Consider the following 238,390-nt stretch of genomic DNA (forward strand, 5'->3'; position numbering starts at 1 on the left):
CGGGCGCGGAGCAGCGCAGCGCCCCGCGGAGCTCGGCGCGGGGCAAAGTTGCGCTTCGCTCGCTCGGCGCTTCCTGTTGAGCCGCCCGGGGCTCCGGGCAGCGCCGCCAGCTCGGGCGCCTCCTCCCGCGCCGCTCTGCGCTGTGCTGCGCCGTGCTGTGCTGTGCTGCGCTGCGCCGCGGCGGCTCCGCTCCTGCGCGGGGCTGCGGCGGCGGCGCCCGCTCCGCTCCGCTCGGCCCCGCTCCGCTCCGCGCCCCGGGCGCCCGGCGCGCCGCTGCCCGGGGACGCGGAGCGCGGAGCCGGCCCGCCGCGGGGCACCGCGCTGGCCCCGCCGCCCGCCAGCGCCTTCATCTTGCCCGCGCCGGGGTCGCTCCTTGGGGGAGCGGGTCGCCGAGCTGCGCGAAGGGAAGGAAACTCCCCCCCCCCCCCCAGGATGCTCCGGATATTTTTGAAAGGGCGGAAGAGTGAGAAAGCGAGCAGCGCTTCTAAAGGCATCTCATGCTCTTGAGAAGGTCCCCGCTGACACCTCGGCTCCGCGATTAAAGGCCGGAGCTGGAGAAACTCCTCCCCTTCCCTCTGCTTCTCCCATCCTCCCCCCCCCCCCATTTCCTAAGGCCATTTAAAAAAAAAAAAAAAAAAGAGGAGCCTGGAGTAACTGGGGACGGTGGGGAGAGGTGGAAAAGGAGCCTTCCTCTCCAGATCCATCGCCCAGCACCACGCCTGGGCTAAAGGGATGGGAAGCACTGCCATGGACACCAAGAAGAAAGATGCCTCCAGCAGCAGCAGCAGGAAAAGCTCCAGCCAGAAGAAACTCATGTTGCGAGTGCACATTCCCGTAAGTGCCTCCCGGCCCTTCCTCCGCTTCAGCAGCTGCTGTGACTTGGGTGCTGGTGCATGTTCTTCTTGATGTTTAGCACAGCTAGAGGCAGGGAGGGAGGTGGGAGCGGTGTTTCCTGCGGCCGGTGCTGAGGTCCGGAGTTTGGGGGAAGCTAGGCTGGAAGGCGCAGTCTGTGCAACAGGCAGGTCCTGGGCATTTAGGGTGGGCTGGAGCATGGGACACTGCCCTGGTCTCTGCCCCTCCGGTGCAGCGCTGGGAGCCCAGGGTGCAGCGTCCCGCTTCAGCGAGTGGCGCGGAGGAGCGAGGGCAACTCGTGCTGTACCACTGCTCCCCTGCCTTGCAGGCTCAGTGTGCTTCATGCAGTTCACGCACAGACTGCCACTGTGGTTTAGCTAAAAGTGTGTTCACCCCCAAATAGTGACTTCAGCATCCCCAGCTTTGGCTCCGGGAACTGTCCGTGCCTCGTGGCTGAATCAGAGTATTTAATCTGACTCTTCCATGTCTCAGGACTAATCCCCATCTGAATTTCCCAGGGCTCAGGAACCCAGAGCCCTCTCAGATTTTGTCGCAAGCCATCTATTTATTGCTGAAAGAGCAGGAACACTTACATTGTCATGGTGGAGCAGACACGTGAGCCTGGCAGGCTGTATACTGACTCAGTTTGGTATATTCACACTGTAAAGAAAGGGCAAGAAGCTGTAGCATACAGATGCAGAATAACCACAGGCAAAAAGTTTCTATTTCCAGTGAATACTAAAAGACTGGCTTCTCAGGGGCTTCAGAGTTTACATCCCTTTCAAAACTTTGTGGGTTTTTTTTTGTTTTTTTGTTTTACTATTAACACAGGATATTCTTGTTATCCATGTGACCATCACTTTTTTTTATTTTCAATCCCAATGTGCTTTTGGCTTCAGTGCTTCTGGCAAGAAATGGCTTAGCCCCAACATCTTTTTCTGTGCAATCTGTTTTTTCTTTTTTTTTTTGGTCTCACTATGTAAAAGTGGAGACAGTCCTAAGCATGTCCCTGCCAGGCCACCGGAGACCAAAAAGATACTTCTGTTTCTAAGCTTTTCCTTTGTTTTAGAGAAGAATAGGAAGTGAAAGCAAATTTATTATGTGTCTTGAGTGTGTGGAATAAAATGGAGGAGAAATACACAGCTCCTCTGTAGACTTGGTTTTTCTCTGGAGTGGAATGCAAGCCCCGGAATGTCCGCCAAACTTCTGCTGCGTTGTTTGAGTGCATTCAAAATGAGAAGAAATGGATCAGTTTCTGCTAACGTGGGTGTTCCCCATGCATTTGTGACTGGAGTGTTTAGGCAATAATCTTTGCCATATTATCGTATTACCCTTCACAATAGGGTTATAAAATACCAAGAAAAGAAAATGTACCACATCAAAAGGCTACTCACACTGTGTACCTTCTTCCTTTTCATCCTACCTGCTGCATTGCCTCTCCCATCCTTTTCCATAGTCCTCTGCCCTTGACTCAGTCGAGCCAGGAACTTCTGAGCAACTGTCCCTAACTCTGTTCAGAGAACCTGCATTTTCTCCCTACTGAAGAGCCACAGGTAGCCTGGGCGATGCTGCTGTTGCTGCATGATTCTGCAGGCTCCATCCAATGTTTTTTGGAATACCTGCCAACCACCATGCAACTCTGACCACACCAGTACTAACTGCAGTTTTTCCCATTTTATGGTTGTGAAGCTAAGGTGGAGAACAGTGTCTAAGTAACTTGTTCAAACTTAAGAATTTTTGATGAGTGGAGGCTAATGCTTTCTCCTAATCACCTCCCTAAGCCAGTAGACCGTCTTTCTTCAGGAGTGTTGTTGACTCAGTTCGCTCTTGGATAGAACAGCATGAGAAATGGACCATCATTTTTCATGTTCATTAATCTTTTGGCTGCTTTGCTAGGCAGCTTGTCACCTAGGCAATGGTAGTTATTCAGACAGAAGCCTGCGAATGCCTGATATTGCGCTGCAGTCAACATGAGTTTTATTGTTCACCTAGTTGGGAGCAATTCAAGAGTCGGTAATGAACTAGCACTGTCCCTCCCTCCTTTCCATCCCCAGAATATGACCCTTCTGTTTCATTCTGCATCATTCTAGCGTTTCTGGAATGGACTGTTGGGCCTAGGGTCTTTCAAGTTGTATTCTTATTCTTGGTGTTTTTCTATTATCTGGCAGTTTAAATTTGACTGTGCTACAATAAAGAACGTTTTTCTCATTCTCCTCATTTGACAGTGGAATCTGCATTTGAAAAGATCCATTTAGACTGTTCCCCCCCCCCCTTCATAACGTTTTCTTGGCTCTTGTTTTGAAGCATCATTCCTATTATTTCAGTTGTGCCTGTCAGTGTAGCTGTAGCTGTCAAGGGAGCTTTCACCAGACAGTAATTTTTATTTTGTTCATCCTCTTCTTTGTTTTGCTGTGAGATCGTGTTTATTGCTGAGACATGTAATTCTTGCTCATTGAGATCTTCAAATTAGGAAGAGAGGAAGGACTAATGAGGTCTGAGGAGTTAAATCTAAAAGAGAAAGCAGTGGGACAGAAGGGTACTGTTGTGATTCAGGCTAGCCTTAAAATACATGTTTAGTAGTCACGTAGGAATCCTGACTTAAAAGGTGGTGACAAATATTGGGCAAAAAAAAGTGAATAATACAAAATACACAACAATTAGTGGCCATGTCTGCAAAGAAAATTTGTATGCTTTTCTTCTCTCTCCCATTTATTTTTGAGTTTGCTGTGACAGTGGGAACAAATTGATCAATTTAAGAAAGCTAGTTTTGTATCGCACAACCTCCAGGGCATTTCACACGTGAATTTTTCAAGCAAGATCAGCAAGTCATGGTACAAAAAGTCTGAAAACACTCTGTTTTCACCTTCTTCCTGTGCTGAATCTTCTTCTTCAGCACATGTCTCTTTGGTGGCACCCAAGTTTTGCTTTTGGGACTAGTGGTAGACCACTAAGTTCCTGCCAGTTGGTTTTCTTAGCTACTCTCAACTTGTCATTTGGTAGCCAAGAGTATAGTGGAGACCACTGTTTTCTCTCTGCATGGCAGGGAAGTATTTGCTAAATTGCTGGGCAGATTGAATGAGCTTTTTGTTTTGGTTTTGGTTGGTTGTTTTTTTGTTTGTTTTTTGTTTGTTTTTTTGATTATCTTCTTTGCAATTACACAACTGACTAACAAACTGGTAATTTAGATGGACCATAATATAATCGCAGGTGCCTGTGTAAGATAGAGGTCATTGTCAACTTCCCTCTTTCCCAGCAACGCTTTCCAAAATCTTGAAATTAGAGAGACCCAAGTCAAATTTCTGGTCTGAATATCCTTGAAATCTGCTATAGATCCGGATACATATTTTCGCTCTTTAGATGCAGCACATCTCTAATATGAAAGTATTAGCATTACAGATTTTTTTAAGCCATTAGAAGATAATAGAATCTACATTTAATGCATCACTCTCTTTGAACATGTTTTAAAAACTCTATCCTAAGGACGTGATTGCTGAGTAGGAGCTCACAGTGGTGAGATCAGTATGTTCTTTTGTCATCTCACAGAATTGGTCTGTTCTAACGTTAACATTACTGTTGTAACTCCATGTTGCTGTGAAAAAGGAGAGATTCTGCTGTGGTGTAATTCAGTCAGTGCCAATAAAGTCATTTTGTATTTACATTAGGGTAACTGAGAGTAGAACCTGTCTCAAGAGCTTCACTGTGGCAGGTGCCAAGCACCTGCTGCTCCCAGCAGGTGGGAATTGCAGAACCGTGGTGCTTCCTTGGATTATACCCAAATATATCACAAAGTGACTTCTTAATGCAAAAGAACAAAGGGATTTTTCACAATAAGGACAAAAATAACATCTGTAAATGAATACAAAAACATTCCTTCTCTCAGGCCAGTGAAGTGGCTATTGCCTCTGGTACTTCTGCCCTGACAGCAGAGCCGATGCAATAGAAGGAGGCTCTTGGAGACTATGATCTTTTATTATTCATGTCGCACAAACATCTCCGCACACTTTTTTCCCATTTCTTTGCTGGCTACTGTGATTTTGAACAGATTCCTCAATGAGCAAATTTATGGGTGTTTTCAGGCCTGTTGTTATGTCAGGATGCCAGGCTGGAACATCAAATGGCTTAAATGTTTCTAACCCGATAGATTACAATGTTGTTCTGACAGCTTGTGTAGGCTCCAGCTCTGCCGTTCCATCTTGCTTTCCACACTTGCAAAGTCATTAATAGCTGCATGCCTAATAAATCACTGTGAAATGATTTTGTTCTGTCACAGTTTTTACAGAGTGCTTCTTTTCTCTTGGTAATTGCTGAGTGCGTTGATGAGAACTCCGCTTCAGTTTAAGGGTCACTTTAGAAAGCAACAAATGAAGAACAAGCTGGTGAATTCTTCCAAAGGAGATGAGGAAGTCTACTTCCAATGTTATCTAAGAATGAAAAATGTTTGTTTTTCTGGGGAAAAGGAGGTGGGGAGAGTGGGAGTCAAAGAGGAGGAGAGATAAATGTTTCCGTAAAATTAAATCTGCAACTATCCTCCCCCTTGCTCTCATAGGCCAGACTCTGAGTTGTCCTGAGTTTCTGTGGCCTTGAAGTTTAAATTTGGATTCCTCCCTAAAGGGCTGATATGTTAAGGATCTGAAGAGGGCAAGAGGTATTTGCCCAGGAGCTTTGAGATTGCACTCTGAATCTAACTGAAGGAAAAAAAGGATTAATGTTTGCAGTCCTAATAGCTGCCACTGTAATTAAAGGAACTATTCATTTTAAAACATAACATAAACTGGTCATCAGCTAAAGCTTATTGGAAAGTACGACTTCTTTAAAAGATCACTTTTTCTGCCAGGAGATTCTATTCCTAAATTGTCTCATCCATCCTTCTTTATACCTGTGAGGGCTGTGGGCTAGCTGGAAAGAAATTACTTTCATTGCAGGAATATGTCATGAATGTGGAAGAAACTGCACAGAAGTGTGAATCATTAAGGTCTTGGCCTCCAGGGTGGATGTACACATGGTACTTGTTGGGATTTACTGAAACAGAAGAAAATGTCAGGCTCCCAGAGGGATCAGGAATGAGGTAGAAAGTCGCCTTTGAAGGCAAGGGTGAGGTAAAGAGGAATGAAAATAAGTTAATGAAATTGTAGTTCTTTGCCAAAGAAGATTCATGGTGCTAAATGTTAAATCACCTTTAATAGTTCCCATCATGTAGGGTTAGTCACTCCCTTTTTTAGAGAGCAGATGGCATTGCACCAAGTTGTATCTGTCTCAATGACTCCGTGATCAAAAACTCCTCTACAATGTTGTTTGTTTTTTCCCCATGTGCCTGTCCAAGAATATGTGAAAACCAGCTACATTCTTTCCTTCTCATGAATCATTTCCAGTAATAAATATTCTGTGGTTAATGTGTGTCCTTATTAGCAACTGGGAGGTTCCCGTGCCTGTTCACAGACCTGCGAGGTTCAGCTCATGCCCAGTTTCACCTGAACACCATGTTGCGTTCAAGGGTGATATGTATATTTAATAATTACATATTCACATGTGACTGAAAGCAGAATTTGACCCTGCAGGCAGGATTCAGAGGTCATTTTGTTGATGATGTGTGGACAGTCATGGAAGTAGGTTGGTATGCTTCTGTGCTGGCTTGGCAGAGCTAATGGGAGTAGTAATAGTCAAAACTTTATCATCATGACCGTTGGTAGACCACATTATGGGCCTACATGTTGAGTGAAGTACTGTTTTTAACTCTGAGTTTTTTGGAGAAGAGCTGAATTTGTATAAAAAGATGTTAGGTGCCTAGGGAATAATGAAAGATAGAGCAGGATTGGTTATAAGAGAAATGGAGCATTAAGGATGACCTCAGTCGTGGATAAGAGATGTCACAGAATATGTCTGTCTGGCATAGAAATACCCAACCTAGCCTCTTTGCAGGGTGAATTACCTTAGGCTGATCATCAGACTTCCACAACTGGGCTGCTTTCAGGACCTGATCTGGTTGCAGAGGAGTGCTGTTGCAATTTTCTACTGGTGTTTGCACAGCAGAGAAAGTGTTAAGGCTTGACAAGAAGGGAGTGTTACACGTCTTCAAAGACAAACCGAAAAAGCAGCTGTGTATCTTGAATTGAGTATGTTTTGTGTATGACTGGAAAGGAGATCATATGTATGTACATGTATATAATATATCATCAATAAATATATAATATTATTGGTGGTTTGGAGGTATAGTGCTATGCCACTACAGAAGTATTTCTAGTACTAGCAATTGGTATAAATAGTGGTGTATATGACAAATTCTGCTTCAGACTGTTGTGTTTATTCTTCAGGTGGTTGCAAGAGCTTCAGTTTAGTATTTGATTCTATAATACTGTCTCTTTTAAATTGCTTACATCTTCTTACATATGAAATCTTTAAAGCATGAAAGCATTATTTATGAAGTAGAAAACCAAAACATGATATAGTACTTCAGTTCTTGCGCTAAGTTTTGACATGGAGGATTTAGAGCATGGTATATAGGGTTCTTTACATTTTCATGTAATTTAGCATGACAGTAAACTACATTATGTGAGAATGACTTAGTGGGATGCATAACAAATCTCTTGCAGTGTGTGTTTCATGGTTGTCATTTATATCACAAACCATGATTGTTCAGACCTCATGGTCATTATTGGAAAGGGTGCCAGAGATCTTATGTTCCAAAAACAGAACCTATGTCATAAGCTGAAGACTTAATCTATTTTTGTAGTTAGGCTGGTAGAGCTGTACCTCTTTTAAGCTGCTAGAGAATACATTCATAGATCCGAAGTGTCTTTAGGAGGAAGTGTGCATTATAAGCATTATCTGCCATATAATGAAACCTTTATCATCATTTATTCACTACAGGCATTGGGCAATTTGCAGTCTGCTTTTTAAGTTGGTAATGCTCTTGAAACAATGTCAATAAGAAAACGCCCTGCTTCTGCGAACTGAGGAAAGGAAAGCTATCTCAGTAGTTAGACTGCTGGCTTACAGCACTACAAAACAGGATTTTCCTGCTCCATTGTAGACTTTCCTAGTGGTCTTTGATGGATCATTGAAATTCAGATCTGGTTTTTAGAAGCTATGTGCCTATTGATTCCATTAGAAAAGTTTGGAAAGGTGTTTTCTGTGGAGTTAAAACAATCAATACCTGTTGAGCTGGATTAGGGGTAAAATTTGAATCCAAGCATGAAGAAATGTTGTAGTGAAGACAAGCCCTTAGTAGAAAACGTATAGTTGGAAGAATGTGATGGACTAAACAGGTGCCATTAGTATTGCCTATAATCTGTCAAGTGAAAGAAATGGATTGTTACCTACGTGCCACTTATTTTCAATGGACTTTATATGGAAACCAAGAAAAACATCTGGAATTACGCACAGAATCCTAATGTGTATTGCGTTGACTGTAGTTTTGCTATCTAGCCAAAATCCTTGACAGGTTTCCACAGATTCAGAACTGTTATATGCCTCTAAATAGTTGTATATATAAATATGTATATTTAATAATTACTTTGCTAAGCCTGTGCTGCCCTGCTTCTGGTGACATTGTCTCTAAACAGTGTAACCAGCAACAAATATTTTCACAGAATCATGGAATGGTTGAGGTTGGAAAGGACCTCTGGAGATCATCCAGTCCAACCACCCAGCTCAAAGCAGGGTCAGCTAGAGCAGGTTGCTCAGGACCTTGTCCTGTCAGGTTTTGATTATCTCCAAGGATGGAGACCCAACAGTTTCATGGCTCTGGAAGAATGTATTTGGGCAAGTGAAGGCTTACTAAGATTAAATAATGTTCAGCCGCTAAGCAGGCACATTGAATTTAGCAGCAGATTTGGTTGTAACTTGTCCCAAAGCTTGTCACTCCCATTTGGGAGTCCATTGTAGAGACTTCTGGGAAAAGCATGCTCTGAGATGAGAGTTGAAACCGGAGGCGCAATGATCCCGACAAGGCTTGTGGAAGAAGGGAAGAGTAGGGAAGGAACTAAAAGAGATGCTTAGTCACAGTGACATCAAAATAGGTGCGGGAGCTTGCCAGTTTCTCAGTGGAACATTGCATCTTCTGGAATGTGGTTTCATCATGCATTGCCATATCTTTTGCATAAATTAATTAGAGTGGGATTTGCTGTTACAGAGTATTAATCGGGGCTCCTGTGTTGGAAGTATGATCTAAATTAAGTGGCATGAGGAAAGACAGTTCAAGGATAAAAGCACTAAATCATCACCTGCATATCTGAACTTCTATTTACTGTATTGCCTGAGGCAGGGCAGAGGAGAGTCCTTGATATAAGCTTTGCATTGATGAATAGCTGAGGTTTCAGGTCCACAAAGAATATTCTACACATAAAGTGCAAAATAATAATAATAATTTTTGTTTCACCTTTCCATTGTTTTAACATAGTGACTGGTAAACTGTGAACTACTTCTAATGTGTCAGTATGCTACACTGAAACACTGCGACATCTTTTGGACTTCTTTTCATCCATGATTGAATGCTCTTGTGCTAGATGTCTGTGTATGCATAAGGTATATACACTGGTAGAGACAAACTCTCTGAAGACTTTAAAGCCCTGATAGATGTTGTAGACCAGAGGCAAGTGGGAGGAAATGATGTTGTCCCTGCTGCACTGACATTCAAATGGATGGTTGGGATTCAAGCAACTTGTTCTGTATTGTACACGAGTGTGGAAGTGGGACTCGCAAAGTCTTGAGGCCCACTTCACTTTCTCAATGATAAGCCCATCCTTCTCCCTATGGAATTTTTCACGTAAGGATCCGTGTTCAAGCTCAGCCTAAGTCAGCAGTGATGGAAAGTTTTTTTTCCTTTTGCATGTGAAGTGAAAGAATTCCAGTCTTATGTCTACAGACAGTGGTGCTGTGTCCTAAAATAACACTGTTAGGACTCTTTTGGCAGTCTGACCAGGAAGACCAATGATTGAGGAGATTAGATAAATTAGAGGAGACTACATTAACTTCCAGCATCAAAAGTGATACTTAAATGAGTGTGTCTAATTATCACACCCTCTAGGTGGTTCATGTGGTTATCTGAAAGCTGGGAAAGTTTTTTTCTTTTTCCCCTTGAATTTCTGGTGTCACATCAGATGTACAGTTCTTGAAACAAAGCGATCTACAGCCATTTAGCATGCAGTCATCTATAAGCTCAAGCAGATGGTGTTTGGGGTATCCTAAACAGCACTTTACCAGCCATGTTCAACCTATAGCACCCTCCAAAGAGTTCGCAGACCTCCTGCACTCCATGGACTTGTCCTAGTTGCCACGACTGAGCATTCCCCAGTTCTGCAGTCAGTGAGTGCAGGAGACAATACCAGCGTGGTCTCAACGCTATTCTTCTTGGATGGTCGTTCCATTAATGCTAGATCAGCTCTACCTTTTTGCTGGGAAATGGAGAGCTTCTGCCATCTGACACATTGAACCAACATTATTCGTAAACATCGGATTTATGGGTGATTAGTTATACATTTTTCTTACATTTTTTATGTTTTTGAGAATCACTGTGCAAGTCTAAGCTATGCAGAAGCAGGAGGGTACATGCAAACATTCTTCTTTAAAAGTAATAACAGTAATTCAAAAACTGTAATCACTTCAAAAATTTTTTTTCTATATTGTGTATTTAAAGAGTTCTGCCTTCTTTAACAGTGGCAGACCTGTGCAGGCATCATCAGTCGGCATGTAAAAAATGCTGTTAAATGAGCTCTTCTAATTTTCAGCTGCAAAATACTGAAAGCAGTAAAAGAGGAAACACGCCTTACTTAACCATATAAAGTTGTGGGCTAGTCTCTATTAGTAAGACTAAAACTGTTTGCAGTGTTGAGCAAAGCACATTGCCTTGCAGTGCCTTCTTAGCAAGCAAAGGTGTTTTATTTTCACAGTGCACATTTTCAGATAAAAGAGCCCAACAAATGAGTGGTGACTTGGTAAGCCTCAGTAACTCATTCCCTTTTGATGTCCATCTGTCTGTAATCTGAGATACAAAAAAACGAGAACAACAGATGACAAGATAGTTAAGTTTACTTGAAGTGTCATTCACAAGATTAATCCTAGAGGAAAAAAAAAAAGGATGCTAAGAAACCTAGTAGTTCAGATAAAGGGGGCTTTCAAAATAACTTAGGCTTATTAAGTCCCATTGCCTTCTTGAAGATCCTACCAGCCCATCTGTGTCAGGAGGTCTTTAAGTACATTTGAAATTCCGGCTTTATGTCTTTCAAGCTTTCAAGATGCTGTCCTTTCCCCTCTGCTTTTATGCCTGGATTACAAAGCAAAAGCAGATTTTTCTGCTTTTTCCACTCCTAATAGGTTTTTAGCTTTGAATAGGGAATAAAACATTCTCTTGCACCTGATAGCTATAATGAAACAAAAAAAACCCAAGTCATGAGCCTGGTTTTACTGAATAGAAATTGATAGCAATACTGGGATGTAGTTTGGGAAGAGATAAGTAGCAGCCGTTCTCTCATTGATAAAGACCAAAACTGATACAGATACTTAGTGCAGTGCAATCCAATGTGACCTATGATGAAGTCTGTATATAACCTTATGTTTGGCAGTGTGTGACCGGTTACTACGTATGATTAGAACTTCAAAAAGTAATTCCTTTTCTACCCACTTCAGCTTTTCAATGTAACTTTATAAAAAGCTTCACTTATTAAAACTTAAGAGAATTTTTTGTTTACATATTTTTACTTACATATTTTAATTTTTTTTTAAAAAAGTTATTCTATGTAAGTTTTCAAACGTGTTATGAACTACTGCCGGCATTTAATGTGTTCAGACACTGTAGGTAGTTATTTCAAATGTAGTTTTGAAATATGGATGTTTTAAAAGGAAAAATATTTCACTGCCATAATCTACATATACTTTTTGACACACTATTCATGGAACAGAGGTATTTGGGTACAAATGTGTTTGGAATTACTAGCATTTTTGCTGCTTGTCTAGGTCACTGAAAAGAGGAGAGGGGACGACTCGGGCATTCTACTCAAACTGTCAGAAGCTGATGGGGTGACCAACTTAGTTTTTGACATTTTTACATATGTATCTTTTGTAAAACTGCTTATAGTCTTGACTGTATTTGTGTTAAAGCAACAGAGGAAGAGATGCACCAGTAAATACTGAAGACTGTTAATATCAATGACAGTGGCCAGTGTATTCAGTTTAACTGATGAGAGTTGGAACACAGGCAGAATATCTGGGGACACATATCTGGGGGTTCACCTTTTCTTAGAAAAATGGTAAAATCTCATTTCTCTGGACTTCAGCAACAAAATGCGAGAAAATATTAAGGATATACTCTAGGGAAATATCAATTTTGGACAGAGAAGGGACTAGATATTTCTAAGAGCTTATTTCTAGAGAACAACAGGCTACCTTTGATTATGTTTTATGGTCTTCAATGTTTTGTGCGCTTGACTAGGTTAATTTAAAAAGCATGTAAGGACTCAAGTGCAGAGTCTGTGTGTGTGTGTATGAAAGGAAGCTGTCTCATGTAAAGCTGTTTATAATAAACTGAGCGCATTCAGTACGTATGTACAAGCTGCTTAATTGCTCATATTGCAGAGGAATGAACTGTGATGGAATACAACATGTATTTAATAATTTGAGAAAAAGATTATGGGTATTTGCCTGATGTTAAAACATCTATATTTAGTTTCTGTCTGTACTAAGATTAATTTCAGTTTCAGATCCTGTGTTTTAATGTCACAAAACAAATAGAACAGCTAGCTGACTTTTTATATCAACCCTTGTGCACCTTTTATTTATTTATTTTTTATCTACAAGACTAAATAATCTAAAATCCAGTCACCTGGGTCAATGTCCTACGAGATTAAGGCTTGATGATTTGAGTCTTGCTGTCCAAGATAGGTGTAACGTGGACTAACTTTCTTCTTTCTCGGCTCTGCCTGCTTCCCTGTGTACAACTGTTGCTGTAGAAGGCCTCCAAGTCATGTCATGTCAAATAATGCATGGTCTTCGGAGCTCGCCGGGGGAGAGAAAAGCCTGGGAACAATGCAAACAGGCACAGCCAGCCACTTCCACTAATTGTCGAAGTGGACGATGGAATACAAAAGAAGGAGGGAGGGGGGAATGGAAATGTGTCTTGCTGTGGAAATGGCTGTGTGCAAACAAATATGCCTGAGCTTGCTCATTGGGAATGTACATGTTGCACAGGAGAACTCCCACAGCAGGAATCCTCTGCTTTAGTGTGCCCTTGCCAGGTAGTTTTAGGAGGTTTCTGTTAATTTAATTACCCAGTGAGGCTTTCTCGGTTATTTAGGGATGTGAGCTTTAGCAGCAGTGAACTGTAACAGTGGCAATTTAGTGCTGAGCTAGCTTGAAATCAACGGTTCATTTTTGGTTCTAGTTATCTAGTACTGCCTAAATAATAAGAATGGGAAATTTAGACGAATTAACTATTAATTTAACTTGCTAGTGGCATTTTAAAATACATTCTGCTGAAGTGGAGTTAAATGCCTAATGAATCTCATTCACACTGTGTCCTCTAACTCAAACCACGCTCAAGTGCTTTGCAGATGAATTACATACAACAAATAAAATGGAATAAAATGACATATTTTGAGAGTTTTATTCATAATGAAAAGCAGAATTTCCTCTCAAGACTCGTTGCACTCAGATGTCTAAACTGTATTTTGCTTAAACTCTGAAAAAGATCGGGTAAAGACAGTGACAGAGGGATGATCACTTGATAGGATGAGCCCCCAAATGGAACATTTATTCTATACGATGGTGCTATCGGAAATTATGAGCAATTGAAAATGAAGTTAGTAAGGTTGGTAAAATAAAATTAGCAAGTTTCCAGTTTATTACACAGTGGAACTTTACACAGGGAAAGTTGCCAGCCCTTGCTGTAATTCAGTGTTGCCTGGAGATGAAAAACTCTTTACATCAAAGAAGTAGAAGACGCAAATGATTTGTAGGGCACTTACATGTTCATCTGTGCCTGAAAGATCATTGTATTCTTACTGAAAAATAGCTATTTCTGCAGTGGAAATGCAACAACTGCAATTAGTAATCAGCACAATGCAACACAATTGGTGAAAATCCAAATGCTTACTTTATCCATTTACTAAATGAATCTCAAATGTCTAACTGAACCAAGAATTGCTCCTTTATGGAGGCTAAGAGAAAAGGGAATACCCAGCAGAAGCACCAATTTGTTGATTGTGTAATGGACTTATCATTAGTAACTTGATTATACCAATGCAATTTCTTTTTCTCCAAGACAGATACTTGTGCCTACCAGAGCTGATTGATGTTTAAAAGCAGTCTGAATAAGCCACAGTGTATTTCAAATGGAGATTGATAACAGAGTTAAGGAAGATGGAAAATTTTTTACTGGTAGAAAAATGATTGCTGATAGCATTGCAGAAAAGTGAGAATGCTGAAAGAGAGCACGGCTTATCCAAAGAGTTAGATTTATCCCTTTTTAGTTAAAATTATGTAAATTAAGTGCTGTAAAAGTTATCATGATGACAGTCCTGAAGACTGATTATGGCTCAGAGCACGAATCAAGTTTATCATATAAACTTCCTCACAATAGTTCATTGTGGCACTTCAATTTTGACAGCAAGATTGGCCTTCAGGCAATTAAACCAACGATACTTATTGCTGTAGTGCGGAAATCCGGCTTCCTGGCACTGGCTTGGGAACTTCATTTCACACTAACCTCCAAGACATTTTTGCTGACTAAGAATGATTTTGAAGCTGTTGCTAGAAGACACTAGGTTCTCAGTATTCTTGTCCATCTTCCAGTTTTCACATCAGATTTCTCTTTATTATGTATTCCTTTTTTTTGTAATCCATTGATTTGCAAAAGCCGCTGTATCTTCCACACAAAGAATATTCCCTTGAGAGTACCCTCCCAGCCAAAAGCACTAGCTGCTATCTCTAGATGTAGTATTTAAAATCACCAAAATCACAAAATACAAACTCCACAAAATCAGTTTTACAGAGTTATATGTTGTGTCTTTATTGAGAGGATTCTTAGTTTTGTATATGTCCCTGAGACATGGGCAAACATTAGGGATGGGTTGGGTTGGGGTTGGGGTTGGGTTGGATTGGGTTGGGTTTTTTTGAATTTTTGATGACTTTGGCTGCCCAAGGTTGGGATACTTGATGCTAATGGGAGTCGTGACACTCCTGCTGTTTCAAGGTGGATACGCAGAATTAGCATTTTAGGGGATTTAACAAATGTTTTTTGGCCTGGTGACCTGTCCAGTGCTGAACAGAGAGTGAATGAACCCGCTGGAAAAAGATTTTCAGCTGTATGAGTCGCTCATCTGTAGGTATGCTGGGCCTGATTCTGGTGTTATGTACCTTGGTGAGAGTATTTTCCCAGGCATCACTGAAGTTGTTGTGGTCACTGGGAGACAGTATCTCTGCACAAAACAAAAATGTCAAGATTTCCTTTTGGCTCCCTTAGAGGTTAGAGGGATGGGAGAAGGAAACACCTAAAGATTGTGAATGCCGCCAGCAGCTAATATAAATGAGTGAAGTATGGTGTACCGATAAACACCTCATTGGTAAATAACAAAATATCATGTTTTTAATTTATCCTTTTTTGACAAACATATAAGTTTCTTCTAGGTATTCTACTGAGAGTTTTCTCTCCCAGCAGACAACCTTTCTAGCACTGCTTACCACAATTCTGAGTGTGTCCTTTAACACCACTCTGCAAAGTGGATGCTATAAGAGATCTGTGATGGAGACGGGTGCGTGAGACTTGGGTAGAGCAGTAATATACAGATAATGCTATGATTCATTCTCTCTGCTATTCTGATTATGTTACAGCTATAATTCTGTAGCTGTGGTTTCTTCCAGTGGTCTAAATGGGGAGGCAGGTAAGAGGTTGAACTCAGTGTGAGTCAGAAACCTAAAATATCTCTGTGAGTATTGGCAAAGTGCCCAGACTGGAATAAATACATTCAGCCTTTCTCTTTCACATCCATGTTGTAGAGGCAAAATGCAAAAAAGCCAAACAGAATTATGACAGACCATATTTTGTTTAAATAGAGGCCTGGTAACTGTATAGATCAAAGGCCAGTTATAAGGCTAAATTCTGTACTTTTTATAGATTTAGAACAGTCATTTAAACTAAGTATTTCTCAGTACACAAGCTGAGAATTTGTAAATTCAGACAATTTTATCTGTTTGCATAATTTATGTTTTTATATGCGCAGTATAGATACTTGTCTAGATGTTTTATGTTGGAATCATCATGGTGCTTTGGTTTACATTGTTTTCTTTCCTGAACATCATGTAGGAATTTAATGTGATCTTTTTGATAAGAAAAACTTCTTTCATCTGTCCCAGTTTGCCCTTAATGCCTGTTCTAAGTAAGGCTTGAATTTTCTGAGGAGTTTCCAGAAGTTCCAAGAAAAACCTTCCATTTCCAACTGGTAATTAATTAAAAACTGTCCTTAAAAAGTCCATATGTTCCTTTATAGGATTTCTTGCGATTAAGGCCTTTCACCACTGCCGTTCCTGAGTCTGACTGTCATTGTATGGGACTGTTCAGAAAAATGCATGTGATACCAATGGAGAGATGGGACTTACCTCAGATAGTTACAGTTGGAGGTCGTTTTCTGGCACATTTGGGCTACCCAGGAAGTTACAACCTTGTGTTGAAAATCTAATGACTTGTTCTGGTGGTAACTTTTTCTTGCTCTTGACTTTTTATTGTAGGAAAAATTATGTGTAAAGCAGCTGCAACTGGTGCAACATATTTGTATATTCTATGTATAATGGCAAAGCAGAGCAAGCATGAATGCTCATCTTGGTTAAGTCTCTCCAAGTACATGTATTCATTAAGCTGACCACAGAAATTCAGTCAAACATAAACTCAGCTATTCCTGGTAATTCATTAACAGATTCATCTGAAACTTTGTTCAAAGCGATAGTTTCTGAATCAGGTCATGAATGTCTCATTTCCTCAACAGTCCTCAAAAGTATACAGTCCACTTAGTGATTCAAACCGAGTCTAACCAGACTCTCAGCAACAATGCAAACTCCCAGCCACAAATTTTCTTTATCTCAGATCCAGCTGTGCTTCTACTTCCATGTGTCAGGACTACAGAGAAAAAGAATATACTTGTAATATGAAACATGGCAGTCTTGACCATGACACCCGGATAAACTTTGGTATAGATCTTGAGGAGAGCATATAGCCCAAACAGAGCACTCGCTCTACTGACCCTTTTGGCGGTTAGTCCCCTGGCTGGGTACAGAATATGCGAGGTAAACTCTGGAACTGATACACGCCTTTTTATATGAAAAGCTCTGAAGCATTTTAGAAATTGTATTTTGCCATATATGCCTGAAACGTGGATAGCTCTTGGACAGAAAATACTAGATGTTTCACTGGCACTCAGCAGAGCTATGCAAACTGAGGCAGTAATTCAAGAAATATACTCCATCTGGCTCATCCAATAGGCGGGACTTTGCTTTCATCACCTAAAAAATGCAAAGCGTTGAACAGCATTTGAAGTCAAAATTCATTGCCTAAAGGAAAGTGTCATGAGATCTTAAATGGACACAAGGAGCAGGATCTTGGGCTTCCTTCTCTGTTTCTAAAGAAAAACACAGGTTTCTTCATTCCATTTAAACTTAATGCCTTTGTAGGCACTGTAACTGCCAGGACTGTCTTGGGAATTAATGGTCCTGATCTGGAGGGCAGTGTAATTCCTAGTGAACCCTTAGTAGTATTAATGCCTTAATTACTCTGAAAATGAAATGTAAAAAAGCCACCAATAATCTAATTGTCAATTCTTAGGTACATACAAGGTCCTGATATTCTTGTTATTCATATGCTATTCAGTTTATCTTCTGCAGATCACAGCTCTTATCAGAGAAGTGTACTCTCTAATATCAGCCTCCTGTGCACTCTGGTTTTCACTTTTACCTTAAAACACAGAGAGACCTGCTTTATTTGAACTTGCCAAAGACCGGGCTCTTGGAGAGTATCCAGGTTTTTATTGATGGGTTATTTGATCCAAGTATTTGTTTTAAAACTCTTCTGAAAAGAAAGCCTAGCAAGAGTGCCAACATAACATAATAACGGTAATGCACTGCAAACAATAACGGTAGTGCGCCGCACTTCTGTCTCTTTGCTTCTGCAAATTTCAAAATGCTTTGCAGAAATGAATGAGTTAACCTTCATGCTGCTCTGAAAGTGTCATTATTTCTGATTTAAAGCTTGGAAAGCAAAAGTATAAAAAGTAGCTTGCCCAAGTGTATAGCAAGATGGAAAATAGGGCTCAAAGGCTCCTTAGTCTTGTGTGTTACCTAAAGAAACATCATGTTTAAAGCCAGATTGTTCTAGGTAGTTCAGCACTGGCAGATGACTTGGCCCACATTGGACCTGATTCTCCATTGATTCCATGTGGAGCTCTTCATTTATAAGATGAGCTGTAATGAGACTCCCTTTGGCCTCAGGAGTTTACCTATGACCAGATCTGTTACCAGCCTCCGATGTAAATAGGTTTACTGCCTTCAGTTGTGTACGGTGTCAATTTGACCCAGCTGGGGCAGAATCAGATAGCACTATGAGCCTTTGGCTCCCCCAAAAATGTCCATTCACTGTCCTTCATTACAGTTAAGGCTGGTGGAAATAAGCCAGTCTTAAATAAGGGGTGGGAAAGTGTAGCCTTGCCTTAAAGTGAGTGCAGCTGTTCTTTTGTTACTTGAGTTGAGTGCAGGGGGAAGCAGTGTTTTGGCATGCTCTTGGCTCCATAAAAGCACTGCCGAGGGAGCAACGGAAGTTACTCCCACTATTTTGAAAGACAGGTCACCAGACTCCCAAAGCTGCAGCAGCCGCTGCCTCTGGAGGGCTTGCTGTTCTGTAAGCCCTGGGGAGAGCTGAGGAAGAGCCTATGCCGTGAAGCGTGCCCTCACCGTGGGAACGACCGCTCAAACCTGCAGATATGGTGATGGATCCGTTCAGCGTTTGGCCATTAAGCGTCTGTTTTTTATAGATACGGTAAAAGTAGTCTTCTAGGTGACCGAGGCAGAGACAGGTGAAGGGACTATGGTGATGGCTCACTGTCAAATGCCCCAAATTGAGAAAGAATGATGCTGGTATGTTCCCTTCCCCCTATTTTCAGGAAGCTTTTTTTCTTTTCCTTCTGTGTCCTGTTTTACTTGTAATTTCACTTTTAAAGCTTTTTCCTTCCTGTTTTTGTGCTTTTCTTAAGTATATTTAAAACCAAAAAGTATTCTTTCAGATTGGTAGAAATAGCATTTGCTTGCTTGTTTGTTTTTCCAAGCTATTCAGTAGGTTACAGAGACCATTTCTGCCTGTTGGAGAGTTTAGGTAGCTGCCTGTTGGAAAATTTAAGTAGCTAGGATCATTTTGATTCCACTTTGGAGTCATTATATAGCTCTCCATCAAATCTTGGGCCATTTCAGACTCTTGTTTAAGCAGACAATATGCTTTTAATAGAAGTATCCCATGTTTGTGACATATATGTATATGGGTGTGCCTGCATCCACACATATTTCTCTGTATATTTGTGCATATAATCCTTGCAATACATTTTATATGAGGTTTTTGAGGACAGGAATCATAGCATTATGGAACAGGGACTTCTTATGACAGATTTAGTAGTTTTGATGTAGGTTTAGCCAGAGAATATGGTTGGCATACTCTGAACCCTGAATGGGTTGCTCTCTGTGACTCATAAACACATGTTGCTTACCAGTCTCTTTCCAAATTTGGAGAATGGTCCAGAAGTAACTTTCTGAATCATCTTATATTTTTATGTTGACCTTCACATTATGCAGAGAATGACTTCTTTCCAGATGTCTATAGCCCGTCTAAAGTCCCATTCATTAGACATCTAGACTGTTTCCATTCTACAGGTCTGCCAACATCTTGTGTCGCCCCAACAGGAGCAAAACTTTTTGAGCCTAGAAAAACTGCTAGAAATAATTATTACTCCTTTCCCTTCTTGCTGTAAAAGAAGCATAAAACAAGAAAGAGCCTTCTTTTAATCCGTCATTTATTTCCATTTCCTGCTGTTGTAGGAAAATCTTGTAAGCAGCCCTATCCTATACTCCCTGTAATAAATTTCATCAGTCTGAAGAGCAGTTATGTTTCTTGTCCCTATTGCTCTTGTTAGAATGTTGTTCCAGAATTTCACTCTTTTCCTTTCCTAATTTCCAGCCTCAATTTCTTCAGTCAGTTTGTTTCCATTTTATAATTGCACCCAAGAAATGTCCTTTACTTCTCCCTCTTTGGTGTTTATCTATCTTATGTAACTTTAGAGAGTGATCACATACACTCTTGGCTGTCAACTGTGAAGCAAAACAAGCTGAGCTCTTTTAGTCACGTGCCATAAGAGAGAGACTCTATTCCTCTGATCATCAAAACAGTCTTTCAGTGCACCTGTTCCCAGTTGATTTAACCTTTCCTGAGCACAGATGACCAGAGCTGTACGCATTATTCCAGATGAGTTTTCACAGTGCTAATAAATTGTATTAAAGCTTTTTATCTACTCTGGGAGCTTCCTGATGCATTCTGTAATCACATGTACTTTATCCACAGCTGCATTACAATGATAGCTCCTAGTTAACCTGAAGACGACTGCTACACTTAGGTTCGTCTGTATCTGGCTGTTGAATGCTCAGGTTTTAGATGAAATTATAGTCCATGAATTTAGGGATTAAACTAAATTGATTGAAACAAATTGATTAAATTAGGCCTCATTTCTGTTCCTCCACTCACTGATATTATCCAGTCCTTCCTGTGAGATATTCTGGTGCTTTTGTAAGTGAATGAAGCCCGCAGCTTGGTATTATCGCCAAGGTGTCTGCCTCTTGTTGAAACATTTCGAGAGGAACTTTTTGCTAAGGGAATAAGCTATTTCCAAAAGAATGGTGGAGAAAAAAATATGTTGTTCACCTGTGTTTTGGTAAACTGTTTCATTGAGAAGATTGTTGCTTCTCTACTTTGCACTGGCGACTTGAAATTTGTTTTTGCCCTCCCTGCTGCCTAGTGTGCCAGCAAGAGGGAGCACAAGAGAGGCAAGAGTCTCCTTACTCTCAGCTCTGATAGCTGGCACTGGAGTGGCCCAAGCTGGCAAAGAGGTACAGCAAAGGGATGTACATGAGGGGTAGCAAAGGGTTTGACACTTAGAAACTAAATTTTGGAAGACTTTACTAAGAAATCTCTCTCACAACTCTCACATACCTATCACCAGGCCAGAGCTGAGCAGAGCCTCATAGAGATGGCAAAAGACAGATCTGTCCTACCCAGTGACACCCTACCATATTTCAAGGTCTTACTGGCAGTGATAGATCTTTTTGATTCAATACTGTGTATATTTTTTTAATTGGACAAATCATTTATTTTTCTAACCTCCCCCTTTTTTCATCCAGATTTTAGCTAAGGCGTAGCTTGAAAAAATGTGTGTCTGGGAAGAACATCCTTCAAAATTTGTCCGCTAAGATAGGGTTAGTAACTGTGAAGTATTTGTGTAGCCTTTGCTATAGGTTGTATAGACTACACACCTCTTGTTACAGAAGTACAAATGAAGATAGATCAGTTTAGTGCAAGAAAACAAATTATCTAACCAAATTGTTAAAAAAACTGACAGAATGAAACACTTCGTTAGGGCTGTGTCTGTCATCCTTGCAGCAGTAACAGCTGTCTAGAGGTTTAAATTTACAGTAGTGAGAGTGATTAGGGCAAGCAGATGGGGTGGATGTTTGGTGGTTTAGCTAAGACAACACGACCCTTGGAGCTAAGCCTACTTATACTTTGAGATTAGCCTCCCCCTGTTCAGGATGATCTGCTTTTCACATTTATACTTGTTTTGACAGGGTGTATAGTTCTTGAGAGAAGCTGAGCTCATTTGAAGTAGAAGTTGCTCAGGTTCTGCTTCAAGATCTTTGTCAGCTGGCTTGAGATTCTGATAAAGCTTGGAATAATTTTTAAAGCTTTTTTTTCTCTTTCTTTCTGCTACACTTTGTAAACTTTTCTTATTCCTTGCTTTCCTTTCTTATCTCTGTATTTTTCTTTTTGCTGTTTGTTTTCTCTGGTCTGTTTAAGCTGTACTGTGTGTGTATGTAATCTTTCAGTGGTGATATTCAAGGGAAATAAAAGGTTAATACAAGATCTGAGTAAATAATGATTTGTTTCCAACAGCGCTACCAGCTGAATGTGCTTTCAGCTGCATTGTGTGCTGAAAACTGATGACTTAAATTGGCTGAAGCTGAGAGTGGGGCTGGAGCATCTGTTATGTAGCAGAATGGCAGAAACTTGCAGAAACAACTCTTTCTATTAAAACTGAAAAAGAATGTCACTTTTTAACCTTCAGAGCACCTACTTACACAGGAAGGGGTTCTTGTGCTGTTAGATACCTGCTGAAAAAGTAGCAAGATTTGAAGAATTCAGGAACAAAGCTGTTTGCATGTATCTGTAAACTAACGTAGTGACATACTGAAGCAATCCTTTTAGTAATGTTTATGCTTTTGTAAGGATTGTTTTCCCCTGTGGATTTAGTGCTTTTGGAAAAGGTGCTGGATTAACAGCCCTGCAGACTGAAGTTGTCCATTTTCTGGACAGCGTGTACTGCCCAGACCTTGACCTGGTGTTGCCTTTGGCTCCCATGCCAACCTAGACCCCCTTGAGAGGATGGTGGGTGTCCATTTTGATGCCTGTTCAGTCCACAACCATTCTGTGGAGGTGCGAGCAGTTATGCTTTGCTGTAAGCTGTGATAGTTATATGTTGCCGACTGGAGTCCATTTAAAATTTAACCGAGTAAAAATTCATCTCATAGTGTTTAAGCTGAATTATGTGGGCATTCTCTGGGAAGGCTGCATGGCATTTGCCATGGTAAGGGAACTCTTTGTGTCTCTGGGGTCAGTGATTCTCAGGAGAAACCAGCCTCAGCTCTTTAGACTATGTTCCTACCAGCCCTTATTCTGCTGTGTAGCCACTATGACCAATGTAGTTCTCCTGGAGAGGATTTTCTTCTGGGCAAAGGTATTTTTATGCTGTTACCCAGACCCTTTTCATCTATGCTGACAACATGACTGCTGCTTCCCCTGGGGCTGCAGCATGCACCCTGAAATGCATCAGTGTGCACTCAACATTGCCATTAATGCTGAGCATTTCATTGTTTCCATAATCCGTGCCGACTCCATCATGTCTGGGTATTACCAGAGAAGTACTCACCTCTCTAGCAGTTGCATATGGTCCACCAGCTCCTTGTTCTTGCCTGCGTCATCACATGAAGTGGCATTAGAACTGGCCAGATCTTACCTCCAGAGAGAGGAGAAAACAAAGGAGAAGGAAAAGCATGTGACTCTTATTATCAGCAAGAAAGAGGATTTGTTTTCTTGCAGACTAAGCTGCTAATGCTGAATGACATAAAGAAAGAGATAAGGGAGCCACTAAGTCTCTGAGGAGGGTTGTGGAGACAAAGTATGCTCTCCAAGGAGGATACAAAAGACAACGCAAAGCAAAAACAATGTAGTTACAGAAAGAAAAAATAAGGCTCTCCAAGGAGAGGCTTAGCAGAGAAAATGGGCAGCAGGCTGCAAAACTCATGCTATCTATATCAAGGAACCCAGGGCCAGTAGAGGATGCTGAAGAGATCATCTTCCAAGTAACAGAGATAAGATCCATAAGCAACAGAAGAGGAATTTAACACGAAGGAATCCTCAGGGTAAGGGGCCCAATTTTCCCTACCTTCCTTCAAAAAATTTTATTATAGCTGCACTGCTTAAAAGAGTTACTGCACCAGGCTGGTCCCAAATAAATTCTCTTGGGTTCCATTGATTGGTACCAAATAAATTCCCAAGGCCAAATGTGGAGAATGTCTTCTACTGATACCACTTCTATTTCCTGAAACAGGAAGAGGTATATGAAATACCAAACAAGGAAATCCAGGAAAGACTGTCTTTCTCAAATAAAAGTACTGAAAGACTGATAAATTAAGTAGCTGGGAAGCCTAAATCACCTTCACAAAACACTGAAAGCAAGAAAAAAAATTGTAGTGTAACAGGATTCAGTGAACAGACTGAAACAGAGGTGGCAGAAAATCTGACCATTGCTGATTGGTTAAGTATCCATAAGATTACCTATGGAAAGAGATGCTCCAGGTAAAAATCTCTGTTGAGATACCTTACTGTTCCTGAAAAATCTGAGAACTTTGTATGAATCAGACGGGATGCTCCAAGTGTTGTCCAGCTCTTCAGTGTAATTACAGGTGGGACATGGTGAAAAGAACTGGTGGAAAAAGCAAGAATATCTTGCTTTAGGCATTGATCAAGATTTCTGGAGTTAGTAATGTCTCTGTTAATAAGCTATTTTACCTGGATTCTCCACTTCATCTAATAATAGTGTTAATGGAGATCTGAAGCAGCACAGCCATAGGTTTCATCTTGTGCATTTTCCCCAAATTAACCTCATTGTGTTGAACTGCGATTTTAACATTTTAGAGAAATAAAAGTGCCACTGATTACTGCATTAGCTACCCTTAGTTTTTGCTGTTAGTATTGCTGTATTTGCCATCTGAGCTTCTCGTGTCCTGGACAACACTAAACAGGGCTGCTTCAAAACAGAACAGTCAACTTGTTATTAGTAGTTTGTTTGTTTGTCCTTAGGCCTATTTATAAAAAGAGCCCCAGGGAGGGAATTCTGCCAGCAGTCCAACCACTAAACAATTACAGATCTTTTCTTGGAGCAGTGCGTTCAGATCTATGCAATAATTCAGCAGCAAAACATGGTCCCCTGCTCACATGTATTTTTGTGTGAAAGTAGCCGTTTTTGTGTGGAGCGCTATTTTAATAAAAATGCAGTCTCAAAAAGTTTCCATGTTAACGTTTATAAAAATCCAAAATTTAACTTCATGGGGATTGCTGATCATGGTCAAATAAATACTAACCAAAAACTATAGATAGACTGCAACCTTAGACCAGGAACTCAAGAGACTGGTCTCAGAAAGGGCTTTCCAGCTTCCTCCATCACAACAGGTGGTTAACTAAGCTAGTGCAAAATATATAAGGAAAACCCTTTGCAAAGCAGAAGATTTCTCTTATTTTGAAAGGACATGATAACATCTAGTTCTGTCCATGCTATGATGTTTCACAGATTGCGAATCGTGAATGTGATACATGTTTGTTTTTTCAAGGTTAGCGTTGCAATGCAGGATGAAGTGTGCTCTTTAATTGGTGAATGTAGACCAGTAGGGACCAAATGATAGTCTCTTGCTGGCAAAAATATGCTAGACGGAGCCTGAAGCTCCAGGTGGGTGCCATTTGGATCTGGATTTTGTTTAAAATGGGGTGTGGGTTTGGACTGCTGTAACAGTATAGCAAGAGGATTTAGTGAAAATATCTTGTTAAATCGCAGACATAAAACAAATTGAGTAAATCTTTTGAAAAGTGGGAGTGTTCAAACAAGACATTGTGGAGAAAGGAGAGTGCAAGCTGAACAAGCCTCTTCAATGGAAGTTACAAACTTTGCACGAAGCTGCCTCAGCTGGAACGCTTCGCTTGGTAGGAAGTACAAAAGTCATGAACTGAAACATCTCTGCTTGGCGAATGTGTGTTTGTTAGCCAGACTGGTAGTATTTCAAGGGTTTGAAATGTTTTTTCTGAGCTTAAAATATTTATCTGGATTTGATAGACTTGACACAAGGTTTTGGCAGTTTTGCATTTGACTTACAATTTAAGCCCTAAGGCATATCTGGAGTTTGGGATTTAATGCTAAAACCACTATGAAATACATTAGATGTTTAAACGTTGATTTTTATTATTCCTTGGAGGGAAAACAAAGCAAACCTGACCGGATACTGTCATGGAGGAGCATGGGAGGGACATGCTGTCCCTGAAATATGTTAGACCCAGCTTATTATATAAATACACACCTGAAACATTTAATCCCTCCATTCATGTCTAAATATTGAGGCAAATCCTGAAATAGTTTAAAAGTTGTCTGCAGTACATAGGGACACGAGTGGAAATACAGAATCCCTGTCTCCTTTTCCTGTGTGCACGTATTTCTGGAAGACACGCTGTATGGTGGTATGAGAGGTATGACAGGCAGAGTCACTACACCTCCAGCGCTTGGAGCAAATTGATGGGATACAGATTGTGGATGGTAGAAGTCCACAGCATCGTCTGCTTCTCCTCCCACGCATCAGCCTGGTAATGCTTATGATATGGATTGCATGTTAGGATGCATGCTCTGCCTCTGTTCACTATTCAGGTTCACCAGTGTTCCTGTGAGCACAGTAGCCTTACGCTTGCTCTGCTCACAGCTCAAGAGTTTATCCCAAAGTCCATGGGCCACTGAAGCCACAGGAGTTCCCGTCCTGGCTGCTCAGTTCTGCTCACATTGCTGCTTTAGTTAAAGAAAAAGACCACAGATATCAATTTTTATATGCTGTGGCTCAAAAATGAGGTCATCCAGTATTGAAAAGTATGTATATTTTGCTCTTTAACTGGGAAGGTGAAGGAGGTGGGAAGGAATCCTCTGGCATGGATATATATATATATATATATATACACACACACTTTTTTAAAAAAGGTTAGTTTTTTAAGTTTTAAATATAAGCACTGTACTGTTTTAATGCAAACACTGAATCGCTGTTACACTGCTAGCCTGTGGAAGGAGTGTGAGAGGTAGTTGTGGTTGCAGGGAAATTAGTGCTTTATTAGTGTGTACTCAGAAGTCATACAGGTGAATTATTTTTTGTAATATTTACTTTGTCACGTGCAAGCTAGTATATAATATTGGGCTGATGAACAGATGCAACCTTTAACTATAAAATGTTAATCAAATTCTGATTAGTGGCCTTTTTTTTTTTTCTTTCTTAAAGCTTAAAAAAGGGGAGCTGAGCAGAAATGTAGCTCTCAAAGTCTCAGTTCCTCTTTTGTGCACAGAGCCCTTGTTGAATGCCCTGATCTCCCTTCCTTAAAGACAGATTATTCAGTCACTGTGCTTTAAATAAAGGGTTAATATCTGATGATGTTGAAACCAGTCTCCTGTTTACAATCATTGCAGAACTGTAGTATGGAAATTTCCATCTGCAGCAAGATTAAAAAAAAATCCCTGCTGATTTTGTGAACGTTTAGATCCAAATAAAGAAATGGTGGCTTAATCAAGCATATTAATTTTGATTAACACATACAGTGTGTTCAGCCAAAGGTCTGAAAGAGATTTAAGCTAATAGTCCCTCATCCTCTGAAGGTATTAGCTTGCTCTGCTACTACAGTTGGCAAAAGTTTTTCAATATCAGCATAGGAACCACAGTTTCTGTTGCAGAGGTATCTGTGCTGCTAACCTCTGCTAATCTTTGTAAGGAGGTTTTCTAAAGTGCAGTTCTTCCTTGTTTAGGGAGATACGATCAAAGTAAAAACTTACTCACTTGGTAACTATTGCTAGGAGCAGCTTAATTTTTCTCGTCAAGCTGACACGGATTATTCTTTTCTATTTAGTTCTTTCATCTGTCTGGGCAGTGGCAAGTACAAGGTTGTCAATACTTTTGGAGAATAGTGTTCACAGTACAAGATGTCTATGATAGATTCAGGTCTTTGATTTGGTTATTTTGAGAAGGAAGAAAAGATCTGTGGATAGTGTCAGTCTTTTGAAGAAACTAGGCAGTTGCTTAACTTCTCTAAAAGTAAGATCAGTGCTGCCTGTTTCACATGCTGCATCTTGCATGTATCCAGAATTTCTAGGGGTGTATCTTCCCATAGAAGTTGTATTGGTTTTCCCATATCACTTCTGAGCACGCATTAATACCCACAACTACCTCTCATGCTCCTTCCACAGTCCAGCAGTGTAACAGGGATTTAGTGTCTGCGTTAGACACAGCACAGGGCAGTGCTTATATTTAAAACTTAAGCAAATTTAAAAGTTATGTTAAAAACTTTAACACTGATATTTTAAGTTGCGTACATGTTAAGGTTTGTCACTGGGCCAGTCTGGGAAGGGCTATCGTGCATGTTTGTGAAACTGTAAGCCTGGTCTGTGTGCCATCGTGAGGCAGGAATCAGCTGATCCCTTTATTGTGGGCTCTGTGTTTAGTGCTCAGCTGAGGTCCGGAGCGTACTGAGCCGGTGCTCAGCTGACCACCAGTGTGTATTGGCTACTGAGCTTGCCAGCCTCAGCCAAACCATGCTTCTAGGTATCTTTAGGCTATTCTAAGCGATTGTGTATTTTTACACGAGACCAAAGATGAGGGTGTTCTTCCTCCTCCTATTTTGCACTTAGGACAAATTATAATTAATCTTCTGCTGTCTTTGTAAACCCGAACCCAAAGTTCTGCCTTAGCAATACTAATCAAGGTTAATAATTCAACACTCCAGTAATTTTTATTTTCAGAGGCCTTTACAAGCATTACAGAATTAACTCTCACAATGCCTTTGTTGCAAACAAGTGTTACACTTGTTTTCCAGTTGGGGAAACCTTTTGCTGGAGTGCAGAGCTGCGTTATAAGTATGAATAAAACGAGCGGTGGCATTGGGACCACCTCCAGCAGTGCTGTTTGCCAGCACAAGACAGGAAGATGTGGGAGTGTCCTGTCCCCTGTCCCCCCCCCCCCCCCCCCAGCAGGGAAGAAAATATGATAACAAATGACTTCTGTATTTGTTGAGAAGAGCAAGCATCTCCAGACAGCATCCGAGGAACCTGTACCACACGTTTTACCTGTGTGCCCACACCTGCAGACAAGCTCCTATAGGAATAGTACGTAAGTGACTGGTCTCGTTTTGGTTCTGTGTTGGTCTCATGTAGAGGTCTTGGCCTCGTGCTCGCTTGTCAAGGGGGGGTTGCCCAGGGAAGTGAGGAAGCCGTGGTAGAATCAGGATCAGAACTTGCTTTTATCCAGCTGCCTTTGAGCTGCCAGTCTCCAAGTGAAATGTTATTTATGGCGCAAGGAATAATTAATGGTGCTTCAGTGACATTATTAATTTTAGAGACTGATTTACTCAGTGGGCAGGATGTGAAGGAGTTCCCCTGGTAGCATCCTTGTGGCAAAGGCAAATGGACACTGAAGAGAAGGAGAATGTGGGTGTCAGAAAGCCAGATGAAATTCCAGGGTGAACAGTGTTCTTGCCACTACGCTCAACTGTATTTCATAGACACAGCCCTCATCTAAGGATGCTTTCTAAAGGAAGCTCTGCAAGCTACTGTGCATTAGGAAAATGCTCTTGTGCCATCATTTAAGATAGAGCGTGGTCCCTCCAGCTTCACTGGTGGTGGGAAAGGCAGTGAAATGGGAGGAAGGATTGTGTGCTCCTCCCTAGTCCTAACGCCACTGTTTGAAAGAGCAGGAAAATCTGTTTAACAGCTTTTTTCCCGGACAGTTCCATTGTTTTGGTTTGTCACAGTCCACTTTGTACAGAAATAAAAATCTACAGTGGAAGAGTGAATACTTAAAAAATGAGACAGAAGCCACAGCTTTGAGGGGGATCACAAAAAGTTTTCTAGGCTTTATGATTGCAGAGAGATGCACCCCTGAGACAGGTCTGGGTGGGCATGCGTTGCTTTGCCTGGTTGCATTAGTAAAACATGGTTCCCTCAGATTAGAGGCGAAATCCTGGCTGTGGTCAAGTCAGTGGGAATTCTGCCACTAATTTCAGTCAGAGCCAGAATTTCACATTAGGCCTCTAATCTTGTATAATCTTCCTTTGAAGTCACATGGATTTTAACCAACAGGTTATACAACACCAAGACAATTCACACAATATATTTTGTTTTCTAGTGTTACCAAAACTGAGTTGCAAATGTGTTTTCCAAAACCTGAGATGCTGTTGTATTAAAATCCATTTTTTTTTCTTTTTTGGAATACAGGGCTGTTTGTAGAATCATTCTGATAGCGTAGGTATTTTTTTTCTTTTGTTTAAACTCTTGGTCTGACCTCAGAGCTGACCATGCTTTGAGCAGGAGGTTGGGATAGAGATTTCCTTAGGTCCCTTCCAACCTGAATTATGCTATGATCTTTTGATCCTATTTTGGATTTGAGAAATGGCTTTTAGACTAACGTGCTATGTCAGAAACTGACACACTGCTGAAAATGCAGTTTTGTCTCCTTGAAATGAATATAACTATCAAATGTCATTCCAAGTAGGAGGTTCTGGGTGTAGGTTATATCAGTGCATATTTGGGGCACCGTAACCAAGGGCTGGCTCTTCTGAAATCTGAGGAAATTCCATCTCGAACTTTGATGGAGCCAGGATTTGACTAGCAGGTGTAGCACCTGGTATTTTAAAGACTGCAGATGAGTTTTGAGTCTCCTGGACTAGAAGAGAAGATGAATTGGAAAAACCTTTACTGCAATAGTATGTTTCCATTTCAGAGTAAGTTAGAGGGGTAGCACACAACAACAACTTTATTTTGAGGGAGCAACATCCTGTATTGTTTTGAAAGGAGTTGTTTTTTTCAGATAATCAAAGATTTTGAGTCTTCAGAGATTTCTGAGACAAGGCTGGATAAAGTCCTGTGCAACCTAGTCTGAATTCAGTGTTGACCCTGCTTTGAGCAGGAGGTGGGACTAGAGACCTCCAAGTCCCTTTCACCCTGAATTATTCTATGATCTCGAATCATGCATAAATCTCAAATAGGCATTAGTGGCTCTGTATCAAACACAGACTATAAGTTAGCAGGTGATAGTACCTGAAGTAGAGTCCTTCTAGTGTGGATCGTTCTGAAGTTCTGTGCTCATGAAGGACTGAAAGTTGGATTTTATGCATTACATTTAAATTCCCCAGCAGTTGTTCTGCCTATAATTGATGTATTTGAGACTTTTTGGTGACACTTGCATTCAAGACTGGAGATCACTTGTGAAACAAATACAACAGCTCAAACATGAGTGCTTTGATTTAATGCAGCAATTGCTGTAGGAGGTTACTTGGCCTCTGCAGAAATCAAACTACATGGTAAGAATGGCTTTGGCTTAGGGGTTTACAAATCTCTTATCTTTGCTGTTGTTTACATTAAAGTGAAGTCTTGGTCCCTTGATAGGCCCTATATAGACATACAGTGAATGACGAATTTTGCTCTGAAGAGTTTATAATGTCAATGGTCAAGGTGGAGAAGGGCTTGAACAGAAATTAAAACACAGAGAGGTAAAGTGACATACTAGAAGTCAGAAAGTATGAAAGAGATGACTTAATTCAGTGTCCTGTTTCCTTGATCACATATTTTTTCAGGATTTAGGAACTCTCATATAATTTTTAACTGGAAATATTTTATTCCCTCCTACAAACAGGTCTTAATGGAGCAGTAACATTGCTGTTGACCTAGTCAGGTTTATATATGGATATTTTAATTTTACAATCTGTTCAGGAAAAAATTCCAGCATGTTAATTCATCTATATTGTTTGTTTAATGAAGTACTTTTTTTAACCTTGTATTTATACTTTGGTATTTTGAATTTTGTTAAAAATACGTGCCTGTCAGTTCCTGTTTCTTTGTGGCTTCTTCATTTGTGTGATTTTTATCTTAACTGTATTTAACACTTAATTTTCTTACATTTTTTCTCGTCTTAAAAGAAAAAAAAAAAAACTCTGCCTTTACAAACCAGTCAGGTTTGAATGTATTTACACCTATTTAATTCTACCAAAATTTGCTGTAGAGTACTTCTTTTTAAAACTGTGCATTTTCTTTGGTGAGGGTTAACTTTGTAATACTCTGAGTTGAATGTTCCAGCCTGGGAATTTGTTTCAAGTGGCAGATTAAGAGGTTTATGAAGAGGTTTGTCTAAAGTACTTAGGAATGCAGGATTTGCAATAGCAGGTGAAATAATTTGTCAATTAAATCTGGTAACCTGCCTCCAGCAGTTGTCAGTCTCTAACACCTTGGTGAAAATTTGTTCTCTTTTCTCAGCCTGCCTTGTACAGTTGAACTGGTTACTTGCATACTGCATTATAAGATGGCTGTGGGAAAAAGTAGATTGTGTTTTAAAAGAATCATTAAGCTTCTTAAACTGCAAATTTGACCCATATTTTTAAATATAGAATTTGATACAGAAGTTTCTGGGCTGTAAGTAACCTGGGTTTAGTTCTTCCAAGAAAATGGGACTTCTGGCCCAAGCTTTGTCCAGAGGCCTGTTCTCTAATTTCTCCAGAGTAATGTGCATTTTTTTGTAGAAGTCAGAACAGTTCAAAGGAAAAGAATGGATTAGGCTGATTGATTTCCCCAAGGAATGCTTTAAGAAAATAATTGGTAAATGAGAGGTGACCAGAATTAGAACTTAGTGGACTAAAATTTGTTTGGTGGAAATAAAGCCCCATTTCTAAACCAAGTAACGAGAAGATGGCCATGCTGCTCGCTACCACTTTTTGGTGTCCTTAACTGGTAACCAGAAAGGTAAAAATTGCATTTGACACTTGGAGAGTTGGGGACTGACGTGAGCATGTTTTACCCTGACGGCTGCCAACCCACTATCCTCCACCTGCCTGATACGTAACCGCACTGCGCCTTGCTAGTCTTCATCCTGAGGAATATCTTCATCAGACTGGGATGGAAGGATGGGCATGTATAAGGGTATAATCTCTTTGTCTAGTTCCTGAACTGCACCTGACTAGGAAGGTGTGGTTTCCTGCTGTGCTTTCTTCCTTCATTTTTTTCCCCATCCCTCTTTTGTTTGGGATTCGAGTGCTGTAATCAGTCATGCTCCTTTTTTTGCATTACCACTATCAGCACTTGAAGGAAAACCTTAAATGGCCAACTGCAGTTGTAAACGGAACAGGGGTTGCCGCGTGGCTGATCAGGCATTGTGCTGTGCCCGTGTTTCACCAGCTGAAAGTAAAAGGAGTAAAGAACTGTTGAAAAAGCTTTACATTTTGGATGCTTTAAATTCTCTTTCCTCATTTCTGCACCTGTAATAAAATATTTTTTAAGATGATGCTCACTGCTCTGACACTAATCTGGCCAATGTTTCCATACCTTGTAACACCAAAACTTGCTTAATTATTGAATGTCATACAGTGACAGGGGCATATTTTGCCCTTGTACTCTCAGCACCTATTCATTACGCCGATATTAACGCAGCGAGCCCACTGCGGTGAAGCAGGGCGCCCATCAGCATTTGTGCTCTGTGCTGTTCGGCCAGCGCCACCGTTACTCAAAGCTCTGCACTATGAGGAAAAGTCCATAAGCAGCAAAGCAAACGAGGGCAACAGCGTGGCTTACGGTGTGGCCAGTACAGTGCCGCCCAGTTCACCTCTCCCAACTCCAGTCTTCATCATCTTATGAGACATGGAGCTGGTTGCATAAGGGTGTGTTGATTGAGGAATATTAATGAGTCAGGACACTTAAATTTTGCTCTTGAACCTCTGACTGACTTTATGGGCAGTTTTTGTGCTGTGTTCTCACCATAAGTACAATGAAAAGTGCTTATGTATTTTGCAAGATTGCTGAGATGTAGCTAAAGTGTTTGATGAACAGCTTGAGTGGGATTTTAGCCTGGTTGGACCACTTTGCTATGTAAATATAATATAAAAAAAGACCTGATCAAAAAAATCTATTTGACCTGTGTTTGTAAGTTAGCTCTTTTTCCCTGAAGTAATCCCTTGTTTTTGCTTTAGGGGAGGTGCACAGTTTCTACCAGAGAAATGCCAGGAAACTGTTTCTGGGGCCAAAGAACAGAGGGGATTGTGCAGACAAGGACTTTGGAGACAAACAGGTTGGCACCCAAAGGACCTTGTCCATTCACCATGGGAGTAGAGGGTTGGCTAAAACCTATTATCCACCAATCTCAGTTAAAGTTCAGAGCTCATAGGGGAGGCTAACAGAGTCGACTTGGTAAAAGGAACAAATGAGCATAGATATCGCTATCTATGTGTTTGTTCATGTGCTTGATGCGGTTACTTGATGGATTAATTTTGTAATTTGCTGAAAACTTATAGACTTTGCATACAATCCTGTACATGGAAAAATATTCTCTACTATGAATAATTTGAATACATAAGTACTGAAAGGAAAACAAAGTATGATTACAAATTTTATGATTGCAACAACATTTTGAAGACTGTAGCATGTAAGATGGCTATTTCAACCATTGCAGACCAGGACTATTCAAATATAATTTTGTCTTTTCATTTGTGATATGTTTTGAAGAGAGTCAGGTCTGACATTACAAAAACTTTATTTAATTCCTGTGATGCATCATCACAGCTCATAATTGTATGGTCTGTTGTGAGAGAGAACAATTGGAACTAGAATGGATTCAGCCTCATGAAGTCAAACACAAGTTCTTAAGCCACATCTTCTCCAGGGGACACACCTTTTAGAAACGCTGGGCTGTTCAGTACCTCAGGAGATCACTTAGTCCAACCTTTTGCATGAAGGCAAAATCAAGTGTTGCTAGACTGGAATGAGCTCATGGATGGCTGACAAGCCACATCAAGCCAGCAGGACTGATGGAAAGAGGGACTGCCTGCTTGAAGAGCACATGTGCTCCCAACTGCTCTGTAATTCGTCATTTGAATGATTAAAAAGTACCGCAGTCAGAAAGAAGAAACTACAATGCAGTCATGTTTAATATATATATATATGTAATAATATATATAATATGTGTGTATATATTTTTATGTATATATATTTGAATATGTACATATTTTTGAATGCTTTTGTTTACTGCCTGTATACAAATTGAAAAAGAGAGTTAGAGATTTGCTCTGCAGACCTTGGTGAAAGGCTGAGAGAGCTGGGCCTGTTTAGCCTGGAGAAGAGAAGACTGAGAGGAGATCTTATCAACGTGTACAAGTAGCTGAAGGGAGGGTGTCAAGAGGATGGGGCCAGACTCTTTCCAGTGGTGCCGAGCAACAAGACGCGAGGCAACGGGCACAAACTGAAACACAGACAATTCCATCTGAACATGAGGAAAAACTTTTTCACTGTGTAAAATTGTTCTATCATGTAGTACATCATATTCCTCTAGAAATGTTCTATAATTTATGTCTGCTGGGTATCTTATAGCATCTTAGAGTAGCTTGTGCGTAAACTATGTTCTTTCTTAACTACCTTTTTTTTCCTTGTTGCACAGTACACAAATGTCACTTATAAGCTTTCACTGGGCCCACATACACAGAGTAAGAGGCTTGAAAAGAGAGTCTTGTTTTCTGTTGATTTGGGATCATGAGAGTCTGGGATATGGGCATAAAACTGGAAAATGTAACCCGCAATGGCTCTGGTGGGCAGTAGAAAGGAGAGAAGCCTTCTGTTTATTAGGCAGGCAGGCAGAGCGGGTTTGCGGATGCAAAGTGCCACTGTCTAGTCCTGCCCTCGGCTGAGTCTATGTATTTTTGGTAGAGAACCAAGCACAATGTATAGCTGTTATTTTGAACACTAGTTTAATTGAACGTATTCGTGTGTGTGTGTGTGTGTGTGTGTGTGTGTGAGTGTGATGAACTGCGAGGCTGTCCTCCCTCTGAAAGTGGAGGCGGGCTGCTTTAGAAGAAAGTTGCCATTTCCCGAAAGCTCCTGGTGCACTTTTGCCAGGTTGAATAAAATAAAGAGTATGTACATGTCTTCATCCCTCTGGGCAATTCTCAGCCTTCGCTGAATTATGAGCTTTGCATAATGTTTTGTTTGAAGTCCTTAATTCTGTAACTATATGTCATCTTCATATCCACAATTATCCAGGTGTTACCTTGCTTCCATTTTTAAAAAGTCAACCACTCTGCTCATGGTAGGTAAATCTGTTAGCAACAGAAAACAAATATTTGCATTTCTCCAAGAAAAATTGCAGCAAAAGAATGAAAGTGCAAATAAATTTCTTTGGAAAGCAGCATCACTGTAGGCAGTCACGACATTCATGAAGTAGTTTTGAACATGACTATAGTAAATATGACTTTGATTGGATTTAAGGCTCTAATCTCTTTCCTTTGCACATGGGTCTCATATCTCTTGCTAACTTTAATGAGACTTATGTGCCAAGACTGCAAGGAGAATCAGTCCTTAATTCATCTCACTGCTGAGTTGTTTCATTAGAAGGTATTCCCATGTCTTTCTGTTCAAATTTTTGTTGGCAGTATTGACATAGGAACAGACCTTGCAACAAGGAATTCATCACGGATCTAATAGCTGCGGTGAGAAACAGTGCCTAGATAGATCTGAGGGAGACGTGTGCTGACTAGTGCATGACTAAAGATCAAAAACTCATTAGCTTGTGCTCACTCAGTGACTCTGGTTAAATTACTTAGTATCTCTTATTTTCTTTTCTTAATTTCTGAAAAGGAGGATAATTTGTCCTTATCTCCCTAATAGAGCTATTGTGAAGATGAATTAGAACATGTTTGTAAAACTCTTTAAGCATGAAAAATTTTATTTATACACTATTATTGCTATTATTACACACCATATTAACCCAGTCAACCTTTTTTTCTGAACTTTGATGTTAAACTTTGGTCTATAAATATCTTACACGATTCCATAAAAATGAATACCTGGTGAGTGACTTCACTAAATAGTTGCAGTGGCTTCATAAATATGGTAACAATCTGCTAAATCCAGAATATTCAAAGAACAACCCAGGAATCAGTCACAGCCTGAAAAATCCTTATTTGTGGCTACTCTCTGCCTTCATCTTTGTAACATTTTTAATTAGTGGCAGTTCTTTTTCATGCTAATTCCTACTATGTATTGCACAGGGCACTTAGGCCTATTGGCAGCTCGGGAGTAGAAAGAAGCAGAGCTGTCGCTCCTTGGCAGCAGGTGAATGCCTTGTCTCTTGAAGGGCCTTCCAGTTTTATATTCCCTGGTAGCAGGCAGTTCAGCCAGGCCTCTTTGCTGCAGAGCTTTTCTGTAGGAAATTCCTAACTTGATTTCAAACTTCTGAATAACAGGTTGACTTCAGAGGTTCTTTCTGTTCCCAGCCGTGCACCAAGGGTTTGCCTTCTGGGCTGGCTTGCATCTAGAATTTTAGACATTTTTGGCTTGAAGGTGGCATTATTTAAGAACTGTTCAAAACGGTTGCAACAGTGTAGTACATGCAATGAAGAAAACTAAATTATCATTTTTAAGTGTCGAGGTACTTGAGGAAGGTATGATGTTTTTCCTGGATTCACTCTTGGTTGCTATAATTAATATAAATATTTATATTTTTAGGTAATATGCAGCTATTTATGGTCAAAAGTAGTCATTGATCTCAGTAGCAAAACATGACCTGTGGAGCTTGCAGCTTTGTGATCTTCTGCAGTGGTTGCTGGCAGTATAATACAGATTATTGACTGCTATTAATATTAATACGTTATTTGTTAACATACAATACTTGAGTCACCAGTCATTGGGAGGTCTGCTGTGGATCAATTTTGTCTGGTTTGGCTCTATGAGCTGAGTTGGTGATGTCTCTTTGGCAGAATTTTAAAATTTATTTTATACTAATTAAGATGCACCGAGATCTCCTCCTATGTGAAACTTACTGAGTTAAACATACATTGCCAAACCTATTTTCCTTTTCCTGTGTTCTTGCTACATTTCTGCTTAGAAAAATACAGTAAATTATATATTGTCACTTCCTTTTGTAGGTCTTACAAAATGTCTTCAGTCAATAGTTAGTGCAAATCTCAGTTGCTCAGCCTCTGGCTCTGGCCAGCAATGATGCCTATAAAGCACTACGTGGGTGCACAAAGTGTTCCTGTCAGCTTGGATTGGTTTTGTGGATATGGATGATCAGTTTTTTTGCCTTGTATTTCTCCTACAGGGATCTTTATCGGTGTGTTTGGGTTAAACAACAGCCAAGAGAGAGGGAAATTCTGAAAGCATTTTTGTAATGGCTATTGGCATGTGCATGTTCAAGCAAATGATAGATTTGGTAATTTCTGAGTGGTTTTGCTCTGCTGGTTTACTTCAGAGTAAATGATAAATGGGGATATGTCTTTGCACAGGACCAATTCAACTGGTTGGGTTAGTTTTTTGTCAGGATACAGAAGGAAATACTGAAATTGCTGGGAGATATCCTAGAAGCGTTCTTGCACTACCTGAAGTCCCAGAGAAGACTCTGAAGGCAGGAGCACCTAGGATGCCACCCGGGAAGGTCTGACACGTGGCTTGCAGGGGAGCTACGTAGGGTTTTGTTTCTCTTGCGCAGGCACTAACAGGAGGTGAGTCCAGCTTAAGTAGCTGTTGACACTAAGAGCACTGTGTATGCCTGCTGTGGGCTCATATCTTCTCAAGTGGAGTGTGGCTAAATGTAATTGCTCGTGATCAGGGAAGACATGGTTCTGGTCTGCAACGCCTTCATTGTGTGAGCTCTGACCAACAAGTTTCTTATATTTGCATGCGTTAAGGCAAGCACGGCATCACTGCATCACTGCTTTGTGTCATGGCTCTAGCGGCCCAGCTTGTTCTCATCTGTACAGGTAGGCTCTTGATTAAGCTGTCTTTCAAACTTTATAAATCTTTCAACTGACTTCATAATTTCCTTTCATATCTGAAAAAAAATCTGTATGAAACTACTTGGAGAGATCTGCTTTTTCACTGGGGAAAATATACTAATGGATAAACCTAGAAGAGAAGACATGTTCCCAAAGTGTCAGTAGAATTTCTTGAATAATTGAGAAATACTAGGAAAAAAATGAAAGAGTTTTGTAATATATCTTTTAAAAAGTTTGTAAGGATCATGAAAGATCTGTAAGGCAATTGAAATCTGAAAAAAAAGGGGAAGAGATTTAAAACTGACTTTCTGATGTGGACCTAGCATCCCATGTTTCTCTCTGCTCTTGGCTGTTTCTCCATCCCACAGTGTTGCCTTTTGGTCTTTGTTTCCTTGTTCCTTCAGTGCTGGAAGCAACAAATCAGAAAGTCTTGGTCAGAAGAAAGAGCAAGAAAATACAGAAATCAATTGAAATATAATAGATTTTAGGACAGTTTTGGGATGACAGGCTGGTATTATGCTAGGGATAATTTGTTTTTGTTCGAGAGCATCTGCATTAGGAGCATGGACTCTATATTGAAATGTTGTACAGTTACAAAATCAGGCCTAAAAAGCTGAGGTTGCCAGTACGGCTTTGATTTAACCTTTCTGTATGTATGACACAAGGTTTATTTACATTCTTGAATTAATTTGAACTTTTTTTCACCTAGCAGCTCTAACATTCTTTTACTGTAGTTTTTTACCTCAGTTTCCTAATACTACAAGGAACTGAACTGGCAGAGATTCTGTAATGTGCAACAATATTGATTTGCAGCTTGATTCATAAATAGTTCAGATCACTGTAGCCGAAGTCCAGACATCTGGTACCTGAGCAGACTGAGTGAACTGCTATCAAGGGTCTGTAACTCCCGTTATTTGAGAAATGACAGATGCGCTTGTTTCTGACATTTCTGCTATTTTTCTTCATCCTCTACGTCTTGCCTCATAGTCTTTCTGCTCTTACCCATTCCTACAGACATTATTCTAGCTCCAGAGCCATTTTTCTCCATGTTCTCCTGTCCCGTTGCCTCTGCTCGTGCCCACCCTTTTTGTCTGTTTCCCCACCCTGTTCTTCTTTCCCCTTCACTTGTCATTACTCTTTGACTCTTACGATGGCTCTGTCCCTCTCTTTTACTCCTTTGCTTTCCTGTCAGGCTTCATCGTCCTCCTTTGTCTGGGATCAACAAGGGAAGCATTGAGAGAAAATCTTTTTGACCTCCGTTTCTGTGTCTGGGATTCCCTTGTTTATAAGGGATGCAAAGAGCAATTTTGAGGGAAGTCCTGGCCAAGCCCTGTATCCCGAGGTTGGGACATGCAGAATGGATTAAATCTTTTGATATTTTTCCCTTGCAGATGTCTACTGAGTATGTATGAACTATGATTCTTGCTCACTGAAGATTTTAAGATTTCCCTTTTCTGAAATATATGATTTATTCTAGTTTTGGGTATATTGCCAGCATTAAACATCCCAAATATTTTCTGCACTTAAGGCTGGGAATGGCAAAACACAGCTGGATACAGTCTACCAGAACATTTCACCTGCCTCTCTTGCTTTTGCAAGGACTTCTACAGCTTGTTTGTATGTGTCAGATCACCTGAGTGAGGGGGAAAGTCATCTTGGTGCTCATCATGTGAGCATGTCACATCTGATCAAGGGAAGAAATGCACACACACGTGCTGGTTAGCGTGACGGAGATGCTTGTGTGTTGGTCCCCTGACAAGAGAAGGACTGGACAAACTGCCCTTCAGTGACTCCATGGAAGTCCACATAGCCTGTCCTTAATGAAAAAGATATGGCGTTTCCTTGTGGGGGAAAGTTTAAGCTTCTGTTCCCTTTCATGAATCGTCTGGTAGGATCTTACTTTTTTGCCAAAGTAAACTGGTGAGCAATACCTTATCTGCATGTCTCTCTCTCTCTCTCTTTTTTTTTTTTTTTGAAGCTGACAGTTGATTTCCTTCCTCTTTCTCTTTGAAGATCTGATCTCTTCTTTTGTTGTTGTTTGTTGCACTGTTGACCCAAGGTCTAGCAGAGTTCTCAAACCTTTGCAGCTCTGTGGTTACAGAAAGCATTATAAATACTCAGGAGCTAGGGAATCAGGACAGAAAATAAACAGCTGTAACAGCCGTACAAAGAGCTGGGTTTTCTTTTTTCTTTTGCACACAGATTGGTGATTGCCAAATGTCCACATAACGTTTTGGGTCTTAGCTGCTTGATCTTTTGTTTGATGTTTCAAACAAAGGTTGCTCATGGTTAACACAGTGTGAAACGTGTAGGTTTCCATTCTTTCTCTTCACTAACTTAGCTGTGCTTCAAACTTCCTCTTTGGTCTTTACAAGATACATAAATAGTTTGCAGTTAGTTTGAATTCCTCCTAAGTGCTTCTCAAGCACATACAAACAGGAGGCAGAGAAATCAAACTAGACTGGCCTGGCCCACTCTCAGTGGGAGATCTTGCTTTGCTATTGTCTTTCAGAAATAATTTGTCTGACCATATTTGTCTTTAGTGGTTGGGAAAACCAGTGCAGGGTTGCTTTAATTGGCCAAGGTACATATTAGTAAGGAACATGCTGTGCACTGATTATATATGCACAGTGTTGTTTTATTGATAATTACAAATCCAAGAGGATTTGTGCTGTTAATTTCATTGGGTGTTTTCAACTGTCCCAGTCCAAATTAATATATAAAGGTCTTACATACTTGTACCTCCAGAGCGTTGAAAGAACATTGGTAAGGTTACAAAGTTAAGACCTCAAAAGTTAGGAAATGTTAGATTTAGGTAGCTTGTCCAACTTAAATTCCTTTCTCTTCTACAAATACATTAAGATATAGCTCTTGGTTCAGCTGTCCATGTGTAAGTCTGTAATATATCATCTGAGTGGTGCTAAAGTATCCTGCCGGGCCTTCAGCTTCCTTGCTTGCATGTACGCTAACACTGGGCAGCGCATACAACCTTTTGTCCTCTCTTTGGATAGTACAAAGAGTACAAAGAGGATCAGCAAGTCAAGTACAAAGAAGATTAGCACAGCCCCTGTGAAAGAATGCCATAAAATCTGTGTTCTCTTATAGAGCACAGGTCATATGTAGATCCTATGGCGGATCTGCCAGCCCCATGTCTTAAATAACTTCTGTTGTCTCAGATGACAATGGGGAATCTCTGTTTAGGCAACTAAATGCCACTCTTAATATCCATTTACTATTCTGTGAGTTTAAACACTAGATCATGTGTAGGCACCTATGCTGAGACATCTGAGTTTAGGTGTCTTAACCTTGAGATGACCCCTTCCCCATAGTGTCACATGACCCAATCCCGTATCCTTACTTTCTGCAGGAGGAATTAATTCTGTTCCGTGTTTGGAGGATGCTGATAGTGAACAGACTCTTCTGCCCATTCCTGGCAAAGCTGTCTCGCTCCCATCTAGTGCCCTTCAACCTGTCTGTCTCTCTGTACTCTCTCTACTCACGGCTTTCCTAATCATAGTTTCCATTTTGTGGACATCTGAACACAATTTCAGTCCCTTTGCCCAGCAAGTGTTAGAATCTGTCCTCCAGTTCTCAATCCCTTGCTCCTTTGGAGATAGTTCCAGACATCTTAGTTGCTTATTATGTAGTCTGTCTAAATTCTCTGCCATAGTCCTTCTCTTTTTTCTTCTTTTGAGGATGTCAGTTGTCCAACCCCCACTGCCAGTCTCTACTACTGCCAGTACTTGTCCAGTATAAGTGTCAATGTGCCTCTATAATGTAGCCAAATTTGGATGCATTTTTGTAAGGACAACAAAAGTATATCCCTGATGCACAGCCTATCCCTCCAAATTGAAAGTCTTTGACCCAAATGAAGGAGGAGCTAGAAATTTCCCTCTAAAATTCACAAGAAAATTGTTTTATCTATTAGGAAATGACATATTTTCTGTGATACTTTTTAGAAATGGCTGAAATATTTTGGCAGAAATTTTCCCAGACAGTTCCTGTTTGGGGCAGACATGGCTTGGAAAACTTCTGCCCTTTCTCATTACATTTTGGCAGTGATTAGAGGCAATTTGAAACAGGTTCTTACAATGGGAATTGGCAGACAGTAGATGCAGATGCCACCCCCGTCTTGAGCATGGTGGCTGTAGCTGATGCAATATATCAAATTTATCACTTGAAAGCTAGTTCTGTAAGGTATTACAGCTGCTAGCTTGGGCTGGAGCATTTTCAGTACTTGACACAGGAACTGCCTCTCAGTGATTTTTCTAAACTTAAGAAGTTTAGCAGCAGAGTACAGTCACTGTGGACTGTTCTGCATTGTCCAGCTACCTCATTTCCTCTGCGAAAAAAGAGATGAATTTGGCATGAAAGCTTACTTTAAGCAGCTGAATGTTTGTGGTTACATATGGAGGAACAAGCTGAGCTGGTGGTTGCTTAGAACAACAAACTGATCCGTGTGCAACGGTGCTTGTTGCCAGTGAGAATGCTGTTGTGGTTGGGTATATGTATGTGTGTCAGAAAGAAACGTGCTGTGTTTGCTTTTTTTTTCAACGTGAATAACTTCAATTAATTTTTTCTTAAGAAGTGCTCATCTGTCAGAAATGGTATTGGCTGTCTCCAAAGACTGAATAGTAGGACTTCGTGCTAGAAGGATCTGCAGGACATCTGCTACACCCCTTATACACACACACATGCATGCCCACACCAATCCACAGTGTATTTCACAACTTCTAATAACAAAGTTTAGACCTGTTGTGAAAACCAAAAGCCACAACCATAAAACACTCCAAGAAGGGGTCTAGAGTAATCAAGATTACTGCCTGTTTTTTACTTCCAAATTTACTTTCCTGGCAGGAAGAATTTGTCAGCTAAATTTCTCAAGTGGCCCTGGAAAAGGGACCACACATAAAAATACAAAAATTCTGCTTTCACGTTCTGACTTGAGGGCAGGAGGGATGAAAGAAAAGGAAATCCCTTCTGTCCCAAAATCTTCCATTTGCTTTAACCTTGAGCATGTGAATCACCTCTTCATCTCTCAGTGATCCAATATTCAGTCCATACAGGAACATAACATTTGTCCTTTTAGTACACGAACCTCAAACTGTAGCACTGAGGCTTATAAACCTATTTATTTTTGTAAAACTGAAATGAGATATGGATCCAGGAAGAAGGTTAGCCAGGTAATATATAAACAGATGTTATTGGTGTTCAGTCTTCCATGGATGGCTTTGAGTCACTTGTCTAGGCAAGCCTTGTCTTGGAAAACTGCAGCTAAAGCAACCACAGGCAGCTACATAAAGGCCATTGGGATGCTGGCTGGGCTGGCTTTCAGGTGAGATGTCATCCAGAGCCTGACACGATATCTGAATCATTATTGACTGGAGTGGATGTTGGCCTGGGCCCTGGGGAAGGAAAGCCCAGTCTGGAAATGCACTGCTAATACCTCTGGGGTGTTAGGAAAAAGCAACAAAACCCAAAGTCCCTGTAGACAGCGCTCTGGCCATGCAACTCCGTGCTGCACTCCTGTCAATGTTACAGGCTGGCCTGGATCAGTCTTTGGGCAGGACACCTGTTAGGAGCAGAAGAAGAAAGGGGAATAGTTATTATTCTTGCCTAAAAATAAGCAAATTATTAAGCTCCATACTAATTATAGATATAGTCCCAGTTGGTGGTTGCTTCCTTCCATGACTTTGAAATCAAACATTTGAAATGGAATACAACAGGCAGTTTTAGGTGGTTAATTTTCTTCTCCTAATTCCCTTCTGCTTCTCTTGCCTTCCTCCTGCCCTAGAGAAAATAAATCAAGATAGCACTGTATCTACCAATATTTAAGATGTTGTCATTGTATTACACAATTAAAAGTCTGACTTAACAGTCTAGCTTCTAAAAGCAATGAAATATTTTGTTGCAAAGTTCAAGTTCAAGATATTTCCCATATTCTTTTCCAGGAATATGCTTTTATATGTGCAGGAAGATTGCTCTTAAAATTTGAGTGCCGATAAAAATGGTCAGCCTGTGAGCTATACTGAGGGTCCTAAGAGAGGTAATCAGACTGTAACACCAAAGAGTAAATTCTGTAGAGAAAAACATTGTGCAAAAGCTTTAGCTGAAGTGAAAGAGCTTATTACCCATGGCAGTGTGCTGTCAGAGTTTCAGCAGGAGGTCCCCAAGGAAAGGTTTGCCTGAAGTTTCTTAAATTTTCATATTCCAGTCCCATTAGAGTGGAAGCCTGAGGGACCAGGAAATTTGTTTTCAAAATGAAGTAAAAAAACCTTCTTTGCATTGAAGAAAGAGAGGCAGTGGTCCTGAAGAAACAAATATATTAAGCTGTACTTGGTTGGAAATGTTTATTCTGTTTCTGGACATTATAATTGGTGTATTATGCCACATTCTCAATGTTTTCACTTCAAATGCTAGGGGAGGGTGGTCCAGGAATATTTTGGAGATGTGATTCCTCCTTTTTTTTTCCTTCCAGAATATCTGACAGTTTATGCATTCTTGAAAAACTGCTGCTAATAATGCATTCATATAATAATAAACACATTCTAAAATAAATAAATAAAATTCTCTTTTCAGAATATTTTCATGAACTGTAGGGGTGGATTGTCCTTGGCAGGAGCATGGTGGAAGTATGCAACAGAAAGGGGAAGGCTGGAGGACTTTATGGAGTGGTTTGCATAGCCCTCAACCTCTAGTTATTGATTGAAATCCAAAGGTACTGTTTGTCATGCTTACTCCTGGTGCCTGGCCAAATTCTAATTTAGGTTTTTATATGATGCCTATCTAATATTGTATTATTATCGTTATATTATAATCACACCTAAGCTGTACTTTGTAATGTATAACGTTCTGTACAAAGGTGATATCGCTGAATAGCGTATAGTCTAAAGAAGTAACAAGCAACAACAGCAAAATGGGAGGGAAGAAATTAAAGATGTGAGACAAAAGATCCCGTACACAGAAAAGTTAGGAGAACAACTATTAATGAATTTTCCTTTTCCATAATAGGTACAAATAAGGAACAGCTGTTGCCGTTCCTTCTTGTTACTGTTACTACTGCATTTCGCTGCAGAGGTGGCTGCACGGCCTGGTGTGGAAGAGGTCATTCTGGCTGATAAGTCTGTAGAAGCAAGTGATAAAACCTGCCAGATTGAAACACAGTGTTTTGCCAAGGGCCATGCAGCAAGTCAGCTTACAAGTTGGGAGAGGGACCTGAGGCCACCACCAGCCTCCTGCTCTGATGCCCAGTTCTGCTCTGGTTGGAAAATCTGTATAGACTCAGAAATGCTAGAAAGAGAAGGAAAAGTCATTTTATCAAGCACATAAGAACATGCTTTAAGTTACTGAATGTTGCCTAAGAAACAAGATTTCAGCCCCCAACCTTCAAAACAGACAATCCTGCTGTTTATGGGACTTGTTCCTGTTCAGAAGCTAATCTAGTGCTGACAGCTGTGAGAAAGCAGTTGGGTGCTTACGGTGTGATTTCTGTAAGCTCCAGCAGGTTTTCAGACATACATTATCCAATAGAGTACTGTAACATAGGGATTAAAACAGGCACAATATAACAAAGTGGTATTTTGTGGTATGGAAATGGCGTTGCCATGAATGTTTGGAGAAAGTTGGATCATTTTGATCCATTTTTTAGATTGGTATGACACAACTTAGCATTCTGGTTGCAGCCTTGAGTATTTTTGCGGCATAATTATGTTTTTGGTTAGAAGCGATGATAGATATGAAACTGGGATATTGCCACCTACTTCTGGTTTTCTCTAGGGCTGTTTCTTCAGCTGTACTGCTTGATTTTACTAATCTGAGTTGCAGCTGGAAGTGAATCTCAGATGTCTACAAGCTAATAAAGTCAATGAAAACGTTCTTGATGGGATTTTAATATTGGCACACCTTGTAATCATAAATACTATCCTGGGAGAATTAAAATAAGTGCCAGGAGGTTGCCCATAAAATAATCAAGCAGGATAACTGGATTATGTCTGTAGATAATGAGCAGTAGCTGTTGAGTCGTAAATTAAAAATGGTGACGCTTAAAAGACAGACGTCCTTGTGAGTGGAAAATGAAAAGGCTGGACAACTTGGTAAGGTTAGTACATTATTTGCCAGTTCACAAAAACTGGCAGAGTTGTCCCAGATTTGGTGCAGTAAACAATAAATGATAGACAAATAAAGATCAGGGATGTTAAAAGGGAATTGCAAAGGGAAAACGCTCAGCTAGACATCCAGGCAGTGAAACCAATTGATCCAAAATGCTCCTGACACCCTGCCAGTCCCCATGCCCCTGCTAATTTGAGAGGGTTCACGGTCTCGCTTTCAGGCTCAGCTCCTCAGGAAGACCCTGGCAGGACAACTGTTAATATGGCAGTGTGCCTCGTCCTTAGGTAGGAGGACAGGGTTTGAGCTCCCGGCAGAGGAGAGCCTTTAACCGTGGTTTCTCGCAGGTCTGGGGAGAGCTTTCGCTCCTGAATCGTGTAACGAAAGGGAGCAGATGCAGCTCCCGGCAGCTTTTGCAGCTAAGCAGCAGCCGCGGCTGCCTTGCGTGCGGGTCGGGGGCACGTGCACACGTGATGTTTATTGAATTGAGCCCCGTCGGCGTGATAACGCTGTGTCAGGCTGCTTTGCAGAACGCAGCAGGCTGGGGGCTTGAGGGGCTCCCCCCGCTGCGATGAGGCCGTTTGGGACACGTCTGGAAGCCCAGGCATCCGTTGACGGGGACTTTGGTGTTAGGAATCAAACAAGTAATGCTTCATTTGTGGGTTCTCACTGTTGTAGCGGCTGTTTTATTTATGGGTTTAGGCCAAAGTCTTGTCAAATGCACAAAGTAAAAATAAAAGAAAAAGAGAGAAATAGAATTCCTCTATTTTCTTGCCGTTTCATGAAAACGCTCCAAGTACATTTTAAGAAGTTGATTAAACCCTTCTCAAACAAACCTAGGCAAGATCTGATTGAGAGGAGAGATCAGACAGCATTCTGCAGGCTCAGGCCTTCAGGGGCATGCCAGAGTTTATACAAGTTGTGGCTAGGAATAGCACAGGGATATCCTGCCAGCCTTCATCACAAAGCCATCTTTCATCCCTTAAAATGTAGATGTAATACGGAGTACAGACCATGGAAGATGGGAAGGCCTAAAAATATTCCCATGTGACATTAGCTTTTTTATATATCTATATATAGCTGTGTATATTTTTAGATATGTATACATATTCACACACACATAATTACTCCTATTGATCAGGATCAGGGTTTGAGTAAGATGAATCCAGTGGTAGTTTACGCCCTTTTCTTTGCTGATGCTTCTCCTTATAGATTATTTCATGAATCTTCTAAGCAAAGGAAAAAAAAAAAACTTTGTTAAGCTTGAGTGATTGCTTTCTGTGCAATGACCTCTCACCTTTGCAAAAACAACAAGCACTAAAGAAATGAGCAGAAACTTTTCTTCTGCAAGGATCATTTGTACTTGTATTTTTATTTCACGTTGTTGGTGGTTGTTTATTCATTGGGTTCTTTAAAACTAAATTGCATTGACTTTTCTTTAGGCAAATTTTGTTTCTAGGATGTATTTAGAAAGCCTGTGGTCAAAAACTTTGAGCGCACACTTTTCTTTCGGGTGTGGGTAGATTATATTTAATTATTACTGAAATGGTAAAAATAGGAAGTAAAACCTACGCTGTGTGTGTGTGCCCTTGTTTGTTTCTTATTTTGTTTTATTTTTTGCAAATAAGTCCCTGTGGTGGAAATCAAACATTTCTTCTTAAAATAACTGCACCCTCACCAGGTGCTCCATATATCCAGAGTTGCTATTTGCCCATTAAATAAACACTGAATTTTTATTGGAAACAGCATCTTTTTCAGAGCTCCTTACAAGGAGGCTTCGACTGTGCTAGTGGATGCCGCAATACAAGAGCAGGCCTTTGCCTGCAAGCCTCTTGCATCCTTTTGGGCAGCAAATGCGACTCTGATGAGGGCCCTGAGCTTCGGCCTCAGGACCCCGGCCCTTGCCCGGCTCCCGGCACCTTCCCGTGGGGCTGCTCCGCTGTGCCTTCCTGGAGCACCCGTCCCTGAGCGCTGGGCATCCCGCTGATGCTGCAGGGGTAGAGGAAACAACCTTCGCCAAAGAAGAGGTTATTGATCGTTTTCAGAAACGCAGGATTCGAGAGCACTGGGTGAAGGTGGTCAAGGGGAGGCTAAGCCCGACCCCGACTGCACGCTGACCTTCACGGGGAAGGCGTCCCTCTGCACCGGCAGGGCCGGCGGAGGTCGTGCCTGCAGCACAGCACCTGGGGACCCAGCACCCGGCCTTTCCCCTCCCGCCGGAGAGCCAGTTTCTGAAGCAGGCTCCTTAGCTTCGCATCCTCGTCACGGTGCTTTTACACAGACTGTCCTTCCGATATCCCTCTTTTGGATAAGGCAGGCTTGCTCTCAGACAGCTAAATTGCCTGTCCGTATTCCAGAAAGTCCCTGCTATCACCTGTAGTTACAATTTAAAAATGTGGCTGCTCTTTGCTATACAAGTAGCATATACCATGGCGATAATTATTCATAAAGAATTCGTGCCAGTCTGCAAATGTCCATGTTGCTCATACCCACTATACCCAGCCCCCAATGCCAGCGTGTCTCTGTAAATCAAAATGAGTGGGTAAACCGGTTTACCTTATTTTCATTAAAATGGTACATACATTTACCCTATTCTTTATGGTGAATTTGTGGCTATATGTAGGGTTTCTATTACATAATGGTATACATTTAAAAGTATTTATTTTCTTGCAACACTGACCTACTTTGAATGATGCAGGGTGGCATTACCTCCATTTTTTCAACAGTCACTTGATACCAGTAGAGATCTTTGTTCTTCAGCTTCTAAACCCTTGGTGACATTATAACTGCTCATTACTGTATTTAAGTACTGTATTTAAGCAGCTGCTTTATCCTTTTCTAGGTGGCCTCTGATTTCAGTTCAAAGTTAATGGTTACTATTTATTACATACTTAAAAGTTGCATGCAGTGTAGTTGGTATGTGCAGAGAGTGCTTTGGAAAACACAGAATCCCCAATAGGAAGAACAGGCAGTTCCTAGCCAGGCTGTGCAAATGTGTAAGTATGTGGGTAACTTACCTGTGCCCTGGAGTTACGGGGACAACTTAGATGAAATAATTCAGCATGCAGCATGGCTAAGTCCTAGGATGGGTGTTAATAGTCATGAGGTTCAAACAAAATAAAGCAGGCTGCGCACCCTGCAGAAGCATCTTAGTTCCTGAATAGCTCCGCTGTTAAGTTATTGTAGTGGGATGTTGTCTTTTTGGTAAATTATTGGTGCTCTCCAGAGAGCTGCAGATGTGCTGCGTCATTTTAGACTCCCAGCCACAAACTGTAGACCAGTCTTGAAGGCTTTAGACAGTTCAGGTATGGCTCTTCAGAAACTATTTTAGATGGAGCTAATCACCATCATCTTTTTCTCCGTGCTGCCTCCTTGTCCCACCCCCTTCCCTGGTTCTTTTGGCGCTGACTGCTCCAGCCCTGCTGCTGCCACAACCCTGCGGGACAGCGGGGCACGTTGCTGTGGGAGGTAGCACGAGGCAGCCAAGGGGGCTGAGCAGCGAAGGAGGCAGCAGTAGAGCTGAGGCATCTCTTCATCCATGCTGACGTCGCTATATCCTCATGGAAGCACTGGTCCTTGGCAGCTCCTGTTCCAGTATGTGAGTTTGGTTAATAAGTCGAGCAGAGCTCACTAGCTTGGTCTCTGCTCCAGGCCTCATCTTTCACATTGCTGTGTCCTACCAGCGAAGGCATCTGTCACTAGCTGGAGAGTGATATTGCGGAGTAGTTTTTAATAGATCCCCATGAAGAGCCTTGGGTAATATACATGCAAATATACAGGGATTTTACACTGAAGCCCATGGTAGGAGCTCTTACTGTTAAAGCCATAAAATGTTCACCCATTTCTATATGCAGCAGTATCATCCTTCTGTTGCCTTGTGGGATTATTTCTGTTTATGGCGAGGACTGAACATAAAGGATGTTTCTCAGCTAAGCCTCTAAGGTGTACAGTAGAGGTAGGGTAAGAGATGTCCCCTGTCTTTCAGGACTTCTAAAATTAAGTATTTTTTAGAGAAGGAAAGTGCTAGACCCTCTGAGCAGGCCTATGCAGCACAGTTCAGGTCATCCTGATTCAGCAGTTGCTAGCAATGAGTTCTGAACAACTCCGATTCCAAAAAACCCCAAACATCATTGACACCAGTAAGCATCACAGCACCGCTGAACATCTCCAGCAAGGGTGAGTGACGTATCCAGGGGCTCTGTGGAAATGGCGAGGTTATCTTTCTCCTTTCACTGAGTGTCCTACATTGATTTTGCTTTCTGATTTAATCTTCCTCAGAGATCAGGATATCTCTGAGAGACTTAACTTCTATTGTACAAGATTACAGTCCAAAGTGTCAGTCCTTCACTCCTTGAGTTATGGACTCCGTGTCCCAGCCCAACCCTTATAATTCTCCCCTGTCACTCAAAGACCTCTGCTGACCCTGTCTATAGAGCAGCTCTGCTCTGGCACTTCTCCAGGAGTGCCTCCAGCCTCATCCCCCATCCCCTCCCACCGTGGTAGGACAGGGACTGTATCTGCCTGTCCTCGTAGCTGGATACATGGGGACAAGTGGCAGGTGGGAAAGGCAGTGGGAGCAGGGCACAAAGCTCATGTTGCTTAAACTCCAATACCGTATGAACACTTAATCATTTCGGTATCATTAGGGTTTGGGTATATTTGTAAACCCTGAGAATATACCTAACTGCTTTAGTCCTGCTGACAGGCGAGGCGGATTAATTTGAGCAGGTACCACCTGAATGCAGCTATCCTGCTTCTGGTACCTGAGCTAGTCGAGGCGTCTCCGTAGTGTGCTGCAGTCTGCCGTCGCTGCGGAGGCTGGCAGGGTGCTCTCTCCCCCGGGAGAGGTGGGCACTTACTCGCTGAGTTTTGGTGTTTCTCACATGGATGCTCTGCTCCTGGCTTGTCAACAGTGAGTCATGAATTCCAGCTATTCGGTTCACTGCTTGGTAGATCACGCTGAAAAATTACAAAGAGAAAACTGTGACTGCTCGAAGTGAATAAAGGGATGAACTATGGATTTTGTTTTGCAGGAGATATTTCTCTCTGTTCCTCTCTTGCTATTTTGTCCTCTCCCTGCCACCCTAATTTCTAGTCTTGCTTGATTTTGGGGCACGAACTCTATAGTTCATCCCCACCTTTTTCTCTTGGGGTGTTGGGGATTAAGACTTTTTTCCGGTACTCCTTTATTCCAGCTCTTGCAGATCACATCTGTCCTTTTCCAAACACTGTTCTTGAGAGGCTGCTTTGGGTATCCTACTCAGAGCAGGTGTCATTTATGGTGCTCCTCAGGAGTTTTCTCCTTCCCTCTCCAGCATCTCTCCCCACTCTGTCTTCCCCTTGGGCATTGCAAGTTTTCCAAGCTCTGCCATGGCTTTTCCTGACTTTCAAGGAGGTGCTCCTCTTACCTGAGCTTGTCCCGAGTGGGCTGGCTTCCTGGCTTCAGGCTGCCACAGTGCGCATCAGTACCGCGTGTTGCTTTTGGTTGCTACTCCCTGTGCTCAGGAGCTGTTTGCAGGCATGAGCTATATGGCAGCCATGGATATGATAACTGTGGTCTTTGAAAGAAATGGAAAGAAATTTTCTTAAATCCTCAGTGGGCAAGAACGAATGCCCTGCCATGCCAAGCAGGGCACTGGCTCACAGTGTACCTCCGTAATCGTTACATGCTGCCATGTTTCTGAGTGGTATCTTGCTTTCCAGACAGCAGCTCCACTGATTTCAAGGGTCTGCTTGCTTAGCAAGTGCGAGTAAATATAATGGAAGAAGGCCCTATCTACTCATCTAATTTATGTTGTACTGACAAAACCACTAAATCTGTGTGAAAATTATACAATATAAATAAAACCAACCAATAGCAAGACATTCTGAGTCTCCTCTGAGGAATCGTGCAAGGTGGCTGTGCTACCAGTTTGAAATCTTTGGGACTTCGGGCTCGTACTTAGACCAAAATGAAGAAGAAATAGAGTAGGTGTTTTGGAATAAAATGACTAAACCCTATAGGAAGTCATTGAATGTAATTGAGGATCTGGGTCAGGACTGTGGATCCCACAACTCACTAAGTGGTCAGCACATAGCAGCCTCTGTGAACCTGAATCCTTAAATTTTTCTGGCTTTCAAATGGAAAAACAAGATCTAGCTGGTACAACACTGACTCTGTTTCAGTTAGTTTCTTAGGTTTATATTGGTAAGAATGTGCTAGTTATGAATCTGCTTTCTCTACATTTTGATTTTTGGACCATATGCCAGTGTTTGATTGATTCACTGTAGAAGGTGCAAGTGGCTTTTCGTGATTTTTCCTCCACAGTGTTACTGCCCTGTAAAATGTGAAAATCATATAATCATTCCAAATATGTTAATGTTCTAGAAGTGCTTTAAAATGAAATCTTTTTTAAAGATATGTATTTATAATACAAGCAATGACTGATGGGCTTTAAGCACAAAGACTTAAGAATGTGAAGAAAGTTTTAAAGATCTAAAAAATATATTTGAATGCTTATACCTGTTAGAAATTATTGTTGTGTGGAAAGTTGATTATATAAAGCATTTTCGGAAGGCTTATCAATTGCCCTTAATATGTCAGGAAACGTCTGGAATTTTGGACCCATATTCCTGCAGACTCTTAGAACAAGTGATTAAAGTACAGTCGTAACCATGATTTAATGAGATTATCTGGACAATTTCTCATGTTGCATACAGTTGTGCAATATGTTCTCCCCTAACTCGCTGCTGCTCTTTGTCATGGAGGCTGCTGCATTTCAGTTATTTACATGCAAAGCATCAGTATTTCAGATTGGAGCATGTGCACCTGAAACCACTGTGTAAAACAAATTATTTGTCCAGAAATCTTTTTTTTTTTTTTCCTCAGATCTTACCTAGTTACCTAACCAGCCACATCTGAGCACAGGCATTTGATCAGAGAATATTTCAGCTATAAGACAGGTGTTAATGAATTAATACAGTGTACATAAATGTCTACATGAACGTGATTTGCACCCCCCATGCCTGTAGATTCAAGAGTAGCTTGGGGTTCTCCGGCATGACACATGCTGTGTAAGTGTGAGTGGTCATTAAATAATGGTAAGAAATAATAATAGAAAACCTGCCTTTTTTTCATCCCAGAAGGGCGAAAGAAAATGGCAAATGATTAACTGTTTTTCATGGATGTCAGAAACTGGACAGAATCCAAAAACTCTTTCAGTGAATATTTCTGAAATGGTATTTAAACCATTAACTCTGCTGCTTATCTGAGATGGAGTTGTGCAATCTGTTTCTCTTACTTCATATTCTTTATCCAAAGGTGGGGGAGGAAAAGGCATGTTTTCAAGGTAGAGTTTGTGCCAGATCCGACTCTGAGACTCAAATCAGTGTTGAAGATTAAAAGGAAAACCCGTAATAGGTCTGCGTGTTTCTTTTAATTGCCTACGTGAGACTGAGTCCCATGAGTGGTTTGAAAAGGAATGATCTGGGGCTATGAGACATTTTCCTGGCTGTTAATACCCATTTTATTTTATCTTATCTGTAATCAAAATAGTCATCCTTTCAAGTTACTTATCATGGAAGCATTTGAGCTGAACCTTGTTTTGTGGGCTGTTTTTTTAGGAGAACCTCTTTTATTCCAAGAAGAAAAAGTCTTTGTAGGTCAGCCACAGATGTCTTCCTTTCTCCTATAGCTCAAGCAGGAGAGACACAAGTGTGTTTCACTTGCCCCAGCTGGTTAACCAGTTTCTCTGGTACCACCAAAACAGATTTATAAAAAGAAATTTGTTTTTTTCCCAAAGTATTTGTATGTTCTGCATGCTTAAAATATTTATTTACCTAGGGAAAAAACCTTCTAAATGTGAAATATTTGTTCGTCTCCGTCACCCGTATTAAAAAAAGGCTGTTACTGAGTTGGTCTTAGAATGGTGCAAGTAATTCCTGCCATGAGAGAGTGAACAATATGTGCCATTTGCTGCTTTTCTGCTGGGGAAGGAGTTGTTTTATCGCCTGGGAGAGCACTTTGCGCTCCGAGGGGAACTGAGGACAGCGGGCACTTTCCCGGCCGCGCATGCGCGAGGCATCAGTGGGACTGCGGCTCTGGCGCTGGCAAAGAGAGAAATCTGCCCGGCTTCGGGGATATTTATTATTTGCTTTAGACAGAATTAAGGGCAGTATTGGTTGGGCCCAGTTGCAGATGATTGCGGGCTCCTGCGATGGGTTGTGCTGAGCTGCGAGTGCGTCACGCATGTTGTGGGCGATGCATGCGCCAAGCCAGTTGCGCCGCTTCAGTTAGAAAGTGGTAGCCATTAATTAAAGAAAACTTCAGTACATCCTCGAGGGTGTTATTTGGAAATGGCCAAGAAGGGGCTGGCAATGCTTCACGGCTCCGTGTTTGTCTACCTGTTTCTCCAAATAGGTGTCTGTTCGTTACCCAAGGATTTTGATGCCTTTTGTTAAAAGAGTGGAAGCTGCAAGTATGATCTTCCTGTCTTTTGCCTTAACGTTAGCTTGTTCTGCAGAGATGACCCCATCTGTGGCAGACTATGATAGCGTCTTGGCCATAGATATGGCCCTGCGGTGTGGGGTTTGTTTCTTTTCCAGTAAAAGACACTTTATGAGATTGTTTGGCGGCATAATCAAAGCTGAATGTTATTATAAAGAGGGATTTTTCAAAGAATTCCTGCCAAAGAAGAAAACTCAAGAAATCCCCTCTCTCCCTCAGCTCGTTTGGAGAGTTTGCATTGCTGTGCTAGCATATGTTTTTGTTCATGCAATAGGCGGCCTTCTTGGATTTTCAAAATCTGGTTAATCTGTACTATTATCTTTATTTTTAATGGTGATGTTCTCCTTTGTGTTTAGCCAACACATTCTCCCAGTGAGGTCTTTATAGTAAATTCCAAAGTCGATTAAGCCTCGCTGTGTTCGTGTTGCAGATGGGAGAACTTCAGTGCAGAGAAATAATGTGACTTTTGTGCAGATACAGCATGGACTCGTAGTTAAGCTGGGCACGGAGGTGTTACAGTGCAGCAGACAGGCTTTTTGAAATGCATCTGCTGCTCCGCGCTGCCTTCCCTGAAGTATTAGATTATGATGCAGATGCAGCCTCAGTTATTTGAAACTTCTGCTCTTGAAAATAGGATCCCTGTTCCTCTGATTGCATTGAAAATGTCTGTGGTTGTTTGAACTCCCCGACTTCCCCAGGGGACCCACGGCGTGTAGCTAGTGCACCCCAAGGTGCTTAGCTACCTGCCTGGATAACACGCGTGCTGCCGGTCCCCTTTGGGGCCGTGCGGCAGGTTGCTGCATTCTTGCAATCGAATCGTTCGGTGTCTAACGCATTTTTGGCACGCAGCCTGCAGCAAGAGGGAAGACTGTCGCCTGCGCTCTCCGGAGTTACCTAGCGCTGCCTGCCATCCCCGCGCCCGCCGCCGCCGCCGCGCCGGGAGCCAAGCGCGCGCCCGGCCCCGGGCCCATCTGTTGCAGCCTCGGCTGCAGGAGCAGAGCCTGAAACGTGAAAATCCGCCTGCCTGTAGGGAAAAAGCTCCGTGTGCAGTTCTTCAATGGACGTCTCCGGCCAGACTGCAGGATTTTTCAGAGCTGTAAGTCGGCGTGCATCTCGATCGTCTGTGGGTTTCCTCAGTTTTGATTTTTTTTCTTTTTTTTTTTTTTTAAGAGACTCGTAAAGGGAGTAGGTTTTGCATTCGTTTAGGTGGAGAAGCCTGAGCGCGCTGCAGGACTCTGCTGAGAAGCAGGCATTCTTCAGGCTCCGTAAGAAATGCATGGTTCGGGGGTATTTTGTTTTCTCATCTTGTTTTGTCTCTTTTGTATGCATGGCTGGCACAGGGTTGTTGTCCTGTTTTCACAGCATTTAATTACAATAGATATTCCAAGGCTGAACAAAATGTTCTTTTATCTAGTTAAAGAATGTAGCTGGGTTTTTTTTTTCCTTGCATAACTTTTTCTTAGTGTTTTGGAAAGAGAGATTATCTTTTTGGGGTGTTTATTTAATTTCAGCCTAAAACCATCTGGTCTCTGCATCCTGCAATGCCTGTTTTCTCATACTGATCTGCTGTGCAACTAATTGCTGTGGCTAGTCCTTGCAAACCAAAAATCCCGTTTTGCTGGGCAGCTTGTTGATCGGAAGCCTTATTTTGTTATTTGCCTTTCTTTATTTTGATATTTGATGAAAATTGCTCTGGATAAAGATGCATATTGCAGGCTTCATGTGCTTCTCTCCCATTTTTCTGCTACCAGGCTAAATGCTGAGCACACACCGGTTTGCACTGCAATTAATGGGCCTGTGAGATAACGAATGCCCGATGGGGGCAATGCTGGCCCTTTCCTAGGGGCGAACCCGAAGCGGCAGGTTTAAAGGTGCCCTGTCAGTGGGGTGGTGGAAGGAGGCTGGTGAATAGCAACTGGGATCCTGCCTGGAATAGGGTAAAAGGTATTTTGCCAGCTCCTGTGTGTTTTGCTTGTTGGTCGCTGCTTCTGCTAGAGGCCACAATTTCTGGTGCAGGGCAGGTTAGGAGAGACTGAGGTTATCTGCCCTTGGGGAACGTGGCCCGATAGCTGTATCCCCTCTATGGGGCAAACGGTCCAAATCTGAGAGGGGCTCTAAAACAGAGGTTGAACTGACTCAGGGCACCCTTGAGAGGAGAGAAATCTGAAGTTGCTGAAATTGGGAGTTTGGAGGCCAAGAGCATCTGCGAGAAGAGGAAATGACTGGAAGGAGGATGAAACGGGTCGTGTTGACATTGGGCCAAACCCTTGTGTTTCAAAATGCCGACCCGATCAAAAGGGAGGCAGCAGGAAACCCAGAGAAAAAGGATTCGGTTGCACTTCGGTTTTCTCCAGGGTTTACTGAGTGGAATGAAAATATATTTATTTTGAAAAATGGTGGGTTTTTTTTTTTAGCATTTATTTCAAACTGTGGCAATCTGTACTAGGATGTTTTGCAGTCATCAAGAAGAAATTAGGCGAATAAAGAGCAATATTGGTGTAAAGCTTTAAAGGTAAACCATGGAGTGGGTGAAAATCACCTTGAACCTGAGTTTGCTTCAGGCAGCAAATGGGTTTCCCAGCAGGAAGAGAAAATCCTGGTGTCATCTTAGCATGTTTGACTAGCCAGATAAGTCCAGTGACTAGCTGATTCAGAGTCAAGAAATATTTAATCATTTAAAGTCAAGAGAATTAGTGGGAAAACTGTGAGAGCTTGCTGTCATGTATGTATACACACAATATATGATTATATGTGTTTATCATATGTATTCTGCTATATGAGAGCATGTTCTATATATGTGTAGAAGTGAAGATTCCCCGTGGGAAGATGAGATCTAGCAGCTCTGTATTCCTGGAGGAGATAGTCACCAGTGACATCTGTTTTTGTTTCTCACTGTAGGTACTAATACTTTTGTTTAAAGAACTGATACACCGTTTGATAAACTTACCCTCTTCTTCTGATATAAGAGATACTTTCCTAATCAGCGTTTAACTACTTGTAATGTCTGACCGTGTGCAATTTTAAGTCCAATTTCCATCCTATTGGAGCTTGAAACAAGCATGAATAAAACTTGGATTTAAATGCATACTAAAAGCTATACAGCTTTTTAATGGATAGCGATACAAATTATCATTTTTGGGGTGAGAAAAAAATAACCAATATATTTTAAGGGGCATGTTACTTGCATAAACTTAATTTTTGATAGTGAGGAAAAATCAGTGTTTTTCTATGAAAACAAAAATAGCCAAACAAGAATAAAAAATACTCTTCTGCCTCAAAATTTCCTGCTCATGGACTTAATTCACCATGAGAAATACTGGTTTGGTTCTCTCTTGCTTGGGTTAGTTTTCTGCTCGGGTGAGTGTTTCTTTTCTGCGAGGTGCCTGGTGAAGCCCCTTGGCGCTGTGGGTGTCTGAGCCTCGGGCGAGGTGCGTTTTTGATGCCGCGTGAAGGGTTTGGGTTGCCTGCCGCAGGGCTCGGAGCGACACCCCCTTGTAAAACGGCCTCTCCTGCCTTGGGCTCGTGGTCGGTCCATCCGTCGCCGTGGCCAAAGTGCCCTGCTCGCTTGGAAATGTTTCCTGCATGCTCCGAGCAAGATAAAAGTCTTTTCAACACATTTTAATGTACAAACTGCTGGCCAAATCAAATACAGATTTGCCTGTTTCAGCTGACCTATACGTGCTGCGTTTCTGAACCAATGCCCCAGGCGTAAATGATTTTCAGCAACGTGTATATGTAGATATCCAGCTTGAGTTTTAAACTGGATTTACCTGAATATAAGTTTGTTTGCTTGTCTGTTCTTGATGGCATATTCATATAGGCCCACTGTAATCATCGATGCTTAAAAGGGTACATAGTAGATGGTTAAAATTAGACTGTTATTAAAGGAGCCAGAAGTAAATGTGGCTGTTCATAATTTTTTTTTTCTTGAACTAAACTAGGCACAATTTCTGGGGAAAAAATCCCCAGTGTATACCAATAAAAGCTATAGCCCTTGAAAGAAGCGTACAGTTTATTTGGGGAAATATCTGCTCGAAGGTTTTAGTTTTGCCTGTGCGGTACTCGGAAAAAACTTCATGTGTGTTATTTCCGTCCTTCCCTTTCCATGTGAGAATTATTTCCAAGCTGGACCCACTGCGAAAATTTATTTTCAGGAGCGGCTATCTCAAGTGAGCGTGACGCATCCCGGTGTTGCGGCGTGCCGTTTGTCTCACTGCTCACAAGATTTTCCTGCCGGGTGAGTATTTGATCCGTCTTTGCTCCCAAGATGGTCGTTGCCTCACTTGGACATGGGGGCTCCTTCGTTTCCACTCCAGCGAGCACTCTCTCCATCAAACCGTTAACTTCCCGTGCACTGACCGAAGCTGCGTAAAGCGAATGATCATCCCAGTGACGCTAAGAAATGCCGACGGAGATGAGGGCCTCGCGGTGCTCCCCGAGTTTAAAGCTCGCTTCTGGTTGCTGCATAGACGTGCCCACAAGAGCCGTCCCATGTCTGGAGAGCTTGCCGTCTAAATAGAAGAGACAGGGGAAAGAAGTGACTTTGTGCCCGTTTTATAGGCAGCGAGGAGGGAGGAGTAGAGGGTAGGCTTCCTTTGTCCTGTCTTGAATCATCCAAAGTTTCAGCAAGTTGTCTGGCCTCTCCCTGGCGTCCCCGGACCTAGGAAGCCAGAGTGAAACGCCCCTAAGAGATGCGTGCCTTTCTCTGCCGTCTCTTACAGGAGCCTAGAAAAAAAGTGTGGGACAGATGCCGAGCATTTTAGATGGCTAAAATTAGGTGGCAGATATCCTGTCCTCGATGCCTTCCCAGAGGTCAAACGGCAAGCCAGCACAGGCAATCAAAGTCCCATCTCCTAAGTCCAACTGTGAAGTTATTCCGGACTGGATTTGCAGTTTGTAAAGCAGCTTGGATTCCCACAGGACGGAAGATGTAATGTAGTTTATTAGTTTTGCATGGCAGCACTAACTGGAAAAAATAATAACAGTACCAATTTTTTTCTCCGCAGCTCTCATCATCTCTCAACTCAAAGCCTAGGGTGGTAGCTGAAGGACATACAGGCTGAATTTAAGGCAGAGCCCTGTACTATGACTGGGACAATTTTTTCTAGATTATCTCTGAGAATTTGATCTTTCCTCTGTCCTTGGGGGTTCTTTTATATTGTCAGCTTCAGCGAAATGTACATTTAAATGAAAACATCCATGCTGAAAATTAGGGAGGAACTTACGGTGGTAAGGAGCTTTTCTTTTGGGAGAAGAAAAAAAATATAGTTTAGCCTGTGAAATAAAAAGAGGCAGTATGTTTTTAGCATATAGTGCTAAAACTGCAAGCAAAGCTATAGCAAAGCATCTGTAAACTTTGTAGGCATGAAATAGTTCTCTGTAGCTGCAGAGTGACATAGCAGAAACCCATGAAGCAGGGAATCGTCCTCACCATGTGCTTTGTGTGTTGTCTCCTTTGAACTCCCATCCAGCTCTTCAGCACGCCGAACGCAGAGCTGTCCTGTTCTTCCTTTCCTTGCCCAATTTTTCCTTTGCTTCTAAATGTTTTCTTTCTTTTTTAGTTGAGGGACTACTTGACCAGAGCAGGTTCCTCACTTCTCTAGCTTTCCAGCTGTGAGCTTCCTTCTAATTGTTAAGGATATTCATGGTTATTAACTGAAAAGAATGTAAAGAGGAGGAAACGAGCAGTGGTCTTCCTAAATGCAGTGCTCTGGAAGAATAGTTCCAGTTCAAGTATTTATGGCCGAGAGTTTCTGCCTGGTGTGAATTTCACCTTTCTTAGTCATATATGTAAAAGGCAGAACCCTGCAAGTCTTTCTCAGTTCAAGCCAGCAGTTGGAGGTTTTCAGTTCTGATTTTGTTGTGTTTTGCTGTTCCTCGAGGAAGTGATTTTCTAAATGATTTTCTGAAATCCCCCCTTTGGTCCCCTACAGAGTTGAGGGAAAATATCAAAATGCAAAATGTAGTGATTCTTTCTGTAGCTGAAGTATAGAGATGATTTAGAAAGACTCATGATGACCCTTCCTTTGAATCCCCTTCAGATTGCCCCCATGCTGTAGCATCTCAAGTATTTTCATTATGTTATGGCAAAATCATCATTTGTTTCCTGTGGTTCTGCTATTTCACCATGGCCAAAGTTATGTTTTATAGAAAATGTGTGCCTTTCTTGCCTTTCTCTGTAAATACTGTGAGATATTGTATCTCATTTATGTAAGACAAACATATAAGTACTGGAAAGCCATTCTTTTGGCACTGAATACGTGCCATCTAAAGGGTTGCATTTCCAGTCTCTTGCTACCTATAGCAGTGTGTCTTTTGGTTGTTTCTTAATGCCCTCATCATTCTAACTGACTATGTTTTCCAGGTCTGAGGTAGGTTATCTTCTGCTTTTGCCTTGGCTCTCTCAACTTTGCATGTTTCTTGGATGAAATGTTTCACCAGAGAAAGATGTTTTAGGTTGAGAACCTCGGAATAGGACTTAATAATGAGTTTGTAGCCAACAGAGTCCACGGAGCATTCATTGTTGCTCCCCAGTTTGTAGGCAGCTTGATCCTTGCAAATCATGAAAACATGAAGAAGGCAACTGAGTTCTCCATAGGTTGGATGTGTGCAGGAGCCGGCCTTGGAGAGATTGTGTGTGGATCATGGTATTAGAGAGAATATTGAGCATTTTGTTGTTTTCCTCTGTGACTTGCCTTCTCTGCTGTTCTCTGGCTTTGTCTCTCTTTTTTTTTTTAATGACATTTTGTTATTTACGCTTTAGCCTGGTTGTCCATCTGCCGTTGTAATAAACATGCTGTCAGTCACAGCACTGTGTGGTTCTTAGTGTGAAGAAGCTGACAAACCAAGGCTGTCGTGTGCATGGGGATCTTATTCATGCTTTGTTAGAGATGCCCTCGTGATGTTCTGTGGTTTACTAACTGGCTTTAGATACAGAGCAGTATTCTTCATCACAGTATTTCCATATAGCCCTGAGCGATCTGAATATTACAGATCTCAGGGGACTCCAGGGAGAACTGATAGTGTCCCACATCAGATCTGAGGACTCTCTCCAGGCTGTGGCCACCTCCTTTTCAAAGGCTGCATCACTAAACCCACATGGTGGTACTTCCTGCCAGGATATCAAGAGTCTTGGAAGAAAATTTCATTTTTTTCCATGAAGAGTGTAGGAATGTGTTCTAGCGAAATAACTCTGAAATTAAGAGAAAAACAAAAAACAATCCACAATCTCGTGACAGATTTTGTTGATGACCTCATAAGGCTTCATAAGGAAAGAGAGATTTGGTGTAGACTGCTGGAGCTTAATACCTGTCAGGGTCAGTCAGGAGGTTTAGAAATGATGAAGGCTATGCAGGAGGCTGACAGCATCCCATGATCAAGATAAGTCAGGACGAACAGGTTTTTTAAGGGAGACATCAAGGAATTATTAGTTTCATGACTCTCCTCCTCCCCTTCCCTTTGAAATTTTCAGTTTTAGCAGCTCTTTTAGGCAAAGTGGTAGCAACCCAAGCCAGGCAACCTGGGAGAGAGAGGGAGAGATGGCTTAAACAGCTATTTAGTTCTTTGTCTGTTTGGTGGTGCAGCCTTTGGAAATGCCTTTAAATGGCATGTAAGATGGTTTCGTTATGCAGACTCCTGTGCAACAGGAGCTGAGCTGAGACTGCCAAGTTTTTGATACAAGACATTGTCCCCAGATGGATGATGGTTTTCACAGATCAAGATCTAGGCTGGATTTCAGCCAGCCATAATTCCCAACTTTTCAAATTGTATCTCTACATTTCTTCCAGACAGGTCATTTGCTTTAGGTGCTTTACTTCTGTTATTTCAAGTCTGATGCTGTAGCCACCTTGACATCGAAGTGTACACAGCTGTTCCTGTACGGTCACCCAGGCAACAAAGCTGCCTCTGGGCATCCTCCTGCAGTGGACAAAATAAAGTCTCTATGTCTCATTTCCATGATCTCAAGCTCTCCAGACCAACTTGATTTTTTTTTTTAATGAATAGCCTTAAAATTAATAGAAATCAAATTGAAAGAGCCTTGTGAAGCACAAAGCTGGCTTGCCCAAATCTAACCAGCTTTGTACATCTGTTACTGCCCACTCCCATTGAGTCATACTGAGACTTAGTCACCAGCATCCTAAAGTCTCACAGTACAACTTACATCTCTCTCCAAAACACATGCTGCAGTCTAGATGGTATGGGGGAGGGAGAAAAGCAAAGCAATGAGCAACCTTCTCGTAAAGGAATAAAACAATGTAGCAAGTCTTATATTATATTATGCCTAGTATATCAAAACAATAAAAATAAAAGGACAAAAATTTTTACGTACATCAGGTATGAATCTTTCCTTGTGCAATAGTTGAGTGATTTGATATAAATCCCCCAAGGCTTCTAGATAGGATTGTTCTCAAAAATGAAAAACTTCCATTCAGTCAAAGCTACCAAGATATTCCCTCTATTCCTTAGAGTTCAGACTTTGCTTTGGATTCTGCTCATGAGCTATTAGCATAGGTAGTATATTTGCTACTCTGAGTTTTACATGGGCTTGCGATCGATAGTTATGAGTCCAAGGTTGATCTAACAAAATCTCCTGGTGCTTAGGTTAAGCTTAAAGAAACAGTTCACAACTAATGTTAAAAAGAAAGCCTTACTCTTCGCTTGGAAGGATATTTGAAGTAGTCACAGTTCAGTAATGACAGCAGAGGAGTAGACCCCAAGAGCCTCGTTAGGGTCTGATGCTGAGGAATGCAATCTTTAGCAATGCCTTGCAAGATTGGGGCTTTTGTCAGCACTCTTAGCTTAATTTGTCAGTATCTTATTTTCTTGGTTTAATTAAAGGAGCTGTAGCCCCATATTGAAAAGCTGTCTTGGTAAAGTGTCACCTCCTGCTTGGGTTATGTTGTACTAAGAGACTGTAATGTCTGGCAGGCATTTCACATCCCTAAATTTATTGCAATCTTAGCATGCATAAAGAAGACAGGGAAACAAAAATAATGTCTCTCTGGTGACACCTTCAGCAGTCAGGACTGTGTGATGCTTCTTACACTAAGACTCTGAAGTTGCTTATAGCAGAAGCCACCAGCCTTTCGGCAGAGATGGCTGATAGGGCTGCCGTGAAGCCATTCTGACCTGAATCTCCCCTGAAACATGACCAATGCATAACCACGCTCATGAGTCGGACCCACTGGCATGGGCACAGGTCTTCACACAACCAGGGATGCACTCTTGCATGATCATGTCCTGCATTTGAAGGGACGGTTGCGATGGATGGCAGCGGGGAGCTGCTCATGAAATAAATAGTCTTTTAATACCCAGCCCCGAAATGCATGGTGCTAGTGGTATGTCTGGAAGGGATATACTCGTTCAAATTATTTGTGCTTAAATGGGTGGAAAATATTTTCCAGTTCACCTGCTTTGTGTGGTGGGAGTTGCTGCTGCAAGGTAACAACACTTGAGGCCGGTTCTTCACTAGCAGTATGTAGTCAGCTGAGCAAGGAAACGCTCAGACGACATTAGTGAAATGTCTGGCTCTAACAACTGGAAATACTCACTGCACAGCAACAATACACATCTTCAAAGACTGGCTATTCTGTGAGAAGTAGTATGTTTGCTTCTGAAAAATGTGAATAATATTTAATTGTCTATGCGTTAAGATTAAAAGACAATATGAAAAATATTTTGGTCAGATTTCATCTTTAAAAAAATGTCAAAATATTTGTATCCATACAACCTTTAGCATAGGGCAGTTAAAAGTGTGTGAGTTACGCTCTTAAAAGTCACGTGTATGTATTGTTTTCTCTTGAACGGAAATACTTTAGATGTCTTCAAAAAACCACCAAACCTCTACGGTGTCAGACACAAGTCTTCATGTGAGGATCCTGTGGCTTCGACTGTAGAGCTGCAGGCCTTTTTGCATAGCTGTAAGTTTACTTTAAGGTCTCCATCCTTTCTAGGTAGCATGGCTGCATGAAAAGAAAAAGTAGTTGAATATGAGCTCTTCTTGCATTTGCAGACCAGTGTTGGCTTTTCCCTAAGGTTTCTTGGAAGGTCTAATCCAGCACATCAAGTATAAGAGGCCTTTCTCTGCCTTACCATCGCTCTGGCCTCAGAGTAGTTAGTTCTGCGGGTCAGGAGGATGTGGTCCTTGGGGCCTTGAAAAGGTCTTTCCCCCACGCTGCACACTTTGGAAACAGGTCTTTGACCTGTCAATCCCAGCAGGCCCTGGAGTGCCTTGCTGGCTCCTTGGCTTCAGCAGTTGTAGGAAAGCTTTATCAGCCTGACTGCCAAAGCAGCCTTGAAACAAAACCATAATAAAAAAGGATACCTTTAATTCTTAATATCTTGTTTACTGGATTCAAGGCTTTAGTGGCTTGTTATTTAAGCTTGCAGCCTCTGCAACAGAATTGCTGGAAAACCTCTTCTGACACCAAGGTCCCCAACTGCAGCAGCAGCCAGACCAGCGTGTCTGGGCAGGCCTTTCTGGCAGCAGCCCTCACCAGCCAGGAAAGGAGCAGTGAAACTGGCTGGAAAAGGTGAAAAATGGCTTGGCTAACCAGAGCTTGTGCCTGTTGCCATTTGGCTACGCTATGCCAGCTGGTGCGGTCACTGTCTGTATCCTAAAATACAGTTTTCCTTCCTACTCTCCAAAACAGTTCTGCGAAAGGGATGTTTATGCGACTTTGTTTTCCCAAGAAATCAAAGAACAAAAATTTTATTTTTCTTTCTTTTAAGTAAGTCTAAGCATATTGGTATAAGAGCCGTGAACGGAGTAAGAGAGGAGTCAGGGAGGAGCGAGGGCACTACATATTCATTTCTGTGGGAGCAAGGACCTCTCTTTTAGGTGTGGGGGTAACAGAATTAGTCTCATCTTTGGAGGCGAAATATTCTGAGGCTATTTTCAGGAGTAGTGTGAAGAATCAGTAACTTTCCAGGTGTCTGATTGCCCCCCAGAGAAAGAGTGAAAGAGGTGGAAGAGAAGGTGAGTACACTGGCAGACAGATTTATCCTGATTTATCCCCTGGAAAAATTAAAGCAGCAGTCAAGCCTAATAAAAAAAATAAAGTCAGTTTAGTTGCTTTTTTGTATCTGTCTACTGCTTCTATGTCTCTGCTGGAGCCATGGATAAAACTCCGTGAGTGACTGTTGTCTCTTGTGCTAACAATGAAAAATGTCATGGAAAATCAGCTGTTTAGTAGCTGTTGCGGGAGATTGCCCTTCCAGGTCAGAGACCGGTTGATAGCAGGAGCACAAAGCTATAGCTCTGCTCTATCACAGCTCTGCCAATCCTCTGGAAAAAGCAGGTATGGCTTTGATATCCCGGCAGCTGTATTCCTCAGTGAATAGAGCATGAGCTACCATGACAACTTCTTGTAAATAAAAGTCGATTGAGAACGAAATAAATCTGAAGTGACCTTGTGGCTGTAAAGTAAATCTGAACTGTACAAGAGGTCTTTTCTTCTTATTGAGGATGACAGAAGTGATATCTGGCCATTGGAGTGCACTGAGCGACGTGAAGGACCAACTGAGATTGCCATCGTCATAAAAATGTGAGGGAAAATTTCAGCGTTGCATCACTATGTTAAAGTAATCTTATATCTGACTTGGCACTAGGGTTGAATTCAGCTGCAAAAAAAGGGACCCCCAGAGATTCCCTTCTTCCTTCGGCCATAACCAAATGAGACATCAGAAGCTCTCTGAAGAAGAAGAAACATTAAATTTGAAATATCACAAAAGGCAGTTTTCAGGATTGAGAGTCTAAATCTCACTTTTGTGGCAGATCTCTCTCCCCACCCTCAGCAAAAAAGTTCTTCTCTAATACGCTTCAGTTCAGTTAACAAGTACCTTACGTACAGTAACTCCACTTCAGAAATACCATGTTGCAGGTAGGATGGTTTATCTTTTACTTGACCTGTCTCTTAGAATATTTTCCAGCAGGGCAATTGCCATTATGTTTTCCACTGTTTGGAGGATTTTCTGTCAGAGTGGGGGAAGAGGAACAGGAACATAACAGAAGAGCTAACAAAACCTTGCAAAACAGACGTCGCATAGTCTTAATTCCAAATTAGCACCACTCGGAGCTGTACTCTCTGCCAGCCTTTCTTAGTTATGGGGACTGCTATAGTCTTTGGTCTCTACAGAAGTTTTTTATCAGAGGATGTAATGCTAAAACCGACGGATAGAGGGAGGGATGCCGTTTATTCTTCAGTCAGGGCTTTGCAGTCTCAAGGGAGAATGACTCTTCCTTGTACCAGCACGGTACTGTGTGCCTTTAGCAGAAGTTTTAAAAATGTCTCTCCAGAAACACTTGATTTTCTAGGGCGCTTAATCCAAGGACAGTAAGGCAGAAGTGGAGGGTGTTAGTGGATAATACCCATGCTATGCCCGTGAGTGAGAAAGCTCAGTCTAAGAATGGCTTCATCCTAAGTTAATGGCAGAACAAACCTTCAACCTTTATCTGTTGGCATAAGATCAGAACAGCCAGATATGTGGTAAGAGCTAGGGCTGCAGCAGTGGCCAGTCAAGATGTACTGCAACACTTACGGAGCAGCTCTTATCAATTTTTTTTTTTTAAGAGGTCCTATTTTTTATAAAAAATGAGATACATTAACCATGTGCTCAGCACCTAGTCATAAATGCTGCTGGATGAAGAAGAACAGGAAGAAGAAACAAGTATCTATTTTGTATTCTGCAGAGCTACGTGTAAAGAGGAAATAAGTATCTAACATTTCCTTGCTTAACAAAGGGGTCAGAATTGAGAGAGCAGGGTTTGCAGCCTGGCCCTTGAAATATGTATTTTTTCCTTCTGTAGATGGATATCTTTGCATCTAGAATCTTGTGAAGGAATGAAAGATGGAAAAATTGTTAGGGAGTAGCCACAGCTGGGGGCTTTTTCACAGAACTGAAAGTACAATTATCTGCCTGTTTAAAATGTTCTCCAGCACAATATTGACAAAGAAAGGTCTCATGCAAAGAGGTTCTGGTATAGCTCCAGTTATTTCTGTTTATAGCTAGAGGTCTACTGTTCTGCATTTGAAGACAGAGAAAATAAATATACCTCCATGATGTATGAGAGGTACAAATTAGAATAGAATTATTGAGTGGGTTTCACGATACTTTTGATCATTAGAATACAATATTTATATATTTTTAAGCTTGGGTTTGTAGCTGACAACTGAAATTTAGGTCCTAGGAAAATAGTTATACCTACCCCTTCCTGTTTTTGAATATTTCTGTTCAAAAGAGAAGTTATGGTTCCTTTCCCAGATGTTCCAGATTTCCTGAATCGCTTAGTCAAGCCTGACCGCTAGATATAAGTGCCCCCTTAAGCCCAGTTTCTTCAGTTCAGCCTCCAGTCTTCCTGAACAGCATGTGAATTACAAAAAGTAGTAGTATAGGAACATTAATAGGAACAATAAAAATATTTCCTTGATTTATTCCATGGAAAAGGACATAGCACACATAAGGTTTCATCTTCTTCACTACCAAAGATGGGTAGAGGAAAATGTTGTTAAATCCTTTGGCTAAATTAAAGTAAACATGAGGGGATATGTTTTTGTGTAACTTTCCATTAGGCTCTTAAAATTCTTCACAGAGTTTCATCATTTAAGTCTTGTAGTAACATATGAAGTAGTAATATAGTAATTCAGTTATTAACAATGTTTATAAATGCTGTTTATAGTCAGATAGTTTTTATATGGAGTATGTAAGTCATTTTTGGTCTTTACCAATTGTAAGAATAAGCCAATTAATACAGAAGCTTTTATTTAAGACCCTGTGGTGCCTGGTTCGGCCTCAGTCAAACCTTGATAATAGTAAAACTTCAAGCCGAACAAAATGACTCTTCTCTTGGTTTTGAGATACTTGTTTACATTTGCATTTGCAAATGTTTGCAGTATGAAACACATATGTCAAAACGCGTTGGTGAGGGTGGCGTTACGTAGTTCTGCTGGTGCTTTGTAGTTTGGTCCTTTGTAGATAGTTCCCATTGAACTTGTGGAGCTTGAAGCATAATAATTTGTGATGAATACTTTAGTTTATGGCCTAACGACTCGGGGCTGGTTTGGCCAAGTGTAGCTGCTGCTTTTCTTTTCTTTTAACTTGGCATGAATTACTCCCATGTGCTTCAGTTCCAGTAATTCAATATTTTGTTCCTTATTTTTGTTGTTCATTATGTAACCAGAATATTTTCAAACACTTGTAAGGATTATGCCTGAGTTATACACATTTTTAAGCATATTTTGGATTTAGTATGATTACACAATGTGATGTGATTAGACCTGTGGCTGTTCTGAATTCTGAAAGCCTTTGGCAAGCAAGCCTTGCAACTTCTCAGCCAGTGGTAGTTTTTGATTAAACTCTATTTAATCTCAAATTAAGCCTATGTGATATTGCTATTTATAATTAAACTCTATTTAATCTCAAATTAAGCCTATGTGAAATTGCTATTTATTTATGTTTTAAACAATTTTAAATGAGATGCAGGTGTGGTGTTAGCAAAGGACTGAATCATTGCATTTAAAGGGTGATGCCTTGCATCAGAGAGATTCTACGTTAAGGAGAAAGTTTGGGATCCAAGCCTCAGTTCTTCCCCTGCAGATCTTTGGCACCCAGCATCAGGTGCTATTGGTCATCACTCAGTATCTGCTTTTTTGATCAAACTGCTGCTAAACTTGACACTTGCAAAGAAAATTTCATTATGTCTCTCTCTAAAAGTCCCAGGGTTGGAACACAAAATAGCATAAACAAAGCAGACAGCAGGAGGTGGAATATAATTGCAGTTTGTTTTTGTTAAAGATGAGCATGTGTCCTTGTCTTATGGCCTTATTTTCTTTAGTCCCACAGAATTGTGTTAGCCTAAGTTGCAAAAATGAATTGGTTATTTCCTCTCTGCCTTCTCTGTCTCTGTCTTCTCCCTCTTTGCTATATATGTTGCATATTTTCACATTGACATATTCTCATTTAGATTTTGTTTATTGCCATAAATACTCTTTAAAATAAGATTATAGTCCCCACTAAAGGCAAGATATGCCATTTGCTGAGCAAGTGCCTATATTTAGACTGTAATTTCTTGTGAATTTTTCTGTGGGATTTGGGTACCTCCCTTTGAGAGTTTTAGCACAGGACCTTCCACTCTGGCTGTCCAGATGCTGAGTGCCTTTTGCAAGGTGATGCAGCGCAAGCCCTGCTAGGGACTCCCTAATCACTTGTTACATTGATTTCACAGGCAAGGGGAACCATCAGAGCCCATATTGTTACTCACCAGGAAATGGATATGGATAAACCAGGGGGCATTTCAGAAATAAAACAGTGGACTTGAACCTTGGGGTTATCTGATGGAAGGAAGAAGACATTAATACAGAACATCATTTTTTCTTCTCTCTCCTGCCAGGATCTCAGCTCGTTTGCCATGCCGTTCTTGGATGGTGATGTGGAGAGCACAGACAAAAATGCTTCTCGCAAGGTAGGATATTTTCAAAGCTTCATCCTCACTGTAGTGGCTGAGTCCCTGGGTGACGAACACAATTTATTATTACAAAGGCCTGGAGTTTTAATCTTACCTGCTTTACCCATAACCTCTTGGGAGAGGTACACCAGGGCAAAGGTAGTGACTTGTGCAGAAGACCTTACCGTGGCTGTGCTTATGCAGTGTGTCCTTTAAAGGATGGTAACGTGTGTGGTGGTATTGCTTTAAATGCTGCAGATGTTATGTGTAACACTGTTGTAATTCAATGAAGTGATATTGCATAAACGTATTCTTAGGAATATAGTAAGCTACCAAAATTTGTGGCGTTGCTACAGTAACGCAGCGCAGAAATAGGTGTCCGTGTCCGCCGGCTGGTTTTCCTTGAATTGCTTCCTCATGGCTGCTCTCTGACTGGACAGGGTTTGTTTAACTGTTCACTGTCCTTGATCTATCCATCGTTGGCTCTGGCAAAGTGGTCTGTGTTCATTTGCTGAAGACAAAGCAGTAAACAAGGTGGGAAGGTGTCCCTCCGCGATGTGGGATTAACTCAAGGTTATCCTGCTGGAGGCATTGCGATGCTTTGTTTTTCCGACAGCCTGCTATTAAATTAAACCAATACATTCACAGAGTTTCCTTGCTTTAAAATAATCAGGCAAACCTATTCAATGGATAACATTAGAAATTATTAGACAGCGCCTACACATTTTCAGAGCAACAAGAATTGTAGGTGGGATCTTTCATGTTCAAGTCCTGGCCTTATAGTTTTCACAGAGCCTTGAAATACAAGTTGGTCTGCTAAATGTAAAGCCTCCCCCCAACCAAGCTACAGGCTTGGTGAAGGGAGTGACTACTCAGAAAGCTGATCTGTAGCTACACAGCAAACCAGTTTGACTTGTGACAAGGGTATGGAGCTCTGTTAAGATTAAACCTGCTACAGGCCATTTGTCACAGTGTCAGCAGTTGTAGTTCAAGGCAGATGAAGCAATAAATATCTCCTTAGTGAAGCTAATCTGCATCTAGAACAGTAATAATTTAGCTCTCTTGACAGCACAAGTTTCTATTCCTTTGCACCTCCCAGCAAAGGACAATTGTTTAAAAAACTTCTGCAATCCATCAGTAGTTGAATATGTTTTTAACATTGGCCTTGTTCTTTTCTGCATTGGACCTTTTAAGACTGTGACGTAGGAGTCCGTGATGGACACAAAGGAGATCATGTAGATGCCAGGGAAGCTAAAAGAGAGAGTTACCAAAAGACACTTGTCTGATGGGTTTGAATAAAGTCAACAATATGACATTTTTGGAAAGAGTTGTCATGCTGGAAGAAGACAGGTGTTTCTAGCTAAAAATTGATTTCTCCATTTATCACCTCCTTTTCCCAAAGAATGGTGAGAAAGCTACATGAGTCTCAGTCCTGAAAAAATACACCAAAACTATTCTTGCTCATGTGCACTGCTGTGTGATGTCTCTTAAAAGTTCCCCTTTAGCATTTATGATGCCCCTGCTTTTTCTCTTAGTGGTCCTGTGATTCTCTTTTGATGAGTGGTTGTCTTGGAGAAAACTAGAAGAGCATTTCAATAGCCACCTCTTTTTGCAATTTCAGTACATGCTATTTTTCTCCCTAAACTTGGGTCAAGTTCTCCCAACAGAAGTGGGATTTGCTTTGGAATAGCCACAGAGGGGCTTGACATCTGAAATTGCTTTTTTTAACTTTTTTAATTGAGCATGTGAGATCCAGAGTTTTTTCTAACATTGTACTTAGATCCCTGTTCAACACGTACAACAAACCAAGAAACCAGTTGACTAAGCCCAACTTCTGATAAGATCATCCAGTAAAATCCATTGCCGTGCATCTCATCCTAAGTATCACTTTTCTCCTCAATGGGAGGAATGGGATCTTTGCTGTTAGTGAATGATGACTCGCATCAGACTGCAGTATTTTATGTAATTCTAAGTAAAACTTTGCCCATCCCTGCTGAGGCTACAGAAAAAGGTGCCTGAGTTACTGTTCACTTTCTAGTTAAATGATTTTCCTTTATTCAAGTTTGAAATCACGGTCTAATGTGTAACTTCTGTGTACTAAATAAGTCAGTATTTCATTAGTAGCATGGTTTTTCTGTTCACCCCTCATATTGGAGAGTAGCAATTAATCAGGGATGTCTCTCTTCTTGCACTTAACTTCTCTATTGCCTGGGCTATAGATCAAGTTAGAGGAGAGCAGTTCACAACCTGTCTTTCTGATCTGCTGTTAATTTAATTTGGCTGGTCTTTGTGACGGGCTTTTAGAAAGTGTGTTAACACTTTTCTCAAAGATTGTCATCGCTCAGCCACGGAAGTGTCTCTCATCATTATCCTATGACAATAAACCTCATTACACAACTAGGGAACTGAAGTGCAGAAAATTATTTGCTCAGGTTCGGATAGGATTTTTTTTGCCAGTGATGGTAATGTGGCACACATTTCCTGAGGCTGAGTGCCTTAATCACTTATCTCTAACGCAGTTATTATTATGAGCAGTAAGAAAGGTATTCTTCCTTCCTTTATGACCTGATGACAGGAAGGGAATAGGGAGCTTCAGTTTTCTGCTTTCTCTCTTCAAAGCGGAGAGTATAATATGCTACTCTGAAGACTCTTCTGTAGAAGGTTTTGGAATGATGTGCTGCATATAGGCAGCTCTTGTAGCTCTTGTTCCTGTGGTAGGTACTCTGCCTTCCTGTATCCTGACCGTGTACATTAATACTTGTGCTGGTGGCTTCCTCCAAAACAACTGATATTGTTGATTGGCCGGTGCTCCTAGCTAGGACTGTCCTGAAATGACTTTAATCCTTCTTAGAAGGACCTTAGAGGATAACTAAATGCAGCAGTATAGACAGGGATAACCGGGAGCTGAGAAGCAATTAAATATACTAGAAGTCCTCAGTCTGGGAAAAAGACAGTGGAAGAGGGGTCTTGCAGAGGCCTGAGAAATCATGAATGATAAGGAAGAAGAAAACAGAAAGCAAGTCTGGTATGGTGTGACAGGAGAGTGCTCAGTGATGAGTGCCCCCCTCTGTGCCAAAAACAGCATTATCGGTTTTAGAGGTATTAACGCCTTGAATGCTTATAGATGCTTCATCTCAAATGTAGATTACATGATGAGATGTGGAAATTATAGGAAACCGATAGTCATTGCTTTTAGTTGAAAGCCAGGGATTGTGAATGATTTAGAGAAGAAAATGACATGAAAAGAAAACTGTCCACAGGGTGACAACTTGCAAAATATATATGGAGGAGGGGGTAGGAAGAAGAAAAGAAATTTGAAGAACAATATTGATCCATTGCTTTATGGAAATAATAGAATTGTTGTAAAATATAAAAGAAAGTTTAGAAAAGAAGTGTTCATTAAAGTTCTTTTTTCTACATGGGGAAAAAGCAGGTGAGATGTTTATCTTGGATGACAATGGTGACTCTGTCCTACTAATGATTTAAGCATATTCAAAACAGAAGGTGCTAAAGCTAGACATTTTAAAATTAGATGCAAATAACTCACTTAAAACAGTTTTGAAATAACTGGCAGGGCTTTCTCTGACAGACTGATGCTGATTATGAACGCATCTTGGAGCTGAAATGAAGTTCCAAAAGACTGTAAAAAAACTACTGCTGTGTTAATATTAAAAATGCTTGCAGTTAGGATAATTTACAGGTTTGTCAGTCTAATATTAGTCCTGGGTAAAACAATGAAATATCTAATGTTTCATAATTAATGATGCTGTTACAAGAGACTCATTTTCATTGGAAGTAATGACAAATGGTGCTTATTGAACAAATTCAGGTTTTTAAATGAAATTATAAATTTGGATGAAAAATGTAATAGAATTGGTGTCACATGCATATAAAATCAGTACTGCAGGATGCTTTGATTTAAGAAACTAGAATGATACTAAATAAACATGGAGTCTATTAAGTGGATAAAAACTGAGCTGATAAAGTAAATTGGGACTGTGGAGATCAGTGGAAATTATGTTTCTAGGCAGAGAAAACGTTCTGTTCCTGTACTATATAATACTTTATCCGTGATTTGAAAGAAATATAGACTCATCACTGATAACATTTATAGTTTGTACAAAAAATGAGAGTGAAGACGGTAGGAAATAATGAGCAGGAAACTCTCCAGTGCAGAATGACCTGAATCACTTAAAACTCATTTTGCAAGCAAGCAGAGCCCATTTCAGTTGGGCCAGATTGGGATGAGTTACACCTAGGAATAAATGATATAAACTTTACTTCTGGGAAGTCTTTCAAGGCTTTGATTAGGTTTTGAGAGTAATGGTAGATAATTAGTTCTACATGGATTCTGGATATGATACTTTGGCTAAAGAATTAGTTTGTTTTTTTGGATGTACAAACGAAGGAATAGGGCAAAAAGTACACTGTGTAACCAGTGCCTTTGGCACTGCCTTGCATTTCTGCCGTCCATAAAGAAGGAAAATGTTGATGAACCAGGATCAAAAAAGAACTGAGGAATGACTCCCATATTGAAGGATTGGTTCTGGTCCCAGCATTGTTTCTCTGCTTTGTCCAGTGACTCATAAATGGAAACTGCACAAGCAACCCTTGGAACAGGGAGGAGAACCAAAAATTCTCCAGTTTTTAGGTCCCCTGTCACTGGATAACCAAATAAACCTCCCTTTGGTTTATTTTTCCCAACCTTTTAATTTTCCACTTCTTTTAGTGAACTGGCTTCAGCAGGAAGGATGGGGAGTGTATCCTGGACGGTGCCAGAGCCACAATATGAGGCACCGGCAGCGTGGGCTGTGGATGCAGTGAGCCTCGGTGGGAGGGCATGAGCGATGACCGCTGCCATGCTGTGTGGGTGGCTCCTTCCCATCTGCTGCTTTGAAATAAATGCAGAGGTAGAGGTTAGGAAGTGGAGCCGGGAGCCTCCTGCTCTCACCGAGACCCAGCAGCGCCATAAGCTTACTTGCGCTTTGCCTTTCCTCCAGCCTGCTCCTGCCTGCGAGCAGTCCTGCCTGCTGGCACCCAACCCAGATCATCCATACAGCAGTGTGGGGCTCTCTCATAGCCTCCCACATCAGCCAGTCTCATCCCATTGTATTTTAATTTTGGAAAGTGTCATTATATTTTAATTTTGGGAAGTGACATCTCTGATCCCGTAAGATACTCTATCATCTCAATTGTTATGGCTCATGCAGAACTGAGGATGCTAATGGTGGCAAATGTAACCACACGGTGCCTGGGAGAGTACGTCCTTCATTAGCTTTCAGCCTAATCAAGGCAGCTCTTATGATTCTATGAGCTCTTTTATTCCCCCAGAATGAGAGAATCATCCAATTAAGTTTATCAAAGAGCTTTTTTATTGAGATTCAGTGGAAGGGCAGGAAATAAGTGCAGACTTCTATCTGCTGTATCGTCTCTAATTGTGTTTACTGTCTCTGTCAAGGATGGTGGGAGGTGATTCTTTTTCTGTTATTCTCCTTTCTTTTTTTTTTTTAATAATAAAGGTCAAATAACTCACTGTTATGAAAACAAAACAAACTTCAAGTGCTCCGTAAATGTCCTAACTATTCAAAATTAGAGAAAAAAGGAGGAGAGCTCAGGAGTATTGAATAACTTCAACTTAAATTTAGAAGCATTTTGAAAGGCTATTTAGTCCCTGTTCAAGACATTTTTTTCAAACTGTTCTGAAGGTGAATTTAAATTCACAAGAAGCTGAATCAGAGTCAGAGATTTTTCAGGAATACGGAGCACTGCGAATCCCACGGCACCCAGGAAGGTGGTTCTGGCAGGAGTCAGCTGAGAGTGGAGCCGTAGGTACATCCAGGGAGAGACAAATTAGTGGCAGCTGAGGGGGGAGGATCCAAGGAAGTGCTTTAGCTCGGTGGTTCCCAAAGTGGGCGACAGGGGCATCCTCCTGGGAAGGCGGTGTGCCTGTGGAAGGACATGGTGCTGGAGCAGTCTGCAGGGGAGCAGGGGGCCGGGAGGAGGTGCTGAGGCAGAGGCAAGGCCAGTGCCTGGGTTTCCCCTGCTCCGGTACCGTCTCTGCCTGGTCTTGGCCTGAGTCTTCTCAGCACCGCTCAGTTCTGCCCGTGTTTCTATCCAGGCTTTTTTTCTTGCTACTATGCCCAGCCTTTTTAGGCAAGACGCTTCCCTTCCCCGCAGTTACGTGGTTCTTAAATTCTAGGTTGGGAGCAGCAATGGATTCACAGGGAGGACTTTAGTCGGTAAAACAGAGAGGAGGGATCAGATCCGTAACACAGCGCAGGAAAGCAAATTACGATGTTGGGGAGACTTCTGTGAGTGAGTGAGAAGAGGCCGGACTGAGATGGATGTTGTGTAGATGACAAGAGACTAGTTTGTGGCAAAGTATGAATAGTTTGGTCTCTTAGCACATTGCATTTGGGATTATCATATGGTAGTGATTAAATGTAGTACACTTCAATCTTTTTTGTAAAATAAGCTGAAGAGTTATGAGGTAGGTAAGAAAACACTTAAAGGGAAGGATGGCCTGCTGATATTGGTGGGTGGAGGGACAGCACTAACGCAGTTTCCCCAAGCTTATTCCTAGGACTGGTTGTTGCCAGTACAGCTGAGACAAAACACAGAAGCACGCTAATGAAATTTGTTGATGAAGCAGACAGAAGTTTTTTTCTGTCTTTCCTGGGACATACCTACAGCTTCTCTCTGGGCTGACCTAGAGAAGGACCTTCTCCAGGAAGATCTGGATGACCTTAAGAATGGTTGAATCTTAATAGCAGAAGATACCTGGTTGTTCACTCAGGCTATGTCTATAGTAGTAGTAAATAAAACAGGTCAGGGACCATTCTTTTGGCCCTGGAGTGAAGGGCTTTGGCACAGCTCCTGTCATACAGCTAAAATCATGCACCCGCTGGAGCAGGGTGGCCACATGCAACCTGGGGCTGTCGTTGGCTTGTGCTATCTCTGTGCCCAGGCAGTATGTGGGCAGTGCTCACAGCACAAGCTAAATCCACCTTAGGTGGTGGGCTAGCAGGGCTGGACAACCGCAGGGCGATTTGAGGCTGCATCCAGCTGTGTTTCATTCCCTAGTAGTGCGTAGTCTGGGGCTGATAATGGTTTATGCCAGGGTTTTGTCATCTAGGAGTTTATCTGTTGAAAATGATGGGGAGAAAAGAAGATGGGGCTTTGCTGGCCCATTGCAGGATGGCTTGTGCCACTAATGTGTATAGTTGTGAGAAAGGAAGAGGGGATGAGGAAGAAAGAAATATTCCTGCATCCAGGTGAAATGACAAAGGGGAGCTTCGAGGATGCCATTTCCTGAGTTGAAACCTTCCAGAGATGCCTGGTGCAGGGCACGTGCCAAGCTATCATTTTACGGATCATTCCAAAATTGAAAGTACGTGTGCAAGATGTCAAGCAGCGTAAGACACCCCTCGTTCTGTTGTATTTTCAGCAGTGGCCAGTTCTGCGTGTTTTGTAGGAGCTTGCGTAAGATCATTCAGGTCATACAACAGAGCTAAGTTCTCCCCGATCCCCAACCGATGAGTCTTTTGTGCTTCGAAGCACGACAGTTGGTAGCGTCTTACAGCATTTTAGGATGTACTTACTCAGCACTATGTGAGGTAACTGAATTAGCCTTGAACAAGCCAAGTCAGTCACTAGAAACAATATATCTGATCTGAGCTTGGTTAGTTAACCATACTGAGAAGCAAATTGCGTAGACTGAGTGTAGGGTTGCACTGGCATCCTCATACTCTTCCATTACCTATCTGCTAAGTTAGGGCTATTTCAGGCACTATTCTCTATAGACATACGCTTAGAGCTGAGATTTCCGCCTTTCCAGCATGAGCAGTTTTAAGGTTTAGGGAATCCACGCTTAGGCATAGAGCTCAAAGTTCCTCTATATGCTCTCCATAAAGCCAACACTAGAGATGTTTTGTGTGTGTGTGTGTGTTTTTATAAGGTGAGCTGTCATAGTACTTAGGGTAATTTTTCAATTTGTTTGATTAGACCTCATTTGTGCATTGATGTGTATTGTACTTTTATTGTTTGTCTGGATTACTTATCTCCAAAAGCCTAATTCTCCGGTCGGGATCAAAAGAGCCATACCACCATGTGTATTTATTAGGTGTGTTTCATATGTCTGCTCATTCTCACTGTGCTGGTTTTCCTGCACCAACACAAGATGATGTGAAAGGGTCATTAGTGTGGGAAACTAGATTGCGATACTTTTTTGGCCTCTACAACACAGCTGGGAAAATAGTTGCATTTCAAAAGCACATATGGGAGTTTTGTGCCCACCTGCCAGCAATAAATTCAGGAAATGAATCCAAAAAATGTGAAGAGCAGCTGATGATCCATCCAGCTCTATAACCTTCTTCCAGCATCACTGCTGGAGTCATTATGTCGCGTCTGCGTGAGATTGTGCAGTTTATACCTCAGCAGAGATTCTTCTGCATTCCCAGCTGAGGCATGAAAATTCATATTGCCTTTTACATTCATATTCATATTTATATATATTTATATTCATATTGCCTTCCTATTGGCTTTTATGTATGCTGTGATAGCTTAACTGTTGTTGCTGTTGATTTTACTTCTAGAGGCGCCTAATCAACTTTTAAAACTTGTAGTCCATTAGCCTCAAATAATATTCTATGAAGGAAATACTGTTGTAATTCCCAAAGTAAAATCACAGGTATTTATCATCTTTGATGGTGTAGCTTGTGTATAATTAACATACAGAATAGCTGGGGAAGAGCTCGTTGTAGTAATTCCCTTTAATTTAGTAGCAGGCACACGTGTTATTTAGCAGTGTGCCCCCTGGTGCTCAGACAATTAGCTAATCCTTCTGCCAGCATGAGGAGAAGAAAGTAGCTGCTTACGATTGCAATAAATAAAAACATCCTGCTGCTCCCATACAGATTTTGCGCACAATTTGCTTTTACGTCTGACTCGTACTTACAGGGGATGCTGCAATTATTTGACAAACGTTCTTTGACATTTTACGTTTCTGGAATTGCTTTAGCGCATTTCCATAGTTTTTTAATAAGTGTCTCTCATGAGTATTTTGCTATAACTAAATGAGCACGCACGGAAAGATGCATGAAATATTAAAGATGGCACCAAAATACCTTCCTTCTCTTAGCTTTACAAATCTCATGGTTTGTCACTTTAGAAAAAATTATAATGAAATTATCCTCCTCAAAACAGTTCTAAATTACAGTGGCAGTGACAGATTTGTATTATAGTTAATAATGAACTTGAAAATGCACTTCTCATCCCCAACTTTCAGGCAGCAGATCTGGCAATAGCCCTATTTAAATCGCAGTGCGAAAGGAGGTGCTCTTGTGCTGCTTGGTTGTTTCCTGGACTGTGGAGTTGCGAGGAAAACAATAGGTTCAGATGCTTTAGAGATGATGTTTTAGTAAAGTTAATGAGCGTTTATGAAGAAGTTGCTACTTTGAGACTATTTGCCTGCGATAAATGTGCAATTTGTTTATCAGTTCATTTATAATGCGGTAATTATTGCAGGGCTCAGTTGCAGGATTGTGCCCTATTATTCTTGATGAATGCTCGCCAGGAGACGGTCTGTGCGCCGGAGGACTTATCGTGGGAATAAAGGAGCTACTGGCCTCATGGCAGAATACATGTGTAATTTTAAATGAGTTTTCAAGATTGCCCAGAGAATCTGTGACAGAGCTGGGAGATGAGCTTCTGCTTCCTGAGGCTTAAGCATGCAACACTGCTGCTCTTTCGTCTCCGACGGATGCTGTCAAGTATCCGCTGCTGCGTGTTTCACCCAGGGCCTCAGTTAGAATTGGTGATCCCTCCCAGATATTTCCCCTTGAGGGTGACGGCTCCTCTGCTGCCAGTGTAAAAGAACAGATATTGCTGAGGTTGTTTTCTCACGCGGTCAGAAATAAGCGTGCGAGTATGAAAAGTGGTTCTGCATTTTGCCGTGCAGCTCTATGCTGGGCAATGGAGCACGGCGCAGAGCTCATCAGCTCACTGGGGCCGTACCGCTCGGACGCCGGGATGCTACAGCCGTGTCCGTGTGGCTCCGTTCCCCTGCCAGTGACCCCCTAGGTCAAACACCTTCTCTGGCGAGGGACCATGCTCTCTGCAGGCCCTTCCGCAGCTCCCCCACAGCAGGTCGCACTCGACTCTGTGGTTGATGTGTCCCATCGCACGTGGAGAGAGCAGCTGGTCCACAGTGCACGTGCAGGGGAAGGAGAGGACTGTGAGAAGTGTGATCCCGTGGTATGAAGGGAGCCGCTACTTGGCCATCGTGCTGCTCCTGTGTATTTCTGCAAATATGGTTTGGAGCTGGGGCTAAGCATACAAGGCAAGATTGGAAAGGGGAGTTAATTGCTTAGCTGTTTTTAACCCAGTAGAGTTTACATCCAGAAGCCCTTTACTGACCTGAAAGAGGGCATGTGCACCCAAGAGGTCTTCTGTTCTTTCATCTATTCTTTCATCTAAGTCGTTCTAATAAAAGTCATTATTTCTCCCTGCGAACCTTGTCTTGCATATGTCCTTTGACTCCCATGGCAACAACACTCTTATCTAACTGGAATAACACATATCATGTGTACCTGGCATTTTCTCAGATATGTGCGGTTCTCTACTCCATAACTCCTTGTTTGTTTTGCGTGGCTGGGAATAAAGGAGCAGGCATGCAGAGGGCTGGAGACTCAGCACATCTCATGCAGAACGCAGCACTTTGTGCCTGTGGGCACGCAAAACGTAGCCTTTGCTTACGTGTTCACTGCAGGCCTGAAACCTGCTGCTCCCTTTTTCCACGAGCAAGCCTTGTGTTCATGAGAAATGAGCCCAGATGAATAAGAAGGATCAGGCCCACAGAACTATTTTGTGCATCCTTGAGGAAATAAACTCTGCGTACAGCCCATGCACAAGTAAATCCCACGGCGGTTTGAATAGGCCTCTGTAAATCATATGTGGGGAGAATTTCATCTTTGCTCCTTTTTTCCTTTGCTTTTTGGGATTTTGCCCCCTCCCGCTCGCCGAGCCTACGCAGTGCAGTGCTGTGTTGTGTACAGATCTTCCGGCTAGCCGGAAAGCCAGCGCCAGCCCAAAAGAGATATAGCAGGTAGGAAAGTCGTACCCAAGCTGGAGGCTGGGCTGAGGAGCTGGAGCATCGCCACTCTGAAATGGCTGCTCTATTTTGGGGCCGGAGTTAAAATCCCCACGTGGCTCTGTCCGGCGTTGTATAGACCTGTCAGGCGGCTTGGGGACTTGTGCCGTCTGTGCTGTGGCACGCTGCGCAATGGAGATTTAAGTACTGTAGATGAGTACTTAAATTCACTAGGAAGACATCAGGGTGCTGCATTCATTTAAGGGGGATAATTCATTGCCCCAATGGGTTGCCAGGCACCTCTCGAGTTTCCAGGGAAGGAAGAGGGGGAAAGATGTGTGGCAAATAAAACCAGTAAAGAAAATCCTGTTTAATACCAAATATATGTAGATAGGTTGAATGGGCATCTTTAACAGCAGTGGGCAGCACGGAGCCCAAGAGTGGGCACAGGCACATGGTATCTACATGTCAGTGCAGGCAGCTACTGGGGAAAGTGAGATCTGGCTAACCCGCAGCCCAGATAAACGAGAGTTGACTGTGTTGAGGCAAGTTCTGAAAACCTAATGGCACAAGTTGAACTGAATTAATGGTGTTTTTTTTCTTTTTCTTCCTTTTTCTCTCCTCCTCAGGTGGAAGAAAGCTACTCTACAGGCAGCCCTTCAAAAGGCCTTTTCTCAAAAGGGCTCCAGAACCGACCTTCCAGCCCTGTTTCTGCCCCTGTGAGGTCTAAGCATAGCCCTGGCTCACCCAAAACAGTCTTCCCCTTCCCCTACCAGGAGTCTCCCCCACGTTCCCCACGCCGAATGAGCTTCAGTGGGATCTTCAGGTCCTCCTCCAAAGAGTCCTCCCCCAATTCTAACCCGTCTACCTCTCCTGGGGGCATCAAGTTTTTCTGCAGATCAAGAAAAAGTAAGAAATTGCTCATGTTATTTCAGGAAGATACACAGTACCTCTGGGCTTGGCCCATTCTTTACCTGCGGTAGTGAAGTAAGTGCAGATGAGGCATGTGCTAATTGTTCATTATCGCTTTCACTGACCGCGTGTTTTCAGTTTCCGACATGCTGGCTGTCAACTAGGGGATGACTTCTGCAGGGTGGCATTTGCCCATGCGCAGACAGCTATACAGGGCTGAAGAGGGAAATCATGCTTCAAAGCTTTGGTTAAAAATCCTGCTGTCCTCTTAGTGGCAGTTTCACGATTTCACAGCAGTTGCTTCCTTTATTTTGGGCACAGATTTTGCCTCTTCGGTAGCCTGTGGGCTAACACACTATTTCTGGGGCTCTGAAGTGAGTAAGGTCAAGAAACTGCTATGATTTTTAAACTTCCTCACTGAATAAATGTTCATAGTGCAGGTCTACAAACAGGTGTGTCGGCTCTGCTTAGGCAATAGTGGACATAGGAAGGAGAATGAGTTACAGGGGAAAAAAGAGGAATAATATGATACTGCTGAAGATGCTGGATTGTCAGACTACAATGTTTTCCTTTATGTGAACAGAAGAAATAACTCAATGGTAAATTTTGCCAAACGTTCTGTGACAATGTAGGTACAGCATTAATGATACATATATCTAAGTGCTGCATAAGTAAAGTATCAGCTAATTTGGCTGATATTTTACTGCAATGTACTGATAGTTTTCTGTGACTTATTATGAAGAGGAACATTCTTGTTTTTCTTCATCAGATTATCCCTTTAAAATGTTGGGTTTAATCAGAATGAACAATTTCATGGTGACTTTTGTGCACATATATACAGAAAAACACTTATGCAAACCCATAGAGGATTTTTATTTATGTTTATCAGGAGTTCTGGCACAACTTAATTGAAACAGCATCTTTACCTGTCCTTGCATCTCTTTGAAACACCTTCAGGAGACTGAAAGTAGGAGGAGAGTCAGTGTTTCTGAAAGGAGACTCCAAGCAGACAACAAGCATCATTTCTATTCAAGGGCATTTGTTCTTCCCTACGTTTTTATTATGCTCCTCTCTTTTTCAAGCCTCACAGCAATTAAAGTCCATTTAAGCTCTTTTTGGTAGTCCAGACAGACTTAAATGTTGCATAGGCAATATGCTGCCGATTCAGTACGCAGAGAAGAACTTGCAGCTATATGGATATTGGCTATATATATTGCATCACTAAGTCATCTTGTGACATTTTAACTAAGTTATCCAAGTAAATAGTGCTGTGGTGCAGGACTGGAAGCTTAAGTCCGATCCTGGCTAGGTGGCCTGTACATCAGAATATTAAATAAAAGAATCTTCCAGGAGTCAGCAAAATCCTTTGATAAGGTCATATCACTGTAGCAGGAACAGGTTTGGAACAGGGCCATGCTATTTTTGAGCTAGCAGAAGATATCCATGACCCTGCTACTCAAGAGATGGTTGCAGGAATTATGCTGGGCTTAGGTGTTTGTGTTGTTCTGTTTTTAATGCATGAGGAAGTGTCTCTTGGAAGTGGCATGATGCTGACAGCTTGCACATTGGTAACTCTTTCCGTTCTGCAGCCTTCTGCAAAACAGAGCACTCCTTACCAAGTGCTTTTCCATCATTTAGCTCTCTTTCAGAGATTTATGCAGAGACATAGATTTTATTCTGAATATGCTAAACGAGGGCTCATGAATTACACTCTTAGGGTTTACTGTATTTAATTGAATTGAATTTTATTTTATTTAACAGTGCCTCTTCAGGACTCCAGGAACTTTATGACAGTTAACATTTCTGTTGTATTATGTAGCTTTTTGTAGGCAAAACTTTTGAATTCTACTACTTTGTAAAAAGAAGAATCCTATGTTTTATGAATCACTAAATTAACAGATTAAATTCCATTCAAAACCAAGTCTTTGTGGTTTTAGCAGCATTTCCTGAGTGCTAGGACTTCTCAGAGACTCCTCAGACCAGATATCTGAGACCTTTGCTTGGATGCTGAGCTGAAGAATTCTGAAAAGAACTAAACCAGCACACGGCTACGCATTTCTAAATCTATTTAAATGCTCCTTGCTCAAAATTGTCACAGCCTAAGTGATTAAAATCCCATTTTCTAAAGCAGCTCGCAAGACTTGTGTTAAAAGTCAATGAGACTTGGGTTCCTTGAGTACTTCTGAAACTGAGAGTGCAGCAGAACCACATGGCCCTTGCCACGCTTGTGTGCTTTCCTAGCTGGTCAACTGCTATCACGGGGTTAATACTATTAAAATGAAAGTTGTATGCTAGGCTGCATTAGGCAGAGCGTTGCCAGCAGGTCGAGGGAGATGATCCTTGCCCTTTGCTCAGCACTGGTGAGCTGGGTCTAGTGCTGGGCTCCCCAGTACAAGAGAGACATGGACTTACTGGAGCAAGTCCAGCGAAGGGCCACAAAGATGCTTGGTGGCTGGGGCACGTGGTGTAGGAGGAGAGGCTGGGGGAGCTGGGTTTGTCCAGCCTGGAGAAGACCTTTTTTGCTGTCTCCAGTTACCTACTGGGGGGTTATGGAGAAGGCAGAGCCAGGGTCTTCTCAGCAGCGCGCAACAAAAGCACAGGAGGCAGCAGTCATAGGTTGCAGCAAGGGAAACTGCAGCTAGACGTGAGGAGAAATGTTCTCAGTGTGGGTGGTGCGGCAGCGCAGCAGGGCCCGGAGGGGTGGGAAACTGCTGCCCTTGCAGATTTTCAAAACTTTACTGGACAAGGCCCTGAGCAACCCAATCTGAAGTTGAAGTTAGCCCTGCTTTGAGCAGGGAGGGGTTGGACCAGGCCCTCCAGAGGTCCCTTCCAGCCTCAGCTGTTCTCTGATTCTGTGAAATGCTGCGCTGGAGTTTTCCCTTCTGCTATATAGTAAATTTTCACTTCAACCAGACAATCTGCAATTGGAAAAAGAACCAAATAAAAGTTCCCAGTTTTGCTTTTTGCTTCACCTGACATGAATCCACGCTACAATTATTTCCCTATCGTCTTGGTGCAGTATGTGGGGGAAGTATATGCTGTTTTCATTTTAAATAACATACCCAGTCTTTCCTCCACTTCCTCCTCCTACGCATTGTTCAAAACTCAGACTAACCTGTTACTCCGTGTATTCCTTGTTTTTCTTGGAAGCAACTTCTTCCTAGCTTGTTTTCATTTTAAAGGCTATGTGTGGCATTTGAAGTGCTCTCTTTCCCATGCAGTTTCTCCTTTCCCAGCTAAGTTATTTTGCCTTTTGAATATATGCAGTTTAGGAAGGGCATTAATGGTTAGGGTATGATGACGTTAAACCAGAAATTGATCTGAAGACACAAGGCTTAAAGCATTTTCCACTATAAGGCTGCAAATTAATAACACTTGCTCATCTTTAGTATTGTAAGGTTTGTTTTGGCATTTGCCAAAGGCTCCTCTCTGTTTCATTTCCCTCTCGGTTACCCAGTGCAGCATCGAGTCATAACCCCGTGCCTCTGATCGGAAAAAAGATTTGCCTTGAAAGGAAAAATATCTTCCTCCAAAATTTACTTAGCTGCTAGCCATTTCAGGGCTGTTGCAAGTACAGCTTTGAAATGGTAAACTGGTCGCTAGGGCTTCACACGGAGTATTGCGCCTCTGGAAAGGCACCGAAAGCTGTGTCCTCTGCTGGGTCCCTTCGGGATGAGGTGCGTGCAGCGGCCAGCTGAGCCCCTTCGGTGGGTGTGTAGCAGGCTCCTGCAGACACAGTGTGTTTAAATTTAATTCTCAGCTTTCTGATTTTTTTGTCCGCAAGTTTCTTTTGAGTTAAAACAGTGCTATTAGGCCAATAATTGAAAAATGAACATGGATTTGGGATGAACTTAATAAGCTTAGCTTTGTGGTTATACAGATGACTTGTTTAATGCTGCTCCCCGCACTACAAAACTCTCTCCAAATATGTTTCGTTCCCACTTCCAACAGGGAGATGAAACTCTCCTGATCTGTGAAGCACAGACCTACCCAGCACTGCCCACCGCCCGCCTTGCATCTGCCAAATCCAAGCATCTCCTGCCAGCACCCTGCAGGGATTTGGGTATATGAGACGTGACGCTTAGTACCTCCTTCCACTTATCCGTGAAGGTGTGGGCAAGTGAAAAGCCAAGGAATACTGAGCAATTGCATTTTAATTATTGGTAGAAGATTGGGTAAGAAAAAAAATGAGTAGATTGGTGTTTTCTAATTTTAGAATAGTACTTGTGACACGTAGCTGGCAGGATACTATTATAGAGCAGATATTAACTTCCCTGAGGTTGCATTTCAGGGGCTGTAATAACACAGGAAGAGGGAATAGATGTAAGTTAAAGTTTGAGGTGCTGTGGAAAGTGAGTTTAAAATTATCATTGTGGAGCTGCTTTCCAGTTTGTCTTTGACTTGCTCAGTTCGCAGATGAACACTGCATTAACGGCTCTCACGGCCAACGGCTTGGGATCTGAGCGCTACTACTTTATTGAGTTTTGACTGTGCAAACTGCACTAACTCTGGGTGCGCAGCTTGAAAGAGAATGCATTTCTTCTGTGTGTGAGTTCACATGAGTAGATATAATGCTAACAAAAAATAAAAATTAGCACGAATCTACTGTCAGTGAAGCCAACTAAGGTGATCCGAAATAAACGCAGGAATAAGATCTGCTCAATTCAGATTACTTTTTTCCATAGTCTTGTCTGAAATCTTACTTCTGAGACAGTACGTATACAAGTAACTGAGGGGAACATTATTTTACTGGGTGGAAATTAGGAAGCTATCCCTGTGGATACACTAAAATCAAGTACCATTAATATTTTATTGAAAGTACATGGTTATACGATATTTAAGTCATAAAAATGTAGCTTTGTACTTGGAGGTAGCTGAATGCCCTTTTTGAAGGACAACAGGGAATCTTCTAATCCTGCTTCCCAATTAAAGTTATAGCAATAGTCATGACACTTTGCTGGTGCTGTCTCTTCTAACAGCAAGGGAAATCAATTAAAAGGTTTCCATTGACCTAAAGCTTTGAACTGGGCTATTGTGGATGGGATCAAAACCTAAATTAGCTAAGAATTAGAGGTTGCTTGTAGAACTTTAAATCTAAAATTACCCACCAGCTTTCACACACCTTAAAGCTAGTAGTCATATTTGAATAACAGTGAACTTGCACTGTATATGAGGAAGGAGATGTTTCAACGTGAAATTTTAATTTTCTCCTTTCTCTTAGGAAATAATTTTCCCCCTTCTGAAATTCAATGCTATTAATCATGGTGCCTTAAAAAACAATCCATAAGGAGGACTCCTGCTGCTACACTAGCAAAGAAACAAATAGTATTTGTTCAGAAGGATGCATGAGTTAATAAGGAGAGGCTGTCATGTATCTTACTCGTTCTAATAACTTATTTTTTGGTAGAGCAGGTCATGGTTAGAAGATGTGCCGTATAAGAAAAGGTTATGACTGTACTAGTTTTCACCCATAGATGGAGCAAGCAGCTCTCATTTCCAATAGCCCAGGGAAGAAATGTGGAAAAACCCACAGGGCTTCACGGGGCCACATTAAGCTCTGCTGCCTCGAAGGCCTCCTAACCGTGGCAGATCTGTACTAAAGTTTTTCTTCAGGCTTTAGACTGCAGCTGATTTCCCCCCCAGATTTTACTCCCTATCCACAGCGTTTGGGTAAGATTTTGCAGCGGAGCGGTTCAGCCTGAGACAGGCTGACGGTGCTCTGGACAGACAGTGTCCAGGCATGGTCATTGCAGGTAGCGTTGGGCTCTGGCTGTGTGACCCATTCTGGAGTCTGCGTTTGCATTTCCCTTTACTAATAAATCGAGACAGTCGTCCCACAGTCTCTGACCCTCACGGCTTTCGGCTCAACGGTAGAGAGAAGTCAATGATAATTTGCATCAGGACATCAGAGAGCTGTGGACATTTTCATCTTCAGTTTTCCCTCTTGCGTTCACAATTCCCCCGCTTGCTGACGCAGCAGGCCGAGAGGCTGGGAGAGGGAACGGCTGCGTGGCAGCCGGACCTGTGCCCGTGCCGACCCGCGGGACCTGCCGCGCGAGACGAGGGCAGCAGGCCATGGAAGGACGGGCAGTGCCCAGTGACCCTTCGGACCAGGTTTGCCGTAGTGTGTGCCCTTCCACCTTCACCTCCAGCTCAGCGCATCTCATGCGTATACAGGATATCTGTAAAACCTCGGAAAGGAGCAGGGCTATTTCTGGCTTTCCTTGTTTTCCAATCCCATTGTGCAAAAACATCTAGCACGCTTTTTCAATCTCGCTTTGCCCCCAGAGGCAGAAAGGGGGAGTAATGCTATTCTTTGCAGTCTTAGCTACAGCAGAAGAATGACTTTTTGCAGACAGCACGTGTCAACAGCTGCAGCTGACCTGGTGCTGCACACAGCTTTGCATGGACAAAGACAAGCCGCGCTCAGCACCCTTTCCGCTGTGCCAGTTACTGACATCTGCTGTCAGCAGCAGATGGGTTTTCTAGTTAAAATCTGCCCATTGTGATTTGTCTTACTTTATTTGGAGAGAGCTTTCGGTGCGTTTCCCATTTCATCTTAGTTTTCACATGGCCAGTATTATTCCTAATGTGCACAGGTGCACATATACTCAGTATATATATATATTCAATATAGTTCTATATTTGTTACCACTCTTTCTAGGAAATAAGGAATTTTTAAACTCTCTTCAAATTACTAATGATTTAGGTGCAATGGTGCAAATAAAGGGAGATTTTTCACCCTTTCATCTGTAGGATATGTGGACAGACCTGGGAACCAGCTTCATCCCCATCTTCTGTTTCTTTCCTAGGATTTAAACTATGGAACGTGCTGGAAACCATCCAACTTGCTTTTGGTAACTGGGTTGTTATTCCTTGTGATGTATAAACAAGAAGACGGTGACCTTAGATTTACATTTGCTCTTTTCGAGACTGCTGCTGGCATGCAGGGGGAATAGAAACTACAGTTGGAGCATCTCTAAAGGTTGATGAACCCCAGTGGCCTGTCAGTGCGGGTGGCCTTTGGTTGCATGGAGCAGAGGGGTCTGCAGGGCAGTGCTCACATGCAGGCAACTTTGTTTTCCCACAGGTAGTCATCTAAGCAACAGTAAAGCTACAGTTTTGAAGTCTCAGACTATCGAATCACAGTAAATCATTTTTTGTTCTTGTTTTTTCTTTAATTATCTGTAGTTTAAAAATGCATTAAAACATGTAGGAGCAGATTTTCAAACATGTTTAGGTGCCTAATTTCTACTGAGATGAAGTACCTTGTTTTGTCTGAATCTTAGTGAATGTAAGTCACAACCACATTGAAACGGCATTGTGCATCAAATCTTTTTTGATGTGTAGCTAGATTCTGCAGTTTTATCCATCTCTTAAGGTATCAGATCTGAACTTAGAATATCTAGATATCATAGGTTCTCAGGGTTTTGTTTCATAAATAAAGTCCATGGAAAATGCCTGAAAAATGGGCTGAATAAACATGATAAATGTTGGATCAATCTATCTGTTTTCTGATCTGGGAAAATATGGAGTGCAAGAACGCATTCACAGGACAGAAAAATGCACAATTTGGGGTAATAAGTGCTTAATTAAATTCTAGACTCAGCCTGGCAGCCCTTAGTTCTTATGTAGCCCTCAAGCTACATATGCTTGTTTATTTTATTTTCCTGTTGGTCTCCAAAGCCAACTGAAGATAACAGAGACCTCTTTTGGGCTGCCAAGCTGTGAACCGTGGATGGATGGGGAAGGACTCAGGACCCATCAGGGCTCCTTAGCGGGTTGAGCAGAACTCTGGGCACCTCCAAGTACGGCAGGAGAGCCTTGCAGCCACTTCTGCCGGGAGCCCTCCCATGCGCCTGGTTGTGGTCATGTCTGGCAGTGACTGAGTAATCCAGGAAAACGAAACAGCACTTCTGTTTGTGCAGTACCTTCAAAGTCTCCCGTACTAGCCCAGCAGGCATGAGAAGGGCCTTTGACATTTGGTATTGAATAGGAATGATTAGTGATTTTTGTAATGTGCCCTTGGCGAAGGTGGTGGCAGCAACTTTAATACAGAAAAAAGCACGACTTCTCAGGCTAAGTGCTGTGGACATCCAGTCCAACTTTTCTTACAGTAAATGTCAATTATACTTGTTCTGTGGACTTTCAGAGACGATGTTTCTACTATTTCTAGTAACTCATTTGTATGAGAAGTAGGCATGGGCAGCCCAGTCAGTCTGAGCTAGTGTGAACCATCACATGAGCTCTCCTCATCTGCTTCAATGCAAAATCACTTCCAGTAGTCACTATGAGAGGCATGAAGTGGGCAAGGAGTGCTTGTAGCATGTGTTTCCATTCAGTCAGTGGTTGGAGCACCTTCCAGCAACTTAGTAGTAATCATCCAGCTATGGAGTTGTTGACCCATGTGGTGCACACAGCAAATTTGAAGGCAGATTGGATGTTCCTGGGACAAGGGGACGTGCAAAAGCACAGCACACCGCTTGCAGTGTAAAGCTCAGCACGGTGCCAGGTTAAGGGTTTTGTCTTTCCCCATCACCATTAGTAAGTCAAATGATTATCAGAGTGGATGAGGAGATCTAATGTGAAGCCTTGTTGTACTTGCAGTTTTACAGAGGTGAAAGGGCTGTGGAAATTATGTAATACCAAAAGTATGTCAACGTCATTGGATCTTATCTAACTAATTCCTTTACTTCTGGATCTGTGTAATGAAACTAAGTCCTTCCATGCTGCTCTTTATCTGACTAAAGTAAGCTCACAAGTTTGCTTTTGTCCAAAGCAGAGGAGAACAAAGATGCCACTTTTTAAAATTAATTGGTTTAGGATTTTCTAGCCCAGTGAGTTAACTAATTTGGATTTTATTGTGCTTAAAATAATCAATACATCAGCTGGAGATCATGTTCTTAGTTTAAAATAAAAACGGGACAGGCAAGGTCTTCTACTGATGGCAGAAAATGAGGCTTGCGTCTATTTTTTGGATGTTGTTTTATGAACGATTCACAACCATTGAACTCTTTAAAGAAATTTGTTTGAATAACATATCCTAAAAAGGACAATATGTATGTTGGAAGCCAGTTATTGCAGGTGTTTTGGTAATCAAGCAAAACTTTTGAGAAGTTTCTCTGACAAAGTGTGGGACATTAAGTGGAGGACAGCACTATGCAAAGGACCCAATTCAGGTTTGTGAAAGTGTCTTATTAGTCGGAGGAACACATATGCACATTGGCTTGAGGTTCATGCACCCCAAAGTTTGTTCTATGTTTGGATCTCCAGGATGGGGTTTGTAAAACTCTCAGGAGCACTGTCTCTAGTTTGCAAGCTGGCATATGAGATGATTTGTTTTGCACAGTAACAGTGTGTGGATGCTGTACAGATTAAGGTGCAAAGGATGGGGCAACGAGATGACGACTCACAATAAGTATAGCATAAAGCTGCGATAAACAGAAATGTTTTAGTGAACGTAATTTTAAAGGCAATGTTTTGAATGGTGTCCTTGCTGAAGTGAAGTCAACCCCGCACACTAAAGGTAGTTGTCTTTAATTGGTATTCTCTGCAGGTTGCTTTTCCTTTGGCCCACTTTCAGGAGGATGGGGTGGGGATGTCAGCTAGCTAAACAGCTAGACTAGCACACCTACAGAGCATTGCTGGAAAGTCGGGTTGCAGAGGTCCGTGTGCCTGGGAGCTCTAGCATGGATCAAGAGACTAATGGCCCTCCCTTCTCACCTGGGTTGGCTGACTCTAGCGTAGTGGCGTTAAGTGTTTTATGAAATTTAAACAGGGTCTTTGCTATTCTAGCTTCAAAAACAGTGTCTTGAGGGTGGGGGTCTTTTTTTTTAATAGAAATTATTAACCTTGGCTTTCTGCTATGTCATTTTCTATCACAATTCACCCAATGTTTTAGGACTCTTTTCTATCTCATCTTTAAGCAGTTCTTATCTTAGATCATTGAAAAATGTTAATCTATACATGTATCTGATATGTGAAACAAGTACTCAGCGTCTTGGGGATCAACCATCAAAATAACCAACTTCCCTGGCGAAATTACTTTGAAGTTTGTCACAGAGTTCCTGTAAGCACACATTATCGGTAGGCAATCACGATGGATTGTGAGGGATTTCTCTGCAGTCTGCTCCTTGCAGCATCTCCTGCTGCGTAGGGCTCTCCGAGACGGAAACGCGAGTGCCGCTTGAACACCCAGCGGACGTAGCAGATCTGCCCGACGGCACTACCGCACTGCGTGGCTCCTGCCTGGGCATCCTCCTGGGAACGCGTGCGCGACCGTGAAACGGAGGTGCCCTCCTGTGGGCATCGCGCTGAGCATCTGTGCTGTAGAGAGAGGTGGGGCTGCCTTGCGTGCCCTTAGTTGCTTTCGACTTATATTCTGAGCAGGATACTAATGACTGATTATTAATTACCCTTGCTTTTCCTTTGCTTTTACACACACTCGAAGAGAAGGGACTAAAAGCAACCCTACCTCCAATGTACACGACAGCAATAATTTCTAGATCTGTGCAGGAAACCAAGTTCTCCTCTCATAGTCCCAGGAAGGTTTGTCATAGCCCTCGATATCAACATAGGCATTTAATTACATCGACAGATGCGCCTGTCCCGACGCAATTCGTTTCTGCTGGGGAATCTGTGTGAAGGTAAGCCATGGTTCACATGCGCTTCAGCAATGCCGTTATTAGTGAATCCTGAACGTCTCATTTCAGGGTCGTTGTGAACGGTTCTGCTTAATTGCCTCTGTGAGCTGGGCATAAGGTTTGGTGTCAGATGTGTTTACTTAACCTTAGTATAAGGTTTCCATAGCTCTTATTGTTCATGGTCTTTTAACAGATCTGTTTAATGGTGAGTGAATTGTGCTTAGCAACCTTAACTGCAGCTTAAGCAGACGATACTGTCTGTGGTTACGTAGGTGCTCCAGTGGCTTTTCCAGCCCGATGTGCCCCCTGCAGCACCCAAGAGCCGCTCGCCTGCCTTACAGCCGCGGAGGACTCCCCATGCGCCGTGCCCGTGGCCTAAAGTGACTTCAATCGGTGCAGAAAAAGCCATGTCTAAAAGTCCGTATTATTTATTAAGTGTTTGTCTTTTATACTGGGCACCTGCCGTCTTTGTGTTAAACAGCGAGCAGCCACCTCACCTCCAAGGGTTTCTGAAAGGCAAAAGGCACGAGTGGCGGGTGAAACACGGAGACGGGTAATAAAAGCAGTGTTTTGGCACAGAAGTAGCTGCGTGCGGGTTCTTAGCCAGGCACTGGTGGTTCGTTGCCATTCAGCACTGGCCTAAACTTGTTGGGAAAAGCGAACTTCAAAATGAATAGGCATAAGCATTTCGATGAGCAGTTAGCTGATCTTTTCATCTCCTCCCTGGAAGAAGGTGCTGCTGCTTCCAGTGGAGCTAATTAAAACGTGGCTTCTACCCCTGGGAAGGTCAAATTCTGCTGCGCTATGGATATTAAACTAATCTGATTTACTACAACTGCCTTTCTGAAAGTATTACATGGGGTAAGTTTTGACCATTAAATTCTGAACACGTTGGAAACAGTTTCCAAACTTGGATGTCTGAAGTTAACAGCATAGATCCTTGCTGAGATACCTGTGCTAGGAAGCCAGTTGACTTGAAAAAAAAGGGCCTTTTCAATTTAAAAAAAAAAAAGAAAGAAAGAAAAGAAGAAGAGAGGAAAGATTCTGGCCAATTTCTGTGATATTTGCACGTGACCATTTTGAAGGTGGTGAGCAGTAAGGAATTGTTTCCTGTGTGGGCAACTAAGTTTTACAGTGTTGTTTTTATTACTTCAGAGCTAGAGAAAAACCCTGCTTCCTATGCAGTCAAAGGCACACTCATTGACAAAAACCTAATTATGGCCCTTCCCTCCTTAAAAACATAAATAATGGGGATAATCGCACATCTGACATCTTGCAAATTCACTGGCGTTCATGGAAAGCTTTCAAGAAAATGCTGGGAATTAGTGCAGACCAGTTTGTACAGCTGTCTAAATTTTTTGAATCAGAAGCCCAGTCTGCAGAAAAAATATGTGAATTATCAGCAAATTCTTAGCGATCAGCGAATATAGGCAGGAATAGATGTTCCAGAATTCTGAATTTAGAGAAATAATCAAAGCCATGGCTATGGGGTAATGGATTCTGGCTTTGCTGCAGAAGTTTTATTTTCCCCCTGGTGTTCTCTTTGTTGTAGAAACAAAGACCAAGAAAGAAACTGAGATTTAGCGTTTTTCTTAATTAAATGAATGTATTTAACTAAAAGCCATCACTTTGGTATTCCTTAGTGACGGGCCATAATTCCTTCTAATTTGCTTAACTAAAGTGAATTTATGCTCCCAGAGAATCCAGACCGTTAGGGACCAAGAATGTGAAAAAACTGTCAGAGTACAAAAATGCAAGAAAACTCAGCACGTCTTGTTTCTGCATGGATCCTTTACCTGTGCAAGTAACGTGTCCATATATGAGTGACGTATACCCATACAGTCAGAAAGCTCGGGAAGACATGCACTTAAAGCTGTTTCTCTTGAGAGAGTGGGAATCCCCTGGATTTGCGCGAGGTCTGGTATGGAGCTTCTCTGCAAGAGGAATTTCACTAAGCAGATTTCTGTCCCCGGCCCCATGGCGATAGTTTAATTTTTTTCCTCTAGCTGCAGAGTTCAAGGGTGGTGAAGGGAGGCAAAATTCCCCCCGCCACAGTCCCTGCTCACTGACTTTTCTTTTTAGGGAATAAACCATGGTAGGTACTCGAGGATGGTGGTTCCTCCAGGACTGTCCCCAACCTGAGGGGATGGTGCTGAGAGGTGTGTGTGGCCCTTGCAGAGGGTGAGATTTCGGGAAAGGCACTTGGTTACGAGTAGTGACAATGGGGGCAGGGGCAGCCCGAGCTGGGGGAGCTCTGGGGGGGCTGCCGCCGTCTGGGTGACCCGGGAAAGCTTCTGTGGTGCTGGGGCAACCAGGGAGAGGATGGGGGAGTGCAGATCCTGGGGAAACCGGCCCTAGGTCCCTATGGCAGCTAGCCCGCTCTTGCTCCGTCTGCAGTTTCTTGGCATGGGATGCATTACGAAGACAAGTCTGTACAGTTCAAGTCCCTGCACTAAAGTCTAACGAACAAGCTGCTAATTAGCGTTGGTCGGAAGTGGGCGGCGGGGGCGGTTCACACTGTTGTTAAACTGACCCATCGCTTTGGTATGAGTTTGGAGGCAGAGTGTCTGGGGCTTGATTTGGAGTAGCCGGAAGCTACCGTGGCGAAAATCCTCCCCAAACAGCCGAACGCCTCTCTCCTGCAGGCCCCCGCGCACCGCGCTGCAGAACGTGTTGCAGAAGGAGTCCTACCGAGCGGCCTTTTTTTTAATTAGGCAGATTTCCTTTAAACATGCTTTGGCTATAGTTTAGCTGGCAGAGCCAGGAGAGGGCACAGCTGCTCTGGGCTGGCTTGTATTTCTTTCCTGCGGTTGGGAAAGAGCCTTGGAAAGCCCAAAAGCTGGGTTCAAGCGGCAGTAGGGTCTCTCTCACCTTTTAAAAAGCAGCGTCTACCTGCTGCTGACAATTTTTAAAGAGGCGATGGAAACTCTCATGTATCTCGGGCTTCGCGGTGTTCTGCCTCACAATTTTCAGTCTTCTGCTCCCGTGTTGCATTTTGCTTTTGAGGAGAGTGGGTGCAAGTGGGAGGCCGCGGGCTCTTTCTTGGGCACTTGTTACGTGTGCCAAATGCTCGTTCCTGGTGCTGCCTCCCTTACCGGCTTCTGCATCTTCCAAACGATGAGTGCACTTACGTGTCCCAGCTGCAGGAGGCTGGAGTTGGAGGACAGCAGAAGCCCTCATCACCAAGTGGGCAAGGTGCCTGTTCAGGCAGCTGTCTCGCTCTTTCCACTGCAAACTGCTGCTGTTTTGTCCATTCTAGTTGTAAAGTTGAAAGTAAGAGGCATGATCTTTGGGGGAACTTGCTTCTATTTCAAGATTTCTATCCCTATTTGACAGTGTTGACAGTTTTTCCGTGTTAATTTTTTTCCGGTGGTCAAACTGTAGAACTGGGAGTGCTCTGGCAGGAAGGTGTCTGCTCTTTTCCCCCCCAAAACTGTTGGAAGTTGGCACAATGTACAAAATCTCCTGTCTGCTGCTGCCGCAATGAGAAGGGAAGCAGGGTTCCTCTAAGTAGATGAACTTCACTTTTGAACGGACTGCTTTGCGATTGGCATCGATCGGAGGGAGTTAGGAGATTATAGTATATCACGGTTGGACTCAGAAAATCTTCCTTGTAGCATTCAAGCATTATTTACTCTCTTAAAGTGATGCTGTCGTGATGTTTAACGTCATGGTATGGGGATCTTTTGGGAGGAGCGATTGCAAGGAGCAGAAGAGCATGCCCCGTGCTTCCGCATGTCTCGAACAAGCTGTTTCCCAGCCCAGCCCTGCTCTCTAGGAATGGGGCACCGGCGTTTGGGATGAGGTTACTGAAGGAGAGAACTGGCTGGGTGAGGTTGCCTGCTTGGGTAGTCAATGCCTGGCGAATACAGAACAAATAAAACAAGCTGCACTAAAAGAAAGTATCCAAACTGCACATCGTTTCCTTTGGAAAATAAGGTCTCCAAAATCTGCTTCTGCAGAACACCAGGGTGACTATATATTGTTCTCCACTTAGGGAACATGTCAGGGATCTGACTGGAAAATGATCTGTAGTGGGTTTTTTAATTCTCTGTCATCTAGCTGCCAGGAATAAGAGTTTTGTGCTGTATTCTGTATATTCACTTCTGCCTGAAGCCCTCTCTCAAGTCCCTCCAAATTCTTTACCATAAAAGATAATAAGACACTACAGCACTTCACTAAATGGCATCCAGGACTGTTTCTCTGCACACTAAGGCACAAGGCATATTTGGAGCAGAACAGCGGTAAAGGGAGAGACGAGGGGGAATTCTCTTCCCTTTGGAGCAGCTGGACTTTTGCCATCAGCGAGATCTGGAATCCACCCACTGTAATGCAAAATTAGCAGGTACTTAATAGTGCTCCTTTTCCCAAGGCCCCACGGATACCCAGCCTGATGATTTCTTGTAAGTACCCCAAGAAAAGCAATGTTAAATTTTGCTGTGTGCTGCTTTGGAGGTCGCAGAAGGCTGCCTGAACCTCAGTGGTGACAAATGCAAAGTGTAAAATTCTGTCATTGGGACATCCTAAAGAAGGGGCCAAGCCTTAATCACATAGACAGATTCTCATATACTTTCTCCGTGCTATTTTATAAAGTGCTTATATAACTGAAAAGATTAACCTTGGAAAAAGAAGGCTAGAAAACTATTTTTATGGCTTCTTATTTATGGCTTTATTACAGTTAAGAAATTAGTTTGCATTTTAGAAAGCCGAAAAGGGGGTAGGACGGAGAAGGGGGGTTCTGAATAAGGCGAGATATTTGCAGGGCTCTCACAGTATTAAAGAAAAACTAAAATCCTGTGGAGTTATTGCTGTCAAATGCAGACACACAGGCAAATCCTAGAAAGGAATGGGACTTAGTATCCAGGCAACGTCAACATTTTTTGTTAAACTACTGCCAGTGCTGCTGACAGCTTGCGCCACTTTATGGTCACACTAGAAACGAAAATGCCTGACATCCCTGAAATCCTTCGAAATTAATTTCTCATCCGTCCAGCAGATGCGAAGCTCGGCAACAAATAGCGCATGCACGTCTTGCAAAAATGCAGGGTTTGGCGGGGAAGAAAGCCTTTGATGAGTTTATAGCTAGGAAGGTGTATGGATTCCTCGTTTCTTTTAAACCAGGCACTTCATCTCCCCCAAAGTTTCTTATCCTCTCCCTTGGCCACAGGCACTTAATGTGCATTAGGGAATCGATCGCATTTGATTAAGAGGTTTATAAGCAACTTCTGCCGCTGCACTATAGGCTGCAGGATTAGAGAAGCCCTTTGCCATGCTGAGAAAACCTCCTCTTCTTTTTTCCTGTTGCTGTTAGTGTGGCACAAATGCAAAGTGCCCAAAAGAGCTTAGGACCCTCGTTAATATGCTAATAAAGCTAATATGCTGGGGGGGCAACATCCCTGCATTTGCATTCGTACGGAGATAAGGTGTGACAGATGGGCACAGGGTGCGTGCAGCCCATTGGGTTATCTCCGGTTGTTGTTGCTTGGGTTATGTAGGTTCCCCGAGAAGCAAGTAGTCTTTGTGCTGAAAGTGTTAAAACAGTAAATCTGACCCTTTCCTTGGATCTGAGAAGCTATAAATGTGTGTGATGAGCCGGCCTTACGCTTAGCCTAAGGCAGGGAGACGGGAGCGCTCCCCGGTCACAACCGCGTGTTTTGTGCTTGCGGGGCAGGAGCGGAGCTGCCGGGGAAGCGCGTAGCCTCCCGGGACCATCACCAAGAGCGGAGCTGGGAGACACACCGAGCTTCCCGATGGGTAAGGTCAAGCAAAGCAAAACCCAGGAGAACCCGTTGCTGCGTGCAGCAATATTTAGCTCACTGCTTGCTAAGCAGCTAAGCACATTGGGAGCGGCGGGAGGAGATCCCGGGGAGCAGCTGAGCTGCAGAAAGCCCGTCTGACTCTGGCGTACCCAGCGCTGTCCCTCCCACGCCGCGTTTGTGTTGTGCCGCGATGGAGCAGGTCAGCGGCACGACCGCCAGCCGGGCCGGCAGGGATGCTGCGCGGGGCGAAGCTGCTAGGAGCATCCTCCTCCGCTCCCAGCTGCGTCTGCAAACCTCTTCCTAGTAAGTTGTGCGGGAAAAAGCACTCAGAAAATGAGTAGCAGCACTTCCTGAGGAGCAAAGCGGCCCCACCGGTGAGCCTGGTTTCTGCTGCGGAGGCTGGTGGGAGTCTTGTTGCTGCGGACAGGGAGGCTGTTGCTGCCGGCTCCGCTTCTGTGCTGTCCCAGACAGAGCAATTTATGAAGACATCTGAACTGCCCGGCGTTTTTGCTCTTTGCCTTTTGAATGCAGAGGCTTGTAATAGGCAGCAAACAAACAGAAGGAAAGCCAGGCCCTGTGGTCATCATAAATATCTACTTCTCAAACTCTAGACTTGCATTTTTCTTTAGGATTTTTAATTCCCTTTCTGGTTAATAGGGGCAGAGAAAGGCTCGGCTGAAGCATGAGACTCACTCAGCACCTGAAGAAAGCTTCTCATCTCATGGAGATTAGGAAAGTTATCCGTGGTCGTGCAGTGGCCTGGCAGCAGATTGGAGAACAGGACAGAGCCTCTAAATTCCTTAGTCAGTGCCATTTTCGGTGCTCCTTCCTCCCCTCACCTGCCCTCTCTATGAGTGTTTTATTAAGACTGGAAACAACCCACATGAATTTACAGGAATAGGTAGCTTGGAGCAATAATTTCTGTTCGTATCTTTTAACACAGAGGTTTTAATATTCTTTGCTCCAGCCGCATGCTTGCGAGTAGTATGACTGTCAGACCTGCCAGGTCTTATTGCTAGCTGCCAACGTGATGACACGGAGCGCTTTTCTACAAATACGTATTATGTAACAGTAAGGACTGCATTCGGCCGCTAACGCGGGTAGGTTTTTGCAGGCTGTGTTAGGCAACCTTGACTCTGAGAGCCAGGATTGCACCAATTGCAGTATGGAAAGCTCATAGCAGCCGGGGGTTAGAAAAGTGCCCCTGAACACAGTGATGCCCACGCAAAGGACTGCGGATGCAGCATGTTTTGGGGGGGCACCAGGAAACTGAAGACCTGGAATTCAAGAATTCTTGATGTGGAACTTTAACTAATAATTATTTTATGGCTGCTTTTTTCAAGTCCTTTCTACTTCAGTGCCAGAGGCTGTCCCAGGATTTGGGAGCCTGGTGGCACTGTGGGACAAGTTCTGGTCCTCAGTAATACTAGTTTAGATCGTTTTCAAGTGAGAGTTACCAGGTAAAAAGAGCAGCGTGACTGGGCCACGGTGTTGCTACGCTGAATCTGCATCGGAAGAGGTGGAGGTGGGGGTGTTGAAGAGAGGGTAACGGCCCCCGACGTGGTGTGCCGGGAATGGGGCGGTCAGCCCGCGGTGCGCAGCCTGCCCCCCTGTTTCTGGGCGCGGGGAATGGCCAGTTGCAGGGACGTTTTCTCATTTCAGTCTCCTTCAGGTCGTGGCTCTTGCAGGGTCTGTATGGCCAGCCCGAGAGTGACCCGTACTGATCCGCGCTGGCAATGTGCCCGCTCAATGCTCTAAGGATGATCCTGGGCACTTCCAGCGGCAGGACGGGCCCTGCGCACCCCTCAGCGCCCACGCACGGCCGCTCGGCCAGGAGGAGCTGCGCGGCCCAGGAGCAGGGTCTGCGTTCCTGCAAGTCTCGCCTCAGTTTGGTGCTATCTCCCAAGCATTTCACCGGGAGTATCAGGATCCAAGGCCTTGAATCAGGCTCGTGTGCAAGGCCGAGCTTGGCTTGGCCAGTGGGAATGGCGTGGCAGAAGTGAGCAGGGAAAGACTCCAGGTGCAAGTTAAGTGGCGGTCTGAGAGCTGTGTTGAGTTGGAGCCGCCGGAGCCCTGCTCCCGGCACTGTCCCCCGGGCCCAGGCAGCAGCGTGGGAACCTGCGCTGCCCCGCTTGCTCCCGTGCCGCCCTGGCGATGCTGATTTTGGCGGCTCCCTTCTGCGCTGGAGGAAGTTCGGCTTCGGGAACGCTTTTGGCCTCTGATTCACCAGGGGAATCTTGAAAAGCAAATAGCCAGGAAGCGTTGTGCAAAGCGATGCAGGGATGCGGCCTCTTCCCCGCTCTGTCCCTGGCTGTCAGGCTCCCCTCCCAAGGACACAGTAGACGGCCTCTTCGTCCTCCTCCTTTTTCGGTCGCTGTTGTGAAAAGGTTCCAGACTCGTTTCTCCTGCCAGCTGCTGCCTGCGCAGAAGGCAGGGCTGGGTCTTCCAGCCATGTTCACGTCTTGCCCCGTAGGTCCCAGGTTCCCAGCCCTTCTGTCAGCTGCGCATGAAGGAAGACTCACAGAGCTTTCTCTAGTCCATGTCTGCACTGGTCCCAGCCAGTGAGATTTTTCACACAATCCTAAATATAGTCTCTGCGCTTGACAGCGGTTGGTGTTTTCATTTGCACAGTGCCTAAATGTGGAGTTCTTTACCGCCCGAGCCATCCCCCGCTGTCCTTGATTCCCTCCCACCAGAGGCTCGGGGCTCCCACGGTCCCCGTGGCTTTCACGCTGGATGCTGGGGGTGTGTTGGACGCTGTTTCTCCAAGTTCGCCATCTAGCAGTTGCGGGAATTGGGCGAATCATCGAGAAACGGCAAAGAGTGGGGCTTGGGCGGTTTCTAGACCATCGCAGACGTTATACAGATTGGTCACTTTGAAACCAGTCGCTCCTTTCATGGCCAGTGTCTCAGTCTGTTCCCGATCTTTCCTTTTGTATCCTGGCAGATTGTTAAATCCCTCCAACACCCTGTCAGTAAGCTGTAGGATCTTTCTAACTGTGCATTAGTCTCTCTTAAAAATTCCATAAAGGCTCTTTTGCTAACAAAATTGTTGTTTGGTCTGGGTGCAAAAATCTCAAAAACAGGAAAAAAAAAAAAGGAAAGAAAAGCCAGAAAGATTTTGAATGATTTCTCTTTCAGACCTCATGTATGTGATAATGAATGTTTCCTCCTCTATGCTTCCATCTGCTCTGGCAGATCGTCAGTAATCTGGGTGACTAATTCGAGTAATCTCTTTGGAGCTCCAGCCTGTGAGACAGCCACATCATGCACATAATGGTTTCAAGCAATGCGAACAATATGGCATGTTCTTGCAGAGGAAAAAGCAGAACTGACTAGTCCAACAGACCTCCGTCTTGATTCTGTTCCTGTCTGGCCTCCTGCCAGCCTCCTGCGGGACTTTGGGGAAGTCACTCTGTGCGACGAAGTTACAAATCGTGCTGCTCACATCTTTTGGGTAGTGCTAAAGATAAAAACGTGCTATACGAGATCTAGGTGGTGGTGGTGTTTCCTGGGTTGTTTATCTCCTTGAATGGCAGAGTTAACAGGGCAAGTTTGCTATTTTTTTCAATTATTCATAACATAAAAATATACAATGTACTTGTTCTATTCCCTCACTTACAACTAAGGATGCTTGAGAATCATTCATTTGTAGAAAAAATAAGGGCAAGTTTTTCTTTTTTGGTAAAGTTTTCTTTTTAAAGCCCTTGAATTGTTTCTTAACGGGCGAATGAAGATCTGCTGTATTTGTGATTGGATGAACAAATAGACCGGGAGACCTGGGGTGCAATGCGGAGATGCTGTGCAGGAGGTTGGAAAGTGTCTGCACCCAGTGGATTCCTCCAATTCTATTATAATCCCCTTGCTGGAGCAGTCCCGCTTGTAATGACAACGCGGTGTTGGATGATCCCTCAGGAATTTCCCCTTTTGGCACTATGCCTGCGTTTAGTTCACTGGATTGGGATCTAGCCCTGTGTAATGTCTTTAGTCGTTCATGTAAATGTAGAGCCTGTGGCTATGTAATAAGTAGTTAAAGCCTTGCTAGCTACCCGGGCTAGTCATTGGGATTTGGGGAGCTTTGTGTTTGAGTTTTATGAGCGATTTGGACCAACGCCCATCTAGAGCTACCAGACCGTGTGTTCACTGTCAACAAAATGGGGTTGTCAGTTGTTAACAGATGTCCATGCTGTGTAAACCCCTGCACTAGAAGCCAGCTTTAGCCGGTCTGAATGTAGTCCTCAGGCTCTCAACCAAGACCAGGAAAGCCACATGTATAGAAACTCCTGTGCCTTTGAGCTTTTGCAGACTTGACGTTAGGAGCTCACGGTGAATGGTTCATTCCTCCTCGTGCAGCCAAACAGAGCGAGATCCCTCTTTCATCACTGAAAATCAGGAGCATCGTCAGTGAAGTTGTGGAGTCAGGATTGAGAAGGGCTTCTCAAGCATTAGCTTTTGGCCAAGCATTTAGCTTTCCAAGTTGTGATTCAATTCCCTCTTCAGTCAGCACTTTCTGTGTTGTCTCACATGTCTAACAGGGTGCTGCTCTCCGCTGTCTCGAATTTTGTGAACATAATATATATAGATAAGTACATACATTTTCACTGTATCCACTGTGTCATAGGAATGGGTCAGCTGTGGGATGACTGTCAACCCCAAAACGGCACTGTCTGCCTTTTCTATTGTTAGGGAACACTGCAGATTATTTGCAACCAAAAATAGCAGAAAATAATGATTCCAAGTGAGGAGAAGAGTCTCTTTGTATTTTGTGTGTATTCAGATTCTTATGTTCATCGCGGGGAACAGAGGGCTGGATAGAGAGCTTGAAATGACTTTGAAATCTTGTCTTCCTGGCTAAATTTCAGGATGAGGGTGTTTCTCCAAACATGCGTGTTTGTCACGGAATTGTATTTTGTGATAACTGTGCCACCACGAATGTTAAAACTGCAGTAAAAATGTAAGAAGCTGTTTTACTGTTAATGCTAGCTTATGACTTGCAAACACAGCGGCTATGGCTGTGCAGACAAGGGATGCTGGCCAGGTTGGTGTAAGGGAGACAGCCAAAGAGCAGCTGAGGGTGAGTGCAAGCTGTTGCTTACTCTGTGAGTTCTCCTTCTCTCCAGATAAATACCTAAGTCTCCTCAGGTAGCACTGGTGGAAGACTGTATTTCCTTCCTGAACTGCGGAGTGGTGGTCCTCTGCTTTTGAAGTCTCTTGTGTTTTGGGATGGTCACTGTGGCTATTGGCATGAATTTCACCCTTCAGCTGCTGGCCATCCCTCATGTGTCACTTTTTTGGAATAGTAGCTGCCTTTATTCATTTGCTGTCCTCCAGTTTGCAACCAATTCAATGTTGCTTGAGAGACTTTTTCTTTTAAATTTGAACTGAAGGGGATATTTTGAACTGAATTTAAACCGAAGGGGATATTTTGTTCAGCCCTACAATGCCCATTATAGCTTTAACATAATTTCATCTGTTCCAAAACTGCATGAGAAGTGAGGGAGCTGGAGAGAAAGAAGAGGACAAAAAGGAGAGATGTGATGTTCCAGTGAATGCTACCTCAGGGGGCTCTTGTGGATGGATATGCCTGGCAGGCTTGACAGAGGCAAGAAGGAAGAGAAACACAAAGAAGTGAGAAAACCGCAAGTGGGAAAGTGTTTCTAACAAACTTTACTGCCTCTAGTATTTCTTGTAAAAGTTCCTGCTGAGATGTCTGAGAATTTACTAAATTTTAGGATTTGTGTTTGTCACACTGGACGTACTGTAATTATTGGATCAAATACTGGTTTGCTGTTTGGAGCCTAGCCAGACTGTGGAGTATTTAATATCTCCATTTTCACATTACAAACTGATAGAGCTAAAAAAGTGAGTGCTGCAAACATGTGCACCACAGCTTATTAATGAGATGTGGGGAAATGATAAGGTTACCATGTGGATGGGATCAAATTCATCAATCCCAGCTTAATGATCTTTTTAGATATATACTCTGAGCCTGAAATACAGTATTTTTCTTACTAGAAATCACTAATACACCACCTCTACCACCGCTGTTAGTCCTGTTCCTGCTGGTTCATATTATAAGCCCTGGAAGGGTATAATAGAAAAAAACATCACAAAGATGCCAGCAATGTACTCTATCAGTGATTTACCAAGTGATCTGGAGAATCTTGTATACACCTTTGGGTCTTCTAAAAATAAGTAAAATTAAACATTCATAGTTTTCAAACCCAAGCAGTGCCAGCCTGACAGCTTCGGAGACTGAAATCTTTCTTAATGCACAGTGAAAGCAGCATGAAGCATTATATAAAAAAAAAAAAAAGGAATGAAGACAAAAACTCATTACAGTGAAACACTTGGTTATGATTATGGAAAGTAATTGAGCCCAGCTTGCAATCATAAACTTGAAATTCTTTTATGGAGTGTGAGCTGGCCTCACACCAGATGGAGAAGCTGGTAGTTCGTATTTCTCTTTGAAAACGCAGGCAGTATAGTCTGTTCAAACAGTGTGCAAGCGTTGTTCAGGCAAAACATGCTTTTCTTGTTGTGCATTGCATCACTTACAATCTTGAGGACTTTTTTTTTTTTTTAAAGCAAAGGTCTCTTTTACATATTTCTTTGAGGGCTATTTTAATATTTTCCCAATTTTCTACTTCTATAAAATACAGTTGCAATTAAAACCAGTGTGGTGTTATGAGGCTTGTAGGCATGCCTCCATGTCAATGACAATAATAGGAAATGCTAATTTTACCAACATCTGTCTGCAGAATTGAGAAGAGAAATTTAGAGTAATTCTAACGTAGGGAAAATTTTAAGGAGGAGAAGGCAGAGAAATGTGCTGCACTTGTGCACAGTATTTTCGCCATCATACAGAATTTACACCTCCTTGCGAGGAATGAATCAGTTTGTGTTTCAAAACTCTGATGACGTAGCCATCCCCTGCCAGCTGCACTCCGCTCTGCTACGGCATTTTCCATATTGCCAATAAGGGCAGGAGACCAAACCTTAACCATCAAAAGCCAGATCCACCTCATAGAACAAATCTTCACATCATGTCTGCTCTAGCCTCTCCTTAAAAAAAATTCCTCCTGCTCCCGAAAAGGGGGAAATGGAGTGTGAAGAGAAGCGGATTCAGCATCTTGCTTTGCTGGGACAGTGTGTCTGCATAATGCTGTTTCACTCAGGTGTCCAGGATTATAGGGAAGCATTTCACACACGTGCACGTGTGTTTGCTCCCTCCCGCAAAATAAGTTTATTAAGATGTTGTGTGCTTGGTACCTCCCCGAGCGAGCCATTTTTTTTTTTCTCATGTGGCTCAAGAAACATAATATACTATAACTAATTTGGGAGATTTTAAAGTAGCTCAACAAGAGTCCATTTCATCGTTGTTTGGTAGGGACTGGTGTTTTCAACCTCCAGAACTTAGACGGCCCCAAAGGAGCTCTTTGAAGCCCAGCTTTTTATTATAACTTACAAGATCCTTCCACTGGAATCATTAAGAAGATGTAGTATCTGGTGTAGATGCTCTAATATCTGCTACAACATTAGCTGTGGGAGACAAAATGATCATATTCAATGCACTGACTGTTTTTTTTTTTAACAAATTACTGTGAAAGTCAGTTGTTGAACAGCGCTGTCTCATTTTCTGGTAGCTCTGTGCAGAAACATTAGGGTCTCACTGCTTTTCTTAATAAGGGGAAATGAGCCCTCCTGGTGCAATGGCCTTGCTTGAAAAGGTCATCAGCTACTATTTATCCTTGGCTTCGACCAAAAGGGGGCTGTTTCTGCACTGAAGCAATACCAATTTTTGTCTCATTAAAAAGGGATTTAATTTTTTTGGTTTCTGATGACATTAAGTCATTCTCAGCAGTACTTTGGCCACTAAGGAATGAGGAGGGGAAACTTGACATCCAGATCACATCGGTGTTGTAGGGAGCCTTGTTTGTGTCTTCGGCCAAGTGAAGGTTGGAGGGGAACTTGATAACCGTCTCCAAATGCGTAGAAGGCTGCTCCAGAGCAGAAGGGAACAATCTGTTCTCCATGTGCACAGCACATAAGCAAGAAGCAGTGGGCTTAAATTGCAGCAAGGAAGAGTCCATTTTGATATTGGGGAATTGTTTTTCAGATGGGAAGGGCTGTAAAGGTCATTGCTGTTATGGGAGCAGCTTGAGAGCTGGCCCATGACACAGATCATGACACAGAGCCAGAGCTTGCCCCACTAGGGCCACTGTCTCAGGCTTGGTGTCACGAGGGTGGCAGAATGCAAGGAAGGGACAGGGAAGATGGAGCGTGCTGAGCTCGGTGTGACGCTCACACAAGGCTGGGCAGGGCAGGGTGGGCTTGGCACTTCTTACAGTGAGAAAATATTTAAGTAACCCTGACTTTCCCCTACTGAGCCTTAAACACTTCCTCATTGCTCCACCTGCTTCCTCTCTGCAATGGATTAGCCATGAGCCTCAAGGGAGGAGCTGGAGAAGAGGCTTTTAGAAAGCAGCATGCTGACAGGCTATTTTATGCAAAAGGTTGTCATTTGGTGAAAAGCACTGAGATCTTTATAGGCAGAGTTGAAATGTGTGGCTGAGGCATTCACTGCTGAGAGTGCAAAGATTGGATTAAAAGGGTTTAGGAGGACAAGTCAGGAGGGGGAAGGTTGTGAAGAGCCTTAACTTAGTTTTTCTGATTCCTTACTTGGATATAGTGACAGCCCTATCTGGAAGATAATTAAGTGTCTTGTTAATAATTACACTGATTATTTTATTTAATAGGTTGAAGAACAAAGTTGCCCTCTGTACTGCCCTCTCCCATGTTCTCCATAGGGTAGATAGAGGCAAGTGCTGAGGGTGGCTGAGGGACCTGCTGTCCCTTCTGCAGCTTCACTCGGGCTCCCTGAAACCCTGGGACATTCTTGCATTGATGCCTTGGTGACACCCATCTTTCTGCAAGACCAGAGCTTGCAAGGAAACCTTGTTGACAGCAGTCTTTTCCCCATTACTTCTGGCCATTTTTTCTTCTTTCTAATGATACTAAGTCATGCCAGCAATTGTGGGCACAAAAGAAAAAGGTATGCTTCTTTGGGAAGGGAAAAGGTGATATGTCCTTTAATTCCTTCTAGGAATGAAAAAGATGAGACTCTCATTATTCATATGGGGTTTGATTTTTGCTGGAACTGAACCTCAAGTTCCAGTGAAGTTTGGAGGAGAGGCTGGTGCTCTGAAACTTTAAAATAAAGCTTTTTGTTTTTTTCAGAGCATTTGCTGTAATCTTAGAAAGATTGGGCATGGCGGTTTGGCCATGCCTCGATTTGTGCCTGCGCTTGTTTCCAGCTGCTCAAGATCTAGCCCACACTCCTCAGCCCTTTCCTAAAATAAAACAGCTCTACATCTACAACCTCGGAGCCGACCGTAATATGCCCCTGCCCCCTTCGGGGTAGTAACAGCCCCATGAATATTTGGCTCTTCAGAAAGACCGCAAGGTAGGTTTCAATCACCTCATGTTGCAAGCGGTTGCCTTGCACGCCTTCTGCTTTGCAGACCGCAAATGCAAGTAGGGCAATCTATGCCCAGCGTGTAGCGACGTACGGCTGGGGGTGTGCGCGGGGAGGGCACGCCGCTACAGCAAGTGCCGCCTGTGGCTCCGGCTACAGTTTCCAGAAGGTATCTGCCTTCTTTTTATGAATTGGCAGCAGCTCTTGCCCATTAATCCATTAGTCACTAGTCGCAGAGGGCCGGGCGTTGCTGAGCTCGTCAATAGGCAGCTGCACTGTGCTGTCGCTGCGAAGACCTAGCGCACATGAATCAAAATAGTTGGGTGATGTCATGTCACGGTGCGAGTGTGCCCAGGCCGCTTGCTGCCAAGAATTGTCTGTACCGGCGCGGTTTCCTTTTACAGCCTTTTTAAAGAGTCATCATGCAGAACTGCACATGACAGTTGCCTTCAAGAGGGCCGGTGGCTCCTTTGCATATTTAGTATTTTTTAAAAGGGGGGAGCTTCTCAGCCGGTTACTGACTTTTTCCGCCTGAGCTGATCCACTGGGAAATTTTGCTTTGGTCTCGGAGGCTCCTGACAGCTGACGGATAAGAGCTCTGCTGCTGCAAGCTGGACAGACTTTGAACCTCTCCCGGCGTCCACGGATATTTGCAGGTTCATTACTGTATGCTGGAATTAAGACTGGAAGTGCCTTGCCTGCGAGGTTTGGCAACTCGCTGCGGAGCCGCTCTCCACGAAGACTAAACCAAGCGCGTTCGAGTTGGATTTCCAGCACGCTGCGCTCTTTTTTTTTTGCAACCACGCGGTCTTTCTGAAGTTTCATTTTCTTGCAGCTGAGCTGGTGGTGTAAGCGGCGCCTTTCCCTGCCCCTCACGCTGCCTTTTGATCCGGTCTGCGTTTTCTCCTTCGGTGCTGGGTATGCCTGACAGCTGCTGCTGCTTGGGTGCATGTTGCAGCTCATGAAGCGCTTTGGCAGTTTTAGAGGAAGCAAGAAAAGAAAGGAGCAGTGCAAAAGCTCTGAGAGGCGCCCGTCCGACCCTCGCGGCCTGCTAGGTAGGGACCGTCTGCGTTCCCCATCCTCAGGGGTGTTATTCCATGTGAGCGTGCCGCGTGGCGGTATCGAGTAATCGAGCAACTTCCTAATTTTACGCTTCCTAAATTCATTGACTGGGTTGTGCAGTAAATGCTGGAGAGTATTTCAATGGTATTTTGCCCCAGAAGGGAAAACCTAAGCTAAGAGCTGTAACACACATCAGAAATGATTTTTAGGGAAAGAGTTACAGTAAACTTTGCAGTAAACTTTATGAAATGCATTCTGTGGGGGCTGCCAACGGTGTGTTTCAGACTAGTGTGATTTTAATTGAAAAATTGTAACTAAATGCTAAGTTAGGGCTAACTTGGTAGCTTGAAAGACAAATTTTGAGTAGAGAAAAATTGCACAGCAATCTGATAAGTAATCCATTTTAAAACACGTCTTTGTGATACTGGAGTTTCCAATGCAGTTATGCTGGAGTTGCAATCAGGGACCTTTCTCAGTTAATCTGAAGTTTTTCCTGGTCATTGAGTGTTAACTACAGGACAGGTACCGAGTTGTGTGGGAGATAATGTCCATGTATCAGGTAAGGATAAGCTGGCCGGGACACAGGGAGTATTCTGGCAGGATATACATGTATTTCTTAAGACTGCTGGAGGAGTATAATGTTTAGTGCCTTTCCTATGCTGACTGATGGGAGTTGTTTTAGAGCTCTGTGGTTCCCAGAAGACCGTGAGTTCTGCTGAGAGAGTCTGTCCTGTGACTACGATGCTTAAAAATGATGTTATACTGAGTCAGACAGATAAGTTTACTGAGGCTGATGGCTACAATGGCTATGCAAAGCTCTTTTTACCCTGTATCATGCAGGAGTCACCGCATTAAACCCAGCAGAATGACAAAGGCATGAGATGTGGTGGACCATATGGATGGTCTGTAGAAGTGCATGTGGATTTAGTGATGTGGAGTTGCTATTGATAGATGATGAGTAGCTGTCCATCCAGAAAGCTTGTTTTTCTATTATTTAATGTTTTGAAACTTATTTGGTGATCATTTGAGTTGTTTTTAAAATCTCCCATCTAGCAAATGGTTCTTTTTCTTTTACCTGTTTTGTACAATTAAGTGCTTTTAAAGCTAAGGTACCTCATTCTGAATTTCCCTAAACCAGTCTGCGTGTGTTTGTGCTGAAGTGATGTTAAGGTCATGTTGATGTGAATGAGATACAGCCCAGGTCTTTGGAGTTTCATAGCATAAGCGAGATGTACAAAGACAGACAACATAGCCTTTATGCAAGAAGAGGGGAAGATTTGTTTTATAGATTGCCCAGATCTACAGAAATATTCCCAAAGTTCTGATTCAAACTCCTAAATTCCTGTCTGGGCAGAAGCATGTGTGTGACTTGTCGATTGAGTGATTGATGGCACTTTGAGCCATTAATTCACCCTCTTCCCCAACAATAAGATGGGCATAGTCAACGTCTGCAAAAAGATTTGCTGCTGGTAGCAGCAAACAGTGTGTTGCAAGCAAAATTCCTTGGAGGTGAGCCCTGAACCCGCTGCTAATCTTCCTCTGCAGAGAAAATAACTCATCCTGCAGCAAGAGCATTGGCTGTAGGAACCTTCCACATTTTTGATAGGGTTATAAAAAGACCTGAAAGCATAATATGCCAAAAAATATGTTCCTCCTTCATTGTCCTTTCCCTGAGTTGGCTGAAAGGTTTCAGTGTCGTGAAAGGGCTTTTCTGTATTTTGGGTTCCTCAGTGCTGTGAGTCACGTGGTTTATAATCCAACAGGTAACGAGCATCCTAACTAGCTTCGAGAAACAGAGTCTCACATTAATCAAGCTGTGTAGCCCACTCTGTGGTACGCAGACAGAATTATAAATACATTTACACTGCCAAATTTGCATAAGCTATTCTTGTAAAGCACAACCAGGTCAGTTCCGTGCTTCACCTTGTCCTCATGAATGGAGCGCTACCAAGTCACGAGCGTAGGGAAAGCCGAATCAGACGTGCCTGGGTTACTGCCTCCCTCAGATAAGCTGCTGCTGGGATTGCCTCTGCGATCCCCACGGAGCCTGGCTTCCTTTTGGGAAGTCAGTTAACACTTGCAAATGCTTTTTTCCCCTCAACGGCCTTAATTATTTGCAGCGAAACATCAAAACAAAAGCTTTGCATTATTTGCTAGATTTAATCTCTATCTCGTAGCTATTGCAGTCACTAAACACTTTCCGAGCAGCTCCCGAGGGAAGCGAAGGCGCTCAGCAGATTTTGGGATCATGTAGGAGCGTTTGTAACAAACAGCCTCAGTGGCTGATCCGGCTCGGTCCTGCGCCAGCGTGTTCCCTGTAGCTGCTGTCTATTGTCTGGGGCGAGAGATGAACGGTGGCGATCCGGCGTGTGCTTTCCCGGCAGAACGGGGTGGGGGTGACTGCGGGAAGCGTTTCGTGTCACTGCAGTTCACGCAGGGTGCGCCTCCGGCTCGCTCCGTGTCCTCCCTGCTCCTCCCCGGGCCTTGGATCATGCGGGCGCAGCAGCCGCCGGCTTGCTGGATGGTTTTGATAATGCTTTTCGGGAAAGGGATGGACAGGGAAAGAATAGGCAAAAGTCCAGCGATGCCCCAGGATGGGGTGTTCTGTCACCAGGACTAATTGCATCTGGAGTTTCTAATTTTTCTCAGCCACCTCTTGTAAGTGTTTTAAGGAAAAAAAAATAGTCCTCTTGTCATTGTAAAGAGGCCTGGGCCAGAGTGGTTTCCTTCTGAAGGTAGATACCACCAGGCCACTGCAACTAAAATTGTCAAATGTTTCTCAAATAGTACTTTTTTATATATGTCAATTGAGCTAAGCCCAGTACTTCCTCTGCACCGATGAAGCGGTTGACTTCCCGGCAGAGAAGTGGAGGGTAGACTGGCCAAGCATGGAGATGAACTAGGATCTCTCGAACTCCCCATCAGGGGAGCCTCACAGCCCCCTTATGCCAAACAAACAGCAAGAAGAGACCTCAGCATGGCCCAGAGCAGAGACGGAGAGCTCATAGAAAGGTAAAGGAGAATGTCATGAACGAGCATGAGAAGTGAATGTGAGGAGGAAGCGCTGCGAGAGCGAAGCTTGGCAGCTTTGCCCGCAGAGAGGAATCGCCATCAGAGAGATCCAGGAGCTTGAGCTCTCCACCAAGCGGCAGGGAAGGGCTGTGATTTTGGCAGCTCTGATGCCTGGGATTACACAAAACTTCTTCAGCCTGTGGGTCCCCACTGTACATTTCCTCCTTCCTGCCGCAGGTGCCAGGCATCCGTGCGGGAGAGCTGACAGCTCTGCCGGTTGCCAGTTGGCTCTGTGGCATTTCTGAAGGGGACAATATTTTGGCCCCAGTGAAGCTAATTGCTCTGCCCTTTAAAGGACACTATCTATTCAGTTAAGGGTTGAGTAACACGACGAGCTGGCTTAGTCAGCACCCAGTCCCTAGGCTGGGCTGGCAGCACAGGTAAGACTCAAGCCCACAGCAGTTACCCCGTGTGCTGCCCGTGGAGATGAAATCGAACTCAGCACATACACGTGCAACCGTGCTTCGGCACCCCAGGTATGCTGATCTGAACGTCTCGACGAGAAGGGCAAGGGCATGGCCCGGAGGAGCTCTGTGACTTGCTCTCGCCGCGCTGGTGGCACTAACACAAATGTTCTTCCTTTGTCCCTTCTGACCTCCTTGGGGTTCGAGGGCTATGGGGTCTCTAGACCTGATACTGTATTTTGGAGTCTGTTTAAAGCATCTTTGTGGTTCAAGTCCTACGACAACATCTTCCCCATGCGGTCAGAAATGCCCTGGGCTTCTTCCATAGCTAATCGTTGTCCTTCCCTGATAGCTGGAGCAGGGGGTGAGTGTGGATTGTGTGTGGAGCAGAGAAATCATGGGCTCTTCCCTCCTGACAGCAGAGATGGGACAATCACATCGGTGACTACCTCGTGTGGTTACCGTGTTACGGGGTGACTGTGCTCTCGGCTCAGATAACAGTCCACGGCATGGAGTTACACCAAGCCAACAGGTGCACAGCATTTGAGTGCGGTGATGGTGCAAATGTAAACCAAGGCGATACTTCAGACTGGCTCTGATCGCACGTTATCAGCACAGCTGAGATACCGGTTGCAGGTTGTTGCGCTGAGAACAGGGCAGGAAGGGGGAAGTGGCTGCAACAGGAGGCAGCTCCTGAACTCCTGCTCCTCCTGCCTGGGGAGCTGCGGCCCATCAGACGTTTCGCGCCAAAGCAGGTGATGCCAGTGGTGGGAGGACCTGAGCTGAGATTTTTTTCATTCCGGTGGGATGTTTCCGAGATGAGGCAATGGGGGAGAAAGCACAGTGACAAAACTGCTGGAGAAATGAGAGTGATGAGGTTGCTGTGCATTCCCGGTGTACGGCACTCCAGCGATGATAGTAAAAGAACTGAAAAGACAAAATCCTGTTGCTCCTTAAAAGCAACTACAAGAGACTGGGCAACCATCAGCATCAGACACTGGGACCTCTTCAGTTTGTTAATGATTTTCTCAACTGGTTTTCACACTCTGTTGAGCTGATAGTGGTTTTAGAAAATGTGCAGCCCTGACTGATCAGTGCCAATTAATCTTGTACTACAGAAAGCTCCAGGACCTGGGAGCTGTGAAGCTTTTGTGGCTGGTTGTCAGGGAGCGGAAAAGCAGCGAGGAGTTCAGTGAAATATCTGAGACCTTTTCCCACCCTGTTCTGCTTCCACGTATTCATTTTCCCACTGCTTTCTGGCACACACCACCAGGGTAGATACGCACATAAATCCTCACATTTGAAGGCCCTCTGAATGTGGAGCAAAGGGTTGTGCCCATGGAGCAATAAAATCAGCAAGGTATTTTCAGGTAGGTGTTGATAAATGCCAATAGCAGTAAACCCCACAAAACCCCCACTAAGTTGGTGGTGGTGCAGGTTAAAAGCAGACGTACGAAATTCAAAGCGAAGTACGTTGAGCGGAGTCCTCCCTCTGCGCTGGTGCAGAGCAGGACCCTCCCCTCACCCCAGTGCAGAGCTGGGTAACATCCTTTCTCCTTAGTCAGTGTTGCCATGCTGCTGCCAATAACGTCTCCAGTGGGTGAGATGAGCTGGGTCCACCTCAAAGCAGAGCAGGACATCCCCTTCGGCAGGGTGTTTTGGAAACAGTGCTGGTTTTAAGCAGGCGGAGCGCCCGGGGGTCCTTGTGCCTATGGACCTTCCACTGATTCAGCTTTCAGGTGTCAGACGTTGGTGCCTGTCGATGCATGTATTTGTCTCCCCAAGGCAGATGCAGCAGAACAGACACTTCAGTTTATTACTGTCTTAGGTATATTTTTCTTCAATTTTGCTGCTATTCAAATAGTGTCATTTGGCAAAACAGGAGGAACGTTATCCCTGAAAGACAGAGAGAAACTAAAAGCAAATTTGGGGATTAAATCTAGATAAAACAGTGAAATACAAGTATGAGGAGAAGAAAGAAGATTCACCGAGGTGGAACGTCACTTCTGATGTACAGAGGAAATCTGTATATAAGCCTGGAAAACTATCTGGGTTACCTTGTCATATAATTAATTATCTGACTCATTTTTGAGTTATAAAGGTGAAAAGAATATAACGCAGACAAGATTTTCATATATGACATCTCAGTTTAAAGACTGCAGTCTGGAGTCCCTTCATGCTGAATGCTAGAGGATCAACATTTATGTGCCAGGAATCACTAGAATTACTGATTACAGTGTGTGATCAAGATTAGTCTCAGCTTTATTGCACCAATTTGGAGTAGTGTGCTGATTTTTTTTCCCTTTCTCTTCTTTACTTGTACTTTTCCAAGGCTCTGACTTTCAGAAGAATGTCTGTATGAGAAGCTGTTGTCCTAGGTTGACTTCCAACTTGATTTAAGTGTGCTATCCAAGACCACAATTTATTTACACTTCTGTACATCCATATTACAAATGCTTTTGCCAGAGATTAAAAGCGACTTTCCAGAACAGATCTGTTTTCACAGCATAAAATTCCACTTGCATTTAGGCAGGTAGGTGCTTTTGTTTAATTAGAAATCAATGTTTTGGACTATTGACTTCCTGCTCAAAGTTTCAGTGAATTGTCCAAGAACGCAATTTAAAAGCTGTTGTTAAGGCAGCTTGTTTGTCAGGTTTATTGGATCAGCAAATTCCAGGAATTACTAGGATTCAGCTGTTTTCTACGAGGCTACTTTCACCTTTATTCCTGTCCAACCTAAAAGCAGTTCAAGGACTCAGAAGGGCTGTGAGCAGTGTGATTTAACTTCTCAAACTTGTTTTAGCCACTTTATTGTCATTACAGAGTTGTACTGAAACGTGAAGGCTTAAGTCTCGAGAGATGAAGCTCTGCTCTGTGAGGTATCGCTGTGCTGTCGGCAGGCTTGGCTTAAAGGCTTGACTTCTCCACGCTGGAAAGGCAACGCCGCCTTACTTTGTATAAGGACACAGCCCAGTAGTGCATCCCGTGCTGGCACAGAAGAGTTCCCATCTTAGTCCTTTCTCTGCTGCTCTTGCTTTGATAAAGTTACGGTGATTTAGCTCGAGAAGGGATGATAGGCTTAGCTCGTGTTAATTAAGAACATCCTGTTGTTTCTTCAGAGAATTTTCCAGGCATCCAAAAACCGCTGCTTCCCAGCGGCGTGTTCTCGGTGCGGTAACAAGGAAGCTTTTGAAACGCTCAGAGCTACAGTAACCGGATTGTTTCACGGATCCTGTCCGTCTGGCCCCATGGTTTTATTTCGGTCAGTGAGAGAATTATGACAGTGTACAGCGGACTCTTGGGAGACGTGCTGCCTTTCCTGGCTGCGATGCTCTTGGAGAGGAACGGGATGATTTGTGACATCTCTGTTGCTTTCTGCTGGCTCCGTGTTACTGCAGCAGCAGGAGGAAGCTGCAGTGAATGCTGCAGGCCTCAGCTTAGGTGCAGGAGTGGCTGGGGGCTGCCTATAACCTCTGGGGTCCTGGGTTGGTGCAGTAGCATCTGAGTCTCCCACACGATGGATAGACATTGGGCCTTCGTATTGTGAAAAAGCACTGGTGGGAGGAAAGCTTCTGATGCACTTGTTTGTAGATAAGCGAACGTCAGAGACTTCTGACTCTGACATTCACTCGAGCTAACGGGAACAAATTTAAGAGCTGATTCTACTTTATGTGCAGTTCCCAAGTAGATGCAGACGTCACACGGGCTGGCAAAATGCTATGAGGCGTCAGCAACAAATAAACTAAGAACTAGTCTATAGCAGAGCTCTGTAAGGAAAAGAAACCAGTTTAAGAAATAGAGATAAGGGAGCGTAGGGAAGTGAGCTGCAGAGTCAACTGGATACATGAGACAGATGGACATGGTAAAAGTTTGAAATTGCAAGGTTCTTGCTGCAAAAGTGGCAAAAACATAGGGTGTCAGAGGCAAGGACTGTGCCAGCCCTACTGACGGAAAGACTGAGTTTTAAGGTTGTACAGCCGACTCGTATCGGCAGACCAGTGGAAGGAGACCACTGCGAAGACCAAGACTTAGCACCACCAAATCGTTCATTGGTCTGACAAAGGCAGAGGGAGCTGTGTAGCGTGCAAAAGGCACCCAGAGTTCAAGGCTGCCTTCTGGCTGTTTTGTACAAATTAAGTGTGGCCTTGAGAGTCCTGGACAGTTATTAATGCAACCTTGAGCTAAGCAGTGTCTGGGCACCCCTGAGCCACTGCCCCACTTGGAGAAGTATTCATTTACCGGCTTGAGGAATTGCAGTGGGACTTGGTTTGTATCAGCTATCTGTCACTATAGCAACTCCTCACTTAACCAGTCCCTGTACTAAAAATAGATCACCTTGATCTCAAGGAAAGAAAACCAAGGGAAATCAAAAGGGATAGTGGTACGCGAAAGCTGTAGAGTCAACTATTGACTTAAGGATGGAGCATTTGAAATCTCTTATAAATAAACTATCGTGTAAAACAAATATTTGAGAGGAATCTATTTAATCCGGAAACCCCACAGCATCAGTGGGTTTGAAGCTTTGGCAAAAGGCATACATTACTTTCTATCAGAGAGAAGTGTTTAGAGTTACCACCGAGCGCACTGGGGATGCTGAAAGCTGTGTGGGATGTTGCTTGGGTGGGTTACGATGTGTAAAGGATCTTATCTTTCAAGTAAGCAGATCTGCAGCTCTGTCATTAGATCTGATAGCCTCATGTGTGTTTATGTAACATAAAGTCAGCTCTCAAAATCCCTACTAATTATTGAAATTGTCACTAGTATCTGTGGAAGTCTGTGAGGGATCCAAACCTGAAAAATGTTGAATGCCAGTAGTGAAGTTTCTGCTATCTCATGCTAAAGTTAATGGGAGTTGAGTGTTTTGATACTACCTTGTAGGGACAGGGTCCTCTGTACTGTAAGGGAAATCCAAATTATACTCAGTATTATTTTTCCTCCAAACCCAGCTAATGCTTACTTCTGACGGTAACGGAATAAATCTCCGTGAAGAGGGTAGTAGTTGGTTGAAGGCAAAATAGCAACAAGATGAACAGCTTGTTCCACAGTTAATGAGCTGCAGAACTCTCTGAAAACATCTTTGGTGGAAAAAGAACCAAATTTGCATCAAAACAGTTCACATCTCACGCATGGTATACATGACACTCAGGAAAGGGTTAATTTAGCTTTCAGAGGTGGCTGGAATTAGCATTGTGTAGTCAGCATTATCAGTCAGCAAGAGTTTGTTCTTGATAAAAGGCCAGATTATTTTAATGACCTTTTTGGGTTGACAGTTTGCAGGCACAGTTGATATTGAAATGTGTAGGTATTTAGCTACCCCCACCCTTTGTATTGTCATAATTATCTTTATTTAATATTACAAATTACATTTTTTATGTTTAGTTTATCGTCTAGAACGAAGATAAGCAGTTTTCCTATGGTAACATAGACATCACAGGAGTATATCTGTGCAGTGAGGAATAGGGCTATTCCTTGGTTCCCATCATTATATCTTTTCAAACTTGAAACATATGATTATAGGGAAAAAAAGGTAGGATTAGTTCTTATTTTATTTTTTGACCTCAGTGGAGATCCACTGCTTTCACATCACCTAGGGATCTGACCCATATTCTTTACCTCTTCACTGGGTGCTCTTTTTGAACAGTTTCGGAAATCTGAAGAAAATATACTGCAAAGTAATTAGAAATCCCAAGTACACTCCCAGACTGGAGACATAAAAGTGTGAAAACAGAAATGTAATTCTTTAAACAGAGTAAAGTTGTTCACTGAAAAGGCCCAGTGACGCAAAGCCCATAGGCTTACCCCAGGCACGAATCTGTCCTGCTGTCACTGTTGTTTGGGGAGAGAGCTACATCAAAGTGCATGTTTGGCTGAATTTCTCAAATATACAGCCATGAGTGAGAAGAAAATTAGAGCAAATAAATCTCATTCAAGGTCTTGTGCATCCATTGCTGAGTCTCCTGAAGATGTTAGTTTACATTAGTGGAATAATTTTTTATATATATATATATATATATATATATACACACACACACTCCCTCTCTATATACACACTAGTATTATAGTATATAGTATATAATATATAGTATATAATATATAGTATATATTATATAATTATATAATATCATAAATTATTATTAGTGCTATATATGCTGAAAGGCAAAAATCCCCCCAGATCACAGGAGCTATTGCCAACAAAAGCTCTGTTTGGTGCTTTTACTCCCACCTTCAGCCTGGCAGCAGATCTGACATGGACACAAAATTTGCTCTAGGAATGAGCAGAGCTCCTGGTACTACTATTCTCTCCATGGGATGTATTCATGGCAGTCAAATTCTTTTTCCTCCCTTATCTGGCAAGACCTCCAGGTGGTCAGAAGAGCTCCTTCTCCCTCTAAAGAGGCTGCTGCTGCTGCTGCTGCTGCTGGGCTGCAATAAAAGTCTCCTTATTCTAGAGCAGGTGACAACTTTCTACTGCTGTCAGATTTGTTTTTATTTCCTTGCATCCTAAAAAGAGTCCAGAGTTTTCCTTTATATCAGCCAGGTCCTTCCTTAAAAGTTTATGGAAATCCTTCCTGGCAGTGGTAATAGGGAAATTAGTCTATCTGAACTAAAAAAACTGAAAGCTTTAAAAATAAAAGCATCTTAGTGTAATTGGTTACAAATTTTCCTAAAGGTAACACAGGAAGCTCTGATACAAAACACAAGGCAAAGCAGCAAGATCCCTACAAGAAATTCCAACAGCACAAACTAACCTTGAGATGTGAGAAACTAATACAGGAAAACTGTAATACTCTAAACTAATGAGACTAACTTAGGAGACTCATATAGAAAGGATTACATTATGGGAGTGAGCTGCCAGCTGATGTGAAAGCCTACTACAAAAAACATGAGTGAGTAGCACTCTTTAAAATTTAATTGCAAAACTGTCTGGGAGATAGAGAGATGCTGCTTCTCTGATGGAGGAGCTGGTGACTGGTCAGAATCACAGAATCACAGAATCACTGAGGTTGGAAGGGACCTCTGGAGATCATCTAGTCCAACCCCCCTGCTCCACCAGGGTCACCTAGAGCACATTGCACAGGATTGCATCCAGGCGCATTTTGAATATCTCCAGAGAAGGAGACTCCACCACCTCTCGGGGCAACCTGTTCCAGTGCTCTGTCACCCTCACAGTGAAAAAGTTTTTCCTCATGTTAAGATGGAAGTGTCTGTGTTTCAGTTTGTGCCCATTGCCTCGCGTCCTGTCGCTCGGCACCACTGAAAAGAGTCTGGCCCCATCCTCTCGACACCCTCCCTTCAGATACTTGTACACATTGATAAGATCTCCTCTCAGCCTTCTCTTCTCCAAGCTAAACAGGCCAAGCTCTCTCAGCCTTTCCTCATAAGAGAGATGCTCCAGTCCCCTAATCATCTTTGTGGCCCTTCGCTGCACTTGCTCCAGTAGTGCCACATCCCTCTTGTACTGGGGAGCCCAGAACTGGACGCAGTACTCCAGATGTGGCCTCACCAGGGCTGAGTAGAGGGGGAGAATCACTTCCCTCGACCTGCTGGCAACACTCTTTCTGATGCAGCCCAGGATACCATTGGCCTTCTTGGCCACAAGGGCACATTGCTGCCTCATACTTAACTTGGTGTCCAGCAGCACTCCCAGGTCCTTCTCAGCAGAGCTGCTTTCCAGCAGGTCAACCCCCAACCTGTACTGGTGCATGGGGTTATTCCTCCCCAGGTGCAGGACCCTGCACTTCCCTTTGTTGAATTTCATGAGGTTCCTCTCTGCCCACCTCTCCAGCCTGTCCAAGTCTCTCTGAATGGCAGCACAGCCCTCTGGCGTATCGGCCACTCCTCCCAGTTTTGTATCATCAGCAAACTTGCTGAGTGTGCACTCTGTGCCTTCATCCAGGTCATTGATGAAGAAGTTGAACAAGACTGGACCCAGTACTGACCCCTGGGGGACACCGCTAGCTACAGGCCTCCAACTAGACTCTGTACCACTGATCACAACTCTCTGAGCTCTGCCATTCAGCCAGTTCTCAATCCACCTCACTGTCCACTCATCTAACCCACACTTCCTGAGCTTGTCTATGAGGATGCTATGGGAGACAGTGTCAAAAGCCTTGCTGAAGTCTAGGTAGACAACATCCACTGCTCTCCCCTCATCTACCCAGCCAGTCATCCCATCATAGAAGGCTATCAGATTGGTTAAGCATGATTTCCCCTTGGTGAAGCCATGCTGACTATTCCTGATCACCTTCTTTTCCTCCACATGCGTGGAGATGGCTTCCAGGATGAGCTGCTCCATCACCTTTCCAGGGATGGAGGTGAGGCTGACTGGCCTGTAGTTCCCTGGGTCCTCCTTCTTGCCCTTTTTGAAGACTGGGGTGACATTGGCTTTCTTCCAGTCCTCGGGCACCTCTCCTGTTCTCCATGACCTTTCAAAGATGATGGAGAGTGGCTTAGCAATAACATCCGCCAGCTCCCTCAGCACTCGTGGGTGCATCCCATCAGGGCCCATGGATTTGTGGGTGTCAAGTTTGCTTAAATGATCTCTAACCCACTCCTCCTCCACCAAGGGAAAGTCTTCCTCTCTCCAGACTTTCTCTCTTGCCTCCAGGGTCTGGGGCTCCTGAGGGCTGGCCTGAGCAGTAAAGACTGAAGCAAAGAAGGCATTCAGTAACTCTGCCTTCTCTGCATCCTTCGTCACCAGGGCACCCACCCCATTCAGCAAAGGGCCCACGTTTTCCCTAGTCTTCCTCTTGCTGCTGATGTATTTGAAGAAGCCCTTCTTGTTGTCCTTGACATCTCTAGCCAGATTTAATTCCAAACGGGCCTTAGCCTTCCTCGTCGCATCCCTGCATACTCTGACAACATTCCTGTATTCATCCCAAGTGGCCTGTCCCCCTTTCCACTTTCTGTAGACTTCCTTCTTCTGGTTGAGTTTTGCCAGGAGCTCCTTGCTCATCCATGCAGGTCTCCTGCCTCCTTTGCTTGACTTCTTACTCATAGGGATGCACCGCTCTTGAGCCTGGAGGAAGTGATGTTTGAATATTAACCAACTCTCTTGAACACTCCTTCCTTCCAGGGCCCTCACCCATGGGATTCCTCCAAGTAGGTCCCTGAAGAGGACAAAGTTTGCTCTCCTGAAGTCCAGGGTTGCGATCCTACTTGGTGCCCTGCTGCCTCCTCGCAGGATCCTGAACTCCACCATCTCATGGTCACTGCAGCCAAGGCAGCCCCCAACCTTCACATCTTCCACCAGTCCTTCTTTGTTTGTTAGTACGAGGTCCAGCAGCACACCTCTCCTTGTTGGCTCCTCCACCACCTGTGTCAAGAAGTTGTCACCAATGCTCTGCAGGAATCTCCAGGACTGTTTGTGCCTAGCTGTGTTGTCTTTCCAGCAGATATCGGGGTGGTTGAAGTCCCCCATGAGAACCAGGGCCTGGGATTGTGAGGCTACTTCCAGCTGTCTGTAGAAGGCCTCATCCACTTCCTCATCCTGATCAGGTGGCCTGTAGTAAACACCCACAACAGTGTCACCTCTATTAGCCTGCCCTTTGATCCTTACCCATAAGCTCTCGACTCGCTCTTCATCCACCCCTAGGCACAGCTCAATACATTCCAGTTGCTCTCTCACATAAAGAGCAACTCCACCACCTCGCTTTCCTGGCCTGTCTTTCCTAAAAAGTACGTAGCCATCCATGACAGCACTCCAGTCATGCGAGCTATCCCACCATGTCTCTGTAATGGCAATGAGATCATGGCCCTGCGACCGCACACACATCTCTAGTTCTTCCTGTTTGTTCCCCAAGCTGCGTGCATTGGTGTACAGGCATTTCAGGGAGGTGATCGAGCATGCAGGTTTCCCAGGAGGGATACAAGAGGGTCCTCCATAGCCACATCCCATGCGCACTTCCCTGGCTGCATTCACCTGTTGGAGGCATCCTGACTTGAGCAGTCTTTTGCCAACTACCCTGTCACTATAACTCTCCCCTTCCCCCATCTTTCCTAGTTTAAAGCCCTCCTTACCAGGTTGGCCAACCTGTTGGCAAAGACCCGCGTGCCCCGCCTCGTGAGGTGGATCCCATCTCTCGCCATCAGTTGTTGATCTTCAAACAGGGTCCCATGGTCGTAGAAACCAAAACCCTGTTGCCAACACCAGCGGCGCAGCCAGTCGTTAACCTGGAAAGTCCGTCTCCTCCTCCTCTCATCCATCCCCCTCACTGGCAGGATTGAGGAGAAGATGACCTGGGCTCCCAGACCCTTGACCACCATCCCCAGAGCTCTGAAATCCTGCTTGATGGTCCGCAGTTTGCCCTTGGTGTCATTGGCACCCACATGGAAGAGCAGCAGTGGGTAATAGTCCGAAGAATGGACGAGCCTTGGCAGTCTTTGCATGACATCTCTCACACGAGCCCCCGGCAGGCCACAAACCTCTCTAGACAAGAGGTCAGGTCGGCAGATAGATGCCTCCGTCCCCTGTAGCAGGGAGTCCCCCACAACAATCACCCGCCGCTTTTTCCGGGTGTTCCGGCAGGGCACAGGGTCTGTTGTCCCGGTTACTTCCCTGGCAGCCATGCCCATCTCCTCCTCATCCTGGAGGGCACTAAACCTGTTCTTCAGCTTCAGGTCTTCAGGAGGAGTAGGAGCCTTTCTCCTCCCACGAGCAGTGACCAGTTTCCAGCCTTCTTCTATGATGTTATGATGTACCATTTCACACGGCACAGAGCCCTCTGGCAACTCCACTGCTGCAGGGGGTTGGGACTCCCGAAGCTGCACAGTCTCCGAGAATACCCTGTCTATCTCTTGCTCTGCTTCTCGGATGCTGCGCAGCCTACTGACCTCCTCCCGTAACTCCCTTACCTGACGACACAGCTCGTCAACAGCAGCACACCTCCTTCAGGAGAGCTGGCTGCCAGCCCAGGCCTCCCGGAGAGGCCCCAAGCACTCCCTGCAGCCTGAGACCTGGAGAGCTGCATCTACTGTCAGAGGGCCAGTCTGGGTCCAAGCCTCTGACACAGCAACTCCAGCAGCCGCTGGGGAACGTGCTGTGCGGCGTGTCACGACCATATTGGGGAAGTGTACACCGCAGGGAACAGAAATGAAGGTCCCTTCGCACGCCCTTCTGCGCAAACTGCTGCCTCTGTTCGCTGCGCTCTGGGAGCTGCGCTCTAGGCCTGGCTCTTATATAGGCCTCTCCCTAGCACTGACTCACAGGGTGCTTGACCGCCCAATCAAGGGCCACTGGGATCAAAGGCCCCAACCCCCTCTGGTCAGGGGCAACCCAGAGAGCTCGTTAGCAGCAGCCACTCCTAGCTGGAGCTTTTCCCACGAGCTTTTCCCAGGAGAAGTCAAGGCCTCCTGCAGTTGTCCTTGCCTAGCTTCCCCTTTCCTGTTCACAGCGATCACCTTCTAGGTCCTCGGGGGTCCTCAGAAAGCCCACAACTTCCACAAGATCCTCAAGTTCTAGTCAGAGCCCAACCACTGCTGCGCAAACTGCTGCGTCTGTTCGCTGCCTCTGTTAGCTGCGCTCTTCAGTCAGGAGACTGAAGGACATGCTTGGTGCTTGCTCTCTCCTGAAAATTAGGAGAACAGTGAAGCTACATAGACAGAGGGGAAAACCAACCTAAACTAGAAAAGAATTGGACTGAAGAATTCATAATATTGGAGGTTTTCGTCTGTGCAGAGATGAGGAATAGCATAAGTCTCACAGCTGCCAAACAGTTGCCAAGGTAGCTTCACGGCACTGTCTCAACCCTGAGTGATGATGTGGATGTGAGTGCGGCTCTCCTGGAGTCCCCACTGTACAAAATAACTCTACAGAAGCAAACTTTAAATTAGTTAGTTGGAGACTAGTAGCTCTCTCACTGCCCTGTAATGGAGCTCACAGTTTACCTGGCTTCCCAGGCAAGTTTTGCAGCTGTGCTGCTGTGGCTAATCTTGGGTATCTGAGTGTTGTGTTTAAAGGTAACTTGGATGCAACTTCACTGCATTGCAGGCAGTGCAATTCCAACTTGCTTTAATATGGTTCTTTCCTGATGTGAGTCAGGGATCCACCAGGTTTGATCCTGCCACTGGTGTTGCAACATCTTGTAACCATGAACAGGCCATGTAGGTTTGGACTTGATGCTTCACGCTTCCGAAATCAGCAACTCAAGTCCCTCATTCTAGATTTAAAGATAAACACAAGAAGGAGGTTTTGATATTAAAAGGTGCTACTCAGCCACAGCTGGTGCTTCTGAAAAGCAAATTTAATGCCTGACGTCTTTTAATGTCTTGTATAAAGCTTTATCACAGACCCTTGACTATTTGGGCTTGAGCGCCAGGGCATACTGATATACTTGGCTGTCTCACAGACTGAGAGGTTTAGTTAATAATATGGGTGACTCTTTGTCGTTGTATCACTCATTCAGTTATAGGTCCTGGAGCATCTTTAAAAGGTGGGTACCATTAGTAGCATGGTAACCTTTAGGCTCTGGGAAAATTAAGTATTTTATCATAATCACAGTGCGTTTGGAACTAGAATAATGGGCACCTTCTGCACAGGCACTAGCATACATTACTGTTATTACTACTTTGAAACTCATTGTACATAAGAACACAAAAGTGAATGTATCAGGTCAGGGCAAACATCCATCCAGCTTAGTATCTTTCTGTGCCAGTTGTCAGTAACACAGGAATAGGGAAGAGTATAGGAAGAGGACAAGACTAGAATGGTGTTTCCCACTATACTCTCCCAGTCTCCACTACTTTGTTGCTCAGTTCCTGAGCTGAAATTGGTGTGTTTGTAGCCCTTGATGAATATTTCTTCTGTGATCTTGTCCAACTGCATTTTTAAACCAAACTTTTAGCACTCAGAGTGTTCCACCATTTAAGAACACACTGTGTCAGGTTTCCTTGGATTTGTTTGGAGCCTTCCACCTGCTAGTTTCATCTGATGCTCCCATGGTCTTTCTCTGGAGTACCCAGATAACAGTTGTCCCCCGTCTGCCTTCTCCATCCTACTCCTGGTTTTACAGACCTCTGCCGCATCCTTTCCCTACACTCATCTTTCCTAAACTGAAGAGCTCTAGTCTATTTAGTTCTGTATCTTCGATCAACCTTATCACCCCTTTCTGCATCTTTTCTAGTTATACTGTGTCTCTTTGAGGCGATCTCAGTCTACACCTTTGTATTATGAAGCCATCTTTTAGCCATAAGTGACCAGTCAGACAGGACCAGGCCACCACGGATGCCACCTTGGGGGCTGACCAGGAGAAGATGCCCCAGGAGCAGGATACCTTTCTTTTGTGGCTCATCCACTTACCTATGCAGACCTATGCAGACTGTTCCCTCTTCACCAGACCTCTCTGGTGTGTAACCAGAAGTCTTCTCTCAGCCACCCAAGTAGCTCCTTACTTGAAAAGAAATGCATTTGGACTTTGCAGTGTAGTTTTCTCCTGTACTGATTCCAAGGAATGGGTACATTTGCAAGGTGGGCCATTTCTATAAGGGGAAATGCAATTTTTGGCCCACTGATAGGAAGGTAGCTTTGTAAGAACTGTAATAAGGATAGTCGAGGATAGTTCACTGTCTAACAGATGGGAGAATGATAAACCTGAAAAATATTATTACTGTGATTTATTTATCTGGAAGATTTAGCTCAGTAGCTGGAAAATTTTTTTGCTAGGAAAGGGCAGAGATCAAACTATGAACACAAGTTCAACTATGCACGCAAGAGCCTATAGTAAAATAATTCCCTGAAAAGTGGAGTTGTATATTTATTAAGTATTTCCTTGGCTTGTGTCTAACTATCTAATCAGTCTTTGTACATGTCAGCAGCACATCCATAATAAGAAAGTGCTGTGTGGATTGTGTGAACTGGAATTAGAGATGTGATAATCAGCTAAACCGTTGGAGACAATGTAAAGGCTGCCTGGCATTTCTCTAGCTGAAGAAAAAACCTTATATGTGCAAATGAGTTGCTGGGTTTTTTTCCTAATATGTTCTAAACATGGATAAATCAGTCTCAGAGCAGTGCTTCCCCAAGAGCCTGCCAGTTCACACTGGAGTGCCTCAGTGCCTGGTTAGACCTGCCCCAATATATACTGGTGACACCTTGTGCTATATTGAGTTAGTATGTGAGGTTATGTGGCAGATATAGGCATATAGACGTACATAGGCCAAGGAAAAGATTGCTGATGTATAGGTAGGCCCTGTAGTCCCCAGCCAGAATGAAGGGCAATTGAGACCATAATTGGGATTAGAAAGCCTGTTTTTTAGTGTTACCTAATGTCATAGTCCCTCAGTTTTCCTATCTGTAAAATTCTAGTAAAACTGATCAATCCCATCAAGATCTTGTGAAAGGAACTACAGAGGGATCATGTCGCTTCTAATGTCCTAAATTGTTATTGAGTCCTGAAATAGTCAGTCTATCAGCCAGTTACTCTCCCTCCAGCCGAGCTCAGGGGTTTTTGTCTAAATCCTCCTAAATTCTTATTGTCCCACATTCTGATTGGCATCACAGCTGTCAAGGTGGAAGGAGAGAAAGCCAAAGCCTGATGTTGCACAGGGAAGGTGTGGGGTGCTGAGCAAAGCAAGGCCAAAAGTGATGAGCACGACGAGTTCAGCAAAATCTGATCCTAAGTTTATCACAGCCCTGTATGGCTCCCGGCCTTCTCCTGCCTGCAGGAGGAGAAAGGCATGGGTAAGCAAGCATTGTGTTGAAGATCATACTTCGTTGCCCTTTTTTGGTCCCTGCCCATATGTACAGTGCCCCTTTTTGCTGTGGCAAGAAAACAAGGCAGAAATGGGAGAGACTTGAAATGCAGAGCTTGTTCACTTTAAAGGTTTTTGTGATAAAAGCTGTCCTGAAATACACCTGAGTGGGGACGTAGCTTATCAAAACTATTTTTTAGCATAGATAGTTTTAAGCAGTTCCTGTAAATAATTATGTCCATTTGTAAAATGATGTTGCTCTATAGATTAAGAGCATGCTGCCCCTAAAAGCTATTTATCGGCCAAATGGAGCAGGTGGAAGTTTAGCATATTTTACATGTAGACTATGGTTGGGTTGGGTGACTCTACCTAAAGATAGATTAAGTGTCAGGTCACCTGCAGTGGAGCAGACTTCTGTCCCCCGTGTCGGGTGACGTGACCCAATGTATAGACCCTCTTGCCTTGAAACTCTGGACGCTTAAGTTCTCAGGACTACAGCTTGAGGGAGGGAGACAGAAAAAAATCCTATATGCAGCCCTAAAGGCACATGGGACATTTGTGTAGCCCTCTTTCTGTTTCTAAGATTCAGGCCGATTGTCCCAGGCCAAGCCCGCCTGCTGCTGAGACTGTACCAAATGCTACGGTCAAATGGCAAGTGTCCGGGTTCCTCCAAGCTAAACGGGCATCTTGAAGATGAGGTATAAATAAGAAGGGAGCTTAAATGCCTGCAAATAGAGCGCAATTTAAGAGACAGTTTGAAGAACACATAGTTAAGACATGAGAACACAGCGTTCACTGGTATATTGGAAACAGGAACTCACACGGAAATCTTGGCTTTATTCCATTACCTAGTGGTAAAAGGAATGTTTCAGGACAAGAAGAAGATGTGGGGAAGCTGACTATGTTCTTTGCAATAATATTCTTCATCAAAGACACTGAGGCAATGCCTTCTTTTTAAACAGAAATATGAGATGACAAAGGCAGTAATACACTTATGAAGGAATGAGCCCCAGCTCTGCGTTGTTTACACTGGTGTTCTGAAGGATTTAAGGATGAAATAACTGAACTGTATTAAAATGCAATATTTTAGAGGGAAGTGACATGATGGAGCAGACTGTTTTCCTCCTTCCCTCAGTCTTTGAGGCCTCTTTTGAACATTCAGAAAAGAGCTGACAAAAGAGGTCTGACTGATGTGATTTTAAAATCCCTTATGAGAGGCTGTTTGGGAAAACGAGCTGTTACAAGAAAAGAAATTATTGCAGCAAATCAAACTGAGTTGTCTTCACTGCACTGGTAGCTTGAGCTTCACCCCAGCTGACTCCTACTCACACACAGGAGTTTCTCACTTTGATTGAGAGATGCTTTAAACCTGAGCTCCTTGCTCAGCTGGGGGTGGGTTGCTGCTGACACTCAAGCTACTAACAGTGATGATGCAGCTAAGTCACAGGGGTGCTGCTGATTAAGTCAGTTGGGGTATTTTTTTTTCTCATTCACAGGGAAGAAGTCAAATATAGTCATTTCTGACTATCAGTGGCAGTGAAGACAGCCCCTAAGGGAGAGGGCAAGGAGCACAAGATAGCCCATTTTCAATAGGGTAAGAGGATAACAAGGGGATGCTGTGGGGGACTGTACCAGGACCGGTGTTAATAGTAGGGCTGGTTGGAAAAGATTAATAGGATATATGTGTAATATTTTTTGTGTTACTTTACCCAAAACAAGTATTTTAATTTCAGTTCTAAAGAGTCTTTGTGATCTGTTCTCCATATCTGCTGTGATGTGCCATGGCCTGCTTAAAGAGGGAAGCAATGAGTCATAAGAGGTGCTGTGGGTTCCTTAGGTGGTGGTGTCCAGCTAGGAAGCTCCACCAATCTGGCAGAAAAGGGCATGAGGCAGGTAAGCTACACATGTTCTTCTTCCAGTGAAAAAAAAAAACATTCCTGATACATGGGAACTCCTCAGCGTTGATCAGCAGCTGAAAAAATGCTGAGTATTTCTGCCCATGCTAGTTTTTAGAAGATAGAGGCAAACTCATTAGGGGCATGAGATAAACAGTGCAGTTGCCTTGCATATTAATGGCTCCTGGGCAAAATGTTTTGCATGTGGAGGGTGAGCTCCTAGGCTCCAGTACATAAATGCAAATTCATTGCAGAGTCGCACCCAGTGGATTTACATTTGCTCCCTTACTGTTGGGCTCTTCTTCTCTAAATGTCTCTTGAGACCTTCTTCCAGGGTATTGTGTCAGTGTATGTATTTTTCCACACTTTGTAAAAACTGGAATATCTGGATGTCTTAGATTCTTACCCAAATGCTTTGCTGTGTGTGTCATGCTGTCTGCTGTATAGGTCTCTCCACAAGATGTTGCTGAAAATGGATATTTTTGAGCACTAAGGCCTTATATGCTGTCCTTGTGCCAGTTTAAGGAGCTCAGCAGGAGGGACTAGCGAGCCTGATGTCCTCCCAGGCCACACAGTCTAAGGGCTACTTCTGTCAGTGCCTTGTATGGGCTCCGTAAAGGATTTGGAAACCCCAGAAAGGTTGCTGGTGACTGGGCTGGTGTCTCACAACAGCTTCCACCAGCTGCCCATGCAAGGCCCTGCAAAAAAGCAGGGGAGAGGAACTGGCAGTCCCCCTCCCCCCCTTTTTTTTAATGCTATTCCGTTTTTTCATATTGCTGTTAAACCCTCATCAACAGTAGCTATGAATATTACACGTATTTTTGCTCATCTGTTCAGGAGCAGATTTTGAACACTGTAGTGGAAGAACGGTGCAATTAGGGTCTCCAAGAAAGACAAAGCAGGAAAATACTGATGCCTCCCTTGAAACGAGGGGGAATCACTAACTCCAAGATGAGCTCGCATGATCTTGTCCTCTTTCAGCTGCGGAGTCGGAAAGGCCGCTCCTACGGGAACAGCCGCTGCTGCTCCCTGGCAGAAAGCTTTGCCTTGGGAGGAAAGCTTCGGCAGAAAGCTCAGCGTTCCCTTGTGCTGCTCAGGCGCGATTTCATTGCGTCTGCCCTGGCCCTGACAGACGGGTGTGCGGTCTAGCCTTGGCGCAGCAGGGCTAACCTTGAGAAATTCGTTTGATCAGCAGGGAGGTGATAAACCGTCGTCACGTCTGTGTCCATGCAGAGACCGTTTCACAACACGGTTGAGAGGAGCGTGTCAGGATTTCACAATTAGAGGGACAGCTTGGAGTCTAGTCACTTGGGGGGCATAAAGGCCGTTTCGGTAACGGTCACAAATCTTCCAGGGAATTTTTGTGTTCCCCCCCCCCCCACACACACTTTAAAGCTCTTTCTCTTTTTGACTCTGCATAAGCAAAAAGGAAAAATAACAGTATGCTTGGGAAGCAAGAAGAAAGTCCTGCTAGATATCCTCTTTCTCTGTACTAGTTCTGGTTATATCGGGAGGGAGAGGGGTTAGCGAGAGCAAAAGAGTTTCAGACAGAATGATTCTTATGGGAACTGTGTCCCTTTAAATATGACATTGTATTTTGTCTTTGGGAAAACCAAACGGACACATGGGATAATCTGTAATTTCCCCGGTGATGGCAGACGTTGCTCAACACGAGGAGAGAAAACCAGCGCGTTTTAATCCACTTAGGTGGCCCACTCAGAGGGAATCTAATGGATCGTGTCAGTGTGTCTGTCTCTGACACTGCACAGTTACATCTAGCCACCTTGCAGATGTGCAGAGTATGCTTTAATCTAGTTAAATCAGGTAACGCTGGGGCAGGGAGCTCTCGGGCAGCCACCTGCGTAAATACCCCAAGGTGCTGGCAGACTTGGCAGCTGCGCGGTTGCAGTTTCGTGTCTCTGGGTTGTGGTACAGACATGCTCTTCATTGCAGTCAGACTATTTCTATTAGGAGGTTAAAAAAGATGTTCAAGCAAGTATGTTGCTGAAGTACAGATGACTAGATTTTCTGTGTCAGATCTGAGCGTTAATGTATATATTGCTTAGGACAAGAGAGAGGGAAATGACAGTTTTAGGTTTTGTTCCTTGATCAGAGCTTGCTGCGTGATCTTGGATAGATCAGATTAAAAACATGCACATTCAGGCGCCTGAAGTTAAATCCCTGCAGAGATGCCAGCACAGCTTTTTAATTTAAATTAATGCTATGGATTTGGGTGTCAGGTCTGAGTTTACAGCTCTTTCCTTTACCTCTCCGTTTACCCAGCTGTAAGAACTCCCTCCTGCACAAGAGTCCGGCGAGGCTGCACTCAGTAGTAGTGCTAAATCTGCAGAGAAATCTTCATTTTGCAAGAATTTCACTGTATTCACCATTATCACTAATCTTCTGTAATTTAATTTATCTAAACTAGTATCATCTCATATACATTAATATAGGATGATGATAAGATTCATTGATCTGAGATGAATATGCAATGTTGCTTGGCACTGACCTTTTAAATCAATGCATTGTAAGGTTTTTGGAAAAGCAGCCAATGTCTGCTCTCTCCTGTAAAATTTTGCTGCCTCCACAGTTCATTTCAGATTCTGGATTTTTTTCCAGTGTTGGAGATGCATGGTTTTATCCCACTTTTTTGTGGACAGTTCATGAAAAGAGATGGTAGCTCCCTTGTAGAAAGGCAGCCTTGTCCCAGGGAATGAGCTGGAAATGCAGCGTCCTCCCACGTAAGTATTTCCTCGGGAGGAGACAGCTGTGCTGGAGGTCACGGATGTTGTTATCGATGCGGTCACCAAGGGAGAGAAAGCCAGGACACGTGGCCTGGAGTCCAAAAATCAAAGGAATGCGGACGTTTCCAGAAAGAGCATGTTGTTAGCGTAATCGATAATGCAATGTGCCACCAAAGGCAGAAACCAAACAAATCTCCCTCTGCCCTAGAAAACAAGTTACTGGGCCTTTTTGGAGAAGAAGGAGGAATTGTAAGATGCCTGGAATGGAAAAGAGAGGAGCAGAGTCTTTGAAAGGTTTTTTTTTCTTTCCATTTCTGTTGTCTTTCCTCCTAATGGTTTCAAGTGCCTGGGCTGTGGGCCATACCTGGGTGAGGTCTCACCGCCTAATCTGTCTGTAAAGTCTTTACTGTCCCCTGCAGCGTTCATGAGCTGCAGCAGAGCTTCCTCCGTTCCAGTCTTTCACCTCTGGAAACAAGAGGCTTGCAAGAGGGGCCTTTAGGTTGGTTTCCTTCCTTGCTCCCTTTGGTACACCCAGAGCGCGACTCTCAAAGGCAGTTGGGTGAGCTGGGCCTGGAGAGAAGGTGAACTGAGCTCTCACGGTTCCTGAGTACTAGTGGGAACCTCCAATGCACATGCTGTGCTTCACAAATCAGCTTTCAAGGTCCCAGGGTCTTACTCCCTTCTTGTGTTCTACCTTGTGCCTTGGCAGCTGTTAATTGTGCTGACTTCTGAATACGAATAAAATACTTGTGATTAGGCTTTCCTGTTGTCATACGATTTAATCCTAAATAATATACCAGATTAGGCAGCGCATCTTAAAAGTGTTCTAGAAAAGGTGCTTTAGCTGGTTAAACAGTGCCGCTTAGTTATTGACATGACCTTCACTAGTCCAAATCAAAGTAGCTGTATAGGAGTTCCTGGTGGTAGACCAGAGGGTACACCACCTAGTGATAGGACCTGTTGTACTTTTCACCGATTTATTCTGCATCCATGTGATATTAAAACTGTAAGTGAATTTAGGTTTTGATCGTATTAAAAATCACAGTGGGATTTCTGGATTTGGCGTTTCAAATATCGTAAAGGCTTCTTCCTGTGAATAACTCGCTGAGAGACTGACTATTCATAGCAGTAAGTGTTTCTATCAGCTCTGAGGATTTATATTTTATTTTGCATGAACTCTGTCGTACTGACGGGATAGGGAGCAGAGCATCTGCTCTACTAACTTCATGGAATTTGACCATTAATGCAGGGTAATATTGAAATAGAGGCATGATTTACAGAAGAGTCACTGAGAGGTGGCGTTCAGCAGAGGAACTTCAGGGCAGAAATGCGTGACTACTTTTTACTCCATCAGGAACCTTAGTACTGGATTTGGAGATGGTAAAGGTGCATCTAGGGGAGCAGACATTGAATGGGCTAAGTCTGGAGGGAGTCATGTGTACCTTAAAGAGGCTGACAGATAATATTCGCCTGTCCTGTGCAAGCTGATGTGTGTTTGGTGGCAGCAAGCGTCAGTGAGGGAAGAGCAGGTGAGAAAAGGGGCTGTGCTACAGTCGAGAATCTCCCTGTCCTGGCAGGTGAAGTGAAAAGTCTCTGAAATTGCATTTGCTTTGAATTGCTATTACATTTATATCCCACATAAATCCAAACAGGAGCTGAATTTACATCCCTGCTTGCAAAGCATCAAACTGTACTTCACTTCTTACATCTCCACTGCTTAAAACTGGCAGCATTATTTTAATCTTCTTTATTCAACCTTGTTGAAAACTCGTAGTGCATCAGTCTTGCAAGCTGACTTGCAAGTTTTGGCCAAGTTGAATTCATGGTATTGTTTGGCATATCTGACCATTTCAACAGGAAGAGCGTGACAGTTATCTTCATGGAGATGTTTCACAAACACCAACCTGTCTCAAAGTGGTCTCACAAGCAGCTTTGCTTGACATCCACTGGTTGTTTTTTTTTATCTAGGATCTTGGATCTAGGAGTACATTATTGGTCTTGGTCTGGACTGCCGTAAGGTGTAGACCAGGTTTGTCCATAGGATGTCTGGAGGGAGCCAAGGGAAGGATCTGGCACAAGGTGTAGAGCAAGGAGTGTAAAATCAGGGGTTTAACCTCAGGGTGCTTCCCTTGGGCTTGCTCCAAGTCCAGGTGTCCCCATGCTGTTGAAAGGCACCAGCTTGAGAAGGCTGCCAGGTCCCACAGCTGGGCAAGCGGCTGTGCCTTTGGACTAGCCTTTGGCACGCTCAGAGACGTTTTGCTGATGTTTGAAATCCTCTTTGTTTTTAAAAGAGAGGGATTGCAACATCCAGGCTTTGGTCTCGGGCTGCAGGAGTGCTTCCAGTTAATGAACTGGCAGCCAGGCAAGTTTGGGAGTTGTGTAAGTGTCTGGTAGCCCTTTCACTAACGTACGCAAATAGTCTCTACGCTGGCTGGTGGAACTGTAATCATGTCTTCTCCTTTTCAACATTATTGGTGCATAAATGCTTATATTTCTACTGGTGGGGTGGTTGTTGTTCTTAATATTGTAGCAACTAGATCTGCCTTTCTACTTCAATTTCTTTAAAGTACCTTACAGAACACTGGAGAAAGCGTTTTATTTATTTATATGCTTGGACGTGGCTTTATACTAAGTCATTCCCCAAAATTAACTCTTCTAAGACTTGGCACAGGTCACGTGACGATTGCAAATTTGCGCTCTAAAAAGTTAAGTTATCATGATTTTTTTCCCTAATTTGCTTATGCATGTGTGTACACACATACAAATACACTCAGGTACAGGCAGCTTAAAGTTGGCCTGTAAGTCTGGCAATTAATCAAATGTCACAGCCAAATAAAAATACTATCCCTGTCCATATCCTAGGTAACAATGCACATTGCTATAGAAATCAAATGCATGCATGGAAAAGACCAAATATACTTAAAGGGGGGCAGAAAAATCCCTGAACACTGTAGCTTAAATTCTTTTGAATTTTAAAATATTGAGAAGTGAAAGTGATAAATATTGTGCAGTTCAGGTAGGGACAACTTTCTTTAGCAGTTCCTTTGAGGCCGGGACTGCAAAAGCAGATGTGCAGAATAGGTTGCTCACTCATTTGGAGTCCAGGTCAGGTTCAGTACAAGTCTTTCTATTGTTTTTTTTTTTTTTTTTTTTTTTATTGAGAATTAGATCAGGCCTTTGCTCGCGAGTGAGATGAGAGAAAGTATCAATCACAACCTGTTTCTTCTCCCCTGAAATTACAGCTCCACTTATGCACAGCCATGATTAAACGTATTAGCCCACTGCCACTTTTTCTTCCATTGATTTTTGAAGACCTGGAACACATAGTTCAGTGTTGCTAATATGATGTAATAGTGGATTTTACATTTCCATAACATTATTTGTGTGAAGTTCTCGGGAGGCTCAATATACAGGCAGTGCTTCGCAGAGCAGGTCATAAATCACCCCTCTGTGGTAGGTGAGAAAAGTCCCTGGCATTTACAGATGAGGATGTGGAAACAGAGGAATCGGCGTATTTGCTTGAGGAGCTGGTCTCTGCTTTAATTTCCTTCCTTTTTATCACCTGTACTATTATTTAAATGAAACACTTACTGGTATTTGTGACCAGTGGCTTTGTGACCGTAAATCATAAATACTTACTGTTTTTATGATCATGGTATGCACCAAGTAAGTCAGATTCTTGCTTCAGAAACAGGTGCAAATCAAGAGTAAGATGAATTTTCTTCTTTATATCTGTATAACTGAGAAAAGAAATTGAAGGCTATTTGTGAATTTTAATTACCAAGACTAAGTCTTATTGCAGCTTATTCAATATGTAGTCTCTGGTGTCCACAGCTTCTGGAATCATGTGATTTTTATAAAAGCTTCCATTTTCATTAAAAAAATTCTTTTTCTTGTAATTTTATAAGCCTTTCTGGTTGCAGAGAAAAATTTGGAAGGCTTTATGTCTCACAAAAGAAAAGGCAAATAAAACCCCTGACGCTTAAAATTTTAAAAATTGTGATACTGTGAGGGTTTAGCTGATGATTTTTGACACTTAAAACCAGTATTACTAATGAATATGCTAATGCAAATGTTGTGTTTGCTACAGGAGGACCATATGCGTTAAAATAGCTATATAATTACAATGTAATTTTGTTAGTTCATCCCCAAATTTTCACCTGGGACATATCAATGCAAAATCAAGCATTTCAGGCAGAACTTAGCTTCATTTTCCGAGCTGCATTCTATTGAATTAACATGCATAGCTGTTGAACAAGGGCGCTGGCTCAGTCTGGAAATCCCAGAAAACCCCTGCTGTCAGCTTGAGCGCAACAGCTGTAAGGAGATTTTTTAGGCCTCACCACAGAAGCGGAGACAGATCCCAGTGTCCTCACGCAGAAAGGATAAGGTCTACATTACCGGCGAGTCATAAAAATCCCCTGGGGGTAGGACTAGAGCCGAGGGAAATGGAAGTGGCTTAGGCCCCATGCTGTGTGTCTGAAATGTGTATGTCTTACAGACGCTAATGTAAGGAAAAAAGGTTTCATGACACTTGAATACAATTCAGTCCATCTGTTTCTGCCAGCACAGCAGACCTGTGCACCGCAGCCCCACGCTAGTGGGGGAGACCTGGAAAGGCAGACGGCCACGAAGGGATAAGGGGAATCGGGAGGAGAATCTGTTCCTTTATCCAAGGGGGATGAAGTATGTGGAAGATGGAAAGCAGATCAGATCTGAAAGCTCCCTAACGTGAGAAGGCCTGTCTCTAGGGAAAACAAAACCAAGCCGCGATAGCCACGTTACGGGCTGGGGACAGCCAGAGCGTCACCAGTATGACGGGCACGTGCTTCCTCCCTTGAATTTCTGTGTCACGTTCTATGTTACGTGCTCTCTGCAAGCTGGCCTCTCCCGAAGCCAAACATCTGAGCAGGATTCATCGCCCTGGTGTTCGAGGGGGCTGATTAGCAGCCCGAGCGTGACGGGGGGCAGCTGAGTCAATGGCAGCGATTGCCGCCAGGCGCCGGCCGGGACGGGGCAGCTTCGCATTCCTGCTTGACGCGGTGGGAGCCCGGCCAGCGCTGCCTGCCCAGCACAAGCCGTGAATTAATACGTGCCTCTGCCCAGGACCGGGGGTGTGCTGACGACATTGCTGCGCCTCTCTGGAGAGGGAGGTAGTTGGCTGGCTTGTGCTTTCTGCCCCCTCTTTGAAGACTGACTTTTAACCACTGGGGGTATAAATCAGGGTTTGATAAACCCAGCCATGCACACTGCTATTTTTGCCTACATCCTATTATAGATTGTGCTTTACATATTTGATGGAAGTGATGCAATAGGTTTGAGAATGTGTCGCTCGAGGGATAAATTGCACCAGGGCTCTCGGGGGAATGAGAGATGCTCCTCTGGTTGAGTCTGATGGAAGCTAATTTATGCAGAGTCCCCATGTACTCTGCTGGTGATGCCTTTCCTTTGCCGGGTTTTGTTTTGCATTATTAATTACCCATACCGCCGCTTCTGAGCAGTCGAGACCTCTTTGAAGTTGCAGTTTGATCACTTGATGTGCAGCGTGCCACAGGTATAAACAACCTTATTGCATTATGTTTTTGACATTTCGAGTAGCTCTATGGCTGCAGAACTTACCCAGAAAGAACGTCTCGGTGCTGATTCATGACTCCACGTTGCCTTGGAAAGGCCTCTACTACCAAATGGCCGCTACCGTCTTCAGAAATACCTCTGTTCTCAACAAATATATTAGCATCTGCAAGAGCCAGAGCATGATAAAATATGCAGCACCCCATGTTTTAAGGCAGTTGTTCTGAAAAATAATTTTTTCTCTAGAGAACAAGAAAACTGCATCCGAGAAGGAGTCTAGATAGTGGTAAATAAAGCGCTGTAGAAGAGCTCTGTTGTGTGAAGGTTTGGTTTTTTCCCCTGCAGTGTGCTCAGGCGTTGGGGATGGTGCGGCCGTTCTACGGTGGTACGGCAGCGCTGGACCGACGTCCTTTAATTTGGTGCCAGTTCTCCCGCAGTCTGGAGGATCTGTGGGTAGAGTCACGTGCCTGCTCCCCGATTACTTGTGTGGCCAAGCCTGGCTCTTTCCTTTGAGCAAAAAAGCAAAAGTCTGGCCCAAGCAAGCTTTGGCTGGGCGAGCTCTTGGTAGCGGCTGGCCAGTCCACGGTGCTCCTGTGTCCTCCACCCCAGCAAAACCGGGGAGCAGAAGTGGTGTGAATGTGGGGCGCTGCTGGGAGAGGAGGAGAAGGAGGTCTCTCAGCACCAAGACCTGTAACCCCATGGGGACAGAGGAGGACACGGCAGTGTCCGCGTTTTCAGCACGTTTGGCTCTGTTGTTTTCCTGAGGGAGCAAAATCCCCAAGGACAGCACCTGGCCCCCAGCAAAATCCCTCTCCCCACTACTGATGTTGTCCAAGACATTTACTTGTTTCGTGCCAGTGCAGTTGTGTGATTATTTGTTTCCAAGCTTAGTCCTGAATTTGGACTCTTCCCCTCCTCAGCATCCTTGCTTAGCAAAAGATAAAGACTAAGAAGGAAGGAAAACTCTCCAGGAAGCAAGAGAAAGTCTTTGGCTAAGGATTTTAGACCTGCCTGAAGGTCTCTGGGAGAGCTCAGAGCTGAGCTGAGGAGCGATGAAGGGGCCATGGAGGGCTGTAAATGATGGGGGCATTTCCTGCACTCTCAGCTTCATACATGTCACTGTCAGATAGTTTCCTTGTTTTCAGCTCACATTTCTCCTGTCTCAGTTTAGTTTAATGTAGATAAATTCCCTGTGTCAATCAAACCAAATGGCTCCAAGTGCACACGAGAAAAGCTGACAGCTCCTTAGGGAAGGGGAGGAGAAGAGGAAGGAGAGCGAGGGAAAGGACTGAGCCAATTTTCCTTGATCACATTGTGGCACGTGACTGGGAATCACAGGTTCCCCGGTCGTGTGTCCCCTACCAGCAGCAGCCGTCCACATGTCTGTCACACTCTGACACTGGATCTGCAGCAGCAGTTGCTTCAGCCTGCTGCTGGCAGGTGTTTATCATCAGTGGTGTTGACAGCAAAGCCAGGGCAAAATGTCATTTAAAAAACATCCAGCTCCAGACATCAGCAAGCAGAAATTGGAAAAGATATATCGACATGAATGAAAACACTGTGGGGTTTTTTTGTGTGTTTTTGTTTAAACACAAGATTTGGGATGTTTGCTTTTGGCTGATTTCAGGTTTCAGCTCAGAAGAATGGTACGAAATACAGTCATTAATATGCGCCGTTCCTCATGTGCTGCATGGACTTGCTTCTCGCCGGGGTCTCGCGTGCAGCCGCGGCACGGAGGTGTGCAGCGGCCGGCAGCACCCCCGCGCCTGGGAGGCCGGGGCCGTGGGGGAGCAGGGTCGTCCGTCAGCGCCGTCGCGCCCCGGTAACGACAAAGCTACAAAACTACGTCCTGCCAGGGATGCTTTTCCTATCGCGCGCGGCTGCGGGGCTAGCGCAGCGTGCGCAGTGTTTGCCTTGGCCGCGTTGCTGGCTCACCTCGGCCCGGTTCACGTCCCTTCTGTCTCCCCGGCGCTCGCCGCCTCCTGCGGCCAGCCGTGCCCGAGCCCCTCTTCTCGGGCCTGGTCGTTTCCATCCACGCTACATCGGTCTGATCCGCCGTCAGAGCCTTTTCACTTCATTGCGGGTTTTGTTTACCGGGATGAAGCAATGCGCTCGGAGCGCAGAGAGGAGCACAAGCAATCAGCGTTTTGGTGAAACTCCCCGCCCCCCCCCCCCCCGCCCGGCACCTGAACTCTCAACCTTCCTGCTCGGCCCCTTTGGCGGGACGGGTCCACCGAGCTCCCCTGGGAATCTGCTGCCGCTCTTGCTGCTGCCACGGTTAGGCGGAAGTCGGAGCCTTCTGTTAAAAGTGTTTGCTGGACTCTAAAGTTTCAAGTCTATGTGAGGAAATTGCTTTGAGCCAAACTCTGGAGCTTTCTGGGGTGGGAGAAGCTGGCACAACCTGCGCCTTGGTGCGGGGCCAGCCTCTCCTTTTGCATCATCGGGGTGGACCGGGTGAAGGCAGGTGCTGTCAGACATCCCGCACTTGGCGGCGCGCGCGGTCTGAACACCGCCAGGCTCGCGGCCAGCCGCGTGATGGCCTGGAGGCCTCAGCTGGCCTGGGCTGGCCTTCAGCTTGTGCCACCCAAGGCCTAGCACTGATGCAGCCAAGCTGTCCGTGCTGGGTCCTGTCTGAGTTCAACCTCAAGGTGATGCTTCATGCTCAGTTCTGCATCAAGAAGAAAGTGGCCTTTTGAACTTCTGTGGCTTCAAGTTCTATTTGATTAGCCAGAAACAAGAAAGCCATTGACAAAGAAAGATAGCTAAACCTAACTTCAAACGTCTCCTGCCTCAATATGTTTGTTCGGTGCCAGAAGTCCCCCTGAACTAACTAGTTTAGTTATTTGCTCCTGTTTCATGCCAAAAGCCATTTTCTTCTTTCCTCATCTCTCATTCTCTCTGCAGGAGGGATGTTTCCCCAGGTCATTGAAGCTGCTTGAAGGATGTTGCTGGGGTGGATAGCTGGAGTGACTGCCAGTAAATTATGGCTCTCCAGTGCTCATTTGATGTCTTCAACTCGATATACCCTAAAAAACCCAAAATTCTTTCTTTTATTAACATGCACCACTTCAGCTGCACCAGTGGCAGCATTTATAGGAGCTCTGCTATGGGTTCAACCAGAATCCATGGTTAAATACCAGCTATCTTCTACCAAGCAATGACTAAACTGCTTTTGCAGTAGTAAAACTTGAGAAGATTAAATCTGTTTAATCATTGCAATAGTTAAAAAAAAAAAAAAAAAAAAAAAAAAAAAAAAACACAACTCTTGGGGCTGCTGCTTTACAGCTTGATTGAACCAGGGATGCAAATGAACTGCTGGAGTTCCCTGTTGTGACAAGAGTCTACAAGGATAAATCTTACAGAAATGTGTGGAGAGCCACAAGCACTGCTCAGTGATCTCCTAGCCTCTCTTGCCAAGTTGCAAGGAGAATATTACAGAACTTTTTCTGATGTTCTTTGCAGTCAATCTGAAAGCTCTTGGTCTGGTAGGAGTTAAAGAGCATGTGTTTATGCTGTCTCTGCAGTGTCATCTTCTATTTTTCTGGAGGTGTCAGGAACATAATCAGCTGTCAGGAAAATTAGAGGCTCAGAAAAGCAAAGGAGGTGCTTGGCAGCACAGTCTCCTCATCTTAGTCCTCTGAATCTGGCTGGGAAGGACTAGACAGCAGTCCCATTCTCAAGCGGTTTTTGCAAGGCCTGACCCAGCTAATGAGCCGGCAGCAGCTCTTTAAAGCCACTTGGTCTTTTAACATCTAAATGACTCTTTTGTGTTGAGCAGCAGCTGATGACCCTCAGTATCAAATACTGTTTAGCCAATGCTCGATAAATTGGGGTAATACAAAGCAGTTTATTACTTGCAGAAGTGCCTGACAACTTGTCACAGTCTGTTTGCGGAGGCAGACTGGATCTAAACGGCTTTCCAAGTGGGAGCCCTGGTTACCCGGAGGCTGTGCTGGGCTTGCGATAGCGCTGGCCTTGCCCTGAGCTGCCTGTGCTTCGAGGAACAAGGAGGAACAGCTTGTGGCACTGCCTTGCTTTAAGGACTGAAAATAAGCAGCTTTCCAGTGCAATAGTTGCTTGTTAAAAGGAGAAAACGGTTCATCATTTATTTTCAGAAATGAGGTCAAAACAGTGCAGCTGGGGAGGGAAGTGGCTGGCGCAGTGGGGTGGTAATGAGATACAAAGCCTTTCCCAGCTAGGTTAAATCCAGCTTCAGTCAGCAGTGACTGAAATCTTTTATCATTTGACAGTTGTTCACCGCGGCCCTTGCGGCGCTGCCTTTGCTGGGTGCTACCGGGGTCAGTGCCTGCGTAACGGGCGCCCTGCGCAGCTGCACGTGGCTGGGGCGGCCACAAGTGCCCTGGCGCCCGCGGGCAGCATAGCCGGGAAGCGCCTGCTCCGCTCGGCCTGCGAAGACGTCTCCCTGGAGCTTCAGAGGATTTCAGGCTGACTGTATTTTCCCCCCGTTTTAAAGCACTGAATGCTGTCAGTGTTTCCAGCTGCGCCACGGGGTGGAGGTTGCAGTAATCATCTGCTCCAGGTTGAAGAGCAGCGTTAGAGCTGCTCTGCCAGGGCAATTGCAACGGCCTCATCACTGCTCGGTCTGGTCCTGGCCAGTGTACCCGTCCTGGCCTGACTCTCCCCTCGGCAGGCCTGGTCCTGCCCTCAGGGTCCCTCCCGCAGCCTCCTCTGGCAGCCCCCCCTGTGTCTGCCCCTCTGCACGTGGTCTGCTGAGGTTGAGGCCTTGGATAAGTGGGCAGAAGGGTCTTCTCTACGGTTCCTGTCCGTGGCCATTGCAGTCTTGCAGAAAACGAGAAGGCAGATGGTGAGGTCACTGCCCACAAGTTGTTTCCTAATGCAGATCCTCTTCTAGTAATTGATAGAGCTTTCTTACCACTCTGTCTCAGGAAGAGGTATCAAGATCGGGTATTTCAGACCTGCCCATGCTTTTCTTCTCTGGCACGTTAGCCAGTTTGAGTTGTTTCTGCTTTCTCCCCTTGCAGTATATTAGCATTCGTATTGTTGACTTTGCATCTCTTATTTCTGAGCTTTCAGATACTGTGTTGTCCTAGTCAGAGAGGTAGTGAACTACAAGGAAGGGCCTCTGCAAATATACCTGCTTGAAGATGCAGTGAGCTTCCATCTTGCTGCAATGAAAGCATCAAACACCGTACTCACCTTATGGGATTTTTATGGCTGCTGGATTTGCCTGTCTTCTGTAGTTTAAAGTATGCTAGTCCTCTGGGTCTTGTGTGTGAGTAGACATGGTTCAGCTCTCCTGAGTCTGCAGATTGAAACTGTGGCTATGAGATTTGTGAAATCCCTGCCCCTCTTTAGAGTATTAACTTGAATAAGAAATGAGAGTACTCGGAGTGTCAGTGTGAGCTACCTGTCCACAGCTGATGCTGTTGGGCAAGGAATGGGACCAAAGTCTCTGGAGACTTGGTGGAGGGAAGGAAATACAGAAGAAGAAAGGAGGGAGACACCTGAAAAAGGAAAAGAACTGATGTAATAGGGTGGAAAAGACAGAATGAAAAGGGCATAGATCTCCTTAAATAGATCAGATTTCCTCACTGAGTAACACTGGAAGCAACTGTACTGTACTGCACCTCTGCAGTGCAATGTGCAGGTTTAATTTCTGTATAAAAGACATAATCTGTGCCAGCTTTCCATTGCCACTAGTTGAAGCCTGTGGTGGAACAAAAGCGGCATGTTGTTGTAATTGAGCAGCTGAGGGGACAAAGAGGATTCGTTTCTCCTCACAGAATGAGTTTGATTCCCTGCCCTAAGTCACCGAATTCGGTGTCTGGTTTGCTGTCCACATACCTGTGAGCGACTCCCAGTTGTTCTGGGTGGCTGCATTAGACCATTGGCCCAAGACTAGGGTCACAGGTGGGCTATCTTTTAAAGATGAGATTTGACTTCTTCTCTTGGAGTTAGCAGAAGGAAAACCAGGTCAAAGCCTGTTTATGTTTTTAATGGAATATATGGCAGAGCAGTGGTCCACAACCAGCAATGTCTTCACCTTACTACTACGGCCAGCATTTAGTCGCCTTCCTTTGCCTACAGTGATCCAGCTTCTCCTGCTGCACCATCAGAGGTGGTAAGCCACTCTGTAGCATGCAGTTTTGCTTGGCATAACCTGGCTGACTTGCTTCAGTCTGGCTGAGGATGGGATACAAAGGTGTCAGCTGTTGGTTTGGATGCCTGTTGCTGAGTAAGCATCCTCAGCTTGATGCGACCAGGACACAGAGTCTGCCTGGAGATAGAGATAGGAAACCTGGAACATTGGTCAGAGACATGCACAGCAATTGGGAATGCCTGATTTCGTAAACTTTGCCCGCTTAGAGTGGGCAGAAACTTTTTGTGTTGTTCAGAGGAACATGGATGGTACAGGAAGAGAGGATCTGGAAGGGCTCAGGCAGAACCATTCTTGGTGCAGGTTGGAAGACATTTCCTTTGGGATATTAGAAGAACTGGAAAGATGAGAAGGGGAATCAATGTGAAAAATAGAAGTGTGGAGGCTCAGAGTTTGGTGAGGAGCAGTAGAAGCCAAGGGGAACTTAAGGCAGTGTGCAAGAGATGGTGTGGAGAACAGTAGGAGTTAGGTGAAGTATTTGTAACAGGAAGGAAATAAGGTTTTGAAAGGGAAGAGGAAATTTTTAATTGGGTTATGGGTTGGGGGGAAAGAAAATTTATGATCTGAACAGAAGGACTTACAAGCCAGGAAATGAAAACATATTTACAGTTTGTGTGGGGAAGCTGGGTACAGGGCAGAGATTGGGTGTGATTGGGCAAGAAGTGGGGACAAAGACTGCTCTGCTTTGCTACCTGCGTAGGGCTTTACCTCTGGCAGGAAGTTGTCCCCTGCTCCAGAGAGTCTGCTGTTGAGGTGCTCGCTCTCTCAACAAGCTGAGTACTTTTGCCTTCTACTGGTTTCAGATGCTTTATAGCAAGATGACAGCTCTGAGGCGTAAAGCACACCAGGAATGTGACTGCTGTCATGTGCTGGAGGCTTGCTGTAATAGTGACCTGGGATGGGCTGTGGGGTGAAGCTGGGGTTGGATGACAGGGAAGGGGAAGGATTTCCTGGAGAAGAAAATTGCCTGGCCAACCCTTTGGAAAATGTAAGCATACACTGTTGAAGGGCAGTTGTGCTCGCTGCTGCCAGAAGCTTGCAGCACCACGGGGCCGGGTGTTGAGAGGAGATATCAGCTGCAGCCCATTGCACAGCCAGGCTAAAGAAACCTTCCTGTGGCCCGTTTTTGGGGCTAGTCTTGAAGTCTGCTCTGGAGAGTAGGCAAGTGCATGAGGAAGATTTGCAGCCTGCGAACAGAAGCCGGAATCACAAGACCAGCCTCATGCTGTGTAGTTGATGCAGAGTTATATCAGAAATGAGTGCAGCTGACATAAGTGCTTTACAATAGAGATGTGAAATCAGGCCTGGTCTTGGTGGATCCAATGCCATTGATTTCACTGAAGTTTAATCCCCTCCCATGAGTCAGAATTTTACTTAGGGGAAGGTAAGGAGAATGATAAGACTGTGGGAAAAGATCATTAGAAATTTCAGGGGACCTCCAAAATGATAGGATCACTGAATATCCCGGGATGAGTGTTGCTCATTCTGCATGACTCATGTCTATCTAGGTAAGTGTTTAAAGTCTCTTTAGGCTTATTCTAACAAAGTAGGGATTCATTTCTGACTGAATTCCTTCTCTCATTAGGATGGGCCAAAGTGTCCATGGCTCTCTTGAGCGTGTGGCATGCTTACTAAGTCTATGAATTCCACAGTCATGGCAACACTAATATCTAAGACTTTGTAGACATACCTGTAGTACACCTACAGCTTGGTGGAGGGAAGCATCTCAGGCTCCCTCCTTGCTCCATCGTGAAAGATGTGATATCCCTGCTCTTTAGCCCTATTTCATTGCTGGGTATCATGACAGTACTTACTTTATTGGTGAGAGTGTGGAGAATCACTGCAAGAAGGCAGGACTTCATTTGGTTTTAATCTTACCCAGCTGCTGTGCTGGAAGAAGAAAGTAATAAGATGGTGACTTTGATTCCTCATAGTTGGGAAGCATAGACTTGGCAGTGGCAGACACAAAGGCTGTAGCTCACCCTCATTTAGCACTTCCCAACTCGGGACAGAGATGTAGCTGTGCAGCTGCTTTCTCCCCATTTTTCTCCCTTCTACCCTCTACCAGATCCTGGATGCATCCAGCCCTGTTCATAGCAACTGTTAGAAGAATTTAGGCCGTAGTCTTCTGCACACTGCCACTGTACAAGGTGATTCTGCTTTCTTCCTGCTCCCTTTTCTGCTGCCCTCACACTTGTGCTGGGATGAGTGTTTGAACTGGATGAGGAAACTGGTCTGAATTAGCACTAACCAGAAGGACAGAGACCTGGGATTAGTTTTAATCTATCACCCCTTTGAGATCTAATTGGGAAAGGCAGAAGAAAACCAGTGCCGTGTGAATCATTTCATGGGAAGGAGGGGGTTAGTCTCTGAGCAGCCCAGTGTCTGGAGAAAGCTGTGGTCCTAACAGATTGAAAATCTCCAGGCCGTGCTGTTTACTGCACTAATGTTCAGCTAAAAGCATGATCCAGTACCAATGAAGGTAATGGAAATTATACTACCAAGTGGCATAAGGAGCAGGAGCAGGCCCATAGCAATTTATTTTCAGTCAAACAAGAGCCATGAAGTCATTAGTTATTTCTTCAGAAGGCTTTGGTAGGTGTGCTAGAAAGCACTGTACCGTCTCTGCTGTGCCATATGCGCACAGAAAGATTAATGCCCAGGTTAGCAAGATAAGAATTAGGATGAGACAAGTCTGAGTCAGACGCAGTGGGGAGAGGAGACACCACAGGCTGAAGCAGCGCTCGGACTCCTGTTGAATTTTGAAAAGAGCTAGAGTGAGGAAGGGTTTTTTGTTCTTTTAATAAAAGGAGAACAGAGGTTTAGGGGAAAAAAAAAAAATTTCATAAGCAAAGAAATTGCAAAGTCTGTCTTCGTCCTCTACTTACAGCTTTCCTGAGGGTTTGGAGTACTTTGCAAATATTTAATTACTCGCACCTGAGTGCCCTTGTAGAAAATAAAAGTAAACTGTGCTGTGAGACTTGCAGTTCAGCTGTAACGCTGATGCCTTTACTAGTACCTCTAGAGCTGTTTTCTTCACTGTATGGATTAGGAAACTGAGGTTAATATAAATTGATAAACTAAACAGAGGGTAGGTCCCAAGATCTGAGTGCTGAAGACTTTTGCTCTGGCAGTCTTATAACCTGCTATTCTGAACCTCAGAAAGTGGCATAGTCTAAACACTTGCCTTCTTGCTGAACGGCAGCATTCCAGTACGCATTCCCCTGGCACCAGCCCTGGAGCTTTCATGCCTACATAGTAAATGGATATCCTAGTGGTCTTTAGATGCATTAATATTCTGTTATATTCTCAGTTAAATAGAGAGTAGATGTACTATGAAGATGAAATTACCCACAGTGATTTCAGTGTGACTCTGCAGGCTATGATTCACACTGTTCTTTTCATTAACCTGGACCTCTAATGACATATTTGCAAAATGAGGGCTTGTAGGTCTGCATGGGGTGTTCCCCTGCTTTAGAATATAATAAGGTACACAGTTAAAGATAAAGCTCTGATTTAGAGCAAGCAAGCAAGGAAAGTCTGATTCACATCTTTGCCTCAATTCCACCTTTTTTGACTTGTGTTTGAAGAGCACATGACAAATCATAGGAGAAGCAACTAGTCACAGTGTTCTGCAATCCTCCAGAACAGGTACTTTTAAAAAAAGTTGATATTCAGTGCAGTGATCAAGTATGAAATCCGTATTAAGCATCTGAAGAGGCAGGTAATTACTTTTGAACTTGTGTTCATCCATTGGGTATGCAACATTCCCCCTCCCTGCTTTCCCCGCTAAAATCCCCCTCCTCTTTTCCGTTGCCTGTCAAAGTGTAAATGCTTCAGGTCAGGGCCAATGTGATTTGTTGTGCTTGTGTGCATGCTGCACGCAGCGGGTGCTACCAGAAACCAAAAAATGAACGACAGTACAATTTGGGAGCTTCGTCTGCGCAAAGCATGCGAAGTGCATGGAGCAAGGGAGAGGGTGCCGGGGCAGAAAGCCGTCGTGGCAGCCTTTCCTCCCGTGGAGACGGTGCAACGGAGAGACGGACAGTGCTGGCTGCTGCCAGGTCACCCAAGGCATGCGATTTGCACCTTTCTGCAACGGCAGCTCAGAATTTAGCTCATCTTGAATTTAAAAAAAAGAAAAAAAAAAAGCAAAGTGCACCCACAGATATTGGACGGTGGAGGTTAGCATGGAAAGAGCTGCTGAATGTCAGCTTTAGCAGCCAGACATAGCTTTGCTAAAATAGAAAACATAAGTTATTTCATTAAAGCCTCTGATGCTGAACACAAAGTACTCAGTGAAAGTTTAAATGCCAGGTGGTGTATTAAGTAAATAAAGTGCTCCTGCTGTAGGCATTGTTTCTCACAGCAGCCGGCCAAAACCAGCGCACAGTACAAGCGACCATGTGAATCTCTGCCGTGTGATGTAGACCTGTGCCTAGCTAATGCGCTGATACCGGGCTGGGAAGTCAGCAGAGACTTTTTTTTCTTCCAGCAGTTATCATCAGGCTGATAGGGGTCAGCTAGTGCGTGTGGCTTATTTGCATGGACTGACTTACACTCATTAGTCATCTGGTTTGGATCGTGAAAGGAAACTTGGGTTTTGCACCGATGTCACGTGTCTTTCCAGAGCAGTTTGAATGAGGAGGAGCAATTGATATTCATTTTAGTGACTTTTTAGATTTGTATCACAGTACTGCACACGTGGTTTTTGTTGTAACTCAGTGGTTACCCCCGAGGCAGGTGTTGGCAAATGTCGGACCCTGTTAGGGGTAGTACTGGATTTGTGCGCAGCGACAGTCATTTGGAAGGTGGCAGCCCTAAACTCCCATTGCCCTGCTGTCAGTCAGCAGGGTCAGAAAGTCAGCCAAGTGATCCAGGGGCACCTCTTCCCCGGGGGGATTGGCCTGGAACGTGCCACACAGCTGGGGACCAAGAACCAGAAAAGTTTCCAAGGTGGCAGAGCAGGCAGGGGAAAGCCGCTTGGGTTGGCGGCAGCTCTCTCCTTAGTGTAGCAAGATCCATCTGCACGGTGAGAAGAAGGGAACCTTGACTTGGAAGATTGTTTTCTGATTGCTCTGACGGTTCAAAGGTGACATGACACTGGTTGATGACACATGAAGTCACCAAAGGTGCTTCAGTCCAAAATCCAGCTAGCCCAGCACTTTGTCCTTGACAGTGGATAACAGAGGGTACCCAGGAAAAAGTGCGGGGAGAGAGAAAGTATATGCTTCATGCCTTACGTGACTCCCATCCTGATTGCATCAGTTTATTGCATAGAGCCTTCCTTGTGTTTGCTGTGTAATTAATGATTACTGTTGGAAAGAATAGATGTCAGCCTTGTCTATCTTCACTCCGCTGCATGAATAATGATTTTTAAAAAAGATTCAGTTTGTATGCCTGCATTTACTGCCTCAAAACTGAATCAATTGATAAGTGATAAGCTTGGGAGAAGGAGAGGGTAGAAGGTAGGTGCGGGAGTGCTTCCACGGTGGGACCAAGGCATTTCTGCAGGGTACGTCCCGGTGGCTGGGAGCCCGTCAGACTGATCCAGCCTGATGGTGCCGAGGTGACAAACGCTTTGGTCACATACTCAGAAGCTAGCAGTGTGCTCTGAAATGGCAAAACACCACAAAGTCGAAAGCCTCAAGAGCCTGCAAAGCCCCCTTTGCCTGAGATTGGAGGCATAGCCTGCTCCCCGTTCCCCGATGCTGCGTATTTGAAAAACTGCTCTGTGTAAGGACATGAAATACTCTTTTAGCTATCTTCTGTAAGCCATGCTGACAAAACCTGTCAGTCCTTCCAGATTTGCAGTACACTTCCCAAATGCAAGACACTGGGGAAGGTGGAAGATCAGGAGTGCAGCAGGAATCGGCAGTCTTGCATGACACAAAACTCTTTGAAGGATACGCCATTAGGAAAGCGTTTCTCCTCATCAGCGTTTTCTCATAAAGGGTCCTTGAGTACTCCAGAAAGAAGACCAATTCTCAAAACTTTATATATTTTATATATATATAAAAAATATGTGAAATGTCTCCCAAAGCAAAGGTCAGTGCTTTCAGGTTCAGATATTTCAGTAGTTGAGATAACTTAAAAAGCGGTTTTCTTCACTATTTTTGACCTGATCTAAAGAAACCAGATTTTTACTGCAAAAATACACATTTCCCCATTAAAACTTCTCAGGCAGCATATGATATTTTATCGACCTAAAGGGCATATTCCACTTTTTCTTTTTTTTGATTAAAAAACCTTGAAAGATTTTTTTTTTGCGAATAAGTAAGCCTACCACTGAACGGTGTACCAGCCACATGAAGAGCCATGGAGTTGTTTCGTTAAGACTAGAGTAGATTGACTTACTTGGAGGTGGGATAGGTGCTGCCCAACCTTCACTAGGGAACTTAGCTGAAGGACTGTATTGCCTGGCCATTAAGTGAGTGACATGTTGCCGATCACAGGTACAAGCTATATGGTTTGACAGTAGCAGCAGTGGAGTTCCTGTAGGGCAGGAGGCATCCTGAATTGGCATGCTCGTGAAAATGCAAGATATGGCAGTAAAAGTTCCTGAGCAGGATCTATCTTATTTTTTGGTAGAGTAATTACTGGGATTACTTATCAGGCTTAATTTTTTTCTTTAACTAAGTGGTGTTTTGCCACATTTAGTGTCAATATCACCAGCACGATTTGATTAGAAACAGCCAGCAGCCATTCACCTGCTTATGGGTTTGTAGCTTCACAGCCATTAAGTAAGAGTCAGTGGCAATAAGCTTCATTTCCCATAATTTGCATCAATTTGCTTATGTGTCAAAATTAACATAGTATTGTGCCTGAAGAGTGAATCAGCTTAATGAACAGCAGGCTCAACCAAGATCCCCTTGCGCTTCTGACTACTTAAAATGCAGCGGCCACAGCCTGCCTGCTTCTCTGTTTCACTGCCAGCTGAAGAATGCAAATGAAAGGACCACGCTGTCCTGATTTATGGAAGGAATCAGACAAAAATTGTCACTTGGAGCTACTATAAATGGAAATTTCTTTTGTTTTTTTTCTTTTTTTTGAGAAGTTTTGGTCTGAAGGATAAGTGAATATATCTCTGTGCATAAACTTGGAAAGCTATTTTAGCAGTGTCTCTGTATGTTAGCAATGCCATTATCTGCTTGATCGGGTACAGGACAAGAGAATGGGAGAGCACTGATGTGTGATACCTAGGAAGAGGTAAACTGCAAAAGTGATTTGTTTTTCATTCCCTGTAACCCTCACCAGTTTTATCAACTTCATTTTAAACAGACAAATACAAAAGTGAAGTTTGACAGCAGCCTGCTGTCAATAACCTTTGGGCCCTGCACAGGGGAGCGCGACTCTGTGCAGGTCCACCCAAAGCCACCCTGGTGTGGGCAGCAGCAGAAAGGAGCATTGCTGAACTCTGCAGCAACCTGATTTGTGGGCAGATGGCTTCAAAGGGTCACATGGGGGCAAGGACTGTTCTTCTTTCTGGGTTGATTTTAGTGCTTTGGACAGAACTACATGTGGCGGAGCCAATAAATAAAAGGGAGGCTTTGGCAGGAATCGCTGGGCTGTGAGCATCCTTCCTCAGCGAAGCCACCAGATGCATCCTGCCAGGTCAGGCATGAAATGTAGGTGACAGAACTAATTGTGGGTGTCACCCGGGAACGTAGGAAATGTGGCAGGGCAGCCACCCTTTTTCCCTCGGGAGTACAGGAACGGCAATGCAGCGCTTTCTCCTTTCCTGTTATGCGTCAGTGGAAGGCTGCTTTGGATCAGAACGCCCGAGTGGCTGGGTGGAGATTTTAGTGCTGGGCAAAATAAGGGCTTTATTTAAAGGAAACAGTTGCACATATTTAGAAAAAGAGGTGAAGGTACCAACCTGATTTTTGCAGTTTTGTGACAAACTAAATACCGCTTAGCGTTGTGTGCTAACGTGGGCCAAAGTTGTGGACTCTGCTGTTATTGCAGAACTTCCTTGGGGCCTTGAATCCAACAACCTGTGCTGTGCAGCTAGAGCTGAGCTGAAGCTGCTCAAATGCAGGCAATGAATTGCTTTCTGAGCCATCACCACATACCGTTGGAGACGACACTGTCATAGGCCCAGGACAACCGAAAATTGCCCCATTTTGCCCAAAATTAAGAGTAGCCTTCCAGCTTCTGGGCGTGCATTTCTGTTTAAGTTGAAACATAACTGCTTTACCCTCTGTAGGAGGCTGAGAAATTTCTTCCTAAGAATTTTGTTGAAACGTAAGTGTTTTGGGTAAGCAAAATAAAAATGATAGCTATTGAAAAGACAGTATTTGAAATGGACATGTTTGGATGTTGGGAATGGGGGGAAATCATCTGTATAAACAGTGACTTCTTTATTAATAAACTTCTAATGGTGAGGAAGTAAAGATGGAGGTTGATTTGAGCTAAAGTTAAGTAAGGTGAATTAGGTGCATCATGCCTTTTATACAGTAAAGGAATAATAAAGATATCGGAGCACTCTTTAGTTCTGTTATGATCTCACGTACATATTCTGAGTAGAAATATGCTATAATATGTAAGTTACTTCCTTACATTAATTCAAAAGCAGGCAATTTGCTGATATTGGGACTTATGAATCATCAGTAAGGAGAACACAAAGTTATCTTTCTGTTCTTGTTGTTTTGCCTCCAGAAAGGAAATGTCAAGATGAATCGGAGCAAAGCAAAACTTTTGGACCCCCTTAAAACTGGACAGGGACAATCAAGAGAAAATAGAGATCAAAGCCTTCTGCTAGCCAAATATAGAGTAAATGGTCTGCTAGAATTTTTCCCTCTATCTTTTTAATTTTTTTGAAAAATTATTGTTTTAATAATTTAATGGAAAACGGAAGAGCTATTTTAGTCTGCTAACATGAAGATACCACATTTGATTACGCATTTCATTCTCCGATGAAAGAAACATCAGTGTAAGAGACAATTACTTGCCATATCACTTCATCTCATTATCAGAACCACTAGAGTTTGCAGGCAATTGCAAAGATTGTGTCTTATCCGAAATCCTACATACATACTGATTTTTTTTCAGCTTCATTGTAGAAGAGTCTAGAATTGTTGGCTAGTTTTTACTGCCTAATTGTTTTAACCGTACTTTCTCCAAAACATCATTTTCTGCCCGAGTTGGCTGGGAGAGCTCTTAGTTGCATGTATAAAGGGGTTTGGGGGTTGGGTTTTTTTTTCTTGTTGTTGGTTTTTTTCCATCTAAGGCAGTAAGTTAGACATTTCTTTAGTGTGTTTGAACCATGACTGTTTAGTACCCTGTACTGAACCATTTTCAGCTACGGGATATAGCTGTATCTCACTGTCTCTTCAACCAACATCTTGCATAGTAGAACAGGGCAGCTACTGCACACACATATAACTCTATATTTATACAGATGTCATCTGTTTAGGTGTCAGTTCAATAGGATTTAAGTTAATGCAAAGTTCTGTTATTCTTGAACTGATTTTGGTTTGGGGATATATTGCAGATTTTCATTCTTTAATGTGACAGGCCTTTACAAAAGGCTTCGTAGTGTTTACAATGGTAAACAGCAGTGAAGTCTTTTGTTTTAATAATCATAAAAATATTTAACATTTTTTATGAGAATATTCCTCTCAATCTCCATATTGTACAAATGTAAATAAAATAGGTAGATGCTGTGAGGTAGACTTCTAAATATGAAAGGTTGAACTCTAAGCTAATCAAATTCTCCTCAAAATAATTACCGTTGTCCTTCCACATTTATTACAGAAACTGAGTCACAGAAAAACTGAATCTGAAATGTATTAAGGTGTGCCTTATTTTGAGGACATTTTGTTTTAAGTGCCTTGTAGAGACAGCTAGTTTTAAGCACCAAAGTGCTCTCATTAAAGTTGCTGGAGTCACCGATACTCATTGTCTATAGAAATTCATGCCAAGTGTCCGAGGCTGGCATGCAAAAGGAGGCTCACCATTAGTGAATGTTTTAATAAAATGGAAACCATGCTGTCTGTGAGAAGTCCTGGGCAGGAACTTTCCTGGCTGTGCTCAATAAACTATTATACATTTATAATGAGGTGACAATAGTTTTCATAGGATGTAAGAGCTCTCCTTTGATCCACCTCTTCCTGTGTCCTATAGCTGTCCTCTATACTTGATCTGCCAGCCTTGTTAGGACAGGGAATATGTGGTTCCCTTGTGTCTGGTAATAACTCTTTTGGCAGAGCTTGTTGATACTGGAAATGGTTTCTGTTGACTTGCTGAATACATTAGCACAGAATGAACACATCCCAGCAGTAAGACCTTAAGATCTAATGGTGGTTTTCTTTCCCTTTTAGCGGTTTTACATTTGCATCAATTACAGCTACCATCCACCTCAAACCCCAGTCTAAGTGCTCAGGAAACATTTGTACATCCATAAAAACATGGAAGATAACAGCACCTTCCCCAGTACTGTTCATCTAAATCTGCTTGTAAGCAAAAACTGAACAGGAAAGTTAGCTGTCCTTTTGATCCTTCAGGACGTGGAACACCCTCCAATCCCACTGAAATCAGGAGAAGGCTGAGGACATTCAAAATATTTGTGGCTATTCTGCTTGCCTCACTCTGTGGCGTGTCACATAAACCAGCCTCTGTATCTGCCTGCAACACCCAGTCTCCACCGGTTCTGTGATTATTGCTGCTCGATCTGCAGAGCTGCAGCTCTCATCAGTGAAATGCAAGTCCTTGGAGGGCAACTGCAATTTTGGAAAAGGACTGAAGAGAGGGACTGAGCAGGGGTCTTTTTTGATTCCAGTAAAGCAAAAATTTTCCAGCGAGAGTTAGGATTTTCATTCAAAGAAATAAACACATTACACTGCACCACTAATACCAGTATAAATAATTAAGTAAAACACATTAGAGCATAATCAGTTTGCAGGTTTCTTGGTGAATGATTCTATTCTCTTAATTTTAAGTCACTAATACGTAAAAGCCATCTAAAAAGGCTGTTTTTAATAAAGAATGATATTCAAAGAACACTTATTTAAACTCCTTTACCCATTGCTTCCTTTAATCTTAAGATATGGTAGCTCTCCCCCAGACATGTCAGGAATAATAGTTTCTGAAGTAATAGGTGCTTCCTGAATTGTTGAGTTAATAGTTTTCTGACTCTAGCATCTTGGTTATTATTGAATTGTACTGCTTAATTTCTGTAAATACAAAGTTCTCTTTGAAAATGCTGTCTATGAGGCAGAACATGACACTGAGAGGTAATGGACAGCCTTTGAGGTCGGTGGAAATCATGACATAAAAACATTCCTGAGGGTTCAGTCAATCAGGGTTCTTGAAATGAATCAGGCATTTGACTGCAAAAGTGCTTTTTGAGTAGAATGTGAGTTGTACTAATGCACTTAACCCCGGGTTGAAACCAAGGTAAACAGTACCGGGGAGGCTGTGTTTACACCAGTGCAAAGCCTTTGAACGGGGGTGTGCAAAAATCTCTGGCAGAGCCTTGAAAGTTCGCACTGAGAAAATGAGCTAGACTTATCATGAAGAGGCACTGCCATGTTCTGAAACATTTGTTTGAATGGCTTGGGATTTCAGCCTTATTAAACGCTATCTCTTTTGCTTCCTTTCTATGTACTAAAGTCCCTTCTGGACTAACTGATTATCTGCACAGATCTCTGGGTGCAAGAAGTGAATCAAATGCAGAGATCTTATAGGTGCCTCCAGCCCGCTTAAAAGTATGTAGCTCTATTCAGCCTCAGTTTTTATGCATTTGATGCTATCATGATTTATGCTGGTATGAGAGAGTTATCCTTGTTTATTTACTGATGTGTAGCTATACCAAGAAACACAGTCGTTTTAACTTGAACTTTGCAATTGGATGCAGATGTCTACAGGTTCTTAAATGGATAATAAAGATAGCTTAAGTGATCTATTTGATCACAATTCAGAACCTGAAAGTACAGCTGAGGTGGATATAGCTGTCAAATAAAAACAGGATGCTTACAAGAGAAATGATCTACTTTTGACACTGATTTTCAGCAAAAGATATGACTAATCGTTCCCCTCGAAGGCTGCTGAAAACAAATCTAGTTTGCATAAAACCATTGCCAAGAGCCTTATAGAAAGCAGACTGAGGATCATGGGAAATATACCCTGGATTTTTTTGCCTCTGCTCCTGATTTTGTTCCAACTGCTGGCTGAGATCCTGTTAAAATAATGAAAAAGAAGAAAAAGCAACAATTAAAGTTCTTGAGCCATTTGCTATAAGATGTAGATAATCCTGAGACTCAAAGGAATATTAAAAATCATCACAATAAAAGTAATATCAGTGCTAAGGATGATTGTCCTTTTATGTCATTTTAGGAATAAGGAATCAAACAGGAGGTTAATGTGGTGGAAACGTCCAGCTCTCTCAACTTGCCACTGTGCCTCCTTATACCAGGGATCAGACAGCTCAACCAGTCAAATTATTAAGAGTTTTAATGGGAAGGTGGAGCAACTCCATGTTATAAACAAGAGCATGAGAAAGATATTTTTTAGTCTGGGGAAAGCTGATGAAAAAATACAGGTTCACTGTAAAGCTGAGATTTCTGTCTGCTTTCCTTCTGAACTGATCTTTAGTAATTATCCTTTTTTTACAGCCTCTGGCCTCTCCTCTTCTCCATCTACCCCAACACAAGTGACCAAGCAGCCCACATTTCCTCTTGAATCCTATAAGCATGAACCTGAGAGACTAGAAACACGGATTCACTGTTCTTCACCTCCGGACACAGGGCAGGGATTTTCTTTGCCTCCATCCCAAAGTGCAGCCAAGCCTCCTATAATGACACCAGCTCCCTGTGCTACCTCAAAAACAGTAAGTAAAGCATGTGCCCCGTTTTCCATTGGGAAATGTACAGGGTTGTGTGCAAGTATTGCTTATTTTATGACTGAAAGACTAGGACTTGTGCATCCATTCTGTGGAACAGAATGAGAACAGTTATTTCATGTGCCTTTCACTTCAGGCTTGTCTCAGCTTCTCTCAGTATTCAACTGACAAGGCAGTAGGAATCCAAAGGCAGTAGCTCCTCTTGTGATCTACCAAATAGCAACCATTTTTGGCACTACTCTGAATCGAGTTCTGCAGTGGCGACAGATCCCAGCATACATTGCTGAGATGCCGTTTTAGAGAAGGATAAAAGTTTGTTCAGGCCCATTTACCTCCCTTAAGAAGAGCTGATGAGAGAGCTAGCCACCAAGGAGAGTGTATCAAAAAACCCCTCAGACCATGAGCTGCAGGGTTTCGGTCTCCTGCTGCACCTGGAGCCTGAGGTGACTGGGAGACACCAGTCACGGCACTAGCTGCTAACATGTCTTCTGCTCCAGCTCAGAGAGCAGAGGAGGAAGAGCAGAAGTAGCAGGGGATCTGACCAGCCCCGCAGGTGGTGGAGGCGTCTTCCTAGGTGTGGTTTGCTTGGTTCCTGGGAATGCATGAACGCAGCAGTTCCTGGGAATACCTGAATCCCAACCTCTGATATATTGCACTGCAGCATTGGCCCTGCATGCCTTTGCTGTGCCTCCTCCCTCCCTCCCTCCCTCGGCCAGCCTGAGCCTCACAGGCATCACTGTTCTTCCTTTCTTTCTGTGTTTCTCTGCCCTTTTGTTCCTTCCTTCTTTTTCCCCATTAATTTTTTTTGCATTAATTCTATCTTTCCTTTTTCTGTTCCACTGCCTCATGGAACTAGCAAACTGATCTGTGATCTGTCACCAGAGCTGACTGTGCTGTATCTGTCTTTCCCCAGCTCTTCCTTTTTTTCTCAGAGTGTAAAATCTCCAACATTTTCTGTATCTAGAAATCTAGAACTGTAAAGGGCATAAAGGTTCATGAGGACTGTTTCCCTGTTGAACAACTACAAGTTCTGTTTCGTTCAAGTTCTTACTTATTGAAAAGCAGGAAGTTTCCTCCCGCTCGCCCTTGGGAAAGCTGTTCCAGGATCTGATTATGCTAACAGAGCAATCCCTAAACTTTTTGCTATTGCTGTTAGGTACTGTAACGGTGGCAGCAGCAGTTGTTAAGCTGAATGCATTTAGGTACTGGCTCAGTATTTGCATTATCACTTCCAAGTGGTTTGCAGACAGCTAGTAAAACACTTACCCTAGTTTGGGGACCCCTTCTCTGATGGTTAGGAAGTCTCTGTTTTTCAGCCTAAATTTTTCAGGGGGAGTTTATGACCATTTGGTCTTACAGTTAACTGTTTCATTCAGTGTTCTTCACCTCCTGTTGTACTTCTAGCCAGCCTTTGTTTTTCTAGACTGAGCAAGCTAAACTCTCTGTGCAAAATACAGACTTCTTGTTGTGCTGCTAAATCCTATTTTGCTTCTGTTTCACTTTGGATTCATTTTCTTGATGAGATCTTAGCCAGGCCCATTCAGTAACACAACTGGAAATCTCTCTCCTGTAAAATCTGTTAGCTTCTTCATGGGCAGGTTATGCAGATAGTTCGTGGTGGCTGGTACACTCATGTTCTCCCTGTTTACACCTCATGAACTCCTGCTTTATAGCAGATTTTAAAAATTCATCTTCAATTATATATTTGTATTTAGTACTGTTGAATTGCATCTCATTTCTGTTATTCTATATGATATCCTGTTTCTTCTGTGTATTTCATTAGCATACACCAAATTATGCAAAAGTAAATAATTAAAGTATTAAATAAAACAAAGCCTACATTTCTAGTTGGGGAACTTTAGCAGTAACCCTTCTCCAGCCAACTCCTTTCAATCTACTGCCTTTCCATGTAAGGTGTAGTCTCAGGATACACAAATTATGAAACTCAAAGGCTTGTAGGATACAAAAATACTTTTTGTAGGCTTCAGTCAGTTGGCCATATTATTTGCATGTGAATGTGGCTATCTGTGTGATGCAACTACCGAGAAGTCTCTATTAGAACAGAAATAGGGAACCAACATAATCTTAGATCATTCCAGTGACTGAAAGACTGAAAAGTTTGTTTTGTTTCTAATTACTTGCTGATTGGGATGTATGAAGTTGAGTGGAAGATGCCAGAACAAAGAAACCAAATTCATGGCAGATGTTCATAAACTGGTGTGGTTGTGTATCTGTATAAGAGAAACTTTCTCTGGAAATTCAGTATATAGGACCTGATTATCTTCTGTACAGAAGATACAGAAATTTATATATTTTTTTACATATAGATGTATAGGACCTGATTACTTTTGTTTTGTATCTTCTGTACTCATTTACATCTGAGAAGAGTGAATGTGCAGGGCTACTTGTGAATCATTAGGGTTTTGCTTTACTTGGGAGCAAATGTTAGCAGCTACAGATAAGTGAGGAACAAAGCTCTATATATTTAATTTTCAACAGACGTCATAGAGATTTGCAGTGCTCTTCTAATAGGAAAAATTATTTGGCAAAGTTTCTGCAGAAGGACATGCATCTAAAGCTGATGGGTGTTTGCTCGACCGTTGCGTCTTTTGATGATTGCAGAGTTTCTGGTTTTCCCTTGTAAGTTATTTCCCTAGCATTCCTTGCAAACAGCAAGCAGTAGACAACAACCCAGATCTGAGTATTGCATTTCAAACATTTTGTTGTTTTCATCAATCCCTAGTTTGGTTTCTCCATTGCATGTTAATAAAAGTTTGTTTTCATAATGCACACACCATAAGCAAATCTATAAAAGGCAAACTCAACTTGTTTACTGAGATTGCTGTTTCTTGGCATGAAAATTCCAGTTATCTTAAAAACACACTATAAATTATATGATAAATGTTGCATACTGGTAGCACTGTTAGATGTAGAGATTAGCGAGGGGGAAGCTCCTAGGCTGACATCTGAAAGAAGCTGAGTCTTATCTATGGGACACTGTCAACTGAAATCTCCTTTACTTATTACATTGTTTACTTAGCGGTGTTAACGTGTGATGATTCACAATTGTTATATGTATTGCAGTAGCAGAGAGGAACCCTTGGACCCAGACCCTGAAGTGCTATAAAAAAGCCAACCAACCAAACAACAGAACAGCAGATGAATATAGGAAGGTGTAGTATAAGGACTTGGAACTAATCTTAATCCATTGTTATAATTAACTGCATTTCAAGCTGATTGTGTACCTAAAAATAATTGAGTTTTTTTGTATGTCTGAGACTGTGGCCCTGAACTGTTAAATCTGTTCAATAAGAAAGAAAGCAAGGAAGAAAAAATAACAATATTTATTCCCCAGTAAAAGTAATCTAAACCTTTCATGTTTTTTATAGCGCTTAGTGTTTATTTTAATGTGATTTTTAAGCCTCAGATTCTGGAGAGGGGAATAAAAAGTGGGAGACAGTTCCTGACAGAGGAAGATGCTGCTTCAAGGCGTATCATCTCAACATGGTATACAAAGCTAAATAATTAACTCCATGCTAAATGGATGTCTGTGATAATCACTAATGCCTGGATTTATCCCCCCTAACTTTAGAAACCTATCTGAGCTGCTTAAGTTGACAGTATAGTAGCTCTAATTGTCTCTATATTCAACAGAGAGGCATTTGCAGAGGATGAATCAGGTCTTAAGTGAGTTGAACAGCCCTTTGCACTCATTATAAAGGGAGTGACTCCAGGTGTTGCATTTCTAACTGAGGTACTTCAGTTAGGTGCCCAAAGCTAGATGTGATGAGTCTGTAACACACCATTGCAGCACCTAATATAAGCTTTGCTCTGGGTGTGTGTAGGTGTTTCTTCTAGTGGTGGAGTTAGAAGGTTAAATGCAGCCGATAAGAGATCAAAGCTAAACCGAAAGATTAGTGCGCACCACATTAAATGGGGCAGGAGCAACTTGATTTTTAACTGTACAGTTCATGACTCTGTACTTTGGCCTTGTGTTGTTTGGACTGTGTAACCTTCAGGCAATAAGTGGTGAATGATAACTTAATTCTTCTCTAAAGTGACATTACTAACCAAGAAAGGAATGCAGAGAGGTTGCAAATTCAATAACAAACATGTTTTCCCTGTTTCTGCTTTGCAGAATTTTAAAGTAGAATGTAGTATGTTGAGCTTACTGTGGTTGTATCGTTTACATTTTGTCCTTTCTTCTTCCACTGACACATAAGACGCTGTGAAAATAGCAGTATTCCCTGTTTCCCACAAACACAAACATTTTTGTGGTATATCATTTCCTAGCCTTTACGGGTTTCCTCTTTCCCTGCATGAGAAGAGTCCAGGCCAGAGAGGGAGGATGCTCCTCCAACTTGAGGAGTTCCCTTTGAGCCTTCTTTTTCTGAAAAACAGGTTTTGGGCTTCCTCTGCTTAGAAGAAGTGAAGAAGGCAGAACACATTTACAAAAGGCCCCTTCCATCTGATTGTGTAGTCACCCACCAGTCTCTAAACAAGCCTAGCAGTTTCCCAGCACTTTCTCAAAAAGATGTCATCTCAGCCAGAAGATAGGCTTAGACTTACCCTTAGCTTGTGTAAGTCCTGTTAAAACTGCAGATACCAGACACAGGAGAAACTGGAGGAGTCCAGTCTGCATCCATTTTACACAGCTGTTGCTGCTCCAGCACAAGGAAGAGGAGAGGTGGAACATACAGCCGGGACTCTCTCTTCCAATCCTAGGTACAGAGTGGGGAGCAGAAGGCTGTTTGAGTAACTGCCTGCTTGTTCAACAGTAGCACTTCCCGGCAAAGCTATTCATGCTGTTTCTTAGCCAAAATGTAGTAAACTCAAAAACACGGTTGTTAACTTGTTCAGCGTGAAAGACTATTACATCACACTCTGCTGCTGGCAAGGAGCCTGGGAACTGGGATATGTGCAGCAGGTCCTTTTTTGGCTCACTCCAAAAAGCCATGCCACCTATCAGAGCCCCATAATCAAGCTGATTAAAGATATTTAAATCTGATGAAGAGAACAGAAAAGTCGTCTTTAATTCTGACATTGTCTTAAAAAAAAATAAAAGCACAGGCTGGGAAAAAAGGAATCCAGTCTGCAAATGTACAAGAACTTCTTATTTCAGCATTCATGTGGTTTAAGGCAACATACTAGTGTGCCAAGACATTACTATGATTCAGCCTTGACTTACACCACAGTAAACTGATCACAGAAATTAGAGCCCAAAAGGCTGTCATTTACTGGTGAAGAAAGCTCCTGCAGTATTATTGTGTCCAGGCTCGTTTCAAGTGCCATAATACCAGCACTCCTTTGGGGAGATGAGTCTATTCTCCAAGTGATCTTATGGGCTGTAACATGCCATCAGTGTTTAAACATTTCTCTCTACTGTTGCTGTCCAAGTGAAAGCGTATTTAGCTTTAAAATGGTATACATTTGTCCAATAGTTGAGATGTAACTAATTAGTTGCAAACCTAGTAAATGAATAGCTGTGTAAATTAACTATGTAACAGTTACGTGTGGTATTAATGGAAAAATGTCTTGAGCTCATCTGATTTGATTTCACTCTCCTCTGAGGGAGCATCAAGGTGGCTCTGCTGAATTGAGTGTAGGACCACAGGAGAATTATTTAACATTGTTGGAAAGTATATAGTGAGAATCAGTGGAATATAAAAAAATGAATCTGTAAACTCCTGTGGAACTGAACATTACAAAAATAGAAAGCTTCAACTATACCACACACTACTACTGTTTAATTACAGCTCCTCTTTTATTAATACTCCGTTCTGTCGTTTCACCTCCTTCCTATTAGTCTTATCTTTTATACCACATTTGGTATTTTTCTCCCTTTTAGTATTTAAAATATATGATACAGTTTACTAGCCATTTTGTAGCAGTTAATTTGCTTTTTTTAAAACTACTTATTTGGTTTAGAAAAAAATGCAAAGTCACAGCATCCTCAAACACTGGTTTCCTAATATATTTGTGTGCTGGTTGCAGTGTGCGCATTCATGGCAATCAATCTTTGGATGTAGAGGAATTATATGACATTAAGATAAATTTCTCTGCCCTAAGGAAATGAGTGTCTGTGTCAGTTTGTGACCCTCTCTGCAGCCACAGAGCTAAATTAGTCAACTATCTATGGATTCACTCAGTGGGTAATTTATTTTAATGGCATAAAGTCCTACAATTCCCGTTCCTCCTAGCCCAGATGAAAAGGAGACAGGCTAGGTAGAAAGGACAAATAGCCAGAATGCTGAGCCCAAAAATTTCCCAGATGCTTTGACAGCTCTCGTGAGGCTGTAGGTAGCTAAGGCAATTAAAACCAGAGCATCTAGTCTATTCTAAGTCAGACATTGGCACCAAACTCATGACCCCAGCATCTTGAATAGAGAGCTAGTGGCTTAAAGCTAAATTACTTTTATTGCCCTATGTCCTGCACTATGCATGGTATAAAAAGGCTAATCCTGAGGATCTGACCTTATGCGTCCATACAGTAGGTATCTTTTGAATAAGTAACATTACTTAAGATGGTGGTTCAAGATTGACAGCCTGGTTTTATTCATTGTACTTATTTTTCATGACGCAGCTTACTTCTGAGTTTTGAGACTTGTTAATTTAATAAGTATCCTGTTATTTTGCTAAGAGACTGGAACTTCTCAGGAAAGTAAGCTCTAATAGCTATTAGAAGCCTGATATGTACTCTGATTTAATGTAAAGCTGCAGCTTAATATAGGACTGCTGCCAGTTTCCTACCAGCTATATTTGGGCAATTCAGGAAGGCAGAAAATACTTACTGTCTAGGCTGCTCATTCACAAGGCAGTAGGGATTACAGACCAAAGTCTTTTCTTGAGAACTGAGGAAGGATGAACAGTTTCAAACCTGTTCTTTTGCACCAGGCCTGCTTATGTATTGGACCAGAGGGAAAACACAGCTAGGAATAAGCAAAATGCTAGAGGCTGGCATCCTTGGGAGGGAACCCTGACCATCTCCAGCACTCCCAGTCCCTCTTCTGGCCCTGTTTTGTCTATATTGTATTTTTAGATGCACTGCCCTTAATAATCAACAGGGTTTTAAAGAATATAAAGAGCTGATTGATACCAATTGGACACGGGCTACATAAAGCAGTGATGCTCCTTTGTCTCTTACTCACAACCTTCCTTAGTCCCTTCCTCTGACTGGATGAAATAAACTATTGAAATTGGGAGAAAATAAGGGGAACTTTATAAACAACACTCTCTTTGTACATCTTATTTCCCGAACTTTCATATTATGTAGTGTCACTATCTGCTTATGCATGAGGAGAGCAGTACAGCTCTTTAAAACTACAGCTTGTGTCTGTGTTTCTTTTCTTTTAAGATTACAATCAGCCAAGTTTGGCCATTTGAAAGTCAGCTGCATGGGCTGCTGACTCAGAAGAGGACTAGATACCATCTTGGCAGCAGCTTGGAAAAATGTTTCCATTGTGCTGGTGAAATGAATGCAAAATATTTATTCTCTGAGCTTGCTCACAACAGCATTCTCAGCTGAAACTGAGGGTGGGGCCATGTGTATTTATTTGTAGGAAGACAATAATTACTTGTATAGTGCCCAAGGTATGCATAATACTTTGTTATCATAAAAATAAGACGAGGCTCCTACCATATGGGGCTTATAAGCTGAAGTGTAAAACAGTGACAGAATCAATATACTGTAAGGGAGAAAAAGCATCAGAGGGAGAAGGTGAGCAAAACACAGGGCAAAGAGAATTCAAAAGAGGTTTTAATTTGCTCATTTTGCATGTTTAGGGTTACAGTCAAGTGCCTGCGATTAGGTTAGTATCTTAGATTTTAGAAATTTTATCTATTATACTTTTCCACAGGTATCTCTGCAAGCCAGGGCATCTGTGACACGTAGAAAGCCTTCTTCCTTGAACCTCGGAACAAAAAGTTACTAAGCGTTAGTTTACAGTACATATGCACATATGATGTTCAGCAGAAACGTAAACATGATCCTTGCCCTGAGTATCTTATTGTCCAAGAGCCCGATCTAGCAAAAGAGGCCAGGCAAATTCTAAAACCGTAAGTAAGCATTGGCTTAAATAGGATTGCTCCTAAGCACTACTTCCAGCATACGCTTGCAGAATAGATTTGAAGTGTAGCCATAACACAGCTAGCAATGACAAAAGGCACTGAAGAAAGGTGGTCTGAAGGTTACAGTATGGAGTTTGGTTGAGGTTGCTATGTATTTATGTTGTTGAGTCTCAGGTGGTATTTTGTTTTGGTTAATGTTAATGTCATTATGGCCCTGATCCAGGAAAGCACTTAAATGTGTGGTTAATTTTAAGTATGTCGGTAGTCCTGTTGGGGTCAACAGTACTAGAGCACTTAAAGCTACATGGGTGCTTAGTCCCTTTGCTGGATCTGGGCCTTTGTACAAATTTTACTGTTTATTAAAAGATTTACAAATAACTAGCACAAGTACTGGAGATGAGAAAATAAGCTGACTGGACAGACTGAGTGTGGCAAAAGAGTTGGGGAAAACACCAAAGGTTTGGAAAAGACTAGAAGAGGGAAAGAGCACAAGAATCAGAAGAGACGAGAGCTCCTGGCAACAATGGGAAATAGCTGATGGCTGAGCAGCGCAAGGGCAGCAGCTGCAAGATTACTATCTGCCTGGTGTTGGGTGTTTGGCCTTTCAAGCTTTGGGTGTTGGGATCATGTTTACTTGGAAACATTCACGGTGCGCACGACCTCAGCACCCGGCTCCCTACGTAAATGGAAACAGCTATTGATGAAGAAATGGTTTTATGAAATGAGACAACAGATTCCTCTCCTGCCCCTCTCCCTTAAGCGCGCTGGTAATGGCCACACAAGAGCACATCCCAGCGGACTTGTTGCACGTGAAGACAGGACACTGCCAAAGCTATTTCTGAGGGAGCACTGTGAGGAACCGTTTCTACAGAGGGTGCACAGCCTTCTTTCCTGGAATACGCCTTCAGAAAGAGACAGCAAGATGCTACCGAGCACCAGTGCAGTACAAAAGGACATAATACAAGCTGGTCACCAACTAGTTTCTTCCATTATCCAAAATCTACAGAAGTTATATTTTGAAGGATGTCCTCAGCCTGTGTTCTTTTCCTTATGGCTCCACACATTTGACTGTTGGCATTTTAGAGAAGAAATCTTGAATTCAAAGAGCATTTCAAAGTCGCTAAGGAAAACAGAATTTAAAAAAAGAGAAAACACAGTGCCAGTAGCTAGGGCATGCTCTGGAGATCAGAGAGAAGCGGCTACAACTATTTGCCCTTTCAGAGATCTCTTGTGCAACCCTGAGTAAGTCACTTGGTCTCCCAGTGCCTCAGTTTCCCATTTACAAAAATGGGGGTAACACTTCCCTATGTCAAAGAGATGTTATGATGATAAATACATGAAAAAATTCTACAGTACTGAGATATTTTTAGAATGAGAGCTGTAAGTGGCTTAAGATAAGTTAACTGTAGATAGCACGTGTTGTATTTAAAGTTTGTAGCAGTCAGCTTTTACAGCTTTTACATTAGAGACTATAATAATGTGTAGGAAGCTACCACATTTTCAGAGCACACGTAAAGATTTACACAAAAGATCACTGTAAAATAGGCTGCTCTTCTGATTTCTACATTTGTTTAGAGCTTCCTTTAAAATAATTCAGACATTCTCAAGAACTGATAGTTTTCAAGAATTATCATAGGACCCTGTCCTGCACATCAGGTACAGATTAATATATATATATACACACGCCACAGATCTGATGCTTTTGTACTGGAATGTAGACTTGCTCATTTTTACTTTTACATGAGTAGCTATGAAAATTACTTTAAAAACATGAACCAGTGTAGTGGCTACCTAAGTCTATTAACAATGTTAAATAAATACTTACTGTTTTTAGAGATCTAGAGCCAGGCATCTATTCTAAGCTCGGCATGCCTTTCCCAAAAGCTCAAAATATCATCAAAATAAAATAAAAATGAATATAACAGCCACTGAAATGTCAAAGCCAAATCAGATCCCCTTCTTTCAGGAATGTCCCGTACTGTCTTTCACTTGCAAGGCCTTACTTGGGCATCTCCTGAGAACATCCCAGTTGGAATGCTTGTGCCTGACCCAAATGGCCAAAGTTAGAGAGCGCTTTTGGGATTGCCCAGCCAGCAGCAGTTACCCCTCTGCACTGTCATTACTCCTCCATGAGCACTTTCACTGGCTACCTCTGCGGCAGACAGCAGAGGACACAGGTAGTCTCCCTGTACAAGGGTGCAAAGCTCTGAGAACTCTTCATCTCAAAAGATGATGCTCTTTGTCTCAAAAGATGATTAACTTTGAAATATGATCATTTTGGCAGAAACAACCAGTTAAATCTCAAACTACTGATTGCATTATCTAATTTAATATTCAACCGCACTTCTTCATTTAAATGAAACTGATACTGAATTTCCAGTCTGCTACTTAAGTGTGCTTCAGAAACTAAGAGGCATCTCCATAGATCTTCCTCATATCCAGTTTAATGTATAGTAGGTAGAATTTAATCCTAACTCTATTGAAATCAGTGCTAAAGTTTCTATTGACTTCCGAAAGACTAGATTCTCTCATGGCTCAACTAGTACCATACTTGTAATGACAATTTAAATAGTCTGTTTTCTTAATGCCAATGATGGGATATACTATGCTATGTACAGAAACAACCTCAAATTGGCTGTTAAATATTGAATGCAATGCTTTATTTCCATACTTTAAGAACATGTGATAAGCTAGAACAAAGCACCCTTGGGAAGCATGTCAAGAAATATTTAGGAGTCTTAGCAGACATCTAACTACAGACCAAGTCTACATCTAAGCTTATGTGCTTGTGAATCCAGTGTTTGCCATATCCACACTATGAACATCCATACCACTGACCACAAATACACAGACTTTTCTATCCACATCTGCACAAGCTCTGCAGTAATGTAAGCATAGTGGCAAGCTTGCTGGAGGTGTATTGCAGGTCCTTGCAATGAACTAATTTGAGTTTTTTCTGGAACTGGTTCATGGAATACAGAGGAATTTCTTACCAGTATTTCTAGGTCACTTTACAGTATTGTTTGTAATCATAATACACTTAGCTGAGACACTCGATATGCTTCTTGCTTAGGACAGTCCTCACCTCAGTCCCTTCCAGACAGTGTCAAACCACAGAACCAATACTGTAGGATGATCTGGTTTCACTGGTAGCTTACCTGAAATGACAGAAGGATAGTTATGATGTTAAGAGGCTGTCAAAAGGGAAAGCATGCAGGACAGAAGGACGATATCCATTGCATGTTGCTATCATTGCAGATTTCTTTTACGCAGAACAATAAATGAGAAGCAGCACAAAAAAGTTACGCCTGGAGTGATCAGCAACGGATCTGGAATTAACTTAGGAGAAAGGTTAGAGTCCTAAAGCTACACATGTTCAGTGCCATCCGAAAAATACCTTTTTGTCCAAAAAAAAAAAAAAAAAAAGGACATATCTGGAGATAACAGGTCAACCACGGGCTTGTCATTAGTGGCAATCAGGCCTGTAGTTTGTCTGCTGTTGGGAGGGCACAAAATCTACTGCTAATGCACAGCCCCTGCGTGGTACGAGGTAGTCTCAGGAGTTTAATGTGCTCCTAGAATTGCAATGAAATACATTTCATGATCTCTGTCCGCCTCTGGAGACAGCTTTTGACTACTCCTGCTGGAGCCCTGGGCTGCTAGCAGTCACTGTGACTTTGCATTACCCCCTGGCCCACCAGCAGCATGCAGAGTCGAGATCCTCAGCCGGGATAAGCTGGGCAGAAAGTGGCCAGCTATGGAATAGCTCATTTGCTACGTTTAGCCTGCAGGTATCTGCTTCTTAATGCAGCTCGTGCCATAGAGCGAATGATCTGTTCAGTCCGGGTCTATGCAAATTCCTTAAAGGAGTTTTGTCAAGATTGTGGGTGACTCAGCTCTGAGCTGCAGATTATCTCCACTCTTCCATAAACCATCCTTGTAACTCTGACCTGCAATCATGCTGCTAATGCCTAGGCTCAATATATCTGCTTCCAGTCTTTCAGAACTGATGATGATCATGAAAATTACATTTTAAGGGTATGTTATTAATAAGTTACTAGAATTCTGCAGGGTTTACTCAAGCCTGAAATGTGGTATCAAGTAACTTCTGGCTTTGCTACGGAAAAGGTATTTCATTTTCGGTTTAAAAAAACATCATCGTTTAAAGCTGGTGTAATAGTGTTTGTACACTGAAGTCACTCTCCGTGACTGAGGCTTTGAAATATAACACTAAGATGAAGAAAGAGAAGTGGTGTATAGTAAATGCATTTCCCTAACTCAAATTTGGCTCTGATTTTTTTTCAAAAGCTGTTATTCAGAGCGGCTTCAGTTCTGTAGCACACTCAGCAGTACTCTGGCCTCAATCCAGCTAAAGTACTTAAGTAAGAAGTTCTTAACTTTAACTAACACAGGTAATCCTTCTGTATTCAGTGCCAGTAAATGAAGCTCTAAGGAAGGGTGGGCTCACTCTTTTTTTTTCCATCCACTTTAAACAAGTCAGTGCTTACCTGTTTGTCACCATTAGTATTATCTTAATCTGTTTTTTTCTAAATCAAACCAGTATGTTTGTCACAACCACACATAACTACTGTAATCTTGCTTATTATCTGATTACTATAGCTCCCTCCTCCTGCAGTAAATTCCCTTTCCCCGCAACCATGCCCATAATTCAGGGTAGTAAGAGATAGGTCCTGTTTCAGAGAGACTCAGGAACACTCAAGCATATGTGTGAAAACAGCTAAAGAATATGTTTTAAGCATATACAATAACAAACATTTAAGACAACTACATTTAAAAAATCTGGAATAGACTGAAATATTAAGAAATATTCCTGCGTGTTTGCAGAATCAGGTTGTCCTATTGTAACATCAATATTCTTAACAAGCAAACTCAAGGAAGTTTCTCACAAGTATGTAACTTTTTGAACTTTGTGTTCAAAAGGACAGAATTGAAATTGCTTTGCTATTTGATTAATAATGTATCATGCTGATAACATTGATTCAGACTCTACCTATATTCTATGAGAGTAATCTGAGGAATTAATATTGTCCACAAAGGCTTATTTAGAGACTTCCTCATTGATATTCTTAATTCTAAAATCTGACTTACCTGAGCTGCAGTGATACTGGGATCAGACATATAGCTGTTATTAGAGGTTATGTAAACAAATCCTCACTCTTTTCCATTTCTGTCTGGACTTCTCTGTAAGAGTTTAGCTTGGGGATCTAGACTATACCTTTCTTTGAAGTTTATTTTTTAAAGGTGCTTAGCTTCTGTCACTGACTTTTTTTTTCCTCAGACTGGAAATGAAAAGGGGTTGTAGGACATTGTTCTTAAATAGTTTTTTTGTTTCTCATGTTAGATTAAGGGAAGTCTTGTAATGAGAATCTATCCAGTTTCTCAATTAAATCAGTGGCAGAACTCACTGGGATTAAACTGCAAGTTCATTTCCATATGGAAATATTTAGGAAGGGGTCTCCAATAAAAACATGAAATTGCTCTGCATGTTTTAGTTAATATGTTGTCTGGGAACATAGATATTAACATTCAGTACTAGAACTGCAGTGAAGATTTAATAGAAACGTAAATTGTCCATTTCATCATCTTTCCTAGCGCTGAACCCATTCCTATATTCTTTGTTTCGATTTGGCTAAATTTTGTTGTTGTTCCACTTAGCAATCCACTTAACTTATTAAAGATCCTCAACTGTGACTACCTGTCACTAATCAATTAACTGCATCAAGTAATTAATATTATCACTTCTGTTATGTCTGAGGACACCTGCAGTGGGAGGCTAGTTCCTGGTTATAAGATGTAAAAACAACGCTGTGCCTCTAACTCACTGAGGGCCTGACAGATTAGGAACAGAGCGCTGAACTGACACCAGTAATGATCCAGCGGGGAACGCAGGGTGCTGCTACGGAGTGGATTTTCAATGCCAGGTTCTGCTGCAGGATTAGGTTGCTGCCTTCTAAACAAACTGGAATCTCGGAGTTGTCACCAGCTTCCTTTATACACACCACACTGAAGTGATTATAGCATCTAATAATTCAAAAGCTTTTTAAGACTAGAACAAATTTGATCGCGTTCCCTCCCGGTGCAGGAAGAAAAAGCTCAAATCCAGTATTTTGTATGAGACATCCCGTTCCTTACTGGTTTGTTTGGTGAGATTCCTTAGAGTTAATGGTAAACAGAGGTTCCTTAGAGTGAGTGGCAGAAACTCTACCCTCACTGCACAGCTGCTCTGTTTACTCCGAGATCTTGGAGGCAAGGGGGACTTTGTGTCCGAACCGGGTCCAGAGCTCCACACTGGGACTGGCCGTATTCTCTAACCACATAATACGCTTGTGGAGTGTCACCTACAGTCATCCCTGTTCACCGAGCACGTAGCATTTTTAAATACAGAAGGGATCCAAGACGGGATCCTAATCTCAGCATCGCTGATTCCGGCGTTCTGAGCTGTTGTAAGCCACTGATATCAGTTATCATGCTCTAGCAGAAAACAAGTAGGAGTCTGATTTTTTTCTGATAACTTTCGTCTTTTTCTGCTTCATAAACCAGATTAAATTAAACCAAAAATAAGGAACAAATGTTTTAAATTAATTCTGTGCAAACAGACTGCTACAGAGTAGGCATATCTGACATAAATTTGGAAAAAATCTAAAATGTTCATTGACAGCTCATCAGGAAAAGGGCTGTTAACTACTTGAGTTGTATAAAACTGTAATTGTAGTAAGTAGCACTAGCAAATGGTGGGAAAATTACCATTTGTAGTTTATTCTTGCATTCAAAATGGGTTTGCCTTGATTTGCATTTAGATGGGAATTCCTTCTTGTTGCTCTTCAATCCATTAGGTTTTATAAGGCAAGTAGGTTTTTTTTTTTTCTTCTGAAGTACTTCGAAGGGCATTCAGTTTTATTGCTGAACTATGAGTTGTACAAGCAGCACCGCTAGCATATCGGTATTAATAGTGTCGCTGCCTTCATTGATCAGAATGAAAAGAGCAATCAGAAGTCAGGAAAGGCTTTGTGACAAGCAGCTCTGAATTTACCTGGGAATGCGTATTTCATACTAAAGGGCAGCTAATACTTTTCTTGCAATGCTTGAATAAGTCTGTTCCTCATAGACTTATGATTTGCAGCAGCATTTCTTTTTAGGTCATCTTTTCTATTCCTGCCTAGTCATCAAAGACTAATATGTAACCTTTATCATTACTCAAATAATAACTGTTTTAGTATTTTTCCAATTTAGAATTAAAGCTACTTCATTTTGAGAGGGAAAAGCAAAGCAAAGTGCATTTGTATTAGATTGTTAGTAAACCCTGGCTTTTGTACAAAACATACATATAAAGATTTCTCATTGAATTCTCGTACTAAGAAAGACTAAATATATTTTTCTAAAGACTGGACAAACATAGACATAAAAGAATTCTAGAAGGGACTTTGAAAATTCATTTCCCTCCATAGCAGAATCAACTATACGTACATAATTCCCAACAAGTATTTTTCGAACTTGTTGCCAAAAACCTCCAGTATGGTAGAGATTTCACTGTTTTTTTCAGCAAAGCATGCTGGTACTTCTCTGTCCTTATATTTAAAAAAGTCCTCCTGAAGTCCAGCCTAAGACTTCCTTGCTGAAGGATCCTCAGATCTTTTTCTTGTGCAACTGTTGTAAAAGCCAGTCTTTCCGCATTTTATTTTTGCATTTCCTTATTTTCACTGGTGTAATGCTCTCTAGTTACCCATATCAAAGCACAACCTGTTTGTTTCAAGCATTGATGAAATTTTTGAGATTATTTTAAGTTCTAATGCTATCCGTAAAAGTGCAGCCTCTCTTAGCACTGTGCCAGTTGAAAATGTAATGATCATTTATTCATTATTCCTTCATCAAGTCATCACTGAAAATGCTGAATATTCGATAGAATACAGACCTCTTTGGAACCCTTTCACAAACCCTTCCAGTTAGATAAAGAAAGGTTACTACCTTCCTTGGGAATATGTTTGTCCCCTCTAGCAGTGGTTTCATCTAGACTATCTGGCTTGCTGAGGAGAGCATCATGCTACATAGTGTCAAAAGCCCTGTTAACTCATGCTATACAACGTGCTGCATCTGCCTACCACACGACTTCTAACCTGTTATTAAGATGGCTGAGATTGGTTTGATGTTATTCATCCATGTTTGCTGTTACTGATGAATTTTCTGTCCTCTAACTGCTTAAAAATGGGAGTATTTGTTCTCTTACCTATCTTGAAATCAAAGTTACACTGACTAGTTTATAGGTCCTTGGTTCCCTTTTCCCTCCCCTTTAGAAATAGATATTATAAAGTGGAATAATCTGATCAAATGGAGATGTAGTGATCTAGTCAGTAAAGTGAATGGGGTCCAGCACACCAATTCATTTCATCTTAAGTAGTTGTCTAAAATAGGTCATGTGAATAATGTCCTAGAGATGGCTGTTTCTCCACTGGCTGTGAGAAGGAGCCTAGGGTGAGTAGTTCCGCTACGAATAACTACTAACTAAACTCCGAGGAGATGTCTAAGTGCAGGTGAGAGGAATCTCATTCAAAGCATTTTGATATAGCTGGTCTGATCTGGTAATGGCCACTGACAGATCCCCACCCCTATCCCAATGCATGTATTCCTGCTAATTCAGGGAGGCAAATGGGCAGGAAACTACCTCAAAAAATAAATAGTTTTCTGTTGATGTTAACTGCTATTCATATTCCTGAACTGTTGCTACAAATTAAATACTTAGCATGTTCTTATGAAAATAAAGATATTCCCTTAATAAGACATAAAAGAGATCTGCTAGATCATCAGATATGTTTTAACATATTCATCATTAAGGGCATATATAACCCACAGAACTGATTTTACTTTTACAGAGTACGAGTAACTCCCTTTACCCTAGAAAATTAACAAAAGCAAGCAGAGATAGACAAAGTAAGCAGTTACCTATTAAAATTTAAGTCCTACCCTTCCCAGAAGTCCTAAAACCTCTTTTGTTTACATCCACCTTTTTATGACTTTTGTTGTTGTATCAACCTTGAGTTATTTGTTTTACCTTGTCTTCACAAAGATTGCTGGCACTGCTATATTAAACTTCTGTATCAGCATTGTGTCATAGGGCCCTGTTTTTAGGTAAAAGTAATGCCCCTGTAAGAACTGAACTGAAACCTGGCAAAGAAGAAATTTATTCAGGCAATTTCTTTTTTACACATATTTTCCTCCTAAACTTTTATCATATAAAAGTGCCTTTTGTTTAGCATTTAGTGTACAGAGTGTGTACTGTCTCATCACATTGGCATCACAAACAGTTGAAAAGGGTTACCTGACACTGAAACCAAACATTCAAATCCTAATCTAGACAAATCCCTAGGATATAGTTAATAGAAACCTCTTGTGGCAGTAGATCAAATAGTCTGAATAAACAGATACTGGAATGTTACAGTATATAACATCATCTCAGTGGGATTTATAGCTCCTGTGAAAGACAGATCTTTTCCCTACCTTCAACCAGTAATCCTTTTGTAATAAGGCAGGCAGCGTTTATATACAGAGAGCTAGTATCTAAGACCCTTCAAAACATCTGCTAATTTATATAATGCTATAGTAGTTCACAATGAACACGACAGTGGTTTCACCACTGATCTAAGCTGAGTTAAGAGTGGGCTGTCTCCAGGAGGTCTGGTCCCGTTGTCACCCCTGCCCCTGGCATCCCTTGTGCCAGTGCCACCTGGTACAACTGCACAGTGAGCTGGATCATGAACTGATCTGGATGAAAACTAATCTTTTCTTTCGGCCCGATGAGTTTTCAGCTGCCTCAGTTCCCTGCCCTGGCTCACCGTGTTGCCTACAAGCACAAAAGAAGAAGCTAGAATGCAAAGTGAGGAGCAAAATGAAAGCCACCATCAGCAGCTTGTACTAAGACTGGCTTAAACAAATTGTGAGACTGCAGACAGAGTGAAGGATCGAGTTTCTGCTTTTAGTTCTCAATTTCCTTTGGGGTTTTTTTGAGCAGTACAGAGACTACGGCATAGCTACAATGTTTCCATTACAAATCTGTTATATATTAAATTACTGCCTTAAAATTGTATTGACTTACTCTTAGTATTCTCAGTCTAGATACAGTTTCTGCCAATGTAAAACTGTGATATTGCAGTAAGCTCTGAGGTTCACAGTGCAGTGTAGCTCATTGCATGAAATAGGCTTAAGTGTCTAATTATAAACATATATCTGTGGTTTATAGCAGGTGAAATGCACCGCACACCTTTGAAAATTCACTTTCATTTCCAGTTACTAACAACCTTGGAGCTGTCTTTTCTCATGTCCATTGTTTACTAGATTAGTATGTGGAGTAAATACCCATTGTGTTAAAAAAGAAACAAAATCATGGCAGTTAATAACTTATTTCTGACCAAACATCATCCTATTTTCTCCTTTTTTTGGTTAACAAAAGAGGAAGAACCCTTATCAAAATCAAGACAAGTGATACAGAAGATCAATTATTTAGAACATTTAAAGCTCTCTGAGATAATTAACAACTTCTACAGCATTTTAATTAGTGGACTGAAAATATTATAAATTAGTATCAACTGCCTTGGTATCTCTGTGGCTGATCAGTTACAGTACTTTTTGCACTCCTAAAAGTTTTTTTAAAATATAGCTATGAGTGAAATATTTTAGGATTTTCCTTCCAAAGGATCTTTACAGTAAAGAAGAATTAGAAATTGTTACTTGCTAGTCTACCCATAGGAGCGTCCCTGGAAAGAGGCAGCTAGGGAAAAAGCAGCAGTCATCTGTCCTGTGAAGACCACAGGTTATTTCCTTGTCTGAAGCTCCTCTGGACCTGAGAGATGGCAAACAGACAGCTTTCTGGTTTCCCATAATTTTTTCCCTTACCTCTCATGCTTTGCTATGCTATACGCGCAGTATTGTGCTGTCCTAGATCTACTCACCCTTCCCTCCTTGAAGGACTTGCTGAACTTCTGAAGTCTGAGCCTTTCCTTGGGGACTAACAAATTTTAAATACCCTCTAAATGGCTCCTGTGAGTCCCTTGGAGCACCACGCACATGCATGTCTGCCCGCAAGAGCTGTTGCCATGGCCAGAGAAATAATCTGCTTCTCAGACAATACTTTCTTTGAGGCTCTGGGGTGACCAGACAGCAGGCTAGACTTTCTGCAAGCCTTGCAGACAATCTGCAGGCACAGTAAGTTTCTGAGGGAAAAAAGAGTAAAATAAGAGGGTGGGGAGAACATGCTGCAGATCATTAAGATTAAAAAAAAAATCAGAAAAAGGCAGAAAGTGTTTGCTAATTAGGGCTGGCATTTGTACGACTAACGATCCACTGTAGCGAGCCCACGTCTGAGCTGGTTGCGTTGGGCTTCCTATACAGTCAGTAGGGACCTATTTGTTACAGTCAAGGAGGCCTGGGTGTAACTTACCACATGCCAGTGTCTAAACGAAGCTAAACGATACCTGATGGATCTATTTCAGATATTTCCTTCTTTCTATCGATTCTGCTGTAGCCCTGGCTACAAGCTCAGACGCAGACATCTAAAGCTGGGTGCAATAAATCCCAAGGAATGGGTAAAAGCAAGTGGTTTGGGCCGTGGAAGTGATGCGCTCAGGCGCTCGCGGGGAAGCGCTGGGCCTTCGGCCACCTCTTACCAGGGCAACCGGGTTCAGATCGGAAACATCAATGCGTCAGCGACAGCCGTGAAAGGATGGTCAGTTTTTTGGTTCTTTAGATGTCGTTTTAAAGTATGATCCGGGTGAAAACCCGCCGGCTCCTGGCTCCAGCCCTCCCGCAGCCCCTGGCCGCGCCGAGGCGCCTCCTGAGGAGGACGCTGGGGCGCACGGCATCCGTCGGGGTCCTCGGCAGAGGGCTCCACGGCCATTTTTCATAAAAATGCGTCACTTATGGGGAAGACCCTGACATTCGGGCTGCTCTGATCATTTCTGAAGCGTCTGCAAGGGAAAAGAGCGCATCTGTTCCCAGAGGACACAGCGCAGAGGGGGAGCGGGCGCCCTGCGATGGCGGCTCCGCCCGCTCCGGGGAGCCCTGTCACAGCCGCGCCGCCCCGAGCAGGCAAGCCCCTGCGCAAGGAAGCCCGGGAGAGCTCGAACCGCCCCCCTCCCCCCCCCCCCCCCCGGGAGCAGTGGAACTGCCGGCTTCCCCGCTGCTGCCTTGCAGGTGAACGCGCAGGACCATACCAACCCCGGCTGGCGGGGGGGGGAAACGGAGGACTTTCCTCCCCTCCTCCCCCTTCACACCGCCCGAGTCTAAAGCAGCCAGGCGAACACCCCAGCCCGCAGAGCGGGCTGCGAAAAGTGGCCGGCCTGGCCCAGCTCTTGGGGCAGCGGCGGCAGCAAACCTCTCCCTCCTCCCCCTTTGCGCGTGTGAGTGGTAGTTACCTCCCCCTCCCGCTGCCGACCAACGGGCTCGACTGCAGCAAAACGGGATGTACCAACCGCTCCGCAGAAGGGGGAGCGCGGGAGAGGCGGCGGCGAGGCGCGGCGGGAAGCGCCGTGGCGCAGCGGGGCGCGCAGCCGCCGCCGGCGCCGAACGGCCGCCGCCGGCCGCTGCCGCCGCTTGGAGGAGGGGCGGCGCCTGCGGGAGGCACCGCGGCGGAGCGCCCGGGGGCGCGAGGGTTAATGGGCCGGGCGCCGCCGCCGAGAGGGGGAGGAAGGGCGAGTCCCGGTTCCTCCCCCTCTCAGTGTGTGTGTGTGCGTGCGCGAGTGTACGAGGCAGCGCACGCCGAGCCGTGTGTGTGTGTGTGTGTGTGTGTGTGTGCGCGCGCGCGCGTGAGGCCGAGGGGCAGCCGCCGCCCGCCCTCCTCCTCCTCCTCCCTCCTCCCCTCAGCGCTCGGCGGGAAGGGCGCCAGCCGCCCCCTCGGCGCGGCCACTCCCCTCCGCCACGCCGGGCTGCTCCGATGCCGCCGCGGGGCCGCTGAGCCCGCGCCTGGATGCTCATCTCCTTCTCCTCTCTTCCCTCCCGCAGGCGGCGGCAGCGGCTCCGGCTCCCTCTCAGCCCCCGGCCGCCTCCGAAGGGATGCTGGAGAAACTAGAGCTCGAAGATGAAGGTAAAGCCGGGGGGCGCGGGGGCGGGTAGGTGGGCGCACACACTCACAACACACACACACGCACACTCACAACACGCACACTCACAACACGCACACACTCACACACACGCACGGCGGTAGGGGGGAGGCAGCCCTCACGGCACCCCCCCCCCCATCCCCTTTAAAACGCTCTTTCTCCTCTAGTACGTCCGCGATGCCAAATATAGACTTTGAGGGCCAGGCGCAAGCGGTGAAAGCTCCTTGAGCTAAAGCTCCTGTTCCCCATGGGATACGCGTACATCTGCTAAAAAATGGACAGCCATAAACAAAATTTTCCCTCGCCGGCTGCTTTTTTTTTTTTTTGTGCTGTTCTTAGCTGTCTTACTACGCTCCGCGCAGCCCGTGGGCTGTTCCTCAGAGAGGAACTCTGGGCCAGTTTACGTATCTTGCAGCCGCTAAGCTGCATCTTAGCGAAAAGCGTTAATGCTTTTCACTAACTTGAACAACGCATTCACTTACCTCTTAAAAAAAAGATCCGTGCTACGTATCATGAGCTTTCATTTTTAGAAAGAATTAGGTTGGTGGATGCACTAGTGGGCACATGGATAACCTCTCTGCTCGGTGTTGTAAGGTGGCTAAAACTTCCTGGGATGCGTTTGGCTGGAGTTGTTAACCGGTATTGTAAAATGTAGGACACATATTTAAGGGAAACTTTGAAAATAGTAGGCTGAGTCATTCTGTGAAAAGAAACGTCGAAGGCAGTGTGCTAATAAGCCAGCTTCTTGGTTACTGTCATGCTTTTTGCAGTTGGTAGGACTGGTCTGACAAAATAACAGCTTTATTCTAAAGTGTGTACGTACGTGTGTAAAAAGAAGCTCTTAACAACTGGATCCCTTAAGGGTTTTTGTTTGTTTGTTTTTGTTTGTTTTTTTCTTTTTTAAGAAGTCCAGACGAAGCTTGAATTGTAGAGTAATGAAATACTTGCACCTTTGTGAATTTTGAATGTGAATAAATATGAATATTTGCAAGGAATTTGTTACTAACTTGTAGTTACTCTTCTTGCACTGTTTAACTTTTTTTTTTTTTGTTATGCCTTGACTTTTTTATGCTTATTCTAGACTGTTTAAACTGAAGAGCTGGTTTATATAAATGTGTGTGTGTGTTTGTATAAATCTGGTTACTTCTAGAGAGTGGATTCTAAAAACCTGCTGACTCACTAACAATTAAGCCATTTTAAAAACTATTTTAAACACTTTAGAAATTGCTGTATCTGAAAAGGATGTCTAAAAAAAAAAAGCCCTCAGTTTTGGAACACCTTTGCAATTTTAACGTTAATGTCATGTAGTATTGTTTGGAGATATTTGATTAGGCTGAATATCTGTTTGTCTCTAAATCATTGGAATAGGATAACCTGACTTCTTTTCTTCAGAAAGTTTGGTGGTTGCTGCTGGTTTTCAAACTTTTGATTAATTTTAGTGTCTCTGAATTCTTTTAACTTTAAAACTAAGACTTTGCCTGGGGGTACCCGGACTGGTTTGGGGAGAGCAGTTCAGGGATCTGTCAAAAGTGATTGCTTAATAGCAAACCTGTGACCAGTTCAAAATAGTATGTGAACTTTGAAAGGAATTGGTCACCTCACTAGCCTTCCGGATTAGAGTAAAACCTAGTTTTATGCCTAATTTTGAAGCCAAATGGAAAGGATGTCTAATGCTGTATTCAGAGGATAAGATGCAAGTAACATATGTCCTACTGTCCAGAATGCTAGATGAGTCCTGTAGAAGGAGAATGATAGAAAATTGGGATGCAGATGGAAATGCAGCAGCTAAGTTGCAGTACCTGTTTTATGACCTAAATTTTTGGACTGGATGCTGTAGTTGCATTTGTGCTAATATAGGGGCTGGGGGGAATAAAATAAGGTCTGACAGGGCTCACTGTTTTTGTTGAATGGCAAGTAGTAAGTGCTCAGAGGTTGGGTAACTTCTTTGAAATCTTGATTACATTTCATTAAGTGGATGCAGCAACATTGTAACTGATGATCTTTTGTCAGATTCCAAGTGGGCTCTCTCCAGTGATACCTAAAATTGTAAGTTAAATTAGAAATTTGAAACTTGTTTTGAAGCCGCTTTTCTGACTGCCTCTACTTCTAAATATTTCACCTTTCTAGCTTTCAAGTTTCTGTATCCATCAACAGTTGATAGTTATCTTGTGTATCAAATTATGCTGCAGTTCTTTTGAAACAGAGCTTAATAAAAAGAGCTGAAAAGTGAGGCTCACTGTGTGCAGAGAATGCTTTCCAGTATGCTAAAATGGATTTTTGCTTGTCATTCTCCTCAAAGGTTACACAAATGAGAATGTGAAAGCGCAGAAGGCATTCATTTAATTTGAATTCTAATTAAGAGGGTTAAATTGAAAAAGTAGTACAAGAAAGACATATACTCTGAGTAGCACTGTAATGAATATACAGTCTAGCCTGATGAGATGATTTCTAAATAAAATGGTGCTGTCAGCTCAAGGGGAATATTTTTTTCCCTGGTCTGAACACTCTGTAGCTAATGAGTGTGGACAGTGTGGTGCATGCTGTTAATACCGTCCCAGAAAGAAGTGCTGGTGTTCCTCTTTTTTGTTTATGTCATGTATGTGACTGGATTCTCTAGGATCAATGTAACTTTTTATTGCTTGGCTACTAGTTCTCTTCTCTTGTTTGGCTTGACAATACTGTCCTCATGTGAGGTGTAAGAGCAAATCGCACTGAAATGATGTTTAACAGTGTCAGCTGCACTACACCTGAAATAAGAGAGGCCATAGGCTGATATGTGCACAGAGGGGAAGGACTGGATAGACCAGTGGATATTTATTTTGTTTAGGATTCTCTTACCATCAAGGATGTTCTGTTTAAAATAAACAAAGAACTTATTAGGTAAAATACAGTGAATTCATCCTGTTCAGTGTTCTTTGGGGGTGGGAATGACCTACCTAAGTCTTCTCTAACAGAAAGCTACCTCTTGATGGGTGAAGAGTTTCTCATTGTAGCCTGAAATAGATTAGTGCGGAGGCACCTCATCTGATAAACATATATAAACTGTCACAAGTCGTTTGTGCAATCATGTTTTATATTGAGGTAGAATAAGCAAACACTAGAGCTGTTCTTTGCTTCAGATCAATGTCAGGAGTCATCTGGGGTTTTATGTTCTGGAGAGTAGGATGAGTTTGGAAAAGAACAAGGACAAATTATTCTGAAGATCTAACAGGAAAAAAAGGCTTTAGTTAACTATTTACACTGATTAGCTTTAATTTATTAAGCTGGAATTCCAGAAATGGTTGTGTTACGGCAGCTACCTGTGCTGTAAGAGTGGAGCCTGGGTGAGAGCAGCAAACCCATACCTGTCAATTGTATGACTTTAATTGGTATAGTTTTAGCATGTTATTTTGGAAACTATTTTTATTGCAGTGTTGACTCATATCCGTGTCTGCCACCTTCCATTTGTTCAATTTGGCAATAATGTAGTAGCTACTGATGCAGCAGAATTAACTACTTTTGTTTGTCATCTGCTAGCCTAAGGAACCTTTGCAAGGTATTTTACGCAGACCGAGTTAAGTTAATTGCATGTTTCTCCAGTGCTCAAGTCCTAGTCCAGGAAAAAGAATTCTGCAAACTATGTCCAGCAGTTGTAGCATTTGCATCGTGGGACTGATGCACTGGCTCTTGAGTGCAGTACTTCCCTAGATTGTTGCACAAAATAGCATTTAGACAGTTATATGATTAACAGTTTGCATTAGAATGGAATCTCTCATAGCAATGCTCTGGCCTTCATCTCATTTTCTTCTTTTGTATCATGCATCTCCTATGTCATGTGCTTGTTTCTGACTGACTCTTGAAATAGACTTTCACCAGTAATTGCATCTCCTCTTAACTAATTGTTGCGTCTGGATTAATTCCTCCCCCACTCTGTGGATTTTCTAGAAACTGATTTCTTATTAAGCTTTTATTATCTGCCAGCTTCCCACTGTCAACTGAATTTCTGAATCAAGGTATGAAAACGGAGGTTGTGTTTGGGTGAAAAAGAATTACGAGAAGTTAGTAATAAGATGCATGTTGATGTGCATATGACATTTTTGTTTGATTCTTAAGGCTGAAGGGTCAAGTGTTTAGGTTAGGAAATACTATACTTAAAGTATTTTTTTGCAACTGTAACTCATTTCTAATAAGCATTCATTATGCAGTTGTTAAAGCTGGAGCTTTGTGAAGTAGAGGCAGAGTATTCTGCACACAAGATGTGCTTTAGGGCATTAGGGTATGTAGTAATGGAGGATGCCTTACGTTACCTTTTCCACAACAGATTAGAATCCTAAGTGAATGTGGTAAGATATCACTAAGCAGAGGTAATAGTTTTGGTATTGAGAGGAAATCATACTCTCTGAAGTCAGGATTATTTCCTTTTCTCCTCAGCATTCCTCTGTGGTGTAAGAAGAAGCACAATAGCAGATTCCTTAAAAAAAAAAAAAAAAAAAAAACTATTACTTTTTGGTGCTTTTTATTTTCCTGGATATCTGATTTGAAGTAATACTGAACACTTGTATTTGACATTATATTCAACCACTGCTCCTGCTGTGTTTACTCAGTTTTTATTTTTTCTGTCATTTTGCAACAAAACATATCAAGGGGATGAAGATCTTCCCTGTTCTTAATGACTCTGGGAAGTATATCGCAATGTATCTGGGGCATTCAAGTTCTAAACTTTATTGGCTTATGCAAGAAATTACGATCTAGTGCCTTGCTGTCATAGGCAACTTCATGTCCTTTTGCTACCATTTTAATATATAGTAACATCATAGAAGCATTTCTCATGGAAACTTTAATCTTCAAAGTTGAAAGATGGAAATTATGTATAGAGTTATATACAAGTAAAGGTATAAAGCCTTCTCTGAGCAGTGCAAAGGAAGGTATTTGGAGTTTTGTTTCTTAGTTGAAGGTTGTTTGTCCATGAGATTTACACATAGATCATTACCTTGTGTGCATGGTTCTTTCTGTTATCCCAGTGCTCCTTATCCAGCCCGTCTTAACTCTTTCTTTACTTCTATGTAAGATACAACTGTTATTCTTAATTTAGTCTTAAAATGGGGAAAGCTCTACTTTGTCTTGACTAGGGAATATTTTGTTTATAGCACCTGAAGAACCCAAAGTAGCAACCAGTCTTTTCGAGAAACAAACTTTTTAGGGTTTATCCCTTTGGCAAGCAATGTTTCAGTGTTGCAAAAGATGCATTACTTTTACAGAGGACATACTCTAAAACTCTTTGCTTCTGGTTTTGGGCATGCAGGAGCTTCTCCATGGGAAAGCTTCCAGAATACCTTAATATGGTCAAAACAACTTATTTTCCCTAATTGCATTCTTGGAAATAATGAAACTGTTTTTATGGTTTCATGGCTGAGACTTCCTAAAAAAAAATTAGGGAAAAATGTCTGGCATGGAGACCTTGAGTCCAGATGATCACTTTGGCAAAGCTGCAAACAACTGAAAACAGGATCTTATAGGAAGTGTTGGAGCTGATTATGTAGTATTGCACTTGCATGATTTGCAAACAGAATCTTCCCAGTAAAAGCCATTATTAGCCAGCCGTCATCTGTGAGGAGTATTAAGACAACCTGGTATTCCCCTACACTTGAAAGACGTTGTTACTTCAGGTGTATGTATGTGTGTTGGTCTCTGGTGGTCAAGATGAAATACTGTTTTACAATAACCAGCACTGTACAGTCTTGCTAGTGCTATTGCTTTTCTCTGCATCAGATAAGGGCCACTGCCAGTTCTGCTAATAACTTCCATGTGGTTCTTCCTTGACTTAACACTGTTTGAGTTCATAGTGAGCTGTCACAGTTGATAAGCAGCTGCTTGTCATAAGTTCAAAGGCTTTGGACAGTGACATCTCAACTTCCAAGTGTCCTGAGAATCCCTAACATACTGATTTAGAGGTATAGAGTTTGCAGAGATACACATTTGAGTAATTATAGAGGTGGCAGATATGACAATATCAGTGTTGCCTTACAGCTGACTGCCAGATACTGTTACTTGCCTCTGACTGCCTTGCTGAGCGTTAGCAGGATTGAGTAGGGCAGCTATTGATTCTCCTCCTCAAGAAACTTTCTGTGTGGTGATCTGCCACATTCTGTCTGGTAGCCTCTCTGTTGCCCTATGCACGCAGGGAGGACAGTATAGAAAGAGTAATATTATCATCTTGGTAGTGTGACAACCTCAGCTGGTACACTTGGCTCTCCTGATTAAGTCAGTGCTTTGGGGCATGACTGAGTACTAAATGAAGGTGACCTCATTTAAACTGAAGTAATGCCAGTGTGACAAGAATGACAGCAGAATACTTGCTCGTGCCATACCATTCTCCTATGCAAGTTGGCCCAACCTAGCTGTTGCTAAACCGTCATAAGAGACGTTCATGCTTACTAACCACCTGCAATAGATGTGACTGTCCTTTAAGACAGGACTCTTCTAATATGTGCTGTGTTTTGGATAACTGGAGGCTAGATTATCACAATGCGTTGTCTGTGGGGCCTCTTGTAAGACAGGTCACTTAAAACAGCACTGCTTTCTGTTAAGAACTCTTTCCTGGGTACCTCTAAGCTGTCCTCAGTTACTTTATTGATTTGAAAATTTTGACTTCCAGGACTTAGAACTGTACTAGCATTGCACAGGGGGAAAAAAAATTAGATAGGGCCAAAATGTTTTAAAGAATGTAGCATTTCCAGCATAAGTACAAGAGTCGATGGTACTGTTCTTCATAACAGTTCTTCCCTCTTGAAACAAAACTTACCTATCCACACTGAAGCTGTTTGCCTTTGGATGCATGTTGTGGTGGGCTATGCTGTGGCTTTTAGAGTAGAAAGGACTCTACTAACAAAGTGACGATTGTGGAGTTTGGGGGGAAAATCCTTCTGTGGAAGGGTTACACTAGTGGTTACTATTAATGTATTGCCAAAATAGTTGAGCAGGGTAAAGCTGTGTTTGACAGTTAGTTGCCCAACTTGGCATCAAGGAGCTTTGGAAAGCCCTACACTTCTAAAAGTCAACCATGTCTAACATGTTTTCAAATGTGAATGTGATGTGGAAACTTCCAAGACAGCCTTTGAATTTTATTTGAATAAATTTAACTTTTTAAAAAAATGATTCCTTCCTCTCTATTCAATTTTATATTAATTTTGCTGTTTTATGTAAATCAGTTTGAAGAACTCTATTGATAGTTAAAACATTGCCAAATTTGACTGTGGAAAAATTAAATTTTCATATGCTGTAAACTAATGGTTTTATTTTTTATGTGATTTAAAAAAAAATTAAACAAGGCTGTTTTTTTTTTTTTCCTTTTCTCTGTGTTTTGTGACTGAATAGTTAGCTCTGACACTGAGTGTTTTCAGAAACGGAATTAAACTTTCTTGCTTTCACCATTCCCTTAAACTGTAGCATTCTCTTCTGCTGCTAAGCTTGTTTGAATTTGTACTGATGTAAAAAGACAGAAGATATTTGAGATGCTGGAAAAGTGAGCAAACTGGAATAGGTGTGTAGAAGAGGGCCATTCATGTGAGCAGGGAATATAGAATTTATCTTGAGGTTGGAAACTGAAAGGCTTTCTTCATTTGGCTTAATAGAAGGAAGGCCAAGAAGGAATATGATAACCCCATATAAGTACATCCTGGAAGAGGCAGGAAGGCGGTAAACACCAAGGAGGAAAATTAGCTGAAGAACAACACTGGCACAAGAACAAATGGGTTTAAACTCTTCCCGTATAAACTTTGAAATAGTATTTTAACTTCCAGCCTAATTACTAGAGGAATGAGTTTGTAGAATAGACTTCCAATGCTTCGAATCATTTTAAGGTGGAGCAGGGTTGCCGTGTCGGGGATCACGTTTCCCTGCAATCGAAGGCTCTGAACAGCGTAATACAGAAGGTGAATGCTTGTCTTTTCTTTGTTTTACACATGCAGTTGCATGTTTATCTCCTGCCATAGCCTTGCTTGAACTCCCTAGGATTCTTGATTTTTAAAAAATAAACAAAAACCCCACTTTGTACAGTGTGGATATCGTGAGTTCAGAGGAAGATGATCAATAGAATTTCTAAACTAGGATTAAGAAAAGTGTATCTGAATATACAGTATTGAATGTGTATTGGATCTCACCTACTTTACTTAGGAAATTGCTAATTCTATTTCTGTATAGCTTCAAGCAATTCAGCTGCCAATAGATAGGTTTCTTAAGTGATATATTGAAGCCAGATTTATAATCTATTAAAATGTGCATACAGATTCACAAACTGTAAGAAGAAATAGCAATAATAGCTAGTCAGAAAATATTGACATGCATAGGGATTGAAGCAGAAGCAATGTATATATAAGGAGGGGCTAGAGAAAAATAAAAATCTAAGTACTGAATTATTAAAAGCTTAAAGTTAGGATGTTCTAAGTAGTTATTCAGGGCTTGATACCAACAGTTGAAAAATTGACATGAGAAATGCCTGAAATGCTCACTTACAGTGCACTTTATTAGCTTGGACAAAATTGTTTCTCCAGCAAAATTAAAGATTAAACTTGATCCTAAGTCCTCAGTCTTATGCCTAAAATTTTTTTCTTCTGTATAACATTTTATATATATAAAATGATGCTTTCAGGTTAGAATCTTAGTATACTGTGGAAAAAGGTCTTTTAAAGATTAGATGCTTGCCCTGTTCAATAAGGATATGGCTGTGGCTTGTGAAGATGTATTCATATTAAAAATGCTTGTGTTGTAGATGGTACTTTGGTTAAGATGCATGTTTAGGTTTGGTTTTAAATTAATGTCTAACAGAGTTTAATGCATATCTCTTTTCTAAAGTGTGTGTACAGTATATGCATGTAGTAGGATTTATGCTTCCATGCTTCCTTTAAAGAAACTGCACAATTTATTATTTTTTTTTAACCAATCTTTCTTTATAGGCAGTATTTCTAAGGATACGGGTTAGTTTATTCTTTCATTAAGCGCTTACCTTAAATCTTCCTTGAACTCAACCCTCCAGCATATGGCTCTTAATAATCAAAGACTTAATACCATTTTTGGGTTCTTGTGTTTTGTGGCCTGCATCTCTCAATCTTGAAGAGCATGCCTACATTCCAGACAGGCGACATCTTAAATTAGATCTTTGTTTGGGATGCTTGGAGAAAAATCATGCTGCTTGTTGTCAAGGAAAGAACTTGAACATGTTTTAGAAAATTCTTTAGGTTAACTCATTCTTTATTGTGGTGAAAATCATAGAAACATTGTTAGGTTGCAGTCTGAAGTTGCTCCCTTTATTCATAAAACCTCACTGATGTAGTTTTCCTCAAATACAAATCTTGACCGAAAATTGATTTAAGTGCAGTAGGCGGTTTTTAAAGTCTTCGGTTAGACTTGTGATACTGCTATTCCCCAGTTGTTTAGTCCCAAGGCAGTTCTGGCTTGTAAATAAGTGAGCTTCTCTGCCTGCCTGGACAAGAAATGCAGAGTTACTTTGATTAGCTCTCGAATGTGAAATTTCTTAAGCTGCTCGTCACTTTGTCTGCCTCAAATCTCACATAATCACTTATTTATCCACACAGCCAGCAGAGAGCTACAGTATAAAATAAGTGTTAATTTCTCAGCCCATTTACCAGGACCCTTTAACTCCAAAAACGAGAAGCAAAATTCAATGCAGGATTTCTAAGCATGCTGTGAATACAAGGAATATTGAAAACAAATGTTGAATCTTTTATTGTTTCAGGCAGCTATTTGTATTTGTTTTCTTTTTTAAGTCTTAGGGGTATTATTAAAGTTTTGGGAATTGGAGATTTTTAATCCTCAAAACCTGGAACTGTGGATCTTTTGAAGTATTCTCAGGTGCTGATAGTCTATTTTGTTTTTCGCTAAAGCAGGATGTGCCTAGGCAGTTGCTGACAACATTTATCTCATTCCATGCTTAGGACCTTTAGGGACAATATCCCAGGGCTGCCTAGTTCTGTGTTTAGCCAACTTCAAGAGTGAGGAGTGGTTAATAATTCTCCAACAGGTGTGTGTTTTGGGTTTTGTTTTTGTTTTGTTTTTAAAAAGCAAGGTACCTGCTCCCCCCGCCCCCCCGCATTGTACTGCCCTGAATGGCGCTTGCTCTTCAACTCACTCTGTCACCCAACAGCAGCACCCATCACCTGAATAACAATAGCTTAGTTTTTCCTCAGTTGTAGTGCTATTTAGTCGCTCTCCTAATTTGTGTTTGTCCAGTGGAATGCTCTTTTCTGATTCTGATATTCTTTGGAAGGTAATATTAACTCCAAATGATTTATGAATTCAGTTTGAAGATATCCTGCATCTTAAAGTCTGGCAACTGCTTCTAGCCCCTTTTGCAAACTCGTGAAAGCCTGTTCTATTCCTTTTTTGAAGATCACTAAAGAGAATGTTGAATAAAATGTAGCCCTGATCCTCTGATACTTTTTCTGGAGTGACTTCTCTGTGAAACCTCAAGCTACTGGTAAAAACTGTTCAAGAGTAACTTGTGGAAAGCTAAAACAAGACATGTGGTCGTGCTGTGTTTTTTGTCCCTGAAATCTCTTTTCCCATCCATGTTCCTCCAATAATTTTTGCACATGGTAGTCAATTTCAGTTAAAATTCTCAGAAATGAAGGTTTCAAACAACTCAAGCTTTCAAACAACTCAGCTGTCAAGCTTTTTGAAAGTGGGAAGAGAGCATCCTTCTTTAAAACCTCAGCCGTACAGAAGAGCTATAGCATGAACTTGCAGTGTTCTGCGCTGAGTGATTCACATGAGACACTGTAAATGCAATTTGAGAAGAATTTGAATTGAAGCTCACATCTTCTTGAACACATTTGTCATCCAGTCTTGCAGACTCGCTGAAAAAGAGGTTTTAATAGTTTTGCTACAGTGAAGTGCTTGTTGTGCACCTACATTGTGGTGATTCTAACATATCTTTTTATTTGTAATAGTATCATCTTGCTTAAAAATCAATACAGGCATACCTCAGAGATACTGCGGGTTTGGTTCCAGACCACCGCAATAAAGCAAATATTGCAATAAAGTGAGTCACATGAATTTTTTGGTTTCCCAGTGCATATAAAAGTTATGTTTACACTATACTGTAGTCTATTAAGTGTGCAATAGCATTATGTCTAAAAACACAATGTACATACCTTAATTTTATTAACTTTATTTTATAACTTTATTGCTAAAAAATGCTAACCATCATCTAAGCCTTCAGCAAGTCGTAATCTTTTTGTTGATGATGGGTCTTGCCTCAGTGTTGATGGCTGCTGACTGATCAGCGTGGTGGTTGCTGAAGGTTGGGGTGGCTGTGGCAATTTCTTAAAATAAGACAGCAATGAAGTTTGCTGCATCGATTGACTCTTCCTTTCAGAAAGGACTTCTCTGTAGCATGCGATGCTGTTTGATAGCATTTTACCCACAATAGAACTTCTTTCCAAATTGGAGTCAATCCTCTCAAACCCTGCTGCTGCTTATCAGCTAAGTTTATGTAATATTCTAAATCTTTTGTTGTCATTTCAACAGTGTTCACAGCATCTTCACCAGGAGTAGATTCCATCTCAAGAAACCACTGTCTTTGCTCATCCATAAGAAGCAACTCCTCATCCGTTAGTTTTATCATGAGATTGCAGCAATTCAGTCACATCTTCAGGCTCCACTTCTAATTCTAGTTCTCCTGCTATTTCCACCACATCTGCAGTTACTTCCTCCACGGAAGTCTTGAACCCCTCCAAGTCATCCATGAGGGTTGGAATCAACTTCTTCCAAACTCCTGTTAATGTGGATATTTTGACCTCCTCCCATGAATCAGGAATGTTCTTAATGGCATCTAGAATGGTGAATCCTTTCCAGAAGGTTTTCAATTTACTTTGCCCAGATCCACCAGAGGAATCACTATCTATGGGAGCTATAGCCTTACAAAATGTATTTTTTAAATAATAAGACTTGAAAGTCAAAATTACTGCTTGATCCATGGGCTGCAGAATGGACGTTGTGTTAGCAGGCACGAAAACAACATTAATCTCGTTGTACGTGTCCATCAGAGCTCTTGGGTGACCAGGTGCATTGTCAGTGAGCAGTAATTGGAAAGGAATCTATTTTTCTGAGCAATAGGTCTCAACAGTGGGCTTAAAATATTCAGTAAACCATGTTGTAAACAGATGTGCTGTCATCCAGGCTTTGTTGCTCCACTTATAGAGCACAGAGAGAGTAGATTTAGCATAATTCTTTAGGGCCCTAGGATTTTCGGAATGGTAAATGAGCATTGGCTTCAACTTAAAGTCACCAGCTGCATTAGCCCCAAACAAGAAAGGCAGCCTGTCCTTTGAAGCTTTGAAGCTCAGGCATTGACTTCTCCTCTCGAGCTATGAAAGTCCTAGATGGCATCTTCTTCCAGTAGAAGGCTGTTTCATCTACATTGAAAATCTGTGGTTTAGTGTGGCTGCCTTCATCAATTGTCTTAGCTAGATCTTCTGGATAACTTGCTGCAGCTTCTACATCAGCACTTGCTGTTTCACCTTGCACTTTTATGTTATGGAGACGGCTTCTTTCCTGAAACCTCATGAACCAACCTCTGCTAGCTTCAAACTTTTCTTCTGCAGCTTCCTCACCTCTCTCAGCCTTCATAGAATTGAAGGGAGTTAGGGCCTTGCTCTGGATGAGGCTTTGGCTTAAGGGAATGTTGTGGCTGGTTTGATCTTCTATCCAGACCACTAAAACTTTCTCCATATCAGCAATAAGGCTATTTTGCTTTCTTATCATTTGTGTGTTCACTGGAGTAGCACGTTGAATTTCCTTCAAGAACTTCTCCTTTGCATTCACAACTTGGCTAACTGCTTGGCGCAAGAGGCCAAGCTTTCGGCCTGTCTCTGCTTTTGATATGCCTTCCTCACTAAGCCTCATCATTTCTAGCTTTTGATTTGAAGTGAGAGACGTGTGACTCTTCCTTTCCCTTGAACACTTAGAGGCCATTGTCGGGTTATTAATTGCCCTAATTTCAATATTGTGTCTCAGGGAATAGGGAGGCCCGAGGAGGGAGAGAAATGGAACGGCCGGTTGGTGGAGCAGTCATAACACACACAACATTGATCGATTAAGTTCGTCATCTTATATGAGCGCAGTTCGTGGCGCCCCAAAACAATTACAATCGTAACATCAAAGATCACTGATCACAGATCACCATAACAGATACAATAATAATGAAAAAGTTTGAAATATTGCGAGAAGTGCCAAAATATGACACAGAGACGAAGTGAGCACGTGCTGTTGAGAAAAATGGTGCCGATAGACTTGCTTGACTCAGGGTTGCCACAAACCTTCAATCTGTATTTAAAAAAAAAAAAAAGGCAGTATCTGCGAAGTGCAATAAATCAAAGCGCAATAAAACAAGGTATGCCTGTATATCAAATGTATTGTCACTTTTTTCCTCTCTGTTCTTCCCTTCCCCTCCATCAAGGTGACCATTTTATCCTGCGTGAGTTTAAAAACAAACAAACAAACAAAAAACCCCACTCATTAAACTCAGCTGTTCTTGACAAAATGAGATTGGCTTGCTTACTTGCTTTCTATCACCTTCTCCTTTAGGCACTTACAAATACTTTGGCTTTAACAGCTTGTTTTAACATATACCTAGGAATCGGTTATTCTGACTGTTTTTAGAATCTGTTGGGCTCTCCTTTTAAAGACAGGTATTGTATTTTCTCCTTTATGAACTTGCTGAGTTCAGAGCTGGTTGTTTTCAGCTATGGTGACATATGTAATAATTTGCTGTGCCTGCAGCAAGCAACTCCTTGTGACAAGGGGGGGGGGGGGTTGGAAATCTGAGGTTACCTTAGTTATCTAAGGAGACTGAACAGTTGTGCAAACTCTGAAATTCAGAAGACACATACAAAAACTTGTGTGCAGGAAGGTGTAGGTGCAAGCAATCCTAAATTTTATGTTTTAAAGTGTCTTCAGCAATGATGATCATCATTCCAGAACTGAAATGCCTAAGTTATGGGGTTTTTTTTTGTTTAAGCTCATCATTATTAGTAGATGCAATTAACCTTTTTCTGAAGACTGAAGCAATAAGACAGTGCGGGCTTACTCCTCCATTTATTGTTTACCTGTTAATGTGCCTATTCTTCCCTCTTATTTCATGTACTTCTAGAAATTCTTATTTGCAGGATGAATTACAGTTTGCAGGGTATGGCTTAGTCTTTCTAATGTTATCCCTATGTGTGCATTACTTTTTTTTTTTTTTTTTCTTTGAATCCTCTTCTTGCTATCACAGGTCATGTATTCTTGTTGTAACGTATAATTGGATTCATCTTGGATCACTGAAGAAGCTTCTGATACTGATCTCCAGATATGCTTTCTATCATTTCTTTGTATCGCAGTATCTTACACTTGTAAACTTAATATGATCCTTCTTTAGCTGCCAGCTCATGCATTCCTTTAGATCAGGGGTGGGAAATGTTCAGTCTGCAACTTCCATATCTTATAGCCTGTGGCTGCATGAATAATGTTACTGTGGAAGTTTAGTGTGTGGTCTGCCAGGATGTTTTAAAGTTCTTTGCACCTTTTATAAAAGAAAAGATTTCTCATCTTTGTCATTACACCCTCTTTATTGGTTCCTTGCGTTTAAAATCCTTTTAATCTCATGGAACAGTTAACTCTTATCACTTTCAACAAATTACTTTCTACATGTTAGACTTTAAACCAGTTTTTTTCCTCTTAAAATGAGAAATAGTAATTTGCTAGCATTTGTTGCCACGTCTGCAGCAAAGCTGTTCCTGGCATGTTCTAAAAACTTGATGATTTATCTCCTGCCACATACAGTAGGCATCTTTGTAACTATTTTCTTCCACATTTTCCAGCTTTACTTACCACTAGGCCTTACTCTGAGTGCTTACTCCCTTCCCCCCCTCCCACCCCCCGAAGAAAGCTTCCTCTTGATTAAACAGAAATTAAATGATACAGCACAACACCACTTCCTTTTCTCTGCTTGCCCAGCTTAAATTATGCCTGTATTCCTCTCCTACCAAGTATGACACTGATTATGCTTCTGGGATCTTGTTTCTTGTCCACTATTTTCTATGCTCCTGCCTCTTGGATAGACAGCTTAGGAGGCTGAAAAGTCATGCCTTCACACTGTGGTATTCTGTGACAAAATTGCAGTTTCCTAGTCATTTCTCCCAGTCCCTTAGTTTCCATGCTTTTTACTGGATATGACATGTAAATTTTAGTTTGTCTGTGTATCCTTCAAACCTTTAAAAATCCTCATTATGCTGGCAAATTAGTCATATTTCTCTCATAGAAGGTTGGTTGAAATAAAGCTGTTACTGATGGTATCACCAGCACAGTCTTAGATTCATTTCCAGTATTTGTTCCTGGCTATCCCTCAACTGGGAGTGTTGATAAAGACCTACCTGCACACTTGATTCCTTGAATGTTGTTCTTAGAACACTGTAATCATCCTTCACCTTATGGCCTATCTAGGTAAACAGCATGGGGCATTGGTCATAGGGCCTAGCAAACATCGGGAGTCATTCCAGGGTGTCTCAGACCTCGTCTCTTAATGACGTTTCCCGCTTTCTCATTCAGATACCTCTGTTTCCCTTGGAAATGACTTTCTGCTGGTTGTTGGTCACCCTGTAGAGACAATTTGTCCTCTAAGGAGTAGCTTGTGGTTCTTGCTACTTAGTGCCACTGCTGCTCTTCTGAGTTGGTTAACTATATCCATTCTGTGTGTCTTTTTAGATCTGCTGGAGTTAGCGATTTACATTAGAGCTACTATCTCCTGCTTCTTGGAAGTTATAGGAGATGCTATCAAGGATATTAAGGAACTCATCCAGTAAATTCAGTCTGGATGTTGTCAGACATGTTATAGCCAGCTTTGGGAACAATTTTGAGATAAAAATGCAGGCAGAAAAGGAACTAGCGGGGTTAGTGACATATCTTTAACCTATTGTATGTTCTGCCAAGGGCTATCTATAGCGATAGGGAAAGAAGGTAACTCATGCTGCCTTGTTTATGTGATTAGTCACCCTGCTGTCTTCTGGTACAGGTTGATGGAGCTATGCTGGTCTAATGGCTAGCTGCCACAGCAAGGGTGGTGTCCCTGTGCTGTATATTCCTGCCCTTCCCTTGCACTGCAAGCTAATCTGCTCGCCACAGGGCTAGATGTGGGAGCCTAAAAGCCCTAAAGCTGGCACTACCAAAAAGCAAATAATTTCTGACAAATTCAGCTTTTTCAGCCAACTTGTTAAACAATTCTTTGTAAATCTAGAACCAGCGTGAGGGAGGGAATGGGACCATATGGCCAGTGGAAGGGCAACAGTAGCTGCTGCTACTATACTGTGCTGCTGCTTGTGCTGCTGTGGAACTGCAGCTTTTGACATGGCCTGCGGAAAGGTAGCGTTAGTCTGTCTTTGCTTGCAAAGGGGTGTGAAAAAAATCTCTGTTAAATGACAGCTAAAGGCAGATGTACATTAACAGCTCTCGAAGCGCTGTCTTCACTGCGAAGATGTATATTTGTCCAAGTTCATTTTGTTATTATTTCTATGTTAACAAAAGACTTAATTATTCTAACTGATTAAATGATACGAGCAATAATAGCATAGAGTGTTTTTGTCGGTATTTTTAGTAAAGTTTGTCAGCATAATTATACTGATAAATCTTTCCTAATGTATTGTTGTTGGATCAGTTCTGTAGTAAACCCTGGAATGAAAAACTCTTTTGTTTCTCTGTCTGTAAAATGTCAGTTCTCTAGCATGGGAAATGTGATATTGAACATATTACTTGAAGTTTTGATTTTTTTCTAGGAGTATGACTTGGAATAACCTGAATTGCAGATGCATATGTGGGCAATAACTGAAAAGAAAATGTATTTACTTGTAAATAGGTTATTTAGTACACGTGAATACCACAGAAAGTGTGTTTTTATCCCCCCCACACACTTCTTTTTTTTTTTTAATCCAGCAGTTGAACTGGCCAAATGGAGATAGTTACGCTAATGGTACTCAAGTTGAAGAAGAGTCGAGTGTTGGGAATGCTTAGCTCCTGCTGCTGTAAGGAAGCCCTAAGCCTTTAAAGTTTTACAGTTTCCCAGACTAATTCTGATAAAATGAGTGGAAAAAGCATTTTAACGTGTATATACGTGGTTTCTATCTTCCTCTCAGTTGTTCATCTAGCTGGATAGTTAACTGAGTACGTTCTTGACATACTGCTGCAAGCTGTTTTAAGTGTGTTTCAAATTTGACAGTTAATTTGATAGTAAACTCAGAAATGTTATTGATGCAAACAGTCCTTCAGGTCTGTAAGAAGGATTTTTTGTGTTCTTCAAATGTTCAGAGAATTACTAAAGCTACCAACTGTCAATCTAATCATGAGGAGCAGGGGTGCTATAGAGTGTGTCCTGCAGCTGCAGTGACATGATTGTAGTCTGTGGTTAAATTAACTCTTAAATCAGACGAGGGGAAACGGTCTGTAGGGAACACAAAGTCTTTCTTTCAAACGCTCCTGGAACCAGACTGAACTTGACATAGTACTGGATACCAGTTCAGAAAGACAAAGAACATAATATAACAGAGAAGGTTGTTATTTTGTATTGTTATTGAAACGTGGACTCACTTGTGGGCCAGGATCTTATTGTTGGACTGGCCCTTTATGAATATAGCACAGAAAGACAGTCTGTGGTTTTCAGTAACAGGCTTTTTTTGTTTGTTTTTGTTTTGGTTTTGGAAGGTCTTGAAATTCTTAGGGGAAAAGTGGCAACTTCAGGTAGCTGTTCTGCAGATCTCTGAGGAATGGTTTCATTTCAATAATGCCACTGAAGCTTCCTATGCTTTTATGGGGAGTATTCAGAAATTAGTTCCACCTTAACTCTTTCAACAAATAATTGTACTTATCACAATCTCTGATTCAGTATTGCTGAATACTTCTGCTGTGGAAAAAGAGCTGTGACTTTTTTCTAAATAATGTTTGTCACCTAAAGTGAAACTTTAAAGTATATCCAATTTTGCAGGGGAAGGTGGAGGAGAGGAAGGGAGTAAGAGTCATTTGCTGTGCATGAAATCTGTTTGGTTTTTTTTTTTCTCCCCCCCCCCCCCCCCCACTCACCAAACAGGTAAGGCTTGCAGTCTTTGAAGTACCTCTATCTATAGAAATAAATAAAATGATGACAGTCAGAGAGAGACCTTACCCTACAGAAGGTGCTCTGTGAGGGGGTTCTCAACTTCAGGTGCTTGAACCTTCCGCAGTCTTGCAACCTTTCTGGTGGCTTCTCTTTGTGTTCTTTCTATCAAAAATTGCAGGAGAAAGGATTGGGGATCTGGAGTTCTTCAGCTTCACCTGTGAGTGGGGGGGAAACACACAGGCAGAACATCCACTTGCAAAATAAGTTTCAGATGAATCTTCAAGAAATACGCTTTAATGAGTGAAAACCCATATGGAAATATCCACCCAACTATTTATTGGTGTACTCTTTTCCTCCCCCGTCCTTGCTCTAGATTCAGATGCCTCCTGCTGCGAATCTGCTTTATCTCCAAGCAAACTAGCATCCAGATCATGTGTTAGGACAGAGGACAAGATTCATAGTGGTGGTAGGATGAAGCTCCACGCTTTTGATGAGCTTTCTCAGCATCCAGAATGGATTGCAACAGGAGTAATTTGCTGGTTAGATGCTCCAGAGTAATTCTCGTGAACTGATATATGTGATTTAGTTGAGAATTCTGCCTATTTAGTCACAGGATTGCTTACAACAAACCTTAGCGCTTGCTTGAAGAAACTTCATCAGCAAGCCTCTAAAGGAAGGCAATCCACTGAAGGTGGACAAGCTAGCTTTGCAAGAAACTAAGATTTTATTTTCTAGCTCCAAACATCAGGACCTTGTTGTGGTAATGGTCCTGACCTTCCACAAAATAGATATTTCAGGCTCAGCTGAGTTGCCTCTAGTGAATTTGAGAAGCCCTTGTAACAGATCCCCAGGTAATCTGTTTAGCTCATGCAAACAGTAGCTATGAAATATCTAATAGCAGGTGTATCTCAGCTTGCTTCATCTGCACAAGTTCAGAACAAACCTGTTTATGCACTGTAGTCACAGAGGCAACCAAGGAGGATGACTCAGACTTTTACCCAACCTGCACCACTTCCCACTATTCTTTGAAAGTAGCTGGGTAAAGAAGTTTGTCCCAGAGCCAACATAACTGGAAACTCAGAGCCACATTTCCCTGTGATCTCGTCTGGATTTCCAGTTCACAGAAGAAGCAAGGCTCTGGTTGAACATTTACCTCAACTGAAGCAAGATAATCTACCGAAGCTGGCTTTTGAAGTAGCATGGGAATTGCCATCAAACTGCTGAGGTTTAAGTATAAGGTCTTTGCAAGCCACTGGTTGCAAGTACTTTATCTAGATGTTCCAATAGAGTCATATTCTGTTGCGACAGGCTTGGCTAGCACTTACTGGGAGCCTCTCGAGCCTGTTTTGTGGGCTGGGAACACTTTGAGTATTGAACCAAGAGACTAAGTCAGGTTATCTGACCTTAGGGTGAAATGGATCTTGCGTGTGAGTGAGATAGAGCCATGCTGTTGGATGCAGGTTTCTATTCCTGGCCTTGTAGAAACATGGAACAGAAAGAAGTATAACTCATTAAGTTCAAGACTGAAGAAAGGTGCTAAGAAGGACTTCTGAGGTAGTTCTCTTGTTTGTTTGTTTTTCTTCAATAACTTAGCTTAAGGCTCCAGCATGTAGAGCTCTAGAATAACTGCTAGAGTTTATGCAGAGAAATTTATATTACAGATTAGAGAATCTCTTTATACAGATAAAATAATGAAGCCTTGATCGGTGATACAGAGGTGAAAAGCCATAAGCTTATAGAAAACTGCCAAAAAGGGCGGCAGGTTATAGTAAAAACAAAACTAGAGCTAGAAAATAAATAGATAACAAAATACGAATGATCGAATATAATTACCCTGACCTACATTGGGATGCTTCTGTTTGCGGCACAGTCATGGTTGGATATAACCAAAAGCAGTAAGTTTGTCCTCTTGTGAAGGTGAGAGGAACTATAAAGAAGACTGTGCCCTGCCTAGTAACGCTATGCGGGAAAGGTGAGGTGTGAGCGTGCCCCTGAGGTGTATTAAAAGTCTTCAGCTCAAGAGATTTTTCTCCTTTGAGCAGTTGTATGGACTGACAATGCATAGAATATCTGTACAAAGAATTGGATTAAGGCATCTGTCTAGTAATGCCAAGTAGTTAAAGGTGTATAGAAGGTCTCAAATATCCTTTCCAATAGACATTTGAAAGCCATTTAAAACATATGGGGGAGAGCAGCATTGCTTATGTTTTACATGTTTAGTTGGTAGCTAATAAATCAGTGCATTATACGTTTGAAGTATAAGCATCTTCTGTATAAATAAACCTCAGTTCTAGCTGAACAACTGAATCCTTGTTCAGATCCTGTTTAGTTTCATAGCTATTATATGGGTGTTAAACACAGTACTCGTGGATAGCTGTCTCATGCCTCTCAGCATTTCTCATTGTAACTTTCCGGTGTCCATCTGCAGAGCTTTTGCTATGTGGTGCCTAAAGGAATTTAACCAATTCTGATTTCCAAGTTGGAAAACAACGAACGTAGGGTGAGATAGTGTGTGGGACTAGTTAGGTGCCCTTAAATGGGTGAGGGTTGTTGAGGTTCAGTTGAAGGTGGTGTGTGTTTGGTGGTGGGAATGTGTGGTGAGTGAGAAAAGGGTCTGTAGGCACATGTTCACTGTGCTGGTCAATAGACAGAGTTACAGAGTTCTTAACTGTTGCTGCCATTAACAGCATTACCTGAATAAACTGGGGAACATGTCCTGCTTTCCGGTTCCTGCATTTGTTATTGTAATGTATTAAACCTGCATAATTGTTAGTAAGTCAGCAAAACCATACAGAATGATGATGTGCTCTGCTAAGGGTGTAAAAATATGTTTTTCAGTTAAACTAAAAAAACAATTGTTTTCATCAACTGCTTGATGTCTTCCGACACTTGCTTCTACCTGCAGTATACTTAATTGTATATAAAACAGCCCCGTTAGGGCTACAGAATCAATAGGAAATACAGATTCAGAACTAGAACAATAATTTCCCTGGGTATGTATGCTTGTGGCAATTTCTATATACCTGATGAAAGTTTCATAGCACCTACATTTCTGCCAGTGCGAAGAACAGACTTGCCCTGCAAATGATTCGGAACAGTTGGGTCACTGTTTTGCTCGTTGCAGAATTTGGAAAGTATGTAAGGAAAGAGGCAGGGGACCAAAGCTGGAAGAAAAGACAGTGTCATGCTGTTCTATGGGACTGACTGTAGTTTCTGTAGTTCTGGAAAAAACATGACAATGCAGCATCTCTCCAATGGTTACTGATTATTTTAGTAACTAGTCTTATTTACTGGGGGTTTGACTTACCAGTTCAAGCCCAGTTCTCACTGTGTATTGTCCTGTGGAGGGGGGGGAGGAAGAGAGATTAAAGTAAATAAGGACTCTGATACTGTACAGAGAGACTGTGTTTATGGCTGTGGAGGCAGCCTTAACTTCCTAATGATTAGATTTTTTTACTTTGTCATGTAAATGTTCTCGTAGTATTGTTCTTAATGTTTAGTTTTCTTCCTCCCTCTAGTTCTTGCATTTAAAAACAAAACAAAACCCCATACAACTCATTGTATCACATGGTAATTAAATTCATTCTGTACAGACAATAGCCATTTAAGCTATTGCAGGAGTTAGAGGATGATAAGCTTTTACTATGTTATGGTGCTGTATAAGAGGTTCTGTCCCCTAGACTGCCTTTTTTCAACCTCTTCTAACATGCCTTTGCCAAGTACCAGTTCCCCTTTGGTATCACCTCATCAAGGTTGCTTCTCACCAGCCTTGTCCAAGGCTGCTTGTCTAGTACTGCCTGTGTCAGTTTGCTCGTGTTGTTTCCAAATGTCTTTGTTCTTAGCTCCTGCTGTTTTCACTTTTGGTCCTGATCTTTATAGCCACATAACTCCAACAAATGATTTTCTCTCTCTCTCTCTCTCCCTCCCTCCCTCCCTCCCCTGCTTCTCCCCGATTGGACTCTTTTTTTCCTTCTGTATTTCTGTGGAACTGCTATTTCATGCTGTTTGGATTTCAGTGGGAAAAGGGCTTTTTTTAAAAAGTAAAGGAAGTACCTGAGATGATCAGAAAATTAGATGCATCTGCATCTAAACTGACAAATGTAATTTAAGCTAGCATAAACTACATTGCGTGTTTGATCCTTGCCACAGAAAATGCCACTGTTGTAAATGGCCCAAGTGGATCCTGTTTCCATAAATCACTAAGTCTGGGATTTGTGATGGTGTGTGTTAAGTAGCCTTAATAGGATGGTACTGATTGCATAACCTGCCAAACTTGCCTGCTGCTTCTTAAGAAAATACAAAATTACTAAGTAAAAAGTAGACTGAACAGAAATGAGATCAGAGAAATACTAATTTCAGGAGCTTGGGTCAGTTAAGTCAGATCATAGCTTAAGTTTCAAACTGACTTTCTCTGTGTATAACTGGAGTTGAGGCATCTAGTATGCGTATGAGCCTATTCAATAGTTTGCCATTGGAAAAATGGGGATTTTTAAAAAATATAAATCTCCAGTACTAAAGTCCTTTCTCATCAAGGAAGAACAACACATTTCATCTTTATACTGTGTAATTTGAAAGGAAAGATGCATCTGAGATGCAAAACTCAGAACTGTGAAGTGTCTGTCCAGATCTGAAAGTGTGAATTTGAATTTCGCTGTAGGGATGTCCTTCTGCAATGCTTCTTGGTTGATTTGGCATGCTTTTTACATTGTTTTATTTAAGTAACCTTAAAGAAACGTAATGTTTTTACTTACAGCACTTGAAGAATCGGAAAGTGACATTTATGTGCGATTCATGAGGTCACACAAGTGTTATGACATTGTTCCGACAAGCTCTAAGCTTGTTGTTTTCGACACTACGTTGCAAGTGAGTATTCTCCTTTCAGTCTGTGGTTTGTTGTTTTTTTTTTTTTTTTTTTTTTGCAGTTCACTTGTTTTTCTTCTAATGTGTGTGTTTCCTGAGTGATAAATGAAATTTTATCTCTTGAAGTTCTCCTGTAATACTGTGCTTTGATTGCAAAAACCCATAATGTTTCAACTGTATCTTTCATGGTCTGTTAGAGAAGGACATGGGGGAAGACTTCTTTGCTCAACAAAAAGAGAAGATATAATTTATATTGTAGTTGGAATCTCTAGCTAAAAAACTTTTCAAATGAGCACAGAGTTATATTGATGACTTCATGGCTATCAAATTTTATTCACCTACATTTATGTAAAGATCTTTGTTGTAATAGTTACGATGTATCCAGACGCTTTCAGCCTACTCTTGTTATATTGTTAAGACAATATAGGACTAGAATGGATGCCTTAATTCTGCAAACTATTAAATTCTCCTGGAAATCTTTGTTTTCAGTTTCTCATTTTGCTTTTAATCATCATCTGCTAGACTCTTGGCTCTGCATGAAGAATTTATTTGCCAAAGGAAAGCACTAGCTGCCCACTATAGAAACAAAGTCGAGTTGTGGTAGAGAGTTGTGGCTTTCTTTGTCTGTTTCCTAGATTTTGAAATTGGTGGGAGGTTTCTTTTGTTTAAAGATGCTCCAGTTTTGACTTGACTAAGCCCAGTGAAGTAATATTGGCCTGGAATGTACTGCTCAGTTAGATTCCAGTCTCCCACAGTTGGAGACAACCATATAATAGATATTTAGTCCCACAGTGTTCACAGAACCATCCTGTGTATCAGATAATCCTTTACAATGTGGGATTATCCATACAACAGTCTCAAAGATGCAAAACCTACATTATGCAACAAGGAGAAGTAATGTGGCAGCATTGCGTGTGTTCTAGTCAATTTATACAGTCACTCATCCTGGGGAGGCACCCATCCTTCTTGAGCTGATCATTAGCTGATGGGGCAGGAACTTCTGATGTAAGCAAGAACAACAGATACTTAATTAGTAGAGCAATATGTCTATTTGTACTTGGTACTAGAATTATATTAAAATTTAGGCAGGGCTCTGGATAAGAGTCTGTCCACGTGCCAAATGGCCTCCTGATGCTAACTGATCTGGTAGCCAGGAGGGCAGCACTGAACGTAGTTTATATGACATGAGACACTGGTGACTGTTTCCTCCTTTATCCAGAAAGGCAAACTTTTACTGGAAGCTTTTCATTCTTAAATACCTTGGAATCATTTTAACAGTCACTTTTTTTCCTCCTTCTTCCCAAGGGTTCTTTACTGGGTGTTGGATTTTGTAGTGAAAATACATTTGATCTGTGGTTAGAGATGGAAGAGAGAGTCTTGGAGGAAGAGCTTCTCAGCTCACAGGCATCAATCCCAGAGTTTAGATATTTACAGTATCAATTTTACATGCCTCTTCCACATCTTGACTGTTTTGATAGTCTTTCAGCCACATCTGTTCTTGCGCTGAACCAGTTGCGTGGACCTAGTGATTATCCAAGCACTCTAAGCTATCAGTGAAGAACATCTAGATGTAATGAATGCTTCAGCCCATTCTTTTGCCACAATCCTTTTCGGAGACTTCTCTCTCTGTCTCTTAGGAGCTTTATTCTGTGGGAAGTTAATCCTGTTGACTTTCTTTCACCATCTCAGAGGGAAAGGGTTCTACAGCTTTTCCTCTCTCCTGCCCAAAAGAGAGAAGACTGTTAATTTTGAACTAAAGAATCCAGACCTTTTGACCTGAAAAGTCAAGTTTGGGGTGGTAATGTTATTTGACAGCCTCTCAGCTCTTTAAAAAGACTTAGCTTCCTTTTTTTTTTTTTTTAATTTCAGAGAATATTTATTCTTGCACTATGAGATAATCTTTTGGGAATTGGTATCTGTAGCTTGCTGTTGGTATGACCCACGGTTGAGTTCTGAGCTGTCAGTGATCACCTGGGTCAACAGCTTGATCTTGGTCATTGTTGCAGTTGGAAAAACAAGTCTTCCTCTTTGCTTCATGAACCAATTAATCTTAGGGCAGTTGCGGCAGATCACCAATTCCTTTTGGATTCCCCAGGTCTGTTGTTGAATTGCATAAAGTCATGCTAGATACCAGCTTTCTTTACTGTAGCTGTATTGAGATAGCACTATTCATACCAGGAAGCTGGAGTTTCATCTCCAGTTGGTGAGCCAATGTGGGATAATGCTTGGAGAAGCAGAGTGTGAGTGAGTGAAATTTGTTAGTCATCGCCATAAAGGAAAACAGATTACTCACTGATAACAGAACTTTCACCAATACCCCACTCAAATCCATGTCTTATTTGGGATCCCTAGAGGTTCTTGGATTATAAATGGAGAAGAACGAAGGGGATGCTTTGGCCTGTGTTCGTGGGAGCATAATCTCAGCTTGCTTCTTCAGGTATTTCTAAGTGGAGGAGGGGAGTGGTAGAGGGGCGGTCTGTAGTTATTCATTCATACTCTGATATATGGCATATATGGCATATGTGAACCATATCTTGAACTTGGATTAGTGGTAAACAGCTCTTCTTCCAAACTGAATACTTTTGTGCTTTATACCATTAAATTTCATCCCAGTTTCATCATTCCCTAACTTAGGAAGTCACAGCTTTCTTGTAAAATAATTGGCACTGTCTTCCAGCTTTGCTGCAAAACTTTAAGCAGGTTGATCTGAACACTGATCCTTGGGTACACTGCTAGCAGATCTTCTAAATACTTCTCTGTCAGTATTTTCCTGTGCAGTTCTTTACCTATCACCATGTATTAATATTCCAGCTACAGTATCTTCAACACATATTAAATTTCTTCATTCTAGTTGTAAAGCTGATGCACATATATATATATATGTTTGAAACTTAAAAATTGAAGAGTTCTTTTTTGTTTTTTTAAAAACAAAGGGATGGAAGAGAAAGCACATCATAAGGGTAGTCAAACAAAAACTTATAAAGTGTTTGTGTTACAATTTTTAGTACATAAACAGCTTATTCTTCAGTGCCTTGGGACCCCATATCGGTTCCTCTTTGGATAACGTAGTACACAGTCTTATGAAGCATTCAGTGTCCATGAATCCTTTTTAAGTGAGTGCGTTTTGCAGATGTTTGGTGTCATTCCTGGGTCTGTTTCACTCATACCCAAATTAGTGTTTCTCCTAATTAAAAAAAAAAAAAAAAGTGCCTTGACATCTTGATACAGCGCTTCAGAGACTTTATTTCTAACTGAATTCAGGTTTTAATAGTTCGGGGTTCAAAACAGAATATATGATAAGGGCTTATTTTTTGCATCCCTTAGTGTAAGCTAGTAGCAATTGATGGAAGAATAGAAAAATCAGAGCCGCGTTGTGTTTTAATGCGGTTCTTTGGAAGACTTTGCCTTTGGATTTGGATTTGTCTACAGTGTCTTGTCTCCCTCTACTGGTCAGAAATCACAACACACATCAAGCCTGTTTCTATCTTGGAAATTCTTTGTGAGATATTATGGAAGGTCTTTTAAAACCACTGTTAACTATAAGACTGAAGATATTCTTTATATAATGGGATCTGAGTCATACCACTAAAGCAGTATCAATTCTTAAAAGCAATTATTTAGTCCCAATATCTTGGAGGGAGTTAATGTGAAGATTTGTAAGGAATTTTATTTTAACCCTGAACGAGAGAGAAGATGGTAAGGTGACATTATGCTGCAAACAGAAAGGAAGTCTTAAGTAGCAGCAGTGGTAGCTAGTAAAGAGCAGGAATGGGTCAGCAGTCTCTTCAGTCCTGCTTATTTGACAGTGAGAAAGTCTGGGGGCCTCTTGATTCCAGCAGCTACCAAACACCTCACTTCCTAGTGCTAGCACACCAGTCTGGACTTACACATTGAGAATACACCTATGCAACTGGCACCTATGTTATACTATTGTGAAAGTGGTATGTCTCATGCTCTTCAATTACGCATCAAATCATGTGCTAAGGGATGAGGGTGCTGTGTTCAGCTGGAGAATGTGCCACTTGGGGTGGACTTGGGCAACATCTGTACTAAATAAATAAAATGTACTAAGCTAAGGTCCATTTACCTGCCTGAGGTCATCCAGCACTGCTCAATTTGCCTTCGTACAGCTTAGTTTTTATTTCCCTCCAAACAGAGTATTTGTATCTACCCTGCCTACCTGGAATGGTCCTTAGCCTGTGCAGAGCCCTGAGCCATGGTCAGATATTGTCTGAGAGAGTAGTAGTTGGGTTAGTGCTAATGATTTAAGTCTCACAGTTGGTGGACTTTTCTTTCACCCTTTTTAGCTTATAATACAGATGTAGCCTGTAAGTAATGGGCCTGATAAATATTGAACTCCCGTGCAGTGCTGTGTCTCTCTGCCCTGCCGTGAATACTCCTCATATGTGACAAGCTCCAGTGTTTTGCTTTTCCCAGAGATGATGTTATCTTTGCTTAACACACATTAAAGACACTTTGAAGGTGTGATCTGAGCATGAAGGATTGGAGTCGAGAGACAATTAGATGTTATGAGCCATCCTGTGAAGTTTGGCAATTTGGTTCTGTGGATGGTGGGGAAACTAGGCAAGTTGCAACGGTGTGTTGCAGCTCACAAAGAATAAATTGCCTGTCTCATCTCTTGCTCATCTCCCAAGATGGGGAACAGTAGGAGAACAAACATTTTGCAGCTCCTTTGAGTGGATTAGGAGGGTTCTCTCCTGAAGGGCCGCTCTGCAGGCAATGAATGACTGTTCACTTACTACTCTTCATTCTGAATATTTGGTATATGGGACTGGATCATCTTTATTAGACTCTAGGAAAATTCCGAGCTGGATGCAGGTTTACTCATTACCTCCTTGTGTTTTGAGCACAGTATTTAATTACTCTACAAGTGTTAATGCTTTTAATTTGGCAATGTTCTGGGGAAATAAGGTGACATCCAGATCTGCCTTTACTTTTTCTTTGCTGTGTCACCATACATACCTGATATGAGTCGAAACCAAGAATCTGACCTTTTCTTGTCTTTTGAAACTGATTAATACTTTGGGAGGAAAATAGGAATTTGAATAATTCCTGTATTAGTTGGATTCACATGCCCACAAAACATAGCACTTTGTTCCTGCTCCATCAGTCAAATTATTTATCTTTAGTATCTCTTTATCTCTCTCCTGTGATGTGACTTCATATTATTTTCCTTGTTACTACATGAGCTTCTGACTTTTCTTTACAATAGAGGAATGCATTTATCCCCCATTACAAACTCCATTTGGATTTTTAAAGGAAACTACTGATTTAACCTAGCTTATTGCAGTTTCTAAAGTTTGCCTCTGTAAGCTTATTTAGGATCAGATTTTTTTGTCTGGCCTTCAAACGTATTTGTTATTTAATTTGTTTTGCTTTTTGCCCAACCCATGTAAAGATGAGAAGGATTAAATAGTCTGTTTTGTAGTCCAGAGCAATCTGCCCTCCAAAAGGAAGGTAAAAGGTAAGTGTAAGACGGGGACTTCCCCGCTCTGTATCAAGCAGCAGTTTGTAGTCACAAGGATGGTATATAGCAAATGCAGTTGCTGGGTATTGTGAAGTTCTTAGAAATCCCTGTGGTGTGAAAAACTCTACCTAGCCTTCTGTTCTGACTAAACAACATTCTCACCTATTAAAAGTAAATCTATGCTTTAATACTAACACATACATGGCTTTTGCTCAAGATGATCTGGAAGCTATTTTTAAATTATTTGTTCAGCACTTCTTTGAAAACTAGTAAAAATCATGTTTATATAGAAACAGTCATCAAAACAAGCTTTCAGAGTCCTAAAGATTCTCTCCTTGTATGTGCTGAAGAACTCTTGGACAGTTAAATGACGTGAAGGTTAGATAATTTAGCCTTTCTGTTTAATTAAATGATCTAGTTGGTAATGGACCAGATGTTACCACCACTGAAGCTGGCTTTTGCCAGTAGCTGTCACACACTAGTAAGAGCTAAAATACTTATTTTTCTACCACATAACTAGAAAAATATTTGGTATAATCTTCTAGAAACCTTTTTATGGGGATTTAACAAACTGGAAGTAAATGTAGTTTCTGCAGAGTGTGCAGAGTGTGCAGTGGATTCCACGTTAGAAAAGTGGCAGAGGATTTGTATTCCTCCTCCCTGTGCTGAATCTATTCAGTAATTGGATTTATTATTCTTGTTCCCTCCAGGTCATTCTTGACTGGGGTGTTGCCTCCCTCCAAGGTAATGAGATAGACCAGGTTTCCAGGAAGAATACTGCAGAATCTTTTCCTTCCAGAAACCCATAGCAGACTATGGGTCTGCCATTGCAACAGAGTTCTCACAGCTTTATGAAAGGATTGACTGTCTGTTCCTTAATTGGCTTTGAGGTTTTTCCTCTTCAAAGTTGCTAAATTTAAACTAATATACTGTCTATGTTTCTAAGTAGTGTGAGCACTCCTCCTGGCTTACCCGTCCCACAGAATCATAAGAGAATAATATAATTTGGCTTTTACTGACATGGGGGCTGAGACAGTTTGAGCAGGCCACATAAAAGATGCCTTTATTTAGATCAGGCCAGAATCAGTAGTATAATACTAGAAGACTTCCCCCCGGCCCCCAAGCTGCTCCTGTTTGTCTGGTATGCAATAAGCATAGCAGCTTAATTCCTGCAGGTCTCAAAACCAATAGGAAGCATTCATTCCTGGATCTTTGGGGAAGATACTGTGAAGCCCTTTGTACCAATTAGGCAGAAATTTCTGTTTCTGTGCAGTGTGTAGATACGGTTTGTACTGGACTGAGAGTCGCGTATTATTTATTCACCCTCTTTTTTTTCTTGTTTGTTTGGTAAGATCTCAGTCTGAAGGAACTTCTGTACCCTTTCCAATGCAGTTGATCCCAGTGGCTCTGGCTATGAGGCTTATCTCATTTCTCAGTCCACTGTAGCATGGAATCTAGCAGCAAGAATTCTGGCTTCAAGTGATTCATTTCCTAGAAAAGAGACCTGTGCTATTTTTTGACGTTATTGCACACTAAGAACTAGAAGGTTCCCCTCAAACGTCAGGTGGAAGTAAACATCAGCAGAGTCCCTCATTGAGATGAGGGAATAGCAGAGTTGACTGTAATCATGGAGCAACAGCTATGTAGAAGAGGTCTCTGTGAAATCAGCACATCTGTGGCATTAGAGGGAGAAGGAGACTCCTTAATTGTCAGCTTCAGTGTGAGCATATCAACATAGAGTATCTGAATGAACTAAAGCCTCAGTTTGGTGTCTTCAGTTGGATTGGGTCCCTTTGGTGGTGGTGGGGGATTTCTACATGAGGACGTAAAGTGTCTGTTCTCTGGGGAGAAATGCAGAATGTGTGCTTGCATGCTGTAACTTAGACTTAAGATCTTACCTATTCTCTCGCCCCTTTTCTGGGGTTTGGCTTGGGTCTGATGAAGGGTATTACTCCAGCTCCTAAATTTTATGATGTGCTCTATGCCCCATAGTATATCTGTCTGGAGTGTTCACTTTCCGTGTCCTGTGAATGGAGAAGAAAAATGAGTTTTGTTCTGGTTTCATCTAAGCTTTCCAAAATTCAACATGAGCTAGAGGAACCTCTCATGTGTGTTTGAGAGTTGGGGTTTTTAAGATATGAAAACAAACAGAGCCTTTAAGTTAACAGTGGCTTTGTCTAATTCTTTTTTACTTTAGTTGAGGGTATGGCAGGTAGAGTAGGAAACTCTTCTTTTCAAAACCTGCTTGGTCTTAACCTTAGGTGTAAGTCTGTATTGCAAAGGGAGTCCTTAAGTAGCCTTTTTATTAGAAGGTGTAATCGTACCAAGGAAGGAATACTTCGGCTAAATCCATAGACTAAAGAAAAAAATAACTGGAGAATGATTTTTGAATGCAACAGTCATTGCACTTATATAATTGGTTAGTCTTGTATGCAGGTTTAGTCTTTCCAGACAAGCCAATTTATAAAAATACTGGATGATATACGTGTGCTATAAAACAATTTTTCTAATAACTTCTCAAAATAGCTCCTTTACAGAACTGTAATTCACTGTAACTTAAAAAGATGTATGGCTTGGACAACTGCAGCTTTATTTGAAGAAAAATTGGAATTGCAAGCTAATGTTTAATATCCTTCCCAATATTTTGTTGGCCACTTCTTGGGAAAGATAGAGATAAAGCAATCAATCAAGCCTTTAAAAAAAAAAAAAAAGTTGCTGTGAGAATTTTTAACTCTTCTAACCATAGGTATTGCCACTAGATTACAAGTTAGGACAAGACTGTGCCATTTTCCTCCTGACAGCTTGGGGAACTGGGGCAGAGGTTCTCAGAAAAACTGGTTCTCCCCTCCCCCCCTCCAAATTTCTTCAGATTTTCTGAGTTTGGGCAGCATTACCACCTCCTCAATTGAAGATGTTTAAATGCCATTGCCACCTGGGTGTGAATTGCTTCAAAGTATAGGTGTGTGAGATATTTGGAGAATATTTACTCCAAGAGCAAGATGAGCTAGCAAGGTGATAATCGCAGTGTTTGGAGATGAATCAAGGAATCCAGCATTCTAATTTAGCTTACAAAAAATCTTCATACTGTGAAAATAAACCCTTTGGAAGATGATGCTGACAGTGTGAAAGAGAAGGGTTGCCCAAAGAGCTTTCTGTGGCAAAGTTATACTATTTGTAACATAGTATTGTCTTTTTCTGTGTTCGCAAATACTGCATCACAAATGAACTTTCAGATGAAAATTGGGTGTTTAGCCTTCTGCAGATGATCTTTTTGCATTACTTGGTGTCCATTGACTTTAGTAAGAGTGAGTAAGAGGGAAAGCTGGTGTGAGCACCTCCAGTCATTGCTGAAGAGTATTTTTCAGATAAGAAAAAACTTTTCTGGTTTACGGTTATAGCTTATATAACATGGTGTTATGTAAAATATAATATAAAAGTGTGTGTGTTTATGTATTATTTATTTATTTATTTATTTATATTTTATTTATTTATTTATTTTGAAACAAGCTCACCCTCAGTCTTTCTGTGAGGGGCTTCGCTCATTCACAGATGTTTCTCTGAGAGAGCATTTCCACAAGGACAATCCTAGGCCAGTGAGATTACTGGTCCAATGTATCATAATGACCAGTGTTTCTTTCAGTGTTTCCACTCAATGAGGAAGAGCTTTGTATAGCCTGGTGAAAATCTTTCATCTGGTGTCCCCATCTCTGTCACTGTCTCGTAATTAAGCTATTCTGGAGCTTGTTGACCATAAGAGACAATGTTTTCCAGATATTCTACTGCCTGAAAGATAGGACTTCCTATGTACGGATCTAACACAATCTTCCTTGGTAGTGTCTGTCTTACTGGAGGAGGCTAAGTCCTCCTTAGAGATGAGAATGGAAACATCTGGATGGTCTGTAGAAGCAAATGATCTCCAGAGGTCCTGTCCAAGCTAAATTACTCTCTTACTCTATTCAGCATATTCACAGATAGTACAATAAGAAGGTGAAGATGCTTGAAAAAACAAGCTAAAGATGCAGAAGCAATTGCTTCTGTAAATGTCACAAATGCTTCAACTGTTCATCAGTCTTTGGATCATCGGAACAGTGTCTATGAAATCCTTCGGATATGTCAGCCTGCACCAGCCTAAAACCAGCTTGATGCAAGCTTAACCATTCTCAAATGACCATTCAAAGCCAGGCAGTCTTTGGGTTGAATTGGTGGAATGAGTTTCTTGTAGTAGAAAAAGCTTGTTCACATTCTGCTTGCTGAAGTGCAATAGCACCTATTGTTGAGGTGACATATAATATAGTGCATGGTTTTATTCGCTGTGTTCTTTGCTCTAATATGACCCTTTACCCTAAGATGCAGAATATTGGAGGAGACAAGTAGTCACATAGGGTGGGATTGCTCAACTGATCATAGATGCTTAGAGTGTACACATCTTGTAGTCAATGGGAAGAGACTGACATTTGTGGGACAAAATTCATCTCACTCGAAGGCTAGTGAGTCATGCTGCAGAAATGACTAATTCTCCCTCTTGGCTATAAAGAGGAGATGAGGTGAGCTTGCAAGGTCGGCATATACATCAGAGCAAGCTCTAAATCTGGGCAGATAAATGCTATCCTTAATGGTTCATTATGTTTCTGTTAGGCCCACTACACGGTTAATAGGAATGAAAGTGCTTTGTATAAAGAATGTTTGTACATGATGTTAACAGCAACAATCTGTGGGATCTGGCTGAAGAACAATGGTTTCGTGAAGGTCAGGCCAGTCCAACCCTCAACTTAAGATCAGAAAAAGAGCTACAGCAGACGATTGGCCTCACACAAGAGCAACGCTGTTGATGGTGTTGAGAATGAGCAATGCATGGTGGAGGTCGAAGGATGGGACGTGGTAGAAATTTTCAAAGATTACAGACTATATAATCTGAAAGAAAGGTCCTTGTGGCTATATTCTGCATGAATATCATTGAAGCATCTAAATGTGCTGGAGAAGAAGCCCAGTGCCACACCCCAGTGCCTTGGCTGGCCACCAAGCAGTACTTTGGGCAACTGAAACTGGTAAACCACAGAAACTAAAGGGAAGTGTGAGTGGATGTGTGTATGTTTGTGCTTGCAAGCAATTTCAGCAAATAAGAATGAAGTAACAATCTAGCTTAAATAAGAGACAACAAGTATTAACATTAAGCGCTCCTGGCATTGCTGTTATACTTAAAAGGTCACTGTGTAACACTTCTTGCATAACTGAATGAGAGCAATAGCAGTATCACCTAATTTGGGATCAAGGAGGATGACATAGGGGGACAGGTTCAAGTATTCTCTTACTAAATAGTGGAGATCTGTTACTTTAAATGCTTTGTGTCCTAGTTCCCAAGCTGAACCCGTTGGCTTTTACAGCGGTTTTAACTCTGCGTTAGCTCAGTAGCCATGTCTGTCCGGCTGCCCTCAGTTTTTCCAAAACCTTTCCTTCTGAAGTGAGGCAAGATGACATCTAATAAAAGCTTCTTGAGATTCTTGGAGACAAATCACTTAGAAAGAAATCAGAAAAAATCAGGATGAGACGTGATCCCTTGAGAATTTTTTTTTCCTTCATCAGGATTCTCCACGAGCTCAGTTTAGTTTCTAATATATCTTTGGAGTTCTCTGTCTTGAAGCATCTTTGCTGTATCTAAAATCATCCCTCAGTTTTGCCATCTTGACCATCTGTACCTTGTGCTAGATGGTGTTCTTTGCTGCTACTGCATCTGAGAAAAAGAAATACTACTGTGAATTTCGAGATTGCCTGAAGTCTTGTACTTGGCATCCCAAGTCTTTCTACTGTGGGCATGATTCTTTTCCAAGTTATCAGTTACAGCGTTCATAAACTCTCTTGAGGAGTTGTGTTGCATGATTGCTATTTGGAAAATTCCCCCCCCATTAGCTGTTACCTTAATGTACTGACCCAGCTCGGGCAGCTTGTTCTTGTGAAGGGCTTGGTACTTAAGTTGACAGCAGCTGTTAACCTTTTCTCACAAAGTGTGACCGCTATTCCAGTGGAAAGCTATCAAGGCTGAAAGCTCCCTATTTCAGGTGGTTTGAGTGTACTTTCCTCTTTTTTTAATGAAGAGCAGTTAGAACCTATTTACCTTGGCCCAAGGTGGAGTTAGTCTGTGTGAATTCACTTCTCTCTCTTATCGACTCCCCAAATAGCTCACTGCTGCTGGGTTTTGCTACATTAACAGCAAGTGTGATGCTGTTATGTGGGAACACTTTATTTTGATGTCTGCCTCGAGGGTTTCTTCGCTGTTTCAGTCTTCTTTTTGAGTTAGTAAACTCCTATGCTGGATTTGGTAATGTTTACATTTTACCTAACTTCATCCTCTGTAGCTGTTAATAAGTGGCTTAATATCTCTGTGACCTTTCTCATTTAACCATGTTCTAGAGAAATATTCTGTCGCATGTATATTGCATTTTTATTGGTGGGTTCTGGATATTTTTTTCCAGCACAATTTCTTTAGTTTCACTGCAGTTTAGGGAAGGTGGTTGTCATGCAGATCGTTACTCCTATTCAGTGATGGTACGGCAGAAGCATCAGTAAAGTCTGAAGACAGCTCTGAGAGCTGTTCCTTGCTGAGGTCGGAAGAGCAGATTTCCTTCTAACTGTTAGAGAGAGAAAAGAAGCTGGCTGAGACTTGGATCACTTACAAAAGCCAAGTCTTAAAGATTCAAGTTCACATACGGTATGATAGTGCTAGCTCTTTGAAACGTTCAGTGTGAATTAATGTATGCCGAAGTGTAGGCAGAGGTGATGTGTTCTGATGCAGGCTAGAGGTCTTACAAACTTTTAGAGATTTAAACTGATTCATTATAATACTAAGTAAAATTTAAATGGAGATTCTGTCGAATATCTCATGACGCTGGATTTCATGTGGGTGGTTCTGCAAACTTTTCCTAGATGACTGTAACTAACAGCGGCAGACTTCTTATTTTTGGCCTACCAGTGGTAACTGGTGATAAAATGAGTTATTTTATACTAATTAATTTGTATAAATCAGGAATTTAAAAGCTGCTGGGATAGGAAAAGAAATGAGACTCTTACTGTTTCTGTTTTTTCCCTTGCAACTGTTGCTAGAGTGAATGTTAATCAACTAAAGTATAGTAAAATCTCAGAATTTTAAGCCATATGCTTAAATTGGAAACTTCTGGCATATTCATTACAGATTTTTTTTTTTTAATGTCATGAGTTAAAGATAATCTTATGTTTAATACCAAACAGGAAAAAATTTAAGGTTAGGGAGCATACCTTTTCTGCTGCATCAGGGTATTTGTTCATCAGAGGTTTTCATGTAGAATATTCACATAGCAAAATAAAAACAGAACCAATTTTGGGTTTTTGCTAATCGTTTTAACCATTTTATGCAAGTTTTAAGGGTGTGGGTGGGGGGGGTTGTTTGTTTGTTTTTGGTTTTTTTTAATACTAGCTACCTGATAATGCTGTGTTTTTCCTAGTAACTGTGGAAACTCTTCTGTATGCTAGGTTAAGAGTAAGGATTTGTTTAGTTGTTCATTCTTTTTGCAGGTAAAGAAAGCCTTTTTTGCCTTGGTGGCAAATGGTGTTAGAGCAGCTCCACTATGGGAGAGTAAAAAACAGAGTTTTGTAGGTAAGTAGATCTAACGTTTTTCAGGATTATTTGAATTTTCAGGGTGCTTCACTATGACAGAAGGTGATCAGGGCTAGCCATGGTCTAACATCCTAGAGATGTAGTGGTGAAAAATTTCTTTTACTCCTTACTCATAAAATGCTAGAGCTAATATTGAATGCTATAGATATTATCTCCGCAGAGTGGGGAAGAAAAAAAAAAAGAGCTGTGCGTTGCTTATTTTACGTCATGCAGCTCTCTCTAACATTACCATAATAATAATAATCTAAAATTAGAGCTATGTTGCAGTAGAAAAACAGGGTCATAGTGACAGTTATAAATACTATTATGAATATTTTGTGTGAGCAGGAATGTGGATTGAGGCTTCTTGGAAATGAATGGTAGATACTTTATAAAGTATTTCTTAAAATATTTTGAATCCATTGGGGAGGGAGCAGTAATTTTGTGCAGTACATCTCAGGAATGCTGTGTACCTTAATTTATATTTAATTTCAGTTTCTGTCTGTAACTGAGTTCTAGTCAATTAAAGCTGACCTCTGAATTAATTTTTCCCTTCCCCATTTCTTAGCTTCTTCAGTTTAGATGTAAGAGTAGTAATCAGTGGAGCAATTACATCTTCTCAAATTTAGAACTTGAAAGCTCAAAAAAGATTAATATTTTCAGGTAACTAAACTAATTATCAATATTATGTTCAATAGCTTGGTGTTAGTGGTTAAAATGTATATACTATGGATGTACTATTTCTAAAAAGGAAAGTTGTATTTCAATACACGCATTGGGGATTACAGTGGATTGAGTGAAGAAACGTTTGAGTGAAGTTCTTTAACAGGTGATAATCAAGAAAATGGATCATACTATTTATTTTCTTCTTGCGTTAGATTCTGAGAGTCTGCCTGACTTGGCAAGTACTTAATGGGAAAGGTTTTTTTGTTCAAAAAGAAAATTAAAGGCAAGGCTAAACCTTAAATGTGTTTCAAAATCTCTTTTCTTTCCATTCCTTCGGGGGTGGATGCAGTCTGGTTTCAAGGTTTTGCCTGGGTCAGTTTGAAAAAGAGAAGGAGAAGCACCTGGATTGTAGTTTTGAATATTAATTCAGACTCGTATGGTTTTTATTCTGAAATATTGTGTCAATGTGAAAATGAATATACATGGTTTTAAAATGATTGTTTATTCGCGTTGAACTAATAACAATGTACGTTACACAGATGTAATGTTTATTAAATTATGTATTGTGAATGTAAATAGAGGAATATATCTGGAAGTTATACACCTTAAGCATATGTCTGAAGAAATTCTTTTTTTATATATCACTTGTTACAGGGATGTTAACAATTACAGATTTCATTAACATACTACATAGATACTATAAGTCTCCAATGGTAAGTACCATGTTAAGCTATACTTTCATTGGTTGCCATATAGTACAGAAACTGAAATTTTGAACTGTTGTTTGAAGGATTAATTAATATTTGTTAAGTCTCTTGAAGCTTTGATGTGGCACAGATATACTAACTGATTTTTGGAAAGAAAAGATGTTTTTGTGGTCAAGTTAGTAGAATGGTATCTGTACATCTGGGGCTAGTTCCCAGCTTTGCTGTGGGCATCCTGTGATTTTATTTATTTATTTATTTTTTTGGACAGGTAACTTAATCTGTCTGCTTCAGTTATACATTTATAAACATGAGAGTTTTTTTGTTTTTCTTTTTGTGTGGCATTTAATAGGCATAATGACAGCCTTGGTTTTGGATACTAGGCTCTATTTAGTGGTACAACTAATACCTAATGTATTTGGGATGAAGGACCTAGCTAAAATATTCACTAAAAATTAAATGTAATTTTAAAAGTATGCAGGAAAATACTTGATTATTGGGTAGTGTTTATTTGTTTCTGTCCAGGCTGTTTCAAAATACCTGGTTGCTTCATGTTTCATAGTAATCGGAACCCTTTATAAAAGGAGAACTTCAACCAAAAACGGCTTTTTGGTTTTAAAATTACCTGAAAAAGTTCATCTTAGTTAAAAGATGATACGTTAATTACGTAGTGGTTCACATGTTTATATATAAAGTTATCTTTGGCTCCCAACTATAGCAGAGGTTGAGGGTTATTCTGAAAAGAGTATGCAGGGTTAAGTAGAATGCCAATTTACAGAGGCTCAGCTGGATTAAAAGGTTACTCTGTTGGAGCGACGCTATAATACGAGCAAGTTAAACTAGTTAAATACATGCAAATCTTTTAGCTGCCTGGCTGAGTTGCACAATCAGTTTGAGATCCCTTGACTTCAATTAACCATAATTTACCATTGCCGCTGGCAGTCTGTTGATGAAATTCTCTGGCTTACATGTTCATACAAACATTTACATCACTTTCTTATTCTTTTCAAATCACAATTCTCTCACTACCAATTAAAGTATACCTACCGTGTTTTATTAGCTAAAAAATCAAGAACGGTTGGGTAAAAATGATAACTGATTTAGGAGGCTTTTCAAGGCTAGTTGATCAAGTTCATTTTATAACTTATAATGAAATATCTTGTCAGTTGCATATAGTTTTGTGCACTATCCTTTCTTGCTGTTACAAAAAAGAGATTTTTTTTTTTCTTGGGGATTTATAGAAGAAAAAGAAAATTGGAAGTGATTGCACACTGATAACTTTTCCTTACAGTTGTTTCCATATTGTAGGGATTCTCAACCTTCAATAATACTAGTTTTTCCATATAATTTTACTTAAGATCTGCATGTTGGCACTCCTATTTACATTGTCCAGCATCTTATTCCATAGGTTGTGCTTAAAATAGTCTCTGTGCGAGGAAAGGGGGATAGTTGAGTGAAGCAGCAGCTTTTGACTTAAGTGATGCAATCTTCTATAAAAGAAGTAAAAAGTCTGTTTTGTATCCAGAGGTACTTCAATTTTAATAAGAATCATATATTTGGCCTAATTTTGCCCAAGTATTTTAGTTCTTTATGTTACTAAGTTCTTACTAAGTTCTTTAGTTCTCTATGTGATGTGATGCAACATGCTGCTGTTCATGTGCTAGAGGATATTTTTAAATGATTGATAAGGAAAGTTCATAAAGTTTCTAATGTGGCTGAAGTGCTTAGCTTTAGCCTCATCTCATCAGCACCCAAGAAATTGTGATCATTTGAATAGACTGAACTGCCCTCTGTCTTATCTGCCTTTCTTTTGGCAAGTACCCTAAAAGACTCCTAAGGGTGGTTTGATGTTATAGCTGAGCTGACTCAAGGGGCAGCTGCCATCAAAAGGTGCAGATTTACCACATCCTTTGTCCAGTATCATTTGTTTATCTTTGCTGTGAGTCAGTTAAGGGAGCCAAACCATCAGAAAACTGATAACTTTTTATGTAGTTTTATTTATTTTTTTGCCTGTTTGCTTCCTTTAGCCAGCTCAACACAGGTCGGCATCGTTGCTGGCACAGGGGAAGTACTGGGAGCATGCCTGGCTTAGATGCAGTATCCCAAAACATTTGAAGAATTTAACCTTGGTAAAAGGTTAAACTTGAGAAGAAAAAATTATGTTTATATAATAGTGGTTCTTCTTGAAGGCTGATGGAACTGAGTATTAAACCAAGTGCTTTTGCTTGTGTGTAATCCAGCAACAGTAAAATTCATCTCTTTTAGCATTAACAAACCAAGTGTTCGGAGTGAGCTCTTTACTGGCTTGATTGTGGTAGGAATCATCAGCAGGTTTACTCTGGCATATTTATTTTAAGAGGAATAAAGTACCTGAGGGGATGCCTTTGAGTCTAGAAAAGATTTAGACTGCAAACCTAACTTCTAGATGCATAAAGATAGGTGAAAATCTTTCCTGTCCCTTGAGATGGCAGGTATGCTACCCTGCATGGGGCAGGATTGCCCCTTGCCTCTTGATATTGCCAGGAAATGTTCTTTTTGACTGGGCAATTAGTTACCTGGAATTCTTACTCTGTATCTTGCCTGCAATAAAATGTAAGGAAATTATTCAAATCTAAATGACACTGTTAATAATTTGTTGTTTGAAATTAATACTTTGAATTACAAACTTTGCATCTACCCATTGTAGGTTCAGATCTATGAACTGGAGGAGCACAAAATAGAAACCTGGAGGGGTAAGAATATTTATTACTTGATTGCTAATTGAAAATTTCCTAATCTTTTTTTGGTATAGTGGATTTTCATTTACTCGCAGACTTAGCTCGTCTCTCTCTAAGTACTGTTTAATGAAAACAGAGATAGTAAGAGTTGGTCTGCTTGCTCCTGCTGTTTATTTTTCCACTAGAAGCCACGTGTGAACTAGGGTGATATGTGCTATATACTGTTTTACCACTCTTGTGTGATAAGCACCATCTCACTTTTTTTTTCCCCTTTAAGAAAGCCGATTCTGAATAACAGCTGAAATTTAATTGTCTTGTTCTTGTTGCTCAGAAGAACTATAAGAACTGGGTCAGGCCACTGGTCCGTCTGGCCTGGTGTCCCTTCTGAGACGTTGGGGTTGGTGTTCAGGGAGAGCGCGCAAACCTGACCGCTGCCTGTGATCCTTTCCCCTCGCGCTTCCCAGTCTGTACAACTACTGTGTTAGGTCTGTTAGAGCCCCTGCCCTGTCCTTTTAATAACCATTTGTGGGCCTGTTAGATCCTTAAATTTGTCTAATCCCTTTTTGAACTTGCAAATACGGTCTGCCTTCACAACCACCTGTGGCAGCAAGTTCCAGGCGTTCGCTGCTTGTTGTGTGAAGTGGGTTTTTTTTGTATTTTAAGTTTAATGTCCTCCTAGCTTCAGTGAGTGCCCCGTTGTTCATGTATCGTGGGATGTGAGGGACAGTTCCACATTCAACTTGCCCGCTTCTTTGTTTTTTGAGATTCCTGTAAATCTTAATCTCCTCTCCAAACTGAAAAGTCCTGGTCTTCAGTTTCTCTTCATGAGCTCCTGCATCTCCTTGGTTATTTTGGTTGCTCTTGTATAAAAAAAGAAAAAAAACTGGAGTAAGGGGGTGCGTATGGCTGTAGAGTTGATACATACAGCCAGAACGGGAGTAGATATGAGCCAGGATGCAAGAATGAACGGATGAGAATATGGATTGAATGAACTGACGGGTGAGCAGCAAATTGTGCCTGAGTTGCGGGGTGTGAGTAGAAATCCATAAATATGGCTGGGTGTGAAGTGCTGAATTTGGGGAGTAAGTTTTGGGGAGAAACTGATCATCTGCCATGTTACGTATACGGAAGCACTCTATGAAAGTTTATGTAGCAGACTCTTTCAGAAAAGAGGGAAATAGTAAAGTAAGATTGTTTCTGATGTTGTAGTGACCCCTGGTGGTAGTATTTCCCTTGACTCAGTTTAATGCTTGTTTTAAAACCATTTGATTATTTTAATGTATCTTTAATAAGAAGAACATGCAGCAGACAGAAGAAGCTGGTAGACTATCTAAAATAACTTATATATATATGTGTCTTTCATCCCATTAATTTTGTACTAAGGAACTTATAAAAATGGTAACGCTTTCATATAAAATGGTAATGGAGTATTAATTTTCTGTACACAGAGCTTTATTTACAAGAGACATTTAAACCTTTAGTGAACATCTCCCCAGATGCAAGGTAGGATTTTGCTTTTCATTCTGCTTAACTTTAAATAACCTAACTCCATCTCAACTCTGAATTTAAGGCTGCTTTATGAAAAAAGAAACAATTTCTATTGTAAACCAGAGTACGATAACAAATGAATGTCTCAATATAATCAAGAAGCCGTGGGTGCGTTATGTTGTGTGTAAAGACTTTAATTGCCCCAAAAAGATAGCTTTTGCTTTGCCTTTTGTCTTTTATCAGTCTATTTGTTCAGGTAAACGAATTAGACATATGCCAATTGAATCAAAATTAATTGCCCCCACATATGCAAAAAAGCAGCATGATGACCCTTCAAAGTATGCTCCTTGGGTATGTTTCATGAGAAGTAAAAACTGTAAAGAGCCTTTTAGCTGTCTTGCTTTCAGTCAGTCATAATAATTGAAAGCTTACTGTACTTCCTTTTACTGAGGGAAAGATAATATCCCTGCTTTTTGTTTTGCTCTGCTACTAAGTTGTGTTCATTAAAATATAAATGACTGTCCTTAGTTCAGTAGGTATCATTTCAAATTCCTTCCAAACAATAGTTTTTAAACTGCAATTATACCTTAGTTACTAAAAGTAACTTGAGAGATAGCTTTAGCAGATCATTTTACCCTTCTCCTGTTTGTGATTTAGTAGTACTGAAGTTAACTTTCCTTCAGTTTTTGGACTGGGACTGCTTATATCCTGTGGAAGGAAACCGATAAAGGGAACACTAGTGATTACACGAAGTAATGATTTACTTTATCCTGGGCAGGAACGTGCTTAAGTTGTAACTGGTCACAAAGCATACCGTAAGAGAATGAAATAGTGCAACTACTTTCAGTCTAAGGTGCAGCAGCAGAAACATTTGGAAAAAAAATAAGATGCAATAGGACATGTATAAAAAGCTACTGCAGGTCAACTTAAGATTAATCCAGAAAGAGACTTGGGCTCTGTGGCAGTGGGACTGCAACACTGCACACCTACGTGTTTGCTCCGGGAGTGGAATCTGCAGGGCAGTGTCGGGAATTTCGGCTCCATGTACATGGATGGGGATAGCTGATGCCTGCAATGTACTCATAATGCAAAACGTGTTGTGTGGGGGTAGAAGCCTAAGCCACCAAGTAGGCATTTATCAAAGTTCTTATGAACTTTATAACATACTAATTTATTATAAGTGGTGGTCAGCTGTTTTTATCAGTCTTAGTAAGTCAAAGAAAAAAATCAGTGGTACTTGCAAGAAGAATGGGATTATATAGCTTGGCATATTGCTACATCGTGGTCCGCAGTGTTTGGAGGAATGTTTCAGATCTTCTGAGAATAAATTCTCTCCAGTTCCCCAATGATAATGTAGTGGAATGATTAGATAATTGAGATGCATTAAAGGCAGGAGAACTCCGATTTTCACTGTTTTTGTCTCTGACGGAAGTATCCTTTATGGGAGAAGGGATTCTGTCAGCACAACAGTCACTGGGGAAAAAAACTTTAGACATAAGACTTGTGAAGGAATGTTTCTGCTTTCCTTTCTACCATAGAAAGTCACTCTTCCTCTTGTTTCTTATTGATATTAAATGTTCATGAGTATATTATTACAGGCTTGTTTGCAAAATGCAAAAAGCTGTAAAGATAATGCAAATAATTACTCGTCAAATGTATTTTGTATGGGTTTGTAAATGTGCATATATATTATTTGACATTGCTCATTGTCAGCCAGAATTCATTACAAATTTAATGTTTTCTCCTCAGCCTTTTTGATGCTGTATATTCACTGATCAAAAACAAAATCCACAGATTGCCGGTTATAGATCCTGTCAGTGGGAATGCACTTTATATACTTACCCATAAAAGAATTCTCAAGTTCCTCCAGCTTTTTGTAAGTATTTGAAGATGTACTTTTGCTTAACAGATTTTCAGTACAAATCTATAACGTTAAGTAATTTAAGGCTTAGTGTGGAAACTTGTTGATAACCTTTCATAGTTGAACACTTTGGTGTGTGTCTGTGTGTATCTTTTTCTTGATAATAGAGAAAGTAAGCTTGATATAGGAACTATATGGTACTTTTATTTTGCTCGAGTTATGTGGAGAAAGCTAAATAGCCAACACAAATGTCTGTGCTATTCGAGTATTTTGTTGTCCTTCCTCGAAGAACTGCGCAGTGCCAGAAGCTTGTTCGATTACATGAACAGAATAACAAACTTGTCTCCCAGAGACTAGATGCGATTGTTGTAGCTTAAGTGCAGGTGAAAAGGGAGTGTAAAGATTATCATAACTCACTGTAGTACGTTAGTTACAGGAATGGATAGGAGGCGACACAAAGTAATATAATTTTGAAATAAGCGTGCAGCATGTAGTATCTTTTGCTGTCCCTTCTCTTCAGTTTCAGTGGAAATAATGACACAGCTTAGGATCAAAAGCTTTTAGTGGTTTACTACAAAAATAAACTTCTAAGTAAAAAATTGAGAGTTATATGGTCTTAATTTAGAGCTACTTTGAACAGAAGTAATGCTTTTAGGTCTGAGCTTGTTTTGGTTTTACATTGATTTAGTAGCAGATTACTGTAGCAACCTGTCACAATCGTTTGGATTCTGTAGATGGATGCGTGAATACCAATTTCCTCACGTAAATAACTGTCACGTGGAGACCTGCTAGCTGTAATGTATCTTGCAGAAGACTGCCCTGTAAATACATTCATTCTGACCTTCCTAGATGTCAGAGATGCCAAAGCCTGCCTTTATGAAGAAGAATTTGGATGAACTTGGGATAGGAACTTACCACAACATTGCCTTCATACATCCAGACACTCCTATCATTAAAGCCTTGAATATATTTGTAGAGAGAAGGATATCGGCATTACCTGTTGTGGATGAGTCAGGTGTGTGTTAAGTCTTCTGTATACAGGAGTGTGGTAAGATAAATAGTGGTAAAACACTGGTTTGAGAGACCAGATATATTCTTCTTTTATTATTATTGCTATTGTCATTATTGTTATTATTATTAGGCCCATCAGGAAAGAAAAGGGAATATAAAGAAATATTTATGTAAGATCCAGGTTCATGGGCCTGAAAGAACTCATTATGGTTTATTTTTTGCTCTTGCCTTCTTGAGCTGTCTGTTTGATTCTGTTAACTGTAAGATAATGAATGATTGTAGCATGCAAGAAAAATAACTTTGTATTTTAAACACTCTGCTAATGTATGTTTTCCTTTTTAGGAAAAGTTGTAGATATTTATTCCAAATTTGATGTAATAGTAAGTATATATTTTAAATTCTGTAAAATATTTTTTTATATAGTATTTAAAAATGAATTCATTCATATGTCTGTTTCAGCTGTTTCATTCCTTAGCCTTTAATTAATGAACTGAATAAAACAGATTCAGCTCACTCTGTACAGCATTTAAAAATAAAAAAAGGAGCTTCTAAGCTATCCTTAGTAATACTACTTACACACAGACATCTACTGCTCTGGACATTACCCAAAGTTAGATCCGGTTTTACCATTACAAAAGAGGCCCTAGGCTTTTTATATTTGTGTCTCTTCCTGAGACTGGACTTGCTTTTCCCAGCTGCTGCCCTTCTGCAGTCTGTTTTCAAGGAGTGAATGCAGATTTCTTCCTGCAGTCTTGACCTTTTAAGTGAATTAAAATTACCTGGTGCATTCTTTTGTGCGGGTCTCTGGATCCAGAGTGTTGCATCTGTATTTCTTCTGGCTTAGATCTAATTTAGGCCAGTATCCTGTTTTTTTTCCATCAGGAGTGCAACAGTGTACTTGGATTGATACCATAACGTGCCAACCTAGAGGGCCAGGGCTTTGCTGTTCTTGTATCTTTAGAAACTTGAAAATCTGATTTCTCCTCCCTCCCTTTCTCCTCCCCCCTCATCCCCCACCCCGTGCAACTGCCTCTTAATTGGGACGTTTGGAAGCTGAGTACCCCACTTGCTTACTCCATCAGTCCGCTAGTGATAATGAACAATCCCGATGTCTGAAACTCCGCACAGAATGCTCTCAGAAACATGGAGGACAGTCCCAAATGGAAAAATAGTTCAAGCTTGTATATATTTCTGGTTGCAAACAGTGCTTCTAATACAGAATGTTTCAAAATGTTGGTGTTTCTGCCTGTCTTCGGTTCTAGACTTCTGTCCTTTTGTTCTTCTAGATTATCTCTAATTCTGTGGAAGAGACTGTTCTGCCATAAAGGTTGGCCAAGGAATAGCTAGAAGCTGTAAAAGCAGGAGTTTTTTAACATATCCAAGGCCATGAAAGTTCACAGTTGATGGGTTCACTGTTTCAATTTAATTTTGCAATTTCATTAGTCTTTGAGACAGGACGTGCTTCCTTTATTTCCCATTCTTAGGAAAGACACCAAAAGGAAGAGGTTCCTTAGATAACTTTAAAAAGCCACTACCAAAAAGAAATGAAAAATGCAAATCTAAGTAATGAGACAACCAAAGTTCTATAATTTTTAGAGATGCTGGATGTTTTGATTGGAAAAACTATGTATTGGGAACCAGAAAAAAACACAAAGGCTTAAGGATGTAGTTGTTTACTGTCAGCTGGTTACATGGGAAAGAGTTAGGACATCTATTGATCATTTGTCCAGAATGAGTTTTTCCTCATATACAGTAGTTTGCCAATTAGCCAACGAGGGGAAAAAAATGATATTTTGTTCTTTATGCTATGGCATCCTTGACCATCTTTTGTACGTGGATGTGCTCTTGAATATATTCCTGAGAATAGGAAATAGCAGTTGCAGCCAATAAGTTGTTGCATATCTTTAAATCGCTTGATTTTTAAAATAAGATAATCAACTACGACCTGTGAGGTTTCCAGTCTTTCATCAGGCTGCTTCAACCTATCTTTAGATTTGTTTTTTGTTTTAAAGCTTGAAATTTGTAATCTGAGCTTTCAACAAACATAGTATTTGGAAGATTCAACTTGGTGATTTTTAACCTTTAACTAAACATGTCAGCCATGTAGTTTAATCAGTGTTTTAAACTATGTCTGTAAATACAGCTAGCTAAGTTAACAGACTTTTTTGAGTTCTGTGAATCAATTTTACAGCTCTTGGGAGAGGAATAGGAATGGTGTGATGCTATAGAAATAGCTTTATATTACAGTAGATGCGTGGAGGTGACTTAAGTTTGGATGGGCTTTTTGTGTTCTCATGATGTCTGTCATTAAGAATTTGGCCTGAACTAAGCTACTTGCATCTTTGACCGTCTCAAAACTATCTTGTCCCACTTCAGTGTAATTGTTTAACCAGTCCAAGAACTTGACCATTCACAATAAATTCTAGCTCAAAATTAATTCCTCTTAAATGGAAACACTGGACCAAGCAAGGAAAAGATCTGTCTTTGTTCTTCCTTTAATGCTTCACTGCACAAAATTAATAGGCTAAGATGTGCCAACACTATCAAAACATCGCTGTAGTCTGTAAGAAGACTTCTCTGCAGTCCTAGGCTTGAAAGAATGTTTATTTGCAACTTGTCACTTGTGACTTAAATCTTGCTGTCACTAGGAGTGCAGTATGCATAAATCCTTTGAGTTACTCTGAATCTAAACAAAGTCAAAATTTTAAATTATGTCAAAGCAATGAAATATCCATTTATATAATGTTCATGAGTAGTAATCTGCACCAAGAATACAAGACTGGAACTGATGTCTGGGAAAGTCCCTTTCAGGCAGAATATAACTTTTGCAGGCAGTATGATAATTTTATATAGAATTTGGGCCTTGCCTGAAAAATAGCTCATGGGAGCAGTGGAACAGCTAATCACAAATAGAGAAAGCCTGACCTTTTTACTAGATGGTTAAGCCTGAAGTTTAGGCAGCTTTGAAGTTATTTGCAGCCAGTGTATATTTAACTGCTTCTGTGCTGATACCAAGTATCTTAGATAACACTTCTTTATTTGCTATGTTTCTACTGAATAACTGTATTCCTGTCTTCTCTTGTGTGACCTTTCGGCCCGCTTTCCTGAGCGACGCTCTTATTTCTGTGTCTTTTCTACTTTGAATTTCTTTTTTCTGGAACACAAGCAACCACAGTTTAAACAAACCTCACATCAAAGACCACATAAATGTTTTGTATGTTGGCATTAATGTTGCCGCATGTCTTTTGGTAATGCAGGATAATTTTTGCCTCTTTCTGGCTGCGAATGATTGTTGATAACTGTCCTCTGAATGATTAATGCATGCAGGTTTTTTTCCTCCTCTGTCAGATCAGACTGATATCTTTTGATAGAGCAAAAAGTCTTATTAGATCCTAGGTGCATGACCATAGTGTTAACAGGGTGCAATATTGTTAAGAATATTCAAGTCCTCAAGGTCATCTACTTTATGTATAATAATCTGATCTGTTCTGAAGATGCCACCAGTGTTGTCTCATTCACAGATTTCATTAATATCTTCCTGCTCAGGTAAGAGAGAACAGGTATTCTCTTTGCGTCTCTCCTTCAAGGAGAACCTTTGCTGGTCTGGAGTCCTCTTATTACAGGCATGGTCCTGTTCTTAAAAGCCTGGGAGGTTAGCTTTCGAACTGTGTAAACCTTCTTACCTTAAGCGGTGGTGATGGATTTTGTTGTTGTTAGTAATTTAAGCTGAAAATTATATGCTTTCTGGTGTCAAATGGCAGTGCCAGCATAGTCCAGGAGAGGGAGTGTGAGCTCAGAAGTAAGAAAGGTGAAGGAAACCTCCACTTAGATTTCCACTAAGACCTACCTTATGGGTCATGTTCAGAGCAGTGGGTGTCCTCCCCTACCCTCTGAAAAACAGAAGGAAGTTACATCTATATCTTCTTAAAGTCTCTAAAATCTGTAGAACTAGATCTTTATATTCTCTACTCCTTGTGCAAAAGCAGGATGAGTGACATCAAGCCAAATACCAGATAGCAAAGTCAGAAGACTTTCATTGGCCTAATGCATATTGCAAAACATATTATTAATTAATCCAGTCTGTCATATGGTATTTAATATAATTGCATGCTTGATTGTTCCTACAAACTGAAACTGAAAAACATTTGCCTTGTTTAATGTGTGACTTGGAGTAAGCTCAGCTTATACCAGAAACGTGTGTCTACTTGATGTCAAAGTATTTATTGATTGATGGTGAGTACTGAGATGTGTTTTGTGCCTTATTTTTCAGAATCTTGCTGCTGAAAAAACATATAATAACCTAGATATCACAGTGACGCAAGCCCTACAACACCGTTCTCAGTATTTTGAAGGTGTTGTAAAGTGTAGTATGCTGGAAACACTGGAGACCATTGTGGATAGAATAGTGAAGGCTGAGGTAAGCTTGCTTTTTATTTTTTCACTTAAGGTTAGAAGTTGTATGACCAAATAAATAATACAAATGCGTCCTTTCAAAGTCATTTTGATTACTTGAGGCAAATGCTTTTCTTATCTCTGTGTGTAGGTATCAGTTTGATTTATAGTCTTAGATCATGGATATTTATAAGGATGTTCAAAATATTATACTGTACATCCATAATTAGTTATTTGTGCATCTTGTGACTTGAACTGAACACAAAGGTTTTTGAATAAGTCAATTTTTTTCCAGTCTTGTCATAAGTTTTGCAGGCAACCAAACAATTCTTTAAGATACAACTTACAGTTAGGTTGATGTGGCCCATTATTCAGGAAATGTAAGGGGTGCAATTAGTTAATGCACATGGAATACTGCACTGTTGCCATACAAATACTGTGAAACTGGGGCAAAAAATTAATTCTTGTGAAGAAGCATGTACTGACTGCTCTCGTAAATGATTTATCTTTGTTTTTCTTCATTGTTTTGGTGCTATTTATCCTCTGTCTGCTGTAGTGCTGGGATCTATCTTATACAAAGGAGGAATGAATAAGTAGATCTTGTCCTCTTTATGCCCTTTTGCAGGAGAAAAGCAGTATTACCAGTTTCACTTGTCCCTGAGTCGTGATCAACTCCATTTTAGATTCTTCAACCTTTGTAATTACAAGAATTTTTTCATCTTTGGGGCCCTAACCGTAGATGTACTTAATCTGAGTAAAATCTGTACTTTATTGTATCCCCTTAGAATCTCCATTAGACAATTTTTATTTCTAACTTTCAGCATCTACTTGAGCTTTTACCGGAAACTTGAAATTTGTGTATCAGCAATGCTAAAATTCTTAAGTGTGGCTAATTTTTATTAATGTCCTCAGAGGCTTTAAATATTTTAAAGTAACACCTCCTACCCTTTAGTGCAGTCTAAGCATAGTGTGAGATTATAAATAAAAATGGATGAGTCAAAATTACAAGTTAGGCAGTAATCAATGCTGTTTTCAGCTGCCAGACAAGTGCTTGATCTTGCTGGAAGTGAAACAAACTGTCATTTTTTTCTTAAATCCATTACACTGAGAGAAGAAAAGATGATTAAATATGGATAATGTACAGAAGCGAATAACCCTGTCTAAAGCATCACTGACAGAGTTTTATCAAAAAGACAAAATGTAGAAACATTTCCCTCCCTTTTCCCCCATTCTGTCAGGTGGGTCACAACCGTTCAAATACAGAATCAAGACAGCTTTGGCTTTCCTGCTATCTTCTCTGTGGTGAAGATGAGGAAAAATTTTCTCTTCCCTTAACAATACTTGATAAATTTGATTTCCTAGGCTTCTGAAACTTTGATGACAAGGTATTGAGGCTGTACTGTTGCTTCAGCTGTAAAGTCAGCTTTCTGGAGAACACCAGCTCTTTCCAAATAGTGCTGGAAAAAGCAATCTCACCACTTGCCTTTTTTAATTTCTCTGTCATATTTCCTGGGGGGAAGAGTGTAAACAGAAGATAGCTCTGAGCAGTGACTGGGAAGAAATTGTTAAATGCTGTGTTTTAACATAACTGCTTTATTCAACCAAGTGTGAAATATGGCTGCTTCTATTAAAGCTGTAATCTAGTTATCTATTTGAGCTTTCAGCCAGATAGTATACTTCTGTTGGTGTGAAATTTGATTATTTGAACTTTGAATAGTGAAGAGAGAGGTAATTCACTTATGTAACAAATAAACAAGTAGTAGGTGCTCAGCTTTTGACAAACAGATTTTGGGAGATGGTTTACTCATGAGCTGGTTCAGCTGTGATGTTTAGTTTATAAAACTGTGCCAAGTTGCCCTGGGCTCTGGTGCAAGAACTGAGATAGGACACTCTGCCTGTTTTACTACAGACCATCGCTGCTGCAGCCCACTTTGGCCGATGATCCTCAGGATATAGCGTTATCACCTACTTGAAAAATGAAACCACTGATACAGGCAAAAATTGTTTAAAAACAAATAAAAAAAGTCCCTAACACAAGGACTAAAGTTTTACAGTGTGAAATGTTTCATAAAACAGATTTGTAAGGATAAGCTCATTATTTAAAAATACAGTCTTATTGTTCATAAATCTAGTTTTGTTCCACGTTGTATCCTTTTCTCCTTCAGTAACTCCACACTGAGTTTGCATAGTTAAATGAAATCTTTTTTTCTGTCTTCATGCAGAATTGTGATTTTTAAAAATGGCCCAGCATTCAGCCTCATTTATATAGTCTTATGAGAAAGGTTTGGTTAAACACAGTTTGGACGTGTCAGGGTTCGGCAAGTTTGTGCTGTGCATCTCCTCCCTGAGAGTGGTTCTCAGAATGAAGCTTGGCTTTGTTTGTTTGTTTGTTTACTTATTTGAGATCCCAGGCTAGAGCTGAGCAGAGCCTGTAAGTTGCAAAAAAGTGTGTTGTATTTCTGTGGAATCCTCTAAGCTTTTTTTTATTATGGTTTTGGAAACTCTTGGGGTCAAAACTTCTTTAAACATATATGTAGTGATGTCTGAGAAACTTTTTTGAGAGCAGAAACTAAGTATTTTTGAAAGGCCTAGATCTTGGTTCACCTGTCATTTCAAATCTGATTTTGTTGCTGTGTCAAACCACTCTGTGCTTTTTAAAGATGCACTTGTTTTTATCTGGGTCAGGTAAGCATGTTTGTATTGCTGTGTGAGACTAATAATGATAACAACTTGAGCAGTTCTTTCTTCTTCTACTTGCCTTTATATGTCATTGCTGCTTTGTTGTTGTTGTTGTTGTTGTTGTTGTTGTTCTGCTTTGCTTTAGCTATTATTTCATAAATCAGAAAACTCTCTCTGAGCATGTTTTCTCTACTTGCAGGTGCATCGTTTGGTGGTAGTGAATGAAGCAGATAGCATTGTGGGTATCATCTCCCTTTCTGACATTCTACAAGCTTTGGTACTCACACCAGCAGGTATGGACGTTGTCCTCTGACCTCTGCAATAAGTCTTTTGGTTGTGACCAAAGGTATAGCCTGCTGGTTTTAGTTTGTTTGTTGATGACAATAACAAGTTTTACTACTACCGAAACTTCTGATTTTAAAGTTTCGTTAACTACTTGATCGTATTTTCATATATACTTTCTCTTCAGGAAAAAAACAGGCAAAATACTTAACTGTCAGTCTTTATTCCATGTTTCATGAATGTCACTTCAGTTAACGCATCTCTGTTTTAGAAAAATGGATTTGGTTAATGCCTTAACAGGAAAGAGAGGATGAGGTCTGAACGTTGCATGTATAGACAACATCTGCCTCAGGCCACTTTTCCCATCTTCCTGAATTTCTGTACTCTTGGCAAAGTGTGGACACAGCTGTGCTTTCCACTAGCTCTACAAAACCACCTCCATGGAGCACTGCAGTTGTCCGGCTATGCTGTGGGTTTCTCTTGGCACAACTATGTCAGTGAGAGACCTCATCGGAGACTGTCAGAACTATTCCAGTAGAAATCTCTAGTGTGTTATTAAACATGATCAGGTCCCCTTTAACAAGAGTTTCCAACAATAGGTTTAATTATTTCTGCTACTTTTAAGTTTGTTTTTTTGTTTGTTTTTGCCTAAGTTACTAATTAGTTTCATTTTCTTAATTGTAACTTCTCTTGGATCACATAAATAACTACAGTGTCACAACAACTAACGCAAAGCCTTCTTTCGGCTTTGTGAGGAAGACAGAAAATGTCCTAAGGATTCAAATATTACCTTCAAAAATATTGGGCTAAGCAAACAACTGAAAATGTCCTACAAAAACAAAAGTCTAAATGTAAGCTTAATTGGGGTCTTTCGCTTGCACTGATAACATGATAATATAAAAGCTTTCTTTCTCCATAGATTTAAACAAAGCTAATGTAGTTTTTAAAATAGTAAAATTTCTCCTCTAAGAAGCAGTAATCAGTGATATTGCTGGAGGTACTATGTCAGTGCATCTGGTCCATTTTAATGACCTGGAAGAGCAAGTAACCCAGATTTCTGTGAAAGCCATGGATGAATACGAGAAATCAGCCCAAAAGCCTGATTGAAAGGGACTCCTTGCCTAGGAGGAGAATGGTGGGGTAGATATGATTTGTAAGAGGGAGCAATAAAGAAAGATAATCAGAAGGGGGCTCTCCAGGCAGAGGAGGTTGCTCCCCTGAGGACTGGAGGCAAGTGCTACCTGATCCAAGGAGGGTAGAACTTTTAGTTATTGCTAATGGAGCAAAGTCCAGACACAAAAGATTGATCTGGATAGGGACAAACTAAGAGATTTGTTATACTGGAATTACACAGACACTTAAGTACAGCTCTGTGAGCTGATATAACTGCCCTGTAATAGGAAAGGGGAGTTCCTGCTCCCCATGCTCTGGGCCATAGGCTTCTGGTGCTTAGCCTGAGCTCATGAGACCCCTCTATGAGCTGCTTTAACTCCTTGATCTAGCAGAAAACTGACTCGGCCAAAAAGCTGCACAGTTTTGCTGGTTTAGCAGACTAAATTCGCTGGCAGAAGGGTCCAGTGAGCACAGCAATTAAAGCAACAGAAGGGGTAGGATTATGCCACCAGAAGAGATGGGGCAAGTAAGGTGCGTTTTAGGAGCAGTTGGGCATTAGATTGCAGTTCCACAGGCAACTGGGCCAATCCAGGGCTGTGATTTATCTGATTAAATGCAGATGGTCTGCAACGTAGATCTAGTTGATGGAGTTTAGTGTGTGATTTGCCTCTTAAAGTAGATGCGTAAGAATGATCAGATAAATCATGCCCTAAAAGTATCCATTTCTCCTCAGTGACAAGAGAGGATAATGTTTTGACTGGCAAGAATTAAGATCAGTTTGTCTTAGAACAAAATATCAGTTCTGATGTGAAAACTTGATGTATTTAATGATGTATTTAATGGAATTTTCAGTGTTTGACTCCAACTCCAGAGACCAGGAATCTCTTGCCAGCAACCTGGTTGTGACGAGTAGTAACTCCAGGCTGCTGGCAAGAGATTCCTGGTCTCTGGAGTTGGATGCTGAAGCCAGACTCACGACAGGGTTCAGTCATTGCCCAGCATGTAGCTAGCTTGAGTAATTGGAGAAGAGGCAAGATGCTACACAGGTCTGTGGAGTTCTTCTGAACAGGTCTTTCAGATGCTTACTCTAATTAGACCAATTTCTCCTGGCTCAGAGGCAGACTCTATCAATGTAGTGTAGTTAAAATAGGTTGTCCTCAGATAAGACCTCATTTTGAGGCTGTTAAGGTGATTACTCTTGTTTTTTAAGCAGACAGGAAGGTTTTGTTTAGTTTTTTTTGAGGGGTGGGGTGGGGTGATGGTCTTCTGTTTGCCTGGGGAGGTATATGGTTTCCCTCCACCCTGTGCTGAGGGTCTTGGAAACCAGTTCTAGCAACTTGCCAGAAGAGTCTTACTTAGAGGATTACATCTGAATTACCAGTGAAGTCAGAAGCAATAGCGGTCTAGATGCCTTCCTCACTCAGCTGATGTTACCATTTCCTAATCCTGAAGTGTATTCTTCATAAATGGTATCCAGTACTAAGATTGTGGTACTTGGGGAGGCAAAGTGGCAGCATTCAGTGTGAGCAATGCTCTTCCATGACTTAAGCTGTCTACACAGGGGAATCACATGTGCTTTCCTCTTCTGTTAACAGGTGCCAAACAGAAGGAGAACGAAAGTGAATGACTGCTGTGAATGTATAAACATTTGTAGGAGAACTTGAACAAAGTTTCTGGGTCAAGTTTGTCTCAAGAACAGTGACTGCAATAGAACAGAGCAGAATGGTTGAGAATGTGTATTGGGACTTAGTGATGGATGATGAGTCTATTCCCCCCAGTGATGTCGCAAAAAAGCAGCATGACAAAAGCTTATGTTAAAATGTAGGCTTGTATTTCAAAATGTCTTCAAAACATTTGCTGGAAGACTTCACATGATGTCCTTCATTAAAATGCACTGTATTCTGAAACTTTTTCATTTTGTATTTGACAGAAGTCACTGGTCAGCAATGGATATATGTGACATAAGGCAAGTGTATGGCATATTCATATCATAGTGCCTTATGTCAAAATACAGCAATATGTCATCACTGTTGCCCATCACTGTCAAAGGAAGTATTGTGCTAAACGAGACACTGTATTTGAATGTGAAAGTCTTTAAACCTAAAACCAAATCAGTTTCAGTTCTCATTAGATTTGTCATAAAAGCTGTAATTTGAATATTGGTAGACTTCTTTAAAACTTTAATGACAGTTTTGTGTTAAATGTTGCATTCTGAACTGAGATGTAAAACGAGACTGATTTTAAAAAACAGCTTTATTTATTTTTACTTTCATGACAATTTTTTACACATCTTTGGTGGATAGCTAAAATTTCACCATATCCATTAATAAACTGTTGATTGTTATACAAACAAGTGGTAGATTTTTCTCATTATTTAAACCATTGGAGTTGCAGAAGCTGTGGCCTGTTGATCAGTCCATATTACTTAAGTTGAAGATTGCAGAAGCATGCATCAAAAGTGGTCTGTACTGTAATACACAGGCACCATGGAGGAAATCAAGTGCCAGAGAACAATGCTTTCCTCTGTATTAAAGTATAAAACGATGTTTGTAAGACTAAAATGAACCTTTTTATTGTATATGATTTGTACAGAAGTGGAGGAGTGAGGAAAGCTGTGGGTTTTTATGCTAATGTAAATGTACTGTAAAGTTTGAAGATAAGATCTTTTTTTTTATAATTGTAGATTCTTGTAGATGGACGAAATTAAACCCTACAACATCAGTTTGTTTTTAACAGTTCTTGCCGAGTTCTTTTGCATGTATGACATGTACGTGCATTTTGGTTAGTGTAAACTAGGTACAGAAGCAGTCTTATTTTCCTTCTACTTTAAAGGCAGCTTATGCCAATTAATACATGTAGTATTTCTTTTGAAAATACTATACTTCTAGCATGAATCTGTACTGGAATAATGACAGTAAACTGGCCAGTTATTTTTTTCCAGTTATAAACATTGAGGTAGAATGCTAACAGTTTTCAGTTATATTACAAAATGTGAGGTTTTTAAGAGTAATGCAAAAACCTCAAAACTCTTCACTTTCTATAAGAACTTAAATTTTGATCTAAATGTGTGGAAATTTTGTTTTTAGTGGCCTTTTTCCTGTATAAAATCTGAATATCCATATGGTACACAATGGAAAACTGTTCTCTTACACTTTATGTCTCTTCTTCTCTCTCTGATATTCTCTAGAAAACATTAGCAAGCTTCCTCCAGCACCTTTTCTGACTAGATAAACATTGACTGTTCCCTTGCAATTCTGCATGGTATTGAATTGAAATAGCTGCTTTGGCTTGACAGTAACAACCTCAGCAAGCAGGGCCGTTTGCTACCATCACAGGTGACCTCAGCACAGCTCTGGGCATCTTTGTGGGGGAGATGGAGTGAGAGAAACTAAAAAATAGTGACTCTTGTTTGCAGTGTGGTGTGTGGAGGGGGTGGGTTGGGGTAGATTAGAACTTCGTATTAAGGATGAGCAGTCAGTACTACCTGCAAATGACACCCAAGTAGTGTAGATGTAACTTCTTGAAAGTCCAGAGTTGCGAGATGTTTCTCCAGAATTTGCATTATAGACTTCTAGAAAATAGGATTTCATGGGTTTGCCCAAATGTATCACTGGATATCTCTATACCTACATGAGCATATTCTTCAGCCCTTTATTCAGGGCACTTGTGAAGACCATGAGGGTTGAATTGCCGATCATTCTTTGCTTTATTTTATTTTTTTTTGAAGCTCAAAGTCTTTTGGCCCTATCTCACCCAGACAGCTTTGGGCTTGTCTGCATGAATTAGTATGCAGAAAGCCAGAATATGAACTTGCAGTTTTCTAACAACCATGCGCAGACTTCCCCTGTTAACGCTATTAAAGTGCTGTTCACCTGTTGTGGAGGCATGGCTAGCAAAATTATAGCAAGCAGTCTCAATGCTACAAAAATGTATTTGGAGACTTTTAGGAATTGATAGTTCTGAAGTCTGAGTTTTTGAGAAACACAATTGCAGTATAATTCCACAACCAAGAAAAACAGCAGTGCCACCAGAAAGGCATAGTGCCATACCACCTTTGTACTTGCGCTGATGCAGTAAACAAAACTAAAGAAATTATGTAGGTTAAAACTATCTAGGTTTATTTTAATACAGATCAGTTTACTACAGTGCTAGAAAAATGCTTGTTCCAGCATAAGGAAGGGGTAGGAATAACTAAACAAGGGTAGAGAAAGGAGGGGCGACTCAGCAGCGGTGCAGCATATACCAAATAAAAGTGACAGTCAAACTAAAAGTTTTGTTCTAGGACCTTGCCCTTCATATGGCTCACGAGATGCTTCAGCCATGGAAAAGAGTGGACAGTTATAAAGGGGTGTTATTCAGTTTAGGTTCTCGTGGAACTTTTCTGTGGACAGGCAGCAAGCGGTACCTATAGATCTGAGACCGAGATCTTTAGACAAATGGGGGGGGTGTTTACATTGCATTGGGCTTCTGTGACTGCTGAAAGAATATTCAATAGTGTAGGTTATCCTCAGTCCTGAAGGTGAGAGATGCTGTAGAAATTGCTTATGTTTTAACCTATAGGACTACAGAACATACAGGATTGATTTCCGTGCTTCCCTGTGCGTTTCCTGCCCCAGCAAGAGATGTCTGCAAAACAGAATTATTCTAGAGTACTTCTTGGTCCTGGAAGGGAGCAGATTAACTGTGTGTTTATATATATATATATATATGTGTATATATATATATATATATATATATTTGGGATATTTGTAGATATTTAGGTGTAAGAAAATATTTCTTGGTAAAACCATGTTTTGGTTTTTATTAGACTTCAGCCCTCAATATTTTTCAGCATCGGTGGAGATACTGTAAGCTTTTGCTTCTGTAGGAAAACTATCATTTGCTGACACTGAACCTTCGACTGATGATCAAAACTTTTTCCTTCTGTTTTACTTCTGGAATCCTTTTAGTTAAAAGGCCTGAGCTCTGTAACCCCCCACAGATAGTATCTGCTGTTCACTATGAAACTGAACTGCAATTGTTGAGTCTCTGAGGCCTATTCATCTTCTGGTACTAAGGAACATTATTCTGCGGGGAATGTCTGGGTAACACAGAAAGAGGCAGGATCGTTTTCAGAGGCTTGAGCTCTTCTCTTCACAGCAGACGAGGAATCTGACTGAAGTAATTCCAAGACTGAATTGCATTGAGCATGCTTTGCCATCTTTCAAGGGAGCGTAGGGGTAAGTTGGAGGCTTCACTTTCGGTCCAACTAGATGTGAAACCAATTCTTACATGCATTTTTAATCTGTTCTTACGGCAGCCTATTTAACCGCTCATACTGAAGTCTCCAGCTAGTTTTAAAAGCAGCCAGCTTGCTTCAAAAGTTTCTGTGAACTTTCACTCATGCACCCACATTGAACACTTACCAGTAGGAGTACTTTCTAAGGGAAAATGTCATGTCAAATGATTTAATACTACCCTTGTTTCCACATAATGCACACGATGCAAAAAGTGTTCTCCAGACACTTATTTACACTAATTTCTTAAGGTCTTAATTTCAATGCAGTTTTCAAAGTCTGTTTTTAGTATCCGCTTTCTTTATGCTACTTGCGGTCAGTTATTCCCACTGAAGTGACTGGGAGCAGGAAGTGATCTGTAGTCATACATCAAACTGATTCCCTAAAAAAAAGAAACCCCTACAGGATGCCTCCCTGCTAGCTGCATGCTGAGGACCATATGGCAGTAGCCCCTGTGCAGGTCCGGGAGTTGCACGTAAAGTCTAATAGTGAATTAGTTTCTTCTTCTCTTCCCCCCCGCCATTATTATTTTCTTCTGTGCTACCAAGCACAGTTGTTGGGGGTGGGGTGGGGGGAACCATAGTCTTACTATTTTGCTGATATTTCTAACTGAATTTTGGAAAATACTATCATTGTCAAAATGAAGGAGGGAGTAGGAACAAGTATAAAGACTTGAACTGAATGTACTTTCTAACCTCTGTGGGCAGCAAAGTAGATGCCGTACAAGTGGAAGCCTGCCCAGTGCCAGACAAATTCCTGACACTGGATACACTTCAGAAAGAATTTCTCAGAAAGGACTTGATTTGTTATAGTATTCAGTGAATAATTAAATCTTCAATTCCTATAGCAGCAATTGCTTGTACAAGAGCTTTGCCGCATTTGGAGCAAGAATAGTAATATGTTCAAGGTTTCATATGTACTATGTTACCATGAAAATATTTTACCGTTGAGTTTTTGTTTGTTACACAAAATTCATTGCAGTTTTTCCTCCATCACAGCAAAGCAGATAGAGGCAACACAAGAAAGATGTGTTCCCTTTTCTCAGTCTGCCTCAGAATTTGTTACTGATCTCACTGCATATACCTTCTTGCTTTGTGCTTGCACTTCCCCCCCTTTTTTTTCCTTTTTCTGAGCCTAGGCAAGTATCTGATATTCATGTTTTGCATTCATTGAGTGGTTCTTGTTAATAATTTATAATAAAATGCATGTAACTTATCACCTAAGCTGATACGAAGACTACATTTGATTTGAGGGCGTAACTGTATTTAATGCAGCTAGGTATAAAACAGGCCTGGAATATACCCTGAAGCACAGGTGCACAGCGTATGTCATTTGTCCCAATGTTCTCTGAACTCTTTTTTAGATCTAGTTCACAGCATGACTTGAGAACACTGTGGAAACAAAGAACCTGGAGGAGGAATAGGGAATGCAGAGGTAAAGCTGTAATCCTTAATGCTAACACTGCTACAGAATGCTGTGCTGTAAAATCACAACCTGAACATCACATTCAGATTGTTAGAAGCAAAGAGCCAAAATGTATAAGGCTTTTCAACTCTAAACATATAAACAATAAGAGTTCAAATAAAGCACAATGCACACTGTGAATAGTTTTCAGCTCTAAAAGTGTGCTCTCCCCCTGCACTGGAGTGCTCCAGGAAGCACTTAGGCCTATCCTCAGTAGGGGAAAAGTAATGACAGCCTTACCATGATCTAGGTATCTCAGCTCTGCTTAACATCAAGCTTAAAATTTTAGTATCCCGGAGTGCCCTCAAAGGCCACTCGGCAATAACATCATGTCCTGTGTATGTAAAACTTAAAGTTTGTCTGAGAGCTCCCTCTTTGCTGGTTTCAAGTGTCCCAATCTAGCCAGACCCTTAAGTGAGGCTGATAGTATAAGGATCAGCCACTTCCTTCCAAAGAACTAGTGGAAAAAAGTGAGATCTACTTTTTTCATAAGTTTAGAGAAAAGCCATGTGCAGGAAGCCTGAGGTCTGGGTTCGTGTCCATCCCGAGGCTGAGCAGGCAGGGTATGCTGAGATGGGACAGCTCTCACAGTCAGGGGCAGTAACAACGAACTGATGCAGCTGAAGGGGGAGCAGAAAACATGCAGTAATAAGCTCTCCTAAATGAGGGCAGAGTTAACAAGTGCAAGTTGGCAGGAACAAGATAAATAGACAAGGGTCCAAAAGGTGAGCGAGATAAGAAAAAAGGACAAGGGAAAAGACCTAATCGACACAAGCAGGGTGTCAAGGAGGGAGCAAAACCAAAAACCCTAAGAAATGAAAAATATTGGTGCTAAAAACCTGTGCCCTGAGCGAGGGGAAGTATCTGAACATATTTTCTGAAAATGCAGGTTAGGTTTAAGGAGACAGAGAACAGAACAGTGCCTACATACT

General features: G+C 42.0%; 1 protein-coding gene and 1 long non-coding RNA gene across 5 annotated transcripts; one reads left to right on the forward strand and one right to left on the reverse strand.

Annotated features, from left to right (window-relative positions):
• The first annotated feature begins 646 nt into the window (after positions 1-646).
• On the forward strand, positions 647-233,439 carry PRKAG2 (protein kinase AMP-activated non-catalytic subunit gamma 2). 3 transcript variants are annotated; one of them, XR_001293590.2, is made up of 17 exons: positions 647-834; positions 70,195-70,266; positions 81,967-82,246; positions 156,322-156,536; positions 177,621-177,702; positions 200,587-200,696; positions 213,724-213,805; positions 215,126-215,184; positions 217,862-217,907; positions 219,341-219,395; positions 221,130-221,256; positions 222,091-222,256; positions 222,595-222,632; positions 226,523-226,669; positions 229,523-229,616; positions 230,319-230,456; positions 232,314-233,439. XR_001293590.2 is itself a non-coding variant. In XM_013949658.2 (16 exons), the coding sequence occupies exons 1-16, from the start codon at positions 733-735 to the stop codon at positions 232,343-232,345; spliced, it is 1,707 nt and encodes a 568-aa protein (XP_013805112.1). In that variant the 5' UTR covers positions 651-732; the 3' UTR covers positions 232,346-233,439. The 3 variants fall into 3 exon arrangements, 1 of the variants encoding a protein (XP_013805112.1); XR_010883539.1 differs by lacking the exon at positions 647-834 and adding an exon at positions 55,885-55,902; XM_013949658.2 differs by lacking the exon at positions 230,319-230,456 and having other exon boundaries at positions 651-834.
• On the reverse strand, positions 164,284-177,658 carry LOC136991304 (uncharacterized). Of its 2 annotated transcripts, none has more exons than XR_010883540.1 (3): positions 177,035-177,658; positions 167,701-167,773; positions 164,284-164,458 (listed from the first exon to the last, which is right to left on the reverse strand). It is a non-coding gene; the product is annotated as an uncharacterized lncRNA (long non-coding RNA). The 2 variants fall into 2 exon arrangements; XR_010883541.1 differs by lacking the exon at positions 177,035-177,658 and adding an exon at positions 176,288-176,701.
• Positions 233,440-238,390: the final 4,951 nt, after the last annotated feature.

This window comes from Apteryx mantelli, chromosome 2, assembly GCF_036417845.1.
Source record: "Apteryx mantelli isolate bAptMan1 chromosome 2, bAptMan1.hap1, whole genome shotgun sequence".
Taxonomy (NCBI): Eukaryota; Metazoa; Chordata; class Aves; order Apterygiformes; family Apterygidae; genus Apteryx; species Apteryx mantelli.

Bases quoted from the DNA above. Each gene is read 5' to 3' on its own strand.
- PRKAG2 (XM_013949658.2), top strand. From the start codon at position 733: ATGGGAAGCACTGCCATGGACACCAAGAAGAAAGATGCCTCCAGCAGC. The intron at 213,806-215,125 runs GTAAGTAGATCT...CACTTGTTACAG, and splicing joins TAAAAAACAGAGTTTTGTAG to GGATGTTAACAATTACAGAT. The intron at 221,257-222,090 runs GTAAGTATTTGA...TGACCTTCCTAG, and splicing joins TCAAGTTCCTCCAGCTTTTT to ATGTCAGAGATGCCAAAGCC.